Raw genomic sequence first — 288,358 nt, 5'->3', positions numbered from 1 at the left:
TTGGCTAAACCAATAAGTGTGGTTAATTTTTTATGTCAAAAGAATTGTAACTCTGAAAATACTTGTGATAATTAAGGAATCTCCAGAGTTCCACCCAAAGATTTCTTAGTGAAAGAATAAACCATGAGAAAGAGAAATCCAATTGCCCACAATCATAGTAACTGAATGAATATTTCCCAGTACTTTATGTTACAAAACGTATAAAGAAGTTTCTATCTGTTTTTATTGTTGCTGTTCCTAATTGGGATTATTAAGGTGCAATGTAATTATGGCCTGATGCTTTTTGCCCCTGGTGACGTAAGGCGCTTTGCTATGCATTCTCCTAGCTGCTGATTAAGAGGTCCTTGACTTGGATCCTGGTATGACAATTAGGATTGAGTAGTGTCATCTGTTTCATAATTAAATTCTATCTTTCATATCTTTTGAACGTTGTATTGGAGTTTACTTGGCTGATGCTATCTCTGCTGCCACTGTGGCTTGTCTCCACAACAAAGTCAAAATAATAATGATCCCATTCATTGCAGAATACCCTGGTTGAGATAATTTGCTTTCTCTTTCGCTCAGAAAGCCCTGAAGTCCCAATTTAGAAGCAGGAGTTAAGAAGCCTAGGGCCTGTGTATTCCCCCAAGTACTCTTTTGGGGTAATGTTTAGGGTCTGCAGTGCAAATTAAAAGATTGACTCAATATACATGGAGAGAAAGTCCTCTCTGTCCAGTTGATAACGTCTCCAAAAAGACATAGAGAATGCAGTAAGAGATAATGAATATTGTGTAAAGAGGCTGTGTGCAGGCTTGTCTGTGTAGCCATCACAGACAGAGACAATCTCAAAAAACCTGGCTCATTTCTACTCGCTTGCCAGAGAAACAGTTTCTGTGAGTATGTATTACACTCTTTATGTTAAACACCATAAAAATACTCTTCCAATTTATTTTTTAAGAGAGAATACAGAAGCATTAGGCTTCCTCAACAGGCATATCATCTTGTTTCATCATTATGAAAGCAACAGAAGGTGTTTAAGACCATGAGGTAATGTATTTACGAAAAACTAGAGAAGACACTTACAGGCAAAGCAAAAAGAAACAAATGATCCATGAAAAATGGAAATGATAAAAAAAAAAACACAAAAATGATTTTAAAACCATCTGCAAGATAATCCTGATTCTGTTCTCAAGTAGCGCGACAAATCTATTCAGTTTAGTCAAAATCAAGATAACAAGAAAGGAGAATTTGAGATGCATACAAAAGTAACTTAACAATATAGTATACCATCTAGGTAGAAATATTACATGTTAATTAATAAAGAAACAATTGTAGGAGATTTCGTGAACTGGGAATGAAAAGATTGACATGAATCTTTGCAAAAGTTTGTTAAGACAAACAAACTTTAAAATTGAGGATCTAAGCATACAAAGAATATGTTAGAAGCATGATATGCTCGTTTTAATTTACTTCTAATCACATGATCCTATTTTAATTATAGTTTTCATTTGTTGGAAGTATATTCTAATGCAATGCTCTCCTTTTCTTCTGGGCAGCAATCTCTATTGCCTTGTTTTCATCTTTAGATGACTCGGCCTGTAGTGATTTAGGGGCCAAAGGTTCACTCTTTTCGACTATTCACTCATGATGCAATTAAAATTAAAATAGGTGCATAAAATTGATGATTTAAGCAAATCATTGTGTTTCTATATAGTCGTTTAGAAAGAAGGAGAGGAGGGATGGCCTGCAGCCCCCAGGATGTGTCTTCATTAGGCTTTGCGAATTTCTTTCCTTTTTGATATCCTTAATGGATGGCTGTTGTTTTATGGCCAGAATTCCCATGAATCACATTTAAAGCTATCCCAGCTCATTTTGAATATTGTGTGTATGCTTCTTTTGTGTCTAAACCACTGACATAGAGAGACAAAGGGGTATTATCATGTCCAGTTTTAGAACTCTGCCCTAAGAGGAAAAATATTCATTTAGGAAGGAGTGGTAGTAAGCGTCTCATAATTATATCTCTTTTTAAATCACCCTGATTTGTTTCTCTTGTTCTACGGGGAGTCTTTTGTATCTTCCCATTCTTGACCTCTGTGTCAAATGACTTTTTCACACTTCACAACTTAGACATTACCATTTAGCTTCTACTTCTGGTCTCACACTACTTTGTTTCCAACTCTTTAATTAGAAATGGTTAATTTGACTTCTTGTCTTAAGGCAAGGAGAAAATGAGTCTTAAACAGTATTAAGCTCCCATAAATATTTCACTTTATGCTAATTCCTGTGCTTCCAGCTGAGCTGTTTGAAGTTCTCAAAAAAGTGTTTCTGTTCCCCTCAATTAAATACATAACTGGAAAACAGTAAAACAATTATCAGTTTTACTACCCGGCACTTTTTTTCCCAAACTTTAGCTCTGGACGTTTTACATTTTTCCTTCCACAATGCGTGTGCCCCAAGCCCAGCGTTGTGGGTGCCCTGTCCCAGGGCTGGAAAGGCTGAGGAGACCAGGACTTTGGAGAAATCTTGGAGCTCCCTCAAGTGGACACATGTTTAATGTACCCTGAACCTCTAGAAAACGTTTTTGGCTGCACCTTCTATCCAGGACAGAAACATTTAATTGTCCCAATTTAGAAGCAGAAGAGGTTTCCTCTTTAAGCTTGAAGTATTCCAAAAACAAATGCAAGTCTGAACTAGTTTGTCAAGTAAATGAATATGAGTGGCCAATGGAGAAATATCAAGTCAGGCTTCTTGACTATTGCTTTTGCCTGTGGGAGTGTAAATTGGAATTAATAATTACAATGTATTCTACTCATTTGGATTAAATGCTAGTTGTTGAGGAGATTATAAAAGGAGCACTTATATAGCATTTATACTATGTGCCAGGCACTGTTCTAAGAGCTTTACGTATAGTAATTCATTTAATCCTCACAGCATCCTTCCAAAGTAGGTACTTTAATAATTCCCATTGTACAGATGAGGAAAGTGAGGCACAAAGATGTTAAATAACCTTTCAAAGGTCGCAGAGCTGGAACATGGAAGAGCTATGATGCAAACCTAGGCAACCCAAAGTCCACTATGCCATGTTCTTAACATGCAATGAACAATTGAATATACACTTGCGTACACGAGCATACATAGACATATATATACATACACATGCACACACACATATACACACCTATATACACACCTATTACACATCCGTACACATGCACACACACATATATACACATGCATACACAGATACTCAGAGAATATATAAGAAGCACATTTTGTACCAAAAAAAAAAATCTTTTAAAGTATAAAAGCTAAGAGAGGACAAATACCTTATAAACATTTTAATTACCAAACTTCTCTTATCCTATTTCCTTATTATCATTTATTGTTACTCATTACAGTTTCTGGTCATCTCACCTCCAACTTTCCCTCCGTTACTCTGGCCTTGCTCTATTAAGACCACTGAAAGTTTGCTTCCTCCAGGGCCATGGCACATGCTGTTTCCTCTACTAGAAACTTCCACCAGTTTTTCCCATGAATGGCTCCTCAGGATTCGTTTCTTCACAGAGAGGTCCTCCTTGACCTTATATAACATAGCTGCTCCTCAGTCTCTGTAACTCGGTATCCCTTTACCCTATTCATTTTGTCTGCATAGGCCTTATCAATGATCCAAAATTATAAGACTTACCTATCCATGTGCATATTCATAATCTGTCTCCTCCACTAGAATGTAAACCCCACGAGGCAAAACTTTGTCTGGGGCATGTTAGGAACTCAGAAATAATTCTCAACAAATAATTGAATTATGAAATTTTCAATTCTGATGGTTTTTAATGAATGGAAAATTATGGTGAGAGTATCTCAAAATTTCTTTTTCATAATGCTATTCTGTTTAAAGTGTGTTCTTAATAAATATTTTGACAAAATATCATATTTTAAAGTCTGGAAATTTATAAACCTCTCACCTAATAATAGTTGTATTTAAGGGTATATTTTATTCTTTATGAATGTTACTCTTGTCTGATATTGTAACAAAAACTTATGACACACTAGATTTTTAAATACACACAAAGATTATGCTAAAATAATGCCAGAAAAGGAAATATATAAATTTGTACCTTTCTGTACACTGGGTTAAAATTCAAAAAGACCGTCTGTATTTTTTAATGGATTGTGTCATGACTTCAGAGTCTTATCACATATTTATTGAGTGTATGTGTGTCTGCTAATTAAGTTATATCTTTAAATTTAGCAAAACTATCACAGATTGATAATGGGAAAGTATTCACAGAGTAATGACACCAAAAGAAAATTACTAAGAGCTAAGATGCTATTTTCCCAATGTCTGCCATTCAGACCCCTATACATCTAGAAGGGAAGGGAAAGTCGATGGGGAATCACATTCCAGTTCACCACTGGGTTCTCTGTCAACTTGGGGGTCTCACTGTAGATCTCTGAACATTGGCATTCCTTCCTTTCCATTCTTTGCTTCACTTCTTCTCTGACAACCTGCTCCCCCACCCCGTCCATGTATTTAGTCAGAGTTTACAGAGATAAACATGTCTTCTTTTCTAGGCTGCAGGCTTTCTTTCTTAAGCCTCTGTTATTATAGTGAGGATTAACTCAAATTACATACACATGTATCTAAATATACGTCTGTATATACATACATATATACACGCACATATACATAATGTATATAGACACAGATATGCATATAAATCTGCACACACATATATACTCTTTATGTATATTTATAGATATATATATAGTTATAGTTATATATATATTCTTTGTGGTTTTGAAACCACATAAGAATTATTTTCTTCCTGTATTAGAAAGTTAGAAAAATTCCACTTTTTCAGCCGATACATTATATCAGAGCCAACAACAACAAAAGGAATAATTTTGTGATTTCAATGGCTTCTCTGTACCCATATACTTGTAAGGAAAAATTGTCCTGTGATTTCATTTCAAAGTCGACAGTTTTATTGCTGTCCGCCATCGTGGTACATTTAGAGTTTTCCTCTATTTGATTTCTACTATTCTCCCTTATCCTTCTGTCTCCAATTTGCTGTAATGACAGTGAAAACTAACTACTCATACAATTTCTCTGCAAGAAGCTAGTGGACTAAGTGGAGAAAAAAAAGTTTTATGCATGACAGATTGCATACACCCCTCATTTTAGAGAAACAAGGCTCAAATGAGTCATTTATTTATAGCAATAAAAGCCAAATAAATAATTTCCTGTTTTCAAGGAACAAATGAAAGACAATCTCATTTCCAAACATATATATTTTTTAATCCAAAAAGAAAGGCCAAGAACTGAATGCACTGTAACACATGCAAGAAGTTATTTACTTTAGTCACATTCTAGAATATTAATTGAGAAAATTACATAATTTAACTTTATTATAAAATACCTGTTTTAGTTTTTGTATTCCTTTGATCAGAAGAAGGGAATTGTGGACATTTTGGGACATTAGTTCACCTTATTTGTATTAATTTATGCCTATTGTTTGTACTAACAATTGATATTTGCAGTTTTATTTGCTTTTAATTGCTAAGAATTTATTCTTTCTTGCCATTCATGTTTTGAACTACAGAAACATTTGTCAGGTTTTCGAATAAGAAGATTTCTAAAAATATGTAACAATTTATTATGAAATATAAATTTTGTTAATGGTTTAAGTATAAATAGCAATTTTATACTTCGACGAACAATTTTTCTTTTCTATATTCAATTGGCTAAATCTAAGTAATTTCCTTTAATCACAGGAAAATTAATGGGAAAATTTGGAGACCGCTAAATAATGATAGTGTTCATGCCAATTATCCTCATTGTACTTTATAGTTTACTAATAACAACCTCAATCAAGGTGTCTTTCACTGAAACAAATCACTCAACTTTATTTCGGTTATAGTTTGTAATGACCAATTGAAGTGCCACTCCCCTCATTAATAAGTGTTGGGAACACAGTGTGATGAAGGTGACGTGAAGCAGGGAAAAAAGAGGTAAATTCCTATCTGATCTACTAGGTCTCAGGGGTATACTACCCTTCCCAGGCTCAGCCATGTTGTGAACTCTGGCAGAGTTCATTGCCACATGCCCTGTTCTACCACAAACGCTGTTAAATCTCCTCCTACTCTGTGGCTAGTCTTGCTGCTTTTAATCTACTGGGACACTTTGGGGGATGAAAAGGAAGGCTCTGCTTGGAAGGGATCCCCTCTTCTCTTTCCTCCCCTCCCCATCTCCTAGTGTCATTTTGTCCTCTATCCTGAACTTGAGTGTTGGCTGTGAACCCGTTTTGATCAGCAGAATTTGAAAATCTGGCCTTCATGCTGGGATTTCAAGGCAATATTTGTGCCCAATATCTGAATGGAGAAGATGGTCCCAATGCACCATTCTCTCCCCTACCCGTCTTTCATCACAGTTAGTGCCTTATTCAATGTGATTTCTGATGCTTGGGGATTGCTGTGGAGTCACGCTGATAAGACGGTAAAGAGGAAAATTTATCCCAGTTTGGAAGAAAATCCACCTTGAGTTGTACGTTTAAGATTACAGTGCCATTTAGCCATCTTATATTTTTAAACATGCGAGAAAATAGCTGTTTGGCAAGATAGTGTGTTTAAGAATGAATGAACTCAGTTTGTTTATTTAAATCTTGCCTTGTTCCGGAGAGGATTTAAGGCATCTGAACAATGTAGTTATGCGCAAGGACTAATATTATAAATGGTTAGCAATTGGAGACACGTCATTTGGAAAGCGATGAATCAGGCACAAAGTTTAGGGTCTATGTTATCTACAAGGCAAAAAGGAGCCCTCAGTAGGCTCCCAAGGATGTTATGTGACCTGAAATATCTGTGTCCCCAAAAGGATGGAGGTGACAGCAGATGGTGATAGCCACATGATTTCCCACACTCAATCAGCACCCCAGAATAGAGGGCATCAACTTCGGACCATGCTATCCACTAGCTATTCATTTCTTGTCCCGTGAGACCATACTTCACACTGTTTACCTCAGGGTCAAGGGCAGGCTGGAGGATGTTTATGCGTCACAAATAGCAATAAATTGAGCCTCTCTCCATATTTAATCTCCAACCTTGAACTCAGCATTTTTGATAGGTTGGCCTCTGCTCAACCTTACCCATATAATTAAAAATTGACTTTTCATTCCTGAGACAGAAGTAAAAGAATGGATCTGACCTTTTTTTCCCCGATATTTCCTTGCATGTGAACTATGTTTCACACTCACAATTCTTCTCTTCCCCACAATGTTCTTCCTCTCACATTTTCTCCGGAAGACAAAGTACGAGAAGCAGCAAGGTTGAATGGGTTTTTAAGTCACAAAATGCTGAATCCATTTCCGATTCTCGTATTGCTCACTGTGCCAACGTGAGCAGCTTACACAACTTCTCGGAAACTCCTGAGTCTCTCTTTCCCTCTGTTTTTACTGTTGTAGGTCAAAACGATTACTGTAATCGTGGCAATAAGTAAGAAGGTAGTGAAAGAATCACATATGTCTTAAAGGGAATGAAAACCATACGTTTTAAAGTGATAATAGACATAAAAGATTTAAATCTTTGAAAAACGTCCCAAAGTCCTCTGAAGGAGCCACATTAGAGGCTTCCAGCTCCTTCTGTTTCTCCTTTGGTTGAACAGAATTAACTCAAGTATAAATAAAACAAACAAAATAATTTTTTCTTTTATTTTGTTAAATTGGTATTGTTTTCTGATATTTTCATTGCTTATATGCAATATTTTAGTTGTATTAACGGTTAAATGAGCTTTAGAGCTGAGCTGGGAAACTAGTCTTTCACGATATTGTTTCCATGTAAAAAAAAATAATTCTAATTGAGAGAGATGTGACATAAAAATTTAGAACAGACCCTACTTAAAAGTTTGGAGCTACTTATTGATTAATCTTTCTATGGGGATAAAGTTGAAATCTAAAGCATCTTTACCTTTGTTAGTATGACTGAATCCCTTAGAACAGTACTGCCCACTAGAAATATAATAAGAGCCACATATGTAATTTTCTATTTTCTAATATCCATATTTTTAAAGGTGAAAAGAAACAGGTAAGATTAATTTTAATAGTATATTTTATTTACCCTGATATAACCAAAAATTATCATTACAACACATAATCAGTATTTTTAAATTGTAATCAATATTTTTTAAATTACTAATGATACATACCTTTTTTTATTGCACCAAGCCTCAAAAATCTGGTGTCTATTTTACCCGTATCTCAACTCAGACTAGCAAAATCTCAAGTGCTCAACAGATGCATGTAACTAGTAGCTACTGTATTGACAGCACAGCTCTAGAAATTTTGGCCTCATCTCTGTGCTGTGTATATAGCAGCTTTCTCCTAATCTTGTTCTTAATTGCATTGTAGGCTATTCACAAGTTAAAAGTTAGTCTCAATTTTGGGCATACATTTATTTCTCTATATACCTTTAGGGAAAAAATGATACACTTAAGTAGCCAAACGCCCAAACTTAATTTTGACCGATGGCTAGAAGAACGATGCCGGTTCATCCTTTATAAAATAATGGGGTATGATATTGCCAGTTAGGTCATCGATTTCAACATACCATGGATGTGTGGTTCACAATGACAGATACATATAGAAATCTGCAAATGTGGAAATTTGGAAAAAAAAGAATAGTATGAGAATCATACAATTTTATACCTTGAAAAGTCCCTAGAGGGTATCATCTCCAGCCCTCTTATTTTACAGTTGAAGAAACTGAGGCCTAGAGAAGTGAAGAAACTTGCCAACAGCCACAGAACTTATTAGAAACACAGAAGAAATAGAAACTAGATTTCTTGACTCTAAGTTCAAACACTTTATTTTATGAATAATGAGAATTGATTTAGTTATTGCTCACATACTTTAGATGATTACCAAATCCATATTTCAAATCCATACTATTTCAGTGGAAGATTATTTCTCCATTTATGTTAAGAAATTTTTTAAAATGAAATTTAGCACATTAGAAATCATCAGTATCAAGATGTGAAATGGTACAAAGGAGCATTCCAGGAAGCATATGGAAACAAATATTTATGAATGAATGGTTAATAAACCCAACTTTATAGGCAAGGTGAATGTAGGGTCGGCCCTGATTATAACAAAATGTGGGACTTGCAAGTGCTGCTTCTCTTATCCACATGGGCAATTTAAAGGTTGTGCATGTGATGAAAAGGGAAAAATCTGACAAGGCAAAAGGACAGTATTCATTTTAAAACTTATTTGCACAAAAGCCATGTATTAGAAGAGTTATGGAGGAATCCATAGCTCTTTGGCACTGGGATGAAACATGCATTCCTGTTTCACTAGCCTTCACTTTATCAAGGGATGGTCTGCCCTCTCCCTAGTCCAGGGGAAAAAAGCACATAATTCTAACACAGACGGTTCTTCAAATGGTCTTTTAGATAAATGAATAGGGTTTCACTATCTTTCCCTTTTTATTCACATCCATTACTTGTGAATTTTTCTGCAAAAGAGGAAATGAATTGGGCCAGCAGGTCTCAAAGTATGGGCTGATGAACACTCAGTCCTCCAAGAGAATCTGGGGTAAAAAGAGAGTCTGTGGACTTAGAAGTCTGTGAAATTCTGCTTTCTGTATCTGTCATGAGCTCCACCACACACTTTAGCATAATAAAGGCTGTGAGAAATTCTGTGGTAAAGAAAAAAAACTATTCCCCTTTGTTTAATCCAGATTTACCCAAGTTATTTGATTCCAGAGGGGTTTTTTCCCTCTATAGTATCTATGAACATGCCATAGAACTAGATTCGTGTGAAACACACCTTAGGAAATGCTAACTCTGTGTATTTCTTTCCTCAATTTGGGAAAAAGAGGTAGAAGCAACTGCAGTGTGCCAGACAAGAAGCTTTGGTTCATGGAGGCCAGCGAAGGAATATCTCCACCAACATCAGCACCTGTGGTATCTTGACCTTCACTTAGAGAAAAAGTGTGGTAGAACACAGCCGGATCATTTAGGTCATTCTCGGAGCAGAAAATATGATGCTGAATAAATAACACCATCGCCTTACATCCCAAGAGCAGCAGCTCCATTCAGAACTCCTCCCTCCCTTATGAAAACCTCGTTCTTCTTGGACAGTCCACCAACTGCCAAGAAGAAACTCAGCAATTTTTATTTATTAATATGAATTGGTTTCTCCCACAATTAGCAAACATAATGCGAGGATTCATTCCAATTATTCTCCATGCTCATCTGGCAACACAGAGTGAAAAGTAGAGAGTGTGTGACTATAGTGTCACTCTCAGTTGTGTTTAACAGAGTCGAACAGTATGAAATGTTTTCTTTTTCTTCAATTGCTGCATTACTTCATGCTCTCTTGAATCTCTCTTTCCCACTCTGTGTATCTTGGGAAAATTCTATAAGTTTCTGTTTGCCTTGTTATTTTTATAGTCCAGTCTAGTCCTGTCCAATTGGAAGTTCCTGTGTCAGATCTGACCTAAACCTCTCTCACTTCCTTGGCCCAGTCAGGCTGCAGTGCCAGGAAGTTGGACTGGAGACAGTCTATTTCCCTCTTTCTCCTTCTCACCAGTCTTCTAGTTCTACATCCTCATTGCTGGGTGCAGAGAAGAGAGAGATGGACAAAGCAACTGACTCTTGTCTTACTGGTCATGGTGTCCCTTGGCCATCAACACTGTCTATGTGGCAGGCCTTCAAAGAAAGGTCTCACATGAGAACCGAGTGTGATTTTTCAGGAATCCAACAAGGATTCCCAACTGTACAGTTTCCTAAGGTGAGAGATCCACTCCAACTCAACCCCTTCCACCCTTTGGGTTTGGTTCTCTTTGTGGTCTCTTGTTGTTTGGATTCCCTCATCCAGAAAGCATCGTTCTTGGATAGAGTGCAGGCATAAAGGCCTATGGCCATGTTCTCTTCTGATGTGTGCCATTGACTCATGGGAAAAGCATGCTTTTAAAGGATTGGTAATTAGTTAGGGTAATGCCAGCTGCTATAACAGATAAACCTGCAATTTTCAGTGGTTTAACCCAGTAGACATTTATTCTTAAGTAAAGCCCAAAGACGGTGTCCTTGGTCAGATGACGGTGGCCTTCTAACATCCTGGCTCCTTCTATCTTATGGCTCTGCCCTCCTCTATATCCCTGGAATTCTCAACATTCAGCCTCTGAGGAAACAGAGTGCAGAGGGTTACATGGGAGGTTTTTATAGGTTAGGCCTGCAAGCAGCATATAATGCTTCCTTCACAGTCCGTTCACAGACCTCAGTCACATGGTCACATCTCACTGAAAGGCAGTCTGGGAATTATAGTCTAGCCATGTGCCTAGGAGGAAAGAGGAAATGTGTTTTGGTGACTATATTACAGTCTCTGCCATAGAGGTGTTCCACTCTTCCATTAACTTTTACCACCTTACGTGGCAGTATTAGGTGTCATTCAAGAGGGCTCTGGGCTCCTCTTAGCCCCTATTATAAAGCACCAAGCTTATCTCCTCCTTGATAATCAGGATGAATCCCACAACACAGTGACATCTTTTTTCACCGGTGGCCCAGTGGCATGTGGAACCCAATAACCAGGTGGCAGTCTCAACATTCAATTAAATGGACCCTTTGTTATGCCCCCTAGTGGAGGCAGTTTTCCTCTGTGTCATGAACCAAAGCAAAGCTCAGATCTGTAGGGTTGAGAAATAAAATATTTATGAGTGAGATTTAGATGTAATAAAGAGAGCTTCCATTCTACCCCAGGAATTCTGTTTACGGAGAAACTGCACCATATGTTATTCACTATATCAGAGTATCTTATAGGACAGTAACCCAGTCTCACGATGTTTTCTCCCAACTGTGGCTGTAACTGAGTTTTCAATTGGCCAATCCACTCTTCATTAAGGCCAGTTGCTTCAGGGTAATGGGGTACATGGTAAAAATCAGAGATTCTCATGGGCAGTCACCCACTGCTTTGCTTTCTTTTTCCTGTAAAAAAAAAGTTTCTTGTTCAGAGCAACATTTGGTGGCACACTATGACAGTGAGTATAGCAATGTAAGTTCATGGATAGTAGTAGTGGCAGAATCATGGCATGTAGGGAAAGCAAGTCTATATCCAGGCTAAGTGTTTATCCAGAAGAAATCTGACAGAATTGACCTGCAACCAAGTTGCTGCCTGGGCCTCCCTACAGGATGGTAAGAATTTATTTGGATTTTGGAGACAATGCATACCATATTTGGACATGATGATCCAATTCACTCTCTGCTTAAGCTATAAGGCTTTGAAGAAGTCTCAGGCAAGCAAAGGATCCCTAATTCTAATCAGTTTGCAGGGCAACTCAATTTTACCACTCCCATTGAAAAAATAACCATAGTGTGTATCCCAGACCCATGGACCCATTGGGCCCACTGAGAGGTGGGCTTGATCCAAAATTCCATTTTCCTCTTGACTTCCAGAAACCCCCATTGTGACCAGTGTACCACAGTAGTGTCTGGGCTCCAGGATTATCCTCAGCTCAGAGCCAGTATCCATGTGCCCATCCCAACTCAGTTACCGAGGATAAAGCTGGAATAGATAAACCCAGAAACTAAATCTCTGCATTAGCTCCCTGATTCCTGAAATGCGAGCATTGTAATAGAAAGAGTCAAGTGGAAGTTAACAGAGATCCCTCTCTCTAACAAAGTAAACCAAAAGCAATACCGTACCAGTGGTGTTCAGAGATATGCCACCATCAAAAGTGTGAACAGTTTGGGGTCTCTCCCTTTCCTTGTACACAGTAACTCTGGTAAATGGCTACAAGTCCCTTGGGAAGGCTGGGGTCTATCAAGGGTCTGATCTCAAAGATTCCAAACCTCTTCTTCATTCACTAGGTTACTAGGAATTGCCTCAAGGCTTAGAATTTGGTTAGTGCTTTGTTCTCTATATGGGGTGATGTTGATTGCCAAATCTGGAGTTTTTCAGCTCTACAGATCAAGAAGGACCTTAATAAACTATCTATTTTAGTCCTAAGATCTCCAAGATCCCTTAGCCACCACCAAAGATTTCTTCAGGTCACCCCTCTTTGACCACCACTCTGGCCGAAGTGTCTGTTATGACACCATGCCCACCTTGCCTCTTGAGGTCACATGCTGCACGTTGCCTCTGCCATCCTGGCAGCATATAGTAACTACAGCAACCAAGAAGCCCATTTCAATGGTAGCATCACCATATTCATCCCCAGCTTAGAGAGAACTCTTTGGCACTTTGCAAGGGTACTGGTTTATTTTCGCAATATATTAATGAGGAGAGTGTTCTCTGGGGCACCTGGAGGTGGCCAGAGGGCTGTCTAGTTAGAGTGGATGAGCACTAACAAAAGATAAATCCACTTCAACTTCCTATCTCCTCAAGTCTTCGGATTCCTTCTAGTATGTTATACCAACGAGCCTCTGGCCTCTCAACTTCATTCAGCGTGGGCCATTGCTGAGGGCAGTTTTGAGTCAACCAACCAAGGACACAAAACCAAGAATATCTGGTAAGTGCACCCATGCCCAATCTAAAACTATATTCCTCCCTACCTGGTAGAACACACTTAGAATCCATTCCAACACATATTCCTCAACATCTTGCAGTTCTTTTCATGTGACAGCCTTCTTCTCCCGGGTCTGATTTGTAATTGGCCCCATGGAGCCAGAAGACTGATGCTGGATACAGGTCTAGAAGCAATGAAGGTTGGTAAGTTAGGGACGTGAGGAGAAATGACATCCCCTTGTAAGGTAACTGTCCCGATTTACGGCTACTAGGCCTTCTTCAAGCAAGACCGTATCAATCTCAACAGACAGAGGAGGAGCTGCTTTTTCCAGCCAAGAAGGCACAAGGAGCAATTAGGGTTTGGGGATATTCAGGTCATCTGAATCTTCAGTGTCTCAGAAGATTTCAGTGAAAATAGCTCTTTCGGTTTCTACTTGCAGCCCTCTCCTCCCTAGGACTCAGACCTGAGTCCCCAAGGGGACATATCCAAATGGCAGCATCATACTGTGCTCAGAATTGTCCTTCACATGTGATGGTTGAGGCCTCATTACAGGTTCAAGCTTGTCTGCTTGACACTTCCTCCCTGAGGACGATTTCTCTCCTAGGAGGCATCACGGTGTCTCATGCTCACAGACTCTGGGCAGGTTGGCCCCAAGAGTCTGCCAGGCACATCTAGACCAGTTGGAATCCCAGAGGTGAACACAGCTCATGCTCAAACCTGGAATCCTGCTACATATCTTTAAAACAAACCAGTACCCTATCCACTCTCTGTTCAACATAACCAAAGGCATTGCATGGAAAGTGCAAAAGAAATGTTTGCTTCAGATTTCACTTACAGGGTTGGCATCAAGCCTATAAATATCACTTTTAAAAGAAAAGTTCGTGATGTGAATTTGATACAGTTTTAAAGTTCATTTCTTTTTATGACGGTTTCAGACTGATTTTGTGCAGACTTGTTTTTATGGTCAAATCAAACTCTATGTGCTGGATTACCTGCCAGAGAAGTTAAACATTGCAGTGACTTAATTTTGGTAACACCTATATATTTTTTTTAATTTTAGTTATCACAGAGAGTTTGCTTATTTTTTCTAACTGAATTAAGCCAGATTTGTGTATAATAGATAAAGACTCTTCCTAACTTTGAGTTGAAACTGAGTTACCAAGATAATGTGGGCAACAAAGATGTGGATTCATCTCTCATCATGTGCAGAATTTATAAATGGCATGAAGGACAACCTCACCGGATGGAGAAGATGAAAGGGGTTCAGAGTGAGAATTCTGAGATGAGATTACTGAAGGGCTCAGTCATTGCCGAGTTCCCACCCTGCTTGGTAAGATGGGCTGCTACCTGCCAATTGTAAGCCTAATCAAGGGAAACATCAGTATTAAGGGGGACATCAATGGGACCCTCCAGAGAGCTGTGAGATGTCCCTGCAGTTGGGAAACACAGAGAGGGACTAGTTCCTGGCTCACACTGGAGGGAGGGAAAGCAGGCTGTTAACTCAGGTCTGGGAGAGGAGCTGGCTCATTATTTAAGCAACAGAGAGCCAGGGGCATTCTGCCTCACTGGGATGGGCCAGAGTTTGTCAGGATATGGATATGTGAGTGTTTCCTGGGGACACATGTGGGCCAAATGGGAAAGAACTGGCGGGGGTCGTCTTGGGCTCCATAGAATTTGGGTGCCTGGAGGAGCAAGGCGACCTCAGCAGAAAGAGTCTAAAAGTGTCCAGGTGCTATGGAAGGAGTCCTCTTAGGCCATCCTGGAAAGAACCAGATATGCCTGGTGCAAGGGATCTGTACAAAAGGGGCCAGAGGTAGGGAAGATTTGAGGAGCCCATCGAAGTGCCCCAAGAGAGGAAAGTCCATTTTAATCACATATCTGAGCCACCCAGAAACATCAGCTTGAACAGTTTGACAGGCCTAGAAAGTATAAAGAACTGTCCCATTACCTTGCCCTTCCTCCTTATTAACAACTTCGATGTTGACAGGAAGCAGAAGTTGAAGCCAATGAATTGGGGGCTAGGGGCTGGGAGAGAAGGAACAGAAGAATGGTATCCCTTTCTCCACTGCAGACTTTCAGCAGGAAGCACACCCGAGCTGAGGAAGGAAGATATACACTAAGTCGAATTTGAAGGTTTCATCATCGCACGTGTATGAGACAGTCTAATCACTGAATTGAGACGATAGCCCATTTATGAACCAAGGAAGGCCAAACATGCTATGGGCCCCAAGAACCAGTAAATATTACTTCCACTGAATGAAATGTAAACAGACAGCAGGAGATAAATTGACATTTCGCTTTTGATCCTTTCCCCAGTTATAATTATAAATCGGCCATCACAGAGTTTGTTCTTATTCTTCTTCTCCTTCCCTGTCTCTCTCTCTGTTTCCCTCCCTCTCTCCCATGCACCTTATTGGCCTTTGTCCAGGATGAAATGTTAACAGGCACCCTCCTACCCCCGTAATTTCCTCAACCTGTGTGTCCCAGCTCATGGGGCTAGCAAGGCTGATGGTGAGCAGGCGATGCAATGGGGTTTTATTTTTAAGTTGAATAGCTGTTTAACCTATCAGATTGACAAAAGATTCAGAACTGACATGAACAATGATTTTATTATTTACAGCATGGATTATTTATTTATTTATTAAACAATGATTTACTATCATCATGGATTTTTACTTACAAGAAGTGTCATTGAGCCTAAGCAAAGCCCTCAGTTGCCTACATAGCCAGCCACCCACAGCGTGTTTTTGTCTTCCTTCTCACTTAATCTGCAAAGTTACCCACAAGTTTCTCAAGAGTATGAGTTTTAACCTCTACTGAGCACACACCATAATTTCTAGAGCACTCCTGACTCTAAAGCTATCAATATTTTCTTAATGGACTCCAAAATAAGGATGTGTAGGTGCCAACAGAGAGTGGCATATGCTTTACCATTTAATATCTTTTACTTAATATTTTTCATGAAGAAATAGAAATTTGTTCTCTCCAGCCCCTTCCCCACCCGATTGCGCACCCCATTTCTCAGCCTAATCAGCTAAAAATTTAAATAAAAATGGCAAGGATAATCCATACGGGAGAACCTACCCTGCCTGTGTTTCATTTTGGAATGAGATGGGGTGGTCAGAGAGAGGGAGCTCCACCCACCACTCACCACTACAAAGGCACTAGAAAGCAGAGTTTACAGAAGTCTAAGTTGTCCAGTCTTTCTCCAGTGTGCCCCAGGTCGGCCCTTCTCATGCCTCGCATGATGTCAGAGGCCAGGCAGAGCCACAGTGTGAAGGTGACACCAGAGCATTAGGTTTACAAGAAGATATGAGGGGCAAAAGTGATTTTGGTAATAAAACATTTTAGATTTATTATTGAGTACAATGGAAAATATGCATAAATGTTTAAGATAAAATTGAAGACGCATAAATTTCACACCTTGGGTCCTGCCTTTGTAACTCCCAGGGATCTATACTCACGACATCTCTGCAGAAAAGTTTGAGGGTCAGCTAGCTACCATATCTGAAAAGCCATGATGGAGAAGAAAAGCATCTTAAAAGTTATCAATTCATCAGACCTTCACTGAAATATGACCTAATAACAGCTACTATGTATCTACTCCTTCTGTATACCCTGTCATTCGATCTGCACATTAATACCCTAGGACCTGAATATGATCATCCTCAATTTAAAGGTGAAAATCTAAAACTTTAAAAACTACACAATATGTCCAAAGTCACATAAGTAAGTAAAAATTTCAACCTATATCTGACTGATTCCAAAGCCCATTCTCTTACCTGGAATTCTCCAGCTACTTCTATCTGGTGACGTATTGGTTTGCTATTCCCACACCAACTGGAGAGGATTGCCTTGGACAAGGAAACAGCCAGGGATGCTGTGGCAGGTGGCTTGGTGTCTCATAGGGCAATTGCAGTAACAATCTCTCATCAACCAGATAAAGTGCCAAAGTCATTTCTCCTTAGTTATAAGCATTGGGAAATGTTGTGCTTGTAGACAGCAATCTGTTGAGCTATGAAAAGTGGCAATTCATTCTATTTTTTAGAAACTTTTCATGAAAACAAATATTTTTCAGTTGGTGGGAGCATTTCAAGATGTGGAAAATTTCAAAGGACTTGTCTTATAGAATTTATGATCAAAGTTTCATGATGCCTCCATCTTGTTTTTCAGATTTATAGTGTGTGGCTAATTTTATTAGCAAAATTAAGGATCCTGTAAAAATGACCAGCAGCCTAAGCAGATATAATCATAGAAGACAGATATAACCAAAGAAAGAGCTGTAAGAGGTTATTTATTTGCTAAAATCTTATTCTAGAGATTTTTCCATGTGGTTCAATGTAGTTTAGTTTTTTAAACCTAAGAGTCTACCTTATATAAACAAAGGTGCCTGGCCAACATAAGGAAATTGTTTTAAAAGTTCTAATTAAATATGTATGTTATATATTTCTTCTTTTAAGCAATTACACTATTCACTCTGGCCTGGGAGGCTTTCTTCCTAATGATATTAAAACAAGAAAAAATTCATTGGCATGAATACGATATTTAACTGTTCAAATTAAAAGCAGACCTCAAAGCAGTCTTTCAAAGCCAGTATTTGAAATAACTTTTCTGTGAACTAAAGCTGGTAATGACTTGGGGGAAAAAAAAAGACACCTCTCTTTCCTTTTTCCACTCATCTCCAACTACTCTGGGCCAAGGTATTCTCTGCTAATCATACATATTTTATTTTCATCCAACTTACTAGGTACCTTAATTTAAAAAAGAATCCCATAGTGAAGTACTTACTCAACACGGTGAAAGTTCCCTTGCTTGTGCAATTTCTATTTCATGACAGGCTTCTCTTTATATAGTTCTTTTCATCTCTTTACTTTAAGGACTTGTTTTAGACCATAATTATTCTTGAGACTTCGGGTTAACACAACCATTAAATCTTGTATAGGTGGATGATAAATTAGAGGCTAACAAGTTGTACTGATCTATTTCTCAGAATTCTTGTGTGAATTCAACCACCATAAAGCAACATGAAGAAATATCTACATTCTAGAAAGCAAAACATATACACACACATAAAATTAAACTGCCAAAAAATCTAAAAATTATGAAAGATTGTGAATTGTCTCTTAAAAATAATTTCTATTGGCCTCTTGGCAGGAGATTTTGGGGAAATTTCTAAATAAACTATGTCACAGTTTACAAATTTCACAGTTGGTGGCTTTACCCATTTCAAAAAATCTTAGTCTTCCCCTCCATCTCTCCAATGGGAAATAATTGAATTGTTGTTCCTTTAAAATAAAGATAACATGGAATGCAAAGGGTTTTTTTTTCCATAAATAAAAATCCTGAAGTAAGATTATTTTCATTTTCATTTTCAAAAATGACACTTCAGAACTTTATCAAAAATTCCAGAGCAAGCAAAATTGAGGGTACTCACTTCCCTCTCTTTTCCATATAGCTGAAGCTGCCTTTTATAGATATTTCAGTCCATAACCATCAAAAAAAAATTCTGGGACAAAAATTCTGTGTTTTGGGCCCTTGGTGCTGATCCTTTGCCTCTTAATTAATGGTTGCCCGCAACCTGGAGCACCAAGTATTGCACTTCTGGTGTTATTTGTAATTGGCTGAGATTCAATTAATTGAAATTTTTTGCTGTTGCTAAAGAAAATGTGAAATGGAGTGTTTATAACCATAGATACCTGATTTTTATTTACAGTCAACTGAAAGAAATTCTACATCAGTGACAGAGCAGCAATATCTCCTAAAGTCAGGATGTCAGAAGCGCTTGCCTCTTAAAGATGTTTTTAAGGTGTTCAAAAATATATATACATGTGTGTATGTACGTATATTTTTTTCTTCATAAGGAAAAAAATGCTCATTTTACAAGAACTTTCTATTGTGTTCTGGAAAAAAATAGACAGTTACATTAAAGTCCATTAATCAATTGCTAATCAAATAACAGTTCTTGATGCTCCAAATAGAACTATAGCTGAGTTTGACAGTAGTTTATAGGACTAAATTATATTTTGGCTTAGTTTTAATATTCAGGGAAACTCACTTCATAATTGGTAGGCGTGCAAATGTGCTGGCACTTCAGGTCCTTATTTTATTAGGAAAAATACATTAGGAAATTCTACTCCCCTGCCAGCTGAAATTAAACAGTAAGTCAGTGGCATGCATAAGTACCAAAAGTGCCTTTTTCTAGATATAAAATTTTCAAATGATATGCAAAAGGAAAAGTTTTTTTGTTTCATTTTTTAAGCAGGTTGTTTTTATGATATTTTATCTTCATTTTTTTTATTAATATTAACTGGCCCAAAGACTGCAAAGTGTAATATGTACTATTCTTGGAAAGCAAGGATATCAAAAGCAATACTGGCCAAGATTTATTGCCTGCTTACAAGGCAATGCAGTAAGGGTTTTACATTCTGTATCATATTTAATTTTTATAACAAACCAGTTGAGGCTTAACTCAACTGCCTCTACAGGTTTGGCCAGGCCCATCAGTGGAATTTCAAATAGGACACCCAAGGGAGGCCCACTCCTAAGTCAGCATCCTTTCCCAGACCTGCACAGACTGTGGCTTCTTAGGGGATTTGAGAAATTTGGTGATCAGTTTCAGCAATATGGAAACAAATTATAATGGGACTGATGTAGGTTATGCTGTTTAAGAGAATAATCTTTTTAATAATGGTAGCGATCATGAATGCGATATGTGCATTTTCTTTCTCCAAAAGATTTCAAAATTATTTTGGGTACTTTTTCTTCAGATTTTTCATAGAGCTACTGAGACAGGGCATATCCCAGAAAGATTGATTTCATTTTGTTTTTCTAGTAGATTATCAACTGCTTTCCAATATCAATCTTGACTAACACAGGCAATCATGGTTTACGTTAATAGATGGGGAAAATGGGGATTCTAAAAAGATAAATAAAGTCCAAAAGTAGGTGGCCTATTAAAATTAGAACTAAAAACTCAATGTCATCAAAATTTTTCTTTTTTGACACTTTATGCTCTTTCTATTAAAAAGTATTTTTCTGTAGCTTTAAATAGTTAAAAGGCCATATTACTGACCTATTAAAAATGTCCCATCAGAACATTCTGATCTTCTACCGTGGAATAAATGAATAGATGAATGAAATTGAAAAGTGCTTGATTTGATGACTGCAGAACATCAAGTAACAATGAGCAATTATTTTGAACAACAACTCCCAGTAGGAATTAGCTTTCCACTGGCCTTCGTTGTGTTCCGGTGCCCCATTGTTTATAATTACACATGTGTGCTGTAACACTATAGTTGTTAAATTAGAATTGAACTTCTTTGACAACTGCAGTAAAACTTGACGAAAGATGAATGTGATTTTTTTTTTGTTTCCTTCTTCTTCTTTCACTTATTTAAACATGTATTAATTAACTTGTTCTGGCAAGTGTTTAGTAAACATTGAACAAGGGCATTTCTTTAGTGGTATAATTAAAATTCCCTTTTAAAATGTTTTGCGTGATAGTTTATGTGCAATTTGACTCAAGTAAACAAAGGTTCTAATTAAAGTTTTTAAATGAAGGCAATCAAAATTGATAAAACATCCAGCAACCCATTCAAGCACATTGTCTTCCTGTCTGGTGGGAATTTAATTTGATGGTCAGTTAACATTAGCCTGAATCAGTTAAGATGTTCCCACCTCCACAGGCCCCCTTCTGCTTCAGTTAGTCTCACAGAATAAACCTTTAAATGTTGCTGTACCTCCTTTAAGTTGTTATACAATATTTATTCAATCAAATTTTTTCTAAGTTATTACACCAGGATATCATGAGAAGCATCTAATTTAGGTTATTAATCCTCTGCAAATAAAGTATAACATAAAATATATTGAATGAATGAAGCTATCCAAACACCAAATGGGGCTTTGATTATTTTTTCCCACTATAAATTGGTGTAAAGCGTTACACCTTTGTAAATAGTGCTATCCTTTTGGGTCAGAATAGACATGGTAGCTTTTCATTGCTAAGAGGGGAATGTCCAAAACATAAAAAAATCCGGATCATTATCCCTTTTTGCCACATTTCTGTGTGTGTGTGTGTGTGTGTGTGTGTGTGTGTATCTGTGTGTGTGTGTGTGTGTGTATGTGTGTGTAGTGGGAAAGGTGAAGAGAGACAGAAAAGAATTCATTTTGCCTGTAATGCACTGATTGACCTGAAGTGAAAGATATTTTAAGGGAAGCCTCATACTCCCCATCTTTAAATTATTCATATTTTTTTTCCTTTTAGTGATGCTGTAAACAACTCCAAAAAGCAACGTTTTAAATGTAAGAATTGTTGGTAATTAATAAGTGGTTTACTGGCTCCCAGGATCACTGATGTCTCTAATGATCTTTTTTCATTAGTGGGGATTAAAACAGATGCCTGCCGATCACTTTCTTCAGACCTCCAGGTTCTGCACCGGAGCTGGCTGGGGGCAGCAGCAGAAAGGCGTTCCCTCTGGCTCTCAACTGTAGAATTGGAGCCTTCTATCTGGAGGTAGCAACTACTTCTGCTTTGTAAAAGAAAAAGCAAAATATGATAGTCTCCCCTTATCCACGGGGGATTCGTTCCAAGACCCCCAGTGGATGCCTGAAACCGCAGATAGTACCAAACCTCATATTTACCATGTTTTTTCCTATACATACATACCTATGATAAAGTTTAAATTATAAATTAGGCACAGTAAGAGATTAACAACAATAACTAATAATAAAACAGAACAATTATAACAATATACTGTAATAAAAGTTATGTGAATGTGGTCTCTCTGAAACTACCTTATTGTACTGTACTCGCCCTTCTTCTTGTGATGATGTGAGATGATACAGTGCCACACGATGAGATGAAACGAGATGAATGCCGTGGGCATTGTGACATAGCGTTAGGCTACTCCTGACCTTCTGAGCATAAGTCAGAAGGAGGATCATCTGTTTCGGGCCGCAGCTGACTGCAGGTAACTGACACTGCAGAGAGCGAAACCATGGAGCACAGGGGACTTCTGTAAAATGTAACCCCAGCTCCAGGGGCAGTCTGCCTAATGCCGGGGTTACTTAGCAAGCCTGCGCGGCTCTCACACTAAGTTACCTTTCCAACCTGGCGTTTTTTAAAAGATGATATTTTGGTCTCCATCTAATACTCCTTTGTTTGATTTCTTAATTTCTTTGGAGTTTGGACAAGAAAGAAGAGTGCTATTTATCAGTTGCTTCCACTGAGACCCCAAAACTTTACTATTCCCAATTTGAAGATGAGAAAATTGAAGCACATTGTTATCAAGTCACTTGCCAACTTCTCAAGACTTAATAAGTATTGATGCTGGGATACAAAGAGGTCAACCGGCTCGAGCGTGCATCTAACGACAGTGCTGTTCCATCCCTGGGTATCAGCACACCAGCCCGAATTTCATACGTGAGAAACGAAAGCTCGGAGAGGTGGAGTAGCTTGCCGGAGATAAGATGGGGAGAGAGAGAGAGAGAGAAAGACAGTGAGACCTAAACCCCAGCTCTTCTAAATACCACTACAACAACTTTTGACAGTTAGGTTGCTCATATTTATTCTACCTGTCCATGCTTTCTCAAGGATTATTACACCAGGATACCAAACCAAACATTCAAGAAAACTTGGACATTTTTTTAATGGTTCAAGGTCATCATTATGAATATCCATTGCTAAATTTGTAACACGGTGATACCCTCAAGGGCTGTGAAGTATTCATGTGTTCATTCTTACAGGCCTGAGTCACGTCGTCATTAATTCACATGTTTGGTCATTCTTACATTCAGTCGCTCATGCGTTCGTCCATACGTTCACCGAGTTTACAAACGTTTATCTGGTGTCACTATGCGCAGGCACTGTTCTTGGCATAGGAACATAGACATCCCCAAGGGCCAGCCTCTGACTCAGTCTATCTGTCTTTAGTTCTTCTGCCTGCCTTTTTTAGCCACTCTCTCTTCACCTTTCAGCTGCCCCCGCCTACTAATATTGGTACTCCAGCCTCCAGCTCTCCTTACCTCATCCCTTTAATTTGCTGGGGATTTAGAAACTGGTGATAAATGTGTTCAAATTTTGTGTGAAATGAGAATAAATAAAACCTAGATAGTGTCTCCATGAGCAAAATACAAAGGAGATAGTGAATGTTATGGTTAAGAAGGAGCCTCTAGATTAGCTGGGTTTTATCCAAGTTCTGCCAACACTAGCTGTGCACTCTCAGGCAAAGTTTCCATTCCCTCTAAGCCTGTGTTTTTCATCTCTAAAGTGGAGGATAAGAATGATGGCTTCCATCTCAAAGGATTGTTGTTTAAGGCTCACATATTTGTAGAGCATTTATCGCATTACCTGGCATAGAGCAAATGTTCATTAGCTGTTCTTATTTAGTTTATAGGCTTTTTGACAATATTTTTATCTCTCAGAGACCTGTATTGTTGTTATATTTGTAGGGGAGTCATGAAGACTCAATTCTAAGGTCACAGCTTAAGCTTGAGTGCTTATCATGGGCAGTAGCCTGGCCAGTGGCTCTGTAGGGTGAATTTAGAGTGAGGACTCCCAAGTCTGATGCCAGGGCTAGGATCTAGCTTCATTACGTACTCATTGCATGACCTTGGACAAGTTACTCGACCTCTCTACACTTCAACTTCTCATCTGCATAAATTATAAGGATATTATCCACCCCACAGGATTGTCATGAGAATTAAATGAAAACATGTTTGTGATGTGCTTAGCACAGTGCTAGCACATAGTAAATTTAGGGATGGAACATAGCAAATTTAACTAGTATTATTATTTATGAGTTAGACTTCATGTAATTGATAAGAGGCTTAGACTTTATATTAGCAAAAATAAATACGTCTCCACTCCTCATAACAGTTTACTGGAGTATGAGCCTTAAGAAATCACCTGTGATGTACCAAGTTTCACAATGACTTAATGGAAAACCCAAACACGTGACTCCTTTTGCAATTTAATAAAGTTAAATCTGTTTTGAACTCCTCACACCCACTAAGGTAGCCTTGTTTCCTGCTGGCCCGTAGCTCCCAGCCAGTACTCTCAGGCTGCCCTTTCACTGAGCTATTGAAAGAACAGCAAACTCATTGAAATCATTCACACTAATGTGCAAGTGAGTTTTGACATCTTCCAGGCTTGTTCAAGCTTCATTGTGTTAAATGGCTATGTGTCCAAAAGAATTAACGCAGCTGCCGGAAAGCCTAATATACAAGCAGGGAGTAATATGAAACCAAGTCTTTCAGACATTTCTGCAACCTAAACATATAGTTTGCTACAGAAATGTTTAAAATTCATGCCATGAAAAGCTAATTAAAAGTATAAAGTGCTTTCTCTTCTCCTTTGTTCGCGTGAGTAAATCTTTTGGGAAAAGACAGCAGCATGTCCACAAAGCGAAAAGCCCTCAGGAGCCGGGCAGCGTGCATAAAAGAATGAAGCAAGAGGGTTTAAGAAAACCGCAGTGAAAGTGAGATGGCAAATGGCAACTGAACGGCAGTTGAACACAAGGGAGTGGAGGGAGATGGACATCAAGAAGGATCGGTGGGGAAGCACCTGCACTGCTTCAGGAGGCTGCTCCCTCCCTTCCAGAAGTAAAAATGTCACCAGAACTTCTGAGGTTTCAAGTTAATCCAGAAATGGGCATGTACTGATCTTCAAAGATTAGCAACTGATTTCAGGTTCTTAATTGTAAAAGGCAAAAGAAGAAATGCACGAGAGGCAAACTGGCCGTACGTTGGCCAATGTGTATCCTCTGCTAAGACATTCTTTGACAGTTTAGGTAGTTGTGGCCATCTTAATGTTAATAGCTAACATGAATTCACTCATTTTATCCTCTCAGCCACCCTATGAGGTAGGTCCTATTAATATCATCCCATTTTATAGATAGAGAAATTGAGACATGCGTTGGTCCCCTTCTCGCCCAGCCAATGTTGGGCGTGGCTGAGCTTCTAACCCAGACACGTGGCATGCCAGAGTCTGTTCTTAACCAAATGCTGACACTTCCTCTCACAATAAAATGGTTTGGACTTTTCCTTCCATGTGGAAAAAGAACTTGATCCTCTGATTCAAGTTTCTGGTTTTATTGTCCCAAGTGAGTATTTCAAATCAATAAATATTCCTTGAGCCCCAACTACATATAAAACACCATTTTATGTGCTGTAATACATTTGATTTTATCTTCATTAATGCAATGTGTGGAACATGACTTTAGAACGAGGATAATACTGTTGAAATAGCTTCATGTGGAAATACATCAGTTTGCAAACAGATTGGCATATTATCCACAAATATAAACATTTACAAAAAAAATTAGGCATCATTTGATGGCTGTTGCCATAATGATTCATTGGCACAAGAGAAGTGGTACGTGAGGAGAGATGCCAAAGCTGTTGACACATTTCAGTGGAGTTCATTACACACACAAAATGGAACCAATTTTACTCAACAGTGACTTTGACATTTACAGAAAAATGAAATTGAGGTTCAGAAATGAAGACTTTGTGTGAAATCTCTACCAAAAATTTTAAGTTGGTCTGTCCTTATGTCACCACTTCTAGAAGATGAGCCATGTTCTATAAATTTATTTTTATTCATAGCAGGTGGCAACCTATTCAAAACAAAGTTTCATGGGTGATCAGAAAATGGATCTTGAACAAACTTAATTGGCTGTAAAATGCTTCTTTCAGAAAAAATAACAAACTTTTAAAGATGTACTTGTAGGAAGACACGTGTCCCTTTGGTTTCATTCTGTTTAATTCATCCTAATATCACAGTTGTGTTTATTTAATTTGCTAGGTTTTAATGGAGAATATGCCATCCTTGCCCCATTGCACCCAAAGATGGTATGGGACTAGAGAGACCAGGCTCAGAGTTGGAACACGATAGGGCCAGGAGAGATGTTAAATAGTTGTAAATAACCAGATGTTTTCTACTTTATTAATGATATAATGTGAGAAAATGTACCAAGAGTTAATAAAGGATTTACAATGTATATGCTAAAAAGAGTGCATTGCGGATGGGTTATACGAGTGGGCCAGGAGGACTTAGCATAGACAATATTTTCAGAGTGTTTTCTGTGAGCAGCATCATGCAAAATACTATGCTACAGTATTTATATGCAAAACCATTTATTTGAAGAAACAATTTCATGATGGATTTTAAAACAGTCTCTTACAACGGTAAATGGTTAAAGTATATTAATAATGTCACTTTATTGAATGCTTACTGTACTTTCAATGCCAAAGTTAAGGCTCTGCATACTAAAGAATGAATGTGCTTGATTTAATTTGTAAGCCTAGATAGCATTATAATAATACTGCACTGATTAGAATTAATCAAGAACACCAGAACAAATGTACGCTCTCTGAATTTGAAAACATTAAAGTAATTATATTGCTTTTAAATCTATTTACTGACTTGTTTGTCTGTAAATAGTATAATAGAATCAGTATCTCAGAACCAGATAATACAGTTGAGTCATTCAGACTGTTATGAAACAGAAGTCACTGGAGAAGCAATTCAATCAATAGAGAAGTTTTCCAATTAGCATATTAATTATTTGCAAATAAAAGGTGATTCCAAAGTACTCTAGAGAACTCGAAGACATTGTAGTTTTTCTCATTCTATATATCCCCATGAAATATTTTTACATTATTAATTTCCAATAATCTAGGGAAAAAAGTTTTGCTAATCAAACGAAAACTTCAGCCCAGCTTCTGCATTAATTATCACATACTCTAAATTGGTAGAATCTGAATTAATGAGGCCCAGGCTCCTCTTAAATGGCATGCATTAAATAAAAGCTGGACTTGACTATGCATTCTTGTGAAGATTGAAGTATATATGCATATTGGCTGCCAGGCAAATAAATTTTCAAAGTATGCAATTACCAATGCTATGTGGGCCCTGCCCCACTATCCATAAACATCTTAATTACCTTCTAGACATCACTAAAAAAGGCTTCTGCAAAGATTCAAACTATGTTTTTGGATCAACCCCTTTTGCATATCAAATTTCATAGTATACAAATGACAGCCTATAAGAAACAGAAAGTTTCCCAAAAAAAATCCCAGATCCCAGCAAAAAGAAAATGAAAAGCAGAGATGTGGTCTATTAAGTAATCTTTTAAGCCCATTGCTAAACTGTCATTGAACTGTAATTAGGCAGTTAGTTCAAGTTTCAATTTTTTTTTTTTTTGGTGAGGAAGATCGGCCCTGAGCTGACATCTGCCAATCCTCCTCTTTTTGCTGAGGAAGACTGGCCCTGGGCTAACATCCATGCCCATCTTCCTCCATTTATATGGGACGCCGCCACAGCATGGCCTGACAAGCAGTGCGTCAGTGCGCGCCCGGGATCCAAACCTGCGAACCCTGGGCCACCGCAGCAGAGCGTGAACACTTAACCGCTGCACCACCGGGCCGGCCCCAAGTTTCATTTTTATAGAGTTTTTGATATTTCTAACCAATTTGTTCTTAATGCCATAAGGAGATGGGGGCAAAAAGATACCATATCTACTTTGTTTTGCATTCTTTCATTCCCACTGTTTAATCTTTGGGTTCTTTCCTGATTAAATAACCATGACTACTATTTTAAAATTCAGTTCTATGTATGCCCTTACTTCTTCATCCTTTTGGTTTACTTCCTGACATCTTCAAAATGAGCCAGCCCATCTGGTTACTATTTGCCACGTGGTTCTCCTGTATTTTGCCTGCTCAGAAGTCAGCAGCTTTCCACATTTCTCAAAGTTGTCTTCCTTTGCTTGAAGTTATGGCCATTCAGCACGTTAAATATCCTGTTTTTTTGCATCTAAGGCCATGCTTGGGGTATGATCATTTTGTTTTTTTTTCATTTCATGTTTTTAGATTAAAGTAAAATCTAAAATATGTATGACATTCGTTTTAACTGTATCATATTCTTATCCAACGTAACATTAGAATAATGTCAGCATGTTAATTACAAGATGTGTTTGTCCAGTACCATTTTTACAATGGCAAAATTACTAAGTTGAAGTGAGTTCTGTTTTTTTTTTTTGCCTGAATAAAGCAAAGATGATTTTTTAAAACCTTAACATAGCAAAATAGAAAGCAAAAAAAACACAGAGTCTATGAATGAGTCCATCCTCTAGTGAACTTCCCTTTTAGCACATATCCTTCTTCATTCAGGCAGTGAGCATAAAGCTTCTGCCTTCTCTGTTTTTACACTAGTACTGTGAAATCCTGAATTGAAGTCCACACAAAGGAAAACAATCAGCAAATGGACTAATTCTGATTTTTAAAGTGCTTCTATTCTTTAATTTGAAAAGAATTTGACTTGCTTGGAAATGCTTCTTGAAAAATAAAAAACTACTTAAGCCTATGCTACCTTTTGCAGACTTGTACAGTGTGCTATAGATGGATTCAATACATACAACGCAAAAAATAGTAACAATAACAATAGTAATATAATAATAATACCTAATATTTATTAATAACTTACTAAGTGCCAGGCACTAAATGTTTTGAATGTAATTATTTATTTAATCCTTATAATACCCTACGAGGTAGTTACTGTAATTATCCCCATTTACAGGGGAAAAAACCAAGGTACAGTGAGATTAAGCAATTTTCCCAAGTTCACAGTGACTAATGGGCAGAGCTTGGATTTAAACCCAAGCAGTCTGACTCCAGCATTGATAATCTTAACCACTATGCAATCCTGCCTATTAAGAAGCATTAAATGAGAATTGCTACGTTATATATTCAACAATTTAGAGTTTGTTGGGTTTAACTATAGAATCTCACAGAGAGATTCTAGCCCTCTAAAAAACAAACATCAAATATGAGTGGATCATATCAATTTTAGTAACTTTAGTAATTTTTCACATTGAGGTTTTTTGTTCGTTTTTTTGTGAGGAAGATCAGCCCTGAGCTAACATCCATGCCAATCCTCCTCTTTTTGCTGAGGAAGACCGGCCCTGAGCTAACATCCCTTGCCAATCCTCCTCCTCTTTTTTCCCTTTTTCTCCCCAAAGCCCCAGTAGATAGTTGTATGTCATAGTTGCACATCCCTCTAGTTGCTGTATGTGGGACGCGGCCTCAGCATGGCCAGACAAGCGGTGCCTCAGTGCGCACCCGGGATCCAAACCAGGGCCACCAGTAGAGGAGCTCGCGCACCTAACCGCTAAGCCACGGGGCCGACTCCCTCACATTGAGATTTTAACAAGGACACACCCTACCAATCTGATACAAAAATTGCTGGGTAATAGCAAAACTAGATGTGTAGCATACTTGGAAATACTGCTTAAATATGCGTCCCTTTAAAAGCTCATTACCAACTAAGCAAAAAAAATATGAAATACTTGACATTTTGGTATCTGTGATATTAAAAAGAACTAATATTTAATATTCAAGTGACAACAGCTTGTAGAGTTTGCACACAACACCCACAGGGATCGATTTTTCTTTAAAATGGCCTTTAGGAGCCTGCCTTTTAAACAGCTGACACCTCCATTCTCTGCATCCCTCTTTCCCACCAGCACCATGGGGCACACACTGAGTGCAGCGGCAGACGTGTAATTCTTCACTGCAGGATTTGTCTATGCAAATAATGGAGAACGTGGGAAATTAAGAAAAATGTAATTTCCACTGAATCAACTTCAGTGTAATCTCTACTACTAAAAACGAATAAATGTCTTTAGAGGGTTTTTCTCCATATGCTTTCTCAGTGCCGTTTATATACCATCCATGAGAAGAGAGAAGAATCGTTGTCACCTAATAAGCATCAGTCATTCTATATTTGTACTGAGGCCACGTAATGACAAGTATACTGTTACCTGGCATTTTTCCAGCATTAGTAATTGTCACAGTACTAATTTACTCACCTGTGGAATTTTCAACTTCCACAGCCTGCTGTCAAGAAGATGCATAATAATGGAATAAAGGTTTTTAAATGCTGAACACTGAAATATTTCACTTATATTCCCATAGAAAGCTTTCACTAAGCCACGTGTTAGGTGTCTATAATTACTCATTGTGAGGTTAAAAAAAACAACTGGTTGCATATACATTTACCTGATAGAATAATGGGAGACAAGTGAACAAATCTTTTCTAACAAAGAAATAAAAAATACTAATCAGATTACCTCAAATGTGTTTCTTTATCTGCATTTATTTAGAGTGAATGCACCAGTTTAATTACTATTATGTTCTACATTATAATGCAATTCACTTTTTTGTTAGTATTATTTAAGAAAATAATTTTCCGGGGGGCCAGTCCAGTGGCATAGCGGTTAAGTGTGCATGCACCGCTATGGCAGCCAAAGGTTCGCAGGTTCAGATCCCCGCAGGCACTGACACACCACTTGTCAAGCCATGCTGTGGCAGCATCCCCTATAAAGTAGAGGAACACGGGCACTGGTGCTGGCCCAAGGCCAGTCTTCCTCAGCAAAAAGAGGAGGATTGGCAAGGGATGTTAGCTCAGGGCTAATCTTCCTCACAAAAAAAAAAGAAAGAAAGAAAATATTTTTCCTCTATCAAATAGTAAGATGAAGAAGTAATTTATTGGATTTTTTTTTTCAAGAAATGTGGAAAAGTTTAAGATGGAGATATAGGCATGTATTACTTCAATGACATAAAATAGTAAATGAATATACAACATCTTTGCCAAGCAGTTTGACCCAAAGATTTTTTAAATGCTAGATAATGTTCTTGAAAAATAATATTTGTCATGGAAAATTATTACCCACAAGTATAATCGTTGACTTATCTGAAGATCCCGCAGTCAATTGCCCTCGCTGTGGTAGATATGTTTGAAACATCTGTGAAAATTACATAGAGACTGATTTTAATATATATGCTTGATTGCTGTGATACAAGTAAAATTTAGAGATAAAAGCCCAGGATTTCCTAAAGAAATTTGAAGAGAATTGCTCATTTAATTCTTATATTTTATTAAATATAAATTCCATGGTTGTTCATTAACCCATCCTATAGTGTTATTAGGTCATAGGAGGGAAAAAAGTTTCCTGGTCAAGTTTGGGAAATACTGGATTAAATGTAGGCTTATCGTCATTGTTACAAAATTTCACTTCAGAAACTTCAATATGCTAAGATGCATTCTGAAGAAAAGGCACAAGGTCTTTTCCAACCTTGTTTGACCCAGACTGTTCTATCTCAGCACATCTCTGAAGCCAAGAGTCTGCAGAACAGTCTCTGTCTTGATTTATACCTACACATCACAGGCACTCAATACACTCTCGAAATTTCACCATCATCCACTTTCTATTGAATTGAAATTGTCTGTGATATTCTTTGCCGCAGACTTGTTCATGAGGATAAATATGCAAATAGAATCAGAAACACAAACTTGTTTCTTCTAACCAGATCTCATCCCACGTACTCAGAGGTAAAAGAGTGGTGAGATAATCCACTCTGGCATGTTGACCTACAGCAATGCTATTACTTAAAATAGGATTCTTAAGTGATAGAAAAGGAGAAAGGAAAACAGCAGCTTCCTACGCTGCACATGCCATCTATTTAGCATATCTGAAAGACCGTTTTCCTCATTTCAAAATTGATAGCCAACTTATTTTTGTTGGTTTGCTATTCAAATTTCTGTCCTCTTTTTCCAGAGCTTATTTGCTCTAACACTGAATTTTAAGCATCTCTAAAAATGCTTGATATGTTATTATTCTTTCCAGATATCCTCTGAGAGCCAAGCAAAGAACATTAAGGAAGAGAAGAGGAATGAGGCTGGATACAGTGCAGTGAAAAGAGGCACTTCAAGGAGAGGGGTATCTGCTACCCAGCGACGGGACTGTGTCATCAGAATGAGAACTTATCGGTACTTCTTGCTGCTCTTTTGGGTTGGTCAGCCGTACCCAACTTTCTCAGCTCCATTATCTAAGAGGACTAGTGGTTTCCCAGCAAAGAAAAGGGCCGTGGAGCTCTCTGGAAACAGCAAAAATGAGCTGAACCGTTCGAAAAGGAGCTGGATGTGGAATCAGTTCTTTCTCTTGGAGGAATATACAGGATCGGATTATCAGTATGTGGGCAAGGTAGGATTCCATTGGGCGCTTTGACATTCTGGTCTTAAAGGCCTGAAGAAGTTACTTCTAATAAATAGACAGGGAGGATGTGAACTATTCCCCCAGTACAGTAAGAATTGTTGCTTATCTGGTAAGACTTGTTTTTTTTTCACTTGTGTAGTTTCGGGAAGAAGACTGTAGCAAGAAGCTGAGAAATGTTAACACTGCAACAAAGAGAAATGCTCCAGTTGAAAATGCAACGCCCACAACCATCCGCATAGGATTATCATAAATCCTTTAATTTCTACTTTAGCTTGAAAAATGTGGTCTAGCTACTCTATAAAGTAGGATGTATTAAAAATAGGAACAGAGCAATTAAGCTGTAAGGAAAGGAAGTTTCCTTTTTCTTGTTCTGAAAGCAAATATTCTGAGCTTTAGTCCTTTGGCCAGGTTCAGATTAACTATTTCTTAACTCTGCTGCCTACAGCCATCCATTCTCTGAACAAATGGAGCTCTTTGTCCTCAAAACCCATCGCTGCCTTAGATTTGGTTGTTACTGCTGCTGCTGTTTGGTCTTGTCTCAAATCATCGCCAGGGGTCAAACATTTCAAAAGTTTGTGATTTAATTGTGGCAAGGTTCACAAAAGAGAAAAATAGTTATGTAAAGGTTCTATTTCCAAATATCATCTAACCATTTTATTGACTCCGGAAGTAGAATGAGGAGGCATTGCTTATTATAGCCCTTGCAGATTCCTGGAGCTGAGTCAGGGAAATAGCTTGGTTATACTGTCTTGTGAGTTCCACTGAAATTTTATCATGGGCTACATTTTTGTTGCAGAATATCTGCATACTGCAAAGATGTAAAAAAACAGGGATACAAGTTTGTATTTTGTAGGTTCTGTGTTTTGCAATATGGTATTGATAAGAAAAATAATTGTCACACATCCTTTACACAAACTGGGAATGAATCTAAGAGAGATGATAAATTGTCTTCATTTATGATTACAGCTTTGATTTTAAACCATTTATATTAGGATATCATGCAAATAGCATACATTTTGCAGATTCCAAGAGCTGCATGTTCACACTTCAGTCTGTTATCAAATATCCTTGAATAATCATGTGCAAATATTCTCTTTAACTATTTACCACTATAAATGAAAGAAAGCCATCCATGGCTTGGGCTGAGGTCACCAGGCATTGTTCCAATGAAGTGAATTATTAATGTGGAATAAAGTAGGAGAGGAAGTATTCAGTGAAGGAGTGAACATCAACACAGATCCCCAAGGGTCTAGCCTTGTATTTGCTGTGAAATTCACATGCTGTGTGACTGCTGAAGACAGACAGTCCACTTACCTGTACTTCACTCCATTTCCTCTGTGAAATTTGAACAGCACTACATTAATAGGGTAATGGTTGTAAAAAAAAAAAAATAGTAATAATCTTATAATCTTTAAAGCACTTTCTACAATACAAATAACATTACCGTCATAGAAGATTAAGTTTTTTAAAGTGCTTTGCTAAATAACTGATTCCCCCCTTTTCCTCTTCTGCTTTTTCTTCTCAAATTTGTGATGCCATTTTACATCAAAAATACCATGTATTTTTAAAGAAAGGTGAGGCTATTTCAGGATACTAGAAGCAGCAATGGATATAACCACACAGGAATCAGTTTACGATTATAATTGTGAGAGGTAATATTGCCATGGGGAAAAGTTTCGAGCTGTGGACTCAAGCAGATCCGAGGCTGCCTCGCTGCCCTGCCAATTGCCAGTTGTGTGGCCCAGGGCAGATTATTAACCTTTCCAAGCTTTAGTTTCTTCGTCTAGAAAATGCATGCAGCAATGCCTGCCTCATGGAGTTGCAGTGTAGTTTAAGTGAGACAAGAAGTAGTGACTGGCGCATAGTAGGTTCATAAAGGAGTTATTATTATTGGTGAAAAAGCCATTGTATACACTCTATGAAATCTATCTTTAACGCACTGAAGTGGAATATTGATTTTTATATCATTGCAAAAGTAAAAGGAAGTAATTAACAGATCTTTGAGTAGGTGGAAAATGTAGATAGTGGCAAAATCCCTTCACAATCACAGCTTCAAGTCGATTAATTAGATTTGGATATTTTATCGGCAGCTAGATAAATTTCCCTCCCTCACCATCATCTGCCCTCCCCCACCTCCGTGAAGTTATACATGTAAGAGAATATTCGCTGGAAAAGAGTCAAGGGCAGTAATTGAAGCTGTCATAGTTGCCAGCATTGCTACTTCAGACACGTGTAAGAGGTGTTCTTCACTGTTGATAGGGTATTTTCCCAAATCCGCCTTTGGGGTTATGTTTTATCCACAGACAAAACGATGAGACTATAATGTGTTTTTTAACCACAATCAAAAATAGACAAAAAATAAATTTTTAAAAAGGGAAAAAAAAAGATTCGTTCCTCATGTGGGTGACAAGTTGGTCCACTTTTAATAGATATGGAGTAAAACAGATATCTGATGTGATTATCTGGATCCACAAGGTCAAGAAACTTTTGGAAAAAAAAAAAAGCTTAGACTATAGCAGAGGTTCCACAACTTTCTTGGTTCACAATGCCCTTAATGTCTCAATAACTCTTTTCACAGTGCCCTTAGGCCAAAAGAAATAGTTAGGTCCAAAAAACTTAATAAGTATTTATGTTTTAACAAATATGTAACTGTTTGAAAAAAATACCCATCAATTAACAGAAAAAAAATAATATTTTTATTTCATTCTTAACCACTGTTACAGTACTTCCTAATGGAATGTGGGCGCCTATTGGGCACTGCATAACTTCTCGGATTGGACACTGCCCCCTTGTTTCCTTTTCCACATTGATTTTTCACCATACTTGCTTTTTATCACAAGCGCTATAGGAAACCCAGCTTCAAGAACAGGATGTGACATCATCGAAAGGAATGTAGCACCACCTACTGTTGAAACTGTAAACTACCCTGAGCTAGTAATTTGCAAGGTATCTGATAAGAGCTCAAGTGTTGCTGTATTTCCCTTGAAATTTTAAAATATTTCCTGGTGCTGCAGTGAGTTCCCTGCTGCCCTAATGCCTCAGTGCACACTCCGGGAACCATAGGACTGTAGTTAAATTGGTATATACAGATGTACAAAGGCTAATAAAACCTTAAATCATGCTATTAGCCCTACTAAGTAATAGTTACTTAGAGCCTATCCTTGAGGCCTGAAACTGAAAAGATTGATTTGTACATATAATGGATAGAAGTGTTAACTGAGGAAAAGTAATGCAGTTGAACAAATAGCTCTTAAAATAGAGGAAAGAATTTTTTACATAATAAACATCTGTTTGTACTTGTGCTCGTTGGTTCCAATTATTTGGGGTAAGTCAATAGGGAGACAGTGACAATGGTGGAGTGAGGAAAACGTGAGAATGGGTGTGAGAGCAAAGGGCTATCAGGTGTTGAAGGAGAAAAAAGAGTCACGTGAGCATCCGAGAAGTAGCAGCAGATGGAGTCTGGAGGCTGGAGTGACAATTAAGTGAATAGACAAGATCATACTTTAAAACTGAAGCCAAGCAATGGCAGCAAGACCTTCCTCCTCTTCCTGTGTTAATGCTCTTCAGCATTTCACTGTGTCCCATAAGATTAATGCAGAAACCTGGACGTAGCAGGGTTAGGGAGGGAAGCACCTAATGCGAATAGAAGTGGGAAAGGCCAATTATAGCTGAAATATTGACAACCCAAATTCTGATTTCTGAGAAAGTCTCAACACCCCTACTCACCTAAAATGGTGGTGGCAGGCCAGAGTAACAGGAAGAAGTAGTCCTGTATTGGGTAAGATTTTGTGAGCTTAAGATATAGATATAGATACAGATAAGGATTATGATTTTTTTCTAAAAAAATCTGGGGACAACTTTTAGCTGCTTTAGCATAAGCAGCATCTGTGTCATCTGAGAGCTTGTTAGAAAGGCAGAATCCTGGGTTTCACCTGAGATCTATTGAATTAGAATCTGCATTTCAACAAGATCTCCAAGTGTTACACGTTAAAATTTGAGAAGTACTGCTTTTAAGAATACCTTGAGGGGCCAGCCCCATGGCATAGTGGTTAAGTTTGGCACACTCTGCTTCGCCAGCCTGGATTCATGGGTTCAGATCCTGGGCACAGACCTACACCACTCATCAGCCGTGCTGGGACAGCAACCCACATATAAAATAGAGGAAAATTGGCACAGATGTTAGCTCAGGGTGAATCTTCCTCAGCAAAAAAAAAAAAAAAAAAAAAAAAAAATACCTTGACCTGGGTCTCACCTCCCCAGAGATTCTGATTTAGTTGATTTTTAATATAGTATCTATGATTCTAATATGTAGTAAAATTTGAGAACCACTGCCCTAGGAGAATTTTATTGGCATTAATTATAACAAAATGTGGCAAGCTCAGTGATAAAGTGGGCATCCACAAAGAATTATGGAAATCTAAAGGAGAGGGGCCGGCTGGGCTCGGGGATGCAGCAGAGCTTCCTAAAGGAGGTGATGATGTTGGAAGCACGTCTTAGAGGAAGAGCAGTGTTAGCTCACACGGCAGAGGGAGAATTACCAGGGCTTCCCAATTAATTGGACACAGAAGCCAAAGGAGAGAAAGCAAAAGGTTCAAAGAGTCAGAGATTTCCAGACAGAACAATGAGCATAATGAAAGTGTCACTAATGCCGGTACAGAAAACAGAAAGAGGTGCATATTTTTTTATCAAGGGCTAAAGGGAAAAGTAATTGATTTTATACAAAATCCACTTAGCTTATCTTTGGCTTATATAAACTTAATAGAAAAATAAGAGCGAAGCCTTGTAATTCCACATTTTCAGAAAATCCCACACCCCTCCTGCCAGGTTTACATAGCACTTCCTTGACGATGATTGGTATATAGTCTAAGATTAATTTCAATAAGAAAAGAAGAACATAGGTAGATAGATATAGATTATAGATTTTGAAGATGTGGGCATTCACTAATACAAAAATGAATATATTTAAAATTTCAGAACTATGCACAATTTTAGGCAAAAGATTCACATATTACCATTAAATAGCCCACAGCAACACTTAATTTCCTTGTCTCTTCCATTTCATCCTTCACAATATTCTTTATCTCTCCTTCCACACAATGTATACGTAAGAATAATCTCCATTAGAAGCATTCGAGATGCTTCTATTTTTAGTAGAATACCAGGAGATCTGTTTTAATGGAATTTGATAAACTGCATATTTTTATAGATATTTTCTGATGTTAGCTTTTTGGAAGTTGGTGATGGTTTTCTTTTGAGGAGCTTTCCCAAAAATTGATATGCTGTGCTTTTTTAAATATCAGGAAAATTGGGGTTCTATTTGAAGCTCTAATGTACAGGTCTTCCTAATATGCTTTTCTCTTGAGTCTTTAAAATTAATGTCTACCCAATTCAACGAAGCCACTATTCTCAGGATAATTAGACAGTAATGTTTTAACAGCCCATAAAAATAAAAGTTGTCAGCCACATACACCTTTAAAATTAGGGATTTTTATTTGCTCCTATAATTACATAATCATCCAAATTCAGTAAACATGAAGCAATATTTTATTCATTCTGAAAGACCATTTAAAAAATGCTGTTACTATAATATTGCTTTCTTATATTCCTTTTTTTTTTTTTTTTTTTTTTAAAAGAGCATAAGCTTAAAAGTAGAAACCTCCCGGCACTAATTTGATGGGTGATTCAGAGACTTCATTTAACCACTATTGCTTCAAACAGCAGCATCAGATTAAAGCAACATCATAGCTAACATTTACTGAGCATTTCTTTGTTCCAGACACTCAAAGCACTTGGGTATATTACCTCACTGGATCCACACGGCAATCTTAATGCCCAGAGATGATTTATATCCCTGTTTTACAGATGAGTAAACTAAAGCTCAGAGTAGTGGAGTATTTTAGCCCAAGATCTCACACTGTTGGAACTTGGCAGTCGACCTCTGTCTGACCTCATAACTGCTCAGTTACATCCCCTCCTGTGTACGCCCACTACCTTGCAGAGCCATTGCGAGGCACAAATGAAAAAACAGTTGCAGAACATGCTTTGGCGTTCAGTGATTGCATTCAACTCCATATCACAAATACCTCCGGAGAACCTGCTGTGTGAAACCCGAGGATAGAGAGAAAAAGAATTTTTTTTTAAAAAAAAGACTACTTTTAGAGAGCTATACAAATATGTTCGCATCATTATTATTGTGCACATTCCTTTTACTTTTTCTTGATTTTAATTTCCAGGACACATCAGTAATATCAAAATAGTTACATGTGAGCATTTTAAAACTAGATATGCAATTAGTGGTCTTTTTGGTCCTGATGAAAACGTGTCTTTTCTTTTTACTTCCCTCGATAACCTTCTCTAAACTTCTGCTCCGGTTCAATGACCTGCAATAATCTTTTCTCCCTGAGTCAGGACAAGTGCCTTGGGCATGTCTTTCTTCTTCATCATTTAAATTTAATGCTCAGCTATTTAACATTTTTATATTTCAGCTGGTTAGTGTATTTAAGAGAACGTACATTCACTCGCTCGTTGAATGTACTTTTTAAAAATGTTTCAAGAAGTAACTTCCCAGCAGCCAATATTGGCAGTAATCCTCATTTTGTTTCCACTCTCAGCCAACTGATTTCACTTTCTTAATGACAAAAGCTTCAATTTGCTATCTGATGCTAAGAAAATGCCCTGTGTAACAGCAATTCTCTTTCTGAGTTTTACACTTCCCTCTATGCACAGTCGCTCATGTGGAGAGCAGAATACTCAGAATGTCTGACCTTGGCCATAAACCCAAAGGCAACATTCAACTGCCTGGGTCACACAAGCGGAGCAAAATATAGAAAGCCAAACAAGGACCCAAATCCCAAATCTTCCAACTTCCACGTCATTATGCCTGTGGAATCCTACACCCTCCTGCTCGTAATTCAATTTGTTGAACACAATAGAGGGATCAAGATGAATAAAAGAGAGTTTAGGGTTCAGATCCTTTTTTTTTTTTTTTGTGACGGGATCAGCCCTGTGCTAACATCTGCCAATCCTCCTCCCCTTTTGCTGAGGAAGACTGGCCCTGGGCTAACATCCGTGCCCATCTTCCTCCACTTTATATGGGACGCCGCCACAGCATGGCTTGCCAAGTGGTGCGTCGGTGCGCGCCCGGGATCCAAACCTGTGAACCCCGGGCCGCCGCAGCGGAGCCCGCACACTTAACCGCTTGTGCTGCCCAGCTGGCCCCACGGTTCAGATCCATTTTGTTCCCACTAACCTATTTTACCTCCATGCTCCACAAGTCAAACAGAGATGGAGGTTGGCAGAAGGTTATAAAGACTCTACATGTTCATTATAACAAATCCCCCAAATCTATCCTTTAGACATTAAGTATTTCTTTACTGATTACCTTAACTCGTTTGTACTATTATTAAACCACGTAAATACTTGATTTGCACCAAAGCTCTTCATTTTTTGTCACCTTATGGGTCCACCATAGCAGATGAGAATATAAATATGCAAAATGCCAGCATCCTAGTTTACATTTCTTTTCAAATCAAAATTCCTAATTATCATTTTGAATAAATTTTATTTCAAAAATCAGATAAATATCCCTGACATATTGGTAATCAACAGTCAAAAGATCCTTAAACCACTTATTTTTTTCATTTCCACTGATATAAATGACAGAGTTAATAAATTATTTTAAATATGAGAAGCCAAGAATATACTCCAACCAGAATTATATGTTTAACTTTTGGAGGGCCCTACATCTCTAGTCAGAAGTAAAAGATGTCTTCCTTATGCCCTACCCTCTTTTATTTTTGGTAAAAGGTCCTGCCTTTAATAACCATCACCAAATTTAGAGATTATATTTAGATGCTAATGTGTCATTGGAACCTCCAGGAGGCATCTCTTTTTGTGTAGATGTAGGCTGCTGGCAGCAAACTCCACCTTCCTATAAGCTCTGATCTTGTCAGTTATTAAGATGACAATGTAACATAATCCTCATGAGCATGCTAAATATATCAGTATTCTTTGCAAACCTATCTTTCCATCTGGAATTGAAGAGGTTGAAAGAAAGTACAGAATTCTCCATAAAAGAATAAAGAGATTTTTCCTTATAGCCGTTATTGATAATTAAGTAAAAATAACACCTACTCCCAAAGGTCAATGTGAGGAATCAAATTTGAAATTATGCAATCTGGAATAAAAAGAACAGCTTGCCAAAACATTTCACAGGGAAAATGTTGGTAGTTTCTTCCAGTTTTCCATTCACAGAGAACAGGTACGCACAAGAAAAGAGAGGCATTTTAAAAGATTAAAACGTATACATGTGTGAAATGTATGAATAAATATTTTAGGTGAATTGGTGTGTTTCAGAAGTGCTGAGGGCAGTAATGGAGAAATAACAAAAAGCTTGAAATATGACTCTGGATGTGGGATTTAATGCTGACTAGAGGGAATGGAGATTGGAGTTAAGAAGGCAATTGAAGAAGTTATCTGAGCTACGGCATTTTCGAATAGATTTGGGGAGAAAATGTTTTTTATTCATTCAACAGTTATTCACTAGAGAGGGTAAAGTTGACAGCACAGGCAGCCTGCCTATGTTTGAGCCCCTGCTGCACTGTGACTACCTGGGTACTATTGGGCATGATATTTATCCATCTCTGTCTCCCATTTCTTCAACTGTTAAAGGAAGGGAGTAATAAAGTTATCGAGGTGAGGATTAAATAAACTAATACACGGAAAGAGCTCAGAAGGAGGCCTGGTATATCACACTCACTAGTAAGGTACTGTCAGGGTGGGGAAAATCCCCTTTCTTCCCTTCTTGTGGTCTTACGGCTGGACTAATAGTAAAATTGACACGAGACCAGATTAACAGGAGAAAAACCCAGTTTAATACACATGTATTGGAGATCATAGAGAAATGATGCTCAGAGAGTGAACAAAGCAGGCAGTATATGTTATCTTTTACACAAAGAAATAATAAATTTTTGAAGAATTGACAGGACAAAGAAACTTAGGTTTGGGTTATGTAAATAGCGAGGAATTTAAGCAGGGGTTAGGCTGGAGGTAGTAAATTAGCAAGGTTGGTTTGTGCAGGCTTCTTGGTCCTGAATTCCTAGCTCTGGCTATAAGAATACAGGGAGAGCACTTTTCACCTGGGAGATTTATTTCCTGCTTTCAGGGGGAACAGAGATAGGAGGGTCAGAACGCCCTCTTTGCTTCTCGAGTAATTTAATTCAGAATAATCAATATGCTATTGTGGGATATTTTGGAGTGGCCTGCCTGGGCCCCAAAAGTACTAAGGGAAGACCAGTACAAGGCACCACTATCAAGGGTGCCTTCAAAGAGCAGGAAAGGTGAAGAGAAGGAAGGACCAGGGGATGATTCCGCTCATGTTCCGTCTCCTTCTGTGAAGTCACGTCTCATGGGCCAGAGACATGTCAAAGCAGCTAAGGCAGCTTCAAATACGACTCATCAGCACCAATTCAGAGGGCTAAGTATATATAAAAATAGGAAATTTTATCATCCCAACCAAACAAAAAATAAAATGCACACTACACTTCTCGTTATTTGCTGATCCGATGGCTTTTATGGATCCTCCTATTAAGGCTATTTATCATTGCACTTTAAAACATCATCACTTTACACCACAATTTGGAGTTTATATTACTTAAATTGTTGTGAAACGTTACAAGTCTGGTTAGGTCTTGTTATTTTTTCAATAAAAACTTGAACGCATCCAACAATTCAAACAATGACTGTTGCACTTAGGGTATACTAATATTTTTAGTTGGAATTATCGAAGCTAAGTTGGAATTAATATCATGATCTCCTTATATTATTGAACCAAAGTTTTATTGTGGGAAAATTACTCTTGATTTAATTGTCTAATTACCCTGAATGCTTCACCTTTTTAAGAGCAAAATAATTAATTCTTTGTTTAAGGCTGAAATTCGACCTTCAATATATTAAGTAGTGTTTTATATTGGATCCCAAGGCTGCTCCTTCAATTAGTACTTTAAATATTGAATTTAAATCTTCAAATACTTTTATCTTTGTAAACTCTGCAAGACCCTAAACTACTTGTTTTAATCATCTTTGTATCCTTAAAGCTGCCTAGCACAGATTTTGCACGTTGGAAACAGCCAAATATTGCTTGAATTAAGCTGCAGTGACCACAAAAGATAAAAACCTGCTGTTATCTAAAAATTGCCTCCCAATTTATTGAGGTGGATGGTATGATATGGTTATCATTGACAGTGTTTTGTGTCATTGGGTTGACAACTGAAAATGTAAAGTCTTTAAAGTTCAAGGATATGTTAGATAGTAAACATATAAACCAAATTTATTATGAAAGTCTTCCTATGGAACCTACCTCTGGAAATTTCACATCAAAATGACACAAGTATTTTATGATACAATGGGAGAAAATTCAAGCTTCCTTAGTGCAAACCAGGGAAACTAAAGACAACACAATTGTATGTGCATAAACTAACAAGAAAGATATAAAGAAAATATATAGCAAATAATATCATAACATAAAAGTTGGTTCTTTTAAAAGTCCTTTAAGACTTTTACAAATGAAAACCAAACATTATTTAGGGTCTCAGTAGAAGAAAGTTTGAAACAAAATGAGAAAAATCCAGAGTTGACCGATAGAAAGCAAATTTCTTTTTCTTAAAATTCTTAAGAAGCTACATTGTGCAGACAATTCAAGTGCTCAGTAGAAGAGAGATCATTTAAGACCTGAGAATGTTGATTGCAATGATTCACAAAAAAAAATCAACTATAGAGAAAAATGTGATAATACAGGGAGAGAAAAATTCTATATAATGACTAATTCCTTTTTTTACCAATTATATGTTCTCCTAATCAACATATTTTGAGTTCTTGCAAGAAAAATAATCATTTCTGGGGAAAAAACATCTCATCTTAACTCTTTCTACTATTTATGTTATGAGTACAATTCAGAATAGAAACATGAAAGAGGAGATGCAAAGAAATTCTGCTTTAAAATACGCAAAACTTTAGCATTCTTTATTGTTTGTTTCATAAATTGTGAAGCCTGGGAATCTGGCTCATTTACTTATTAATCTATAGCCTGGGGGTTCTTTTTTATTTTCCAATGAGGGTAAATACCCTCCAGGAAGCAAACTTCCCTTTAGAAATCAAGTAAAGCAGAACAGACTTTACAAAATTACTTTCTTATCCTATTTGCGTCTTGAGTATTTTGTCTATCCTCTCAACTTACGTGTATTTTTGTAAAAAGAATAAAAGGAAGAAGCTATTTACCTTGGGTTAAAGCTATGATCTTGGTGATTACCAATCCACCTGCCCCTTAATGGGAAATATGGTTTTAAAATCAAGTCAAAAAATTAAGTGACTTGGGCAAAACTGAGTGGTAGTACTTTATTCAGTTTTATCTGCTTTTCGACAGTCTACATATCACTCTCTTGAGTTTTAAAATGGTAATGTGACAGTCAGAATCTTTACTGCAATACAAACCATCAAGTAGCTTCTGAAGAAGGGGAGCGTGTGGGATGGGGAAAGACAGAAGAGAAAACACAACACAAGAGAAATCATCGCCTGGCAGGCAAAGACGCATTGCAGATTGGTTTTTAGCAGAGTCTCCTTGCAGAAAATTTGTAATGAGATAAGGAGCCATGATAATATTTTCTCACATTTTATCAGGCTTTACGGTCTATGAAATGCTGTCTCGTGTACAAGTGCTCTTTGAATGGTCCGCATAAGCGCTCTTCCAGTGGAGCAGGATTAAATCCTTTTGAGTGTGAGGAAACAGAGTCCCAGAGGGGTTAAGAGCCCGTAGTGCTATTGCCAGCAGAGTGCCGAAGCTGGAGCCGGAGTGGTTAAGTCTAATACTCTTCCTTTATACCACATTATTACGATACGAAAGTAGCAGAGAGTATTTCAGACATGATGGGCGAATGAAACAATAGCATAAATGCTTAGGAGTTGGAGCTCTGTAAGACGAGCGCTCATGTTCATGGCTCCAACATCACCATGAGGACACTTTCCCCAGGGTGGCCACTCAGCACACATTCCCGTTCATTGACTGTTTCACAATTAGTTCCTTTAATGCAAAAAAAGAAGAAGAGAAAGGAGCCGTTCAAATCATTTAAGAACTTAAGAATTTATAAGCTGGTTTCCAAGCACGAAAAACTAATACATGAGCTCATAATCTTCTCCTAGAATTGTTCACCTTGACTATATGAGTAGGTTACGGAATTCAATTTTATCATCATGTATTGAGCACATGCAGGTTGCTTGAGAGTTATGAATTTGAGCAAGAAGTAGTCCCTCCCTCAAGCAAACTGTCTTGTAAAGACATAGCTTTAACTTTTTAGATGCTAAGTAAGAGTCAACGTAAGAATATTATATCCAATACTATATTTTACCTTCAAAGAAAAACACATTTTGGGAAAAGTCCATTAGCTAGTGAGGAACAAAATTTTTTTAAATTTCTGCCGTTTGAGTCATCATGCCTTAAATGTCTGTATTCATCTATTAATATTTTCTTCCAAAGTGGATGTGTCAGAGAGAGGGAGAGAAAGAGAGAGGGGGCAGGGGGAGCATGTGTGTGTGTGTGTCTGTGTACGTCCTTAGATTTGGCAATTGCTGAAGAGATTCCACTGGAAAGCAAAAAGGTAGGATTGTAACGGGTGAGTTACAACGCCTTACTAAATCAATTTTTGACTGGATATCTGGCTTTCAGCTTGATTTACCACTGGCTTTTTGAAAATGAAAATGTTAGACTAAGCAGGAGCTGAGACTAATGTCGCAGCCTGCCAAAGACCTTGGGCTTCTAGAGCCAAGCAAAAGGCAGTAAACAATGCCTTTTCGGGGAAATAACTTCATGCAGTGAATAAACCAAAAGGCATTTGTTTAATTGATAAATCCCAAATGAACAATAACATCTATTACAGTTTGTATCATTTGTGCCAATAAAATTTACAAATAACTTAGCCTGGGGTCTAATATAATAAATACAATGAATCCAGAAACATTCATTATCATCGTGGGGAGTGTTGTTCGGCAGTATGTTCTGATGTGAACGAGCATAGACTTTGGAGTCAGGCAGATCTTAGTATCCTTCCTGGCTCTGCCCTTAACTTTAAGTAACTTACTTAACCACCCTGACCTCAGTTTCTCTGAAAAAAAATGGAGAAAATAAAGATTAGCTCCTGGAGTCATTATGAGAATTAATTGATGTAACACACAAAGCATTCTTGCAGTACCTTATACTTAGTAAGCGCTCACCAAGGGTTAGTTTTCTTCCCTCTTGCTGGGGTTCTTGAAGGACCACATGCAGTTTCAGTTCACCTTGAATTCCAAAGATAAGGAATTACTATCTTAGTTTCCTATTGCCACTGTGACAAATTACCACAAACACGGTGGCTTAAAATAGTACAAATTTATTATCTTACAGTTGTGGAGGGCAGAAGTCTGAAATGGGTTTCACTGGGCTAAAATCAAGGTGTCTGCAAGGGGTCCTTCTGGAGGCTGTAGGAGAGCTTCCATCTCCTTGCCTTTTTGAGCTTCTAGAGGCTGCCTGCATCCCTTGGTTCATGGTCTCTTCCTCCATCTTCAAAGTCAGCAGCATAACATCTTCAACTCTCTCTCTCTCTCTGTCTCTTTGTCTCTCTCGCTCTCTCTCTCTCTTTCACACACACACACACACACGCGCACACACACACACATACACATTCTCTCTCTCTGATCTATGCTCCATCTTCACATTTCCTTCTCTGATTCCAACTCGCCCCTACCTCTTTCTCTTATAAGCACTCTGGTGATTACATTGGGTTCACTTGGATAATCCAGGATGATCTCCCCAACTCAAAATCTTTCTATTAATCACATCCGTAAAGTCCTTTTTTTTCCAAGTAAGGTAACATAGGCACTGGTTCCTGGAATTAGGACATAGACATCTTTGGGAGAGCTTTTATTCTGCCTACCACAACAATTATAGCACTAAAGTTTTGTTCATTTAATAGCTACTCTGGTACTTTTGACATTAAATTCAAGGTATTGAGTGTAAGAAAGCAAATGACAAGGGAATTAATAAATTTCCCCTGAGTTTAGATTTAAAATTCTTTCACTTTTAGCACTTTGTCAAAAATTCTCCTCCACGTAACACAAGGTCTGTTTCAGTGGTTATTAAATCTAACAAAAGATAAAAGATTGAATTGAGTGGGGTCATGTGGAATCTCTGCAAATGCAGAACTCTTTATGGTATTATTTGAATGTATTTTAAAAGTTAAAAGGCACACAATGAGAAAAAAAATGTAAGGATAGATAGATAGATAGATAGATAGATAGATAGATAGATAGATAGATAGATAGATAGATAGATAATGCAATGTCTGGAGACATTTTTGGTTGTCACAACTTGAAAAGTGCTACAAGTATCTAGTGGGTAGGGGCCAGGGATGCTGCTAAACATCCTATAATGTACAGGATAGATCCCAATACGAAGAATTACCCAGCCAAAATGTCAATAGTGCAGAGGTCAAAAAATCCTCAATTAGATAGATCTTTGTAACTCAGAACTTAAAATATTGTTTGGTACAGAGTGAGCCTTTAATGAATGTTCATAGAACTGAATGTAAAAATCCAGAGAAAATATTTGTGTTGTGGTTAACAGAATAGAACGTGGTGTCGGATTGCCTGGACTCAAATCTGCTCCTGTTGGTTGTATGATGCTGAGAAGTTACTTAACTCTTACCTTGTCTCAGTTTCCTCATCAGTTAAGAGAGGAGAGGAAAACGGTCAGGATGGATAAGGAATTATGTAATTTATGTAATGAGTTCAGCACATTTCCTCATTTCCTGACCCATAGTATGGGCTTCATAAATGTCTGCTATTATTATTTTCCCAAATCCCAGCCTGACCAATTGCCAAATGATGAATCATATAGGAAAATGCTTTAAAGATAAAATATCTCCACTATTATAAAAATTAATCAAATTTTTTATATAGTATAGAATAATGTAATTTTTTAGGTCATTATAAGAGGCAACATGGTATGATAGAAAAATAACATGGTACATGGAGGCAGCCTGACCATAGGTTCTGTCAGAAAAAAAGAGATTTTCCAAGTTCCTTCAGAGCCCATTTAATGTATCAAGAGATGGGCCTGGCCAACTAAAATAAAACTTAAGAATCCAATTTATAAATGTAGTCATCGAAAATTATTGGTGCCAGACACTGGGCTGCAGGCCATGCTTCCACTCCAGTTATCTTCTCAGATTTTATAGTGGGAATTGGCTCTTCCTCCCACCAAAACTCATGTGGTGGGTTATTATTGAAACCAAGGGGAGGATTTCACATTCCTGGCTATTAAACACACAAATGCACAGCACTGTGTGTATCTGAAGTCATTTCTACTGCCCTGAGACAGTGTATCTGAAGTCCCAGGGGGGAACAGTGGCAAGTTAGTGGGTAAAGTTTGTGATAAAAGCAGAGTAGTTTTTGCCCATTTCCCTTTGGGGCAATCATGCGGTGAGGGAGAAGCCCTTTTAGCTCCCAGGAGCCTTCTCGGGCTTCTCCAGGGCAAGAAAGGGATGGACGATCCCATAGATGATACTTACAAAGAACAGAGCAAGTCTCACTAGGACCACACGTGCCAAGGGCAATAGAGGAGTCACAGCCAGACGTCAGGGGATATGTGATGGCAATGGGGGTGGCAGGATGGAGCTAGTCACCATGGACCTTGGAGAGCTGAGATCATGATTCTACCTGCCAAAACTACATCTGCCACTGAGGAAAGTAATGGATGAGAGATATTGTCTAGATACCAGTGGGCCAGAGGGCAATACAAGGACTGCCTTTGGCTCAAAAAGCCCCCGAATTTCCCTCTGATTCAGGCCATGTGGGTCTCTCTTCTTCGTACACCCAGATGTCATCTTGGACTGGATCAGGGGCAAGAGGAGAAAGCAGAAACCAGAAAGACTGGGATTTATTTGAAAGAGTTATCTAAAGAGACTCTATTATTGAATCAGGCACACTTTATTGGATTGCACTAAATTATTGACTCGATATTCAACCTAATATCGAGTTGCTAATACTCAATGAGATTAGAGCTTGAGTGATAAGCTATTAAAAAAAAAATTAAGGAAGCTGCCTCTTCCTTTGCACATCTGAGTGCAATGTGAGAAAATATGTGACCCTGCAACTTAAGGGAAGGAGTGTTTCTATTTTAGCTGACTCTTGCTTTTATTATCCCAGGTACATACTCAAGGCCTCCTCTGGTTTTCCCCCACACTGAGCCTTGAAACCATGCCATGGGCTCATACTGGCTGCTAAGTCATTTTTCTCACATCAGCAATCTAAACTTCTCCAAGAAGTCTTCGCAACCCACCAAAGAGCTAACACATTTCCTGACTCCACTCTGTCCAACTTGCAACTTCTTTCTATGCTCTTCTCCATTTTTTCACTTACCTTGTTATTCCTAATACTTAATAAGAGTACTCAAGGGTCTGATTTCTGCTTTTATTCTGTATCTTTTATATATGAGTCAATTTCCAAGGCTAAATTGCAAGTTCATAGAAGGCAAGTATTAGATGTTTTTTATTCATTGTGTTATGCAGCTTTTCAGGCCAATAAGTGTTTTAAAATGGTCTTGGTTGACAGTTAAATTATTTTTATTATGGAACAATGTTTCCGTGAAATGGAGCATTTTTCATTCATTATCCATTAGTTTCCACAACAGGATGATACTTGAAATATGGTTCGGTTACCTCTTGAAGCTTCTTCATCCTTAATAGGTGACTTCTGTCCCAGCACCCAGTACTTGTAATGGTCAATGTACTCAATGTACTTATAACTTGTCTGCTCTTTTTAACAAGTCCAATACAAGTTGGCTTTATTATTGTATTGAGGTTTAATTGGTTATTTAAAACGTTTTTTTTAGATCTGAGGTGATATCTTGAATTCCTCCTTCAGATTGCTCAGATTAGACTATGCACCTAGTGTTTGGTAGTAATTGCTAACTTATCTGGCAACTTCAGAGATGTATATTCTTTTTTTTGTGTATGTGAGAAAGATTGGGCCTAAGCTTACATCCGTTGCCAATCTTCCTCTTTCTGCTGAGGAAGACTAGCTCTGAGCTAACATCTGTACCCATCGTCCTCTATTTTGTATATGGGATGCCGCCACAGCATGGCTTAATGAGTGGTGCGTATGTCCACGCCTGGGATCCAAACCAGCAAACCCCAGGCAGCCACAGTAGAGTGTGCGAACTTAACCACTACGCCACAGGGCCGGCCCCGAGATGTATATTCTTGATACATAGAGTTATCCTAAAATCAAGCGAGAAAGGGGATGGAGGACACTAAGATTTATTGATTGCCTTCTATGCACCAGAAATCTTCATTGATTATTGATATTTTTATCCAATTTTATCTTTACAACATTCATTCATTCATTCTTTGAAATCATTAATTACTGAGGATCTCTGACATGCCAGTATGTTGGGTGCTGACAATACAGAAGTGAACCAGACAGGTTTGATGCCTTCCTTCATGAAACTTGCAATCTAGCTATTTGCTGTTGGAACATGAAAACAGCTGTAAGACAAGCCATCAAAAAATCAAAAATGCTGATAGATAAGTGGGGAAAAATTGAGGGTGTATATCAGGAATATAACTGATAATGGCAGCTTAGGGAAGGCTTCCCTGAGGAGATAAAGATTACAAAGACCTGATATGTGAATTGGATTAACCAGGTGGTGTTCAGAAAGACTTGATGCCAAGGAACCACATGTAGGAGACCTAGATATGAAAGAGACTAATGTATCTTCAAGAAACTGCAATAAGTAAAGTACACTAGAACAAAGAGAGAATGGCGGCTGATGGGGCTTAAGAGAGTGGCAGAAACTATGGGGGACTTTGGAGGCCATGCTAAGGAGCGAGGAGGGGGTATTTATCCCAAGAGTAAAGAGAAAACATTGAAGGATTTGATTAGAAGAGAGGTGGCATCTTCAGAGTTGTTGTTGGTGTTGTTGAAGTTGGTCTAGATACAGAAAGGAAAATATATTGAAGGAAGAAATCGTGAGTGTGTCTTAGGAGGGCCTCATCGCAATAGACCAATGAGAAATGGTGGTGGCTGCACCAAGGTGGCACGAGTGGAAATGGAGACAAGCAGGTGAGTCAAGACATAGGTAAGAGGTAGAATTGACAGAAGTTGGTGGCTTAATGAACGTAGGGATGGAGGCAGAGGGGAGGGTGTAGAATGACTCGGGTGACATTCATAGAGATAGCACATACAAGAGGAGGAACAGGTTTTGGAAAGAAAGTGATGAGGTCAATTGGGAAGTACCAAGTGTATGTTTTCTAAGAGACTTGCCTGAGAATCAATTGTATTCTTGATTTTCAATCTCAAGAAAATGGTCTATCCTGGGGTTATATTAACAGCACATAGATATTAGTTGAATCCATGAAAATAGATAATCTCATCTGGGGAGAGTATGTGAAATGAGCAAAGACAAGGACCTAAGACTTAGACCTAAGGGATACCAACATTGAAGGGACGAGGAAAGGAGGAGTACCTGGCAAAGTTAATTATTCTGAGTTCTATCTTATAGATGACAAACTGAAAGCTAAGAAAATGTAATTAATTTAATTGATTAGTAAGGAAGTCAGAATTCAGACCCAAATCTTTTCACCTTCAAAATCCACCTTCTGGGAGCCAGCCCCGTGGCTTAGCGGTTAAGTGCGCATGCTCTGCTACTGGCGGCCTGGGTTCGGATCCCAGGCGTGCACCGACTCACGGCTTGTCCAGCCATGCTGAGGTGGCGTCCCACGTACAGCAACTAGAAAGATGTGCAACTATGACATACAACTATCTACTGGGGCTTTGGGGAGAAACAAGGGGAAAGAAAAAAAGGGAGGAAGATTGGCAATAGATGTTAGCTCAGGGCTGGTCTTCCTCGGCAAAAAAAAAAAAAAAATCCACCTTCTGAATACTTCATGTTTATGATGCAAGAACAATTTATTGGAGCGTTATCTCTGAGCTAGGCCTTCTGTTAAGCATTTTACATACATTATTTTATTTTCAGAGAAACCTACCTGTAAACTAAGTATCATTATTATTCCTATCATGTAGATGAAGAAACTAAGACTTGGAGAAATTAACTAGTTCCCCAAGGTTACACAACTACTACAGAGCATGAATTTATACTCATTTCTTTCCCTGCCCAAGCCCATGCTTTTAACCATTATGATTGTACTAGTTAAGGCAGTGGTTCTCAAACTTGAACACTCATCAGAATTACCTGGAGGGCTTCTTCAAACACAGATTGCTGGGTGTCAGTCACCCCTTGAGTTTCTGATTCTGCAGGCAGATGGGGCCTGAGAATTTACATGTCTAATTAGTTCCAGCAAACTGCCACAAATAATATGCTGCCATCAGCGTTTTAATTTGTAAAATAATCATCAGATATAAATTAGTTGACTCATACTAAATGATTAATATTCAAATATATCATATTAAAATATGTAATATAAAATTTTATTAAAAGATATATATATTTTTTTTTAAGATTTTATTTATTTTTATTTTTCCCCCCAAAGCCCCAGTAGATAGTTGTATGTTATAGCTGCACATTCTTCTAGTTGCTGTATGTGGGACGCGGCCTCAGCATGGCCGGAGAAGCGGTGCGTTGGTGCACACCGGGGATCTGAACCCGGGCGGCCAGCAGCGGAGCGCACGCACTTAACCGCTAAGCCATGGGGCCGGCCGAAAATCATTACATTTCTTAAAGGGCCATATTATACTTGCACTACATTCTACAAGCATATTAGTCATAATCCAATACTTTATTTCAGAAAAAAAATCACATACTTCCTTCCTTAATCCCCTTCAGGCTATTGTAGGTACTTCCCCGTGTACCGTGGAGGTAAACTTTCGTTTAGATTCTGTTTTCTTTTTTTTTTTTTTTTTGGTGAGGAAGACTGGCCCTAAGCTAACATCCGCTGCCAATCTTCCCCTTTTTGCTGGAGGAAGAGTGGCCCTGAGCTAACATCTGTGTCAATCTTCCTCTATTTTTTTTGTATGTGGGTCGCTGCCACAACATGGTTTAACAAATGGTGTATGTCCACGCCTGGGATCTGAACACAGGCTGCCAAAGTGTGGCACACCAAACTTAACCACTATGCCACTGGGCTGGCCCCTAGATTCTGTTTTCTGTCTCAATGATGCATATGCTTAGAAGATTCAGTTTGGTTACTGACCCTGATAGTGACTCAGTGACACATACCTATGTGTATGTGTAATGGGAAGAATGGGGCAGCGTTAGCTAGCTTCATAAACCACTAAAAACCTGTACAATTAGTGTTATACCTTTGAATTGCAGTCAAAATCAAGTTGAGAGTCAGCACATGCAGCAGGTAAAAAGATGCTGGCCCTGCTTTGGTGACACCCTCCATGGGGCCATGTCTACAACCCCAAATCCCTGTGTGTATTTGTCAAGGGGCTGAACTTAAAAATAATAATCAATCAACAGAAAAACAGAAACCAAGAGCTCCTTCTGGAACACAATGCTACAGGTACAGTATTAAAAAGTCCTGCCAGCCCCAGATGAGATGTGACTTCCTGAAGGAAGTGGATAATTTTTACTTGATGGTGAATTGTTAAAAGTGAACCAGATGATTAAACTTAATGGAACAGCCACATTAAACTGAAATTAGTAAAAACATGCCTTGGGCAGCCTACAACCTTTTATTTGTTGTTGTTTAACTTCTGCCTTTTACAGTGGCCATGATGAATGACATCACAAAAGAAAAAATCCAATTAAAATCTAAGTGCTCAATAAACCCCTAATGTCTGGTTGTCACCACTGCTTTCCCCAGCACTAATGTCTTCTGTTTTCTCTTTTCCCCAAGAAGAGAGAAAAGAACTGGCCCCAGGGGAGTTCAATGGAAGGGGAAGAGAGTGGGGAAAGAATGTCACACAAAGGCTTCTGGAGCTTTCTGCTCTGTGCACTCCATCAGATGCAGAAACTGCATTTCCAGGGGGCCAAGGTTAAATTGTTTTATTATCATACAATGCCTGAGTGAAGAGATGCATTTTCCCACTAGTGTTCAAATATTGATAAATCAGAATTGGGATCTGCAGAGCAATCCCTGTTCACACTCTTAGCTGGCATCTGGGCTGCCCTTTTATATCGTCTCGGGTGTTTGTTCTATAAGTCATCAAAATGGTCTCTCCTGACAGCCAAAAATAAGTTTCTGATTACTTTTACCTGAATAAATCTTGTGGCCAGATGTGGTATTCACCTACTAAGTGTGCAACAATTACATATCAAAAGTGATGAAAGTACCAGCCAAGGGGAGTCTATAATCTAGTGGAATGCAAAATATAATAAATCACATGGAAAGACAGCAGTTGCCACCCGGCAGAAGAATACTGGCTTTTGATAACAGATTTTACCTTAGAGATGCTGTGTATTTGTAAAATTGGGTTTTCAAAGTCCTCAAAACAAAGTTCTCAAAGTCAAAATAAGAGCGAAAACACGCTTATAATGAACCAAGGGCTAATAATAGTAACAATATCTTAAATTTTGAAGATGCTTTATAATTTATAAAACACATATCGTGCTTTTATCACATTTAGGTAGCGATTAATGTAGTGTTTGTATATAGTCCCTAATTAGATCTTCATGACAGCCTTCTCCTGGAGCTCTATTATCCTCATTTTACTGATAAGGATCCTGGCACAGGGAGGTTAATTGACTCAGCTACAATCTTCTATTTGGTGAGTGAGACAGAACGAGCATAGCCCATTCTTGGGCGTCTGGGTGCGGTGCCCCCAGCATTGTGCCAGGCTGCTAACCATGGCTGCCCTGGAGCCGATCCGATGGGCAGTGACGTTGTTTCGTTACTCACGACTTAATGAAATAGCTTTTTTAAAGCACTCTTCAGTCATTAGAACTTGACGACGGAGAGTTAAACTTTCCCCAGTGTCTCTTTCTGTGTAATCACGGTTTCAATGTTTCCTTAGCATATCGCATTACACAAATCATGGAGCGCCCTTGTTTTACACTGCTTATTGCATTTGTCTCACTTCTAAGCAATTTCCTCTCCATTTTCATTTATCTTCCATAATTTCTGCCAAATTGCTTTCAAGGCTACTAATTGTATGAGTAATATTCTCTTCCTCAAGCTCTGCTACTAAGTGGCGTTAGCTGTGTGGCATCGGACACGGTTTCCCTATCTCTAAAAACGAGGAGGTTGCAGCAAATAATCTATATGGCCTCTTCTTGGGCTCAAGTTCTAATCTTCCAACTCCTTCACATGAGCTGTGTGATTTTGGGAACACTATATAAACTGGAGCCTCGGTTTTCTTGACTCCACAGTGATAGATTCAATTAACTCATATTTCCCTAAGTGGAAATGGAAAACTGTAATGGAGGGTATCATTATGGGTCACACCGAAAAAGGATTCTTTATACAAGAAAGTTCAGGAAAGCTAGATTAAATAAAGTCAAGTACAGTTTTGAACTGTAGGCACTCACAGCCTTTATTATGTTAATGGGCACCAGGCAAGTCCAAGAAAGAGGCAGAATAGGAAGTACTTCCCAAATGTATTGGGCCACAGAACCCTTTTTCCTCAGGAATGTCATTTTGTATAACTGATATTCAATGGGATACACTTTTAGAAAGGCTGGTTAGTTGATTTTAAAAGTCCCTTTTGCCCTGAGATTCTCTTTTCAAGTGTGTTTGTAGACACTACCCTGAGCATTTCGTGTAGTGTTAATGAAGAGGGCACAGAGTTGGTTTACCTGTCACTGTTTTTACTGTTACTGTTGTAACATGGCCCACGTTACTCCATTTAGATGGAGTTGAAATCGGGTAGGGATGAGCAGCCTTCCCAAGAAAACTAACTTGTCTGTATGTGGCTGATACTTATAATGGGGGGTTAAAAATAGTTCTCCTCTATAAAAAGCACTTTTTTGAAAAATTTGTAAATAGGGTTAGATGATCTGACGACCTATGAGATACCTTGCTAGGGTGGGAAAAAGGGATCAAAGGAAACAACAGCAAGTCCACACTGTGGAAATCAGCTTTGGGAAGGTAACATGGGCTACTTTCCCAAGTTAGGATCATCGTCTCCCACTTCAGTGGTATCTTTGTGTTCACTTAACTCAATCCTTTACCTGGAGCCACTTCATTGACAGTTAATCTTGTCAGAGCCTCTGCTTTGTTACCTTCAGGACCAGGGAATCCACTACTTCAGAAGGCAGGCTATTCCATTTTAGGCTGGTTCCACTTTTTTGGAAGGTCCTTGCCTATGTTAAACCAAAATCCGAGTGTTAAATGTTCTTGTTCCAGGTGACCTTGTAAATTATCTAGTCAAGGAATTCTCAAGGCATTGCTCATGGCAACACTTAAGATGTTTCTCAAATGGTTTGAGTTGAATTTCATAAAGAAGTAGACAAATGTCACATCTTCCCGGAAAAGCGATTATAAACTCCACCGTGTTAGATTCAAGGAGGTTGACTAGCTTCCCTAAATTCACCAAGACAGGAAAGTGTAGAGACAGAATATACCCAGTCTCTCTGACTCAAAAAAAACCAAAATCCTTTTCTCAATAGTATCTCCCCTCTATAGTATGTCCATGTATATAAAAGCAAGGAGGAGAGTGTATTAGTAGAACGTGAAAGTTGCAGTGAAAATAGTTGCATTCCAGCCAGGCTAATATGTCCTTGGGCATCTAGCTGTTGCTCTGGACTTTAGTTTTCTCTTTTTCAAAACAAGGATTCTAACCCCAGGTCATGGGTGAGAAAAAAAAATGTATTACCGAATTTTCTCCAAGCCCTATTCTACAAATTTCTATGATTATAAGGAAACATATTCATTAATGAATGGCATTTACTATAGACAATTTAAGTAAACAGAAAAGAAAAAAATTTGCACCTCCTAGAGAGGATTGAATGAAAGTTAACAGACCATGTATCGTAAAGACAAAAACGGTTTAGGATCACATGCGTGACTTTTACCTTCTTTAATTTTTTTTTCCTACACTAGTTACATTCAGACCAGGATAGAGGAGATGGATCACTTAAATATATCCTTTCAGGAGATGGAGCAGGAGATCTCTTCATTATCAATGAAAACACAGGGGACATACAGGCCACCAAGAGGCTAGACAGGGAAGAAAAACCCGTGTACATCCTTCGAGCTCAAGCTATAAACAGAAGGACAGGGAGACCTGTGGAGCCTGAGTCTGAATTCATCATCAAGATCCATGACATCAACGACAACGAGCCAATATTTACCAAGGAGGTTTACACGGCCACTGTTCCCGAAATGTCTGATGTCGGTGAGTGAGATGTGACTTCAGCCATCCACTGTTTCTCCTCTAGTCTATCAACTGAAAAAAGAATCCTATGAGTGAAATTTACTGAGCTGAATGAATTTGGATGCTAAATTCAAAAAGTATCCTATTTCAAACAGTCCATATATGTCCATTTTTTTATTGAGGTATAATTGACATACAACATTATATTAGTTGCAGGTGTACAACATAATGATTTTATATTTGTATATATTGCAAAATGATCACTACAATAAGTCTAGTTAACATCTGTCACCATACATAGTTACAGAATTTTTTTTCTTGTATTGAGAACTTTTAAGATTTACTCTCTTGGCAACTTTCAAATATGTAATACAGTATTGTTAACTATACTGGCCATGCTGTACATTATGTCCCCATGACTTATTTATTTTATAACTGGATGTTTGTACCTTTTGACTCCCTTCACCCATTTCACCCACCCTCTACTCACTGCCTCTGGCAATGACCAATCTCTTCTCTGTATTGATGAGCTTGGCTTTTTGTTTTTTGGGTTTTTTTAGATTCCACATATAAGTGAGATCATGTGGTATTTGTCTTTCCCTGTCTGACTTATTTCACTTAGCATAATGCCCTCAAGGTCCATCCATGTTGCGCCAACGGCAAGATTTCATTCTTTTTTTTTTTCATTTTGTGAGGAAGATTAGCCCTGAACTAACATCCGATGCCAATCCTCCTCCTTTTGCTGAGGAAGATTGGCCCTGGGGTAACATCTGTGCCCATCTTCCTTTACTTATGGGACGCCACCACAGCAAGGCTTGACAAGCGGTGTGTCAGTCTGTGCCCAGGATCTGAACCTGTGAACCCCAGGCCACGGAAGCTGAGCGCTTGAATTTAACCGCTACACCACTGGGCCGGCCCCAAGATTTCACTCTTTTTTATGGCTGAATAATGTTCCACTGTATACATATACCACATTTTCTTTATCCATTCATCCATTGATGGACGCTTAGGCTGTTTTCATATCTTGGCTACTGTAAATAATGTTGCAATGAACATAGGGGTGCATATATGTTTTCATTTTTTTGGATAAATACCCAGAAGTGGGATTGATGGATCATATGGTAGTTCTATTTTTAGTCTTTGAGGAAACTCCATACTGTTTACCATAGTGGCTGTACCAATTTTCATTCCCAGCAACAGTGCACAAGGGTTCCCTTTTCTCCACATCCTTGCCAACACTTGTTATTTCTTGTCTTCTTGATCATCATATATGTCTTTTTTGTAAGGGCACTTGTGTTTCTTAATATTACTCTAGTCTCATTTTATGATTATTTTTAAGAAAACAGCATTTCCTCTAATGATGAGGTATGAAAAGTAGCAAGGTGAGAATGGGAGGAAGAAAGGGAGACCATCTCATCTACTACCTCTCCCACTCCAAATTCCCACTCTGTTTCTTGGGCTGAAAGACAGCAGCCTTTTCTATTTCTCTTAGCCCCTGTTGGAATTAGGCTCCAGGTAAGGATCTCCCCATTGGAAAACAAAAGCCTGGATTTATAGTCCAGACTAAAGAGTAATGGGAGTTGCTTTAAGTAACTGTATATTTGGGAAAGAGACTCAAAGAAATAGATTTTTTTAATCCATAAACAATAGGCAGATGATGTCTAGGGGATATATCCTTTACTAATTGGTGAAAATTAAGAGACTTTCATGACATTAATAGGGTGAATTAATATTTTGTGCACAATTCTGCTACCAATTTTGAAGTTAATATGTATGCATTTAATTTGCTTAGATTGGGAGAAGGAAAACAGAATTTAAATTAAGAAAAAAATTCTGGTAACATCACTCTTAGCCACATTAAAAGACTTCATGGGAGACAGTGACAAATTTTAAACTACTTGTATAAAGGGTTATTTTTATTTTCACTCTGTCAAATTCAGAAGGGCTAAATTACATAATAAAAACTCTTCTACAATTTTGTGAGTCAGATATCAGAGCCTTTTTAGTTCACAGTTCCAACACTTGGAAAATACCTAATCCATGGAAATGACACTAAACCATCTAAATTTTTCTTGTGAAGAAATTGCTCATCTCATTACTTGAAGCCACTTCGTTTTGTTAGAAAAATCACAAACCATCAACAAAGAAAAGAGGGGGATTAGAATTCTTTTAAGAGGAAGATTTGTTAGGAAAAATATTTTTTCCTCTAGGTGGTGAAAGGCAGGAAGAATTAATGAAGGATAGTCTCATCATCAGCACCACCCAGGGCAACCATAACCAGATATGCAAATTGTCACGGCACAACTATAGGGGTGTCATTCCCTTTTGAAACCATTATAGAATTAAACATACATTACAAATATTTGGGGATAGCTGGCAGTAACATGTCTTGAGAAAGGGAAGGCTTTTTCTAATTTGCACATAGGCACGGTTATGTTCATATTCATCATTGTCATAAATTAACGTCATTATTCTGATATATAAAGGCATCTTAAGCAATTACATAAAGGTAGTGGGACAACAGCAGGGTGCAATAAATGGATTTTGGTGTCAAACAGACTGAGTTTGAAACTATCTCTACTACTAAGCAGCAATGTGGCCTTAGGTAAATGACTTGATTTCTCTGATCCTCCAGTTTCATATCTATAAAAAATAAATAACAAATGTCAACTCCTAATGGTAGTCATGAGGATGAAATGAGAAAACAAGTGCAGAGCCCCCAATACAATATCTGGCAACTAAGAGACACTCAAAACGTCCAGATAATCATATTCTAAAGGCAATCAAATTTTGTATTGATGTCAAATAAGAATGAGGGTGTTTGTTGACTTCTACTATTAGCTCTCACTCTAAAATCATATGGTTCTCTCTTTCTCCCCACCTCCCTTGCCAGATTACAAGGATGGGTGCTCTATCCCATGCATCAACATGCTACATCCAGAGCATCCAACCCTAACACAGTATGAGATATTTGTTCAATGAATGGAATTGGTTAGATATTACAAAAGCAATGGAAAAATTCTAATATTCCCTGTAACTTCCCTGCCCTTTTCATAGATGGGAGAACTCTAGCAGTATGTTTACCATTTATCTGATATGAATACCAAAAGTCAGCCATAAAATGATCTTCATCAGAGGGTCTTACCCTTTTCAGAAGTCACAGACCCCTTTAAGAATCAGATAAAAATCTATGGAACTGCTCTTCAATGAAATATACATGTAGGCATGCACATAAAAATTTGCATGCAATTTCATGGGGGTTAGAGATACTTTGAAGGTTATTAGGCAACTGTGGTTCCTAAAATGAGAATGCTGATCTAAAATATCATAGCCTTTTTTGTGCATTTAATTAAAATCATCTTTTAGAATTACAGATTCCAGATACATAGGCTTTGCTGATCCAGTTATTTATTTATTTATTTGTTTTATTTATTTATTTTTGCTGAGGAAGAATCACCCTGAGCTGATATCTGTTGCCAGTCTTCCTCTATTTTGTATGTGGGTAGCCGCCATTGCATGGCTGCCAAAGTGGAGCGTGCCAAACTTAACCACTAGGCCATGAGGCTGGCCCCAGTTAATTATTTATTTAATCCAAAACTACCCCTTTTAAAGGTTCAAAACCTTTCAATATCTTAGAATTATCAGGTAGATTTATCAGTTAGGATGCTTTCACTTACAAGTAACAGAAAACCCAACTCAAACTCATTTAAACAATAAAAGTATTTATGGGTCACATTACTTAAGTCCAGAAGTAAAATGTGCTTTGGACATGGTTTGATTTGGGTTCTAGCTATTTCTCTGTCATTTTCTGTCCTTTTCAGCTTTGTCCTCAGGCTGGCATCTCTAAGGTCACAAAATAGCTGTTGCATTGTCAGGCTCCACATCAGCACATTACAGTCCAAGAGAAAGAGCACCTATGCCATAGAATTTCCAGCAAGATCATGAGTGGCCTACTGATTGGACAACCCCTAAACTATTCCCTGTGGACAAACTAATGCAAGATGCCGATTGACTTAGGCCTGGATAACTTGAAAGAATCACCGTAGCAAGAATCAAATCAAATCTCACCCTTGGAGATGGGTTGGAATCAGTTCCACCCAAAGTCGTGGTCATTCTCATGCATCTCTTTAACCTAATCCTTACCATGTTTATAAATTGATCACATTCCTTCAGAGTGAGAAATCCAAGGCTTTATAACCTAGTATCCTAGTGAAGTCCTCCACTCCCTTGCTATGATAGTTTTGTACAAAAGTAAGATCGTGCTTTTTCTTTATGTGTACGTATCAAGGATCTGTAATGGACCCTTAATTTATTTTCAATTCATATTTCTGTCATTACAGGCACATTTGTTGTCCAAGTCACTGCAACTGATGCTGACGATCCAACGTATGGAAACAGTGCTAAAGTTGTCTATAGTATTCTACAGGGGCAGCCCTATTTTTCAGTTGAATCAGAGACAGGTTAGAATTCCTTTTTCATCTTCTATTTACAATCTGTAATTTTAATTGACATACTCAGCTGAGCTAGCACATCTTTTTGTGTGTGTGTGAGGAAGCTCACCCTTGTGCTAACATCTGCCAATCCTCCTCTTTTTTTGCTGAGGAAGACTGGCCCTGGGCTAACGTCTGTGCCCATCCTCCTGCACTTTATATGGGATGCCGCCATAGCATGGCTTGACAAGAGGTGCGTCAGTGCGCGCCTGGGATCCGAACCAGGGGAACCCTGGGCCGGCCCACTAGCACATTTTTTTAATGAAAACAATCAGCATGATTGAATTTGCTTAGATTTGTCTGCCAAACACCAGTGATACATTTGTGAACATGACATCCAGATCATTTTAATTAAGAAATCTGACAATAGATCTTATATAAACCCACCATGTTTATATAAGGTAGATTCAGAAAAATTATATATTGCTTTATTTTTTCTTCCAGTTTGGGATGAAGCTAAAAGATCAATTCCTTCTGATAGCCATTAGGGCTTTTTACAAATATGCCAATTCTCCTTTTTTTAGTTATTTGGTAAGATTGCATCTCTCTATCCTGCTCTGAAGCTAGATGTAGCCATATGGTTTATTTGGGCCAATAAAATGTGGCAGCAATGTGAGTCACTTCCAAGTGGAACTTTTAGACCTGGTGCACAAGCCACCATGTTCCCTTCCTCTTGCCACAGCAATCATGGATGGAAACCATTGTTGAGATGCATCTCCAGCCTGGAAATCTGTGTGTTATCATGAGCATAGCTTCCTGCTGGCCTGCTCCGAGCACGAGCGAAAAATAAACTTTAGTTGTATTTGTTTCCACTGCTTGTTACCACCTCATTGTCTAGCCTAGCTAACTGATACAGCCCAAATAAAGTGGATTGCCTTCATAGAATCCTTTCTCAATATCTCATTTTTCTGTACACTCTCCACAAAGTATCATACTATTTTACAAGGAATCATTTTTCAGTAAATATTGTTTGTACTGTCTAGTAAATTCTGCACATATTTTTGCTATCATAATAGGAGTCAAGTTCCTTTTATACATTTTTCAAGTATCCATTATTGTTAGTAGAAATCAAAACCATTCTAGGTTACTACATCCATTTAGAAATCGATGTATTAAGAGGTGCAATGAACTTAGAAAGAATCTCAAGGAGAAAGAAAATGTTGAGTTGAAAAACAATGAGGGTGGAAAATGAGAATTATTCAACTTAAGGGACACAAGGCTAAGGTGGTCTCCTGTGTTAAATAGAGAAGTACTATTATTTTAGCACAGAAAGCAGCTGCACGTTCACTGAAGCCAGAACTACAGGAATAAAAATAACCTGTTTTCTGAAGTATTCTCGTTAAAAATTAAAAAAGATATTATCGGCTTCATTAGTTGTTAAGCACTGACTGTGCTACCGGAGAAGGTTATAAGCTTTCTCCAATGATTTTTGAAAGAATGTTGTTAATTTAAGCATTAACCCTACATAGAGATTAGGCAAACTTTTAGAAGTTCTTTCAACTGATTATTTTATAACTACCTAACAAGAGAGAGAAATTTAACCTAAGAATGTTGGTCACTGCTGGGACCAGTTGAACTAATGTTCACATCAGCTCTAGGAAAACTTAAATTCTCTAGGATCATACACAATGATAATTATGAGAGAACTGATGCTGTATTTTCTTAAGACCATAGTTTTGTGGTTTGAAAATCCTCAGAACATTCATTATGATGGGCATATTTGACGAGTAATTAGCCAATTTAACAAAGTGAAACTCAAGAGTCAGGTCAATTATATGGCTTTCTTAACAATTTCCTCATAATACACCTAAATGTCTTTTATCAAGCAGCTAAAGTAGTACAGCATTGTACCACATGCCAAGTTGTATTTTGCTATATCATTTTAAAACACTTAATATTTATGCTACTTATAGTCTATACTGTTGCAGGATTTGACTTGTACTTATTCTCATTCTCCTCGTATTATGGTGTTCTTTTTAATGCATCTATCTCCCCTGTGTGGTTGTAATTTCCTTCAGTCTAAAGGCTGTATATAATCATCTTTATGACATTGCATATTGTGGGTGACAGTCTATGTTTGCATAAATAAATGATTCCATAAAGTATTTTTAATACATCCCTTTGCACTTCTGAATTTCATATCCATAGGTGTCATCAAGACAGCTTTGCTCAACATGGATCGAGAAAACAGGGAGCAGTACCAAGTGGTGATTCAAGCAAAGGATATGGGCGGCCAGATGGGGGGATTATCTGGGACCACCACAGTGAACATCACTCTGACTGACGTCAATGACAACCCTCCACGGTTTCCTCAGAGTAGGAACATTTGATTGAATGAATTTCTTCAGTGCACTTTTGTAAAACTCTAACTTTAAGAATGATATTTATTTTCCATTATTGTCAAAATTAGTGAACTTAGTAATAACCAGCACGTTATTAAAAATGAGTTGACAATGCTTATGCTCCATAGATGTGAACATTTATGTTCCTGTATTAGTAATTAGCTGAGCAATTTCTGATATGGCTGTTGTTGTAAAGGCAACATCATTGTTTTATTTTTCCTTATTAAAAAGACTACCACAGACATAAATTTGCTTGCGCAGATCATATCTATCAAGCATGCTGCTGATTGTTAGGAAAAATTTGACTTCGTGTTCTGTGAATTTAATCAGGCATGTAATCTCTGTTAAATCCTCACGAAGCTTTCTAAGGGGAGGATTTATCATTTTACTGTTTCTAAAAATACAACTGTGGAAATAACTATGTACTTAATCCATTTGTAATCATAAATAGTTTCCTACATTACAGTTAATTGAGATACCAAAAGTCATCTCTAAAATCATTAACTCTCATGATTGGATAGGAAGGAAAGGAAGGAAAAACAACATTCTTAAACACCCATTTTGTGTCAAGCAGTACACTAGATCATTGCCCATAGAGCACCTCAAGTGGCTACTGATTTTAATGTAATTTTTCTTCCAGGAACAAAATTCTTTTCTGACCATGATCCTAAGAAAATTACTCAATTCTATCTTCCAGGAGAGAATAGCTGCCCATCATTCAATAGAAAACCCACGTACTCAATCGTGGCACTTCGTTAGAGCTGGTCAGCTAATATGGGCTTCTTTTATAATGGAGATACACGTGGGTCAATCAGAAAGAGTTTTATTTACTTTTTTCAAATACTTGATCACAGTTAGCTAAATGCAAAAACAGAATAGCTAACTAATTTCTGACTGAAAAGGTAAAAGAAAGGTTTTATGAACCCTAAAATTTCCCCTCGCAGAGGCCTGAAATGAAAATAATCAGGATCACCACCAACACTTTACCCAAAAACCTCCTTTTCAATATGGAAATAACATGTTGAATTCACCCCCACCTTGATACCACAGGGATCATACCTCACTCTGCTCTCTCCTTGGATAGCCTGTGATCTTTACAGGATAATCTACCCAGGCAAGAGAGGGGAGAATACCTTTAGAGAAAAACTTGGCCTGTTTTATCATTTTACCAAGGATGAGCCCAATATTTAGTGGATTGATATTGAACAACTATATTTTAGTCGTGTCATAGTCTAAATTTTTTCCGAAATAATTTTCACAAATGGTTGGCAAAATGTAATGGATGAGAGAATAAGTTTGGTCCTAAGTACATGCTGGCCTGGCAGATCTAAATTGAAACTCACATGTAGTTTCCTTAAAGTAATTTTGCAACACAAGCACAAAAGACAAGTGTATATCTATGAAATATAGGTTTTTAATCAGTAATATAAATATAAGAATGAGAGAAATCTATACATAGAAAAAATACTGTAATAAAATTGAAAAAAATAGTCAAAAGAAAAAAATTAAGAGCTTTATCTCTCAATATATTTATCTATATTCCTAACTGCAACCAGACCAGCTCCATGTACCAGTGAAAGAACATCTACTTAGATACATTCTCCAAATTGCTGTAATTTATTTTCACCTTCAGTTATTATTAGCAATGACAGAAAGAACTCTTTTAAAGAATACCTAGCAATTGGCTTAAAGTCACAGTTCAGGTTAAATTCTTTTCTATTCTTTCTGCTAGATTATGTTAACAGGGGACTTTGAAATCTTCTGCACCACCACTCTCAGTCTCACAATCACACCATAAACTTGGAAGCCTATTTACAGGGCAAGAAAAGCATTCTCCATTTGCAAAGGGACAGGTCATGAAATAGAAGAAATATTCTTAACAATCAAGAAAGTAAAGATGTAAGGAGAATAGGGCACCATTAATTATTTTAAGGAAAGCACAAATATGCCTGCATTCATGGTAATATCTGAAAGAACTGTTAGAAAATGGGTTTTGTTTTTACTATGATGGAGTATACTTAGTCTGTGTTTGACTTATATGTGTCTGGTGATTAACAGGTACATACCAGTTTAAAACCCCTGAATCTTCTCCACCTGGTACACCAATCGGCAGGATCAAAGCCAGCGACGTCGACATAGGAGAAAATGCTGAAATTGAGTACAGCATTACAGAAGGAGAGGGACTGGACATATTTGATATCATCACTGACCAGGAAACCCAGGAAGGGATTATAACTGTCAAAAAGGTAATGCCATCTGTTAATATCATACAAATGGATGCATTAACTTTTCTCTGGTCCCCGAGTAACTGGAGGCAATTACATGTCACATGACATTCCTCTAGATTCTTGTTTTACTAATTATTTTTTAAAACGCCAAGTCTAATAACACTGAGATCTCTTTGGTTGGCTTTCCGGGGTCCTCAGTAATTTTATGCATTCACTAATTCACACTTTCAATAAACTTTTATTAAGAAACTCCTAAGTAAATAAATAACATGAACAATTGATATACACAAAAGTACATAAATTAATAATGTAAATGAATAATAAATTTAAAAACAGTGTTTTTACTGTTTTTACCAGACAGTGTTCTAGATACTGGAGGGGAAATAGTACATTCAACAGCATGGTCTCTGCTCTCATGGAACTTCCAACATAATGAGAAAAGAAACAAGGAAGTAAATAAACAAACATCTATGACTACAAATTCTGATATATGCTTTGAAGGAAAAGAGCAATACAAGTAGCGATAAAGATGACTGAATTAGAGAGAGAGGATATATAAAGACCACAAAAATAAACTAAGTAACACGAATTTGCTGCAAGCTCTTTAGCTACTTTTTAGAACACAATAAAAAACATTTTATAATCTGAATTCTGATTTTTTTCCCTAGGTACTTATTCATTATTTTGGAATACAATAATGAATCTTTTATATTCAGAATTCCTATTTTTCCCCTATGTACTTATTCACTATTTACCCCCCAAAATTGTCTAGCACCATAGAGCAGTATACAAAAGTGCGGCAAGAATTTAAAATCAATAAACCGTGTGCCTCAAAGCTAAAAGTTTCTATTAACTTTGGTCACTTTTTTAAATGATTTCACTTTTATCATGTATGGTGTAATATCTTCTCTCTCCTTTAACACACTCTTATATCTGCTGGTAAATATAAGCAGAGGTGGACGTAAATAGCAAGAAAATTTTTTCCTCTTAAGCTTTGGATTACATGTCTTAATATCTGGAAACACAATAAAACAAGTTTAAGTGACACTCAGACCAATGTTTTATACTATAATATAATTAGGAAGCCCATTAGTGTGCATTAACCTTTTTAATTTTCTTGGTGCCTTATCAGATTCAACCTGAAATTTTGCCTAGCCGACTAAATCACATTCACTAACATCTTGATTAATTATGTTTCTAGTGAGCCTTGTCATATTATCATCTAAAACTAAAAGTCAGCAATAAGCATTTGGGTTCACTCTGTCTCCAGAAACAGAGATACTTTTCCTAAAGACCTCTGACAACAACGATCGTGACTTTCTTTGGCAAATAATTAGCCCAATGCCCTTATCAGGCTATCACTTGGAATATTTTATCACTTTATACAAAAAAAAACATTTTTTAATCTATTTTATCTCAATGAGGAAGAGGGAATCATGAGGCAAACCCGTGGTTCTCAATTCTGGCTGCACATTAGAACCACGAGGGGAGGTGTTTAAAAGTCTAGATTCCCATCTTCATCCCAGATATTTTGGTTTAATGGTCCAGGCTAGGGCCCAGATATTGGCAAATTTTAAACACTCGTTAGGTGTTTAATTAAAGCCAAATGTGACAACATCTGACACAGAATAATCTACTACATATTTGCCAACTTGCCCCTGGCATGGCTCCCTGTAGTCAAACATAAGGATTTTTTTTTTTAAAAGAGAGTCTGGTCAAACAGCCTCCTGCTTCCTGGTTCCCTTTCCTGCCCATTATACCTTGCACCCACTTTCAAGGCAACGACAGGCACGGTTTCAGCCCACACTTTCAGTGGGATCGTGTGGCCTCTGAACTCCCATGTCTTTACCCAATATCACACTTTGTAGTGATGTCTCTACGCCATATACTCACATTCACGTATCAGTGATTTGCACTAAAAGTGGTTCGTGTCTTGGCTTTCTGTGTGTTGGCTGCTATAAATATGTCACTTCTCCCCACCCTCCCAAGCTCTTGGACTTTGAAAAGAAGAAAGTGTACACCCTCAAAGTGGAAGCCTCCAATCCTCACGTTGAACCCCGCTTTCTCTACCTGGGTCCGTTCAAAGATTCAGCCACGGTTAGAATTATGGTGGAAGATGTAGATGAGCCCCCCGTCTTCAGCAAACTGGCCTACATCCTACAAATAAGAGAAGATGCTCAGATAAACACGACAATAGGCTCGGTCTCAGCCCAAGATCCAGATGCTGCCAGGAATCCTGTCAAGTAAGCACACTTCTGTAACATGTCTCTTTCACAAGTGTCAGTCAATTTATATTCAAATATCTGCCTGCAAGTTGGAAAAAACAAATCCTTTTTTCCTAATTAGACAGTTGTATCTTCCTGAAAAACTACTCTAAATAGCACCTTCACTCTTCTTGCTCAACATAAATATTATTTTAGTGGGAGCATAAACCTAAAAAACACAAAATTGAAGGGGAAAAAACATAAAATGAGCTATAAGGAGTTTACTTCCTGCATAGAAGTCAGACAAGGTAACGCAGCTGAATGATCCGGGATTTTTTTTTTAAGGTCTTAAATTTGTCAAAGAGTGGCATGGAGAAAGCATTGTGATTTTTAACAAACAAGGCACTGGGCTTGAGAGTTTGTTTTTCAAACATGGAAGAACCTATCATGTAACACTTAGAGGCAGAATTATGCACCTTTTGGATGCATAATTGTTTTCTTTTGCAGATGTGGATAAAAACAAGAACTATTTCATGATATGTCCGTGAACTCCTGGGAAAATTAATAGAGCAGAATCCAAATTTATAGTATATAAGCAAACTCTATTTTCCCTGTACTTTCCTTCCACTATAATTGTAAATCATGTTGCAAGAAAGCCTCATTGCTCTTTGACACCACTGATGCTTCAGTTTTCTAGGATCTTCTCATGAAAGCGCTGGAGGAAACTAACCTCCAGCCTTTAGCCAGCAGCTTAGTTGACTAGATGAGAAAAGGGCTAAACCAGAATGTCACTGTGTAAATTACTCCCCATAAAGAAAGTAAACAGCCTGAGAAGCTAGAGGAACTCTTGCCAGTGAGCCCACAAAATATATTCTGATCAGGGCACTTGCCATGTGACAATCATGTTCTAGGCATTAGGGATACAACAGAGAACAATACCAAGTCCTGATCTCATGGAACTTACATTCTAATTGGGGCAGATAGAAATAAGCAAACAACAAATATGTAATATGTCAGGTGAAAATAAATTGTACACAGTAAAATAAGACAGAGTATGGAAACAAAGTGTCTCTGGGGCACTATTTTAGATAGTGTGGTCAGGCTCTGCCTTGGTAGGAAATCATTTGAGGAAAGATTTGAATGAAAGGAAGGGATGAACCATGCTGATACCTGGGGGAAGGACATTCCAAGAAGTGGGAAAAGCAAGGGTAAGGTCTGATACCAGTGCTTGTGTGGCATGTAGAAGGAGTTACAAGGAGGCCTATGCAGCTAGAAGGGAGTGAGCAAGGCAGAGAGGGGTAGGTATGAGGCAACAGGGAAGTTTGTTAGGTGGTGAGTATGGCAGGTCTTACTGGGGTTTGTAAGCCCTGGTAGAGACGGGATTTTATTCTGATTGAAATAAGAAGTCACTGGAGAGCTTTGAGTAGAAGCGTTACCTAATCCAAAACTACTTTTTAAAAGGATCACACTGGCTGCTGGATGAAGACTATTGCTTCAGATAAAAAGAGTTTGAGGCTCTAACTCAACTAACTTTAACTTTTTAGCCATTGAGCCCTTTGGTCAAATGAAACCTTATGGCAAGTCCCACATCTAAAACACAAAAATGCCTGGCTTACTTTCAGGGAATAATTTTAAATCATTGGGAAAATAGTTGATAACTACAATAACATAACTCTGTTGTGTTATCATTCCATCAGACCATCTATAGACACCTTAAATTGGACTATGGACAACCCAGAGTAGCCAGACATGAGTGAGCTCCATGGATCAAGTGCTCCTCCATACACATTTAATATTATTAGAAAGGAAAATGAATGACGGCCTTTGTTTGTATAACACAAAGAATGTTAAGTACTTTCACTATTCTCTCAAGAGTTTGTTCTAACTGCGTAAGGAAAATATCTTAGCAAGTCAATGTCAAGATCAATTTAAAAGTATTAACGTTGGAAGTTTACAAATATGAGCTCTGGTTACCTCTTTGATAAGTCAACATGTTTTTAGTTGAAAAAGATAATGTCTTCTGAGAATTTAGGCTGTATTTTTCTGTCTGTTTTTCTTTTTATACCGAATACATTTTTACCCTCTGCGTTATTATATGTTTTATGAAAGGAAGTAGTTAGTTTGTCAGACTGGGTTGGCTGTCAACTAATTTTGAAGTTTTTTCTGCCAGCCCTCCCTTGGTACATATGGATTTGATATGTAGATATAGATTTAAGGATAGAAATACACATAGATATATTGGTATAAAAATGCATATTCCAGTGATTCCTTTTATAAGATAAAATTGATTCTTATATTAAGAAAGTACATCCATACATAGTTTTTGGTTATTCTAGACATAAATATTGAAAAACTAGGTGCTAGACAATATGTTAGGTGCACAATTAGTACTAGAGAATTCTTCTCCCAAACATTGATATATCATTATGCAGGCACAAATCTTTAATTCTTTAATCACATAAAATGTTTTTCTTCCACTCTTTATCAGTTTATCACAAATGACCTTTGATTTCCATGAAAGAGTCTTATAAAATGTCACTATGAATACATATTATCAAAAATTTACATGCAAACACACTTTCTTTCCTAACAGACAAATCTTCCTGACTTGAGGATATATTAGAAGACAAATTGTTGAATCACAGAATACAATAAAGTTCCAGAAAAAAAACAAAAAAAAAAAGAGCTACCTAGCATAATAATTTGCTACAATCATGGTAGGATTGATTACATAACTGTTCCTTATCAGTTATGATTACAGTTAATGTGACTAGATAGTAAATATCCTGGATATAAATTGAAAATACTTTGGAAAGAAAAACCATAAATAAATAAGGCTTTGTGTGCAAGCATCTTTCCTAAACAATGTAGACATTCTAGGTTTTCTATTAATTTTTAAATCTCCCAATTAAAGGAAAAAATATATATACAATTTTGATATTTCCTAAGTAGTTATTTTCTCTTTAAAATTGAAAGCTGCCTTCAACTAAAAATTCCTCACCCCACACCCTTTATTTCAAGGCTTGATGGGAAAATATGATTACTTCTAAAACTTAAAACTATAGCAGGAAAAAAGGGACAAAGAACAAGAAAAGATTAATGCTGTATATAATTGTAACAGCTTATAAAGGCAAGGAGCAGCATGCCTTAAGCTTGACATTTTTCATGAGGGAAAAAATATATTTGTAGATAACTATTACATTTCTTACAAAGTCTATGAATATTGAGATTTCCTTTTTGGTAATTAATTATATGCCATAATTATTTACCATTCTCAAATTAAAAACAAAGAAAGGTAATCAAGTAGGTTCAATGCTGTTGCCTAAAATTCTTTTTTTTTTATAATTGACTTACAGTGCTGTATAAGTTTAAGGTGTACAGCATAATGACTTCACCTACATATACTGTGAAATGATTATCATAATAAGTTTATTTCACATCCATTATCTCATATAGACATTTAAAAAAAGGAAAGAAAAAAATGATTTTTCCTTATGATGAGAACTCTTAGGACTAAATTCTTAATAAATGTTGATTCAGAAATGGCAAAAACCATAGCTATTTCATCTGTTTCAACCATTTTGATAATAAAACATTAGGTTTATATAAATTGAAACTAAAATTCTAACCCAACCTGATAGAGAGATGGATAGATAGATATCCATTGTGAACTTCATTAATTCTCTTTAAAGGCAGGCATAAATAGCCTATAATAATGGAATATCTACTTTATTTAGATCTCCTGCTAGAGAAAAAAATAGATTTTATTAAGATAAAATGTATTGTTTATTATAATTCACTAGTTATATTTTAAAACAAAATTATTAATTGAAATAGAATCTTGGACATGGTACACTAACGCAAGTTAGTAACAGGGGTTTATTTTTCTTAGAGCGTTCATAATAATGCCACACGTGTATGACTAGTTAGGTCATTTACTTAAATTGTATTTCTACCAAGCTGACATTTTTAAATCTCCTACCACGATATAAATTTTGAGAATCCAGGTGAAATGGGCAATTTTTTGTTCCTAATGGGTTTAACATCAACTTTCTTCTGAGTTTTCTCTTTAATGTTCCCCCATAAAACAGAGTGTACACATATTTTTCCCCTTGCATAGCTATTCCAGAAACTAGTAATAAATGTATAAAGAAGATAACATTTCTCAAAATTGACTAGTCTTCCATCAATTTCAGTATTGATCTCCTATCCCCCTCTCCTGCCTCACTAACTCAACCACACTAGCCATCTTTTGCTTCTTTCAACCTAACAATTTTAAAAACAAAATGGATAATAGAAAAATATCCAACAATCCTACTTATGCACACACACACACACATTAAAGTTCTGAGGTTCTAAAAACTTGAGTTAAATTATAACAATTACTACACAAATTTGATCCAAATTACATATAAAAAAATAAACTTTAGTGATGATACTCAGAATTATGCCACTTATCTAGTGAATTTACTATTAAGATTTCAATTGTAAAGAACTAATTTCTCAGAATATTTTGCTTAATGTTAAGTTATAGATATTCAAATATGTGCTACAGGTAGGAAAAAAATCATGTAACAGATATTCTGGGAATGGCTTTAGGGTTTGAGAATAGCAAATACCAAGAAAACCTTTTTAAAGTCTACTCTGCATTTTCAGGTATTCTGTCGATCGACACACAGATATGGACAGAATATTCAACATTGATTCTGCAAATGGTTCAATTTTTACATCGAAACTTCTTGACCGTGAAACATTGCTGTGGCACAACATTACAGTGATAGCAACAGAGATCAGTAAGTCCCACCTCATATCACTGCCGTCCCTGATTGACAGAGGGAGAGTCCCAGCATGGGCTGATGAAGCACGGCTGAAACTTGTCACCATTATTGATGGTCCTGCTCGATACATATTGAGGGAAAGAGCCCTGTAATGATTTGCAGTAATGGTTCTTCTAGACGTGTGTTGGTTTATTCACAAATGCGGAGGCAACTGTGGAAGTGCTGCAGTTCGGAAACAACAAAATGGGAATGCATCTCTCAAATGAAATTAAATCGGTACATGTTGGATTCCAAAAAGCTTATAAATCAGAACATTACAGAAGCAGCTGAAAAAAATGGGCTCATGTTAGAATTGGGGGGAGGGAAATCAAGTATATTCAAAAATGAAGACATTATTTAGAAATATTTTGGATATTCATCCTCTCACTTTCTATAGAATTTCTATTTCAAAATCGTTACAGAATTAAGAGATATAAATTTCAACTCTTCCATGGTACACCAAAGTGAGAAATACAAACCACCAAGTAATCAATAAAATGTTTAAAATGAATTTTATGGCAGTTCCCATAAAAGTTTAGGCAAAGAAAAACAGTGCCAAAAGAATGCTTCAAATAACATGATTATACACAGTGAAAATTGTGTAATGTAAACACAATGTGTAGACCTAAGTATATAAAAGAAAAAAGATCTTTAAAATAACACTGAAATGTTTAAAAATAGGCTTCTAAATTATAGTTCATTTTTAGTTTTTGTTTTTGATTTTAAAAGTTCAAATATTTTTACTCAGTTGGGTATCTACTGTGAAATATTCCATACTGAATGGTATACTACAGTAGTGTTCTTTGTCAGCATACCTCATGAGATTTGAAGTGGCTGAAGGATATTGAGTAGAACAATAAATAACCAATGGGCACAAAATAAAGCATTGCTTTTTGACAGTGATAAGAACTCCTCATTATTAATTTGTTAAGTAGGAATTTGCTCTTCAGAATTTATGTGGAAGGACTAATGTGGATACCAACGACGGAGCATACGTAAAGCTTTAAAATTGCAGAATTATTTCCCCCTGAAAAGGATCATTTTTTATAACATCATGGAATTTTATTTTTTACTGAAGCAGTCATTTCATGTGTATTTTAAGCTTTTTGCCTAAAAATTTCTGTTTTTAAGATTTAATGTTTCTGTGATATATTTGAAAGTACTGGTGATAAAGACCTTTTAAAACTTCATCTTCAGCAGCTCTAACACTGGAAGAATAATGTGAGCAAAATTTTAGATGCAAAAGAGCTTAAGAATATTATTGTCCAAACTTCTCAACTACCTTTGATGTAACAAGAGCCAAGAGCTTGTATAAAACCAACTCACTCCCACCCCAGAGCCTTTGCACTTGCTGTTTCCTCTATCTGGAGGGCCAGAAATATTCACATGGCTTAATCCTCTCCCTATTCATGTCTCTGTACAAGTGGCATCTCATCAGAGAAACCATCCCTGGTCATCCCATTCAAAGTAGCACCTCCATCTCTCTCCAATCCCTTTTCCCTGTTTAATTTCTCCAACACATTTACTATCTCACGCATTATATATTTCTGTGTTTACTTTTTGTCTACCCCCATCAGAATAAAGCTCCAGGAAGCCAGACCTTTGTTGTTGTGTCCCCATGTGTCCCAGAACCCCAAATAGTGGCTGGCACATCTTAGGTATTAGATTCTCACTAAATATTTATGAAGTCAAGGAATGAACAGACATGTGAGTGAAGAGAACTGAGGTGAGAGATTCTAACTCCTGATTCCTGGGTCAGAAACCTGTCTTCCACACAAGCCAGGAGATTACCATAGAAGACAGCCAAAACACTTCAGTTACCTCAGGTCTTCAAACATTGACGCTGCTCCGTCATTATCCTAGATGAACAGCCTGGGCTTTGGAGTCAGACAGACTCAAGTTTGAAAATCAACTCTGCTTCTTATCTATGAACATGGGAAAATTACCCAACTTATCTGTGCCTCAGTTTCCTCATTATACAATGGGGCAATAACTATCTGCCTCAGAAGTTTGTAAGGATTAAATAAGATAATACAGCAAAGTGCTTAGCACAATGTCTTGCTCTTATTCAACAGTCAAACTAAAAAACTAAGACTAATAACAACAATTTGGTCTCCTTTATTTCCTCCCCTTTTTCCTTGTGTCCAAATTTTTCCCATCTGCCTGTTTCCTTGGCTTCCTTTAAAATCCACTTCTAAAATGCCTTCCCAGATAACTGTTCTTTATTTTGTGTTACTCTGGGGTTTATCACACAATTGCGCTGTATCAGTACAAGTATCTTTGTCTCCTAGGTATTTCCATCAGGTGTATCCAACTCCAGAAGTACCAAACGATCTAATTCTATTTTTTTTTGTGACTACTTTGGTACATAATGCCCTGTGCTACTCACAGCAGCCTTGGGGGATCTGTGTTTGAATGAGAAAGAAGGCGGGAGTGACTGTTATCTAAAGGGGATCAGCGATCAACATATAAATGCCTATTCCTTTCTTTTTGGCACGTTACAGATAATCCAAAGCAAAGCAGTCGCGTACCTCTATACATTAAAGTTCTAGACGTCAATGACAATGCCCCAGAATTTGCTGAATTCTATGAAACTTTTGTCTGTGAGAAAGCAAAAGCAGATCAGGTGAGTGTCATAAGAAAGCAAATTAATTTCGTCAGATTAATTTAGATCTTCTAATAATTCAGATGATACACAGAGCTGAGGGCTAGTTTTGAATTATCTATGAAGTGGATGCTAACAAAATTAATACTATAAATAAGAACCAGGATGAATGTTTAACTTGCATAAGAGAACAAACAGTTTTTAAGAACTGGAAGTTCATCAGCCTCAAAGACTGATGCTGATTCCAAATCAGTCTTAGGTTTTCACTAAAACATATTAGTCACAGCTTTATTGGAAAAATCTTTATTGGTGAGAAGATAGTTCAAATTACCATATATACTGGAAAGTAATAACTAGAACATATTTTACAATTGACTATAATTCATAGTTTCACTTATTTACATTGCCCAGCTGTACAAGTAATACAAGCTTGTGAATGTTTTACTGTTTTACACATTTGTCCCCACCTGAAACAGGCCTTTTCTGCCAGTGATATAAAAATTACGTTACAGTTTGTCAAAACAGAAGTGCACTGTTAAAATACACGTCAAGTGGGAAGCTGAAGTTATGTGTTTTACATACAAATTTTCTTTTTAGTTTTTTTGCAAGTTGATGGCTTATGTATATGCCAAGATTGCATTTCTGAACAGGCTGTCCAAAGAATGCCTCCAGTTTCTTAACTCGCAATGTTGTCACAGATCATTGTGATATTTGTATCACTCTATGGCAGTGTTTCTCAACTAGGGTGATTTTGCCCCCCAGGGGACATTTGGCAATATCTAGGGACATTATGTTTTTTTGGTGAGGAAGATTAGCCCTGAGCTAACATCTGCCAATCCTCCTCTTTTTGCTGAGGAAGACTGGCCCTGGGCTAACATCCATGCCCATCTTCCTCCACTTTATATGGGACGCCACCACAGCATGGCTTAATAAGCGGTGCTAGGTCCACGCCCAGGATCCCAACCTGGGAACCCCAGGCCAACGAATCAGAGCGCACAAACTTAACCACTACGCCACCCGCCAGCCCCTCGGGGGACACTTTTGATTGTGGGTGGGTGGGTGCTAGGAGGTAGCTAGTGGGAGGCGGGTGCTACTTGTATCTAGTGGGAGGAGACCAAGTTTGCTGCTAAACATCCTACAGTGCACAGGACAGCCCCACAACAGAGATTGTCCTTGCTCCATTTCCAACCCATCAGTTTTTTGCACAGTGTGGATTCATTGTAAATTTTCTAGAGGCTATAAATTTTTAATTAAAACTAGAAATCATTTAGTCAAGCAATTTACTGCAAAACTGTAAAAAACATTTTTGAGTTAGCAAAACTTTGTGACAGCTTTATGGTTTTGATTTTAGTTGATTCAGACCCTGCGAGCCATTGACAAGGACGACCCTTACAGCGGACACCAATTTTCATTCTCCTTGGCCCCTGAAGCAGCCAGTGGCTCAAACTTTACCATTCAAGACAACAAAGGTAAATGAGCCCTAGTTACCTTTTCCATCTATATATTTATATCTGTATCTCTATCTATCTATTCCCATCACAATTGATCCAGTACATGACGCGGTATCCACATACATTCACCACTTTGCTTTCCGGTTCCAGACAACACAGCGGGAATCCTAACTCGGAAAAACGGCTATAATAGACACGAGATGAGCACCTATCTCCTGCCTGTGGTCATTTCAGACAACGACTACCCAGTTCAAAGCAGCACTGGGACAGTGACTGTCCGGGTCTGTGCATGTGACCACCACGGGAACATGCAGTCCTGCCATGCGGAGGCCCTCGTCCACCCCACGGGACTGAGCACGGGGGCTCTGATTGCCATCCTACTGTGCATCGTGACCCTACTAGGTAAACTGCTTCTCCCTGCATCCTATCTCCCCATGCTGAGGGGCACACACTGTTACTGTGACTCTCTAGATTTATCTGCCTCCCCCATTAAGTCATACAGCCCAATCTAGGTGAGTAGAGTTAGATGCTGAGATTCTGTGTTGTTCAACCATGACCTAGTTTTTGCTTGAAAATTTGTGACAACATGGATGGACATTGAGGGTATTATGCAAAGTGAAATAAGTCAGAGGGAGAAGGTCAAATACTGTATGATTTCCTTCATTAAGTAGTAGATAATAACAACAATAAACAAACACATAGAGACAGAGATTGGATTGGTGGTTACCAGAGGGGAGGGAGGAGGGTGAAAGGGATAATTAAGCACATGTGTGTGGTGATGGGTTGTAATTAGTATTTGGGTGGTGAACATGATGTAATCTATGCAGAAATAGAAGTATAATGATGTACACCTGAAATTTATGCAATGTTATAAACCAATGTTACTGCAATAAACAAAAAATTAAAAAAAAAAAAAAGAAAAGAAAAGAAAATGGCTTTGGTAGAATGAACAGATGTGAAACTTGCCCATGTCTTTACCTACCCAGGGAATCATTCCACCAAAAGAATCTCTTGTCTGTCAGACTGGCAATGAATCTCAGGGGGATTTGAGGGCAATATAAATATGCCCTTTTCATCTCATTTGTTGTTTAATATTTAACCTGGCAAACATTGTTAAATTTTAAAGAGTGAAAGTTGGATGAAGGCCCTTCCTACGAAGGTAAAGTTTAAAATCAATGGGAAAGTGGGAAGAGGAATGTAATGACTTTTTCTCTCTCATAAAGGAAAATAAAAAGTGATGAAATTTTCTTTAATCCAGCACACTTATTTTGATCTACCATTTAAATAACTACTTTCCTAGCATTGCTTTCTGATTGCCACATACACAATGTCTATTATTTCTCAGCCTCTGTGACTAAGGAAATAAATCTAGGACCTAAAAGAAATGAATGTAATAAAAGCAAAAATCAAGGTCTAACAATGATTCAAATGAAATTTTTACCCCCAACTAACTAATTAAGCACACAAGTTGAGCTCAAAAGGCTCAACAGACCCTTGACTGTTGTGAACTAAGAAACCAAATATTAGCTAATGCAGTCCTTCTAAAAATAAAAGTAAGATTTTTAAAGCTTGCCTACACAAGGGGGAAAAAAAGTAAGAAGTTAGAGTTAACCTAGATTACACAGGGGGAAAAGAAACTTTAAAAAATGACAATATAGTGACTTTGAGAAAAGTAAAGACAGACCTCCATTTCTCCAGGAAGAGAATGCCAGGGATCCCTGCTCAGAAACTTCACATTCCAGATCAACTTTGCTAATTATAACAGAAGCCTTGAAATTCAACCATAGAACTGTGATTCTCTTTGTCAGCTAAGATTTGGGGAAAGTATTTTAAGATATGAGGATAAATAAAAACTGAAAGTATGCAAAGATAAATCAGTGTCTCTAATGGTGTGAATCTGTAAAAATTGTTTTGGAAGAGAAAGATCTGAATATTCTTTTTGATAAAAAAGGTTATTTTTAGAAGTGCTGGATTGGCTGGCTGAACTCAGGTAGAATACCCTGGACTCTTGTGGCCTGTGGAAGGAGAGCCGACTCTCATCTCACGCGGGTGATTCTTCCTTTCCCTCAACATCTACCTATTTTCTCCTCCCCCCTTTTTTATCTTCTAACCAGCTCCCTTTATCCTCCCTTTTCGTCTCCTTCCTCCAATGAATTTGCTGTCTCATTACTCCTAATTTGCCTCAGTGTGTCTCACATCTTGTCTAGTCTCTTCAGAATTCTGTACCTCATAAAAAAGAAGAAAAATTGGATTTAACCTTTACTAGGCTCACATCACGAGCTAGACACTGGGCAAGATGCTTTACAAATGTTTCTCTCATTTAATCCTCAGAACCATCTGGTATATATTTATCTGCATTTTAAATATGGTTCCAAGACATAGAGTCATGTAGCCAAGTCACACAGCTAACAGGTGGTGGAACTAAGTTCCAAGCCCAGGTCTTCTCCCCCCGAGCCTTGGTGCTTCCACATTGCACTGTACATTCTTTGTGAGCTGATAGAAAGCAGGGCAACTTCCAGGCTGAAAGAGAGCCTGAACTGAAAATAAGACAACCGAAGAAAGCGGAAGCAAACCAGAGTCAGTGAGAGCAGGGAAGCCACATTGATATAGGAGGAAATTGGCAGTCAAGAAAGTAGATTACGTGGCATTTTGCAAATAAAATAATAGTATAAACAACTACTACATCTCATGCCTCTGTGGTGCTTTAGATTTTACAAAACTTTTGCATTTATTAACTCATTCCTGACAACAACCCTGTGCACTGTTACTGCTTCTCTTTCACAGAGAAGGAAACAGACTTAGATCAGATCGTTTAAGTGAACCTAGGTCTGTTGACCTCAAATGCCTTTCTACCTTCTAGTTTTATGATGAAATTTGAGCACAGATTGGTCCAAGTGCCTCCCCTCCAAAAATCTCACTGCTGTCCTCTGGCCCCAAGGGAGTAGAGAAAAAGGAAAGGCTCACTTACTGGGAAGAAAGCGTATTACTTTCTCAGATTGTTTTTGTTCCATGTGCTTGGAACTCACATGTTCAGATTACAAAAGTTAGCTTTGAGAAAGATCTGTCTTCTAGACAGTTAAACACTCAAGAAATTCTGTTCAGATGTGCTTTGGGCTAACAAAAAAAAGATAAAAGCAGTTGTAGCTGTAGGAGAATTCGGCAGTGAATAAATGCCTTTGAATGACTGAAGATGCCCTCTGTCTTCCAGACAATTGCACCTTCAGGTGTGCATAGGACTAAAATAAAAGATACAGGTAACTTAAGCTGAGGAAGAGTTAGGAAGTGATAAATGCCTGCTATCTTGCCTTAAATGACAGAATGAACCTGTGGTACATCAGAGTTTAATTCTTTGAAAGACAGTTAGCTTGGTTCTATTCTCTAATCCCAAAGGCCATCCTGATTTACAACCCTTCTGTTTTGCAAATCCGTGTCATTGGTCAAGCTGGAAACCAACCGGGATAAAAGGTAGATTATGAGCATCCCTCTGCCCAAAGCCATGCAATTTCCTACCCACCCGGATCCTGGGTCAAGTGAAGGCCTACAAAAGCATCCATGGCCCCACATGACCTGGCCCAACCCTGCTGTTCTTCTCTCCCCGGCTCCCTCTGGTCCAGCCACAGGGTCTCCATGCTGTTTCTCAAGCACTCCAGGCACACGCCAGGCACACTCCCACTCCAGGGCCCTTCTTCTAGCTCTGTCCTCTTCACCACATAGCTCCTTGGATAACTCCTCATGTCTTTGATCAAATGTCACTTCCTCAATGATGCAATCTCCCCTCAAAAACCATATACAGCCCCTCAAACGTACACAGAAGCGCTCCCATCCTCCTTTCTCTGCTCTGGTTTTTCTTGTTTACATTGCACTTATCACCTTCTAATAATTTTCTTATTTATTATACACATTGTTTATTTTCTGTTTCCATCCACCACCACTCCCACCACTCCCACCCACCTTCTTAGGGCAGGACTCGCAATCAGTCGTATTGGTAGTGCCTAGAACTGTACCTGGCACAGAGTAGGCACTACATAGATATATTTACTGAATGAATAAGTGAATAATTACCCTGAATGAATGGGACCAATGAGGCATCAGGATATTCTCTGACAGCAAAAAACAATGTATGCAATCACACAACCACACACTTGAAAATGGCAAAATTGTATTTCCTTTAGAAACAGTCTATGACCCAAACATGCTTCAAAGCATGGTCATTAAGATTGCAGGCTTTCTAGTCTGGTTGACCTGGAATTCGATTGCTTGGACATGTGACATCTCTAAGCCTCAATTTCTTCTATGTAAAATGGGGTTACAATGATGGCACCTACTTTGTAGGGGTATTATGATAATTAGACAAGATTCAGTATGTAAAGCACTTAGCACAGTGCGTGGCCCACTGAACTCTCTCCATAGACAACCAATTTTTATTAATACTATTAACATCTGAAATTTTAATATATACACATATGGGTGTGCATATATCCATTATTATATAGGTATATATATGTCCACCAAAAGCCACTATTCTGTAATTTTTATTGCAATAATTCAATTTTCATGGCTCATGAAAATGGGATCATGTTATGGAAGGGAGAATAAAGAGACATTACTGGTACTTTCTGTAATAAACTCCCCTGGACAAACCCTGATTAACGGTGCATTTTCTGCCCTAGATAGCTGTTTTCTCTCTAAGCTGTCTCTATGTTTTTATTTTCCCACCCATATGTCCATTTGTAGATGTGTCTCCCTACATGTGGCCAGTTGTGTTCTCCCCAGCCAGCTGTCAAGAAACATCAGGAGCTATTTAAACACAATTCTTGCTTTGCATCTAATTTGAGTTAGGAGGAAAAACTAAAAGAATGAACATTTTGGGCAACAAACTTATAGAACATAAACTCATGAAAGATTTTTTTTTTTAAAGTCCCCACTTAAATGTGTTTATTTTGTTTAGCTCAAACAGAAATAACCTGGCATGTGTATTATTACCTGCCGCCTTCAAAAGGGCTGATCTTGAAGTCCAAAATGGCTTTCTGAATTGTATCTGGGTCTTTCCAGGTATTATCTGTAATAACGTGTCCTTATATGTGGGAAAGGTATGCAAATATTCACAGCTCGACTTTGAGTTTTAAACTAATTTTACACTTTTCTCTGGAAAAAAAAAAAAGAAGGCATAATGCAAAAGTTATTTTAGTTGTGGAGTTATGCAAACCCTTCAACACATCTAGAAGGTGCCAGCCTTGTGCTCATAAGCAGCTTCAGAGCATTTTAGGTGTTCAGCATAATTTGCACTCTTAATGCAGTACTCCCTCTGTGGTTGAGCTTTTTATTATTTTTTTTTTCCTTACCTTAAAACTAGTTTGTCATCTCAAAGCAAAAAGGAACTACTGACAAAATATGATGATGTTTTATCCTATACTTAAATTGTAACCCTCTTTCAAATAGTTACTCCATTTCTTCGGGTCCTGGTTTGATCAGGCACGGAGGCAAGTGCACGCTTCACGAAATAAAAGTTGAGTCTGCACTTTCCTAGAGAACTTTCAAAACTTGGCATTGGAGCACAGTGTTTCTTCCCGGCATTACCTGGACGGCAAATTAACTTTTCCTTCTCTTTCTGTTTTGTTCCTGCCTCCAGTGACAGTGGTGTTGTTTGCAGCTCTGAGGCGGCAGCGGAAAAAAGAACCTTTGATCATTTCCAAAGAGGACATCAGAGACAACATTGTCAGTTACAACGACGAAGGTGGTGGAGAGGAGGACACCCAGGCCTTTGATATCGGCACTCTGAGGAATCCCGAAGCCATAGAGGACAGCAAATTACGCAGGGACATTGTGCCCGAAGCCCTTTTTCTACCGCGACGGACTCCAGCCGCTCGTGATAACACCGACGTCCGAGATTTCATTAACCAAAGGTTAAAGGAGAATGACACGGACCCCACTGCTCCACCCTACGACTCCTTGGCCACCTATGCCTACGAGGGCACGGGCTCGGTGGCCGATTCCCTGAGCTCGCTGGAGTCGGTGACCACGGATGGAGACCAAGACTATGATTACCTTAGTGACTGGGGCCCTCGCTTCAAAAAGCTAGCAGATATGTACGGAGGGGTAGACAGTGACAAAGACTCCTAGTATGTTGCCTTTTTTCATTTTCCAATACGAAGCTGAAATACGTGAAGTGGCTATTTCTTTCTATTTATCCACTATTCCGTGAAGGGTTCTCTGTTCTACCCGTTCCAAAAGCCAATGGCTGCAGTCCGTGTGGATCCAATATTAGAGACTCTTTTCTAGTACACTTTTATGAGCTTCCAAGAGGCAAATGTTTATTTTTTAGTGCATCCACTTAACCATGTCAGTCAGCCCAACAGCCACTGTGCTGGAGGAGAGGACAGAGAGTAACCTTTTCCCTTGCTCTCTTAGGGCAAGTTTGGAACATGCTGATTCCACTGGCCTGGTCTTTTTGCTACACTCCATTGACTCAGGTCAGCTGACTGCTCTGACTGTACACTTCACATGCTAATGGGATGAGGGATTGTGCTTTAATGATAAAGATACAGTTTTAGTAAGAGAAATGAGGAACAACTTCACAGTTGTTCCTGGTATATCGGTTCACAAGGAGATAATGAACTATATATGGGTGTGTTTCTGTCACAAAGAATTTAAAATATCTGCCCATCTTGTTTGTTCTTCAAGAACTTTTTCTGACACCAACGACTATTCAAAACATCAGATCCACCAATGTTTTAAGATTCTCATTCCTCTTTAGAAATAGAAGCAAATTAAATGGTAACATTCCAAAACAACAACCAAAAAGAAAACTTAGTAAGACCTCATTCCTTGCCACTAACTTATAATTTGTTATATATTAGACATGCAGAAGTTTGCCCTTGCACCATATAAAGGAAAAGGGAAAACAGCTAATAAGGTTGACAAAGGAAATATTTAGCATACTTTAAAGTTTGGGCCACCAAATATACCACAGATTACTTGAAATTATTTCAACCATCAGTAGGCTAATTATAAATAAGTCTAATTGTTTCAAAGTTCTTGAAGGAACTTTTCTGAGACAAATTTTAACTCCTTGTCTGTAGTTGTCCTCAGTATTATACTAATATACTTGAAAGTAGCAGTGTGAAGTACAATAATTCATATTCTTCAGATACTTCTTACACAATTAAGTTGCATTAGTAAAGGTAGATTAAATAAAACTCAAATCCTGCTCTCAGAGTTTAATGGGGAGGTAAGAGCCAGCCACACTTGAACTTGATACCCTGTCCTTCACGTCTGGAAACATCTATCTATTTATATAATGTGATAGATATAGATGAACATTGAGATCATGGTGAAAATCTACATATTACATATTTGGAAGATGCTTACACAGGGAAAAACTTGAATTCCTTTCAACAAGAGTGTTTCAGGTTGTAATTAACATGATAGTTGACTTTCAAAAGTATTAATATTTTTTCATTGTTTTTAACTTGGTTTCCATGGCAACTCTGCCAGCCTTGTCTTTGAGCTAATGATAAAGTAATGGTCTCAAACTATGACAGAAAAGTAATGTACAATCCATCCAATCTATTATTTCTGTAATTATGCAATTAGCATCACAGTTATTATCCAGAGGACCCAACTGAACTGAACGAATCCTTTTGGCAGGTTCAAATCATTTATTTCATACGGCTGTTCTAATGACTTTTATCATTAGAATCTGACATTGTGCAGTCATCAGAAATTTCCCAAGTACTGTAATGAAAACATCCTTGTTTTGAAAAACTTTAAAAAAACAGGCTGTGTATATATATATAATATGTACTTAAGAATATGCTGACTTCAATTATTAGTCTTAGGGGTTTATTTTCAATTAATGTTAATTTTCTACAGATAATCTTAGTGTAATTTCCATTTGAGGATACTGTCATATCAGCACATATTTTCTACTTGGAAACACACTGTTGTTTAGTTCAGTTTTAAATAGGCATATTACCCAGGAAGTAAAGACGGCACCTTTGAAATAAGAGAAATATAGTATTTTGGGTTAGGCAAGTAGAGTAAAAAATTTTTACAATCTTATTATTCCTTGTGTTTCCTGAATGGTTTCCTATTTTGTAATAGACTTCCCTGTATACTAACAAGTATTTCATGCTTGGGCTATTTCTTGCTTTCAGGGTTTTCTTTTGCTAGTTCTTCATACACACACAGACATACACTCACACAGAGGAATGCAAACAAAATACTATAGGAGGGCTTCACTGTAATGAGTCAATATATATCACAGTCACAGGTAAGTGTTGAAAAAAGATAGCTTAGTAAAGTTAATTAATAAGAACTAGTTATTTATAGCAATAGAACAGCACCTTAATTATCTGACTTACTGTAAAATTAAAGAGCTCTCTATCCTTATGTTTCATGTCATGTAACAAATTGAATCAAGAAAGTAAGTCCTGTAAAAAGAAAGGTGTCATCAGAAGTCTTCCTTTTGAACTTTTGGCGTTACTTGGAATGTCTGAGGGTTGACACTAGCAATTTCCAATGTTTAAGGGTAAGGTTTACTCTTTCCTGAGAAGTGAAAGTAAGTATTTCTGTAGTGGAATATTTGAGATGTAATTGGCAGGGTATTTTATCCCACCCTGAAGATGATATAATATACCAAGAACAGGATAATATAACTAAATACTCAAATAACTGTCTAATCTCCTACCACAAAACCTGATGATGAAGTGAATCTCTAAGAAATTGGACAATTTGAGAGTGGAACTGAATTAGCGTGAGAGTCCTGTAAGTATCAAAGTGGAGCAATATTTTCCTATAATTAAGACTCTGATGTCATGGAAACAATAAGAGCCACAGTGTGGGTCTCACTTCTTTCCCACCAAGGTATCAGGTCAAGCACTCAGGTCAACATGAATGATTACTGAAGAAAAAAATGTTTTCAGCTCAGTTTTCACATTGTCTCTGTCCTGATATTAGATGTTAGTGATGAGAAAGATGGAAGGAAAGGGGGAAGAGATAAAATTTCAATATTTGCTGTAATCACTGAGAAATTAAAATTCATTAAATATAAGCAGATTGCTTTTGTAAGTTGCTTCAAGGACTTTGAGGCCTCTGTGACATTTTTTTTCCCCTCTATTCAAAGGGGAGAGTTTCTTCAAACTATTAAGATGTTCCCTAAAATAAGCTGAAATTTTAAAAACATTAAACCATTGAGCATAAGTTTAAAGCTCCTTCACTTCGTGGCCACTTTCTACTGAAAGACCTGGAAAACATTTGTCCCCATATAAAAAAATAAATCAAATGGGAGAGAAGCAAAGAGAGTTCCATAAAACCATAAGAGAGGGGATCTGGGCACAGTAAACACACGTATTTTACAGAACTTTCTTAGCTTTACGGTTTAGGTGCATAAAAGGAGGGTCGAATAGAAATTGACTCCATTTGCCAGGAACAAAACCTGGCAATTCAATTTTAACTCAGTATAAAAATTTTTGGTTTAGTGTTCATTTTCAGCTCCCAAAAAGTTGTAAAAAAAAGTTCTTAAAAGTTGAATCTCTATCTCAGAAGCATACAAATTTTGTGATCCAAATTAACTTTAGAATGTTTCCATTACTTTCATCTTTAAGTGCATAAATTTTAGATGTCCTGATTTGCTAAGCAACACCTTACATCAAATGCTTTGCCTTGAAATGTTTATTTCATTGGAGATAATAATGTATAAACTATGAATTGGGCATTCCTCAATTCTATATACTTGAGGACCATAAAAAGTATGCAGTTTAAAGGAAAGAATAGAGCTGACTCTTGTGCACAAACTAAATATTTAAATCAGGTACAGCTATATTCATTTTCCCCGGAACCGAATCACCAAAGAAATTATTTTATCCTAGTTATTAGGTTTGAAGTAGTGTAATTACTTTGAAAGAATGCTCTAAAAAGTCATGATCCCCACTATTTGGAAAGGTATCCTCTGAAAAGGATCATTTTAGTTTAAATTTATTTTTTACGTTCTTATCTAGATGAAATCTTTTTTGAATTGTGACCGAGGATTAAAAATCCAGTCTACTGTGTTTACATTAACCTTACAAGCCAGCCTTCTCTATCAGATCATAAGAGTGGAAAGATTAAGACTTAGTGTGTGGATCTTCAGGAAGATGAACTGTTTCCTAAGGTCTGACAAGCAGCTTTCTTTTCCAGAGAATACAGAATTTCAGTATGGTCTCCTTAAAAGTTCGGTGACTGTTACGGTTGCAGCATTTTTAATCTCTCTTTGGCATCTTTATGGAATAATTTTCTAAAGGGATAATTCTCTACTAAAAAATAGCAGACCCCGAGCATATTTAATGTTCAAAACAATACCCTCTTAGAAAGGAAATACAGTGACTCACACACTTGTTAAAAGTTAATAAAGAAATAGCTCATTTTTAAAGCCAGAAGTTTATGGTCTCTGCATCATCAATTTAATTTAAGCATTGCGGACACAATCTTTAATCTACTCCCCATTTTGTAATACCTTATTTATGATGCATTGTCATTTTTTAATTCAGGGAGAACATTAGCCCAGCAGAGCCAGCAGATGAAAGAGCCGAAAGGAGATCAGATGGAAACAAAGCTATTACCCACTGTATTTCAGACAGGACCGAGGCACTTAGCTGAAGAGCCACTGGGTTATTAGATTAATTTCAAAAGAGCTTTTACAAGTTACTTAATTCCATTTTTTTTAAGAACCCATGGACCACAAACTCAAATTTCTTCTCAAATGGGGTTAATTTGACAAATGAGGCATGGACCCAGCATTGTGGAAAAAGCATTCCACTCTAATGAGATCTTGGTCTTTCTTGCAAGACTCTGCTATGTATGTAAATATATCTAGAGGCACCTTCTATAAGCTTTTAGTTTTCTATGATCTATTAGTTAGTGTTTATTAAGGAATCAAATGTATAGAATAACTAGGCATTCAGGGGGAGTGTTGTGTAGCAAACGTAACACTGATCTGCTCAGAAGACACATAGGAACGCTTCGAAAGCCCTGTACTGTTTTGTTTGTGATTATTTTCATTGCTTTGAAAGTACACTGCATAAGAATAGGCCTTATGATAAATGCTACGTACGTCTTCAGTAGTACCACGCTAAGGCAATGTGGCGTTCTCCTACCGTGATTTGTGATTTTAAACCCAGAAAATAAAAGCTTTTTGGTGTTGATTGTTTTTAATTAAAAATACTTCCAAGTATAAATTTAAGCTGACGCCACTCTTGAAGATTTACTGGCTGGAGTACGCAGTTCATACAGTTTTTCTCAGCATCACTCGTGTCTTTGGCAACGAGAACCCCTGATGGAAACAGTCACCGCTCGGCTTTCATCCACATTTCTAGTTAGGGAGATTTTCATAACTTCACAGATTACATGAGAAAGTTTTCTGTATTAGAAGAATGGGGTTGAGACGATTACCTTTTAGCTCAGTGTGGCCGGGCCTTTTGTTGTAGTCAAATGGCAAATACACGCTCCTTGAAATGGCTTCTTTTATTTTCCTTTGTTTTCTTAGACGTATAAATTTGAAAAGAATGCAATTTAAAAAAGTGATTTCTCAAAGAGTAAATATGCCTTTTGCAAATCAATTTTTGTAACAAGTTATTTATATGATATTACTTAATAAACTGGTTTTTTTCTAACTTGTTTTTTTTCAATTCTCTCAAACTACTGTTTGTAATCAGACTTAAAAAAATGTACATGTTGATACACACTTTATCTTTCCAAATCTGCTATTTTAACCTCTCAGATAGCTAACAAAAGCCAACTTGTTATACAATAATTAGCTTGTAAACAATAGTTTCTCCCAGCCAACAATATATATCATGGCACTGCCCTGGAAACTTCTTACTGGATGTCAAGAATTCTGTTATTTATGGAATTGCTGTATTAAGAAGAGAGCCGTTTATCCTCATGGTAATTGCTTTAGATAAAACAGGACAGTTTTATATTTTTGCCTATCCCAAATCTCCATCCTTTATTTCACTCCCACAAAAACAATTGTCTATGGATCTCTGGTTTAAAAATTGAAAAGAAATAGCAAGATCCAGACCAGAGGGAAATAAGAATAAAATCTTTCCAGTATTCTGATACTATGAGTAAATAAAATGTTTTTAGCATATTCAGAGCTATAATATTTTACATGCTTGGTTTTTTTTTTAAGCTGCCTCCTATTTCTACAGAGGCTGTTTCATAATTTTTTATCTGAGAGAATTCATAGCTTTGCAAAGGAGATTTTCATTCATTCACTCATTTGTTTAATATACAATAGGCACTCCACTGTGCAATGGAATATTCACCAGTAAGCCACATAGATATGTTTTCCCTTCTCTTCAGAAGTTCATGGTCCAGGAGTAAGGTCTGCCATAACCTCATAACTACGGTAACCATCAGAAGGTGGCATGGATATGTCTTCAGAGAGGTACAGATGAAAGTGTTATAGGAAGGAGAAACTGTTTTTGGTCAGGTGGAGGGGTGTTTGGGAGGTTTAGGAATTAGTAGGATTGAGATACAGGGAGATAAGAAATCAAAAAGAATAGCAGGGGAAAGAGAGAAAAGAGAGAGAGATTTAAGCAATGCTATTGATCTCAGCTGAGGCTCCCTGAAGGGGTTTAGGCTGGGGAAAGTCACGTGGCACCAGAACACAGAGGATCACCAATGCAGGAGCAGCCAATTTTTGTTGTTTTGTTTTCAGTTTTGTTTTTTGCCATTTGGTTTAAAGATAACTGAGTCAGGAACAGAAACTCATGGAAAGGAATGATGCTATTAGAAATATACTTTTTCCAGGATATATACATTGTGCAGAAGTATGCATGGTACACTAGAGCCAAGCCCCACCCCACCCCTCCCATCCCACCCTCAGCTCTCCACCACCCCAGGGCGAGCAGAGTACAGAATCTAGAAAACTTCCCTGACCTAATGGTAACATAAGCAAGAAATGGAATGTGCTGTCTCAAGGACCCAGTTCAGCAAGCAGATTCCTGCAAACATTTAGATAGGCTAAGCCCTTTCCCATCACCATAACAAACCACTTCCTGTAATAATTATTAGCGTGTATTAGAGTAATTCACTCTAGCTGCTGGAGCAGACAAAATCTAAAATATCCATTAAGTTTATGTCTCACTCTTATGAAGTTCAGGGTGCTCGTGGACCTTTCTCCCTCTTGTAGCTATGTCATCTGGAGTACAGTGCCTCCAAGGATTAATGTGGCAGGGGAGGAGAATTTGCTAGATGATCGTTTTCGATGTTTCTAGGAGCAGGGCCTAGATGTGGCTTACACCACTTCTGCTCACATCTCATTGGCCAGAACTCAGTCAGATGGTCCCAAACCAACTGGACAGAGGCTGGGAGATGTAGACAGACAAGCATATGTGTATCTGGTGAGCACACATATCTATCTGCCACATATAGGTTCAGTCTCTGTCAATCTTGCAATATCTTTCCCAATTCCCTCCAATTTCAGTCACCATAATAAGCCATATCCCATAATAATCATGAGGGTGTTATCAGAAGAGAAAGTAGGAAGTCTTTTATAAATTCAACCTTCAAGTTGAAAACTCGTGTAAGAGGTGTTTCTCTACCATCCTTGACTCCAATGCCCATGGTAGATATTTCTAATTAATTGACTCATGGATCTTCTAGATGCAGCCTTAGAATCACTAACTGGAATGCCCCAGCAGCCATCAACAATAGAATAATGTTGACCTATTTGCCACCCCAAACCTAAGAGATTAAGTCCTCCATTGAAAGACTTATTTTCTTTCAATCAAAGTTTTGTTCACCACTCACCACTGACATTTGGGAAGAACATTCTGGTCCTGAGATTGTCAAAAAATTGGAATAATTAAGGAAGCTAAAAGGCTCGGCCTGCCATTATAATTAGCTCACATCTTTATTTCATAAATCTGGACCTACAAGCACGGATCTCTTTGTCTGAACAATTCAGATGTTAATTTCAGCTCAGTTGACACATGTCTCCTCAGTGGTACTCCTGAACCTTTAGATTCATTCTGCAAAACTCATTTGAGAACCTACGATGGGCCAGGCACGGATCAAGGTAATAGTGATCAAGGGGTAAAAAGACAGACAGCCTGCTCTGCACATACCATTCCCTCAAGGACTGGCATGATTTAATCTCCCATTATTAATCTTAGTTTTCCTGACTAAACATTTTGTACTGAATGACATCCTGATTCTTCAGATCACTTTTCTGGGTCCTGAATTCAATACTTTTCCAAATATGTCATGAATAGATACGGCTCTTATAAAGAAGTAGATTGTCTCCTACTTCTGTCTATAATAGACTTGTTCCTTTTTTAAAATGTCTCCCTTGACATATTAGATCATCTTTATTGCTTCCTGAGCCATTTAGTCTCAAAAATTTAACTTTTAACGGCAAATATGTCTTGTTTGCACATTGGTAAGAAAAAGTCTCCTTATAGTCAGTAAAGGGTAAGTTTTATTAAAGTTTTTAACTTTGCTTAGCTGCCTGATAATAATGTCTTACTTTTATGCAGCACTTTAGAAATAATTATGATATATATGACTTAACATCACTCTCACAGAAGCCCCGTACAATAGGCTGTATCGTTCCCAACACCAACAAAGTAGGGTCATTTGTCCTCAGGTCCCATCACAGGAAATAGAATTAAACTCACGTCTTTCAATTCAGGCTCTGCAATTCTGCCACTGAACCCCACATTTTCCCCTTTGTATGCATAGTCCAATCTCATCCATTTGAAACAAATATTTATTGGGAGAAAAAAAGGATTCTTTTTTCCTTTGCACAAATTCAGATGAGGTTGGATTCTGCTGAGGGCTGCAGCCCCAAAAACATTCCTTTCTATACCATCAGTTCAAATGCTCTATGAAGAAAAAAAGAGGCTGAAGGCAAAATCCTGCCTAGTAACCTCAATTACCCAGCTGATTCCGATTATAAAATTGGAACAGTGTTCCCAAAGAAAAATATTCCTAAGAAATAGAAAATTCTACCCAAGACTGCAAAAGCTCTAATTTTTTATATAATAATAATCTTGACAATATTGATATTTCAAACATCAAATTTGGTTAAGTGCTCTGTAGAGCAGCAATGCCCTACAAGAGGAGAGGGAGAAGGAAAGGAACGAGGGCTTCCTGTTGCTCCTCAGGGGATTCAGATTCCATGACTAAACGAGAAGTTGTGGAGGAAGAAGGCGACTTGCTCTAGCCATGAGCACCCATTGAATCCAGGTACCCACCCCAATAACATGGTGTCTGTGATATCCCAGAAAAAAACAACTGCCCGGTTAGGCGGGTGTCTGTGTGGCAGCGCAATAGGTACAGATCTTGGTTTACAAACTGAAAGTATTTTCTATATTTTTCTATAACTGAACTTAATTTCTGTTTTGAAACCTGATTCCTAAGAGCAACAGAAACTCAACTTTAGGGCCAGCCTTGGTGGCCTAGTGGTTAAGTTTGGTGTGCTCTGCTTCAGCAGCCCGGGTTCGGTTCCTGGGCACAGACCTACACCACTCCTCTGTCAGTGGCCATGCTGTGGTGGCGGCTCACATACAAAAAAAGAAGAAGAGGAAGATTGGCAATGGATGTTAGCTCAGGGCAAATTTTCCTCAGCAAAAAAAAAAGGAAACTCAACTTTAGTCATTTAGGGTCAACACTCTTTTGCTAATATTACAGCTAAGTTCTAAGGGGCTAAGGTAATGTGAAGAGTCTGCGTTAGGAGGAAGATGAGGCGTAGTCAAAGCTTAATGCTAACCTGCTAAGGGAGCTAGGAGGAGTAGATGGACTCCAGAAAATTTATGATAATTCTCTTAACCCTCCCTGTCTGTTCTTCCACCCATCGCAAAATAGGGAGGCTGAAGTTTATTGATCAGAAATGCTTTTTTATGTTATTGTCATTTCTCATCCTCAGAAGGTCAGGATCAAAAGCTTAAGAAAGACACCTGATTCTTTCCTGACTTACAGCTTTGGCTGAGATTCAGAAAGAGCTGAAAGTTACCTCAGAATGTCACTATTTCAAATTTAATACTCATTTATAACAGTTTTCTTATGCTTTACTATCTCAAGCATTATAAAAGTATTCATTTAGAGTATTAATGTATATTGAATAATATATTAAGATTGAGCAAGTCTTCAACAATTGCTGAACATCTCTTATGTAATGAGAACTTTACTACCTACTTTATGCATAAAATATGTTTTTTCTTTATCATAAATCAAGATCATGACAAAGTGTTTTCTGATTTGTGAATACTTTTACATGAAAAATCTTGCAAAGTTACAAAAATTAAATCACAACTGAATATATATTTAACAAATAATTCGTATTGAAAACAATAAACATGTTAAATCCAGATTGTTTGGTTCCCTTTGGATCCAAAAAAATATATCTACCTTAAAAGAATTTGGCAAAGTGACAACAAGATTCAAATGACAGCTCTCAAGTGAGAAAAGGCTGAGAGGCAGATTGATTGTGGCATTAAGACTTGAGCTGGGCCTCCAAAAGAGCACTGGAATCTACAGCAAAGTCATGGGCATGCTTCTCTAAAATGCAAATTCCCCAGTCCCACTCCAGAAATAATCAGGGCTATTTTATGTGCTCCACTGGCCATAGGCCTCCCAAACTTTCGAGGCTCCACCTTCGTTGTATTAAACATATTAAAATGTACCCATACTTTGCCTTAAAGACGTGAATCACGTTGCAGTTTGCTAGTTTACGTAACATTGCTATTTATGCCATTAGACTTTTATTGATTTTATTTTCGCAATTTCCCTTCTGTATTTCGAAGCCCCTTTTTTTTAATTTAGGCTTTTTTGGGCTATTGCTTATCTGAGAGTCAATAGGTACTGTATGTATTGTGTCTGATGTTTTAAAAGACATCACGGAGAAAATGAAGATGAGATTATGGAATCTGCATTTATAGCACATGCCCCAGTGATTTTTATGCACACCAGAGTTTGAGATAGAAGTGAAGCTGATGAGGTAACAAAGGCAAAGGTATGATCAGTTTGACCAGCAAAGAATGTTCTGGAAGGGATGAGGAGGGATGTAAGTTCTAATATTTTTGCACATGCCTTCCAACTTTCCTTTACCTATTGCATGCAAAGCATGTACTTGTTTAGCAAATGATAAAGGGATTAAAACAGGTGCCCTCCCTAGAAAGGGTTGCAAGTTTCCAATTAAAACACCAGGAGTAGTTTATACACATTTATTTAAAACCTCAGGTGAAGCTCTCCACTCTCCCACCTTTTCTTCAGAACTTTTCTGGCTACTTTCCATGCATGTGTCAGTCAATAAGTAAAGAACTGAAATCCCTCTAGAGTTGATTCACCAGTTTTCCTAAACATTTGCTTCTATTTTTCTCTTATTAAAGTCAGCTGTTGTTCTATGAGCCTCAGCTGGGGAACTCCTCCTCTCCCAGGGCCCAATCAGAGTTTCACTTCAATTAGCTTAATTGGAAGACGACTCAACCAAATTTCCAATTAAAGTTCTAAACGAGCTATTAGAACAGACTATTTTTGTCTTTTCAGAGAAAGCTTTCCTAATATTCATTTTTTAGAAGGTAAACTCCTTAAAGGAGAAAAGGTGAGCACAATCAGATCAATTACCATTGTTAATCATTCCTCATAGTAAAGAAGGGTCTTTTCACGTAGGTAATTTGGAGGTAAGCCATTTATTCATTCTTTTATTAATTTTAATTTTTATTAAATTAATACACGTATGTTGCCTAAAATGTCAAATAGATCTATAAAACTTATAGCAAAAACCTTCTGCTCCACTCCCATTCCCTTACCCAGAAGGTAATCCCCTTCAGCTCTTCCAAATAGTTCTTCTAGTATTCACTTCTACATTTTAAAATATGCTTATATTAGGTTGAGTCATAAGAAATTGCCATTTTGTAGGTGAAAAGTGGTTAATATCAACAATTTCAGGTGGTTCAACTTAATACTACTATTTCTTGGGTTTACAGTTTTGAACGTTGTCTATTGACTTCCCATTATGGAGAAGGATTTAGATTTACTACAACACCCCCAACACATACACACACACACACACACACACACACACACACACACTCAATATTTCCCCATCCTTCCAATATAGTCATAGCACAATTAAGAGTTTACATCATTACCCTATGCAAATATTTCTCACAGTTGAACCTTATACCATACTATGATTTCATTTATTTTCTTGTTCAACTTTGTTTTTTCCTGAAATTAGTAATTGCCTCATTTTTTTTTTTTTTAAGTTTGCTTAGTTTTCTATATATGTCTTAATTCAGCCACAAACTTCCTGGCATGACTCTTAAATTTCTCTCAACCATGGAAGGTAATCTATCAGTTTTCTTTTGCTTGCAGTATTACTCCAGAAACTCTCCATCTCTCTGATGTCATGAATAATTTTTTTAAACACTTTCTTCTGCTCCCTGCTGCTTATCTCTATTTTCTCTGAATATCTTTTCTCTGTTTGCTTTGGTCTTTGTCTTCCACATTAGAAGTCTTCCTCAAATGTCTGGCAATCCTTAGCTGTCTGTTCAGAGTAATAGCGAGATAGCGAAAAGCTAATTAGAATCACTAGGTGTCAGCTGGTGGGCCTTACCATAGGGTGATTGAAGGAAACTGAGGGTTTCACAGGAGCACCCAAATGTCATTCACAAATCTTGGGTCAATGAGCTTCCACTGAGAGGATTCCTTCAATCTCCTCCTGGGGGGGCCAATCCTGGCTGCCAATATTCAGAGAGTTTTACAGGGGGAAGAAACTAGGGGAATCTCAACGTTCAGAACACAGATTTTCATTTAATATACCTTTGGGGTACAGCTTTCCCTCTGACCTCTACTGTACCTGTTGTTCCTGAGTGCGGGATCTCTCTGATTCAGCTGTCTAGAAAGTAAACCTCCTGCCCTCTGCTGGGATGGGGAAAGAATAGTGCAAAAAGTCACCTGGATGTGCAGAACAGGGAAGAAGATCTGCGGTCTGACTGCTTCTGATACAGATTTACAGTCAATCTGTTTCCAGCCACACCCCACACCCTGGCAATCAGAGGTACCTGGCACCTCTAAGTCTTGACCTTGCCTGAGTTTTTCTTTATGAATCAGCTTGTTTCTTATTAGATTTCCACCCCATGCTAGACATTAGGCTTCAGTTTCTCCATTCTGCTGAGTTGCTAGTCATTTATCCTCCTTTCATCTTCTAAATTCATCAATCAGTGAATATGGATAAATATTTATTGTGATAGATATTTGAGACTACAACTTTGAACATTACAGACACTTGGGGTTTACAGTCTAGCAGAAAAAAAAAGCCAGATAATTAAATAAACAATTATAGTAACGTGCTATGATAGAAGTATGAAGGGGCTATGAATATCAATCATGGCTTCTGAGATGAATAAATGATTATGCTAAACAGTTAAAAAAAAAGAATCAGGCGTGAGATGAGAGAAAGAGCATCCAAACAGAATAAACAGCCTATGAGAAGACTCACAATTGACAGAGACCAGGGCACATTTAGATAACTTGAGGAGTTTGGTGTGAGTGGTGCATAGTGCACGGGAGAAGAGTGCTGAGGTATGAAAGGCGAGAAGAATGAAGACAAGGTCATGAAGACATTTTAAAGAGTTTGGACTTTATTCTAGAGTGGAAGCCATTGTAAGATTTGAAGAAGGGGAATGACACGATAAGATTTTCTTTTGAAATATAACTCTGGCTCTAGTGGGGAGAAAGGCTTAGAAAGGAGATGGAATTACTAGCAAAGAGACACCATGGGAGGCTAGTGTAGCATTCAGACAGGAGGTGAAAATAGCCAGGACCAGCACAGTGGTAACAGCAATTTTATTTTTATGTCCATGGATTCATGAGAGACTTAGAATGATTTTGCTGATTGACTGGATTGTGGACCATCCCCACATGTTTCTGGACTGAGCACATATGTGGCTTATGGTACCAAGAGGGTCCGGGAAAAGGAAAGTTTGTGAAAGAAAGACACTCTGTTCAATTTGACCATGCTAAGTTAGAGGTATTCATGTGACATTCAAGAGGAGAAGTCAAGCAGTAGTTTAATATATGGATCTGAAGTTTAGGATAAGCAGTTTAGGGTGTAGATGTAGCTTTGAGAGCCAGCAACATCTATAGATATCAATTTCATGCATAGGAATGGATGAGACTGTGCAGGGAGAGTCTGTAGAGTGTGACAGGAAGAGGGACAAGACAAACCTATCGGAACACCAGTATTTAAGGAATAAACAAAAACAAAAGAACCTGCTATGTAGACTGAGAAAGATCTTCTCAAGAACTAGGAGGAAAGCAGGGGAGTTGTTTCCAATTCAGGGAAAGAGTTATAATAAGGATGGAAAGGTCAACAGTAACAAATGTCACCCATGGGTCAACTAAGAGAGGTCTGAAAAGTTTCCAATGGACACAGAGAAAAGGAGGTGGGAGATGACCTTGGCTATAGCAATTTCAGTGGAGATGGGACATTAGCCAAGTTGTAATGGGCAAGAATGTGAAGTCAGCAAACTTTGCCAACTCTCTCCAGAAGTTAAGAAGTGGTGAGGGAATATGATGGCGAGGATGTGACGTACTGATAAGATGATAGATTTGGGGTCAGGAGGTTCTGGAGTTTCTGCAGAGAAGCAGGCATAGTTACCTCTATGGAGAATAGGAGACAAATGACTGAAAAGAGAAAGTTTTCCAGGTAGCAGTAAAGTCCAAGTTGGTGATCAAGACTATGAATTTGTAGTAGTTCCAATCTCTAGCCTGATGTGATTAAACTTTGAATTATCTCTTTTTTCCCAAAAGCCTGAAAGATGTAGTGTGATATAAAGCCATTCACCTTTCCATCAAACTTGTAAGCTACATAAAATTTAGAGAAATAGTAACACTGTATTTTATAGAACAATTCAGTGACATATTCAGCAGTGTTAAAATTTCAATTTTTTGGCAATCTAGTTCTCAGTTTGGAAGATCACGTTTCTTCATAGAAAAAGCCTTTAAATGATTCTCTTAAACAACTTATTTGATTATTCTTCCTCCCTTAGTTTCAAAAGCTATTCATTAGGTCCTTAGAGAATGAGAAGATTCCTATACATGCAAAATCCCCCCTTCTAATCATGGGATCCCAACGTTGCATTACACTGACACCTTTTGTTTTAAATCTGTATGATTATCTCAGAAAACACATGACTCTATCATCAAGTCAGGCTTATCTCGTTTCACTTGGAAATTTTTTAAAGCATTGGTACTCAGATTATCCTCAATCAAATTTAGTCTAGGTCTTCTTCTTCCATGGAAGAGTCTTTTTAAAATTCTCCATGGTTATTGGTGAGTAATATATAATGTATCTTTAGGGAGACAAGGTTGTTAAAGGTATGCCTGGTCGTGTTACTACTGTACATAAAGAATAACTTTCAATACCATTGACAATAATGAGTCCCCTTTGTTTCTGCTTTGTTGGTAAAGTCTTCTAGGAAATGGTACACACACGGTCAATATGATACGTTATACATCTTTGTTATCCATCAATGTACCTGCTGCGTTATGTACACAGTAGGCTCCCAATGAATATTTATTGAATACCTGAATGAGTGAATTTTATATCTTTGAAGAAGAGTTATTCTTTAATATATATTCTTGAGGAATGTCAAACTGTGTCTGAAAGTAATCAAGTGTGACAACTGTAATATTTTCCTAAGCTTTTGTACCTTAAATTTTATATGCTTTCACATTCACTTCCAGATAGCAAGTGCATAAAGCATTTTTTCATGTTTGCAATGATCCCACATAGTCAAGATTCTCAGTGTGGAGCTATCACACACACTGACCTTGAAATCCCCAAGTGCAATATTGGATGGTGACTCAGGAAAAGACATTAGATTTTTTTTTTTTTTTTTTTTTTTTTAGCGTTGAACATTGCAGCTGGGCTTCTTAATAAGGAGAATAAAGGTTGAATACCTGGGGGACAAGTGTTATACACACACTGAAAGACAATGCTCATCTCTTCTGAATACTTGATAATGGAGAGGAGATGGTGCTGAACAAGCAGAATGTTCAGGACATTAGTGTGGACCATGGAAAAACACTGCACAATCAAACTGATGGAGAAAAGTCTCACCCAGCAGCATTGAAAATATTTTTTTTTTAATTTCAAAAGTTAGGTAATTTGTTTTAAAGATTTGAGATTAAAATTTCTTTCTGAATTTTTGGCTCTTTGTAAAAAGAGAATGTTGTTTTTTGAGTTTGGCTAATTAATTCTATTGGTCTATTGTTGGGGTGAGGGTGTGACAAAGAAAGATAATCAAGGCACAGCACCAGAAAGTTTGAGCTTAGAAAAAACATTTTTTTAATCACTGCTTTAAAGAAAAATTGTGATTTTCCAAATGAGGGTTAATGAAATAGATAACTTTTTACGTTTAAAAACTATTTTATTCTAAGTTTACTCTCAATGTCCCAAACATCTAAGACATTTAATGTGGGTTTTGCTTTTAGGACACTCGCGTACTATCTTCTCTTTGTTTCTGCATCCATTTATTCAATTGCTTCTAAAAGCAATTTGTCGTGCACCTGCTCCATGCAAAGTTCTTTGCAAAGCCATGTCAGAGATAAAAAGAGAGTAGGATTCTTGTTTATCCTGGAAGAGTTGTTAAATATTTTTATGCTGGGAATGGCTCAGCATTGTTCATTAAAAATGGTTATATATACTCTCACCAGTTAGAAGAAAAAATTACTCTGTTCCTCCAGCTATTCTACCCATAATGGATGCTTTTCTAACTAGTCTGTTTTGTGGCTTGAGTTAATAGACTCCAGAGGAGAAATTAATATGCTACCTCTCCGTTTCCAGAATTGGATGCATTGAATCATGATTCTAAGTATTTCAAAGTCTTTTACTTTGCATTATTTTGCATAGAGTGAGGAAAGAAAAAAGGTTTACAAAAAGTATTTTTTTCCATTGGTAGTAAAATTTTAAAATTTGAATACTAGTCCAAATTACTGGTGTCCTTTCTTTATCATATGAATTACTAATTCCTTTCTTGAAATTAGAGGGAAAATTATTATAAAAATTAAATATTTAAGCATTTTTATTAGTGTAAAATAGTATTTGATATAGCTAAATAGATATCATCATTTGATATGCTTTTTTTATTATTAACTTCTTGTTTCTATATTTTCTATGGAAAGCTTTGTGTTTTCTTTGATAATTTTCAAATATGGAGGAAAACAGTACATCTTAATTGTGTTGATAAAGCAGTGTTTTTATTATAATTTTCATAGCATTCATTTGATTAGACAAAATTATGTTACCAACAAATCTGCATCAAATATTTTTCTCAAGTATCAAAATAACTCGTAATTAGGGAGCATGCTTAATTATCAGAGTTCGTCATCCTTTGAGAATGCATGTTATATCTGTAAAACCAAATGTGAGAATAAAACACAAGGACAAAACACAGGATATAAAACCCTGCATTTTTAAAGTTGATTTAACATTATTTGAATTGTCTATTGTGAGTGAGATATTCACTAGAAATAGAAAAAAATTAATGACTTTAAAGTGTTTATAAGCTGCTTAGAGAAACAAACAGGAAAACCAATGAATATAGTAGCATTCTTGTAGACGCCTGTTGAGGCATCTGCCCAGCCTTGATTCTCTGAGGACTGGCAATCCCACCCCAGCACAACTGGGGTCTCCTGGCCATAGCAGGTTAGACAAATGCTTTTGGTAGCTCAAGTCTTGTTTCTGTTACTTTATAGAGTTACTTATATAGTTTTGTTTCTATTACTCACCCACCAAAATGTTACTAAGAAAAACTATAAAAGTGGTAGTTTGGTGTGAAAACAATAGGCAATTGTCAGATCCAGAGCTCAAATGCCCGGGCTCTGACCCTGCTCAAACGCCAATACGCTGGTAGCAGAAAGAAGTCCATCCTATCATCCCACATCCAACATAGAGGAGATGCTCTGACTGAGGGGTAGCAGCTGGCTATTGCAGATCATGTCCAAAGCACCGAAGGTGGAACGAAGACCCTACGCTACAAGCTACCAAAGCAATAACAGCTCCATGAGGGGGCCTGCCCATTCCTCAATGTTACCTCAGCACAAATGAAACCAGCTGAGACCTTCACATCACATCACTTCCCATTCCCTCTCTCAGCCAGGTGTAAGGCTGCCACTGCAGGAGCGGATGGAACGAGTTCTGGTGTCTGTCACCTCACAGGCTATAGATGGTTGTTATGAGAGGTTCGGGGATTCGATCGGAGACGTAAAAGACACTTTCCACTCCAAACAAATGGACCGAAGGTATATTTTATTATATAGAGGATAGTAAAGGTGACAGTCTGCAAACAGATCTAAATAGGTCAAATATTAAGAGGGAAAAAACATCAGCCCGACTGGAAAGGGAAAACACCCACATCGGCTGAAGAGAAATGACACAAATCAACCAGAAAGAGAAACACCAGGTTGACCGAAAAGAGAACACATCAAATCAATTACTTCACATCAAATCAAAAACTCACAATATCCACGCCCCACTGCCGGGAGAGTCCTGTCAATCGACGCGGCTGGGCAAGGATCACACATCCTGGGCAAGGTGTCCCTTCCACAGGTGGAACTCTCACTGGGTCTCAGTTTCCAGCAGTTTTTATACCATCAGTAATTTTCAGAGTAAGCAATTACAGAGTTTGCAGAGCAAGCATTTAGTGTTCCCATGCACAAAATGGTTATCAGTGGCGTACGTGCACTGAGCCCCCTGGCTAACGTCCCAGCCCAGTAGTTGTGTACGTGCATTGTTCTCTTTGGTTATCGTCCCAGCCCGGCACAGATGGCCAGTCCATCCCGTGCTACGACGCTCCAAGAGCCTTGAAATGTTACAACTTGCAACTCTCTCCGTGGGAGAAAGGCCAGTTCCCGGGAAAAGGCCAGTTCCCACCACACAGAAAGCAGCTTTGTATTTCTTTTTGTGCTGGTGGCTGTAGGTCAATGGAGCGGCCAAACATGGCTGTACTCATGTCAAGACAATGGTAGACGTTTGGGCAGCTGTGAAAAATAATTGCTTCAGGCTAAATAATTGCTTCAGGCTAAAGAACCATTCCTGGCATAAAAATGCAAGGGATGGCTGCACAGCTGAATGTCTTGTCTTATGCTAAGTGCCCTGCTCCCTGGTGCTTGTGAGGACGTCCTTCAAGGGAAGGTGGCCCGTTCCACCCACCAAGGCGGGCCATGCCTTACTGGGCCTGATTTACTAGCGCTTTCCATTCCCATATAAGCACTTCCCAGGGCAAGAACAGGCCCCACATGAACCAGTTCAAGGCCATTTCAGTAGCACCTAATAGACCAAAACCACCATCTCTTCGCATTAGCCTTTCACATCTCTCTCTGGTCTCAAATCAGCGTTATGTGAAAAGACTTGTTGCCTTCCCTACCATTAGACATTCATCAGATCAAGCCTGTAAACCCCACGGTCTCCACAAACTCAAATTTCAGTGAGAAGAGATAGAGGAATGATTAGATCATCTTTCCCAGACAAATCTGAGTTTCCTGTGGACATTGCCCCATCTCTGCTCCGAAGCTGGTTATACCCTAAGACAACAACAAAGACTGAGCTGTACATTTGAACCTGGACTAGATCCTCTCTAATGCACATCTGCATGACCCTGATCTAAATCCAGGGTCTCTCTGCCCATTAGGGAAGTGGTTGGCAGGGTCTGTCAGTGATGAAGGGAAGAAAGCCCCTATTAAGGCATCCAACTATCTAAGAATGAAGAGGACCCTGTGAGAGAAGTGTCCATATCTAATTCATAAAACACTTTCTGGAAGGGAAGATGTGTGAATTGAGTTTTAAGGATGAATAGCAATTTTCCAGGCAGAATTGACAGTAGTCTTCCAAGCAGCGTGGTGAAAAAATATGCTTCATTGTAACAAAGGCAAGTAACTTAGTACAGCTAAAGCCAATGATAAGTGTAGGAAAACTTCAAGCTGGAAATACTATGCTAAGGAGTTTGAATTTTCTACTGAAGGCTGGAGGATGTCCTTGAAGCAGTTGAAATCGAAGAGTGACATAATCAAATTAGGGATTCAGAAACTTCAAAACACAAACAATGTAGAGAATTGAGTAAAGCCCTGAGTTAGGAGGCTATTATACTAACTTAACCAAGGAATAATGAAGGTTTCTAAATAAGACCACGTGATGAGAACAGAAAATAGGGGACATATTTTGGATGGCCTTTAGAAAGAACTTGTTGACTAACAGGGTGAGGAAGAGAGAGAAGTGGAGGCTAAGAGGACTACCAGCTCTTTCTGGTCTGGAGACTGTGAGGACAATGGACAAGTGTGGAGGAAGAGTTAACATATTTTCGTTTAGCCACTCTTTGCGAAAGCATTGCAATATTCCCTGACCTCTTCCCATTCAAAATTTATTATCAGATTTTTCTTTGGAACATATTGAGCTAGTGGGCAATGTTTATATATTAGTTTTCCATAACTGTGTAAAAATTACTACAGACTTAGTGACTTAAAACAACACCCACTTATTAGCTCAGAGTTCTGTAGGTCAGAAATCTGGCATGGCGTGCCTGTGTTCTCCGCTCAGGGTCTCACAAGGCTGAAATCAGGTGTCAGCTGGGCTGAATTCTTATCTGGAGGCTCTAGGGAAGAATCTTCTTCCAAGTTCATTCAGGTTGTTGGCAGAATCCAGTTCCTTGCAGCTGTAGGACTGAAGTCCCCAATTACTTACTGGCTGTCAGTCAGGGGCTACTATCAGCTTTTAAAGGCCACCTGCATTCCTTGGCATGTGGCACCTTCCATCTTCAAAGCTAGCAAAGGTGTGTTGAATCCTCATGCTTCAAGTCTGACTTCCTCTTCTGCCACCAGCCAGAGAAAACTCTGCTTTTAAAAAGCTCAAGTGATTAGGCACATTCAGATAATCTCCCTTTTGCCATACAACATAACACAACCATGGGAGTAATAAAAGGGGACAAAGGTCATGGGAGCCATCTTAAAATCCTGCCTAAACACCTTACAAGAATGAAAGTAAAAGAAGTAATTTTCCTCCAAGACCATGGTAATGTGAAGAGGGATATTAAGATCAGAATAGAGAGTTGAAAAAGCCAGAATGAGAGAGCCAAATGGAGAAGTCAACAGGTCTCCAAAGAGAACATCCAAAAGCAGAAACTAAAACAAGGATATGAACCCAGAAGAATAAAAGCCAGGAGTACAACAGTCCAATGAGTCAAGACAAAATTGAAAAAGAGAAACTTTAGGTAAAATGGTGGCTTGAGCAAAGTTGTCTAACCTTCCTCCCAGACCCTTGTTACGATGACACAATGATTTTGAAAATATTGAAAAAGTTATATCAACCCTTGGACTAGGGAGATTTCCTCCGCATGTCATAAGAGATACTGTATCTTCAGAGAGATACAGTAGAGATGGAACCAGATGAAGATAAGTAGAGGGGGTCTTGGGGAAGTCCCAACAACATCCTCCAAGTTTGAAGGCTGAATGTTGAAGAAAAGAATGGACCATGGAGCAAGCAGGAAGTGTGTCACAAGGGAACCACAGTCATTTGGAAGCAACTGTGCTGTGAGCCCAAGAGCATGGGTAAACCTACTCAACAGAGAGTTGGATAGTAGCTGGACTGGATGACAAGATGGATAGAAGAAACAAGAAGGACACAACTCCATGGCTTGAGCCTGGATTAGAGGTCAAACCACACCAAAAACTAGACATAGATATTTGGCCCCTGGAAGACAGCAGAGATATAGATAAATGAAATTTATAGAGATAAATGGAATTTCTGAAAGAGAGACTAGAACAAATGGAACAGAAGCAGGCTCAAATAAATACAGTCAGGCATTGCTTAACGACAGGGATAAATTTCTCACGTTCACAGAAATGTGTCATTAGGCAATTTCACCTTTGTGTGAACATCACAGAGTGTACTTACACAAACCTAGATGGTATAGCCTACTACACACCTAGGCTATATGGTACTAATCTTATGGGACCATCGTCCTATATGCAGTCCATCATGGACCAAAAAGTCATTAGGCGGCACATGGCTGTAATAGAATAGCTAGCATTTATTGAGAGCTTACTGTGTTCCAGGCACTATGCTAAGCACAGAACATATATCATCTCTACTGGCACTCCTTTCATTGTTCTTGGGGACAATCACAACCTTGTCGGTGACTCATCCAACATTCTGCCTTCTGAATTCATAACCAGTTCACTTCTCTGAGCTGTCGTTATTATTAATCTTGGGTGATATTAACATTGCAACTTCTGCTTCCTTCTTGTTTGCATTTGCCTTGGTTTGTTGTGGGTTTCTTTTAGGGTTCTTTTGGAGAGGGAAGGGGAGCGGAGGGTTTCATCCACCTTTAATTTTCAAACTTGCTGTGTTCCTTCGTTTGAGATGTGTCTCTTGTACATTTCATCTTGTGGAATTATGTTTTTAAACAATAGGAGGTAAAAGATTTCTCTTTCTTTCAACAGATTTACTCCATTTACATTCATTAATCTGATAATATCTTTAGCCTTAGTTCTATATTTTATGATTTTAATACATCCATTGTTTTCTCTATTTTCCTATGTGATCTGGGTTTCTCTATTTCGTTTTTGTGTGGTTTGTTTATAATAAATTTTTGGTTTTTAGATTTTACACTTTTGAATAATAAATTTAAACAAATTTTAAAATTTATTCATCAACTTTAAACAGTATCTACAAACTTCCTCTAAGGAAGATGAGGAAATTATCATACACACTTCTCCTCCCAAATTTACATACCCCTCCACATGCTGATTTGGTTGGTTATATTGCTATTTTAAATTGTTCTGGTGTTATCTTTATGCATTAAAATAATGCACTTAAAACCTTCATAATTTGAATTACCAGTGTTGTTAGAATTTCTTAAGCTCCATAATGAAATAAGAGGAAATGAGGAGATGAACACGTCCTCCCATGTCTACTTCTTTCTGACCTCCTGATTATTGTACTGAGGTCATTATTTCTACGTTGTTACAATTTATAAGCTTTACATCCTCTTCTAATGCCATAATTCCCAGGTGTTTAATCTAGGTGCTATATTTAAATAGTTTCAGTACTCATATCAGTATTCCCGTTTTTCTACTCCAGAACTCCTTATTTTTGTTTATCTCTTATCTCTTGGTTGGCTGTATTTCATAAGCAAGTAGATTTTTTTTTTTTGCCAAAAAAAGCTAATGAGTATCATATTTCCTGACTTCTTTTGTGTGTCAAAATATTCTATTTGTTTTGTATATATTTGAATGACATTTAACTGAGTATTAAAATCTCAGAGCACACTTTCTTTCCCTGAAGACTTTGTAGTAATTGCCTTACCATTTTCTAGTATTATTGCTATGAAATTTAATGCCAACTTGGTTTTCCTTTGATATAGGTGAATTACTTTATTTTCTGGTTTGGTTTTTATTTATTTATTTTTGTGGAGGGATAATTGACATATTACATTAGTTTCAGGTGTACAACATAATGATTCAATAATTGTATATATTTCAAAATGAACACCACAATACATCTAGTTAACATCTGTCACCATACATAGTTACAAATATTTTTCTTGTGATGAGAACTTTTAAGATCTACTCTCTTAGCAACTTCTGAATATTCAATACAGTATTATTAATTATAATACTGTACTATATAATGCTATACCTATATACCAGGCCAGCCCTGGTGGTCTAGTGGTTAAGATTCAGTGCTCTCACCACCATGGCCCAGGTTCCTTTTCCGGTCAGGGAAACACACCACCTGTCTGTCAGTTGTCATACTGTGGTGGTTGCATGTTGCTGTGATGCTGAAGCTATGCCACTAGTGTTTCAAATACCAGCAGGGTCACCCACGGTGGACAGGTTTCAGTGGAGCTTCCAGACTAAGACAGACTAGGGAGAAGGATCTAGCCATCCACTTCCAAAAAAATTGGCCAGTGAAAACCCTATGAATAGTGGCAGAGCATTGTCTGATATAATGCCAGAAGTTGAGAGGATGGTGCAAAAAGACCAGACAGGGTTCCATACACAGGGTCACTAGCAGTCAGAATCGACTTGACTGCACTAACAACAAATTATTAACTATAGTCACCATGCTGTACATTACATCCCCTCTGGTTTGGTTTTATTCATTAATTCAACAAGTATTAGTTGGATATCTACTACGTAATAGGAACTATTCTAACTGCTAGGTCTATATCAGGTTTTTTACTCTTTATAACCAGCAACTTGACCATTATTCGTTGTCCCAGGACATAAGGACACGACGTGACCCTTCAATGCACAGAATCGTCGTCTTTTTTTTTTTTGCTGAGGAAGATTCACCCTGAGCTAATATCTGTTGCCTATCTCCCTCTATTTTGTATGTGAACCACTGTCACAGCATGGCCACTGACAGACGAGTGGTGTAGGTCCTCGCCTGGGAAACAAAACCAGGCTGCCAGAGTAGAGTGTGCCAAACTTAACTACTAGGCCACTGGGGCTGGCCCGGAATAATCTTTTTTATGGCAGTGAGTGTTTTCTTTTTAACCTTTAAAATATAACTGGGGCCCCATGAATTCTGTTCTTTTTTTTATGGAAAAGTATTTGAAATTTTATTCACTTCATGATTTAATTCATCTTCTGATGTGTGTGATCCACTTGTCTTTTTTAATGTTTCTTTCCTCCACTCACTCCACCTGCATTTTTCTTTTTGTTTTTCTTTTCTTCTTCTTCTCTCTCTTTTTCAAATATCTATACGTCTATGCTAGTTTCTTTCTAATTATGACTCATTTTTAAATGAGGGCAGCTCTATCTTGTTCAGCTTTTTGCTCAAGAAGGAAAGAGGGAGAGAGCCAGGGTCCCAGGACCCTCATTTCAGCAGTGCTGTCTCAGATGACGTTCTCATCAGCTCTGCTGTGACTTTCCTTCAAGCACATGTCTCCTGCCAATGACCCGCACTCCTTCTGAGAGGGAGCAGGAGGTTTTGTGGCTCCTGGTGAAGCCACATAAGGCTCAAGTTCTCTGTGTGGTGACTTGACATTTACTTTCCTTCTCCTTAACTGATGTTGAGCCACTGATGGAAGCTGAATCCATGCCCAGCAAGAAATGCAGCAGGGCACGGAAGGGAAGAGTACCGGCTCTATAACTGACGAGTGAAACTGGGATAACACTAGTACCCTCATCATAGGTTTGCTGTGAGGATGACCTGAGTCGGCACATGTAAACCATTCAAAGCAGTGCCTAGCACATAGTAAGCACTCAATATTGGCCATCGTTATTGTCAATATTGTTACTAGTGGAGTTACTATTCCCATTATACGCCTCCAGGAGGTTTCCTGAAAAGTTAATGGATTTTTCTCCTTCCCATCCCATCTGGTCTGCAGTTCCTCAGTGTGGGATGTGGAATTAATGGTTTCCAGTAAGGGATAACTGGTGTAGCCCTTCCAAGCTGCACCACCCACTATTGGAAAACTCTGCAGTATGTATGTAGACTGTCCAATGTGAATCTACTTTTATCATCCTCCTGGAATTGGGGTCACATGTCCCTATATTTAGAAGCAATTCTTCATAGTTTGGGGTTGTGTCTTTCTCCCGGTTTCGTTAAAGATGGACTTTTTTGTTAGAATTTGTGTTGCTTTCAGTTGATATTAGAGAGTGGAGCTTAATACAATTATCTTGGTGCTGCAATCTTCAAGCAGAAGCTCTTAATATTTTTAAATCCAGGAATATTTTTAAATAAGTAAGAGAATGGATGAGCTCCTCTTTTTCTCCACTGAAGTTTAAATATGAAGACATTATAAGAAGGATTTAAGAGTTAATGCAATGTTCCTAAAAGGGCTGTTTAAACCTTAAAATCAGTCCCTAGGGGAAATTATTAAATCTTTTCCAATTTTGTACTTGTGACTAAATATTTTTTTATTTAGAAAATGGTTTTGCATTAGAAATGGAAATAGTTATAAAATCTTGGTAAATACATTTCAAGTTGTTATTTAAAACTTCTGTGAAATTTCAACTGAATATAAATAGATACTTTTTTTATATTTATGCATGTAAATATATATACATATCTATATAGTATATAGTACTATAGTATGTATATTTATACATATAAGTATATATATGTATACATAACTATATATAGTACATAGATTCTATGTATCTCTGTATGTGTCTGTGTATATAATGTGCATATGTATATGTATACATGAATATAGATATTCAAAAGATATATTCCAAATTATATGAATCTGGTTTCAATCCATTTTGCCCAAGACAGAGTTTGAATTTTATGGATTTTACTTTCCCTTTTAGTCTGTGTCTTACTTAGTATATTAAGAGAAGTAAAATAATTAAACCAGTTAATGGTTGTTATTTTTCTGATGATGCTGATGCTGATGGTGTTGATTTCACATTTATAGTATGCTAGGCACTATGTTTGTAAATTATTTCATTTCCTTTTCAAACCAACCACATGAGGGAGGAGCAATTATTATGCCTACTTCACAGATAAGAAAACTGAGGCTTAGAGGGTTAAGTCACATGCCCAGCACCATCCAACCAGCAAATAACAGATTTACCAAGCCACGCTGGCTCAAAACCTATGCTCCTAAATAAATAATGTGCTAAATTCCCTCCCCTCTTCCTCCAATACTGCCTACTTAATAACATGAACATCACAGTACCCATTTTACAAGGGGAAAAAAGTAAATTTCAATTCAATAATCTGCTCAAGGTCACCCAATTCAAAAGAGAGAGGAAAAAAAGATGCTCTTTTCACTGCAGCTCCTAAAAATTAGAAAATTGAGGCTATGTGTCCGTGAATACAGAGCAAATGAGAAAATTTTAATCAATATTTTTTAAATTATTTATAATTTTTTTAAGACCTATTTTCCCTGTACTGAGGCAGTGGGGGGAAAAAACACAAGAATGTTCTTTTCCATCGGTTGCCAAATCTTCCAAAGGATGAATGCATCTCCAAAACAAATGACCGCTTGGCTATTAAACATAGGGAAAAAGAAATTGCCCTGAACAATGGTGCATATAAACTGAAATTTTGAGGCACAATAAATATGATTCTCCTTGAAGGTGATTTTTTAAAAATTCAGGTTGCTGAAGTAAGTCAAAAGAGACGAATATAGCTCTTTGCTTCTATATGCTGAGGTTAATCATAAAATGCATCTTTGTTTTAAAATCCCATGAATGTCAGAAGAGGAAAACATCCAGTGTCAGTTCATAAATGGACCATTCTATTGAAACTTTGACAAATGACTCCATGGCTTTGCTTCTCTTTGCTGAGGAGGGAAGCAGTGGCCTTCTGGGGAAGCTCCTTAAAGATATTTCTATGAGATTTATGCGGCACAAAGTGCTCTCAAAGACAAATCAATATATCCAAGTTGAGCATTCTAATATAATCACACTGATCAAGAAAAGTGCTTCATCACCACAGATCTGTCATTTCTTCCTTTTCTTGCGTAGACATACCCAGAGGTATATGTCCCTGAAACAAAGCTCTGAACGACTGTCTTCAGTTGTGTGCGATATTAACAGAATTCCATAAAATCAGCCATCACTCCGGAGGTATAATTTCCCTTAAGAAAACCATTCAAGCTCAATCTTGGTGGGAGAAATATCGGAGAACAAAACTAATGAAGAAACATAGGCCTGGATTATGGCCTTATAATTAGTTGTGAACCTAAATATACATACGATGTTGACCTCGTACATTTTGGCAAATCACAAATTCCATAATGTTGTAGAAATGATGATCTCATTGCTCCACACTGTTTCTGAGGGAAGACTTACAGATGTCTTAATTATCAGGGGGTCAGGCTCTCACCAAGCCCTGTTGTGAAAATTCTCTGGTGCCGGGTAATGCAGAGCCTAGCAACACTCCCCCCACTGGGATCCAGCCTTTGAGCATCACTGGCCTGCTTTTTCTTTAATGAAACTAAACAATGCCTTGATCAAAATTTTCTTAGTTCTTGGCATTGAAATAAATAGTGTGAGGGAAAAAAATATCTGTCTCAAAACCGTGTGTGAGAATGTAGCATTTAAGAAGGAAGATAGGATAGGGGCTGTTTGTGGAGTTTTAGAGGATCAATGAATACCATTCTCTCTCTGTTGTGGGTTGAATTGTGACCCCTCCCCCAAATTCATATATTGAAGCCATAACCTCCAGTACCTCAGAATGTGGCTGCATTTGGAGATAGGGCCTTTAAAGAGGTGATTAAGTTAAAATTATGTCCATTAAAGTGGGCCCTAATCTAGTATGACTGGTATCATTATAGGAAGAGGAAATCTGGACACAGGCAGCTACGGAGAGAAGATCATATGAAGACAAAGGGAGAAAACAGCCATCTACAAGCCAAGGAGAGAGGCCTCAGAAGAAACCAACCCTGCTGACACTGATCTTGGATTTCTAGCCTCCAGAACTGTGAGAAAATAAATTTCTATTGTTTAAGCCACCCAGTCTGTGAGATTTTGTTATAGCCACCCTAGCAAACTAATACACTCTCCTCCAGAGTTCTGAACCAGCTGGTGATAAGAAACGGGAAACAGAGAGATGGGAGCAAAGTGCCAACCATATTATTGATAACACTGATTTGAGATTGTGGCTTTGGACCAGCAGTCAATAGGGCTTGCATGAAACCAAAGCAGCAGGTCTTCCCTGGACACTTATCAGATAGAGGAGCTGAGGGAGCACTCTCTGGATAGGCAGACAGATCTGAAAGAAAGAGAACCGAGAATCAGTTAGGAAGAAAGAGGATTCCCTGTGAAGGAGTAAGTGGGAGGGTGGAGAGAGTGTGGGGGTGTTCCCGCTGTCCTTTTTCCTCTGGGTGGGGCAGTGTAATTCCCTCCCCTCTATGCAAATGTGAGGAGACAGGTGAGGTCATCTCTGTTCATTTTCACTTGGAAGCACCATATGCAACTAAAATGCTACAAAATGAAATCTCACTTTGCTTCCTTCAACATCTCATCTTTCTATAGTTCTTTTCTTGAGGAATGAAATCATTGTACAACCATGGGCCCAAGGCAGGCACCTGGGGTTATCTAGTTTTCTTTTTCTTTCTTTCCACCTGTAGTCTTATGGATTCTTCCTCAAATGGCTCATAAATCTGTCTGCCCCACTCTAGCCCCATTGTCAATGCTTTAGTCAATCTCCTCACCACCTTCTCCCTGGATTCCAGCCCAATCTTCCTAACTGGCCTCTTCGCCACATGCCATTTTCCACATTGTCACCAGAGGGAACCTTCTAAAAACCCCAATCTCACCACAACACGTTGTAAATTAAAATCCTTCAATCTTCTTCTAAAATCCTTCTTAGCGCTAGGAAATTTGCCTGATCTGGCTTCCTCTACTGCTCTGTCCACCAGATCCAGGGGGGCCCAGTGTCCAGAAGCCATCACAAAGCAGGGACACGAGGCTTTGACAATGAAGAAAGGGAAGACAAGTTTTGCACGAGGTCATGGTAGAGTCCCCACTGTCAGTGAGGAACAAAACCCAGGCCTCCCTCTGCCCCTCTCACCCATTCCTCCCTGGGGGAAGAGGAAAACCTATTGGTAGATGAAAGAAATAGGCCAATACATCCCTCTCTCCTCTCTGGGACCTGCCTGCCCATGGAGAAAGGGCCATTCTCTTAGGACACAATCTAAGTTTTCATTTAAAGGCCCTGTCCCTGCAGGAGAAAAACTGTATCCCAAGCACTGACTGTAAATCAGTGAGTCATTTTAATTCCCAGAGGCAATCCAAGGAAATCCTCAAAGTAAGCCTCATTCTCCTATGGTCTTATCAAAATATTAAAGATAATATTTTGATCTCCATCTACCTGACTCCAGAGTTTCAATTCCGAACCTGCTTAGGGGAAAATGGATGTCATTCTAACCCACTCAAACCTCAATACTTTTGAAGGCTCATGATTCTGCCCCTGGGTTATGGCTCTGCAGTGAAAATAGCTAATGAATTGACACAGTAAAAAAGGTCATAGCTAACTATACTTTTGCTCATAAAAGAGGTGAATTATAGCAGAGGGGCCCTTTTGCTTTTCAAGCAATTAAGGATCAGCTGCTGTGGAGGTAGGCAGTCTTTACTGCTCTCTACTTATGGAGCTTGTGGCCCTGCAAAACACCTCGTGCTTTTGAGTTCTCCATTTTCATGAATGATACCACTTTCTTGCTAATCACGGTAACATCAGAGCTCTATGTCACTACTGAGCTCTCTCCTTTAACCCTTTACAACTAATTTATTAGCAAGCCATGAAGATTCTACCATCTCAAGTCTCTCATGCCCATCATCTCCTTCCACTTCTTAGCTGCCACCCTACTTCATTGCTTTTCATCAGAATATTACAGTAGCTTCCTAACTGGTCTCCCTGAATTGTGTCTCTCTCTGCTGCATTTCATCCAATTCATTGCTGGCAGATTAATATTTCCAACAGGCTTTTTGGTTATACCTTTCCCCTGTTGAAGACCCGTCAATAGCTCTCCACTAGTTTCTAAACTAAATATGACTCCTCCTGCTGGAATTCAAGGAAAGCCCTTGACAATAAGGCTCCAATTTCTCTTTTCAGCTCTGTCTTCCAACACTTTGTATGATAAACATGCTACATTAATTAGTGTCACCATAATACAACCCTACAGTTTTCTGCCTCCCTGCTTTTGCCATTATGTTCCTACTTCTAAGGATGTTTTGTTTTCCCTCTCTGAGATGGACATATTTAAGAATAAGTTGAGATTAATAGGCAAACCACAAGTATTTAATGATATCTTTTCTTATCTCCCCAACCCTGACAAAAATTTGAGCTTTTCTCTCTTTGACACCAGAGCATCATAGTGCTTTGTGTTTATCTTACTGTGTTTATTTTACTCTACTATGGTAGACATATATTGATTCACTTCTTCCCTCAAACAGCACCCAAATTTTTCTTTGGACAGTTGCTCCTTGTCTATTATCAGCCATGTGATTTGGGTGGAATTTACTCCTGCTTCGTTTCCAAGTGGAACATAAACCAATCCACTAGTCCCACCTCTTTCCTCTCCCCATCTCTGAGTCTTGGTATTTTGTTTAGGGAAGAAGATATGATCCAATTAAGGCCCATGATGCAAAAGAGATATTTGCTGGGCCTTTGAGAATAGAAGACTTCTTTATCCTCCAAAGGAACTCCAAGAAGACATATGCCCTCCTTCTCAGATGGTGTGGTGAGCGTGTGAGGTCTAGAATTGCAGAAGTCATTTTGCCAACATGAGGGGAGCCAGCCTGAAGATAAATCTGGCACAAAGAGGAGGGAACAACTAAAAGAATCGTGAAGAAAATGTGATATTCTGAAACTCTGGGTAAGACAGTACTTGGAGCCAGGCCTAATTTTATACTTTTCAGTTAAGTCAATAAATTCCTAAAATTTTTTAAGCCAATCTGAGTTTGGTTTTCTGACTTCAGCAACAAATTTTTCTCCTTCATACTGGACATACGATATCTTCTCTTTGGGCCAGATTTAAAGTTACCGTAGTGGATCTCATATTACCTTACATAGCAGCCTTTTAACAGACGTCTTTTAATGAGATCAATTTGTGCAATGGGAAAAAATATTTCTGTGAATTTACTGAGACAAAATTTTAAAAGAGAAAACAGAATAAATATTCACTAAAGGTTTGCTGAATTGAATTGGATACACTGATACTTACTCAAGGCACATTTTATCAAGCAGATTGATTACGGAAAATAGCTTTCAAAGCAATTTTTTAAATTTCTGGTTGTTTAGGAAAGTAATCAGCAGGCTCTCTTTGTTAAACTAGAAATTTTTTAAGTGAAAGATAATTCTCAGACCTAGTGTACAATGGTAATCAATTCTTAAAATACGACTATCTATAGCTGAAAGTTCGTACCCTTTTACCAGCCTCTCCCTATTTCCCCCATACTCCAGCTCCTGGCAACCACTTTTCTACTCTCTATTTCTATGAGTTTGACTTTATTTTTTTAGATTCCACATGTAAGTGATACCATGCAGTATTTGTCTTTCTTTGGCTTATTTCACTCAACATAATGCCCTCAAGGTCCATCCATGCTGTCACAAACGCAAGATTTCCTTCTTTCTGGATAATAAGAATAACGGCTGAATAATATCCCACTGTGTATACATATATACCACATCTTCTTTATCCATTCATCTGTTGATGGACACTTAGGTTGTTTATTATCTTCAATTTTTGAGGTAAGAAGTCTAAAATGGAATAGCAGGACTGTGTTCCTTCTGGAAGATCTGGGGGAGAATCCATTTCCTTGCCTTTTCTAGCTTCTAGAGGCTGTCTGTCCGCATCCTTGTCTAGTGGTCCCTTCCTTGCATCACTCTGACCTCTGTTTCCATCATCACATTGCTTTCTCTGACCCTCCCGCCTCCCTCCTATAAGGACCCTTGTGATTACATTGGGCCCAATCAGAAAATCCAGAATAATCCTCACATCTCAAGATCCTTAACTTAATCACACCTACAAAGTCTCTTTTGCAATGTAAAGTAACATATTCACAGGTTTTGGGGATTGGGAGATGGATATCTTTGGGGGCCATTATTCTGCTGACCACACTCTTTTTTTTTTCAGTATAATGACTTTTGTACCCCAAAACATACTAAAGAAATGAGCTATAAGAAGTGATATTCTGAAATTATACTCTAAGGCAAAGACACACCAATCTTCAGGCCGACAGCTTCTAGTTAAAGAGTATCACTTGGAGCAAATATGAATTGTGCACGTTTGGATGTTTTGCTTTGTGCACCTGCACCAAGGAAGAGAAATGAAAGGTAGTATCTTCTAATAGTCTTTGGTCTGTTGTACCATGCGCTATTTCCATGTCTTTCAAAGTGCTCTCATGTTTACCCTTTATTTTTCCCTAAAGATATTTGGACTTAAATTCATTTTTTTTTTTTTTTTGAGGAAGATTAGCGCTGAGCTAACATCTGAGGCCAATCCTCCTCTTCCTTGCTGAGGCAGATTGGCCCTGGGCTAACATCTGTGCCCATCTTCCTCTACTTTATATGAGATGCCACCACAGCTTGGCTTTGATAAGCAGTGCGTAGGTCCGTGCCCAGGATCCGAACCGGCAGACTCCGGCCACCAAAGCTGAGCGCCTGAACTCAACCGCTACAGCACGGGGCCGGCCCCTCAAATTCATTTTGTGTGTGTGTGTGTGTGTGAGGAAGATTAGCCGTGAGCTAACATCCGTTGCCAACCCTCCTCTTTTTGTTGAGGAAGATTGGCCCTGGGCTAACATTCGTGCCCATCTTCCTCTACGTTATACGGGATGCCACCACAGCATGGCCTGACAAGCGGTGCATAGGTCTGCACCAGGGATCCGAACCTGCGAACCCCGGGCCCCGAAAGTGGAGCACCCAAACTTAACCACTACGCCACCAGGCCGGCCCCTTAAATTCATTTTTTAGGTTCAGTTTGAGTGCAAGATAACCATGAGCCTTAAAATAGTTAAAGAACTGGTGCAGAAAATGGTGCAGGGAAAAAAAGTGTCATCAACCTCCATTACATTACTATTGTGCAAATGCTACCTATATATTTTACAATTGTTGTTTAGTAAGTATTTAATCTTGTTTTCATTATCCGTTGGATATACTTCTCTCTCTGAGAAAATTGTTTGAGAATCTCGGGTGAAAAGAGAACTCATTACAACTAATCTTTAATAAATATTTTTAAATTTAAATTTAAAATTTAAATATTATTCATGTAACAGCTTTTCACTTAATGGCAGAAGTTTCAGGAAAGAATTCAAATTGATAGAAGAAAGTTAGGTGCATTTGTGTTTAGTCAATGGAGCAGCCCATTCAGGTGGTTCATCCAGAACAAAAGAACCATCTTGTTCAGAAAGAACTTCTGACACCTCCATTGAACTAGACAATCGCTGGCAGTTTTTAAATGACAGATTTTCCATCTCCTACATATCAAGACGTCAAAAATCCTAGGGTTGAACTTAAACCAAAGCACCCTGTTGTAGGTATAAAATATGTGTATGGAGCTTGATTTTGATTAAACCTCTTTCTGTATTGTTGCCTGTGAATAAGCCCTCTGCGAGGTGGTCAGATGAATGGCCAGAAAGTGAAGGCCAGGTTTCAGGATTTCATCCTAATGAAAGCAATCTGCCCCAGTGCTTCCAGGATGCTGGTACTGGGAAAGCAAAACTGCACTGTTAGAGTTCACCTCTCTGTGACCACATGAATAGAATTTTTCTTTGGTGGGACCATAATATAGTTGTGGAACAGCATGATTATACAGTTGGTGTCATGGGTTGAAATCAATTTTAAAAAACAAATCTCAGTTCATTCTCTGATTTTCAAGAGTTTTGCCAATACTTTCAGGGAATTTGTCCGGCTGAAAATTTTAACCAATCCCATATTTGTTGTTACCAGCCACAAACCAACTTGAACTGATTTGGGATCCAGACTATATATAACCCTTATTTGCCTCTTCAGATTCTATGAGAATGAACTTGGTAGAGTGTTGTAAATGCTACTTTGCATGTATTGCCTGAAGAACTAATTAGGCGATGTCATCCGTATCACTGATTCACCTGTCCCAGAATGTAAGTATCTCTACTCTTACAGCGCAATCAGCCCAAGAAGATAATGAAGGCTGTTGGCCAGAGTTGTTGGTCCAAAAGTTATCCATACTAAAAAAAAAGGTAGTCTCACTGTAATTGCACAGGGGTCATATGTTTGACAACACTACAAGGATTTGCTGGGCTGTTTCCTAGACCCTTATGAAGTCATAGTCCTTTGTTCCAGGAACCATATGTTTTGGCATGGGTCAAATGACCACTGATTTCAGTCATAATCCCCTACCCTCTCTCTGCCAACCCTCTGCCTATGAGGGGACATGGGTGAGGCAGGGAGATCAGACAGTGTCACAGACTGTTACGTCTGAGACCACTAATTGGGTCCCCAAAACCTGAGAGCTAAGTGAGGAACAGATGATGATAAGTGGGCTAGAGGCAAGCTTAACCCAACATGTGTGAGTGTCTATTTATGCCTTAGAAACCACTCCCAGTACATTTCACAAAAGGCAATCCAAATTCCACATTTATCATCCCACAGCTTCCACTGCCATGACACAACCTTGGATACAATCTCTCTCATAATAACTGTTTTGAAAAGTCTCCCCATCTAAGCTTTGCATATTATTTGCCCTTCTCATCTGTCTCTTGCCCCATAATATCTGTTTCCTGTTGGTCTGGTGGCTGCCATATTTGCTTGTAGAGTCTAGGAATTCTTGCAGAGCTCTGCAAAACCACTTTCTAGTGCACGGTATTCCCATTGCCAGAACACTTAGGTGTAATTTTATCTTCACTATGCATATTCTATTAGCATATACCACTGCAGCATATAACACAAACACACACAGGCTCGTGATTATTTTCTTTCTAGTTTAATTTATATCAAAGTAACACCAGTATGTTGTAAGAAAAAAAAAAATCAAATAGTAAAGAACAATTTATGATGAAAAGAAACAGTCTCCTACCTACCTCCAGTCCCTCTCCTAAGAAACAACCTCTTAACTGTTTTTTAATTCTTATAGTTGTTACCTTCAAAATACTAAATAACATGGATATGAGATTCCCGAATGTATCAAATTTTTATTTAGCCTATTGTCTTTCAGAAATGAAAGATGAGGATTTAATTAACTTTTACAACCATCCTCTCCTCTCCCACCTCTTCCTCCTTATAATATTTGCTGTATTATCATTTTTATTTCTTTGCTTGTTTATCTTTAATTACTTTAAATAATATACTTATGCCTCAATTTCTTATGTAGCAGGTTCAATTTTTTCAAGCTGTATACTTGGGTGTAAAAAGGATTAACTTTCTTTCTTTTCTGTAACTAAAAGACCCCATTGTACCAGCTGGCAGAAACCTTAATCATTGTCAATTCCAAGCAAATTTGGTAATTTTACATTTAAACTTTATAAAGTCAGATTTAATCCCTCCTTTCCCATCCACTGTTCATGGGAGGGCACCTCATTTCTGGGGGACTTACGTCATGCCGAAGCATTGGGGGTAGGCAGGCTTCTATCCATGGTTAACGTTTGTCCTCTTTGGCATCTCTTGATCTTTGCTCATTGACATCTCTGTTAACATCCAACAAGCTACTCAAGGCACAAGCATGATCTCTGGTTCTCAGTTCACATGGTTTGCATCATCCAGGTTCTGATAAGAAACTTCTTCAGGTCCACTAGCCGTCTTAACCCTTCTTTGACCCTTTCTAGGGGCACGGACAGTTTTCCGAGTCTCTTCTATGACTGTGGGGACACAGGAAACTCAGCAGGGCTGTCTCGGGCCCTCTTTGCCTTGGCTTGCTGCACTACAAGTCCTATTTAATAGCTAAGGCACCATTCCGTTAGGCGTGAGGGGACCTCTGTGAAGCTTGCTGCCTCCCAGAAGTTGAATGCAGAGGAGAGTGCACTGCTCCTTTCTACTCTTACATTTCAAACCTGTCCCCTCCCACCCCAGGACTGGGGGTGGAGGGTGGTAGGCAGAGCACAGACAACTTTCCAAGTGCTTGCTTTCCCTCTAACTCTCTAAACCTCTAATCTTTTCCCTCACTTCAGGCAAACCTATCTTTATGCCCTGATTCCGTCAGAGATTTTTCTTTGGATCCTCAAAAACAAGCCTCTGGAATTCAATGACATATTCTTTCTTACAAAGCCTGGCTCTTGCAAGTCAAAAGTCTTTGGTTTTCAAGACAATGAATTTCAAAAGCATACTTAGAATCTCAGAAGCAAAGAACTAGATTGATGCATGTGGCTATGTCCACCTTCCTCTGGGTAATAAGCCCAGAATGCCTCAGCCTAACATGCTATACTTAATAAGGAGATCTTGAGATTAAAAACCAAAAAATGGTGAGAGTAGGTGGGTAATTACCAAATATTACTACAGACTAGGTTCCAAAGATAAAAGTCAGTATCTCAATTCCACTGTATGTAAGGTGAGGCTATTAGCATCCCTCTCCTTCATTCCACACTTTCTCCACTCTACCTTCTTTTATGTTATTAATCAGTTGCTGTTCAGTTTCAAATGACAGAATGCCTGACTTATAATAACTCAAATATTTGACTTATAGTCTACTGAAATATCAATAAGTCCAGAGACATGCAATCCAGAATTAATACCATGGATAATGAGGTTACGGAAGACCTAGACTCCATCTTCCCACTATGCTATCCTTAGCATGTTGGCTTGTTGTCCCATGGTTGCAAGATGACTATAGTTCCAGGAATCACATCTGTGACCCTGGCAGGAGGACGTGGAAAAGGGAAGAAAGGCTGGGGCCAGCTGCGTCTGTTTCCTTTATCAATAAAGCAAAGGATTTCCTAGAGCAGTCCTCTCCATAAACTTCTGTTTATGTTTTACTGGCCAGAACTGAGTCATGCGGCTACCGCTCGCTGTGTGGGTGACTGGGTAAGTATGTACATTTACAACCTCAATAGTAAAGACAGGGAACAGTGAAGGAGCTTGGAAATAGATGTTGAGTAATCCAATTTATAGTGTCTGCTTAAGTCCCCCCTTTGGCTCCTCAATATCCATATATACACTAGCAGAATACACTCACCCTTCACCGAGGGAGATGCCCACAGAGTCTCATTCCGTTGCTGCATCAAGCTTGAAGTCCACAGTCTCCAAGTGATTATCCTCTGCCAGATATAGATGGTTCTCCTTACGGTCAGATTATCTATGCTAAGACATAATACATATGATATACAATGGAAGAGAAGAAACAGAATAACCGAAAAACAAAAAATCAAACAAGCAAACAAGCAAACAAAAAAATAAAACAAAATAGGGCAAATACCACCCCTTTGGGAAATGGCAGAATGGGACGTATACAGAGGTCACTGTTCCACTGCATATATCAAATCCCACTATAGCAAAGTCGACCTTTGGCTCTGCTCTCTGCATGCAGCTCCATGCTCCTTCTCCTGCCCCTGGTTCTGCTCTCTAGGAGACTCATTGTTAACCATTGTCTTGCATGGCTTCCTTGAGACTGATCGAGAGGACGCTCCTCCAGAAAGATGTATGAGTTTACAGTCCATTTCCTATTAGTGCAAAATCAGGGGCTGGGAGTTACCACAGGGTGGTGATTCTCAAATGGGAGTGATTCTGCCCCCCAGTGGACATTTGGCAATGTCTGGAGACATTTTTGGTTGTCAAAACAGGGTAGGGAATCTGGCAGGTAGAGGCCAGGGATGCTGCCAAACGTTCTACGACACACAGGAAAACCCCCCACAGCAAAGAATTATCTAGCCCAAAATGTCAATCGTACCAAGGTTGAGAAACCCTTGTCTAGGCCATTCACAATAGTCTCATTCCCACTTCTAGTGATTTTACAGGCATAGGCATGAGACCCAATTCAAGAGATCCAATGTAACCCTAGGGAAAATCTCCTGGGACATTTATGGGAAGGGTACTCTCACCAATAATAAGTGACACATGGTAAAAAAATAAAATTAAAATTTTAAAGCAATTTTATTCATATAATACCTGCTGCCATCTGTAATCATGAGGAAAGAAATCAGTAACACGCTCAGGGTAGTGGAACAGAAAGATGAAAGCCCTAAGTCCTTGATGACGTGGCTGAGCTACTCCTTTGAAGAACCCTCCCATCCTCAGACTTTTCTTTATATGAGAAAATAAATGTCCTCCTTGCTCAAGTCCATTTTAGTTGGATTTTCTGTTATTTGCTATTGAATGCCTCTCAGCTGACACAGGTTATCTTGGTCTTTCTTTTCCATGTGGCTGATTTTTGGTCTATGACTGATGATTCTTCCTATTTTGTCCTATAACTGACGAAGTTCATTCATATTTAAGAGCAGAAACACCCCCCACAGAGTGGCTGGTGTGACTTTCCTCTGATGTTGTGTAAGTAGATCTATATCCCAAAAGGCCCTCTCCTTTTTCGAGAGAATTTTGGTTAGGAAGTCTGCTCACATGGATGAGGCATGTCAGCTGACAGGTGTGCTTTAGAATGAGTGAAAGGTCAGCCTCTGTTAGGCTGCAGGTCTACCACATGCAGAATGAGGAGGGGTCTACTCTAGGCACCAACACGCGGCTGGGACTTGACTTTTTCTCAGAGTTCGTATTTGTTTTAGAAAACAGAGTTCATGTTTGTTTTAGAAACAAATTTGCTGATGGTTGGTTGGTGGGTTGACGGATTTCATGGTTGGTTGGTTGGTTGGCTTGGCTTACAGATAAGTCCAAGGCTTCTTGCTGTTCTGCATACAGAGCTGTGGGATCTACCCGTGCAGTTGTTCCACAAGATTATCTTTGATTAGTGCTCTTTATTCCCGTTTTATCCCATGGTTGATGCAGAACCTGGAGTCACTTCAAGGTTCTCGGCTCCCACTTACTCTGCTACCTCCCATAGCATATTCTGGGCTTCCTTCCTTCAACACACTTCCATTTTCCTTGTGTCTCTCAGAAATTCATTGAACTTTCTTATGCACTGGTAACCCCCCTCTCCTTGCCCTTATCGTGGTCTCACTATGAGTTAACTACTTCTATCCTTTTTTTTTCCCAATGGCTTTTGGGAAATGTCAAAAGGCAAATGTGTGCTCAATCTGCCATCTTAAAACTAAAACATGCACTTTGCACAGTGCATCCTGTTACACTCCTGCAAACCAATTCTGAAAGAATGCATCACACACTAACTAATAACATCAAACTGAGTACAGGATCATAGTCAAATTCTGACATTGAGATTCAATTTATCAAAGCTCCAGAAGCTTGAATATATCTTTTTTTTTTCTACGTTGGGAGGAGTCTGATGGCATCTATGTTTATATCATGGCTATGGGCAGGATTTGGAAAAAGTTTTGCCCTAAGCTTATATGAACTCAAGAAAAAAAACACTGGCTACAATGGTGACCATGATCTTTTTAACTTGTCTCAAATAGCTAGCGTATCAGTCACAGTATTTCATTAATTTTTAATCCAGCTGCATAGTTTGATGCCTGCCCATAAAATAATACATGAATCCACAGAGGAGGAGTAGAGTTGAAGCAGTCTTTGGAGCTTGTGATTGCAACAGAGTTTGATAAACGGGTCTCAGGGAAACTCTCTCTTTCATTAGCAACGTTACTATGGCAACACGAACAATGGGCCTGGTTTTAGGAGAAACTAATCTCTAAATTTGAATTCCCATGATAATCAGATGGATAAAGGAGATGAAAGAGATTTTCTAAATAATTATTTTTAAGTCTCCAGAACTGTAATCTGTCTCTTGTTCCAGCTTCCAACCTCCATTTCACAAATTTGACAGGAAGAAGTCTGAGGATTGGACACTGACCATGGGGCATAGAGGTCAGAGAATTCCACAGACTGTATAGCAAAACTCCACAGGGCACTTAAGCAGAGAAACAAAGGGTGGTGTCTGGAATTGTGGGCGAATCACTTCACCTCCTGCTCTAATGAAGTACCTCACAACAACATAGGACGTGGAAGGCCCAGCTGGCAGCCTGCCTCATTCCTTATATTAAACACTGCACGGTGAGCCACAGAGTCATTGCTCCTCCCTAGAGGGCCAGGTGCCTGGTGAGAACTTACAGTTCCTCCTTTCTGCAATGAAAGGCCAGGCAGTGACTGTTGCCCCTGGTGGCAGAACTAGCCAGCTGTTCTAGTCATAGAACCTCTTCAAGCACTGTTCCCCCCAAGGCTCTGAGCCCAGTGGCTGCCTTCCCCTGCAGAAATCTAGCATTTCTGGTCACTTCTGTGCTTCATACCCTGCATGAAACACGCCCAGTGGGAAAACAACTCCATGTTCACTTTCTTGCTTCTCTAAACAACCACGTGTATTCACGGCAAGTAGAGTTTTAACCAAACTCCTACGAAAACTGTTTAGATGCAATACTAAGTAAAAAATTTTTTTAACCAGCCCTTTAAAACATTTCCAGTGTGGACATATTTTAAAGCTTTCCAGGCGAGAGAGCAACTACTTATTTGCAAGGTTGTGCTGGGCACTTATTCCCTGATAGTCACTTGATGGCATCTATTTATCTCATTACTCTTTAATGGATAATAAGACGTATCTAAAAGAGAAAAGGCCACATCGGAGGAAATTCTGCATGAGATTGTCACAAAGCAGCCTAGATGGAAAATAACAGACTATTAGTGATGTGCTAAGCTGGAAAATAAGTACCTGAACGCCACGTTTGCAATGTAACATAGACAGAAAACAACACAGAACTGTTTAAGCTCTAATCAATCTAAAAAGAACACCATAAATATCCAAAACAAGGCTGGAGACCCATTAGTGTTTAAAAAGTGTTTGCGGGGCTGGCCCGGTGGTGTAGTGGTTAAGTTCGCATGCTCCGCTTTGGCGGCCCAGGGTTCACAGGTTCGGATCCTGGGTGTGGACCTACACATCACTCATCAAGCCATGCTGTGGCAGTGTCTCACATACAAAATGGAGGAACATGGGCACAGCTGTTAGGTCAGGGCCAATCTTCCTCAGCAAAAAGATGATGTTTGGCAATGGATATTAGCTCAGGGGCCAGTCTTCCTCACTAAATAAATAAATAAATAAAAAGTGTTTGCTTTCAGTTAGTTGGAGTATTTTCCACTCAGGCTTAGATTTCTGTTTTTTTGCAGATTCTCATTTTAAGTCAGTTTTTACAGCGACCAATAATTATTCTTAAACAAATTGTGTGTGTGTGTGTGTGCGTGTGTGTGTATTTTCTGCAAAGGGAAGAGCTTGTTGTAGTTCATGACCCTGCTTGCACATGGTCAGGATGGCAAGAGCACATTCCTGGAAGATCTCTGCTAACTATTACTTCAGGTGCCTTTTCACACCTGTGATTCAAACTGTTCAGTCAGCTAAAATGGATAACAAGTGACCTGGTGCAAATTACAGGAATTTGCAGGACAAACTCCAGAAAGCACTCTGCCAAATGCCTGTGCAGTTCTATTAGACAACCCACAAATTCTTCTGGGAACAGTCCAGAGGCGCCTTTGACAAGGAGCATCTCTGATTCAGGGCATCTTTAAGCCCATCTTGAAGTGAAGGGAGAGCATTGCTTGAGAAGTGAGTCATTTGCAGGGCTGAAGAGTGGCTGTGTTTTTAATTTATCTATTGAGCTTCAGTCATGATGAGTAATAATCCTATAGAAAATATCAATTCTTCACAAGAATGTCAATACCCAAAGCAGAGTGAAAGGTTTGTGGGCTTGCTCGTAAGACTCAGGAACACCAGATTTAAACAGCAAACGAAAAATGCCCACAGACCTTCTACAGTCAGGATAATACAAGAGAACAGTGGGGTTTGGTACCTGGCTTTTGTGTTTGTTGTTTTCATTTTCTCCAATAAGCACACTAAAATATAACTCATAAATATGTTCTTGATTTATAAAAGCAAGGAAAAATGAGTGTTCCTTGATTGCCTCTCTTCTCCCATAATTGAATTTCTGTTTGAGATGATGCTCACAGGAAAGGGAGGGCGGATCTGAAGTCCCCTGAACACTTAAGTATGTCTGATCATATGTCCTGGGCTTCACATATTTTATCTCATTTAACTCATATGCCATCCTAGGAGATATATGGCATTATTGCTTCAATTTTACAGACAAAGAAACTGAGATTCAGAGAAGCTTTTTAGCTTTCCAAAGTCACGACATTAGTAAGTTTTGTATAATCTGTTAGATTTCAAAGACCATGCTCCTCCCATGACCTTATTTCCTCAAATCAACTCAAAGTATTAACTTTGAGTTATTAAGTATTAAGTATTAAGTATTAAGTATTAAGTATTAAGTAAAGTGTTAAGAAAAATGGTGATTTTTCTTCTTGACCTGCCTTACAGATGAAACCAACACTGGCTGTGCTCTTGTAGATTACATTATTACATTAAGCCATGAAAATATCAAAGAAAACTCATTGTCTTATTCTGTTATTTTATTTATTTACAGGTGCAGTTTGCTTCTTTGTTTTAGATTGAATTCAAGATTAATTCTCAGCCTACTTCTGTGATAACCTGACATAATTTATAAGCTGAAGCACAATGTAAAATATGACATTTACATCAGAAATAGAACTGAGTTGGTCAAAAGGAACCAATCCATTAATTCTGTCATTCAGCAAGTACATATTAACCAGGCACTTCTCTAAAAGCCTTTTTACCAGAACCAAGATTAACCCGTTATTACAATTAAGTATTGAGTAATGCTCTGGTAATAAGGGGAAAGGGACATATGTTGTATTACAAAGTTTTCATTTTCTAATAAGTTAAAACTATAAATTTTACACTAGAAATAAAATACTCCCAGAACAAAATCAAGTAGATGAGTCATATGGATCTTTATAGGAAGGGCACCAAGGAACCTAGTGGAGGAAATCAAAACTACCATTCTGCAAAGAACAAGACACACTGTTCAAATGGACCACTCTTGAATCAATCCTCCATAACACTTACATTTTTATAGGAATTAAAGTCTTAGTCATCAAACAACACGGATCAATAACTAGCACCAAAAAGCATTTCTGAACTATCAGATAATAGTACAAATTTCCAGTTCCCACATTGCACAGGGAAAAATATCTTCACCCTAGAACACTCATTTTTCAAAAGTGAATTCAATAAAAGAATAATACCAATCACCTATTTTTTAAAAATGCTATGGTAAGCTTTCAAAAACAAATATGCATTAAGTCTAAAATATTTAGCATAAAGCACATGTATTAGATACTGTTTAGTTTTTGTGTTGTGGGGTTTGGGTGACAACTTCTCAAGATACAGAAGGATAAAAAATGCCTCAGACATTTATGAAGAGCACCCTTCATTTCTCTGTGATAGATTGTGATTTTTCTAACCTCTTTCCTGACCCCACCCACTTTTTCCTGATTTGGAGTTGAAAAGAAATTCAACACAGTGAACAAGTAAGTCATCACAAACATGTAGGGAGATACCAAACATAGAGACAATATTGTGATAAGATGAGGTCTATTTCATGATTCTTTTCTTCTTAAAATCTGGCTATCTTTCTTGGACCTCTCCCCACTTGATATTCTGCAAGCATTTGGCATTTCTGACAACCTCACTATTTTTTAGACCCTGTCCTCATTGCTTTTAGGACACAAGTGCTTTAGTGATTACCTCCTTCCCTTTGGGCCACTCCTTCTCACTCTTACCCTGGCTTCTCTCAACAATATACCTGGACTAATATGCCTCATCTAAAACAAAGACATTTGACCCTCTCTTCTGCTCAATCTACACTCTTCCTGAGGGCAACTTACTCACTTATATTGTCACCTCAATTTCTCTAGAACACTCTCTTTCATAGAGTCACAGCTCAGGGCTGTGCCACCCGGGCTTTCGGCTTGCTTATTCAATGGGCTCCCTCGTCAGCATCTCAAACACAACGTGGAGATGGGCTAGATATTCAATGGGCTCCCTCATCAGCATCTCAAACACAACATGGCAGAAACGAAGCACATGTTCTTGCACTGTGCCTCATCCAGTACTCCATGCATCAGGCATTGGCACCACCATTCTCCTAGATATGCAGATTGTTTGCATATGTTGTTAATTTTACCTCAAAATTTTCTAGAAAGGTGATGTTTTAACCCCATCTTGGTCATGAACCTCTTTGGGAATCTAATAAAGGCCATGTGCCCTTGTGATGGTCATGAGAAGGAGCCTCTCAGATCTCCAACTGCAGGGAGCGCCACTGACCAAGGGTCCTGGCTGCTGTGCTCAAACATAGAGCTGCTGTTTTTGTGTCTTGGCTGTGCTTCCAACATGCCGTTCCCAGACAATTACTAAACACAGCAGGAATACTAAGGCACAGCTATTTCCGGGAGTCTAGGGACTCCTTTGATGAGTAATTTTGCTGGAGGAGTCCCCTATGGCTTTGCTGAACCTTCCTTAGATGGCACGGCATTCTAAGAGACTTCCACCCAATCTTCCTTCCTTCCGTCCTTCCCTCTCTGAGGGCTCTCCCAGCCTCTCCCAGCTCCCTCCCACAGGCATTTCCCCTAAGAAAGTTCTTAAATGTTTAATATCATCTTGGCAGCTGCTTGTTGGGAGACACGGGCTAACAGAATCCTCTCCCCAGTTAAATGCACACATGCACTTCCACAAAATTTGACACACAACTTTTGAGGTTTGTGCATCTCCTTAGTTCACCCAGGGGCCTTGTAGGAGCCCCTCGGCCACCATGTTAAGAACTCTGCCCTGGAACCTGCCCTTTTCTTTCCAGCCCCTCCACCTTTCCTTTACGCCTCTAGTTCAGCCTTTTCCTCATTTTTCACCTAATACGTAACACATTCTTATAACTTATATTTCTCCTCCCAAATATCTTTTTTCAATCCATTCTTCACGATCCTGTAATTTTTTTCTAAAGAGAAAAGAAATCTATTTGAATTAGATTTGCCTGTTCACAAACCACCATTACTTATAGGATAGCCTATTGATAGAGGTTGTCTCTGCTCTACCCAACCTTTCTGCTTTCCATGCTCATCACCCCTCTTCAGTAACAAGGGGTCTTTTGTCATCCCTTATGTTGCTCCCATATCCTAAAATAACCTTTCCCCTAGTTGTGCCAGTTAAAAATTATCCTCCTTCTTTTAGGCCCAGTTTGAACGCCACTTCCTCCCTGAAGTCTATTTTCTACCGTTATCTCAATGTCATCATAAATGTTTTGTAAGGAGCTGCCTTCCCCACTACATTGTAGTTCCACAGAGACTGTTTATTAATAGTTTCCTCCCCCATGGAGCAATGCCTTTCCCATGGCAAGTGCTCAATAAGTATTCGTCGACCTGAAACACCCAAATTCCTACAGAATAAACTCAATACTCATCACACTGGCATTCAAGACCCTCCATAATCATGCTCCACACAGCACTTTCTCAACACACAGCAAGATTGTTCTCAAGAAACCTCACACAATGATGATTTTTGTGCCAGCAAATTGACCACCATCTAGAGTCTGGTAGTCAGCCTCAGAAACTAAAAGCAGATGTTTCCCATTAGCCAAACTCATAAGTATAATGTAGAAAAACAGAATGTCGGTTTATTATTTTACAATAGGAAATTCTTGCTATAGAGACTAGAATATTTGAAATGTCTATGTTCAGTAATTGTCTCTCTGCAGGCAAATCTAAGAGGCATGCTAAGTTATAATCAAAAGAATGCTGGGTGAGTATAGAAAGAGAAGAAGAATCAGATTAATTGAATATTTAGTAAGAGCACTTATTCATTTATTTATTCATTTAATTGAATATCTACTTAAGCTTTCTGATTCTGGCATCTCCCCAGGTTGTGCTCTTACCGATGAGACCAGAAAACTAGAAATCATTTGGATAAATCTCCCTACTTGACAGAGTTTGATGGGGATGGCCAAATTTCATTTGCTAGGCTTTTAAGACTGACTAACCCTACTTTTCTGGATTGTTTTCATTATATATGTTAATTTTATATATTCTATCTTGTTACAGTGCAATCCCCATAGGCCAGGAATACAGCTTGGTGTTTAAGGTGACCTGGCATATCTGAGCTCTGGCCCATTATGTATTGATAGCCTTCTTTCCTCCATCTTCTTGGGAGAGTACATCACCGTGGCCTCTTTGCTATCCTCCAAGCATCTTCCACTTGTCACCCTTCATAGAGTTTCCACACTGGCCAGCCTGCTGTATTTTTCCTGATAACATGCCTCACTCGACTCTGCCATAGTGCATTCTTCCTACCTGAAACACTTGTCCCCCCACCTCTACATCTCAAAGGCTGTCCCATATTTCAAGATTCAGATCAGATTCCAGTTTCTCCATGTTGCCCCCTCCAGTCACTCCATCTCATTTGCGATCTCTCCCTTATCAGAACGCCCATTCATTCTGAATACCATCTATTGGTCTCTTTACCCTGTGCTCCTGGGTTTGTATTTAATCCTCTATTGAGTGAATATGATGTATCACCAGCTAAATTGTAAACTCTTTGTAAACAAGGATTTTGCCTTTTAAAGTAACAATTGAGATAGCCATCATGCACTTACAGAGAGAGGGAAGGCTTTACCAAATAGCCCCTCCCAGGGGCCCTCTGCCATCCTGATATTGCCCCCTTTAGAATACTCCTCCTGGCCAAGTCCCCCCTCTGGCCCTGATATTCATCCTACTCATTATGGGCCTTTCTGCCATAGTTCAGGCTTAAACCTGCTGGCCCCATTCCCTGCCTCCTATACCCCACCTCTAGCCTCTCTTGCTGACTTGGCAGTCCCTATGGTCCTTCCCAACCATCTTTTTCCTGTCCCCAACTAGCCTAGCCTCCAACCTAGGAACCTTGACCCCAAGCTCCTCATCCTCCACTCCATCTGTGCCTCTACCCAAAATAAAACTCCATGCTTTTGCTGAATGTGTTGCCCTTGAGCACCTATCCTCCACTTTCCCTCCCCAACCCCAGATGAGGAGGGGATCACCACTGGAGACCCGAGAAGCATAGTGATAATTGCCCCTCCAAGTAGCAGGAGGTTACTGGGTCATCCAATCAGGACAAGGTGTCCATCTCCATTCTCTTGCAGGGGTTGCATTTGCGGAAAGACTTTTGGGCTCTGGCACCCACATGATCAGCACCTCGGCTAGCACCAAAGGAGCCAGTGACTAAGTACTGGGACAGAACGAATTTTCCAAGACCAAGGCCATGAGGTTCAGACCAGGGATGAGCAGGTCATCAGATGTGGGTTCCAGGACAATCATGGTGAACCACCAGATACTCTCCAGGAACAGGTGTTCTACCATGCAGGCAAGGAGAGGCTCTGGACATCCCCAATTCTCACCTGTCCATCCACTGGTAGGAGCTCAAGACTTTGCACAACTAGATCTGAAAGCTCCAGTTGTCTCCTGCTTCTGTTGACTCTGACAGCAGCATTCAAGATTATGATCAAGCAGAGGACAGATGAACTCACAGAAGATGGGGCAGAAGGGAAAGTGGAGGCTCTCGAAACCCCATCATGGAGGAAGAGAAACAAAGTATGAGGTTGTCCACTTCAGCCTTACTTACCCCAAGAAACAAGTGTACTCTCCAAACAGCTCTACTCTGAGAACACAGATGTAGCTGAATCAATAGGAAATCAATAGGAAATGGCCCTTATTTTTCATGCAGCCATGGGCCAGGCCTCTGAGTGCAATTGTTCTGTTTCCTGGCCTTTTTCTTAGGGAAACTGAGACTCAGAGAGGGTGAGACTTCTGAGACAACAGCCAGCAAAGAGGCTAATTGCTTTTTGAAGGAGTTCTCCTCCCATAGGAGAAGAGCTGCCTTGGCAGCCTCTATAAATTCCAGCTGGCCAGGTGGGGCCCCTGCGGTGATGTACACTGGGGACTTATCCTCTACCCCCTTCCCCTCACAAGTCCAGTAAGCACTGGGGAGGACCTGACACCCATCAACACGAGACTTCAGAATTAGGGATGTTGGTAGTTGATGGAGTTCCCACTGATGCCCCTCAGATGGGACACCTGTGCCAGTGTGTTGACCACACCTCTGCTGATGGTATTCATGGTTTTAAAATGGTCTGTCCATTTTTTTGTTTAAAAAAAAAAAGATGAAGTATTACAAACTTGCCTGAAGTCACACAGCTAGAAAGAGGCTAAGCCAGGACTTGAACTTGTTTTGTCAGACACATAACCCTTGTTATTATACAGTACTACCTTGGTAAGGTCAAAGATATTTTTTCTTTTTATTATTTTAAATATATTTTAATAAAAATCTTTCAGAAATGAGCATACATTTTCACTGATTCAAAAACAGAGAAAACTAAACATGATCGACACCCCCTTGTTTCTACTCCCTGGTCACTGAACAAAAAGAGTGGCTGTCACAGCATGATCCCAATTTAACTTACACATCTTCAAAAATGAACTCCCCTAGGCCTTGCCAATGGGTGAACATGAGGAAAAGACAGAGGAGCCTTAGTCTGCCTGCACTGCTTTCTTTACACTGACTTGGTCCCCCCAAAATGTTCACAAATGCACGTACTTGGGTTTGTATATTTACACAACTGGTTTCCACCCACCTGTACCATCCCCCCAGGTAGTCCTAAGGTGCTGCCAGCTTCTGTGCCCAAGTTTCGCTTGTGCAGGCACCTCCCTTCATGAAACATCTTTCCAAGAGTGGTATCTGTCCTGAGCTTCCTGGTCTGTTGCCTGGCAGTTCCTCCTTGATGAAAGTCCTGATGAAAACCAAGGCCAATGGATTCTTCTTAGTCATCTGTGAAATCACATTGAGCTTCTGTGATCCAGATTTTGTGAGAAGCCAGACGTTTACTTTCTCGTATAGCCTATGGAAAGTGGTTGCTATTAAACCCCCCAATTTTTTTTCATTATCCTCTTATTTTTGGTCTGTCTTTGGCACAAACCTGTTTTTCTTCATATGGCAAAAACTACTTCCCACTAAAATATTATTTGATTTTGAATTTACAAATATATTTTATGGTCAACTTTAACATTTATTTATTTTATGCCTTGGAAAACAGCATTTTAGCCAGTTCTTGATTCAGAATTGTCACCAGGAATATACAATATTTGATTCTTATATAAAATACAGTCCCAAGGCTAGAATTGGTTTTTTTATTGTTATGACTCTGGACTTAACGTTTCACTGGCTCTGACCATGTCTCTAGCTATTATTGAGACAATCTTTTTCTCTGCCTGTCTTAGGATACTTTTTCTCATCTGAAGAGCGGGAGAGACCAGATTCACGGAATTGTGAAGAAGCCTGGTCCAGGAGAGCCAATAAATCTGAGAGAAGAACTAAGGGAGTAAATACATGGCTTTATTTGGGGCAGTTTCTTAAGTAGGGGCCTTTTAATACTAACTTCTGAGTCAGGGCTATATTTTGGAGAGCTGAAGATGTAAGGCAGATGGGCGGGATATAACATTCCTTCAGTAACCCCACAGCATCCCAAAGGACCAAGATAACCTTTTGTTTATTGACAGCAGACTGGGATTCTGGAAGGCCATCATCTACCTGAGGCCTCTCCTTGAAAAGACTCTCCCATTTCTAGTTATGCTACTGGTATCTTGGCTGAGTGAAAATGTGTGAACAAAAAGGACAGAAATATAACAGGTAGCCATTACAACTTTACTCCCCATACTAGATTCCAGTCAGCAGAGTGGTACATGACTGATATGTGAAGCCCAGATGTTTCTGGACTTACTAGCATGGCATTCCAATTCATTTGGGTAATGCTGGACCTAGGAAATGCTCCCTCGTATTTCTTGTTGTCTTGATCACCTCTTACATCTTGTCTTGCTTCACTTGTCCTGACCACAAATGCTTATCCTGCAAACTAGAGGCAAGGAGTCCACACAGGACCCTCTCCTAAACACTGAGGTTCCCACTCTAAAATACCACAACTAAAGTTGAATAATCCACACAGCCGGAGATTTATGGCCCAAATTCCTCCAAATTACATTTGCTAACAAGTAAACCCTTCTGATTCAGAAGACACAGTTAATTAATTATAGTATCCAACTAAAATAATTTTTGGCAGATGTCATCCAAAATGTAATTGGTTCATATCCAATTATCTCATAAAACAGGTACATTTATTTAGAAACTAAAACAAACGCATATTTCAATTAATGCATCCTGGAGGTTGCATCAGAACACTGTTTTGATCTAAACTGTGGTATCTGTGGGCACATTATCCAGGTTTTACATGGTCATTGAGGGGAACTAGTAACAACTGCTCTCACAGTTTACAGGCCCACAGCTTCTGCTCATGCTCTACAGTGTAAAATTTTCAGGACTTAATTAATCATTTTTTCAAGTATCAGAAAAGCCCCAGAACTATTTCCCAAGAACAATTCTAGTTTTCTGCATCTGGCCTCTGTGCAATGGTCGCATAGCTATCGATCCGAGTCAACAGCATATTTTACCTACTCACATTTCATAAAATAGTATCCAATTGCCATCTGTTTATTCTTTATTTCCAAAGGACATAGTTCCAACCTCAACTGACAACTGTCTCTCTGTAATATAAGACAGCGTCCAAAAACGTTAACGCCAAACTGTCAACTGTCCAATTCTTAGCAAAACCTCAGGTTTAGAAAAGTGACGTCAATGGACAGTTATTTAAAATATACGAATATATATGACCTAGTGCCACATGGTCTATCCTTTGATCAAACTTGACATCAGAAGGCACAGAACTGAACCAAGTGGTCTCGGCCTCTGCAGAATTGCCTTCCCTGAGCTGTACTATAGGTGCCAAGCCCTTGGCTTTGATCAAAAGACACTAGAGGAAAAGCCTTATGAAACTAGATGCCACATTTGCTATAGGAATATCACTTGAAGACATTCCCCTTTGGTCACTCAGTGCCCCTTTTATGAAGCTACTGCGAAATGCATTTTGGAATCCATGTTAAAATAATCTATAGCCACCCGAAGAGACATAAACCTTGTTAAAATCACGGGTGTCATCTACTCTGAGCTGTAATAATGGGTAGTTTCCTCCAGTCCAGATATCAATAATATGGTGCCTGGAGGAGCTCCTTAACTCAGGACTTTATGGATCTATTAAAAAAGACCAGTGGGAACTATATACTTTATACGATACAGTAAACTTGAACCTCACTTAGTTACAATGACTGGGAATTCTGGACAATGGCGTTGTGGCATCAGTTCCCAGACTCGAAGAAAAGGCTTGGCTGGTTGGGACTTGCAGAATCATTTTGTTTTCTTCCTTCCTCTTGCCTTGTTCCATTCTTGCTGACAAATGTGGTCTACACCATTCTTGCTCCAGCCAGGGCTTAGTTGGAATTTTCTTTCTTGTTTCAGAGCATTTTCTGTGAGATACTGTTGTGCCCTTGCTCATGTTTATGTCACACAAGCCTTCAGCAATTGTTGGCTGAGGAGGGCTCCTCTGCCAAGTTCATTTATGAGCCTAAGGACCGCAAACTGCCTCTTTCTTTCCTCGGTGTCCCCAGTCCATGCCCCCCAGGAAGGCTGGTTCTGCCCAGCACTGAGGCAATGAGAGGGTTTACTTCTGCTTCTTTTGCCTTGAAAAGTAATTTTCTGCTGAATCACATATTGGGAAGAAAGTTGGGGCACCAAGGCAGTCTCTGGCTAACTCTCTAGGAAACAGCCTCCCTGGCTGCCGCAGCTCAGGAAGGCTCCTGCTGAACAATTTCACTCATAATGTGGTCGAAGGAGCAAGGGCTTTGGTGCCTTTGGGCTTGAATTTGAATCCTGGCCTTGCCTCCTACTAGCTGTGCGATCTTAGGCAACCTAGGTAACCTCTCCGAGCCTTGGTTTCTGCATTTATAAATAGTACTTACCTTGGAAAGGTTGTAGTAAGGGCTGCAAACTACTGCTTCTCTTAAAGAATTGAGGGGGGAGGAGAGAGGGAAGGAGGAGAGGAGAGAGGGAGGGGAGGAGAGGAGGGGAGAGGAGAGAAGAGGGCAAGATAGAGATGTATGTATTCTTTTCAATAAGAACGAAAAACCACCTCTTTGTTTTCCTTTGACTCTCAGAAAACTTGAGACAAATTGGATATTCAATTTGAACAGTAAAGTAGACAAAATCTTCTGACCCACAATTTTCAATGTTTACTTCTCCTGCATCTTTTGTTCCTACTTTTACCTATTCCTCGCTCCTCTTTTTTAAATCATATTTATGGTTCATTATTTTGCATGGATTCTTTTTATTTTTGTGGGTTTTGAGCTTTGCTTGAGGTTTGAAGAATGTCTCAAATCTTTTATGGACTGAGATGTGGTGTACATATAAATATGTATATATTGCTGTGTTTAGAGACGCTGTGAACATTTTTGCAGCACTCTATAATAATATAATATATAAAGCAATCTCGCACCCTGTCGTATTTAATCCTCCCAATGACTTTGTGAAATAGATGTTATTAACTCCATTGCTGAGATGAGGCAACACAGGCTCTGTGAGTGGCTTTTCTCAGATTACTCAACCTCTCCCAAGGGTCAGAATTTGACGTGTAACCCAAGTCTTTCAAATCCCAGCCCCACGCTTTTTCTTTTGCCACTGAGCTGCCTCTGTAGAGAGTCATTAGCTATTTCAGGTTTGCTATGGGGCCTAATAAATAACACTCATAACAATAGCACACATTTATCGTGCACCTGCTACGTGCCAGGCATTTTACATGCATTATCTCATTTAGTGCTCCCCACAAGCAGATGATGTAGCTACTACACTTTCCTCCCTTAGAAACCATGAACTACTTCAAGTAGGTGAGCTCCCCAAAGTCAAGGCTGGCAAGGGCAGGACTTGGGATTTGAACCCAGGTTAGTGAGACTCCAGATCTCTTACTCTTAACCACAACACTCTAAGTTCATCAGTTCTGTCACCGAGTGACGCTTCCTGGGGGCAGTGTTCAAAGGACTGTGGGCTCGTGTGATGTCACTGTGTGGCGGTGATAGAAACAGACAGCAGCAGCGGGCTGTCCCTGCTTCACTGACCCTTCCCCAGAAGGAAGCCGGCTCTATGGGGGCAGCGCGATGACCTCTGCCACTAACCTGCGGCGGCTCATTAAAGTCTTGGGTCTCTGTGATCTCCTCGGGATCTGTGAGAAGGGGTCACAGTCTCCTCCTTTGTGTCCCAATTCATGCTTTCCTTTAGAGTCAACCTAAGCTCTGTGATCTCCTTAATATTCTCTCTGCTGCCTGCTCTAAGACCTTAACATATATGGTAATAACAAAACACACATTCTAGGGACTGGTCCTTGGAAGCATCCTGGGGCTGTCTTTGGAAGTATAATTATTACCTTGAAGCCTATTCTTTTTATCTTTTGGATTTATTCAGCTCTTAGAGCCTTTTACTTTAAGATATGCTTTTAGGTTACAATAAACAAGGCTAAATATTTCTGGAAATATTCAAAGAGGGAGTGTTTTTTCATCTTGATATGTGTACCAATTCTTTTAATGTTAGTAGGCTTATTTTATTTTCTCTGTTGGCTGCTGCCCCTCTTGACTGAAGCTCCAGGTCTGTCCTTGTTGCCCCATCCCCAGCTCCTGGCAACACCCGAGATCACCTCCATCCACCACCGAACGCCGGATCTTAGGCAGCTCCACAACGCCTTGAAGCCTTGGTTTTGTTCAGGTTCTTTTCAATCATAAAATGAGGACAATAATTACCCTTTCTAAGAGCAAAGGTGTTAAGATCTAGCAAGAGATCACTTGTTAAGGTGCTCTGAAAACCATATGTTGCCATAAAAATGTAAGATTGCCACCACGGTCCCAGGTGCAGACTTCTGATAAAGGGCACGTGCTGAAGGGATATGCCAGCATTAATTACAAAGGCATTTGGGCCTGCAGCCTAATTATCTAGAAGAAGAGTAGAAAATTCTATAACTCTGTCATTTTGTCTACCTGTCATGAATCACAGGCATTGATTTTGGAACTGAGGTTTTGACAACCAGCATTTTTATCCAGATCATCATGATCAAGTCTGCAGAGATATGGGAACAAAGGGGTGTTTTGAGCACAGCTTCCTTTATAGCAACATTTTTCATTCTTAAAACGAGTTGGCAAACTACAGCCAGCAGTTCAGGTCGGCCAAATCCAGGCCACCACCTGTTATTATCCATCCCACAAGCTAAGAATGGTTTTTACAATTTTATTTTACTTATTTTTTTGCTGAGGAAAATTAGCCCTGAGCTAACATCTGTGCCAATCTTCCTCTACTTTATATGTGGGTCACCACCACAGCATGGCTGACAAGTGGTGTAGGTCTGCGCCAGGGATCTGAACCCCTGAACCCGGGCCACTGACGTGAAGCATGCCAACCTTAACCACTATGCCACCGGGCCTGCCCCTACAATTTTAAATAATTGAAAAAAGATCAAAAGAAGAAGAATATTTTGTGCCATGTGAAAATTATATGGCATTCAAATTTCAGTGTCTATAAAGCTTTGAATTTTACCAATAAAAAATTTGTGACAATTTGTTTTCTCTCCTGTTCTATGAGAACCTACATAACGTTCTCGATTTTGCTTGTTGGCCAGTAAAGCCTAAAGCACATAATGTGTGGCCCTTTACACAAAAAGTTTGCTGACCTCTGTCTTTTTTTTTTTTTTTATAATTTTATTTATTTACTCCCCCAAAGCCCCACTAGATAGTTGTATGTCATTGCTGCACATCCTCCTAGCTGCTGTACGTGGGACGCGGCCTCAGTGTGGCTGGAGAAGCGGTGCGATGGTGCGCGCCCGGGATCCGAACCCGAGCCGCCAGCAGCAGAGCACACGCGCCCAACCGCCAAGCCACGGGGCCGGCCCTGACCTCTGTCTTAAAGCATTCATTCTGCACTTGAATCCAAGGTCCTCAGAGGTCCTCATCAACTCGAATGCAGCCAGGCCACTCGAGGTTTTAATCTGTGTTGACGCTAAGGAAAAGACGGTTCTACATACAGAGAAGGCTGAGGCTTGGGAACTGAAAGGGCAGAGAGGTCCATTTAGGACTCAATCAAGATGAGAATGGCCAAACAAAGGACACGTGACAGAGAGGAGAGAGAGATGTAAAAAGCTAGCAGGGGGAGAAACCAGTTCCCCCGTCCCCTTGGCAATGTGACCCAGATTTGATGAGGCCCTGTGTGTAGTCTCCGCTCTCTCCCCATGGGCAGTCTGGGCATCGGACTCAACACCGTTTATTCTATCGCTCTCTTCCATTACTGAGCTATAACTGTTTAACTGATGCTCTCTCGAGGGAGACAGAAGAAGGGAGCTTGCAATGCTGAATATGAAGCACTTTGTGCCCCCTAACCCCCACTGGACTTTTCTCTGACCCCATCCCCAACCCCTCCCTGTCCCTCTGCTGCTCAGCTGCGCATCTTCCTCTCTCAGGGTCCTGTTGCTCCCACCTCTGAGAACCAGCAGGCCCCGTCAGTCTCGCCTTCCCTCCAGGCCTTTGGTTTCTCTCCCTTCCTGTGCAATTTAGCTTTGTCCAGACAAATCTAGCATCCCCACACCCACCGCTTAACTTTGCTTTGAGGTTACCAGCAAGCCCCCTCCTTGGGGGAGGGTTATAAATGATCTCTGAGCTTTCCCGGCCCACAGAACATTGGGGAGTGTGCTGGTGCAGTGAGCGCCTGCGTTGGCAATTAGGAAGTATTGGCAAGTGCTGCTGTCTCTTTATGGATTTCTTACACATGGGAAGGCAGAGACACAGCTGAGGAAAGTGGAGCCAGGCCCATGCCAGAGGAGATGAGAGATCAAAGCAAGAGGAATACTTTTCCTGGCACCTGCCAAGACCCAGTGCATGGAGCTGAGTTCTGGAAAAACTGGAAAAGTGACCACAGAAGTAACTGAGACTGTGCCAGGCTGGACAAAAACAAAATTGCTTTGGTTCCAAGAGGTGTTTGCACGCCGAGGTTGTCCAGTCATTTTCAAGGCTTTAGCTAGTCTGCAGTTTACTTTTGCTAGGTACGTTATGCAACGTGGCAACGTCAATTAAGCTACTTAATGTAGCTTTGCTAAGAGTGACGGACCCAGGAGAACTGAGGAAGTGCTGGGCGGTGTACAAATCGCCAAAGCACCATGCAGTTAATGACCTGGTTAAATCCATCGAACAATCCTTTGATTAAGGAGGAACGTATTCCTGGGGGACCTGGGAGGACAATTGGGCCACCTGTAGAACCAAGGACAGAATGTCACTGAAGACTTTCCGACAAGTGCCCTTTCCCGGGGAATACTCTATTGTAGGAAAATGAAAGCTTCTTTTGCCACCAACTCCTTTAAGCAGAAATGAAGTCTTAGGGAGTAAAATAGCCCTGATTAGCACAGCACTGCCGAGAAGCCTCGAGGGTTTGATTTCACAGCCCCTCTGGACTTGCTCTTCAGGCAGTTAAGCGTTCACAAGAAAATCCTTTCTCTTTATGTGGCTTCTTCAGCTGCATCATTTCGTGAAACGGTTTTTAAGAGACAAAACACAATAAACTCCTACTCTTGTATTTCTCTTATCTGTGATGCCTCTTGAAATTTCCAACTACTCTTTAATATGGTTAATTTCTCTCCACCCCCTAGCCTCAACCATTAAATTTTTTTAAAAAAGAGGGAAGTGGGGAAAACAGACGTCCCTTGTGTTACTCAGCAAGTGTGTGTGATTTGTAAGTTACTAAAAATCCTTCCAGCCCTGCTTATTTTGACAAAACTACTTAACACTTGAAGCAATGAACTACAGGGCATAAAAGTATAATCTGCAGAGAAAACCTTAATCCTCTATAGTTACCTATTTGAATCTCCTCAAATGCATTTCAGTGCGTAGGCCTGGAGAATTAAGTCAATTGTTTGATCTGAGAAGAAAGGCAATTAGGGCTCACTCTTGATCTTGCTGGTTGAATTCTAGTCAGGGGCAGCCACAGTTCTAAATAGGTCCGTTTGAGACCCCCGTTATTATCATAAAAGGAGTGAGCGTTAGAATCGCCAGAGTTAAGGGTCTTGCTGCGTTTTCATTATGAGTCGTTTTATCTGGGAGTTTCCAATCATGATGGGCTAATATTCAGCATACAAACGATTAGCTAGCTGTGTTTTTTGTTTTTTTCTTAAACTTCATTTAAAATTTCTTCCTTAAACTGATAAATATTTCAGCAGAGATGAAAGAAAACTTTCGGAAGTGCTCTTTGGGTGATGGGACAACTGCGTTCATTCCCTGCCGGATTACTGGCAGAGATCTAATAGGGGTCTCTTCAAAGGGATGTCTCTGGGGCCACTGACAGCACAAGACGGAGATGGAGAACATAGTTGGGGTGGTCTTGAGGGAAAACTGGGAGTTCTGCGCTTATTTGCTTACAGCAGCTCCCGAATTTCTAAATAGGAGCAGCAGTCTAGATGGAGGTGCCAACTGGAACTGTGTTTACATAGTATAATTATAAGAGATTGAATAAAGATTGTTTGACTATAGCAAGGAATATTGGACAGGCAGTTGCTACTGGAGACTATGGGGTTGGGTGACTAAAGCCTGTCCCAAGCCACCCGTTGGTGGCATCACTGATGACCAAGCCTTTCCTCGGGCTTATATACTCTATCTCATCTTCCAGGACAAAACTCCCGGAGCTATTCTTTGTCCTCTTGTCCATTTATGTGAGCTCTCTGCCTCAGAGAGGTGTGAGCACAACAGCTTCGGAGAAGACAAGAGAGGACGAGCTCTTCTGCTTCCTGCAGGATCCCACTGGGCTCGTGCTGTCCTGTTCTAGCATCTAGTTCCTGACCAAGTCCCAGTGCAGGAGATCCAGAGAGGGTGCCAATACTCCAGTCTCCAGTGGGTCATTCTTTTCTCCTTAGCCTCAGAGTTCCTGCAGGAGGGTTGCTTGGACCAAGTTGGAGTTCTGCTTTGGGGTAGTTGAGGCTTGCGGAAAAATGGCAAGGAGGAACCTGTTATTGTTATTCAGCAAACCATGATGGAGTGCCCACAAGGAGCCCAGGGTTCAACAGTAGATTTAGTGATGGTCCTGCCCACCAGGAGCTTGTGGCCTAGCAGGGGAAGATGGATGAGTCAAGAGATAGTAACAAGGCAGTGCGACAAATGTGATTCAGGAAAGAGCCCAAGGATGTACACTTAACCTAAAATTTAAGGTCCAAGGAAAGGCTTGCAGGAGACGGTTCCTGAGCCGAGGATGGGTAAAAGATAATTTAGCAAGGAGGTGGCCTATTTCAGGCAGTGCAAAGTCCTGGAGGAAGGGAAAGTACAATGTGTTTACATATCTGCACCTTGTTCTGTAAGGCTGGAGTGTAGCGTGCAGGGGTGGGGCCCAGCAGAAGAGGCTGATATCTGGTTGTGAGGGAATTTAATGCCGTGATAAGAAATTTGGGCTTTATCCTACAGGCAATGGGGAACCCATTAAGTATTTTTAAAAGGATAGTAACATGAAGAGATTGTATAGAAAGAGAATGGGAATGTACTTGTTTTCTATTGCTGCGTAACAAATGACCACAAACTTAGCTGCTTAAAACAATATCCCTCACCTGGCCAAGGTGACACAGGGAGGACCCTGAAATACACATTTGCCACAAATTTTGAACCTAAACCTAAAATCAAGCCTTTAGATCTAACACCAAGGATGAAGGAAAAAAGTAAACACCACCATGAGAAGGCAATGCATCACATCCGGAATGCGGGAAATTCTAGGGAACAACTGACCAGGTTTCTTCAACTGGTCTTAAAAAAAGGGGAGTGGAGGAATGTTCTAGATTAAAAGTGACTTAAGACATAAAAACCAAAGGCAATGTATGGATCTTGTTTGAATCATTATTTGGACAAACCAGCTGTACATGTGAATATAGACTGGTTATTAGAAGTTAATAAGGAGATTTTGATAATTTCATTAGGTGTCATAACGGTTTGTGGTTAAAAAACTAAAATGTTTGACCAGAAAAAAGGCCTTTTGTCGTGGGGAGTAGATTCAACAGCTGGGTGGACTGATGTCACCTCACAAGATCAAACTGAGATTCAACCTCCTCTGACCCCCACCCCTCCTTTGGAAGGAATGAGTCCCTCCCTCTCTCTCATCCTCTATATGGCACCTAATGTACAGGGGTGTGTTTCCTTTTCTAAACAGCGAGCTCCTTGAGGATAAGGACTCTGCTTTTAATCTTCCATGCCCAGGATATAGTAGATGCTACAAACACGAATAAATCTGAGAATGAATGGTCTTCAAATCCCTAATTCAAAGTAAGAATTTATTTCATGGTTGTTATACTTTAACATTTCTTTTAATATAAGAGTAGGGACATATCTGAACCATATATATAAATAAGTCAAAATTAAAGAAGGAACATGTCAGCATTGGTTCAGTACGGCATTCAGTAAAGGGTGGGTGAACACATTCTTTTTTGGTTTTTGGTGTTTTTTTTGTGAGGAAGATCAGCCCTGAGCTAACATCCATGCCAAGCCTCCTCTTTTTGCTGAGGAAGACCGGCCTTGAGCTAACATCTATTGCCAATCCTCCTCCTTTACTTCCCTTTCTCTCCCCAAAGCCACAGTAGATAGTTGTATGTCATAGTTGCACATCCTTCTAGTTGCTGTATGTGGGATGCGGCCTCAGCATGGCCGGACAAGCGGTGCATCGGTGCGCGCCCGGGATCCGAACCCGGGCCGCCAGTAGCGGAGCGCGCACACTTAACCACTAAGCCACGGGGCCAGCCCCTGAACATATTCTTTTTTATGAGGTTGGACTGGCAAATATTTAATTAGGGTTGTTCAGTGCCTGCCTCAGGAAGAGTTGTATGAATTAAGGTAATTCTAGCTGCTATAACAGGTAAATCCCCAAATCTCAGTGGCTTAACACATAGATATTTGTTTTTCACTTACATAAAGTTCAAGCAGAATTCCCCTATCAATGGAGGCGGGAGGTGGGTGAGGCTGGAGGCTCTGCCCCATGAAGCCATTCATGTTCTCACTGATGGTGACTTTCAAGGTCACCTTCCCTGGATATCGACATCTGGCCAGCAATTTGGAGTAAGGGGATGGAGAAATGGCAAACATACTCCTAATACCACAGCCTTGAAGCTCTTTACATTCAGTGGGTGGGACGTAGCCACTCAGCCTCATTTCAATGCAAAGAGGCCGGAATGTGGTCCCCCATTGGGCAGGCACTTCCTGACAATAACTCTACAAGAACAAAAATCCTTTGCGGCCAGTTAAGTACCTCTTCCACAGGTTGTTCTCTTAAATGTTCTGATACTTATACAAAAGAAATATTATAACGCCTAATTATGCTTATTTCACCCTTCATAAAATAGAACAATAAGGGTCTAACGAAGATTTGGGGGATACTAGCTGTAGGGAACCTGTCTGCAAGGCTTTAGTACATATGTGGTTACTCCCAGTCCAGAACAATCCCATGAAACCCACATAATTCACAAAGGGTCTTCTTCACTTTGTGGAAAGTAATCATCGGGAAATGTCACAAAAATTTCACAAACTTAAGGAATATGATAGAAATAATTCTTAAATAGCAATTGCTTTAAGAAAATCTCATCTAAAGATGACATAGTTCAGATGAGAGTTGAGTTCCTTCTCTGGTGTAAATTTATCTAATGCACAAAGCCTACAGTTTCAAAGCAATACATCACTGGAATGGTTTCCTATCTCCAACCTGGGAAAAACAATGTTCTCCTTTGTAGACGTACAAATGCCACAGAGGTCTTTGAGTCTGTTTCTAATCTATACTTCAGCTCAAATGTTTTTGTTGGGCTACAAAAACATGTATCCAACTGCTTATTCAACATCTCCACAGAGACATCCCACAGGCCCCTCAAGTTCAACACCGCCAACTAAACTCAACACCTTGCTTTCTAACTCTGCTTTTCTATAAATAGCTTGTATCTTGATTGTATAAAAATTATCCCGGTGTTCTTCTAATTCCTTTCTCCCACCTGCTAGACATCTGGCAATGTCTGGAGACATTTTCAGTTGTCACAACTGGGGGAAGGGACGCTACTGGCTTCTAGTGGGTAGAGGCTAGGAATGTGGCTAAACATCCTACAATGCATAGGACAGTCCCTCCTGCCCCCCAATAAAGAATTACCTGGCCCAAAATGTCAATAGTACCAAGGCTGAGATACCTAGCCCCACTCCACGTCCTGTAGGTTCTACCTCCCACGTATCTTTCAAATCTGTCCTGTCCCAGCACCCCCACTCCCAATGTCTTGTTTCAGGTCTTCAACATCTCCCATGGAGTACCGCAATAGACGCTCCTAACCTATTTTCTTGCCACCCTATCCTGTTGCTCCCTTGGAAAGAAATGTCCTCCCCTATCTTGCAAGCTCTCTCTCATCTTCAAAGTTCAGTTAACTCGTTAACTGAAGCCTTCCCTGTCTGGCCTACTCTCCCTCCTTCCCCTCCCAGTCTCAGTTAGAGGCCCTTTGTCTGTGACTTGTGAGAAGGAACCTTCATACTCAGCCTCCATGCATAACAGCCTGTAACACAGTTGAATTAATGTATGAATGTACACTCTCGCTGGCACTTCTCGCGATCAGAACTGGAAGGTGAGAGGACTGGGTTGGGTTGGGTAGGAGGCAGGGTGGAAACTGGTCACAGTGGCCTGCTGAGTTCGTCTATGTGGCTAGTTACAGAATTTGGCTGCTGGCCTCATTATTGCTCTACAGATCCCACAGAGCTAACCTGCCCTGATGGTGTGTGACGTGTTTTACTGCAAGAGGTACTCCAGTGTCTCATGGACTTAACTTCTTCAGGTTGCAAGAGCCATTAATATGGAGAGAGAGCCTGAAAAAGGCCAGAATACCACAGAGAGGGAAAGTCAAGGTCCAATAAAATGTCCCAAACAGCATGTTGGCTTTAGCATTATTTTGATGCACATGCAAGACTAGCGAAAGTGCTTGTTTAAAAACAGTTCAAATATTTTCCCTTGCTTTTTTGCTTTTGCTCATAACATTTTCAAGGTCACTGATGAATCCAGCATTCTCTCCCTTCCAGTCTATCTGTGGGGAGGCGGCGCACCAGGACAACTCTTTCTTACAGGCACCATCTTACAGTTCTATGATTAACAAAGAAACCCTAGGGAGGCCTTCTCTCTCACTCCTCTCTCTCTCTAATGTGTGTGTGCGCGCACACGTGCAAACACACAGAACTTCAAGGATGTGACAGCATTGTTTATGACAGCAACAAATTGCTTTCAACCTACACATCTTTCATTACATTAGTCAATAAATTATAGTATATAAATAATTGGCATATATGATATGCATTATTACGCAGCCATCAATGTAAATGTAAATGTAAATGTGGATTAAACACTGAGAGATATGCATGATATATTAGTTAACAAAAAAGAAAGGTTACGGAAACCATATGTATGATAGCCTAGTGTTAAGGCACACTTCAGGGCATGTGTGTACATGTGTATATACGTAGGTCTGACAATATAAAAAAACTCTGGGTGATGGAATCATACGTGATTTATTTTTTGCTTATACTTTCTACTTTCTCCACAATATTTCCAAAGTAACATTTGTTTCTTTCTCCTGCTAATAAAATTAATACATTCTCCAAATTTTCAACGAGTGTGTAGCATTTAATAGTTATACAAATAAGAAATCCTCCAGATACCTGAATGGTTCAATCCCTCTCCTTCTTCCCATCTTGACTCAAATGATACCCCTGTAGGGAGATCTCCACAACCAGCTGGTTGAAAACTGCACCCATCCCAGCTCCCTGCTTTATTTTTGGCCATCATCTACGTCACCATGTGACTTATGTTTTACCTCCTTGTCTATTGTGCGTATTCCTGCACCAGCACCAGCTCCTCAAGGCCAGGAGTTTTATTTTGCTCACTGCTGTCATCCCAGAGCCTAGAACAGTGCCTGATATAAAGTATGCACTCACTGTATATTTGCTAAAATAATGAAGGGAAACACATTCTTTTAATAAAGAAGTTTTGCTTTATTAATAAGAAACCAGTGATGTTCAGTTTAAAGTAACATTTTTTTTAAACGTCATGTCTTTTAATGTAACGTTAGCCCTTTATTGCAGGGATCACTTTGAGCTGATGAAAGCTATGAACCCTCCTCTTCCTGCTCCTCCCCCCTCCCGAAACCCAACACACACAGAAAACTGGATACAATCTCAGGAGGTTCTGAGACTTCCCTGAAGTCCCTCTGTGAGCTTCATAAAGGCTCCACTGACCCCAGGGTGAAAGCACCTGATTTAAAGTGTTGTCTGGTTTAGAATCACGATTTCTTGGGGCCAGTCCCATGGCCTAGTGGTTAAGTCCAGTGCACTCCACCTTGGTGGCCCAGGTTCGTGGGTTCAGATCCTGGGTGTGGACCTATACCACTCATCAGCCATGCTGTGGCAGCAACCCACATACAAAAATAGAGGAAGATTGGCACAGATGTTAGCTCAGGGCTAATCTTCCTCAAGCAAAAAAAAAAAATCATGATTTCTCCCCTATCCTGACGATTCCAAGAATATACGCAACTCAAATGTCAGTCTTTCCCACTCCCATTAGCCAGTTAAATGTTAAAGGGATTCCTTCTACAAAGGATTCACTCCTTAGTGAAGGGTAAATTCAATATTTGCAGCTCAGAACATGATAAACATCCAGATGAAAGCTGAAAAATCTAGTTAATAATCCAAAGATTTCAAAAAATATAGATATTAATAGAACATAGCCCGAATATCTGGTAAAGTGAATTTTTCACTTGTCAGCTGAAAGTCTGGAGTCACAATCTCAGACAGAGATAGAAAAACAGGATCTATTCCACATAGAATATGCTTTTTGAATTTTATTGTTTAAAGAACAAAATAAAAGGGAATAGCACATCCACCAAAGTGAAGTTTTCCATTAAATAGAAGAGAAATCACATATTTTGTAATAAAGACCATCCAGCTAAAAACAGAATATTAGATCAGTAAAACAACAACAATTTGACTTCATGTTTTATTTCAATGGGCACACTTCATTCCTTGTCTAGAGGAAAACTGGGCTAGGTCTCAATGGGCAACAGTCACAGTTATTAAGCAAGTAAACACACCACCACTTCCGTGCCCTCCTTTATTTCTTTATGTCTTCAGTCTCGTCTGGCTCTTTCTCTTGATGCTCTCTTTCCCACCTCATTTCTTTTAACTCTTGTCTGTATTTCCGTTCAATGAACCGCTTCTGATGGGCCATCTGGGGAAAGTTATCTGACACAAGGAGATATATTTCATACTTAATAAAGGATAGCCACTAGTGCAAAGAATGATGCAAACAACATATACACATACAAACATATATTCATACAAAATACAAAGAGTTGTATTTTGTAAGGCAAGAGAAAAAAAAAATTGTTCATTTTCTATTTATTTATTTATTTATTTATTTGGTGAGGAGGATCAGCCCTGAGCTAATATCCGTGCTAATCCTCCTCTTTTTGCTGAGGAAGACCGGCTCTGAGCTAACATCTATTGCCAATCCTCCTCCTTTTTTTGCCCCAAAGCCCCAGTAGATAGTTGTATGTCATAGCTGCACATCCTTCTAGTTGCTGTATGTGGGATGCGGCCTCAGCACGGCCAAAGAAGCAGTGCGTTGGTGCGCGCCCGGGATCTGAACCCGGGCCGCCAGTAGCGGAGTGTGCGCACTTAACCGCTAAGCCACGGGGCCAGCCCTCGTTTTCTTCCTTTATTCTTTTATCATTCAGAAATGCAATGGAAGTCTGGATCAGTACCCCTGATTCCAGATTTCAATATCTGATGTGAACTTCAGCATAAAAGGCACCAAAACATACAGAAATGTTAAAACATAGACATGTGGTTTCAGAATGTTTCCAACTAGGTGCTTTAACATGGTTCTCCTAGGAACGAGTGATTTTCAGGGAGAGATTAAAGGATAGAATAAAATGGAGTTGTATATGCTTGCAAAGTTCAAACTTAAAACTTCAAACAAATAATGATATTATCACACCATTATTTACCAAGAATTAAAGTATCTGAAAAGAGCAAAAAAAGATCAGATGGACAAAAGGAGGCCACATTCTAAGTCATTATTTCTGATAATTCTATTTTTGAAATTTACCATTGGAAGCCCAAAGCTATATCAGCAACAGCAACTCAAGGAGAGCACTTTTATTTGGTTAAAGGAAACACGTCACTCGATAGCACAGTTTAAGCTATATTTAGTTTGGTATTTGACCCCGTGCAAGAGTGTTGACACAGTGGAAATCTTAATTAAGATTTAAAAATTTTACATTGTCACTTGTGGTATGTAACAAGTGTAGCCATGGAGTAAGGAATCAAGTATGGAGCGAGAAAAAACGTCATTTTACACACTTAGTTAACAAACACATATTTCAATAACAAACATCACGAAGGGATGCATGCACGAATGAGAGCGACACAAGTTACCTGGTAACACAGAGGAAAAATGACACTGTTCTGCCTAACCAGGTAAGGGACTGTTTCATACAAGAGGTAGACTTCATATTTAAAAACATGAGGATTCAGAGATGTGGGAGAGCATGGCATGTTTAGGGAAAAGCAAGTTCCATTTTGTCAAGGCTGAAGCGTAATAAAAGTGGATATAAATACATAGCACATTCCTAAATTCTTTTTCCTCCCTTTTTACATAGTGTCCCATCCTCAGGCCAGCTGGGAGAAGGGACAGGGACGGGGTGGTAGGAAAAGCATCTGAAAGGCAGGCGGTGAATCGGCAAAGACCTTGTATATCTGAGAGTCAGTGACGGATTTTAAACAAAGAGGAACAGGACATCTGGATTTTAGAAACAAAACAGTAATAAAATCCTATTCTCTAAATGATATTGAATCGATGCCTTACGTATTGTGTAAAACAAAGGTTTCAAGTAATATAAGTACTTTAAAAAAAATAAATCAAACAAATCCAAAAGAGAGAGCTGTAAAGCAAGTTTCTGCCAAATGAACCTACTTCCTCAATAAGTTCCACTGCGAAATTAAATTTGTGTTAAAAAACAAAATCCCACCACTCAGATCTAACCATTGGTAAACTTTTACATGTTCTTATAGGCCTTTTCCTATGAAGTAAAGTTATCCCCCACACATACATACACGATGTAAATGTGTGTAAATACTACATAGACACATAAACACTTAAAATCATTCCCCCACCCACCCTTATATTGGGAGAATACACTACAGGTACGTTTTTATGGGTACACTTTTTTTCACTTATTCTAGTATAAGCATTTTCCCATATCATTAGTCTTCAAAAATATTATTTTAATGGCTGCAAAATATTACAACATTGACTAAAGCTAGGGTTGGTAAACTACTGTCCACAGGCCAAAGACAGCCCTCCACCTGTTTGGTAAATAAGGTTTATTGGAACCCAGACACCCATTCGTTTGCATACTATCCATGCCTGGAGGCTACAACGGCAGTGTTGAGTAATTGTGACAGAGACTGTATGGCCTGCAAACTCTAAAATATTTACTATCTGGTCCTTTACAGAAAATGTTTGCCAACCTCTAGGTTATACTATAATTTACTTAAACCTTTCCCTACTGTTAAACATGCAGTTTGATTATTGATTGATTGGCTATTATAAATCAAGTTATCATGATTATCACGGTACATGAACTTTAGTTCATAACTCCAATTATTTCCTTAGGTTTGACTCCTAGAAATGAAATCTCTGGATCAAAGCGTATGAACTTCTTTGAGGACCTGATACATCCTACCAAATTGCTTTCCAGCAATTTAAATAATTCACCACTACTAATATGTATGTGGAGGACAGTCAGAACAGGCCATTTCTCTAGCACTATTTTATGGCTGAAAGCAAACAAAGAAACTCCAAAGATAAGCTTTAATAATTTTATAGATGGAAAAGGAATCTCACTTTTATTTCAATATGTGATTGGGCATTTATACATAAGGGATGAAAAAATTCCCTAACAGTCAACTTAAAACTCTCAGTGAAGATTCCATGGACACCGGACCCTGGTAACACGAGCTTCTGCCCCTACTAACTCCTCCCACCCCCAGGAAGCTCCTATCTGTTGATTTCCACTTGGCTCTCGGCCTTCTTGCCTTTCCTGGAATCTCTCCCACAGCTGAGAATCCTGGGCGTCTTCACTTAGCTTCCCGCACTTTGCTCTCGCCCACATTCAGCTGGTACTTGAAGCATAATAGAACTGCATTATCATGTTTTACCCACAGGTTCTGCTGTGCAGCACAATATACCACTGAAGAAAAATTTCTTGCACTTAAGCCTTCAATTTACAAAAGACTATGCAGTTCCCTACACAGTCAATTATGTAATTGAAGTTTCTTCAACGCAGCGATCCCACTCTTGGGAAGCTACCCCACAGAACTAAAAGCACCGATATATAGACATTGACTGTCAATAGTGATAAAAAACCAGAAATAGTGTCCACCAAAAATTTAAAAAGCTGAACAAAATACAGCACATCCACAGCCTGAAATATTATGCAGCCATTAAGACAGAATGAATTGGAGCCACTACGACCTGCAGGGCTGCCCATGACGTATTATTGAGCAAGAAAAGAAGGATGCAGAGAAATATGTAAATATATCCATTCTAATAAAACAATGGCCAAAAACCAAAGAGAAAAAACCTTCACATGTATAAGACTTTAGAAATATGGAGAAATATATAGAAAGAAATACACTGAGTTGTTCACATGGGTTAGCTGGGTTGAGAACGGGACTCTAGGCAAAAACGGAAAATGAAAATCAAAAAGAATTTGGGAATACGTTTTTTTTAAATTATAAGCCAACTTTATACACATCTTACATTCTACTACGCTCTGTGTGGAGAATAATTACAAAGAAAAGAAGATCACCTTTTATCAGTACTTAGGATTTTTTTATCTCCCCATTTTCTTTCCATAAAACACTCATTCCGTTACGAACATATAATTATAGAAAAAGAGATAGGCTTACATTTTTCAAGTGCATCCATTGCTGCTCCCATTTCTGCTTGCTGAATACTATTAAATAAAACAAAGGTAAAGTACACTTTAACTTAAAGATTTTTTTCAAAAACACAGGTATGGCTACAAATTATTCAGGCTGATTTTCACGTTTGGTGCATAAAATTTTATCTGATCACCTCTACCAGCATATACTGAATTGCACAGACAGGAATACATACAAGGGCATGAAGAAACGTCATTTCTTTGCACGAAGCCTGTTTAAGTTATTTGTTCCACACTTTTAATACTGCAATAAAATGCCTTCCATTTATATGAGGTCTGAAGTATTTCTTAAAATTTGAATGTCCTCAGTGTAAAGCTTAAGAGGCAAAGAGTAAAAAAATATATGTATAGACAGATTTCAAATCACCTCTCAGTTTAAGATATAGATGGGACGGTTCAAAGAAAGGTGATGACACACACAATTCTTTTTACCTGAAGATGTGAGCATTTCCACAAAGCTCAAGTGAGTAGCAATAAGAGATTAAATGTCTAATGGTTGTGTCATGCATGACGTGTCTCAAAATGGTTGTAGCAATGTTGGCTACTCTGTCAGGTAACTAAAGCTGGACAGACCTTACCTGTGCACCAGGTAATGTGGTTTTCTCAAGGGAGCCAAAGCCCTTAAGGCAATGGCACACCAGCTCTCCAAGGCCGATTCTCAAGTCTGGGGTGGGGCTTGGTGGGGACATTAACCCTTGGGATTCACTTTGCTATTACTCGTGAACATGCTATACTCTAAGTCAAAAAAGACAGACTGCAGAGTTGGGAAATACCAAGTAGGGACTTCTCAGACACTCAGGATGTTCATTCAAAGAAACTGAAAGTATTTTCTTCTCCTACCTTGGTCCTTTCCCACAGCCGATTCTTTCTCCCTTGAAGTAAACCGCCACAGTGTAGGTTCTGGCATGCGATGGCCCCACCGTCTGCAGAGTCCTGGAAGGGAAAAGAAAGGACAGTAATTATGGTAGCGTTATTTAATTGGTATTGCAACTATGTATCTCAAAAAAACCCAATGTACTTATTGCCTAGACAGAGGAAGGTAAAAATAACAAGAAAATTAAAGGGGCAAGTTTTGGATTTGTTAACCTGACAAATATAGAGAGCTTTTGAAGTAGGACATTTTTAAAATTCTACATTGGATTTTTATATATTTTTTCCCAAAGCATTTATAAATAGTATCTGAAGGATAACAGTAAAGTGTAAAATATTTTTAAACAATTTCAAAGTGTGTATATTCCAAGTGTCATAAAATTAACAAACTTTTATCAGAGAAAAGTTAACCATTTCAGTGTGGTCATCGTTTTTGTGCTAATCACAGCTAAAAGTAATAAATATTTGGGTAATACACCTCAAGCCACATCTGAATGGCTTCACATCCTTTAAGGATTCTTTCTAATGTCTGATATCATATCTAAAAGATCATAAAACGTATTTAATTTCTGAAACATCTGAGATCATTTCAAAGGTATTCTATAACGCTGAGTACACAACACAACTGCCAAAAAACAAAACTCCAGGTACTCTGGATTTTAATGACATGGTGCAGATTTCAAACGTGGTAAAACTGATAACTTCATGGAAAAGGGAAATTAAAATTTGCCAACAAAGATAACGGAATAAACACAGTAATCTTGAAAAAGCTATGTAAAACATCCCCATCATCTTGATAAAAAAGAACAAACTCAACGTGTGCTTTCATTTGGGAGATTTATGAGAAGGGAGCAGAGTGATTTCCTTTGTGTTTATAAACTCCACGGGATGCAAGTACACGGATGGCTTCTTCAAGGTAACACTTATAATAATCATGCCTGCACTATGAGAAGTTTATCCTCCTTGCTTTATTTATTGAACCTTAATTATCACTTTGATGAGGAAATACTTTGAGCCTTTCATGTAATCCAGTTTGGATATTCATTATGCTTATTAGGCACATATTAAAGTGCTATTTCTGAACATTTGGAGTTTTTTAACGAATAAAGGAAACATTGTTTAGCAAGTGACAGCTTCTTGGGACAATTTATAGTGGCTTGCTGTGGGGTGACTCAACCTTCTCTTGGCCTCGGTTTTTCTTTTAGCGAAAAAGCCCATAACGTGTTGTGACTATTAAATAAAAACAAATAAAAACATTAAAAAGGATTTAAAATTCCTGGCTGCCACTCGGGTGTTTTTCCTTAAGGATTTTGAAGTTTGAGAAAGTCCACAGGAGGAGGCTTTTATTGCACATGGACACTCACACAAATGTGTGTGCTGGCAACCATGTGTGCACACAGACAAGAGGTAAAGCAGTATTGAAACTAGATTTTTAAACATCCTTAAAAACACATATCCAGACAATACCTTGAGAGGCAACCCACCTATTTTGATAATCTTCCCTTTGTAATTCTTCTTTGAAACCACCTTCTGAATCAACACATGACTGTCTCAAGATAATTACTCTACTTCAGAGTCAAACCTCCTGTTTTCATCAAAACTGGTGTTATGTGTGTAATGACCTGTGTTCCTTTTAAATGACTTTTGGCTACCACTCAAAGGATAAAGATTTGTCACTAAAGACATTCAAAAGTACAGGGCAGCTTCTGATACACATTCTGGGAAGAAAAGCTCCAAATATCTGAATAACAGAGCAGCAGTGAAGAACCAACCGCCCCACTTCTTACAGTGACCGCCTGACAGCGAGCGAGCTTATCTGTCAGGCAATAGGGACAGAGGCCAACAGGGCTTCAAAGTGGGAGAAACTCCCAAACACTGTCACAAATAAGCATACACAGTCTTCTGATCTAGATGCACAGCACAGCAGAGGTGACAAGAAATAAGACGACAAATAAAAAACGGATATAAACTATTTAATTCGAATTTCTTATCTTGATCTCCTAATATTAGTACGTCTTCCTAGTAGTTTACAGAGCATTTTAGAGATGGGAAGAAGCCTAGATAATTGAGTGTGACTCACTTACTTAGAGCTAAAAGACTTCAAAGCCCAAAGAGTTTCAATGTTGGGCCCAGAGGAGAGTCAAGATGTCTCAATCCAGGGCCCTTGTCACGATCACCCCACGGGTATTAGTTTTTCCTCCAGGCACATGGAGCATCAGCTGTAAGCTCACTGGATCCGATGCCCTGTGGGCAGCGAGTACTTACTTGTACAGAGGAATGTCTGGCTCTTTTCCTTCTGTCCTAAGTGTCAAGCAACACTGCTGAAGTTGGGACTTGGGGTCATTCCAATCCTGATTCAAAATGAACTCCTGTAGCAAGTCCCCAAAAAGTATTTAGTAATGTGTTCTGGAGTCACCAAGCATAAAGCATACAACCAATTTAAATTTCATATAAGCTTACTTTTAATCGTGGAAAGAAACAAACATTCATGAAAGTATGAACATATTCCAAATCCTTATCAATGTATAGCGCTGCTATAAATGCTGAAAAAGAGAACATTTAAAAATAAATCACAATGCATTGCCATTTATCAGAAAAAGTAACAGACCTGGACTTTTAAGAAACATTTTAATAAGGTTTTCAACTTCCAGGCCCTCTTTATTTTTTAGCATTACCATTTCATTTTTCTTCCAACAAGACCTACTCTTTATCACTTACATTAGAAGTGGCAACTTAGATGTGTGATTAAGATGTAAAATCATAGAGTACAAAGACCAAATTATGGTTAGCTAAGGACTAAGTGAACAGTTAGTTAAAACGATAGACAAAATACTGCTGTATAGCAGGGAAAAAATGATATCCAGGTACACAACCATGTTAACATCAAATAAATCAAAATATAGCTTCAAGATCAGATATGACATCAGAATGAGCACATCCTTGGGACCTGCCATTCTCAATACCAATCTTGAGGAGATCACCCATTTAACAAGGGTCTGTGTTACATTTCATAAACAGAAATGGGACAATTTATAGATTCAATCTGCCCAAATAGAGGAAAAACTTAACACCGGGCTTCACGACAATATAACAATATATCCAACTTTGCATTAATAAATGGTGACCCCAAAGGCGACTTCATTAAAAAGTATCTTAACCGAGTAAATAAATGGTGAGTTTAAAGGAGGAATAAAAATAGCTTTCATGGAGCTAAAAAAAAAATGCCAGTGAGACTGATCACTCAACTTAATTTTTTTGTAATTTTAATCTCTAAATTTATTTTCTTTAATTGAAAAAGAAGTTTCTTTATGTTCCTTAGTCAGATTGCCCTTGCATTTGTAAATGAGCTGGTTTTACATGGTGGACTTTAACATTTGTATATAATTCCAATGCTCAAAAATACCATAACATTAAAAAAACGTTCCCAGGCCCAATCAATGGCCCACTTATTTTGAAGTAGTATCAGAAACAATAAGATTGTGTGTGTAATCCTTTAGTTAGCTATAATAGGATTATTTATAACGCTACAAGACCATATCAGAAGCTGTAGAAGATGACAACAACATTTGTCCATTGAGCTTTGAGCCCATTCAAAATAATGGATAACAGTTTTAGTCTTTAGTGAATAAATTACCCTTCTTTCTTCTATGCCCCTATATAAAGGCTGCTGGACGGCAAAAAAAGCTACGATTCACTATTACCAATACTCATGTTTTGTTGCTGTTTCACACAAAGGGACATGACGGCTGAGCGTTAGGATGGAGTGGTATCAAGGCACGGTGGGAGGGGGTGTGACACCACTGAACACAGTCTGAACATAAAATTCATTATTCACACATCTTAATTCCACATTATTCTCCTTCAAACAATCTTTGGAGGAAAGCATACATAAAAATTAAAATAGAAAAGAGATTTCTTTAGTCAGAACATAAGAAGAAGAAGAGGAAGGATGAATTTTGGTCCATTTGATTTAAACTTTGAATCCACAGGTTAAGAGAAAAGCTATACTTCATAGGACTCACATTCCAAAAGGTCTGCCAAGGTCTTGGTCCTAAGGGCCACAGGCCTCTTGGTCTTGTCATTGGTGATGGCGTATTCCTGCATGCCCAGCTCCTCCGCTACCTTGGCTTGAGTTCTGTTATTCACCAAAGAGCTTCGCAACAACTGGCCAAAATGAATTGAGGTACGTTTAGAAACCATTTCACTTTTGATGTCTCTCACTCCTGTGTTGGGCCTAACCAGCCTGAGACCATCTCATTGACAGGAGACCAAGGTAAGTGATGGCTTAAGTCCTCAACCACTACCCCCGGGCAGCAGGGACAAACTCCAAACTCCACACGCTTCTGGCTTCTCCTTAGTAACTTACTCTGCTCCCAGATTTTACCTGACATTTAAAAAGTTCATTTAGCTGTTTAGTAGCAGTGAGCAGTGTTGGGAGGATGCTGTACCATGATTAAAGGTCATAGCTTCCATTAAGTTTAATGATACTAAATGAAGGAGCATTAAAATTTTTAAAAACCAACTTTATTGAAGTATAATTTACATATAATAAAATGCACCCATTTTAAGTATAGTTAGATGAGTTTTGACAACCTTCTACATTTCCATCACCCCAAAAAAGTTCCCTGAGCCCCTTTGCAATCAATCAGATCCACCTCCCACCAGGCAAACTCAAGCTGCTTTCTGTCACTGTACAGTAGTTTTTAAAGGAGCATTTTTTAAAAGTCTAAAATAAGCTTCAAGTTTCATGGCATTGATGCTAATTATCATACTATAGGATTTGGGAAAGTAACGTTTTGGTATTATATAAAATATTTAAATTATTTATTTACATTTTTACTTTTATTGTTATTTTAAAAATTTATACCATATATCCTGAGTTACAGTTTTTCAAACTGTGACCCCTTATCTTTAATCAAATTAAAATATAATTTTTCATGTTTCAACTTCAAAAATTCAAAACAAAAATTTCTACTAGGAATTTCAGTCAGCTAAGAGTTCTCCAAGGACTATCCAAGTTGTAATATTAAACAATGCTTGAAAATTACACAACCAATCCATCATAGAGGTGCCCATCAAACAAGCATGGTTTAGGAATTTAACACTCGCTAATCCCTCACTAGGGGAAAGGTGGGGAGGGAGGCTGAGAGTAGATACAAAGAAGGGAACTCACCGAACAAAAACTGAAAGTAATTATCCCCAGTCTCTAAGATTTGGGGGAAAAACGCACCTAAAACTAGAGTTTCTTATAGCAGATACAATAGTCTCCCCTTATCCGCGGCTTTGCTTTCCATGGTTTCAGTTAGCCCTGGTCAACTATGGTCAGAAAATATTAAATGGAAAATTCCAGAAATAAACAATTTATAAGTTTTAAATTGTGCATTGTTCTGAGTAGCGTGATGAAATCTTGAGCTGCCCCGCTCCATCCCACCCCAGGGATAATTCATCCCTTTGTCCAGCATATCCACGCTGTATATGCTACCTGCCTGTTTATCACTTGGTACCATCTCAGTTATTAGATCAACTGTCCTGGTATCGCAGTGCCTATGTTCAAGTAACCCTTAGTTTACTTAATAATGTCCCTAAAGTGCAAGAGGACTGAAGCTGGCAATTCGGATATGCCAAAGAGAAGCCGTGAAGTGCTTCCCTTCTGTGAAAAGGTGAAAGATCTCAACTTAAAAAGGAAAGAAAAAGAATCAGATATTGAGGTTGCTAAGATCTATGGTAACTTTTATTACAGTATATTTTATAATTGTTTTATTTTATTATTAGTTATGGTTGTCAATCTCTTACTGGGCCTAATTTATAAATTAAATTTTATCATAGGTATGTATGTTAGGAAGAAACATATAGATTTTGGTATAGGGTTTGGTACTGCCCACGGTTTCAGGCATCCATTGGGAATCTTGGAACATATCTCCTGTGGCTAAGCAGACACTACTGTATACCAAATTCTTGGTCTATTACAATTCCTTCCTGCTGAGGAATATCTCTGACATCAGGGCCAAGAAGCAGGAAGCAGCTGTAAGTTGTGTTGGTATTACACCCCATGCTGTTCCACATCGCACTTTGTTTATTAGATGCAAGTTTTATGCTCTCTGGCTCCATAGTGTCAACTGAGCTTATGAAAATCAAGATTTATTCTCAATGCCTGAGATTGCATCCTTGACAACAGATAAATAAGAAACAATATGTTCTTAATTTGTCTGACAATGATTCATGAAGCAGAAATACAACTTGATCTTCATAAGCCATGCTTGTTGTTGAGTTACAGACTATTATTCTTTGCTTGTCTCTGTCTGCTCCCTTCCTCCTATTTCTCCCTCTTTTCTTCAATAGAGTGTTTCAGTGAAATTAATACCCACAGAGAAGCTCAAAATTTTTTAAAAAGGCCTATAATATTAATAGAAGATCCAACCAATAGGGAGCCCACTAGCCTAGTATCTTGTAATTACAGAGTAATTGAGCCGGAAGGGAGTTTGTCTTTTTGGTTTGGATTTCTAATGAGGGGGTGGTTCTTAAAGTAGAGGCCATGGGGAAATAGGAGGGCTATTTTGGGAATATGGCTATGCTGAGAAAGTTTGGTTCTCTCTCAATAAATGCTTTTGGTGAGAGGAAGAAACTCTAATTTAGGCTGCATAAATGGAGTTTTCATGCCTCAGAACCAACAAGCGTGAGGTACACGTGAGCACACACAAACCATGACACATCACTGGTTCCCGGGCCCCAGCTTCTGTCCTCCAGTCCGGGCTCCTCATTCAGTGTTGTGCAGTAACACTGCCTGACAGGGAAGGAGGAGAGCAGGGAGGAGGGAAGCAGAAACGCTTCCGGTTTTAGTTAAGATATGACCTGACAGGTCTTAAAGCAGCAGGGTGGCCAGCAGAAAATAAGATCTTTAAAGATGTTCTTGCCAAAAACTTAGAGCCAGTGGGGGGGCAGAAGGAAGCTATAAATCACCCATATTTTTAGAGTCAGTTTAAATTTAGAAGATGAGTTGAAAAGAGTCAAGACCTTGCTCTTTACCTCAATAAGAAAGTCCAAATGGCAGTTCTTTAAATGCCAGCTTCCATCCATGGCCTTTGCTTGAGTGAATCGTGCTGTTTGCCAATGAGTGGGATCAACGGGATCACAAGGCATAAAACCCCCTGAAATTGTGTCAGTTCAGTGTAATAGGGGCAGAGGCCGATTCTATGCCAGGCCCTGTGCTGGTAGCTAAAGACCCCGAGCAACAGATCAAAATCCTGTTGCTGCCCTCTGTAAGGTGCTAATCTTCAAAGGAAGCCACACACACACTGGCCACCGCCATGCACTGTGGTAGCTGCAGTGACAGCACAGCGGCCCCAGTGCAAGTAGGTGCTCCTCTCCATCCCAGTCTTCCAAAAGGCCTCCTGGAGGAGCTGACCCCTGAGTAAAGACATTTCAGATGCTCGGTGACCAGGTTGGAACATCAGAATCACAAGGTGCTTCTGAGATACTGGTGTCTAGGCCTCTTCCAAGAACCAAGGATTACAACTTCTGGGGATGTAACGCATACATGTGCATTAAAAAAAAATCTACGTAGGTGGATTCTGATGAACATAGAGTCAGAACTGCAAAATGAGTCAGCCAGCAGGAGAAAGGTGGGTGCTATGGTCTGAATGTTTGTGTCCCCCCAAGTTCATGTGTTGAAATGCTAACCCCTAATGATGATGGTACTAGGAGGTAGGGCCTTCGGGAGGTGATTAGGTCATGAGGGTGGAGCCCTCACAAATGAGATTAGTGGCCTTACAAAAGAGGCTCCAGAGAGAGCCCTTGGCCCTTTCACCACGTGAAGGTACAACGAGAAGCCTGTGACTTGGAAGAGGGCCCTCACCTGACCATGCTGGCACCCTGATCTCAGACTATCCTCCAGAACAGTGAGCAATAAATTTCTGCTGTTTATAAGCTACCCAGGCTGTCGCATTTTGTTATAGCAGCCTGAATGGACTGCTATAGACAGTGGGGAAGGGTTTTCCAGGAAGATGGAACAGTTCTGGCAAAAGTGAGGGGCCATGACACTGCAAGGTGACTACCAGGTGAAACTGGAGGAGACATCAGAGCCGAGTGGGGGCGGCCAACGCAGGGGAGGCTGGCCAGCCTCTGGGCAGAGAGTCTTGCATCAGGTGATGTAAAGAAGTCTGTACCCTACTGTAGAGCAGGAGGAATACCAAAAGATGTCAAGCGGGAGCAGCGGCGAGGTAATTTTTGATTTTAGCAATAGCATTTTGGCAGATGGATTTCAACGGGGCAAGGTACGAGTTTAGAAAGCCTGCAGATGGGATGCTATAACTTACTATTTTACAATGAGGAAATACTTGCTTTTAATTTTTTAGTAGAAATTTGGAAAACGAACATTAAACACCCAGTTGAGCAAGAGACAGTTATCAGACAGTTTTGCAAACAACACCTTATGTTAGATGCAGTAGTAAAAAGCAAAAGATGTGGCACCAAGCTGCCCGGGGTTCAAATTGGGGCCCTTCCACTTTCTGGCGAAGTGACCTTGTGTAAGTTACTAGATCTCTCAGATGCTCAACTTCCTTTTCTATAAAACGGAGAAAGTAATACTCACCTCGCAGGGTTGTAATGACAATGAGTGGATGAATATACAATCTTTAAGTACAATGACTGGCACAGAATAAACACACCAGAAATATGAGCTGCTGCTATTATCCACAACAGCATCATCCCTAATAGGGAAGATATGTTTGCTCCTCAGTTACAGGGAAAGCGTTATAGAAAGTTCTAGGAATTCCTCTCGAATTGTTTTCAATGCAAAATGTTCTGGATACCTGTTCACTCGTTGTCTTCAAAGCTCTTCATTTTACCAAGTGCTAAGCTATCCTTAACAACTTTTTTTAACTCCCTCCAAAAGGCAAAATTTAATTTGAAATCACCAGAAAAAGTGAAGAAAGCCATTGTCAGGGCTCTCTGTTAAGCTGACAATGGGATTGCTGAGTTCCGGATGCAATGGCAGGGACCAACATAAATATCACAAACCTCAAATTCTGATTGTGAGAATCCAGGATGTTTTCTATTATCTCAGCACAGCAGTCTTTCATAATTAATTTAAACTTAAAATTTAATAAGAAACAGGTTTATTAGTTTAAAACAAACAAAGAAACGTATTGTCATTCCTCCAACGCCTCTATTCACTCTTAATTCTAAAGAGGAAACCACAGCTGTGGGGCACGAGCTACCAAAGAGGGCCACCTAGTGTAAACTAAGTAGACTGTGATTTAGTATTTTGAGGACTTTAATATAAGAGCATGCAGTGAAAGCAGAATATATTATTAAAAGTGACAGTGATGCGCCACACAGGTCTATTGTACCCAGAGTGGCAGCCAGATGGTCTCCATTCCCCAGGATAACTAAGGAAAAGGTACCTGAACGCTAGCAGGCAGAACACAGGTCAGATAGAAAGAGCCAAATTATGTCAGTGACAGAGAAACTCTCAACCAGCAGGCTGTGGAATCTATCCTCTCCAAGAGATCTTTTAGATAAGACACCTGTTTGTCTGAATGATTCGTGCTTAGTGCTGTTTGGAGGCAGTAAAAAGGGATAAGATCACTGGTTCTCAAATTTTTTATTTGTAATCCTTGCTGTCTTTCTCACTATCCCTAATCATTCCTCTAAAAACAAACAAAAAATGTCTGCAAGTTCATCCTGCTGGTACACGCACAGTGCCTTGCATATAGAGGCACGGGGATTAGCAATTATTTTGAGCTCAATAGCACATAATAAAGGCTAAGAGAGTATAATATAGAGGAGAAAACTCATATGCAAGTGTTAAAACTTGCAAGTGTGACAAGACAGGCACTCTGGGTAGGTTCTACCCTAAAAAACAAAAACTTGAGGGGCTGCCCGGTGGCCTAGTGGTTAAGTTCAGCACGCTCCAATTCAGCAGCCCAGGTTCATAGGTTCAGATCCCGGGCACAGACCTACACTACTCATCAGCCATGCTGTGGCAGCGACCCACATACAAAATAGAGGAAGACTGGCACAGATGTCAGCTCAGGGCGAATCTTCCTCAACAACACCACCACAACAAAAAAAAGAAAACTTCAGTCTATGAAATAGAACCTCTTCCCTCTACAGCCCAATTCAAACTCAGTCATCCTAGAACAATTCGTAAGCCTGAGCCTCCTAAGTAGGCCTTTTTGAATACCCAACATAGAGAACATTGTTTTTCCCCATCACCATTCAAAACTGGAAAACCACGATTTCATTTGCTCAACTGTCCTTGTTCTCTGTAAAACAAGTGTGCAAGAGAATGGCTCAAAGCTAACTAATGACTCCCAGTGTGAATTACTATAGCTGTGTGTTTTTTAATCACAATAATGAGCAATTGTCATCCCTCCCAATGCAACTGCACTAACCAATCCTCCAAAAATTTTAAATTAATTTTAATCTTTGGACATTCATAAATAAATTTGCAGCTTCTTTCCTTATACATAAAACAATGTGCCACTTCCCTCCAGTGCCACTTCCTCTTCTCTCTATATGACTTAGCCACCTGCAAAACTCTCATTCTTTTATTTAGTTATCAGATATGTATTGAGAGCCTATCATATGCCAGGCACTGCCGGGCATACAGTGATAAATAAAAACATGCTCTCACACAACTTCGAGGCTAGTGGATAGGCAAACTGAAATAAGTGCCAGGAAGGAAAAGAACACAGAATTTCGACTGGGGGGTTCACCAGGGAAAGTCTCCCCTGTGACCAGAAGTCACACCAAAATTGACATCTAATGCAAGAGTAGGAGATAGCAAGCAGATGAGAGTAAGGCAGGAAGCAGACAGTCTCCAGGTAGAACAGAACAGCATGTACAAAGCCGGATGGCAGGAGGGGCCTTGGAGGAATACAAAGCAGGACAGTGGAGAGGTGCAGAGAGAAAAAAATATGACACGAGGCCAGGCAGGTGGGCAGGCCAGAGCACCTAGGACCTTGCTTGTTCTTTAGTCACTATCCAAAGACAACTGAAGAGCATTAGACTGGCATGTGACCATCATTCATTCAAAGCATATTTGCTAAGCACTGATATGCCAGGAACTCTCCAAGCACCCAGGGAATCAGGAAGGAAGAAAACAGACAAAAACTCTTGCCTCATGGAGTTTACACTCTGATGAGAACAGACTGACATTAAGTAAGTAAAATATATGGTATGTGCTAAGGAGAAAATGGAGATGAGGTTCCAGGCTGGGGGAGGAGGGCTGGGAACAAAGGGAAGAGGCCGCTATTTAAGCAGGGTGGATTAAAGAAGGCATCATTGATAAGATGCCATTTGAACAGAGACCTGAAGGAGGTGAGGGATTTGGCCACAGCACATGCAAAGGCCCTGAGGTAAAGGCTTGCTTAGTGTCCTGCAGGAATCACACAGAGGCCAATGTGAATGAAGAGTCTAGGAGATAAAGTCAGAGACAGCAGCAGGGAGGCAGGTCATACAGGGTTTTGTAGGTAACAAGAGTGTCTTTTACCCTTAAGATGGGAAATCTTTTGGAAGGTTTTGCAAATGAGAGGGCTATAATCTGACTTCCTTTTAAAAACGATCCTTCTAGAAGTTATGAACATAGACTGAAGGGTGCGGAGATGGACCAGTTGGGAGGCTATGGCTGTAATTTAGGGGAAAGATAATAGTGGCCAGGACCAGGGTGATAACAGTGGAGTTGGTGAAAAGTAGTCACATTCCACACAAACTTTTAAGGTAAAATCAACAGGATGTGCTAATGGCTAGGAAGTATACTATGAGAGAAGAAGAGTTAAGGATGACTCCAAGGTTTTCAGCCTGAGCAACTAGAAGAATGGAATGATCCTCACTGATATGGAGAACACCTAGAGAAAAGCAGGTTTCGCGGTGAAAATCAGTTTTGTTTTGGACATCTTAGGTTTGAGATGCCTAACAGAAATCCAACTAGGGATTCTAGTATATCTGTAGATCTAGATATTCAAGTATATCTATAGATATATAGATATATGAGTCTATATATCTATATATAGGTCTATAGATAGACCTATATATAGATATATATAGGGGGAGAAGCAAAGGCTGAGAATATAAATTAGGAAGTACTGTACAGACGTATTCAAATCCATGAGATCACTCATGGAGAGGAAGCCAAAAGAGAAGAGAAGACATCTGAGAACTGAGGCACTCTAATTTTTAAGAGGTTGGGGAGACGAAGAGGAACAACCAAAGTGGACTGAAGATAAATGGCTAGTGTGATCACAGGAGATGTGTTATGAAAAAACTCCACTGGCTGCAGCATGTAAAATGGATTGGATGGGAGCAAGAGTTGTTACAGGAAGACCAGGGTAGGAAACTGTGACACTGTCAAACAGGCCTGAAACCTGGGCCTACTGAAGGACTTCTGCCTGAGACCACGTCCAGCATGGGAGAGTACAAGAATGTCCACAAAAATGGCAAAGGCCAGCTTTTCAAATAGTAGCATACACCTTAGGGGGAAATATGGGCATACTGCATTGCCTAGTGCTTTATATAAACGTAATCTTAAGAGTCCCATCCTTTGCAACTTAATAAATGCCACCTCTCCAAACTGGGTCTCTTTGTCAATCATATCCCTGTAACATTTTGACAGCTATGCAGAAACTACTGCAGTGGTCCAGGTGACAGAGGTCAGTAGAGAGGATCTGGGTGATGAAGACAAGGTGGTTACTCAAGAAATAACATTGTCAGGACTTGTGAATGGTCTGGAATATAGGGTAAGGCAGTAGACGGAGGAATCAAAGATGTCTCCTAGGTTTCTGACTTGCAACACTGGCTGGGTGATGTCGCCAGTGAATTACTCAGGGAATACTGGAAGGAGATCCAGGTGGGAGAAGACAGGAAGTTCAGTCTTGGACACGTGGAGATGCTGAGAAGGCAGCTGCAATTAGAACGCAGAAAAAAAATGGGACTAAAGAGATCCATTTGGAAGTCATCTACCTATAGAGTGAAACGGATGATACATATGGAAAAGACTGCCTCGGAGAGACTCTAGTAAGAAGAGAAAACGGCCTAGAAGTGAGCCTTTTAGATACTGGAATATTCATCAGGTGAAAGAGTACCTAGAGGGGCGAGAGGAAAACCAGAAAAGTGCAGGGTGATAGAAGCCAACGGAACACAGTGTTTCAAGGAGGAGGGAGGGAGCAATCATGTCAGTGTTGATGAGAGTGAATATCTTTTAAAATATGTATTTAACTGATGACTGATAATCTTTATTTTGCCAGTAGATCTGTGGTTCTATTGATTTCTACCAAAGCTTTCGATGAATATAGTTAATAAAACCATCATATTATAATTTTGTCATTTGTTAACATCTTTCTAATAAGCTATTCAAAAATTATCTAATTTTAAGGCAGCAAGGCTGATAAACATTTTGGATAAAACTACAGTTAATGAATGGCACTGAAACGATTTGGGAAAGAACATAAAACTGGAGTCTCTAGCATAGTCCTGGTTTTACCTTCATCTAGACCTTGGGCAAGACTCTTGCCTTTCTGAGCTCTGGTTTCATTATCTGTTCAATGCTGGGGGTGGGGTGGGCATGTACGCAGTGACCAAGACAGGAAACAGTAAACTTGTTGATCTACATCATCCCACCTCCACAAAATCCGAGAATTCACAATTAATTTTGTGAGAATACAAGGGTAAATGTGTGTATTTAAGTCACACATTTTCAACACACTCTATATGGCCAAAAAATGAACTTCTGGGGCCGGCCCCGTGGCGTAGCAGTCAAGTGCGCACTCCACTGCTGGCGGCCCGGGGTTCAGATCCCGGGCGTGCACCAATGCACAGCTGTCAGGCCATGCTGTGGCGGCGTCCCATATAAAGTGGAGGAAGATGGGTACAGATGTTAGCCCAGGGCCAGTCTTCTCAGCAAAAAGAGGAGGACTGGCATGTATGTTAGCTCAGGGCTGATCTTCCTCACAAAAAAAAAAAAAAAATGAACTTCTATTTCAAGCCATTTGGCTATCAGAGTACCTAGCTGGTCTGAGACATGGCAATTTGACAGCTACGGAGTCTATTCCCGAATGGAAGATACCGCACAAGCGTTTATTGTTTCTCTAACGTAGAACAAGATTCTAAGCACTAGTTTATTTCTGGTAAATGCTCATATGTTCTTAAGAATTTAACATTAATTCAAGAAGAAAAAATTTTCTAGGCCATCCAAAAGCAGTCAACTTCAAATGGTAATCAAACTGTTAATTTAAAACTAAATTTAAAATAAGAGTACTGCTGATTTCTCAGCACTTAATAATGGTACATGGGACATATAGTAGGAGCACAATCAATATTCACTGAGTGAGTGAATGGAAGGACCATATTTTGTTGGGCTTAGAAATTCCGCTGAAAAATTACATCTAAACATAGCCAAATCACCAAATTCTCCCTAATTCCAATATTTATGTCTCACATAATCCATTTCCAGGGTTCACAGTTGCAGAGATAAGAGCCAATTCTATTCAAAGCAAAACACGCATAAAAACTGTAGAGATGCAAAGCATGAAAGACTAATTTGCTTTAATAATAATAAAGAAAAAAGTCTATACTAACAAAATATCTTATAGTGTACTACCACTTTTCTTTGCCCAATAAAACATTTGCTTTCTCAATGCCCGGTTCTAGAGGGACTTCTCAAAGGTCATTCCTTGTGCCTTGAGAGATCATGACTGGCTTCCAGATATGCTTTCTTCACCATTCTGGTTATATTATTGATCAATTTCACAAACAACAGTACACAGCAAATAAAAAAGCTCAATAAACTTTTATAAAATGAAACAAAAGTGAGAGGAATGGGGACCATTTCACTTTGTTCATAAAGCAAACCTGGTCTCTATAAGCGTCTTTCAGCTCCACCGTGGTCTGGCCAAACTGAGCCCCTATTGCCTCTCTAGCTTCTGACTTTTCATGCTGTCACCTTGTTTTGAGTCCCAATGTGTGGAATGTCTTTGCATAGAAACTTCTTTCTACTAACTCCCAATGGCCAATCCTACCCATCTTTAAGGGCTCAACAAGCATCATATCCACAAAGCCTTTTTGGAACTCCAGGACTAAAAGAAATCTCACCTTTTCCTAAAAAGCACAACTGCGCAGTTTACCCACACCTCCTTATAATATTTAACACGGTTCTCCCTGTATTTAGTTATAATTACTGACTTATACTTTTTATAACGTACATGTACGTGTATACACATACCCATACACCATATATACATATATGGAGAGAGAGAGAGAGAGAGAATTTGTAGTTATTTACTTACATTTTTAATCTTTTCTAATAGTTTCTAAACTCCTTATGGATAGCCTAGGTGTCAACAAATATTTCCTCCCCCCGTGAAGCCTAGCTCAATGTCTTGCACAGAGTAGGTAATCATTAAATGAAGAAGTATAAAATGAGTTCTTATCACATATTGCTTTGTACACAACTTGCATAATGAAATGAATACATCCCTGTGATATGCTAAAGTGACCAAGAACTATGTCATCAATTACATAAATATATATTTGGCTCTTCTAATCTTCACTCTCTATTATACAGCAATCTTATTGGAGGGAATGATTTAACACAAACTCACAGTTAAGTGTCCTTCATGATGATCTGGGAAATGAATGAATAAGTACTCTGTGGCTACCAGTTGCATTATGGAATCACCTAGGAATTCCATCCTCTGATTGTGGCCTCTGAAAAAAGAAACAGCAATGTAAAAAGATCAATAAGCATTTGTAGATTTTTTTAAAAAACCAGAATTTTTAGAAAGGCACCATTTAAAAGAGAAATGTGTTCATTTTGCTTTAAAGCAGAAAACCAAATACAATTCCCTAAGGCCCCTCAATTGAGAAGAGATCTGAGTCAATACAGGTTGAGCTTCAAAGAAGGGTAAAGTGGGTACTATCTAGGGATTAAACAACTGCTAAAATAAAGACTAGTAAATAGTGCCTGGTAGAAACTGAGAAGCATCAATAGAAAAACAAAGTATAGTACAGACAACAATCTGGCACAGACAGTCTCCACATAGACCAAACAAAGCAAAGAGGCCCAAGAATTTTCTTTGCTAAATTGTTACCTCTTCATAAGAAATATACACTCCATTATTCGAATCTGGAATCCAGTTTAAGGAAACTAAAAAAATCTATGACAAGAATCTTTACTCTTGACAGTTTAAAGACAGTTGTGAATATTTGATATGGGGGAGAGAAGCCAAAAACGGAACTAAAAACAACCTACAAAGAAATAACATTTTGGTTATTTTCTTATTTATTTCACAAACTCATCTTTAAATCACTCATCCAGAGCAGGGGTTGGAGGGCCAAATTCTGCCCACGGCCTGTTTTTGTAAATAAAGTTTAAGTGGACACAGCCATGTTCATTCATTTACCTTTTTCTATGGCTGCTTTTACGCTACTATGGCAGAGTCAAATCATTGCAAGAGAGACCAGATGGTCTATAAAGCCCAAAATATTTAATATCTGTCCCTTTCCAGAAAAAGTTTTACTTCCTTCACACTCTCTTATACTTTAGGAAGAAATAAAATGCCTGACAATGCGACCAAAAACCCTGGATTGGAGCATATCTCCTGTCCACACCAGTGTCTGGTTGCTCATCTATCTCACGATGTGACTTTCTTGGAAGTTTATTTGAAATCCCAATTCCTTTGAAGGGCACACAGCAAGGTGTGGGGCTACCTGTCTAAATGGTCACATTGGAACTACACGAGTACTTCTAACTCACAGGGTCAGGTGGTTAAATCCCACCGTTCTCAGCGTGAATGCTCTTGCCAGAAGTCGAACATGAGTAAAAATTACTCCAATTGCTTCTTCAAACTCAGTAAGTTTCTGTAGAACTGGAGAAGTTTCAATAAGTTGTCGATCAGTATTCGGCTCTTGTAGCTACAAGAAAAGAGAAATAAATAAAAATCATGTGCAGTTTTTGGTTATAAGAGCAATTATCAATTCTAGGATAGTGTTTTGTAGAATTCCTTCTCCCATGGGCAGACATTTCTGAAATGCCAATAAAACACGGAAGCTTCTTTCTCATCTCTTAGAATGGCAAACAAACCTAATATTTAAAGAAGGCTCAAATAATATTTTCCAATCTTCTATCAAATTTCAAGGCCAAGTTCTATACACAGATAGTTCAAAATCCCAAGTATTATACTAACTCTCCAAGGAAGAGGCAAGCTGAAGAATTGCTGGTAGAGAATATATATATCCGGTAACGCAGTGGTTCTCAAACTTCAGCATACATCAGAACCCTTGCAGGGCTTGTTAAATGCAGATGGCCAGGTTCTACCCCCAGAGTTTCTGATTCAGTATGTCTGGAGTAAGGACAGAGAATTTGCCTTTCTAATGAGTTCTCAGGTGACACAGGTGCTGCTGGTCTGGGGACAACCCTCTGAAAACCGCTGCATTAGAGTAACTCGACCACTGTGTGTCTTCTAGGGACCAACCTATTTTGGCAAATAAGCATCATTAAAACTGGATTCAGCTTCCACTGGAAATTATTATACCACTAGGGAGGCGCTCCACATAACAATGAGTTTTTAACAACTGGAGGAAAGCAAATACGAAAAGTGTAATTAAAATGTACATTTTCAACAACTTTGGGCAATTTCATATTAAGAAAATATTTCTAAAGTACTCTGAATTAATGCCATTTATTACTGCAAAGCCTCTCATGAGAGAGTTCAGCCACTAGTGATTAGTCTTACTATATATATAATATACATACATGCATATATAAAAATATGTATATATGAATATACATGTATACACATATGTATATCTCCAAAGTAAAAGAGAAATGAAAGCAAAGAACAGTAAGAATTTTTAAACCAACCGGGGAAAAGGGTGTCAACACGTGTAGATCTTTTAAATTCCAAAATCTTGAGTAGAAAGCCATCGCAACAGTTACTATAATTTTAATTTACAATGTTTTATGCAATCTGAGTCAAAAGCTTCAATTTCTAAGATCCAAATCAGGTTACAACTTAGCAATGCTAATTTAGTATTTGTTCTACTTTCAGCTCAGGCTTGGTTCAATAATATTTTCTCTATAATAGCAGCCATGTAGATATACTGGAGTCAACATATTATGCTTTGAATATCACTTTTTTGGGGGAGAGAGGGGACCAAACCACAACCACACAAATAGTCCTTCCTGCCTCGTGAGGGAAGACGACTCCCGTGCTTCCCCCACCCCATGCCAGACCACATAAATGCAATGCATGGGTTCATTTTACTATTTGTTCCCAAGTTTTCCAGTTCTGACACCCCAGCTTCAAGTCATAATGCCATTGAAGAGAATCAAAGGAAAAAAGCAGGAGAGAAAAAGAGGCAAACTAAAGTACCATGAATACGCAGAGTTATAAAGCTCACTGCAGACAGGAAGGTCACACTTACTTGAAGCGGGTGGAGAGGATAATTGAGCCAGACTTCGCGCAGGTCCTGGAAAATGGAGTGATGCCTTTAATGCTCGAGGGAGCCATTTAACACACTCTAGAGTACTAAATAAAATGCCATTATGTGAAATACTGAACTATTTCAGATGCTGACTCCACTTATTGCAAATTCAATAGTGCTAGCAAACTAATTTTTTTAAAGTGTATTCGCCACTCAAACTGCCTGTAGTGACTCTAATTAGCCTATTAAGCTGAGGAGGAAAAGAGCCATCTTGCCCCCAGAAGTCAAAGACACCTTTCAAAACTTAGTTACACATTTGCTTAACCTAATACACCGGATTAAGCTGCTGTTTTAATTATATTGTTTAGTTTACCATTCCCCAGAAATGTGCATCAGCTGTGCCTTTTATAATTAAAACTCATCTCAAATGTCCTTTATTTTAGGGACTAATTCATTATAAGGGAGCCATTTTAAGATGGATTGGAAAACATCCCATATCTAGTTCCTGAACTCTTAGATTTATAAGACCATATTTTCACTGTGGGTCATTGCAAATGTTTACTTGAAATAAGGGAATAAATGAATTTTATGGAAAATTGTACTACATTATTTTATCCACTTAGTTAAATCGAGAGGCAGTTATAATTACAACTTCCTCAGGATTAAAGTGTTTTTCCTTCACTTTTAGACTCTAGGGAGCCTCTGACTGAATCTACTTTCTGGCCTTGATGTTAGGTTTTTGGAATAAATAACCAAAAAATTTTTTAAAGAGAGAAAAACTATTTTTCAAAAATTTTGGGGGGAGGAAGTATAGGAAAACTTATCACTTGTGACATATATGATGACAAAGTGAAATGAAATACCTGACATTTTTGTACAACTTGCATCTTAATAAAACACATTTAGGGTTTGTTGTTTTTTTTTTGCCAATATCAAAAAAAAAGTGCTTAAATATCGAAGTGTTCTTTTAAGGCACTTTAAAGGACTTCTCTTAACCAATTCAATACCCTTTCCCTTGAATTCTCTGTAGCATGAATTACACGGAATGTCACTCCCTTCTTGGAACTTTCTCATGTTCTCTCAGTGCTTTTTTTCCTCCTCCTACACCCAAAATGGACATTTACCACACTTCACCCCCGTGCCTGACCCTTTCATTACCTGCTCCTCTGGAGAGCTCCACCATTCCCTCCGCTTTAGCCACGACCTCAGTCTGGATTACTTGTTCGTCTCTGCTGCAGTTTTGACCTCTCATCTAAGCTACAAGTCCATAACTCTAAGTGCCTTAATGGGCATCTTTTACCTCATACCCACATGACCAAATAATAACTTTCCACCTTTCACCTTAAACTAGGGAGTATGATGCTAGGGAAGACCGCAGGCTCAGGAGTCAGGCTGCCCGGGTTTACTCCTGATTCCGTTATTGGCAAGTTGCTTAACCTCTCTGAGCCTCCCTTTCCTCCAGTATAAGACAAAGATAATTACGGTATCTACTTCAAAGTGGTGTCTGATGCCTCGATGAGCAATGCACTCAAAACTTTAAACCCAGTGCTGGTGCACAGAAAATGCTACTATTAATAGTGATGATATCAACAGTAACCATAAACAGATCTCTCTCCCGACCAACTCCAATTTCCAAACTCACAATTCTCAGGGACTTCTTGATTCACCTTTCTCCTTTCTCCTATGTGTTTTTCACTCAAAAATACTGTGATTTCTCCTCTGATGTTTGCTACCACCCAACTTGGTGTAACCGCTTAACACCTCACGACAATTTCAACCGTGTTCATTTCCTTTAAGATCTACCCTGCATACTGAGATAAGGCTCTACTGCACCTTGGTGTCAGAGAAAATATCCTGGAGAAGATCTAGATTGGAACCCAGTTCTACCATTGATTAGCTCAAGGACCTTAGGCAAAGCCTCTATCTTCAGCTTGTTCTTCTGGAAAGTGTTCACTGACTGTTGGGACATTTCTTTATGCACCATATTTTTATTGAATACCTATTATGTATTAGCTTACTAAGATGAATAAGACATTATCCCTGTCCTCAAAGGAGCCTAGTGGGGAAGAAGGAAGGTAAATAAGCAGAATTTAATAAACTGCGATAAATTCTATAATAGCAATATATACTAAGTGCTGGAAAACTCTGCCTGGGGGTATCAGATAAAGCTTCAAACAAGAGGTGACTCTTCAGATGTATCCTTAAGAACACGAGGAATTTGGCAAATCAGCAGAGGGAGGGAATCAAAAGCAGGGCACCATAAATGACATATAATATGCCTCAAAGTACACAAGCACAAAAAGGTACCTCCTACTATGCAGAGCACAGAGGATTTTAGGGCAGGCAAAATACTCTGTGTGATACCAAAACAATGGATACATGTCATTATACATTTGTCCAAACTCACAGAATGTACAACACCAAGAGTGAACTGTAATGTAAACTATGGACTTTGGGTGATTATGATGTGTCAATATAGGTTCATTAGTTGTAACAAACGTACCACTCTGGTGGGGGATGTTGATAATTGGGGAAGCTATGGGCAGTTGGTATATGGGAAATTTTGGTACCTTCCTCTCAATTTTGCTGTAAACCTAAAACTTCCCTAAAAAAATAAAGTTAAAAATTTTTTGTTGTTTTTGTTGAGGAAGATTCGCCCTGAGCTAACATCCACAGCCAGTCTTCCTCTTTTTTTCTTTTTACGTGGGCCACGGCTACACCATGGCCGCTAACAGACGAGTGGTGTAGGTCCACACCAGGGAACCGAACCCAGGCCGCTGAAGTGGAACACACCGAACTTAACCATTAGGCCACTGGGGCTGGTCCTAAACAAAGCTTTTAATTAAAAAAAGTAATTCCTAGAATAGCACAATGGGGGAGTGAAAAGAAAGGAAACTGAAAAAATAGGTGGGACTCAGGTTATGAAAACCACTAAATGCTATGTTGTATAGTACAAACTTTGGCAGGCAATAAATAAATCAAAGATTTTAAGCCAGAAAAACCATAATCAAATCTGTGCATTAAAAAGAAGACACTAAATGTAGCATGAATGATGGACTGGAGCGGTGGGGAATGACACCCAGTTAAATAGTTCAAGTGAGCGACAAGGAGCACAAAAATTAAAGCAGTAGGATGGCCAAGAGTGAACCAATTCAAGAGATGTTAGGGACAGAAAGGATAGAATTTTGCAACTGAATGGATACGTGGAGAAAAAGGCTTAAGGGCAAAAGAAGATGCTAAGGCCTCCGGCTTAGACAAAAATAAAGGAAAGAGAAATATGTTTTTGACCTAAGGTGATGAGTTCAAATACTAAACCTGTCGAAATGAGGTGTCCATGGAACACCCACATGAGGCTGCCCAGAGTCCCTTTGAAAGACACTTTTTCCAATTTCTGGAGCTCCTGAGAAAGGCCTGGATCGGAGACACCAGGATGGATGTGTCAAGGACAAAAAGGAAGTAGGAGGGAGTGGGAGAACAGGAAAGATTACATAGCAATCGCTCCTTATCTTTCTAAGAGGGCCACTGGGACGACCAAATTCAAACAACAGCTCTGAATGTACTGGGTAAACCGGGAAGGGTTACACAAAGAGGAACACACAGAACCGGCAAAAGCTGTCTGGGGCTGAAAGAGTAAACATCAGTTCAGGCTGAGATGGAAAAAACAGCCCTGCTCTTAACAGGCCCGGGCAGACGACACACATAAAACCAGCTGCAAAGTTAACGGGAAACAGTGTTTTGCTCAAGGTCTCGCAGAAGCTGTAAAATGCCAGGATGACCCCCTCTTTGAGAGACAACTGCTTTCCTGCCAATGTTGCCCTCTGACCTGCTTTGCTACGTCTTACCCCTGAGCAATGATGGCTGGGGATACTCAAGTGCTAAACTGTCCTTAGCTCCTGACAGCATCCAATCCCAAATTAATTCCTTGCCGCTTCCAACCCAGCCTCAGACGTGGCAACCAACCAGGAACTGATCCCTGCATCCCTGGCCCTCCTAAGAATTGGTCAGCACCAGCTCAGGCCTCAGCAAGGCCGCCCGCCTCCCTCGAAACATGGAGTCAATAAATCTGACTGGGTCGGCCTACAGGTTTGTCCCCCACTGTCTTTTGTGGATTAGACTTTCACAGTACCAATACTCAAAAAAAAGTACAATGGTTCACCAACATCTCTCACATACTATAACTAACAGATGTAAACCAGCATGGAGATGTCAAACAAGGCAGAATGTCCAAGTGCGTGCACTTGAAAATGCTCAAGTGGAAAGACCGTATATTACTAAGCCCTGTTCAGTTTCATAAAAGACACACTAAAATGAATTCTGAATCTCAGCCATCTCATTTGTAAAAGAATGTTCAGATTCTGCTTTTCCATTTAGGCATTTATTCACTTCATTCCTTTAACAAATATTTATTAAACACCACACATGCCAGCATTGCACCCGGTACTGGAAATAAAAGATAAGCCTGCTAAGTAGACGAGTGGGAGAGAAGCAGCCTAAAGAGAGAAAAGAATCTAAACGAAAACCGATGCAATTAAGGACAAGGTGTAAAACTGCATATAATTCAGGAAAACAGGAACATAGAGTGGATGGGGGATGCAGGTAAAAAGGGAGACAGAGGCAGGGAGTAGGTGGGGGTGGGTGGACAAGTTTAAGGAGTGAGGGGACACGCAGAGGCAAGACCGGAGGGAGAGAGTAAAGAGGTCGCTGAAATTGCCAACAAAAGATAAATGCCAGAACAAAGATATTTTAAGATTTGAGAAAAGGTCTTAAAATACATGCCATCTGCTACAGATATAAATCAAGACGCACACTTGTTTCTATGTGTAGGGCAAAAGAGGGGACACGAAACATCTGTAGATAATTTTCCTATCAGGAGGAAATTCACACATATAAAATCATCACATATCTCTATAAAAACAGACAAAAAAAATCAAATCCTCAGATATGAACATCGTCCAGGTCACATTTTTCAAGACTATTGATTGTTTTTTTTAAACTATCCTAAGTAATACAGTAATAACATCTGACAGCCACTTAAGCTGAGGTTTCACAAGGGCTTAAAACACTGGCTTCCTATGTTCTTCATTGCTCCATGAGGGCTATTTCGTTCAATTATAATGACATTTCAATTTGGAATACAGAGTTGCCTTTCCCTTTAAATGTTAAATTGACTTGTTTTGGTACAAAAAGCATCCAGTATGCTCAATTACATGCAGGATTAAAAAGGTAGCTCTAACAATATTAATAGCTTAATACTTTAGTAGCAACAGAAACTATTTTAGAATCTATCATTTTTTTTAAACTATAATTTGCCTTAAAAAAAAAAGTACTTCCACAACTCTTTATTCACAGCCCTATCAGAAACTCCCTATGAACTGACTTTCTAAAATAGATGTACATTTATCTAGTCTACATAATTTACATAAAAAAAACATAAACAGAAAAGCCAAAAGGCTATAGCTTCCACTAAGCCTGCATGGCGTAAGTACCCAACGATTATAAAATAGAAGATCATAATTAACTTCAAGATACTTCAAAAGAAAGCAAAGTCCTACTATATTTGTATTTACGTTTAATTTACAAGTGACCATGAGGACACACGGAGTTTCAGGGAGAAGACAAACTTCCTAGTGTAAATGTCCATAGAACTTTCCATCTGCAACAAGTGAATAAGCTATTTTTGATGTACCTGAAATCTCCCACCCATGGTGGATTTGAGATTTTGTTTCTCTTACACTTTCTTTAAAATACAAAGACTAACTGATATAAAATCTTCTGTAATGATATATAAGCGAGAAAAACCAAATGATTCGAGATAAATACCGGATCATTAAAGAGTAGGCGCCCAAATAACTGTTTGGCTTCCTCCAGGCTTCCCTCCAAGTAAACAGCTCCTAGACAAAAGGAAGAGAATGTCAAAAGGAAGGCTGCGTTAATATTCAGAGAAAATTACATATCTCTATAAAAAGCAAAAAGGCAAGCCAAAACCCACTCACAGAAAAAATCGACAAGATCAGAAGCAGTTGTTTTAAAGGTAGCATTTTCTCTCATTTTAGCTCTGCTTTGTATTAGAAATTAGACTGAAATACAAAATTCACTTTATTAAATCTAAATCTAATATCGTAAGTAAAAGAGGTTAAATATGAACAATCATGAAGGGTATGGATATGAACTTACAAGGGAACTAGGCACAAATACTTGACTTCACGAAAATGTTAATGTCTTTTTTTCTACATTTACAGCTTATGTTTCAGACCAAAAAATCTGATAGACCAAATTTGAGTTCAGAAAAACAAAGGCTTCTACAAATAAAAATCAGGACAACCTTTACCTTTAATTTGAAATAATTAAGCACTGTACACGCATTTGCCATTAATCACCAGCAAGTACTGTAGTAACATTTTAATTGGGTATCAAATACTCTGGGGTAGCGTAGTCATATATTCTTGAAATCATATTTTTACATCTGTCTTCAGAAAGGTTACTTTCCGTGTAAAATATTAAGATACTTAGTCACCAGGGCTTTTGATAACTAAATACATTTATTATTTATCAATAGTTGTAGTAATAACAATAATAATAATAATGATAGTAATAGTAGTAGCAGTGGTTTGGGGGCCACTTACCCCCTAGGCACCATGTAAAGCATTTTCATATTCTTATCTTCACTTTCGTGGGTGCCTCAGTAAGAGGGTGTTACATTTATAGGATTTAGGTCATAGCAGGTGATCTGAGGGAGGGTTTAAGGAAATGGAACTTTGCCCTGGATTGGATGCTGCCATGACTGGATATTAAGACCCTTACATCTATCTCCATGTCATAGATGTGGAAACTGAGGCTCAAAGAGATTCAATAACTTGGCAAAGACACAGAGCTGATAAATGATGCCAAAGGGAATTGAATCATGTCTGCCTGCCTCTGGAGCCAACTGTAACACTAACTGTCAAAAATATTATGTGTACAGAGCACAGTAATTCCATGTGACAAACTCTCTGAAAATAGACATATTCGTGGAAAAGAGACATAGCTGTTAAAAGACTGTGGATAATTATTAAACATTCTCTTGCTACCATCATCAGCATAGAACTATAATGGGAAGCTTTTATATTCATTTTCAAAGGAAGAGGGCAAAATTGATAAGGAAGTACAAAGGCCTTTGAAAAATAAAATGTACTCAATCATTTACCTAAAAAAATTAAGGGCTTGTCAATCTACTCTCACATGTCATTGTAAAGCATACGTGCAGTCACCAGCTAATTAACTCTTCATAACTTTCCTGTACCAACAGCTAACTATGTTTTGGTTACAATAAAAAAGAAACTGAGGAAGTAACGTGCTTGAATGAGGAAGTAAGGTGTCTGCATCAGTCTTGCTTCAAGTGAATAAATAATAGTTATACAGACTCAAGCCTTGGGATTTTAAAAATGCAGTGTTCTCAAGATGTTTAAATCAGAAAATCTTGTGAACAGTTTAAAATGTGATCAAAAACAATATTAGTGCCTCACCAGCAACCTCGTCACTGTTTACTTATGTATGTGATCCTGAGTCAAATCTGGAAAGTAACCCATCTCCATATTAATTCATTTCAATTCAGTTCAGTATATACGAAGTAAGCATGGACATCAGACACCATTTCAGGCACCAGGAATGCAAGAAAAGGAAGTATGACTGGTGCTCTGGAGGGACCACAATATCTACAATCAAAGGGGGTGGGTACTAGACTAAGGACCTCATATACTTTGGGAACAAGTAATTTTGTCCCAAGTCTCCACAGTGAATTTTCTGTGCTCTCCAGACATTTTAGACACACAAGAAACTAGATTATAAAAAGAGAAATTACCTATTAATGCTTCAAAACAATTAGCCATTGCATGTCGGAGGTCTGATTCTCTACAAAGGTCAGGTCCATGAGCATAAAGCATAAATCGATCCAGTTCAAGTTTCTTCAAAATTCAAAATGACAAAAAGAAAGAATTTGGCAATATCATAACTGTAATAACTCAACATCTCCTAGGGGTAAAGAGTTATGGTTACAAGTTAATTGGCCTGATGTCAGTATATTAAGAAAGTTTAGTCTACCATTCATTAGGAGTCCTTACATTGGCTCAGTTCTGACAAACCTTGACTTTTCTCCAAGCAGGCTTCTCCGAACTCTCATGGTTCAAGTAGGTTCAGGATTGATCAGATCTGAGCTGTCCAATTCCAAGGTTCAGACCAAGCACCAGCCCAACCTGGAATAAGACTGCTACAAGACCATGGGCCCTTGGGTTCACTCCACATGTCTAGGGAGACACAAACCCAACCCAAAGTTAACCTCTTTGATTCCAGAGTTATGGGGTACTGCCGATGTTTGCACCATACAGAACAGATTTTCATGTGGTAGAGTAAATGAGGACCCTCAGAAGACTTCAAAATGCCTTCTATCTCTAAATCTTTTTTTTAATTTGGTAAGGATTTTGGGGGCCCCATATCTTCATACTTGTGTTCCCTTTATGAGGCCTCCACACTCATCTTCCTGCAGGATCAGTGAGATCTTCTGAGTAAGACTAGATTTATCCAGTTATTGGGTTGGATTTATCTTAAGGGCTCTGGGAATATCATTTGTGATGAACTTTGTTTCCTTCTTTTATTCGGCCTCAGAAAAGTTTAGAGTCAAATTTGTGTCTCAGTTCTAGAAATTGTATAGGACTTACAAGTACATCTGTGCACACTAACTTTACCTCTGGCTTCATCTTCCCGTCTCACTCATATTTTCTCTTTACTTTGAGTTTAGTATCTCCTGGTTTTTTATCTTATTGTATTTATTAGAATATACAAATCAATTCTTTTAGAACTAGACACATATGAATGAATTTTTTTTTATAAAACTCCTGAGATTGAATAAATGGAAATCATAATTCTTTCCATAAGAGGAGAAAGATACAACATTGCATAAGCATACAATAAATCTATTTCCATTACCATGTAATTCAATTCCATAAATACTTACTAAGCAATAACATGCCATGTAATATGGAACAAGTAACAAGTCAATGAACAACCTAGGACAGTATGAGTCTCATCAGTCCTTTCGATTGCTAGGAATTCATGAGTATAAAATATACCCAAATGAGATTTTTGACTACCACAAATGCAACAGCAGAAAACACCTCTATTAAAAAATTGATCCCCAAATGCAAGAATTTATACTAGAATATGTAAATTTCATCTGTTTCACACCTTCAATGGGAAAATACAATTGTTTGCTTATCTCTGGAGCCCTGCTTGAGAGTAGACTGCAAGCCATAGTTTATATTATAAACAACTATTCTGGAATACTATGTATTTTCTAACTTCTCATAGTCCCTACTCTATATCCTTCTTTTTCCATGCAGGCATTAGCGGAACTTTTAAAAAGAAGAGTAGTGCTCTACTGTGTATGTGTTAAAATCTTCATTTGTCTGGAATCAATTCATTAGAGTCTCAAAGGGGTCTCTAATCCTCCATCAAGTTCCCCCTCCCAAGTGGTTAAGAACCACTAGTTTAGACAGAAGAAGGGCAAGACCACCATTGCCTTCTGCTAGAGCAGATGGGTGTTGAGTGCTATGGGAATGTCGGAGCTTGAAGTGAAGGAAGATCATATAGAAATCCCTTTGTACAGCAGCCAGTGTATTATGTAACAGCTTCTATTTTCATGCTATGGCAATTTCACACACTTTGTAAATATCTTCCCTATGAATGTCTGAAAAATAATTATGCAATTCCCTATCTTAAATTGAAAAGAAAACAATGCAAGGAGGGGAGTGACAATCTACTTATTAACATGTATTTCCAATGGACATTTATGTGAACTATCAGGAAGCATTTTGACAATTAAATCAACTAAACACTGAAGCAGTGTTACATACAGCTGTGGAATTTCACTGATTGTGAGGCTGCTAAAACTAACTTAGCATAACTGCTGCCTACAGTTTTTCATTAATGCCTATTTACGTTCTCAAATGCCACCGAAACTAGTTCAAAGCCTACCACCATCAAAGTAACTATGATGGTGATGATGTTACATAAAACAATGCAGTCCTGCTAATGCAAAAACCATGGGCTAAAATTAACTACATTTTGAATTTAACTAATGCCTTGGCAAGATCAAATTAAGAAGCCAGTCATAAATCTAGAATGGGTTTTATCTAGTCTTTTCTATCAAATTCCAACATTTATATCAAAATTAAGAAAAAAATAGAAATTACTTAAGGCAAAAATCAAGGAAAACTCACAAAAGCTTTTCCAGTGGATCATTGGTGTTTGGGAATTAAGAGTTACAATTCCCCCCACTATTGAATAAATCCACAGGTCTATAAAATGTAACGATTTATAATTAGAACAGTGGTAGCAGCAATAAAAACAATTAACTGCTACTAATTTATTTACATGTTTTTGTGATTACTATGAACAGGCATTGTGCCAAGCCCTCTATAAAGTGAATCATTAAAACTCAAATGATAATCTCATTTAATTCTCACAACCACCCTTTGTGGCAGGTGCTAATGCCTGGGGAAGAGAACATCAACTTGTCCATGGCTCCCTGTTTGTAAGAGGAGGGGTGTGGACTGGAATCCACGGGCCAATGCAGGTGCCCGTGCTCTATGTGTTGTGATTTACTATAATAAGACACCACACAGAGATAGGAACATCAAGTGAGATAATGTAAGTAAAATGCCTACCATGAATCTTAAGTCGAGAAAAGGTTCTGTTAGTCACTCAGCTAAGGCAATATGGCTAGCTGGACAGCCTAAATCTTAAATCTTAATTAATGGGATTTGTGATTTGGGAGGATTCTCAAAGATCTGTAAAGTATCCCTTGTGGATATAAATGGCCTGGAGGATTCTACTCAAAGCTTTAATTCTGCTTGTTAAAGTAAATTGAAAACAAATGTAATACAGAACTATCACACAAAGGGAAAATACAAAATACTTCATTTCCTTTGCTCTGTTCTTATGTTCCTTTCCCCCAAATGTTTAACTCTGTTCATGCACATCTGTCAAATTTTTCCTCTTCTGTTATCAAGTTACCTCACCACGGAGTTCATTAGCTGCTGGTGAAACTCACAAAGGTAACAGAACTAATAAGGCTGAATCCTTAAAACTCAAACAAACAAAAAAAAATCCTTCCTGGTCTATAAAATATTAAACCCTCAATATACCCTGAAGAGTTACTTATTCAAATGCAAAACTATGCATGGACTGAAGAAGAGAACACCAGACTTCACTACAAATGCTTCTGATGTTTGACGTACCTTGGCTAGCATGGCGAGGTGTTGATTCTGAACAATGGCGGTCCGATAGGTTGCTAATCCTCCTTCCTCCAGACTAGGAAACAAATAGTACAAATGGACACTGCAAAAAAAAAAAAAAAAAAACAAACATATAAATAAATATGCATCACAACATTCTGTCTGTGGCTCTGAGTCACAAAAAGAGGCCTTGCACACAGTATCTGTACAATGGATACCAGCTGAACTGAACTAAACCAAAGGGTCTGATTAAAAGTCTTTGAGGGCCGGCCCAGTGGCGCAAGTGGTTAAGTGCACATGCTCCACTGCCGCGGCCAGGGGTTCGCCAGTTCGGATCCCGGGCGCACACCAACGCACCACTTGTCAAGCCATGCTATGGCGGTGTCCCATATAAAGTGGAGGAGGATGGGCATGGATGTTAGCCCAGGGCCAGTCTTCGTCAGCAAAAAAGAGGAGGATTGGTAGATGTTAGCTCAGGGCCCATCTTCCTCACAAAAAAAAAAAAAACTCTTTCAAAGTTCAATAGTGAGCACAGTATATCTCAACGTGCTAAAGCCCAAACAGCACCATTCACTCATATTTTCACATTTATTTCTATTAAAAGATTTCTCTGAAATCTGACAACAACAGATACCTGAATAACTGGTCACATACTGCTAAGAGCAAACCCATGTGACACTCAGAAACTAGGCCTGACTGGAAACAAACGCTTTTGCTTGGCTTATGAGTGGCCCCTGAAGAGAAACGTGGGAAGCCCCAAGCAGGGCAGCAGTGGTAGTTTATTCTTCACAAGTACAGACAGAGACAGGAACGGAACTGAGAGTGGCACATGTGCCTGGTTGTGCCGTAAGGACAAGCCTAAAAGGGATGAGCAGGAACGTGCAGGAATTGGGAAGAAGGCCACATGGAACACTAGTTTGGACCACAACAGCAACTGATCTGTCCTAAGTCTCACACTGGTTTTTAAGATCCACTAAGCTTGTTTAGTCCTCTTGTGTCCAAGGAGAGCAGGCTTAGAGAAGCCCCTTTGCTCATTATGTCCTTCTTGGGGAAGAAATAACCTAAAGAGAAAAAAATAGCTCAAGATACTTTCAAAAGAAGCATGTGTTGCCTCCCTTAAAAGCGAAATTATGTGAGCATGGAGAAACAAAACATACTTTCCTACCCCTACCTCCAAATTAAAGACCCTAAAACACTTCTGGGGAGAAAACACATACAAATACACATACAGACACACAGACACACACACAGGCACACACACCAAAATCTCATCATTAAAATTCCTTGTAAGCTTTACTTCCCTTGAGATCAGAAAGAGTGAGAAAGGGATCAAAGACAAATCCTAGAAAATGAAATGACATTTTAAAATATCATCCCTTTCTCTACAAATTGAATATAAGCTCTGAAGCATCTGGACCAAGACAAGCTGATCTCTTGTGGCTGTAGCAACTTGAACATAAACTTGACAGGACAGAGACACGAGCCTTTCATCTTGTAATCTTGCTCATTACAGCATCAATGAGTGCAAGTTATCAGGCCAAAAGCCACAGACGTGGCTTTTAAGCTCTACAAACGAGACAAAATACATGGTGTTTCAAAGCCTTATTTGGCTAATTAGAAAGAAGGTAATGTATTAAGTATGTTACCTTAAAATGCAATTATTGGGGAACAGTAGAAAAGTCTCCTTACCTGGTCAAAAATTCAACAACAGCATCACCCAGGAATTCCAACCGTTCGTTGTGATTAATCCTATGGGAAAATTAAAAAGATCACTTAAAAGAGCACACATTTACATTCCCTCCCTCTCTTCTCAAAGAACAGACACATGAGGGTATGAGGGTTAGCTCCTTCAATAATCAAAACACCCTACCTTATTCCTCATAATCAAGAGCTCTGACTACCATCTTAGCCCAGGGTGTGGGGGCCACCTAATAAGAAAGGGAAGGGGCATTCCATCATACTATGTGGTTCAGGCTTTCCAACCTGCGGGCGTCCTTCCTCTGGGAATCAGATTTAAAGCAAGGAGTTATCACCCTAACAATTGTAAATCTTTCCACACTGCTATCAGGTGGACAAGAGAAAGGAGAGTGCATTCTAGTGGAGTAAGAACTCAACACTGAAAAATCAGTTTGGGTACAATGTTCTAAGGACAGCTTCCCATTGCCCAAACTCTAAACGTAACCTAGCATTTAATGGGCCTAAGCTATTTTTCAGTCTCATTATCCACTGCTGTCCTCACCCACCTCTAAGCCAGGCTCCTGCTCCAAAACTGCCTGGTACTCTCTGAAACGGGTGCATCCTCTAAAGCACTCGGTGCCTCTGTTCAGACCAAGGTCTCTGCCGCCCTAGAACTTTCCGCTGTCTCCCCTGTGCACTGAGCCACATTGAAAACCTACTCATCCCTCAAGGTCCAGCAAAATGTTAGATTCTCTATGAATCTTCTCATCAAAATTAATACTTCCCCCCTCAGTGCATATCACACTTATAATCTTCATTATATGATGAAGGCACATCTCACAGGCTCAGTTTCTCACGTCTGCGTACAAGGCTGAAACGACCAGGAAGGCAGCCCGTGGAAAATCTCCTTCTGCTTCTCAGAAAGTCCAGTGTAGCCACCTTCTCTCAGTGCCAAAGTAGATCACTATCTCTTTGGTTGAGTAGAGATGTGACATGATGTGATTTAGGTTTTTAAAAGGCCGCTCTGGCTGCTGTGCAGAGAATGAGCACAGGAAAGAAAAGCGCTAAAGAGGCTACTGCATCATGAGACGTGATGGAGGCTGAGGCTGGGGAGTAGGTGATGGCGGAGGAGGGAGAAGCAGTCAGATTTGGGATACGTTTTGGAGACACAGCAGAAAAGTGCTGTTGATAGTTGGAATTCGGAAGCTATGAGACAGAAAAGAACGAAGGTTGACGCCTAGACTTTTGCTTCTGTAGCTGGGTGAAAAGTGGTGCCATCTGCTGCAAGGGGAACACCAAAAGGGAGCAGGTTTGGGGAGAAGCAGGCATTGCATTTTAGACATGTTAACTTTGAAATGTTCATAAAACAGCCAAATGGAGAGATCCAACAAAGCACTGGCTATATTAACCTATTGTTCACGGACGAGGACAAAGTCGGTAATAAATCTTCAGGAGTGGTCAATGTTGAGACAGGATTTCAGGCAATGGAACTGGATGGCTCTACTTAGGGAGAGAATGCAGCTACAGAACAGTGGTCCCAGGCCTGAGTCCAGGGCAGGGTCACAGTTGGGGTCAAGCAGAAGGGAAGCCAGCGAAGGAGAAGGACTGGCCAGGGAGGTGGGAGGAAAAGGGGGCCAGTGTTTATCCTCCAGACAAAGAGAAGAGCATGTTTCAAGAAAGAAACAGATCCAAGTATGATGAGAAGACAGCACTGATTCATCACGAGGAGATCACTGAGGCCACTGATGGGCAATCTCTGTGAAGCAGTGGAGACAAACATGATTCTGATTTGAGTAGGCTGGGAACTAATGCTTTGTCTGAGGGCGAGCTGCAGAAAGAGAGACTATGGGAGTGGGGGATGTATAACAGGAGGAAACCAGAAAGGATGGTGACAACAGTGAAGAGGAAAGGAGGGCACGCAGAGTCCCTGGGATCTGAGCAAAGAAGGCAAGGAACAGGAGATCGCCTCCCTGACTGCAGGGGCTTCCTTAGATATCTGTGACACCGACTCTCATCATCTCAAAAAATTCAGTAGCTGACGATCAAGTCTAAACCTGTCCGGCTTTGAGGGCCATTCTTGATCTAGTCCCACCATGCCCACTCCTTTCAACTGCCTTCAACAGCAATTTAGAACTCTAGGCTGACCAACCTCTGCACTGTCCCAGACACACCTTCCTTCTCCCTTTCATGTTACCTCTCTCAAATCCTGCTCATTCTCAAGGTCAGCTGGGAAGCCTGCCCTAACCGCTGGAGCTCTCGGGGATGCTGGCCAGCCACCCCCACCCCCCTTTCCACAGGACTTAAACGTTCATCACTCAATTTATGACAAAATTATATACTATCTTTTATTGTTCTCCATTTCATGTGTGCCAGTTTAGTTTCCATATTTAAAGTCTCCCTATAGTTTCATTCTATGTAGAAAACAAACAGTATTTGTAAATTAAATAACTCTTCGCTACCAAATCATCTGCTTGGTAGTTTGAGTTCAATTTTACATTATTTCACATATCCCATAAGTAAGTTTATTCTTCTATGCTACCATTCCTCCACATTTTAGAATTTTAAAAGAAAAATAAATGTAATAGGAGAAAACTGGACTTATTTGAGCAATAAAGAAGTGATTCTGAACCCTCATTTCAATTTATGGCCTTTATTTATGTGAAAAAGGCATTCTGGCAAGCAGTTAATAGCCAATAATGGGAATTAAAAAAAAAAAGCATGAGAAAATAATTTATGGCTATGCTGAAGAAGCCATAACCTAAGAGTTCACTAAAAAAAAAAAAAAAAAAGAAAACAAGCATTAGACTTTAAAACATATTTTTCTTATTCTTACCAAATATATACCAGATTTTAAAAGCCAGTTTTTTTTTTTTTGTTGCTACTCCACAAGCCAAGAGGGACTAAAAAGCTCCATGGTGGAATATAAAACATTATATTAAAAAAAAAAATCTTTTTTTTTTTTTAACTGCAATTTTGCTTTCTGTCAAATACACCAGAACTCCAAAAGTGTCATCATTCTCAGAGAAAGCATCAAGGAATAGAGGCACTATTTAGAGTAAGATGCCGTTAACCCCTAAGTCCTCTTGCTAATTAAATTTCATGAACCCTGGTAAGCTACTGTCCTGAGAGACGATGAGAACTAAGAAAGAAATGGTCAGGTTTTCAGAAGAAAGAAATTAATATCACCCTATTCTTTTCCACAAGCCAGTAAAATAAAAATGCATTTTCTATGGTAGAGACTTTATTTTCTTCCCAACAGTTCAAAATACTATACTGGAAAATCTACTTACCATGGAAAGCAAGAAACCTGGCAGGGGTCTGGGGTGGGGACAAACCATATTTGGATGGTCTTATGCTCCATTAAAGAAGAATAAGACATCTAGTCAAAGAATAATAGCTGCTTTGAGTCATATACTATTTTGAATGAAGTCATATTGGCATAAATTTTACTTTAATTTCTTTTATAAACTTGCGGGAGACGAGAACTATGTCTAGGATTTTAATAACCACAAAGTTAGACTATTATTCAGTGTTTTAAAATACAAGGTCACAGTTCTAAAGAGGTTTACTCAACAGTGAGTGTGCCATCCATTAAATAATTTGCCCATAACCAGCATATGTTTTTCTATATCTACATTGTAACTAAACTCTGGCAATAAGCCACAAACAAAAATGGGGATTAAATACCACTTTAGTTTATTATTATACCAGACAATTCCTAACCCAATGGTTTATCTGGGAAAATGGACAGAGGGAGCTGCTAGCCCTTGTTGACTGCAGTAGCAAATCTTTTGTTCCTTCTTCCACTGTTCATACTTTCTTTAATCACTCCCTTTATAAATACTAGCAAGCTCCAAGATGAGATGTTTACTGAGCAGTAAACACTCCATTTGTTTTTGAGAACTGAATCAACAGAGGCATTATGAAATCTAGATTAACTGTAACATTTATACAGCACATTTGGTCTGAGGAATTCAAAGAGCTTTATAAAACACAACAGTCTCCCTGAAACAGTAATTACCGTAAGGTGTCATTTACTCCATGGAAAACCACCTTGAAATGGGCCAAGTCCAAGAGTAACTGCTAGAGTGAAGGTGCAGACAGCATTTTCTCACCTCTGCATTCCAAGCCTCAAGCAGTGCCTGGGAGAGTAGAGCCAAAAGGGGCCTGGGAGGTCAGTGGAACCTTCCACCCAGTTCAGGAATGCCTTCTATTCATTACATCTGCCTGGACACTTAGGGGGAGGAGAGGTCACAGAGCAACTAGATCTCAGTCCCACTGCACCCATGGATCCCAGTTAAGCGTCTCTGGGATTTAACTTGAAGCATTTAAGTCAGGAAATCCACTCCGCAAAATTCACATGTATTCAGTGCACATTGTTACTGTGTTTTTAATGCTAAATACTCAGGTAAAACTGATTGAAAATATACTTTGCAGCTACCATTTCCTTAAACACACAGTCACTAATAAATAGTCCATATGTATCTCTCTGTTGATCCAATGCATTCTTATCCATTATGTCTAGCAATGGTTCTACTGCTAAAAACAAAACAATGTTGCTTGATTCTCTAACTTTTCCATCACCAGTCTTCTGGTCTCTCTTTCCCAAAGGTCTTACTGATAATACCTGGATGCTTTGAATGCCAGCTAGTACCTAATCCTTCAGAGACCCTTTCTGTGATAACATCTCATTGCCATTTGCATGAGTTAAATATAACTATACAACTTTTGCATGATATAAATATAACTCTACAACTGAGATTTATGTGGTTAAACAGGGACGCTTTTTAACATTATGGGTGGCATAATCACTTGAGATGATGCCATCATAAAAGATAATTATTTTGTAGTTTTGATAGGCAGACAGGTTTTTATTTATTAATTTCAAGTCTTCTCTTCATGCCTCTTTGTAAATCCTAGCTGATCCCAAATCAGATTAAGTAAGATATTAACCAGCCATGTAAACCTCTGCTGATGGCTCTGACCATGACTCTTCTTAACGCCCCAGTTTCCCAATTTTTAGGCAACAAGTAAATAACCTAGGACAGAAGTAGTAGCATGGATGGCATTCTTTCCTTTAATACTTGTTTACTGAGCCCCAGCTCTGTGAAAGGCACTAGGTGCAAAAGGAAAGGAAATTTAAAAAAAGAGAGAGAGTAGGACCATAGACCTTCAAAATGCTTACAGTAAAAAAAAAATCAGCCCATAACACAATTACAATACACGGGAGAACTAGAATAAGCACCATGAAACAAACGCCAGCAGGATGTCACAGGGTTACGGGGCGTTCCACAGCTACGACGACTGCCGGCACCCGAGGAGGGGGGAGGGCACACGGGATAACACCGTGAGGACCTCAGTCTTGTTGGTGTGTAGAGAGCCACTGGGAAAAGCAAGATGTGCCTGGAAAAGTGGCCTGGGGCCAGGTCATATGTGCTGGATTGCCAGGTGGGGAGGTTCAGACTTATGCAGTAGGTGAAGAGAAGTCACAAATAAGCTTTCAAGCAAGCTACAACTCAGAACTAGAATCGAGGCTCCAGACATAGCACGATGACTGACTGTAGAGGCAGTCCGAAGGCAACTGGCAGAATGTGGTCACTAATTGTACTTCAGGATGGGCCGGGGAAGGAGGAATGGTTTTCAGGAGCACTAGAAGAATAATTCAATCAAGAGCCCCTCCTCTCAGCCCACTCCCCTACCTGCCTTGATCCCCCACCTTCCCACTTCCATCAGTACCAGAAACCTACTAAAAAGCTTACTAGCTCACTCATTCTCTTTCCTTTCTCAAGTCTAAAATTCTGAGCGAGCTTGCTTGGGAGGAGATATAACCACTGACACTTGTAATTTGATAGTGTTTGCTTCAAAGATATACAAACACTTCCAAGGAGCACGGACTACTGTATCCCATTTTATAACAGCAAACGAAGAAAGAAACAGGGGAGAGGGCAAATCGTTTCAAGTGAACTCCATTATTCAAGTGCACGGTATAAAACTGACCTATAATTCCTAAACAACCACCAGAGCTATCCTTAGCCCCATGGCAGTCTTGTGTGCATGTTTTGTTTTTGACCTTCACTGAAGCACTTAGCAGAGTCTCCCTTATATTAAGTTACTTATGTTTATGGCACTCTTACCCCACCCCAGGTAGTCACACCTCCTGGTGAGCAGGGACTTTGTCTTACTTGCCTTTGGATCCCCTAAAATACCTACAAATTGCCTCAAACTCAAAAGGCACTGGATAAATGTCTGTTGAATTAAATTTGTATGAAGCGTCTCAATTACAGCGCCCCGGGCTGTGCACAGCTGGGCATTGCTAGGTGTCAAGCAGTTAAGCAGCAGCAGACCCAGCTGCCGAGGCCAGGAGGCTCCTCCTAAACAGAAACTTGGGGTCAACTGTGCATCAGCAAAAAGGTCAGATACATGGCAAGAGGCTCTCAACACAAGCAGCAAAGGCCAGAAGTCAAAGGACAACAGAGATTATCTGTTTATTCTCTGTCAGTGGTATCATTTTCAAAACGGTAAATTCAGAAAGAACACAGTTTCTCAGATATCATTCCTTTTGCCATGGCAGGAAAGCCATCTCTTTGTAATAGAGCAAAAGAAAACATAAACCATGAGTCTTGAACAATGCTATCAAAAGACATAATTTACATACCAACAACTGCAGGTGAGGTGGAGAAGACGAAGATAATTTAAACCCATGCTTTCATCATTGAAAAGTAAGTGTTTAGGTATATGTAGCCTTGCTAAAGGCGCTGCGGGGACTCGGGGTTCCACTGATTAAAATACAGACTGGTCATCTAGAGACTCTCAATACAGCAGGGTCACGGCCACACTATCCCTGAGGGTGTGATTAAGGGCTCTTTTAATTAGACAGTTTTTTTCTGATCTTAGACTCTCACAGAATACCACAGAGAGGCGTATGATCATCTTCAAACTGGAATTTTAAAGTTTCGTCCTGCCTTTCTTTTTACCTTTCAATTGAAGAGAAAAGACAGTTTGGTTTATGATAATCTCAAAAGAGAGCGACTCAAGGCAAGCCAATTTAAAAAGAAAAGTGATATAAGAAGAAAAAGGTAGAAAAGGAAGCTGTGCCAGCTATGGCTGGGTACTCTTGACTGTGGAGGCCAGTTATCAGCTGCAGCAATTGTCTTAACTCTGTCACTTTCTAACCCTGCTCTATCCACTTTAGTCCATCTATGCTGGATCCCAGGAGGGACAAGGCTGGTTACTCAACTTTTCAACTACCCATTTTAAAAAGAAAGCTGCCCTCAAGCAACCTCCTCTACTGACTTTCAAAATATAACCCACTGTACTTCACATACAAAAACAATCCTCCTGAGAGCAACATCAGAGCCTCATCAGCCGTTAGGCATTTACTTCCATTCAATTTTCCAAGATGTTAATGAGTTTATATAGACCTGGACCACTTCCTTCCCAGAATCTTCAGGGGCTCAAAGCCACACAAAAGGGAGAATATTAATATATGAAGGAATCTTTTCAAATAAACGAAATAAAACAAGGAAAGCTAACGTATAAAACTTTTTAACCCATTCATAAGGCCAGTATTGTCCTAATACCAGACAAAAGCATCACAGAAAAGAAAAACTACAGAACAATAGCTCTTATGAATGTAGACACAAAAATCTTCAAGACTAGCAAACTGAATTCACAGCATATAAAAAGGACTATACACCATGATCAAGTTGGATGTATCCCAGGAAAGCAAGGTCGGTCTAACACCCAAAAATCAGTTAATGTAACACACCATGTAATGTGAATGGAATAAATGAAAAACATACATGATCATCTCAATAGATGCAGAAAAAGTGTTTGACAAAATTCAACACATTTTCATGATTAAAACATTCAGCATACTAGGAACAGAAGGGAACTTCCTCAACCTGATAAAAGGCATCTAAGAAAAACCCACAGCTAACATCACATTCAATGGTAAAAGACTGAAGGCTTACCCCCGAAAATTAGGAAAATACAAGAATCCACTCTCACCACTTCTATTCCATATTGTACTGGAGGCTCTAGCCGGGGCAACTAGGTTAAGAAAATGAAACAAAAGATACCCAGACTGGAAAGGAAAAAGTAAAACTATCTTTATTTGAAGGTGACATGATCATATATATAGAAAATCCTAAGGAAACCATTAAAAAACTATTAGACCTAACAAATGAGGTCATCAAGGCTGCAGGATACAAGATCAATATACAAAAATCAATTGTATTTCTATACGCTTGCAATGAACATTCTAAAAATGAACTTACAAAAATAATTCCATTTATAATAGCATCAAAAAGAATAAAATACTTAGGAATAAATTTAGCAAAAGACATACAAAATGTATACTCTGAAAACTATAAAACATTTTGAAAGAAATTAAGGAAGACAAATAAATGTAAAGCTACTCAACGTTCAAGGATCAGAAGACTTAATATTAAGATGGTAATCGTTCATTCACAAATTGATCTACAGATTCAACACAATCCCTATCAAAATCTCAGCTGGCTTCTTTGCAAAAAATGATAAACTAATCCAAAAATTCATGTGGAAATATAATGGATGCAGAACACCAAAACAATCTTGAAAAAGAAGAAGAAAGTTGGAGATCTTACATTTCTGGATTTCAGAACTTACTACAAAGCTACAGTAATCAAGACAGTGTGGTACTGGCCTAAAGACAGACATATAGATCAATGGAACACAACTGAGAGTCCAAAAATAAACCCTCACAAATACTGTCAATTGATTTTCAACAAGGGAACCCAAGATGATTTAGTGCAGAAAGATTAGCCTTTTCAACAAATGGTGCTAGGATAACTAGATATCCACAAGCAAAGAATGCAGTTGGACCCCTACGTCACATCATGTACAAAAATTAACCCAAAACAGAGCAAATATCAAAATATAAAAGGAAAAACTATAAAGCTCTTAGAAGAAACATAGATGTAAATATTTGTGACTTTACATTTCGCAATGGTTTCTTAGACACGACACCAAAAGCACAAGCAACAAAAGAAATAATAGATAAACTGGACTTCATCAAAACTTTTTTGCTTTCAGGGACATCATTAAGAGAGTGAAAAAATGATCCATAGAATAAGAAAAAATTTTTTTCCAATCACACATCTGATAAGGGACTTCTACCTGGAATATATAAAAAATGATTATAACTCAATAATAAAAAATAACCCAATTCAAGATGGAAAAAGGATCTGAATTTCCCCAGAGAAGACATACAAATGGCCAATCCACACATGAAAAGATGCTCAACATCACTAGCCATCAGGGAAATTCACACAAAACCACAATGAGATAAAAGTTCATACCCACTAGGATGGCTAGACTCAAAAGACAGGTAATAAGTGTTAGGAAAGATAAGAAGAAATCAGAACCATGATATACTGCTGTTGGAAATATAAAATGGTGCAACCACTTTGGAAAACAGTCTAGCAGTTCCTTAAAAGGTTAAACAAGAGTTCCCATATGACCCAACAATTTCACCCCTAGTTACATAACCAAGAAAAACCAAAACACATGTCCAAAAACCTGTACACAAATATTCATAGCAATATCATTCATAATAGCCAAAAAGTGGAAACAACCCAAGTGCCCATCAATTGATGAATGGATAAATAAAATGTGGTATACTCACACCACAGAATACTATTTGGCAATAAAAAGAAATGAAGTTCTGATACATACTATAACATGGATAAATCTTGAAAACGTTATGCTAAGTAAAAGAAGCCAGTCACCAAGGATCACATATTGTATAATACCATTTATACGAAATGTTCTAAACAGGCAAATCCATAAAGACTGAAAGTAGACTGGTGGTTGCCTAGGGCTGAGCAGGCTCAGGGAAATGGGGAGTAACTATTAACAGGTACACTGTTTCTTTTTGGGGTGATGAAAATATTCCAAAATTAGATAGTCATCATGGTTGCACAGTACTGTGAACATACTAAAAACCACTGAATTGTATACTTTAAATAGGTGAATTGTATGGTATGTGAATTATATCTCAATAAAGCTATTATTTAAAAAATCTACTTTACCTTGAGGGAGTTGGGTCATCTTGGCCAAGGCGTGACATAATATTTATTAAGGTATTAATTCCTATTAAAAAAACACACACAAGTAAATACTGTTAGAAGCATTCTAGGACCATGATATGACATAAGGAAACAAAATTATCTATCTCATCGCAATTTGACTTTAAAAGGTTTAATATCTGCATATTTACAAGTGTGATCAACTTACTTACTTAAAACACTGGATAGGAGAAAGAAATTTTTCTAAAAATTTCATCCATCCTTATTATAATGCTCTGCTCAAAGTAAATGTTACTACCTACGGGTCAGGAAGCACTAAAGAATGAGAGGATAAGACAGTCACCAGGGAGCCATTCCAGATAGCTATTTAATTTACAATAGGGAACACAGGCCAAAACATAACAGTAGAACCCAAACATACCTTTTTTCCGCATGTGCATGTGATGAACTTTTCTATCTCCATATTTGGGCTGCCGAATTCCACAGTTAGACAAAGAATTCCTGGCATGATCAGGATTCATTCCAAAATTTAAGTGATGACTTGGGTGAGTCATGGCCAACTAAAATTTCAATGAAATAAGTTCAGTCTTAAAAACAGCAAAAAAGTGCCATCTTTACATCATCTCAAATGAAACAGGAAAGAGATCTGTCTATCCAGTGGAATTTTAAGCCCTAATCTTTCCATCTTATCTCCTCCAGTGTCAAATTTCCAGAGCTCTGGTGCAAGCCCTCTGCTGAAAACAAACCTAAAAATTCACACCTTTCAAAGGAGAATTAGAATACTCAGCACCTGGAAAGAAGAGCCATAAAGAAGGAAAAGCTCAAAGAAGGGGCTCAGGTTTGACAGGCAAATTTTAGCTTTAGTCTATTTCTTTAGGGACAGCCTCAAACAAAAAGGTGAGAAACAGGGTTTGAAAGTGGCAACCAAAGTAGAGTACTGGAGAGAGCTATGTTTCTAACCATCCTCATCATCTCCCAGAATAGAGAACTCAATGTTCCATTTGTACCCTGCAAGATGAATTACTCCTATCTTGTTATTATGTGAGTGTACAGGAGAGTAACTCTTACCTGTAACAGACAACGATCTTGGAAAGTATACCCTATCAACTTGTCCAGATGCATTAGGCATTGGTGGTAGCGGATATGATGGGTCAAAACAGGCAGCATCATTGCATGCTAGGAAAAAAAGTATTTCAATATGTTTAACTCCATAAAAACTTATAAAGACACTTCATTTATGAACCATTTTCACATCCCAATTTCCATCTCACAAACTCTTGAAATAGCTAACTGGCTGCCTGGCATCCTGGCAAATCCTCTACAAGAGGTGGTGGTCTATAGTTGTTAAGGGTATAGTCTCTGGAACTGGAATGCCTGGGTCCAAATCCTGCTCTGTCACTCATTCATTGGGGTGAGTTATTTAACCTCTCTGTCTCAGTTTCCCCACCTGTAAAATAGGGATAATCAGTGTAGCTACTTTCAAGGACAGTTAAAAGGATTAAATGAGCAAACAGATCAAGGTCTATTACCTCTCATTCAAGTAGGAACAGCCCTGGTTTATCAGTACTCAGCAGAGTAATCTCAAGGAAATCATAAGAATTTTGGTGCCTCCTTGTCTATCTTTAATTCTACGGAAATGGATTAGGACTCATAAATTCTGAAACTTTGTCAGTCAAGCCACTTTTGAGAATCTATGGAAAATTACTCTTTTCCCAGAAAAATGCATAAGTGCACAAACATGCAAAAATTGTATGCAATAGGTTCACCAACCCCTAAAGCCCATCACTACCCTCCAGATAAGAACTTCTCCGCCAGATGATCTCGAAATGCCATTCTAAGTTTACCACTTAATGATCTAACATTCTGAGGACAACTTTTACAAAACCACCAATATAGTTAAGTCACCTGAGGACATGGAACTTTTATTTTTTTTTTTTCAACCACTTTCCATTTGGCTATAGCTTCCTTATTGGGGGATGATTTCATGAATAGCTTTTTCTTTTTTTTAACAATGTTTCCCTAGAACTCAAGAGAATGAAGGAGTCATTCTTATTCATCAGAACACGGAGGATGGGTACAGCCCACAGAATGACTGACATATGCTTTATATCATTTTAGTCTTTGAAGTATTTTAAGCTAGCATTGTTTAATACAGGAAAATGGATTTGCTTGAAACTATAGAAATCAGTTTCCTGTATTAACTTATAAAGAAAGATTAGTTCTCCCAAATAGGCTCCCTAATCAACAGCAAGTCTTTCCAGTTCAATTCAGTAAATACATATTGAGCACCTCCATGTGCAAGGCTTACAATAGTTGTGGAAGAGAAAAAAGACGAAGACACTCTTTTTGCTTTCAAGGGCTTCCAAGAGATATGCCACTATGATTTGAATTATTGGCATTTTGTCCACTTTGTTTTTATAAGTGTTGTATTAAAAAACACAATAATATGGAAACAAAGTGTGTGGCCAAAGTATAATATAGTTTTCCAGACATTTAAATTGCAGGGAGCTCAAAGGAGTTGATGCTAAAAACTCAAGGTGCATGGGTCACGAAGACTATGTATTGCAACTATCTTTCTTAAGTATGAACTCAAACTGGTGGAATGTTTATTTTTTAATACCTCCAGTGAAAGATGAATCATTCATTACCTGTCAAGAAAATAACACCCTCTTTAGAGTACTCTGATTATCAGAAAATTATTATTAACATTAAGCTCAAATCTGTCTCGTTGGAGGTTTACCCCTTTGAACCTAGTTCTATCCCTGGAGACAAAATATATTTAATGGCCAAGGCCCCGCATCTTTTCTCAGCTAACCTAAGTCTTATTTCCTCATAACCTTGACTCACGTGAAACAGCTTTGAGTCCCTTCACCACTTCCTCTAAACTTGCTCCAAATAGAGCCAGTTTCTCTTTCCAAATAAGTTTGTTTCTTATGAACACCACAGAAAGGCACATATGACCCACGTCCATCTTGTATCCCAGACAACCAAGTCTCAGTGTTATCTACAAGACTATTATAATCTCTAGCTCGGTTTTTAAAATTATCAATCACCGCAATGTTGAAATACACACAATCACTAAGCATCATTTTCCCCCTAATTCATGCCTGGCAACTGCTTTCATTAAAAAAACACAAGCTCCTTTGGAAGACTGTGAGGAAATGGAAATGTGTTTTTAAATCTATTCAAATTCTCCCATAAATATAGAGTAACTAGAATAGCAAAATAGACCTATGAATAATATATACATAAAAACTAGACGACACAGTACCCCCATGAACAGCTAAATAAGAGTGGGTGAGGACAAAGACCTATGTGGTCTCAGCATCTGTGAGAGAGAAACAACAGGGAGAATAGGAGGGCTTCTTGTGGCCCTGAGAATGAAGAACCCCAAAATTAACATGTATTCACTGGGAATGTGACCAAAACCGGAGACGGCTCTACAGAATCCAATCCAATTACAGTCCAACAGTGCTGGAGAAGCCGGGACTCTCTAAATGCTCAAAATTAAAAACTGAAGCTCCCTTCCAGGGTAAAGCCCCATGCTGTGAAGAAAGTACTGGGAGTAAAAGCCACATCTAGCAAGAAAGGAACAATAACGGACAAAAGAAAGAGAAAGTCCAGATAAAAACAGAGGAATGAAGCACAGCAGGCAGGTCTCAGATAGCATGAGACCATGTTTTTTTATCACTTTGCAAAAAACAAGAGAAGGAAGGGCTCTAGACCTGTGAAAAGCTATTCTGGCTTACACCTCCTTCTGAAAAGTACAACAAAATATTTCACTTATTTAACTTAATTTATTTAACATTATTTAACTTAAAGAGCAACAGAAAAGAATCATGATCAAATCTCACCCAAGGATTTTATAAGAAAATAGAGAAAAGGAAGAGAATAAAATCCCTCTGATAATAAAAAAATGCCAGAAAAATATGCCAACAAAACAGATGAAAGCTGTAACCTAATATTTCAAAACAAGCTAAACAAAATTAAGAAAACAACAGAAGCTACAAAAGAAAACTATAAATAAATACTGCATTAATTAAGAAATGAGATGACTGGAGGAAAGGAAGATTTGAAAAGAAGTGGCAAAACTCAGGAAAATGACATTAAAGGAAATAATCATTTCAAGAATACAGACTAAACAGAAGGAATGCAACAGCAAATTAACTAATGAATAGTGCCTTTGAGAAATAAAAGATGGTAAAGAGAAAAACTTTTAGGAAAATAAAAAATCAAAAAGAAATGAAGGATTCAAGGGAAAATGATAGATACAGAAGATAAGCAGAGAAGATACAAGATGCATATAATAGGAGGCCTTAAAGAAGAAAATCAAAACAATAGAACAGAATAATGAGATGTGTAATTCAAGAAAACTATCCTGAGATAAAAGACAACTTGACAGTACATTGAAAGAGTACACAGCATATCTGAAAAAATTAACAAAAAAGAGCTGCGACAGGTTCTAGTAAAACTATTCTTAGTTTTTAAAGAAAAAAAATCCTTTAGGCACAGAAACAAAAGGACCAAGTCATTTACAAAACTCATATTGTCATCACATTTTTTTGACAGCAATGCTTTATGCCAGAAAACAATGAGAACACACTAAGATACTAAAGAAAGAAGAATATGTGACCCGCAGATTTTATATCCAGCTTAGGCGGACTTTATATTTAAAGACAAACTGTTAGGAATATGTAGAAACTCAAGGACCATTGTATCAATAAGCCATTCTTGAGGAATCTGCTAGAAAATGAGCTTCAGGCAACTCCCCCAAAAAATGGATAAATATGGACAGATGGACTAGTGATTACCTTCAAATATATTTTTACCTGTAGATAATTCTAAGTGAGTCAATATTATAGGAAACAGCTAAATACTCCAACAGGTAGTACAGCCATCAGAAAATGAGAGGAGACAGTATGAGGAGTAGACTAATTATTTTCAATAAAAGACAATGAGATACACAGAGAGACACACACACACACAGAGAATGAGAGGAGGGGAGGGAAAAGCTTCATTATACTATAAAGGTGTTAACATAAAGGTAACCATTAGAACAAAAATACAAACCTTCCTAAATAAAAAAGAGATGTAGAAAAAAGAAAAAGGCAAATAAAATGGACCTCATAGGGACCACATAAAATAAAACAGTTTGACAGAGGGAAGGCCAAACGTACCAGAGTGTGTGTGTATATCTGCTTATATTAAAATGGAAAAATTAAATCATTTCTAAAAGATGGCTACCTTTGGGGGAGGAGTGGATGGCAAGAACAGGGTAGAAGGAACAGAGACAGAAATTAGATTTTTTTAAATATACTTGTCTTTGAAAATCTGAGTTTAGAATCGTGGTAAATATTTTACATAATCATAAAACAATATTTAATTTTTAAAAGGAATCTTAAAATCACACGTCAAATGAAATAAATGAATCTGTGTATCCAGTTTGTGGTTTAAGCACAAGTGACCTTGAAACACAGTAATCTGAGTGTGTATGCCTGGTGGGATATATCTGTAGGTAAACACAGGCAAAAAGGAATACCCCCAAACAAACAAACTACTTTCCATAATCATATTGTTGGTGGTGCCATTAATATTGTTTTTCTGGGACTACTGTTTGTGTATTATAGAATAAATCAAATGAGTAATTTTTTTTGGTTTTGTCCTATATAGGGTCCACACCTCAGAGTAATCAAATAGTTGATGAGGGGAAGATTCTTTTTAGAAGTATTCTAATAATAAATATAGAAGGAAAGATAGAATCAGAATATCACTTTGGCAGCTCCTAATGAATTACTGGACCTAGGTCACGATCCATCAATGACTAATAAACCACACACCAAAAAGAGAGACCACACCACCACCTACAAAAAAGTTGTGCCAAAAAAAAAAATGAACTTAGGGGCCGGCCTGGTGGCATAGTGGTTAAGGTCACACTTTCTGCTTCAGTGGCCCAGGGTTTGCAGATTCCAATCCCGGGCGCAGACCGATGCACTGCTCATCAAACCATGCTGTGGCAGCATGCCACATACAAAACAGAGGAAGATGGGCACGGATGTTAGCTCAGAGCCAATCTTCCTCAGCAAAAGGAGGAGGATGGGCAACAGATGTTAGCTCAGGGCCAATCTTCCTCACCCAAAAAAAAAAAAATTATGAACTTAAATCTGATCACTGCTGTCCAATAGAACTTTCTATGATGATGGAAATTGTCTACATCTGTGCTGTTACAATAGGCACTAGCCAGATGTGTCTATTTGCACTTGAAATGTGGCTAGGATAACCAAGAACTGAATTTTTAGTTTCCTTGAATTTTAATTAATTTCAATTTAAATAGCCACATGTGGCCAGTGGTACTGTACTGGACAGCACAGTTTTAGATCTAACTACCAACTTATAGGAAATACAAGAGACAGAAGCACACATTAAATGACACCATAAAGTTGCAATCAGCAAAACCTAGACTAGACCTTAGGAACGCTACAGAACACATGATCCAGTTTCTTCAACAACAAAAATTTTCAAGGAAAAAATGGAATGTGAACCTATAGATCAAAGAGACTTAAAAAACATCAACTACTCACAATGTATGGATCTTGTTTGGACCCCAATTCAAACAGACTGAAATAAATTTAACAGACAATCAGGAAAATGTGAACATTGGCTAGTATTTGATGTTAGAGAAATGCTATTGATAACTGGTAAAGCTATGTGATAAATACATCGAGTTCATCATACTTTTCTCTCTAATCTTGTATATTTCTGAAATTTTTCATAATAAAAATATAATACTAATAGTTCTCTAACAGGCCAGTTAGCCTTTAAGCAAATCTTCCTTTCCAAGAAGCCCTACATCTCCAGGAAAAAAGTTAAAAAAGAAAATCAAGTATCTCACATGGTCTAAAAATTTGTTAACAATAACTGTGAAGCCATTAGTAGCACAGCTACTAATTAGTCCAAACACAGCTCTCTGTCTACTCAACAGAAATACCAACCACCACAACGCAGCTCTTCTCAACGTCACAGTAGTTCTTCAGGCACCAGGCTTCCTTATTTTCCTCGAGTTCCAGTGTCCCCAGTGTGGCATGGCCTCATATTGGTTATATGACCATAATGGTGCAGATTCTTTGTCCCCTTTTCAATGTCTCTGTGTGTCACATTTATCCATTCTCCAATTTTGTGATTCAGTTTATTGATTTCCATAGACTACTTCTTTAGTATAGCATAAAGTACAGGCACCTACTTCTATAAGATACCAATTCAACTTCAGTGTGCAAAACCCCATTCTTAAAGTACAGATCCTGTAGCACCATGTTGCCTTTATTCCTCTTCTGAGTCATAATGCTGAATTTTTTTAGGCTCAATTTCAGGTTTTGATTCCCGCTTTCTCTTCCAAACTACCCAGAATTCACTCTTATGAACAGCAACACAGCAAGTCTTTCAATGGTTTCTCTCTAAACACAGTTTCAAGCCTGCATTCAGTTCACACATAATTATAGGTCACAGGACCACCCTTAGGTTTCTATTCCTCCTACCATTGGTTGGCACATCAGGCAGAATTTTCTAACCTCATAACAACCCTTGGTAACTTGTCTGGTTGGGAAATCACAATTCTAGAGTGAGATACTGGTATGTAGGTTACTTCACTTTAGATTCATCACAACAGTTTTGTCTCTGGCAGTGGCCGGATAGCATCACAAGGCTTTTGCCAGCAACCTACTACAAATTATTACTAATAAACAGCAAGTTCTATATCAGAGAACTACCAAATAAAGAGGAAAACCTCCAAGGATTTTAGAGACGTGCATAGCCTTTTTTCCCTTAAAATTAAGTATGAGTCTATCTGTTCATAGGCTTCAGCATTATTCAAAGTATTCGGTGTATAATTCATTTAACTGTTATTTCTCAGTCAATCAGATTCTTATTCTTCATGACCAAAAATACTAAATGCATTTATTTTGAATGTTTTAAACTGCATTATTACATGCCACCTGCCGTCTTATTTGAGGAACACACACAAAAAGAAAACATTTATTCTAGCATCAGAAATTAAATATACAGGCCGGCCCCGTGGCTTAGCGGTTAAGTGCACGCGCTCCGCTACTGGCGGCCCGGGGTTCGGATCCCAGGCGCACACCGACGCACCACTTGCCCGGCCATGCTGAGGCCGCGTCCCACATACAGCAACTAGAAGGATGTGCAACTACGACATACAACTATCTACTGGGGCTTTGGAGGAAAAAAAAAGGAGGATTGGCAATAGATGTTAGCTCAGAGCCGGTCTTCCTCAGCAAAAAGAGGAGGATTAGCATGGATGTTAGCTCAGGGCTGATCTTCCTCACAAAAAAAAAAAATAAAAAAAGAAAGTAAATATAGTTGCAAGCCAACATTACTTCTAAAAAATAAACAAAAAACCACTGTACCTCTCTGAAAAACCTATAAATTTTATTAAACACCATTAAAATCTTTGCAACCAAAATCATCAAGGACAGAGAAAAGGCCAAGCAAACAACAGAAAAATTTAACATGCATGACCTGTGAGTAGTCATCTCTGCACTAGATTATACATTTCCTAAGTCTTTACAAAAAGACTATCCTATCCTAGAGATAAGACGAAAAATAGCCTCCAAAATTTATTCACAGAAGTACAGCAATTAACACTACATGATAGGAAAATTTTATCTGATTTCTTTATTAAAAAAACTAGAGGGGGGCCGGCCTGGTGGCACAGTGGTTAAATGCACGCGCTCCACTTCGGTGGCCCGGGGTTCCCAGGTTCAGATCCCAGGTGCGCACCAACACACCACTTGGCAAGCCATGCTGCAGCAGCGTCCCATATAAAGTAGAGGAGGATGGGCACGGATGTTAGCCCAGGGCCAGTCTTCCTCGGCAAAAAGAGGAGGATTGGCATTGGATGTTAGCTCAGGGCTGATCTTCTTCACAAAGAAAAAAAAAAAAACTAGAGGGTACAGCTTTATTGTTCCCTACTGTTTACCTAAGGAACTTCAAGGTAAAAAATTCAATCAAAATGTATGGCTACCCTCAGTTATTTAAGGGCAACTGCTGTTCAGGACCTTTGTTGGATGCGTGCAAAATATCTGAGAATTTTAAAACATCGAAATTCCAGGAAGACGTATACCTTTAAACTTACATAATGTTAAAAAATAAATAAATGAAGGTCAGTTGGTTAACAACTTTAATTCCAAAAAAAAAGTAAATAATAACAGGAGATATTGTCTATTTTATATCTAATTAGATATATCTCTACGTTATATATATAATTAGATATAATGTCATTAATTAGATATAAATTATATATAATGTGAAAAAAATTCTAGGAAGGGACAAAATATCACCTGTGTGTAATTCTTAGCCAAAATGCACCTAGAAGTTATACATCTATCAGAGGTCTTCTGTTAAGATGTATCAGTAGAAAGGAAGACTTTCTGACCTTTGAGATGTAATAAGATAGCCCAAGAGAAAGCTGAGTGAGAAGAAGCATCAGCGGTAAGTAACTAGCACCTACAGAGGTAGTGGATTTAAAAATTTTCACCATGGAGCCTATGGCTTGCATAGTCATGTTCTTTAATTACTCCTATATTTATAAAAAGAATTATCATCTTCAAATCATTCTGGAACAAAGAAGAGTACTAATAAATCTAATAATATTCATTGCAAAAATACTCACTTTGAGCCAAAAGTTAATTAAGTTTATTTTCCCTTGTCACTTTCCCCTAAGTCATTGTTAGGTTTTTGCATTTAAAATTAGAACTAGGTTGCTCCTGTGTAATGAATGAGTTGATGAGTAACAGCTCCAAATTCTCTCAAGGTGGCATTTCTGTATGTTGACCTTTTAATCTCAGTGCAGGAAATAATATACTTTCACAACTCCAAGACTATTCATTGACGGCAAAGTAATATTTAATCTGTCAAGATAAACAAACAGATACTTCATCTATTCACCTAAGGTTGAAAGCTACAGAATGTCTCCAGGATGATTTGATTTTGGCATGGAAAGAACTATTATTTCACCAAAGCACATGGGCTTTATTATGGTTTTGTTTTTGTTTTTAATAGTCCACCTCCTGCCCTCCCATTGCCATTGTGCTCAGAATTCTTTCTCCTTCCACTTCTATCGACTTCTCACGTAGCTAGCTGGCTCACATCTTCTTTCCTTTATATGCTGACATTTTTTGAAAAAACCATACAGCAATTCCCGTATTCAGTATATGAACGCAGAGGCAGCAATTTACATTCTTTATCAAGTCATTTACACGTGAGGGTAATTTTACTGAAATCTTAAAAAGCCTTCCATTGGGAAGACTGGAGAAGGGAAGCACGGCTTCTAAACAGACTGCAGCTGTCTTTGGAGGACTGGGAGTCCTACAGAGGGAGCAACTATCATCGGATACTCACCTTTGCAGGAGTGTTAGTCAGGATCCATTTCCTCTGACCACTTAGTCAAAGGAACTAAGTGCTCTTGCCTACCAACCTCAAAACAGAATGTAAAATATAATATATACAGAGAGAAGATAATCTGGTCCTCAAGCTGCTTCTAATCTAGCCAAGGAGCCAGAGTAAGACATTTGTGACACAGATGAAGAACACAAAAGTGCAGTGGAACAGGTCACTGTTCTGCACCACTATTTGTTTTACCAAAAGAAAGAGAAAAAAAGGCTCAATGCTTTAAAAGAAATTGTGCTCAGTGCAATAAAACTGCTACATGGGGTAGAAATCAAGCACAATGGGATACTCCCTCCACACCCACCACCTACCCATCATCAGTTACGTTTTACAAACTAGGGCTCCACAGGGTTTTGTTTGAAAAAGAAACTGCAGGGGCTGGCCCAGTGGCATAGCAGTTAAGTCCGTGCGCTCTGCTTCGGTGGCCTGGGGTTCACAGGTTTGGATTCCAGGCGCGTACCTACACACCACTCATCACCATGCTGTGGAGGCATCCCACGTGCAAAATAGAGCAAAATAGAGGAAGACTGGCACAGATGTTAGCTCAGAGCCAATCTTCCTCAAGCGAAAAAAAAAAAAAAAAAAACCTTCAAAGTTAACCAAAAACACAACCACTGAACTAGAAGATCTCTAAGGTCCCTTTCAGTTTTAATGCTCCACAATTTTATGATCTCTTAAATAATCAACTCTGACTTATCCCTGATATCACCAGATTTTGAGCCAACTGTTGAATATTCTGCTCATTGTTCTTATGATATCTACCTTAGGATGACATTATGCTGGTTTTGGAGAAACACCAGCAAACAGAAAAACTGGGGGATATGGCTTTAAGTGGCCCTAAGAAAGAATCAATGGAAGTAAGATATTCAGTTCTGAAAGTACTTACAGTAAAAAAAAAAAAAAAAATGGTCAATTGGCAAAATAACTAAGGACTTGGTGGACATAGCTGGCTACCCCTGTAGATGATTATCTCAAACTATTTAGCAATACTGCACCAATAGCAATTTGTCTTAACACAAAAATATTTAGTGTTGAACATGACATGGTAAGTGAATTACACAGCAATACTTGTAATGATAGGATTAAATCCCACTGTTCAATATAATAATTAAATGCCAACACTGATTTAAAAAAAAAAACTCACTATGATGAAATGAATATCTGAGAGTGCCTGAACTTATTAGAATACATGCTACCATCAAAACAGATAAGTGGAAGCCTGTAAGTATTCTTCCAAAAGGCTGAACACAGCACATTGCATTACCTGCTCCCAGCCTGCATACTCATTCCTTTTACTGTAACTCCCATGGAGCATGACCAACACCAATTGTAACAAAAGAATTAGTGAAGAGTCCAAGAATATGCTGGGTTTTTGGGATCTCTAATCTGGTATAAATTCCATCCACAGTGAAAACAAAAATACTCATTGGTGAGCCACTTATATATAACTGAAATGTTCCTCTGTTAAGTTCACCCAAGGAACTTAATCATCATTTGGCTCAAACGTGAAATTTACAATGATTCTGTTCATTAAGTTGCCTTCAGTTCTCTGCCATATAAGTCTGAGTCACCGGTCTGGAAAGTTGGTGGACACCACCTTCAGGAGCCTGCCTGCAGAGGTGCTGGAGCAGCTCTTCACAGGCACCTACACACGTGCTGCGAACAGGCAGGCGCATCTGAAGAACAGACTCGCCTTCACTCCAAGTGCAGAGATAGGGTTGAGCATTACCAAGTGAGCGCCCCCCATCCCCACCACCAAGCACATGCACGCACGCACACACACACAAAACTAAACAAGACTACACGAAAACTGACACACACAAAAAACCCAAATGATAAAAAACAACTTATGGTTGGTGTTCTATTTAGCTATAAAGTAATATGTTCTGTAGAAACTTCTTAGAATTAGAAAAACCCCAGTGCCAGAGGCCTTTTAAAGAAAGAGATATATGGGTAGACTTGTGTTCTCAGAAGCATCATCACCTGACAGACATCAGAACGGATGCCAGTTTTCCAGAATCCTTGGCTACTTAGCTCCACTGTTACTTCTCGCCTCATTGTATTCTTCTGTCGTATTTTCTGGAGTGCTTCCTAGAAAAGAACTCACTATGATGAGTAACCTGACAGTTGTAAAGCAATAGTAAGCCAAACATCAAGCATTAGAAGATAAGCTAGATTCATTCAATATCACCCTTACATTCAGGTATTCAAACCTCTTCATTCCAAATTACAATATTTTATATGAAATGAAGGCCAGGATGCTCAAAGCCTTGGGGTACAAGCCAGCCTTTCCTGGTAACTAGACAAGAAAACATCTAAACTATATCTACCATTCTGGCAAGTTCAAACAAAAAAATGCCCTGTCACTCAAAAGAAACAAAATGTGCTGTTTGGGATTTGAAATCAGCATGTAAAAATTATATTTATGTCAAGCCTTATGTTAAGCATTTACTCTAAGAAAGACAATCAGTAAATTAACCTGCAACCCACGTAATTCTAGAAGTTGCCCTCCAATTTGCAAACTCCTTACAAAAACTCTTCCTGCAAGGGTACATTTTATTAAAAAAAGATAATGATCCAAAACTTCAGCAAGACATAACCAGGAACTGAGTCTTCCCATTTATTGCCCTTTAAATAATTAATTATAAAAAATAATTTTACATTTGTATGCTTATTCAATAAAAATCTCATAGGAATTCATAATAACAACAGGAACCACCACCCTCACCACCTCCATCATTGATTAAGTTCCTATTAGAGGCCAAAGACCACAGGAGGAAAGTTAAATTGAGTATTTCAGAAGTCCACACAACCACCTTTTTCCCTGTGTGCACCAACAGAGGGACATTTCAGTCAGCCTCTCCCAGCCTCGGTTCCCTCCTTTATCATCAAGCTGAGGGGCTCAAGTCCAGTAAGTGACAAAGCCAAAATTCAAACACTTTGCCCAGCTTCAAAGCCTTGCTCTTACTACCGCAGCAGAATAAAACCTCACTGAGACAAAATCTATGTTGATACCAAATCTACTTATTCTTAAAATTAAAACTAAAACATAAAAGATCCTGGAAAACAGAGATAATACTACCCATTCGTAAAGAAATATGGAATTTGGGATATAAAACCTTACAAAATAAGTTCATCCTACTAAACTGACAGACATAATGAAGATAATCTTTTACAACCTTAAGACCAAGAAATTTGAGTAAGACCCAAAGTTGTATTATATGCAGTCTAATTATTGATAAAAGGCTGATCCAGCAAGTTTTAAACTTTCTTTAATTTCCATAAAAGACATATTTATTCCCAGTGGTAGCAATCTAATAAGAAACTGGCCATTTTAGGGGGAAAAATGGTCCCTTAGATACTAAAAGACAAAAAAAAATCAATTAGCATACTAATGTGAAAAGGGGAGTAAAGTATGATTTTTTAAAAAGTATTATGGAAAGATACTTTTTAAGAAATCATACTTTCTTTCCATCTTACTCTACAAGTGTAGTGTAATGCTACAATCTCGAAATAAACCTGAAGCACGCCATCATTAATCACAGAGGAGCAGGGTTTAGCACTGACCTCCCTCTGTGCCAGCTTCTGTTTGTCAGTTTGTTTGACTTTGGGACTATTTGCTAAGAGGTGGCGAAGCTTCACATAACTCTTCCACAGTTTCTGGTACCTAAAAAAAAGGACAAACAGACATCTTAGTCAAACAGAAGGCAAATCCAAAGTGCAATAAAGCCAGTTGTTTTAACAGACCTGCTCAATCATAAACTGCATTCTTTTGAATATCCTAAAGGGCAGCAAACCTTCACTCTAAGGAAGGATATGATTTTTGGGGTTGAGGGGCATGATGACCAAAAGTCATCTGGCACCTAGCTATTAAGTTGCTTATTGCTTATTTGTGTTGAAAATGAGGTGTCACTGTACAGATGAATCTCCCTGGAAAGAATTCCAAAGGAGACACACAAAAAACAATAGAAATATGTACCATTTCTCATTGTTACCTCTTTGAAAGTAACACATTTTATTTAAATATGTACTTTCTGATGCTTGTTGAAAGAAAGACCCCTTACTTAACAAGGATACTATCAGTCTCTGAACTGCCTAGACTGAAAGTAAAGTTGGAGAGTATTAGAAGAGAGAACTCATTGTGCCAATACCCAAGCAAGATAGTTGTACCCATTTTTCCACTGGGGAGGGAAAAAGACAAATGGTTACACCAACTTATATATGCCATGACAAAAATAAGCACATTTGTAGCCAAATATTTGATAACCTGGATCAGTCTAAAGGAGACTTTTAAAGCGTCCTGGGAATAAGAGAATATGCAGTCCTTTAGCAATTCACAGACCTGCCACCTCAGAGTCCACGGGAGCCTATCACATTCTACTAACATTCTTCTGACAAGAAGGGACTTTCAAAGGATTTTCTGTCATATTGAAACTGCTCCTTTCTTGGCCTTAGCTGGGTCTCTCCTTTTTGATAACAGTGGTTTAGAGAATGGAGGAAAGAAAGAAGTACTTACACAGTGCCTGGTTCACTGCTTCATACTTTTATCCAAAGGGGGAAAAAAAAGAACAAAACCCTTTAGCCTCTTCTAATATATCAGCCAGAATTGTATTTATGAATTGAAAATCTCCCACGCCCTTTTCTCCCATTATGAATCCTTAAAAAAAAAAATTAAGTCAGGAAACTTTGTTTAATGAGGTAGGAAATCCAAATGCTCCTGAAGAATATAATGGTACTATTTCTATTCCCCATCTTCTCCCAGAAAAACACTAACATGCCAGTTGGAAAAACTCAAATGTGGAAAGCAACATCAATTCTAAGAGTCAGAAGTCATGCTTTCTCCTTCCAACACAACCCTTGACTTTACATGGGATCTTCAGCTCTTATTAAGATGCCCCAAAAATAGAACTCTGCATAAATTCAGCAGTGCTAGGAACCAACATGGTGCTACTCCCTCTACAGGGCACTGAAAAAATTAAAAATAATAGTATTATTATGATGGATAAAGGAAAAGTTCCTTAAAGGTTGAAAACACACAGGACCCACGTTGACCAAGATTGCCAAGGATAATCTATTGAATAATAATTTCCTACAGTCAAATAAATAGAGAATATCATTCTTTCAGAGCTACCAAAACTTGTTTCATTTGGTAACCTAAATTTGGAAATATGGCTCATTTCAGGTCATAATTTTTAAAAAGGAAAACATCCACTAAAGGGTATTCCTCTGCTAATTCAGCTGTTAGTAGAAGGTGAAATTGGCTTAGACAAACACCGAGAAATATCTTACTGTGGGTCTCCTGCATAACTCAACTGTGCAGGGCGTATCCCAAAGTGGACAATAATCGGAAAAGTAATCACATCGGGGTTGAACTGTTCACGATCCAGTTGATCGATGCGGACAGAGCTTGGTTTCTAGAGAGGAAAATAAAAGCCATTTATTCCCACAAGAAGTCTTTAAGTATTGACTTTAACCAAAGTAGGGAAGAAATTAATGGGATTTTTTTCTAGGAAAGCCTCATCCCCAAAGGGAAAATGTCACTTAAAACCCTTTAATCATAGCAGCTATACTATATAAAAACTATAATGTCATCGCTATGAGTCTGTGCCATTTGGCATAATGAACAATGCTTTTGTCCTTTTTTACAGTCCACATAGAAACCTTTAAAAATTAAACTTTTAAAAGGACACCTAGTCAGATATAACTTTTCCTTAACCTCTCCAAAGGCACAGGGGAAGTATTCCACATCACAGGGAAGAGAAGTGATGGCTTATTCTGCTTTAATTCCACATTTCAGATGAATAGCTTACTTCTACTCAGGATGCACAGACAGATGACTCTATATAACTTTTTTCCATTAATTCTAAGTGTACCTTGTGTATTCCTTTAATTCTACCCTTTAAATTAGAATGCATGGTGGTACAAAGGCCAAATGGCCAAGCTTCTCTCATTATGTCCATATAGGCCATTTTTTAATTTTAAGAGAGAGCCTCATGTTTTTTCTTCAAGTCTAATAAAGGAAGAAGTGAACAGCTGGTTTCTTTTTTTTTTTTTTTTTATAATTTTTATTTATTTATTTTTCCCCCAAAGTCCCAGTAGATAGTTGTACGTCATAGCTGCACATCCTTCTAGTTGCTGTATGTGGGACGCGGCCTCAGCATGGCCGGAGAAGCGGTGCGTCGGTGCACACCCGGGATCCGAACCCTGGCCGACAGCATCGGTGCGCGTGCACTTAACCACCAAGCCACAGGGCCGGCCCTTGTGCTCATCTTCCTCCATTTTTTTTTTTTTTTATATGGGACGCCGCCACAGCACGGCCTGACAAGCAGGCATTGGTGTGAGCCCGGGATCCGAACCCGGGTCGCCAGCAGCAGAGCACATGCACTTAACTGCTGCGCCATGGGGCCAGCCCTTGGTTTCTTCTTAAGTTACTAAAATATGAGGAATTCTTTGTAAAATATCTTTCATCCTGAAAGCTTAAGTTCATCAAAAGACGGTAAAATCAGGGAGAGTAAGTTTTAGCAACCTCCATGCTTATACTCAATTCTTACCGCAGTCCCTAATTAGAAACTAAATTCTTACTAGGAGATTGTGGGGTCTTTGGCTCAACTGCTTTAGAGCCAACGGCTACAGAACTGATCCACACAGAAGCCAGTAAGTGTCATCTCTCCCACAGCAATGCCCAACAACTAGAGTCTTGTTGGTTTGTCCAGGACAGAGGGGTTTCAATGCTAAAACCAGGAAAGCCCCTAGCAAATAGGACAAGCTGGTTACCTCACACACAACTATAGCTCCAGTCAGGCATCTGACAGATCCAAGAAGGCCACAAAGTGAACAGATTTGTGTAAATTCATCCACATTATAAAACAACTTACACTTAAGTTTTTACAAAATATTTAAATGTCATTTAACAACCAAAATTTCACTAGTATCTTGAAAAGTTGACCTCTGCTCTCAAAATTAATAACTGGAGAAGATTTTGGTCACAGGTAACCTACTATAAAATTATTTAAATACCCATCAACAGCAGCAACATATTATTTAGGTCTAAGCATCGCTTCCAATATTTGGTGCATCTAAGCAGCAGGATACGTTTTTATAAGAGGAATCGCATAATCGAAGCATGCGAGTGATTTATTCATGTTTCCATGATTTTAAACACCATGCTATGGTATCAAGAGAGGAAATAGTGATTTAAAATATCTATAGTATCTCTAAATTTATGAGGCAGGGGTGGGGAATGAAATAAGTTCTAGACTTTGGCCATACCCTACAACATCTACCACACCATCTTTGTGGAAGAATAAAAAACATTCTTGGGGCCGGCCCCATGGCTGAGTGGTTCAAGTTCCACATGTTCCGCTTCAGCAGCCTGGGTTAGTGGGTTCAGATCCTGGGCACAGACCTACACCACACGTCAAGCCATTATGTGGTGGCAACTCACGTATAAAATAGAGGAACTTGGGCACAGTTGTTAGCTCAGGGCTAATCTTCCTCAAGCAAAAAAAGAGGAAGATTGGCAACAGATGTTAGCTCAGGGCAATTCTTCCTCAGCAAGAAAAAAAAAAAATTCTCACTAATGACCAAAGTATTCCCCGGCAGAGGCAAACTACCTAGGGAGATAGATTAATTCTTCTAAGTTCTGCAGCAATAAAGCACATAATATGACCATAATGGCTTGAAAAATTTAATAAATTCCCCAATATCCTCCCCATTGGGCAAGCTTTAAAATCAAGTACTGCAGAGGATGAAATGTTGTGCCATGCCTACTCTGCCCTATTCTCAAAAGGATATAATGAAAGGATGTTTTTATGATACTCAGTTTTCAAGACTTTTTCCTCCTTTAAACATATTTTTAGATAAATACTAAAAAAGAATTAACTTCAACTTGTTCCTAAGCCTGGCACCCAAACTTAGCATTCTTAATTTATTTCTGATTACTTTCCAACATAAACCTTTCATCCTGACTAATATGGTTTCCTCATTATCTTCAAAACTGGCCATATAACATCCCAAGTATGTACATTTAATAATGCCAATAATCTATGCAATTTCTCCATTCCTTAAGACCTCACTGTAGTGTTTATGAAGCATCCCTGACAGCCTAGCCTAGTGATCTTGCCTAAAACTACAGGCTTTCCTGACTGGCTTTTATTACTGACTGGTCCACTGATTCAACAATTCATCAGACTCCTTCCATATGGATATGCAATGAGTTTGCAACTGGACAAGCATCATATATAATCTGCATACTTCACCAGCAGCTGGTTCACATAGCAGTCCCTCAACAAATGAGTTGAATGATGATCATGGTAATGGAGTAAATGTCCTCTATGCCACTGGCTCAAAAACAAGCAATGGGTGAATCAGAAGCACATGGGAAATTTTTTTTTAACCTACAGATCCTTGGGCCCCAGTATCTGGAGTATATGGGGTAGTAGGGTTGATCAGGGCATTCTTATATTTTCAAAAGTTCTCCAACTGATTCTAACATTTTAGAGAATTTTAACACTGCCATGGAAGGAAGCCCCAGGTGAAAGTATTCCCAAAGTGTCCACTGTAGATCATGGGATTCTTCCAGGGGACCCAGCAAAATGAAAAGGTATGTCTCCCACCACCATCACCCCCAGCCATCTTCTGATCCAGCTATAACACCAACAGAAGAAATATAAATTTATGCAACTGTTTAACGAAGAAAAATTAAATTCACAATCATACTCTAATAACGTACGACTTGCATATTTCTTTGAAAGTTACTTTAACAATTATTTCTGTGGATTAACAATTTAACAGTAAAAACTCTAAGATTTTTTAGTTTTAAACAAATTTTACGTTTACACACATTTTTATTGAACACTTTCACTTTATACATTTGTTTAAAATAATCAGTACTAGCTGGAATGTTTGATTTGCAAATGGCAACATTTTGTTTGTGCAGATGTTACCGTCATGCTACAAAAAGTTGATCCAGAGTTTTTATTTTTATGAATCAAGGCTATTAAACAATTTGGCAGCTTTTAAAACAACAGCTTTGTTTAAATAGATTATGCTGTTTTTTCACATGGAAATATTTTAATTCTCATTTCTGGAAAACTTTATCCTGATAAGATGCCAATATATAACTATTTTATGAAACAATAACATATTTTAGAGAAAAAAATAATTTTTTTAATTTTTTGTTTATTGCAGTAACATTGGTTTATAACATTGTAAAAATTTCAGGTGTACATCATTGTACTTCTATTTCTGCATAGATTACATCATGTTCACCACCAAAATACTAATTACAACCCATCACCACACACATGTACCGAATTATCCCTTTCACCCTCCTCCCTCCCCCCTTCCCCTCTGGTAACCACCAATCCAATCTCCGTCCCTATGTGTTTGTTTATTGTTGTTATTATCTACTACTTAATGAAGGAAATCATGCGGTATTTGACCTTCTCCCTCTGACTTACTTCACTTTGCATTATACCCTCAATGTCCATCCATGATGTCACAAATGGCTGGATTTCATCATTTCTTATGGCTGAGTAGTATTCCATTGTGTATATATACCACAGCTTCTTTATCCATTCGTCCCTTGATGGGCACTTAGGTTGCTTCCAAGTCTTGCCTATTGTGAATAACGCTGCAATGAACACATGGGTGCATGTATCTTTACAAATTGGTGTTTTCAAGTTCTTTGGATAAATACCCAGCAGTGGGATGGCTGGATCATATGGTAGTTCTATCCTTGATTTTTTGAGGAATCTCCATACTGTTTTCCATAGTGGCTGCACCAGTTTGCACTCCCACCAGCAGTGTATGAGAGTTCCCTTCTCTCCACATCCTCTCCAACACATGTTGTTTCCTGTCTTGTTAATTATAGCCATTCTGACAGGTGTCAGGTGATATCTCATTGTAGTTTTGATTTGCATTTCCCTGATAGTTAATGATTTTGAACATCTTTTCATGTGTCTGTTGGCCATCTGTATATCTTCTTTGGAGAAATGTCTGTTCAGGTCCTTTGCCCATTTTTTAATTGGGTTGGTAGTTTTTTTGTTGGTAAGATGCATGAGTTCTTTATATATTTTCGAGATTAAGCCCTTATCAGAAGTATGGTTTGCAAATATCTTCTCCCAATTGTTAGGTTGTCTTTTTGTTTTGTTGATGGTTTCCTTTGCTGTGCAGAAGCTTTTTAGTTTGATGTAGTCCCATTTGTTTATTTTTTCTATTGTTTCTCTTGCCCGGTCAGACATGGTGTTTGAGAAGATGTTGCTAAGACTGATGTCGAAGAGCATACTGCCTATGTTTTCTTCTAGAAGTTTCATAGTTTCAGGTCTTACATTCAAGTCTTTAATCCATTTGGAGTTAATTTTTGTGTATGGTGTAAGATAAGGGTCTACTTTCATTTTTTTGCATATGGCTATCCAGTTTTCCCAACACCATTTGTTGAAGAGACTTTCTTTTCCCCATTGTATGTTCTTGGCTCCTTTGTCAAAGATTAGCTGTCCATAGATGTGTGGGTTTATTTCTGGGCTTTCGATTCTATTCCATTGATCTGTGTGTCTGTTTTTGTGCCAGTACCATGCTGTTTTGGTTACTACAGCTTTGTAGTATATTTTGAAATCAGGGAGTGTGATACCTCCAGCTTTGTTCTTTTTTCTCAGGATTCCTTTAGCTATTCGGGGTCTTTTGTTGTTCCATATAAATTTTAGGATTCTTTGTTCTATTTCTGTGAAAAATGTTGTTGGAACTTTGATAGGGATTGCATTGAATCTATAGATGGCTTTAGGAAGTATGGACATCTTAACTATGTTAATTCTTCCAATCCAAGAGCACGGAATATCTTTCCATTTCTTTGTGTCTTCTTTATATTTTAATTAATATATAAAACAGCATTTTCTTTATAAGAGAACTAGTTATCTTTTAATTCTATGCTTTTAATTTTCATATTTTTACTTCAAAAATTAACATTAGAAGCTAACTTGTAATAATTATGGCAAAGAGTCAATAAAAAAGGACAAATACCACAAAAGAAAATTAGAAAAAAGGATATTAATAAGACATTATCAAAAAAAACCATGAAAGGTCAATACACATCTAAAATATCAAGTTTTTCTAGAAACCAAAATAAATACAAAACTGAACTAAATAATTTTTTGTTCCTTTCAAATTGACAAAGTTATTTTGTTAAACTAGTACAACCAATATGAAGAAATGGGCACTCTCATATACTCCTAGTCAGAGTGCAAATTTTACAACCCTTCTGGAAGGTAATTTGCAACATATATCAAAAGCCTTAAAAATGTGCATACCTTCAGCCTACTAATTTCACTACAGGACTTCTTCCCAAGGAATTAAATGGACACATATTCAAAGACACATGCATGTATATACATATATATGTGTATGTGTGTTTATACACACATACACAAATTCAATACAGCATTATTTGTTATATCAAAAACCTAAAAGCAATCTAGGTGCCCAATAATAGGAGGTTAATTAAATAACTTAGGGGCTTTTTATTTATTACATTCCTAAAGAAATTTAAGACCACGAAAAATTATAATTTTGTGGTTTTTATTTCTGGAGGAAGATGAGAAGGAAAAGGTCTAAATATTAATATTTAATAGTATGATGCCAACTTTGTTGCAAAACAATATGAAATATATCTACTCTAAAGAGTCTAGAAATGTGAGTAGTATCATCTCTGGAGAATGGAATTATGGATAATTTTAATTGTCTTCTTTGGGCCATTTTTCTATTTTCCTAATTTTCTATATGAAGGTATATTATTTTTAGACTCAGAAAAAAGTCAGTCCTGAACATATCTAAAAACTTCAACATGCTCCATAATGGGCAGAATAAATTTACCAATCAGAAGAACTTACTACTAAATATGCCTGCATTGTAATATTTTTCTTATTTACTTAATCTTTAAAGGAAAAAATGATTCAAAGGACAAGAAGCAGTGAGTACTGAAAGCTTTTCAAATGTACTGTTATTGTTTTTGTGAAACATTCATACCTGGACAAGAAGGTGATTCACTCTCTGAACGTGGAAACACCAAAACATACCGTGCCAGGGTTGGTGACGATCATGCCTTTGCATTCTTCTGCGTATTTCTGCCACTCGAGTTCTTCCCACTGAAGCATATTGGCAATCTCCTCTTCGGGAACCAGGGCTTTGCTACACCGTAACAAGTAAAGGAGAATCTGGTGCATGGACAGCACTTCCTTCCCTCCATCTTGGGTGGGAGTGGAGAGAAAGGGGAAAAAATAAGGCCACTCAATTAACAGCCGATCATCCGCCAAATAAGGAAAAATGACAATGGGGGGGAAGAGCATTTATAAAAAGGTAATTTAGAATTTACATTGTTTAACCAGGTGCCAAATGATATGAAAGCCATTCGTTTCATTGATGAACAGTGCTCATAAACCATCTCATTTACTAAAATGGCAACAACAACATTATAAATGATAAAAGGCTCCATTTCTGAGGTATGAATATAAAAAAAGGTGCCTACCTAAATAAATTTAAAACCATCTAGCATAAAGAACCAGCTTATAATATACGAATCATGTTATGTCTTAAATATTTTAGTCTTTCTAGGATAACAGATGAAAGCTCTTTAGAAGTGATGTTACCATCTTAAGGAAATTCTAGGCTTTTATGAGATATTTACGGCTGTTTTCAATAAGCTATTGTTGCGTTATGGTCTCATTTTTTGGTGCTAATGTGCTGCACCTGCCATGATGAATAGAGCTAAAGAGCCTGTACTAATATCATGAAGATCATTATGAAGTTGGTACATGGAGAAAATACCAAGTATTCTGAGGCTTACAGAAGCATATATCACCAAGTACAGAGAAGAAAAGAAAGACATAATTAAAGTACCTTGGAAACAGCCAGTTACTCTGGCACTTGAAGAACCATTCATTTAACGTGGGCATTAATTTGGGGCTCACAGGCTTCTGTCTTCTCTCTGGGCTTAGCTTCTTGATCAACATGTGCAAGCATCCTGTACCCCTTTTCTTTGCCTGGTCCCACTCCAAGAAAGGACAAAAGCCCTGAAGGTTTAGAGGACAATGACTACCCTCCCCAGGTCATGAGACATGCTAAGAACAGTAGTACAGAGCCAAACACTTCACGGAGAAATGAGGAGACAAGATGGTGGGGATGGGTGGGCACAAATGAGTGTTCTATTTGCGCTAGAGGAGTTAACGGCGCCCAAGGAATTTGCTGTACCAGAACGCAGAAGAGGATAAAAGATTTTAATACGAGTTGCTGTGGGATAAGAACTTGGACAGGCTTACATATCTGCGAGAGAAGAGAGTAAAGATAAAATTTCTTTTTGATCTGTGTTTTTTAATCTCAGATAGTGTTCTGGAACTAGATGGTATTGGTGCTATAGAGCCACTATATATGTAGGCATTAATTCATTAATCCAAATACTTGCTCATTCATTCAACAAATATTTACTGAGCACCTATCATGTAGCACCTGGAAACACAGCGGTGATCTGAACAGCCGAAGTCCCTTATATTCCAGTGGAGAGAAAAAGACAATTAAAAAAACAACTATATAATAGATGAGGTCGAGATGAGTGTCATGAAGAAGAATCAAACTGGGCAAGGGCCTGCAGCTGTATTTAAAAGGGTGGTCAGGAAAGGCATCTTTGAAGGGGTGCCATGTGAGCAAAGACCTGAAAGAAGCAGAGGAGCCCACCATGCAGCTATCCGGGAGAAGACTGTCTCGGGTAGAAGATACAGCAAAAGCTCTAAGGCGGAGTGGGATTGATGTGTCCCAGGAGCTGCAAAGAAGCCAGTGTGGATGGAGTGAAGTGACGAGATAGTGCGAGGGAGGCATCAGGGAAGTCAGATCTTGCAAAGCTTTACGGAGCACAGTAAGAGCTCCGGATTTTATTCTCAGATGGGAGCATGTTTTCACCATGACATGCCAGGCACTATGAATGGCCCCATGTCACAATCATGGAAAAAAAATAAAACAAAAACACAAGCTCTAGGCCCTCAAGAAGCACATAGGCTAATGATTAATCACAACAGTTCCTAGAGGAATCTTTGTGGATAACATTCTGAAAACAGCACTCTATTAAATCAAAGACTCTGAGCCTCTAAAAATAATAATTGTCCAAAAAGCGACTAAACTACAAAATACAATCAACCCACGCGAGGACATGCTCTACTTACCAACTTAGGTAACTGTTCATAGCAGTGAAACTTTTTTATGCCTTATTACAAAACATCTGCCTTAAACCCAAGAGTCACCTTTGATCAACAAACTTCCATGGTGAGGGGCGTATTTCTCAGAGTCTGTCTCAAAAGACACTTCAATCCGCCTGCATGTGACATGTGTTCCTCAATCAATGACATTCCCCTCTCCGCTAAGGAGCCAGCAAACTCATAACGCCTATCCGTCAGTCTGAGCCCACTGTAATCTCTGCTTCTAGGGGGCCTGAGGCACGCAGGTGGACAAGAAAACTCCAAAGCCAGAATATGTTGCCTTACACTGCATGTGCGTACACACAGAACAGAAGGGACGATGGAAACCCAGAGCGCCTTGAGAAGAACCGCCGCACTGACAGATTCACTAGGAACCACGGAAGGTGTAAACCAGTATTCGGCTCATGATCTTTATATTTGGTAAGATTACTGGAGAGTACTGTGCGCCTATAAGGATACATGAGGAGTCTAAAATATGGTAAGAAGGAGTAGAGTGTTGTTTTGCTAACAAGATTAGAAAAAAGATTCAGATTTTACAGGGGGAGCTTGGTGCGTGGTGGAGGGAGCAAATATACGCAACTCCAGGTATACAAATAGCCTAGAATCTCCCCACAAGCAGTTACAGCTGGCTGACTGCATGGCGCTTCAAATGCAAGTGAAATGGACTAGGGGCATTGACTTTGAAGTGAAAAGACCGAAAAACTAAAAGAAATACTGGGAGAACGGAACACCTAACCCTGCCAACCAAGGGCATTGCCCAATTTATGAGAAGAATGCCTCAAGATAAGAAAGAAGGCCACCAACTGCTCATAAGAACGCTTCTACCTAGTTCGGGGGCAAAGCTGCCGAAGAGGGAGGAGTGAGTTTTATAGCAGCACAGAAAACAGAAATAACTTTCTGAAAACATACACACGTCAGGTGCAAAGGTGGTAATGCTGAAGGAGAAACTGTAAATCCACGTTGAAATCTGCTAAATATTTTAAATGGCAACTAACACTTAAAAAGATAAATATTTATCTCCGTGAAAAAGTAGAAACTCAGGACAAATAACACCTCAGGCACAACACTGGGGTGCAATCATTATGGAAATATACAAAAAGGCAGGCAAGACCAGAGACTCCTGTCAGAGCTCATGGGGCAAGGGCTGTATCCCTCACACCCTGCCCAACAAAAAAGATACTCCATAAATATTTGTGGAATGACTTTCTTAAGCAGATAAATAACATGGCCACTTGCTTGCAGACTGCCATGTATTTACTAATGTTAATGAATTGGCTCTTTTGGTTTGTCTGCTTTGCTACATGTTTATGTTGGGGATTTATGGAACTATGTCACTGAGGGCTAGGAAGTAATTTTTATCTCGTTGGCTGAGATAAATAGGACACGATACAAATGAGAAATTAGAGTGAGTAAGCTAAGGTTAGCAGGAACTCTGCCAGCACTAGGACTGGAACGGTGACAATGGCCCGTTATTCGGGAAGAACTGGAGTTTGTGTTTCAGGGAATGAATCTGGACAGTCATTAATGAACTGACAGACTTTATAAACTGTTTCTTAGAGACCCAATTCTCTCAGTTTATATTGCTTGATTATTTATATGGTTATCAGGGAGGGGGAGCAATTTGTTAGGGAATTTGTGTTAAGTATATGGCTGGTTAAACAACTATTTCTCAACAGCGTGACAAGAAAATGTAAAAATACCTTCCTTTTTCCCTACACTGAGAATAACTGTATAACTGCATTACTGTGTCTCCTGTGTATTCCTACTAAGATGCCTTTATATAATCTTATTTTTGAAAATTTGTTTAACGGATATTTTCTAGACTTTCCAAACATAAAGTTATATTAAGATGCTATATCAATTGATCTTTTTTCAAACTACACTTTGCCTCCCTGGGAATTTTGAAATACTCTCCCACCCTCTGGCCCTCTGTCAGCCATACCTGAGAAGTACTTCTCCAGGATGGAGCAATTTCCAAAAGTCAATCTGCTAGATAATCAATTTGCAAAATTGATTCAAGATTTTCAAAGCTTTATCACAGCGATGCTATAAGCAATGAACAGGCTTTCCCCTAAATGCGGCCTTCCTATCTTGAATTATGCCCTGCCCTAGCCCCAGCCCCAGCTTCAGTCAGAATAAAACCTTAAACTGGCCCTAGGAGAATTCATATCAACTGTTTGGCTACCAGAGGTAGAGACAGGGATAGGAAATAAACAAAAATTTGAGAAAATTCTTAAAATCTCAAAAAACTGGCTGTTCTGCAATTTGACTTCTGGTAAACTGACTGCACTGAATAATCCTTAGTTTAAACTATACACTTAATTTTGGATAAATTTGTATAAAGCACCTGAGACAGTTGTCTTCAAAACAGGCAAACTGGAAAAATGGAAAAAAATTATGACTGATAAACTTTCAATTAGATCTTATAACAAACTGATATAAATGAAAAGCAAATGAGAATGAGAGGACCAGGAAATACCTGAAATATATGAAAGCTGCTCATTCTCATAGGAGTTCAAGTAAGATGCAAATACTAACAATGAGACGACTTTTTACCTATCAGATGGACAAAACCATAGCAGACTAGTAATATCCAGTGTTGCCAAGTGTACAGAAAAAGGGTACCATCAAAAACTGTTGGTCAGAACTATAAATTATGTCCTACTTTCTAGAGAGAATTTGGCCAATATCTTTCTAAATTTAAAATGTGCATACTGTCTTAACAAATAGTATCACTTCTAGAATTCTACCTTACAGAAACACTCTTACAAATGCAAAAGGATAGATGCCCAGGACTATCTCTGAAGTATTTATATGTCATAAGGAAAAAATAGAGACCTACAAAATATTCACCCTAGAAGAACTGTCAAAAAAATTCATGTCCATTCATACTATGGAATGCTACATAAGTGTTAAAGAATGAAGCAATGCATTTATATAGAGGATGTCTGAAAGAGTTGAGTAAAAAGAGCAATCTGTGTAACATATTTAGTGTTATCCCACTTAAAGAAAAAAAGCACAATTCTCCCTATAAGGTTACAACAAATACAAATCAAACCATTTATAGCACCTACTCATTCTCACATATCTAGAAGGGGGTGTTCACTTTTTTACTTCATACACTTTTGCATTGTTTGTGTATACACACACGCACGCACGCACGCAACCTCACGCGCACACACAGTCAACCCAATTAAGGGCAAAGGTAACATTTCAATTCTGCGAAGAAAGAATGGTCTTTTCAGTAAATTGTGCTGGGTCAATTGGATATCCATATTGAAAATAATGAATCAACACATATCTCATACCAATTGTAAAAACAAATTCAAAACAGATTAAAATTAAGAAGTCCTGTTCATCAAAAATCACCATTAAGATGGTGAAAAAGCAATCCACAGAGAAGGTATTGGCAATATATTTATCTGACAAAAGATATAATATATAATATATATAAAAAATACCTATAAATAAATGAGAAAAAGGCAGACAGAACCCAATAGAAACGTGGGCTAAAGACTTGAGCAGGCACTTCAAAAAACAATATCCAAATAGCCAATTAATAGACGAAATGGAGCTCCATTTCATTAGTCACGAGGGAAGAGAAAATTAAAACCCTAATGTGATACCTCTGAACACTCATCAGAATGGCTAACTTGAAAAAGAAAGGAAAATGCCTAGCGCTAGTGAGAATGTGGAATAACTTGAACTCTCATACATAACTGCTGGTGGGAAGGTAAAATGGTACAATCACTTTGGAAACTGTTTGAAAGTATCTACAAAGCTCAATATAAACACATCCAGAATTTCCACTCCTAGGTACCTAACCGCAATAGAAAAGCATAAATATGTGCTCACCAAAAGGCACGTGCAAGTGTTTGGTGAACACATGTATGTTAGTGAAAGAGCCAAAAACTGAAAATACCCAAATGTCCATTAACCACAGATAGGTTAAATATGTCTTAATTTAGTCATACCATATAATACTACATAGAAATGAGAACACGCCAACTACAGTTAACTAACAACAGATGTCTCAAAAACACATAATACAAAAGAACAACAAAAAAATCTAAATAATTCTAATTTTTATAATTTAAAAACAGGTAAAACTAATACATGGTGTTTTCAAGTCAGAATACCCTTGAGGGGCTGCTCTTGGGTACTAGTGATCTTGACCTGGGTGCTGAGTACATGGTCATATTCACTTCATGAAAATTCACTGAGTCTTATATTTATGATATGTGCACTTTTCAGTATTTATGTTATACTTCAATCAAATGTTTACTATTGAAAAATGAGAGCCAATACCAAAGAATGTTTGAAAAGCACATTCCATATCGTTAGAAATAAAATACATGAATATTTAACTAAGGCACTACTATGACTGATTAAATAAAGTCAGTAAATAAGCATTTATTGAGTCCCTGCTATGTGCCAAGTAGTATGTTAGCATTGATATAACAAGACAGATACTGTTTACTCCTTAGCCTCACTGAGCTACAGATAAAAATTTCAAAAAGGAAGAAGAAAGGAGTGAGGAAAAGAAGGAAGGAGAGTCCAAAATGTGAAGACTAATGATGCATTTTTCATGATAACATAAACTGATGTGATTCTTTCGACAAGAAATTTGGCACTACGTATCATGATCTTTAAAAATATCCATTTGCCTAATGATCTATTAAAAATCAGGATGCAAATCATATATTAGGATGATGATAACTATGTAAAAAAAGCCTATGCACATAAAAAAATGAAAATATATATCAAAATGTTTTTCTTTTTAATTCACCATTTTCTAAAAGATCTTTAATGAAGTCATATTGTGAAAAAACAAATCAACCACAACTTGCCACCCAATACCAAAATGCATTCTATATGTTAGCTATTTTTCTGTATCCTTCAGGGTTTTTTTAATACATATATTTTCAAAAGAAAGTCTAATGACAATGTAAATCCTGTTTAAAAATAAATCAATAGACCTTTTTTCTTTATGACAACCTAAATGTTATCCCCACATATGAGAAACATTTTGTGAGGGTTGAAATCCCACCTGACCTAAGATTCTTCTTTAAGGTGATTTTTTAAACTGTCTACTTTCTCTTAGATACTTGTTTGGTCATAAAATGCCCAGAGGCAGATAGACAAGGAAAGGAAAGGCTTTCCAACAAACTCACTCTAACACCATTTTCTAGTAAGTTTACTGCTAAAGCTCCATTATAAAATCAAAGATGCATTCACTTGAAAAGAAAAAAAGGACTTCTCAGTAAAATAAAACCAGATGTACAAAGGAGAAAAGCTTTTGAACGCATTTTCCACACAAAATAAACATTAACAAGAATACTAAAAACAGGAGTAACACTATCCTAAAATAAAAATAAGCCATCGTCACGAGTGTCTGGACTGAGGAAAGCATATCAAGCACAAAATCTTGAGGAAAATCTAAACTAGAATGAGTAGATAAGAAACAAAAGCCACAGGGGCTGGCCTCGTGGCTTAGCGGTTAAGTGCTCGCGCTCCGCTGCTGCCGGCCTGGGTTCAGATCCCAGGCGCGCACCGACGCGTCGCTTCTCCAGCCATGCTGAGGCCGCGTCCCACATACAGCAACTAGAAGGATGTGCAGCTGTGACATACAACTATCTACTGGGGCTTTGGGGGAAAAAAAATAAATGAAATATAAAAAAAAAAAAAAAAGAAACAAAAGCCACAAAGGACCAATCAGAGAGCTAGGATAATGCGAGTTCAGCAGACAGACAAGGTGAAGAGCCCACGTACCACACTAGGGAGGAGACCAAAACTGAAGCATGTCCCCTGCATTTGGCCTTTCAGAGGCTGGCTTGGGCATCAGCAGCTAGACAGGACGGGGACAGGGATAGAGGAGGTAGGGTGCCAAAGCAGAGCCGGGCTGTCAACAGAGCAGAGTCTGACAGGCTCAAAGGAGAGTTCTGAGGCATGCGGGAGAAAAGTAGGACAAGAGGAATGAACAGGAGAGCATGCACATAGGGCTGAATTTCTGCAGATGTGGCCAGAAAGCTTATACACTGAAAAACTCCCCAGCTGAAACTGGAGACCACAGATCTATCGCAGCAGCCAAATTCTTTTCTCCAGTATCACTGAGTGGCCCACATATAGAAGAAGAAAAGGCAAGTGGTTGAACTGACATTTCCATCGAAGGTGGTGGTTAGTACAAGGGGCTGAGGCTACTAGAGCTGAGAGATACAAGTCAGCGTGGGACTTAAGCGAGAAAGCAAAGAAAGGCAGCTGTATACGGGGAGAAAAGGGAAGATTCAAGCGGAAGCAAAGGGAATAAGGGCATGAGAGGCTGGAAGTATGGAAAGATGTCACTGGAAAGTGAGATAATGGAATGAGGTTGTAGGGTTGATTTCACTTACGGTGGTGAAGATTTTGCAAACAAAAAGGCATCCAAAGATTTCACTAAAAACCCAACCATTTTTTTTTTTTTGTGAGGAAGATCAGCCCTGAGCTAACATCCATGCTAATCCTCCTCTTTTTGCTGAGGAAGACCGGCTCTGAGCTAACATCTATTGCCAATCCTCCTCCTTTTTTGTTTTTTTCCCTTTTTCTCCCCAAAGCCCCAGTAGATAGTTGTACATCATAGTTGCACATCCTTCTAGTTGCTGTATGTGGGACGCGGCCTCAGCATGGCCGGAGAAGCAGTGAGTCGGTTCGCGCCCAGGATCCAAACCTGGGCCGCCAGTAGCGGAGCACGCGCACTTAACCACTAAGCCACGGGGCCGGCCCAAAACCCAACCATTTTTAAAAACACTAAATACAATACCAAATCTCACGGCTAGACTCTTGAAAAAAATTTAAAGACAGTTAAAATAGTACTTAAAAAAACATAAAAGTTACATATTTACTTACAAATTTTAATTTAGTGAGAATAAATTGTTTTTTCCACTGTAAAATGAATTAAATGTATCAAAAAAATAGAAAAAAAACCTATAAATACCACTATGTTAATACAACTATTACTGCAGTAATTTTTTAGCATAGTTATAATCACATTGTATATAAAATTTTATACTGATTGTTTTTCAATTCACTGTACGCATTTTTTAAGCCTCACGTATTTTTCCATATTAATTTTAAAACTTGCACGATATTTTATCAAGTAAGTTTTCAAAATTTATAAATCAATTCTCCTACTGCTCATCTGATTTGTGGCTACCATAAATTATGCAGGAGTATAAATCAGCGTGTATAATTTTACATTTTCATGCCTGACCTGAGAAGTAGATAGTTAACAGTGTCTGAGATGGGGAAGCTGTCCCCCAAGACTCAAAGGAGAATGGCAGGCTTATTCTCAGACACACTCTCTCACTAGGTCACGGACAAGCCAAAAGATTTACCTGGAAGAAATCTTACAAAACGTGGCATGAAGTGAAATCTTGGGCAGCAGGGAGGACTATCTTCAAATAAAGGACCTAAAGCAAACAAGTGAAAGGAAAGGAAAAATAAATAAAACAGCTTTAGGAAACAAACACTGCAACTTAATTCCTAAGATTTATGATACTTACAAAAAAAACCACCAAAAGTCGGGACATAAAAAACACCGCCCCGCCCCTTCTCCTCAACAGCTAAATCAATCATATGGTAACTGCCACAAACATGCCACAAACTGCCATCGCAAACATGCGATGAAGACTGCAGTGAGGAGACTCCCCAAGTCAAGAGGAGAAGGAAAGCCCCAAGGATGTACATGATATACGGTATATATGGTAAAACTAGTTTTAGAAATTCAAAAATATAAAGATTTTTGTTATAACTGAACTGTTGCATGATATAACACGCTTGTGTTTTAATTCCTTTCCATTTTAATCAATACAACTGGGAAAAAAAGAGCAAAATACTATTAAAAACTTGGTTTGAGAAGCCACTCATCAATATACTGTTATAAAAATAAATAAGTAAATGTCTGCTGGAATATAGACACTTCCAATAAAGCAAACAATTATCCAAGAACCAAGTGTCCAGTTTTGAATCGATGTGGCTCACAGTGTATGTGTGTGTTTTAAAGGCTAACTGCAATTCTGTTTTAATAAACTGTCATCTTGGAAGAAGTTTATTACAGTCAAGTTCAAAAGATTTAAAACATTAACTAATGAGTTTTTTCCCTAATGCACATAAATCAAGGTAGTTACTCATAATAACTAATACCATCTTCTTAGGTATCAGTTAGGTAATGGATAATGGTAATCTGTAGTAATGGACACTGTCAAATTGTACTAAAATGAGCCCCATAAGAACTTAGTTGTGTCAAATGAGAGCAAGCATTCCTATGAATAACACATGCTTTCCTGGGTATTTCAAAAATAAAAGGAATTTCAACTATGTTCCCCTACTTTTATAAGAGTTTTCACATATACCACAACATTCTTCTACAAGCATTACATTTTCTTTAAATCTTATTATTTACCTTTAAGATTCCAGTCATACAACTCCAAAATATCTCTGAATAGGAATAATGAAAAGAGTTCAAGTCCTTTTACACAAAAATTCTGAAAAATAAACCAAAATCAAATTACTGTAGTACTGAAAATATATATTAACTGCAGGATCAACTTGTTCTAGTCAAGTGTCTTAAAAAGTGTCCACTGAAACTATACTAAAACCACGTAGTTTCCTAAAAAGCTTGGCCACAGTCCTACAATAGCTCATGGGTTTGAGACATAAATGAAGTAGGCAATAATGCCATTAGAATTCCTAAGAAAATGTGAACTCAGCCCTTCCCAATGTACAAATAAAATCATGTGAAATTTAAAAATTAAAGTCTCCTTTATGTCCTATTATTCTAGCCCAATTGTAAAACATATCAGAATCTCCTGGGGGCTTTTTGTTAATTTAAATTACAAACACACGCCAGCAGGTTCTGATAGGTATGTCCCCCTCACTTCACCCCGGCTCACCCCCACTTCCCAAAAACACTGAGAATCACTATTACAGAATTACCATTAAAGAGGTCTTTTGTACCAAAAAAGTTCAAATTCTTAATAAAGGCAAATAAACGGCTAAGAAAAACTACAAAACTGTGTACCAAAATTTCTCCTGTAAATAAGCTTAACGGGTGATATATTTGCAAGTGAGACTTGTCTCATAATTCTTCCTCCTACTGGTATGGCTTGGGGTTCATAAATCACCCTGCGTGAGATACGGCAGAAGTCATAAACTTTTACAATAGCAAACGAAGGCTTATGACCTTAAAAATCAAAAGGAAGCAAAAAAGCCCTAAGCTGGAGAATGAAGGGGCGGCCCTTTCTCTTTAATTCTTTTGGAAAGACAGGTAGAATTAACAGGACTTGCTCAGAATGAAATAGGTGCAGACTAAGCATGTGTGTCATGCTCATCAATTCCCCCTCGGTGCTCCACTGCCCATGACAGAGCTGCACTGTTAAACAAGGTTTGCAAGAAAAGCCAGGGGCTCAGGAAATCGACCCCGACTCCAACACAATGTTCAGTGCACAAGCGTCTTTGCTGTCTAGTTGTTATTTCTGAGTGTGATTTGTTGACACCACTAAATTCAAGATCAAGCAATGAATCATTTTGAGATTCACATTAATCTTGCTTTGGAATTTTAAACCACTTGCATATATTTAGACAAATCTGCTGCAGAGCATCCGCAATGAAAAACAATTAGGAAAAATATGTAAATATATGGGAAGAAAAATGAACCAAGCATTGATCTTGTCATTGGAGATAATGAATAAGATTACCCCAATAGCTATCAGATTCAGTTTCACGATTCTAATTTCCTCTCTGATAACGACCAGTAACCAAAATCTGTCCCCTATCCAACTAGAAACAGATGTAAGTTACGATCAGCAGATAGAACACGAGGAGAAATGGGTTCAAAAATAGGTCAACAAGTTGAAAGATGACCCAAATTTTAACCTTGTTCCTAGAGCTACATGTCACCAACCCTCCCAACAGTGAACACAATACTTTAGGGGTATTCCCACGGCAAAGAGCCAGAGCTGGCCAAGTTCAATGCTTTAAAGATGTAAGTGAGGAATAAACAAAAGAGCAAACTACATCAAGCTGTTAAATAATCTTTTCCCTTACCTCAGGCATCATCTCTTCAATGAAATGAATCGTGTAGTCTATGTTGAATCTAATTACTTTACACAGTGGAATCTGCAATAATAAGAATGAGAGGTTCAGTTCCATATACCTTCCTGCAGGCTCACATTGCACACTTGCTTGCTACCTGACCCAGAAGGCCATGAACCAAATGAGAAAGTTGCACCTTAGTCTAAGCTGCTAACAATACTGCACACGACGCTGGACCACAAGTGCTGGACTGTAACAGCAGGAACCCAGCTGGCTCGGCCTCTATAGGAAACCTGCACAACGTTGGTGCTTAATTAACTGTGTTAGCAGCAGCAACACAAACATGACAAGAATCCATTAAAACCAAACACATCACCTCTAAAGAATTAATAAAACCACCATTAAATACTTTTTCTCAGGTTTTTAAAATCCTTCAGAATCTTCGGCTCTTCACACAGATCAGAGATAGCAGACTGACACCTCATCAGTTATAGATTCACAAGTCACTGAAATACACACAACTCATGCTGCCTACCTGACTCTGGAGCAAAAGCAAACATGGTAATAAAAATAATAATACTTAACACTTAATGATCCAGGCACTGTTCCACTGCTTCACATATTGTCACGCATGTCACCATCCCTATGAGATAGGTACAACTACCATCCCCATCGTATAGTAGAGGAAGCTACGGTAGAGTCATCAGATAGCTTGCCTAAGGTAACAGGTGGTTGGTGAATTAGAAAATCTTGCTCTAGGGCCAGCCCTCATGGCCTACTGGTTAAGTTCGGTGCACTCCACTTTGGCAGCCCGGGTTCAGTTCCAGGGTGCGGACCTATGCCACTCATCGGTGAGCGGCCACACCGTGGTGGCAGCTCACATACAAAAAAGAGGAAGACTGGCAGCGGATGTCAGCTCAGGGCAAACCTTCCTCAGCAAAGGAAAAAAAAAAATGAAAATCTTGCTCTAGACCCCAGCTCTAAGCCACTAGAGTAAACACCTCTCATTACCTGTACTAATACTCAGGGTATGTGTGAAAATGAAGGAAGGCTCAGATGAAATAAATCCACATCTGTCTTGTTCTACCAGTGTATCATCAGACACTAGCCTAATGCCTAGACATAATAGGTTTTCCGTAAGTATATTTTTGAATGAAGGAAGCAACGAGAAAGGGAGGGTGTGAAGTTACTGCAGTGGCTTGGCTGACTAGCTGGGAAAATAGACTCAGAAGCCCTATAGATGTGTTAGGTAGGCTTTTCTGGCCGCTCAATCTGTCCATGAGATGATTTCATACAGATGAAATCGTTTTTACAAACCACAGCAATCAGAAAGAAACAAATTTTAATGCTACCAGCACAAGGAATGGTAAGAGAAACAAAAATAGTCTTATAATGCCATCTACTGGAAATCTTTTTCTCGGAAATGAAGTTGAGATCTTCAGAGCTTTTCTTTCTTTTATTTTTTAAAGGATACCGGCTAATTTGAGTGAAAGTCATAATTAACTTTAAAGAGATCCATTTTCAACCTTTTCATGATAATGAGTTCTAAACCAACTGAAGCAACATGCTAAGGCCACTATCATTTTTAAGTTCTTCTTTATTCCTACAATCATTTAAAAATATTTGAGAGTTACAAATTTGTGCATTACTCATGTTTTTTAAATACCTATTCTTTGCTAACAACTATGTTAGGTTCATAGTTACTCTAAAATAAGCCACAGCCCCTACCTTTTTTAAAAGGTAAGAATCTAAAAGAGAAGGAAAGGCACGTAAACAAGCATAAATAGACTATGATATAATGTAACTTACAAGTGCAAGTAAAAAATAAATAGGCAAACAAAAAAGTGTAAAGTGCAAAAGAACCAAAAAGGAGGTTAACATCTGAGTTGAGTCTTCAAAGATGGGGAGGGATTTTCCAGGTCATCCAGAAGAACTAAGCTGGGGAAGAGCAGGTGTTCAGTTTCCAGCAAGGCAGACAACAGGGAGCCGGGGGAAGAACAAGCCACTCAGCTGTTCAGGAGTGAAGTGCATGGAGAGAGAAGCAAGGTGATTCTAGACAGCAAAGTATGAACTATGTTATGCAGACATCATACACCATGCTAAGGATTCAGGGCTTATCCTTACAGCAACAACGAGTCAATCGTACTTTCAGTAAGAGACTATCATAGTCTACATTTTGGATGGGTTGCTATGTAAATGGTGTGGGAACGGTTTATAGGGGAGCAAGGCAGGAGACCAGAAGACCAGACTGGAGTCTAATGAAATAGTCCAGGAGCCAAATGAAGGGAAGATTGGAAAAGAGGGGAAAAATTTAAACATAGATGTTACTGAAATACACAGTGACTGTCCTCACGTAGAAGTGAGAGAGAAGACAGAATAGAGGATAATTTCTAGGTTTCTGGCCTAAGTGACCAGATAGATCACAATGGCATTAATAAAAAGAAATTCATAGGCTGTCCCCTGAGTATCTCAAACTCAATATGCAGGGAAGATGACGAGTTCAGTTTCACACAGGTTGAGGGTGAGGTATCTGAGGGGACATCAAGGTGGGTATGTCTAATAGGCAATCAGAAATTTGAGTGTGGAGCACCGAGCCACATGTCACAGCCATAAATATCAATTTGGTGGGGATCAGAGTATATACAAGGAAGGAAAAACCACGAGTGAGATTGCATTACTCAGGGAGAGAGTATCCAGGAGAGAAAAGGACCAGAGCTCTTGGGAGTAGTCAAGAGGTGGGCAGAGAAAGAGCAAAAGTGTAAACTTGACTCCTTTTACCACATGCAAACACAACTCTGCTGGATGATTTATGCAAGTACAGTCCTTTCCCCATATCATTTCAACTAAAATCACTTTTTGGAATTCCTTTTTTGACCTCTTCTCTTATGCACACTTTATTTTCTTTTGGGCTCTCATCCATGCCACTAGAGTCCTTCTCAGACACAAATTTGGGAAGGCAGGATCTCCTTTTCTATTCAAATTTTCATCTCTCTCTAAGACTCAAAGAGAACTTGTCATTTTCCTACCTAGTGAAAGCTCAATTGACTGGGAGCTCAACTGGCCTATCAAATAATATAAATGCCTACCATCATTTTTTAAAACATGTTTCAATACTGACTGACACTAACTCCCACCTCATCCTACCAAAAACAAACAAAAAAACCCTCCCTAAACTTCTATATTCTAACTCTACTACTTCCAGGCACAGAATGACTAAATCGAGGGTGGTGGGGCCACTGGAAATGGAAAAGGAAATGATCATGTGGCTTTCGGGTGCTTTTGAGGACGAGATAAGATATTATGCATCTAATACATATATCTTTATAACTTTAGTTACGTTGTCAAAGTCCTTAATAACATCAGGTATTGTAAGTAACGGCAAATGTACTACATAAAAAGATAAAATTCTCCCGGAATGCTATACTTAGTCAACAGCCTTTCAATCCACTTCAATTCAAGAAGACCTTAAGAGAACTTGTGGGAACGAGACTTGGTTGAGATTTTAACATTACCATCATTTGCATGCCCTTCTTGCTGATGTGCTCTCTCTAGCAAGAAAATGAATCAAATCAGTAAGCGATTTAATAACTCTTTTTCTTGGGAGGCTATTTCAAATTCAAGAGGCCTTTGATGGATCTAATTCCTATGAACTGTACAACACAGCTTAAAACTCGATTTATTTTATCAACATTTCTAACAAATGATGGGGCTTATCTTCTCATTACAGAGTTAAGTTCTCAAATTTTGAGAACTTGAATATTTATATGAAATATATGCTGAAGCCAGGAATTTTTCAGTCCTGTCCTTTATTTTATAACAATAACAACTGCAATTAATTTAGCATTAGCAGCCTCTCAGTGCCAACCCTTGTACTGAGGGGCTTTGATAAAGCTCAAAGAATCACTCATCCAAGGTCACATAAATATTAAGAATTAGTTACAAAAAAAAAAAAGAATTAGAAGAAAGACTCAAACCCAGGTCTGTCTGACATCTTATCCAAAATAAGAAGTGCTGATATGTTATTATATGCCAAACACCATGATAGATACTTTTCACGTGGCATCTCATTTATTTTTTACAAAAGCTGGTAAGATTGCTACACTAATATCTCTATCTCACAGATGAGAAAAATCAAGGCTTATAAAGATTGAAATGTCAAATCACACAGCTAGTAAGTGGAATTCACTCATGTTTAAACCCTGGTCTCTTGAAACCACACTGCTTTCCTTCTTGATTAAGGCGATTCTAAAAGTTAAAATGAGCTCTATATTACCTCTAGGGAATTAAGAGATAACACAGATAATTTTAAATATTTTCATAGTAACTAAACTATTTGTATTTGCAAGCCCTCTGAGAAAAAAAAAGAGAGAAATTCATTCTGTATGGGGGAGTTGGACTAGATGACTTCTAAAGGTCTTTCCAACTCTAAGACTGTAAGATTTGGTGTAACAAAGGGTTTGAATGCCTCGTTGAGACATTAAGAAAAAAAAAGCAAAGAAACTCAAAATTCAAAAACCTCCCAGTGCCTTTTCATAAAGATTGTTTAAGAATGGTCCAATATAAAATTCTGTAACTATGTATGGATGTTAACTAGACTTATTGTGGTGATCATTTCACAATATATACAAATATTGAATCATTATATTGTACATCTGAAACTAATGTTATATGTCAATAATACCGCAATTAAAAGAAAAATAATGGTTCCATATTACACCCTTTTCTACATTATGGTCCACCCTGAAGACTAATGTAATATGTATTATCAAAAGATTTCATTTTTACATTTACAACGTAATCATCTTCACCAAGAAAATTCTCTAGGATAAAATACACTGTGGAATAAAGAAAATCGCATTAAAAAAACAATTTGTTTCAAATTAGTATCACTACTATAGAATCATGTCTACTTATAAAGAAAAAAAGAATGATAGGAACAAAGTTAGGTAAAGATTTTATTCTTTACTCTCCAACAGAACAGTTTCACGTTTTAAGTAAACAGTACTAAAATAACTTTTCAAACTGAAGATGTAATTTCTTATAACCAAACCAGAAAGGATTAAAGAGCATTCTATTTTGATGTAGATATACCACAGCTATAATTCAGTAAGTTCTCTAACAGCGTCTAGACTGGGTAAAGTACACTGCTACACTCCCTTCCTGAGCCGCCAGTGAATTCTACTCTACGTCCAACTGAAATATGGAATAAGTAAGACAATTCCCAAGACTGCCAGCTTTGAGACAGAAAGATTTTGACTCATAGATAACAGAACTTCCATTTGAACTGATTATCAACAAAGCAGACTTAATACCTTTATAAAAATATCACAGATCTGTATGTCAAAGATTCTTAAAGAAGACATATTCCTGGGATTCAAAAGCAGAAAACGGTATGAAATTAATTCAGGGTCCAGATGTCTTGAACAAGCTCTATTTCTTTTTCTATTGCTCAGAGAGTACATAATAGCTTCTCCTTAAAACTTTCCAACTTTCTTTTGAAGGACACCCAACCCAAAATAGCTTTGACACATTACTCCACAGTTTATCCTTCTTTTTCAATCTTTCACACTCTCAAAATGTTATTCTGACACATGTTTACTTACACCATTTAATGTGGACCAAACCTGTGACTCATTAGCTCAGATATCACACTCCCCCCGACACACTGCTTCAGACTTCCTGCAGCTCATGCAGAGAGACGCAAAGTAAATGTTACTTAGAAGTCAGATGAAAAGAAATTTATTTTGGCTTTTAGAAAGAAAGAATGAAGGGAGGGAAGGCAGTACAGGGAAAGAGAAAGCCAGCCAATTAGCACATACTTACATTGGTCAGGGGGGCGTGTGCAAACATAGAAAATCCTTCAAAAATATACTCATGATCATCATATTCTATAACGGTTGGCCTGTCAGTCTAAAAGCAAACAGAAACACAAAGCACGCATTAAATAAACGACATGATTTGCATCTGCAGAAATCCATCAGGATATGAATTATATCTCAATAAAGTTGTTGAAATATGTAATAATAATCTAATCTTGAACTTAAAATCTCTTGATGATGCAAGTAACCAGAAATAATAAATTTTGTACTGTGAAAGGCAATATAGCATAGTGGAATAGCATATAGCCATGCACACTGGAGTCACACTACCCAGGTTCAAATCCCCACTCTGCCACTGACGACCTGAATAATCTTGAGCAAGTTACTTAACCTCATCTGTAAAATATGGACTACTGCCCCATCTGTATAATGGGGATAATAATACCTGCTTCATCGGTTTGTCCTGAGAACTAAGTTTATACATGTCAAACACTTAGAATGGTGCCCCATACCATAGTTAACAAATATTAGGTATTATTATTACTGTCATAAATACAACAGATTTTCTTGTTTGGATCACTAGATAATATATAAGCTATTAGCTGACTCTTTTCCCTTTTTTTTTTTTTTTTTTTGCTGAGGAAGATTTGCCCTGAGCTAACATCTGTTACCAACCTTCCACTATTTTGTAAGTGGGCCACTGCCACAGGATGGCCACCGACAAGTGGTGCAGGTCCACACTAGGGAACCGAACCTGGGCCGCCAAAGCAGAGTGCGCCAAACTTAACCACTAGGTCACCAGGGCTGGTCCTATTACCTGATCTTTAAGAGATGTAAAGGTGTTGTACACATTTTTCCAACTCCATAGCTCCAATGAATAGCTCTATAATTCAATGGTTATTATGAATTTGGCTATTATGTGGTACCAACAATATAAATGAAAAAAGGTACAGGAAAGTAGTATAGTGACAGGAAGCCAAAATAAAAGTCATTATGATAAACGCCAATTTTATCAACATGATATTTTTAAAAAGAAAGAACATTTAAGAACTGAATCAGTTTTTAGCCTATTCACATTTTAACTTATTTATACACATTCAATCTATTTATATTTTAAAATAAACAAAATCTGATTTTATTAGGAACTTACTAAAAAGTTTGTAGGAGGGGAGACTGTAATCCGATAGTGGAAAAGTCTACCAGCATTGTTGGTCATTGGACGACAGGGCTTGATGGCCTGAGGGGAAAAAACAAAAGTGAGTTTAAAAGTAAAGTAGTAAAACATTTTTATTTAAAAATAGACTGTATTTTTTAGATTCACATCTGACAAAAGAGGTTTTATATGTGCTTCTTCACAGACTGGTAGGAAAGAAGAGTATTCACTTTACCATTAACTAGATGAATTAAAAAAGGCTAGATGGTCACCAGTATTCAACCCATTTCCTCACGCGCAACACAAGTGATTCAGACAACATAAAGATCTTTCTAGATCTAAATTTCTATGACCATCTTCCTTTTATTTATAAAATCACACAATAATTGACCTGTGGCTACACTTCCAACAAACTGAAAAAAAAAAAAAAAGTGAGAAGAATAATCTCAGAAGTAAGAGCAGTAGGTTTCAATAGGGGGAAAAAAACAGTGAAAGGCTTAAATATGCTCAGTAAAAATAGAAGGGACCAGAAACAAAGGAAGCACAGAGGTGGCAGAACAGAATATGCACGGAGCTTAAGACGGGAAAAGGAAAACAGCGAGCGAAAGAAGCATCAGTGGAATCACTGGGTACGTTGTGATAGACATAAACGTGTGACCCAGAACACCTTTCAAGGAAGGACTTGCCACCCACTGTGCAGATCGTGGACAGAAGAGAGTCTCCATCTGTCTGCTCCTTCAGGATCTGTCTCAGCTGCAGAGCTCCCTCATCTGATGTCAGGCGTGGCCCATATCAGGTACTGAGCAAGGCAGAGGTATAAAGGCCCAACCACTGCAGCCCAACTCACATGGGCAATGCTCACTCCATAGATCACAACCAGGTTGATGGGGCTGACTCATAGTTCCACTAATCCCTCTGTCCAATCCTGCTTATACCCTCTCCCTTTCACAGGCAAAGATCCCTAAGAAATCTCATGCACCCCAAACTCCATCTTAGCATCTGCTTCTGGAGATGCATCTGGAGAATCCAATGTGTGACAATTGGTACTAGAAGTGATCCAAGAAAACAGGAGAGAAGATGGGGTTTTGGAGCTGAATCACTTACCACCCAGCTGGTGATGAGGACCCCATCATGGTAGTAGGTGGAGCACACAAACCCTGGCACCAGATGGCATGGCAATTGAAACTTTCAAAGATGGTGAATTAGGAGGTTGTACCAGCGGAGGCAAGTGCAGTGTACCAGGTGTTTAAGACTATGAGAGAATGGTAGCTATAAGGATAATGGGATGGATGGCTACTGCTAAGCACCACTGATGCTCTACAGTGTTCTTCAGTGCCCCTTGAAATCACCTGGAAAGCTTGCTAAATCTCGGATTGCGTGCTCCCCACCTCCAGACTTGCTGATTCAGCAGCTCAGGCAGGCTGAGCATCTGCATTTCTAACAAGTTCCCAGGTGATGCTGATACTAATCAGAAGACGTCACTTGAAGGCCAGCCCGGTGGCACAGGCGGTTAAGTGCGCGCGCTCCGCCGCAGCGGCCCAGGGTTCGCCGGTTTGGATCCCGGGCACGCACGGACGCACTGCTTGGCAAGCCATGCTGTGGTGGCGTCCCATATAAAGTGGAGGAAGATGGGCACGGATGTTAGCCCAGCACAAGTCTTCCTCAGCAAAAAAAGAGGAGGATTGGCTGATGTTAGCTCAGGGCTGATCGCCTCACAAAAAAAAAAAAAAAAAGAAGACGTCACTTGGAGAACCACTGCTTTACAGAAATGTAGCAGCCGAGGAGGAAGAAAGGCAACTAAAAGCCAGATGTGAAAGCCAGAGAGGCTGTGGGAGGGACACAAAGAAGCTCTCATCTGCAGTGAAAGGTCAGAGAGCCACGACCAAGCCCAGGGCTTACCAGTCAGAGTGGGAGGAACTTAAAACAATTAACAGCCAACCAAGGTAGGTCTGTTACCAATGTCAGGGACCTGGAAACCTGGGATGAAGACACATAAGTTCTGACTCCCCAGACTCCTCTAAACCTTCTGCCTCTTCAGAGGTGGCCCATCCCTATCTATTAAGAGCAAGCACTTACCTGTGTCTGAAGACAATGGAAGACCCTGTAAGGCATGATTGCTGCCCAACCACCCAGTGCCCAATCAGTCTCTCCTCCTGGCCAACAGACCTATAATTAGGGTCATTTCACAGCATAACCCAGCTGGGGAGGTGCTGGGAGGAGAAATTATATCCCCAAAAAGCTGCAAGAACTAGCCAGCACGTGCCAGCAGCAGAAGACTACGCAGGACCAGATGCTGAGAGTCCTTAATCAAAAGGGCCGGAACATAAAACCGGTTGGGGAAGTTTATTGACATAGGAGCATTCAGGATTCAAGGACGCCTGGAGATAGTGGGAACTCCCTAATAGAATGTCTCCTAAAAGCATGAAAGAGTGATGGCCCACACTGAGTGAAGTTAAAATACCAAAATTCCCAGGCCAGATAGAGAAGGAAGGAATTCAAAGACTCAAGAAAGTGGCCACATTGGAAAGGATATAAGATCTATGACTGAAAAATATACCAGCTAATCATATTCCATGGGAAGGCCCAGAGGACATGCCATTTACCAAGGCCAAAAGGAATGTGCTGGTAAACGGGTACCAGCATCGCTAGGAAGATCAGTGGTGGCCTCTTCTGCAGGCCAGGGCTGACCGTAAGAGAAATGGTCACAGAGCAGAGCTTGCTGATAGCAATGGGGATGACAGGACTCTGAAACAAGAGAAGCCAGATGGTGGGGCTAATTGTTAGAAGCCAGGTTGCATAATTATCATTATGACCAGCAAGACTGAAGAGGCAGCCAAGGGGGTCTGACTCACAAAGACTCATGGAAGTAGTTAACAGAACATGGAGTCCTTAGGTATAAAATAAATGGGTAGCTGACAAGAGTACTACTTAATCTGTACCAACAGAAGAAATCACAAAAGGATAACCAAGAGGCTGTAGGTTACTCCAATAACCAGTCATGATCCCTTGACCAGCTCCAGACCTGACCGAATTTTTGGACTGAAATCCATTGACTGAAGAGGTGACTGGTTCCCAGGAGGAAGGGTCCTGCAACACCATTACAAGCAAAAATGGTCATGATAACCCCGTCCTTCCCCGAAGGAGCCTAAGGCCATATACCTGGGTAACTGTATACTGGTGAAAGGGGAAGCCAGAAAGTTCAAGGAGTGTTGGACACAGCATCTGAATCAACACTGATACTCAGACACTGTATGCATCCCCTGTTAGAGTTGGGGATATGAGGCCAAGGTAGTAAACAGAATCTTGGCCAAGGTCTGGCTTACAGTACTGGTCCACTGAGTCCACATATTCACCCAGTGGTCATTTCCCCGGTCCTTGAATGTATCATTGGAATTGAGAAAATTGGCAAATAGTGCCGCCCCACGCTAGGTCTTTGATGTGTGGAGTAGGAGCCATCATAATGTGAAAGGTCAAGCAGAAGCCACTAAAATTACCACCACCCCCAACCTGGGCCCCCTGTCAGTATCGGGGGCCAGGCCGGTGGCATAGTGGTTAAGTTCAGGTGCTCCACTTTGGCAGCCCAGAGTTCGCGGGTTCGGATCCTGGGTGCAGACCTACACACCGCTCATCAAGCCATGCTGTGGCAGGCGTCCCACATATAAAGTAGAGGAAGATAGGCACGGATGTTAGCCTAGGACCAATCTTCATCAGCAAAAAGAGGAGGACTGGCAATAGATGTTAGCTCAGGGCTAATCTTCCTGACCCCCCCAAAAAAAAAACCAATATCGTTCTGGGGGGACGGTGGAGATTAGTGCCATCTTTAAGGATCCAAATGACACAGGGGTGATGATCCCTATTACATCTCTGTTTAATTTACCAATCTTGCCCCTGAAGAAACCAAATAGACCCTGAGGGATGACTACAGACTACCACAAACTCTACCAAGTAATCCTGATGGCACCTGCTGTGCCAGGTGTTGTAGCTTAGCTGGAGCAAATTAATACAACCTCGGGTACAAGGTATGCAGCAACTGATTTGCTGAACACATTCTCTTCTATCCCAATCAGAATGAGGATCAGAAATGGTTCACATTCACATGGAACAGACAACATTTACAGTTTTGCCACCAGGCTGTGTTAACTCTCCCAGTCACTGTCATAATACAGTCCTTCTAGACACACTGCAGAACATTATATCGCTCCATTGCATCTGTGACATTATTATGTGGATCAAGCTAAAAGCCTTGGTAAAACACACATACTCCAGAGGGTGAGAGAGAAACCCTACCAAGCTTCAGGGGCCTACCACGGCCACACCATTTTAGGAGTCAGCAGTCTGGGGAGTGCCAAGACATCCATCCAAAGTAAAAGACAAATTATTGCACCTTCCACCTCCTACAATGAAGAAGGAAACACAACACCAGGTGGGCCTGTTCAGGTTCAGGAGGCAGCATAATCCCCACCTAGGAATGTTGCTCCAGTCCACTTACAGAGTGGCACAAAAGGCTGCCAGCTGTGAGTGCAGCTCAGGTGAGAAAAACCTCAGCGGTTCCAAGCTGCGGTACAAGCAGCCTTGCTGCAGGGGCCATACAATTCAGCAAATCCTACATTCTTGGTGGGAAAAGATGCTGAGAGGAGTTCGTGGCCACATTGAGAGAATCACAATGCTGGTCTCTGAGACTCTGGAGTAAAGCCATGCCATCTATAGTGAGGAATTACATGCCTTTGAAAAACAACTCCTGTTGTGCTACTGGGCCCTGTAGATATGGAAGGCACGGCCAAGGGACAGCACATAGACACGTGCTGGAACTGCCTGTCATAAGCTGGGTTCTGCCAGACCCACACAGGCATAAGTTTGGGCAGGACCAGCAACAATCCATCATAAGATGGAGATGGAACATCCAGAATCAAGCACATATAAGAGCAATGGGCACAAACAAGCTGCACGAGCAGGTGGCCCACCATTGTTGCACCAGCACCCCGCCCCCAGCTGACGACTAAGGATGGAAGGACGAAAGCAGAGGGAAAAGCCCAAGCTTGGTTTGCAAATGGGTCAAGTAGTAAGGGGGTGCAAGCTGGAAACAGACTGTGCTGCAGCCTCATTCAGGGATGGCTTTGAAAGACAGCGATGAGGGAAAATCTTCCCACTGGGCAGAGTTTCAGGCGGTGTACCTGGTCATCCACTTTGTGTGGAAAGAGAAGGAGCCTGAGGTTAGAATATAGATGGACTCATGGCAGAAGCAAGTGGCCATGCCAGCTGGTCAGAGGCCTAGAAGGAAAAAGATCGGAAGATCAGGGATAAGAAGGTCTTGGGGTAGAGACTTGCGTGTGGACAAATGAGAGTGAGCACGACGATCTCTATATCACATGTGGATGTCCCTCGGAGAGCACCCACCATGGAAGAGGCACTAAACCACCTAGCTGACAAAATGACTCGGCCAGAGGGTGTCAGCCAGCCTCGGTCATTAGCTACCCAGAGTTGACAGGATGGGCACATGAATGAAGTAGCCACAGCAGCACAGATGGAGGCTTCACATGAGCCCAACAGCATGGACCCCACCTACCAAGGCTAAGCTAGCTAGGCTAACTGCCACTGCCAAACGTCCAATCAGCCATCTACAATGACCAATGCTGGGCCCCCCAAATGGCCATTCCTTGAGGAGACCAACCTGCCACTTGGTAGGAAGTTGACTACATAGGCCTCATCCATCTTAAAAAGGCCAGAAGTTTGCTTTCACAGTAATAAACATGTACTCTAAGTTTTCCTGTCTGCAGGTCCTCAGCCAGCACCACCGTCCACCCAGATCTCCTTTTAAGGAAGGGCGTGCTGCCCAACTGTGGGGAGAGCAGTCAGCAGACAGCCTGCAGCCGTCGCTTCCTCCAGCCTCTGCTGCAGGGCCCCTTCCCCCAAGGTCATGCCCTTCCTGGGGCAGCCTGCTCTGGGGACAGAGGGAGACAGGGGTATGAAGGCCATTCCAGCCTGATTCAAGACAATTCCAACAAGCCAGGCTTTATCAGGCCCATCACAGTGGACTTCTCCCTCTGCTCAATCCTGCCTCCAGTCTCTCCTCGCCTAATTCCTGATAAACATCTCGCACCCCAAACTCCACTGCAGCACCTGCTTTCAGAGATCCCAACCGGAGGCACATGCATGGACACTCCCAAAGGGCAGATCTTGTCCCACAGTTCCTTGCTACACTTGCCAACTTTCAAAGACCAATGCGGTAAAAGCAAGGCAAATAGTTCAAAATATCCATCACTATCTCATAGTCTTTATTCCAGTTATTGTTATGGCCTCAAACAAGTTTTAAATAGAAATTAAGGATTTACATATGCTATGTTTAAACATAATGTGTTGAATCATAAAGTGACAATCCTGGGATTAATAAAAATAACTTAAATATAAAAGATAATGGGGAAAATGAAGGAAAATAATTGAAAGGGAGTAGTTATATATAACTCTGTGAAAGTTATTCAACTCATTCAGTCAAACATATTTGGAGAGTTCCTGACAAACCAGGGGCTGGGGTACACAGATCAAACAGTCCATGTGCTACTCACAGTTTAGTGGGCATGACAGACTAACAAAGACAACAGCATACCCTTATATACCCCAAAGGAAAAAGAACGTGGGTCTTACAGTGCCTTAGTAAGATCATTTCTCCAGAGTAATTCATAACCACTTATAATAAAAACATGAAAAAAATATGTACAGTTTTAGGATAATTAAAATAATAAAAAACAACTCAAATACACCATGCCTATTTTAAATAATGAACCTTCTCAAACTCTTTAAAGTTTCCTTGATAACACTCCCCACTCCACCCCCAAAACGCACCCCCAAAACTTTTCTTCTCCAATTATCAGTAATAGAGACTATAAGGGAATATGAAAAGACTATTTCGATGGTATTATTTCATTTATGGGGAAAAGAACAGCAACAACATCTGTCTACTTCTGGCTTCTCAGCACTTACAAATATAATAACCCAAAACCGTTACCTCTTCTCCGGGATAAATGCTGTGCCTAATTCCTGTGCGTCTCGCTTTTGCGCTGCATTTGCAGAGTGGTCCATCATTCATCTGTCAGAAACAGAATATAATTCGTTTTTATTGGGGGGAAAATCCACACCATGCACGATGATGCCTCGGAAACTGTGTGGCTTTTAATGTCGTAAGTACTGAAGCTATGAAGAGGCTGTCACGGTTAGAAGATTAAACGGATGTTCCAAAACCAATAAAGCTGCAAACTGTCTATATTGTCTGATAAAGGGAAACTGTATGACAATGCTGGATTCCTGGGTTATTTGTGCAGCCAAGCAGAAAATATCAATGTCAGCACACTGTGTGCCCCCATCATCTCCTACCACTTTCCAGTATGTGTGTCCTATTTCTTATTGCAGGAAAAATGACTCTTTCACAAAAGAAAAGCATATTTTATATCCTGAAGGAACACATAGAATGCTTTGAAGGTGACCTGCAGATTAAATGTTTTCAAAAGAGAAACCTAAAGGTATCTGAAGCAAAGAGAAGAAAATGCCTACTAGAACCAGAAAAACTTTCAACACTAATTAGGTGAGCCTATGTCTGTTTTTTTCACCTGAATTCATTTTACTGTCATAAACTCCACCCACACGATTCAATAAGTGAATAATTCCTGCATGCTTCTTGGATAGAAAGATGACTGCTAAGCATTATGGGGGAGTGAGGGTGATAAATAGCTCAGCATCCATGTCCTCGAGGAATATAAGAATACATATGATATACTTAGCAATTTTAAAGAAAAAGGAAAAAAAACAGCCCAGATGGAGATACCACCAGCTTCAAAGAGATGAAATGTGAAGGGCTGAAGACGACAGAAAAAGAAGATGGCTATTCTACACGAGACACCAGCATAAGAAAGAGAGAAGGAAGAAAGCTTTTTATGCTCCAGGGCCATGAGACCCAGCTAAATGGAATGGATCATTTATGTGAGCGAGAAGACCAAAGAAGCAGAACTGAGGTCAAAATCTTAAATGGCCTTAAAAGCCAGTTTCATGAGTTTATTTAATATAAATGGTAATCGTGAATCAAAAAGAAGACCACAGCATGGAGAATGGGAAAGTGGAGCTCCATGTCTCACTCTCTTTGTATTAATTAAAAAATATATATTTATATAACACATATTACAACACATATATAATTTATATATATACACACACATACTTCTTTAAAGTTCTAGGGATTTCTAACTCATCGTGTCCAATGAAAATATCTCAATAAAACTTTGAAAAGAAATATTAAAGTGAAAAACCATAACTAACTTTATCCTTTTGGGAAATCTAAAGCTCCAGGTGGTGCAGCAGAGGAAAAAACATTGCTACCTAAAAATCTACCTTGTTAAGATATTATCCAAAGGAACAGCTGGCAAACAGAGATGTGATGGCATTGCCTCAAAAGTCACAACACACTCCTAATGCTGGTCACAACTTGTTGTGATGGAAAAAAAGGGGAAAATCACTTAGCGCTCACTGATTTCCAGGGAAGCAGACGGACATCTTACATTCCCACTTGCCCCGATGCAGCTCTGCCCTTTATAAGGCTCAACTGTACAGAGGACACAAAACCAAATGGTGAAACTAGACAGAAGGCCCTGGTAAAACTCCGATAGGAATAAGAAACCTCAGAAACCAAGGGATAGGCTTCTTGCTAGAACAACAACAGTCCCTTAGAAAGACCACATACAGGGAAAGGGAGTTACTACTGATGGACACAGGATTTCTTTTGGGGGAGATGAAAACGCTCTAAAATTAGATAGTCATGATGGTTGTACAATCCTGTGAATATACTAAAAAATATCGAATTATACATTTTAAGTGTGTAAATTGTATGGTACATGAATATAACTCACTAAAGCTGTTTAAAGAGGTCATATACATGATTAATATATCAAAGTAAGTTTCAAAATGCACTGACAATTTGCAAACATTTCTACTCAATTCCAAGAAAGCAAAGTGCACTTCGGTCAGGCATTCTAACTATATTAATTTTATCAAGAAAAAAAAATTTAGATAGCTGTCATCTAACAAGAACCAGGAGAAAAGAATTCAAATTAATATAGAATGGTATCAATTTATTTACAAAATATAAATTTTAAATCATCTTTTTACAGGTATATATTTTATTATGCTTAATAACTTCAAATGCATTAAAGATACTATTTTTGTATGTACTGTATATTTGGAAAATCCAGATCTTTTACAAAGATACTATTTTGTATTATGTATTACTTCATAATAAAACAGTAAGTAAAAATAAAAATGACTGTCTAGCTTTGACATCAATAGCTCAAACATGCTTGACAAGAAAGATAAGTTACAAAGAATCGTGACTATTACCAACTAAGAAATATGAAGTCTTATAGGACTGAAGACATTGTTTACTATATGGCTGCAAGATATCTTCCAGATGAACTGCTTTTAAAAAGACCTACAGGGGCCGGCCCAGTGGCATGGTGATGAAGTTCACGTGCTCCGCTTCAGCAGCCTAGGGTTCACAGGGTCGGATCCCGGGCGCAGACCTAGGCACCGCTAATCAAGCCATGTTGAGGCAGGTGTCCCAAATATAAAGTAGAGGAAGATGGGCATAGATGTTAGCCCAGGGCCAATCTTCCTAAGCAAAAAGAGGAGGATTGGCAACAGATGTTATCTCAGGGCTAATCTTCCTCACCAAAAAAAAAAGACCTACAAGTGCTCTCTCCCTCGTCTTACTGTTTGTCTCCTTCCTTATCTACAAGCTCAATGAGGCAACGCCATTATCCTGCTCCCTAACACAGAATTTACAAGCATCCTCAAATATGATTCAAGGAACAGTTGCTCTGGTGCTTATGCTTTGGAGCTGAACTTGGAAGCTGAAAAGAAATAAGCTCTGAAGAATGACACACAACCTGAGAGTAAAAATCAGTTTCAATACCAACCAACATGCACCTTCCGAGCCTGGAGTCATAAATGTGATGTGTGGGTTTGCAGGCTTCATAGCGAGAACATAAACACGTGCTCACCTGGCCTGGGTCATTGTACCACAGTTCATCGTGAAGCCGGTCAGGATGGGCCTTTTTGCGTTTGATTTCTGCAATGACGTCAAAAACTTCAGAGTCTGAGCTGCTAGAACAGGTGCTGTCCTCGTCGGACTCACACTCAGATTCACTGGAACTCTCTAACAGCGGTTAGGAGAAAAACAGGGAGAGAAGTTGAACAAATGCACCAGGTGGTTATACACAGAGACTTCCAAACGACTGAAAACCTAAATGTAAGCACAGGTGTTTATTCTTTCAGCAAATCTCTGAGTACTTACTCCCCACCAAGGACACTGCTAATATGCAGGACCATGACAAGTAACACAGCCCGTAATGCTAAGTCACAATCCAGTTGGGGAAGCAAAGAAAACAAAGATTTTTACAGAGAAAGGCTTAATGAACAAGACCAGAGAATGCAAACCACAGTAGTAGTATGGGGTTTCACATTTAAAAAGAGGCAGCAAGGGGCTGGCCCTGTGGCCTAGTGGTTAAGTTCGGCACACTCCACTTTGGCAGCCCGGGTTCAGTTCCTGGGTGCCGACCTACACCACTCATCAGCAGCCATGCTGTGGCAGCAACCCACATATAAAGTAGAGGAAGATTGGCACAGATGTTAGCTCAGGGCGAATCTTCCTCAAGCAAAAAGAAGGTTGGTGACAGGCATTAGCTCAGAGCGAATCTTCCTCAGCAAAAAAGTAAATAAATAAAATAAAATAGAAAAGGGGCACCAATTCAGAAAAGGACATGTCCACCCTGATCCAGAAAGGTCACTGCCAATTTCCTGGAAGGGGTGCGTGTGACCCAGAACGGAGGTGGGCTGGGGGTAGGCTCATGAGGAGGAGGCAGGAGAAAGGGATGCAGAGGGAGCAGCGCAGGCAAAAGCATGGAGGCAAGAGCGTGGGTGGACTCTGGCTGGAGCAAAGGCCCCACAGAAAAACACGGGGAGGTGACAGCTTGAAGTGTTATAAATGCCAGACTGAAGGCTTTGAATGCCGGACTGAGGATTTTAGATTTTTTCCTCTCAATAGTAACAATAGAGGATTTTAGTCCTTGGAGGTGACTGGATAAAAACAGACCAAGAATTATGCTAAGTGAAATAAGCCAGTCAAAAAGACAAATACTGAGTGATTCTATTTATATGAAGTACCCAGAGCAGCCAAATTCCTAGAGACAGAAAGTAGAATGGTGGCTGCCAAGGGCTGGGAGAAGGGTATTGGGGAGTTGTTGTTTAATGGGTACAGTTTCAGTTTAGCAAGATGAAAAGAGTTCTGGAGATTGCACAACAACGTGAATGCACTTAACACTACTGAACTGTACACCTACAAGAGGTTCAACTTTTTTTGTGTGTTACGTGTATTTTATCACAATTAAAAAAACAAACCTAGAACTTAGATTAATCCAAGAGATTAATGTAGTACAGCACAGTGATAAAACCCAGCCCTTACACAGTCGTATTTTCCATATACTACACGAGACAGATGCTCCTGTCATCCCCATCTTTTACAGATGAGAAAAGTGAGGCATGGAAAGACTAAATCACCTATCTAGTGGTGGAGCAGGGATTCAAACCCATGCTGGCTGGTGCAGTCAGTGCTTTTACCCACCATGGATACTGCCTCTCAGCATGGGAGACATAATGAGGGTGGGCCGATGAGAGCCAGAGAACACGCTGGAAAAGGCATACTGACTGTCTCATCTGTGCATGGCATTCTGTTAGGCGCTAAGGACACAAAGTGGTAAAAAGCAGTTTTTATCCTCAAAGATCTCAGCATCTACTTGGAACCTCAGAATACACATGTGAAAAAACAGACTACCATATGAGAAAGTTATGGAAACTATCTAAGTGAGTAGAGAGCCATCTCCAAACAGAGCTGGGCTATAGCTGACTTTTCCTCATGAAACCAGGAACACCCTGGCAGCGGAGAGGGCCACAGAGGGATGCCTGCCCGTCAGAGCCACAAGGCACAAGGAACGGCTCCTGCTATTGGCGGGAGGCTGGACTATGGTCCCTTCTAATTCTAAGACTGGACAATTCTACAAGGGACACAATTGTTAGCATGCCTGGCAAACGAGATCTCTTATGTATTCTGCTGAATGTAACCAAGGAAAAATGAGATCAAAAAGAACGTTCATTGCTATGTATTTTGCTGACTGTAATTAAGGAAAATAAAATGAAAAAGAGGAAATTCCAATTTGGGACTCTCAAGCACACGTCCCAAAAGTCCAGGATTAAGTAATGATAAAAGACCACAGGGTCTGGGTCTAGTAACTTCTGACTCACCTAAATCTTCATCTAGCTTCGTCTTGGGAGGCTCCCATGGAGGTCTAGCAGCTTTGGCTTTTTCTTGCCTGCTCCCCAACTCTTCCTCAAATTTGTCATATAAGTCACGGAGCCTACTTGTTCCAACTACAGTAGAATCTCCCTTTGAAAAATAAAGGATCAATATTAGGAACTATATTAATAATAGTCATACCAAACAGACATAAGACCTCACAAGTAATCAAAGATTTATAACAGCAAGATGCCATTTTTCAACCCTCAATTTAACAAACATTTAAAAACAAAATACCCAACACTAGCAATGATGCTCTGAATCACACATACATTTATGCCAGACACAGTCCTCAGGAAAATGCACTTTGCCAACATTCAGAAACATTAGCACTGTTCATCTATGCCCTTTTGATATGACCAAAAAAAAAAAAAATCATGACCCCCTGAGAATTCATGATACCTGACACCCCCCTAGGGAGCATACATTCCCCTACTGAAAATCACTGATAGTCTATCTTCCATATCAACCCAATAATCAAAAAGAAATATCCTATACATCCCCCCCCACATATACACCCCACTAACACAGGGATACACACACACACACACACACACACACACACACACAAACATGGGGTTCTGCGATGCATTCCTAGTTCTCCACTTTTCCATACTCTCTTCCTAGGTTGGAAATTGCTTTAAATGTCCACACTCTTTGACTTAGTAATTTTCAAAATGTAAGGATCAGACCTTTCAGATATAAAAAGAAAATTAAAACAAATCATAAAATCTGCAGTTATCCCAAAAGAGGGTAACTGCTTCTCCTCAGCCTCACCTCATTACTGACACTGGTGAGGCCGGGGTAACTCGGACATTCTTACCACGTCTCTGCACCAGATGACAAAACGCAAAGGCAAATGTTGGGCTTCCGGTGTACCAGCCTTCCTTCTACACTGGAGTTTTAATACACCCATAAAAATGTAAGAGGGAAGAAAAAACCTCTGCCTGTTTAAACTCTCTGAACCTCAAAGTCTTCAACTTTGTTGTTTTAAGAATAACAATATCTATAGCAGTCATCCTCTCCTTCTTCCTTGCTAACAGAACCATGATTCCCGTCAGATCTGGGGCAGAGAACTCCTGATCTCAGGGAAGGTAGGCTGAGCCACAGTCCCTCGCACCCCCAAAGATGTTCCTGTCCTAATCCCCGGAAACTAAATATGTTACCTTACATGGCAGAAAGGAGTTTGCAGATGGGATTAAGATTACATAATTTGAGATGAGGAGATCCTGGATTATCTGGGTGGGCCCAATCTAACATTAGCCCTTAAAAGCAAAGAATCTTTCTCAATGGGAGTCAGAAGTGTAACAGAAGAAGCAGCAGATGTTCAAAGCAGAAGAGGGATTCGACCTGCGCTGCCGGTTTTGAAGACGAACGAAGGGGTCCATAAGCCAAGGAATGCACATGGCCTCTATAAACTGGAAACAGCCGATACCTGCCAGCCAGCAAAGAAGCAAGGACCTCCATCCTATAGCCACAAGGAAGTGAACTCTGCCATCAACCTGAAGGAGCAAGAAAACAGATTCTCTCCAGAAAGAAACGCAGCCCTGCTGACATCTTGACCTGGCCAGTGAGACCCAAGTTTGACTTCTGACCGACAGAACTGTGAGATGATAAATGTGTGTTGTTTTAAGCCATGAAGTTTGTGGAAATTTGTTATGGCAGCGATAGAAAATGAATCCCTGGGGAAGACATATGATGAAGTTCTGGTGCAAGTATGGAAGAAAAGACCCATTGGAGCTCTGGGGTGGTGTCTGGACAGAGGAGTATAAGGGCGCGATGTCTGGAGCTGCTGTGGTCATCCTGCAATCGTGGTGGAGGCTCTAGAAGACAGCAGACGCCAACCTAGAGCCCTGCCATCACTGAGCCTCTAAACGAACACCAGCCGCCACCTCTCTCCAGACGTCTGGTTGAGAAAAATAAACCTGGCTCGTTTAAGTCACCACTAGTCAGGTATTACTACTTACAGCAGCATTCCTAACTGACAGATAGCTTCTTTCCAGGGATGTTTTGAGGAGTAAATAAGATAATATGAGAAGCATGGAGTAAAGCTCCGGCACCATAAAAGTGTTTTGTATGTGAGCTTTCCTTTCCCCGTATCAAATGAACTATGACTTAAAACCCGACTCTAATTTATCAAGCAAGACCCTTTTTTCCAAAGACAAATCTCCTTTCAAGTTCCCCATAGGTAAGGGTCCAGTCCCAGTAGAAGCTATTTTCACAAAATTCCAAACAACAGAACGCTCTCTTATCTAACTCCATGCACTAAATCTAACATCTCCAACCTCTTATGTCCTCAATCTGTAGATATTCATTCCTTCACTCATTCATTTAATCAATGAACATTACTGTGTATCTACCTTGTGGCAAATATCCCTAAATTAACAGGATGGAGGCACAACACCTATTGGGAGAAAGAGAGTGAAAAGTGAGAGTGACCAAAAAAAAAAATGGAGATAGAAGAAAGGAAAGGAAAAGAGAAGCGGGCATATAAAGGAGGTCGTGGAGTCTACCACCACGGCAACGAGAGTGCAGGCTGCCGCGCCCCAGGAGCCCCATTTGGAGCAGCACGTACGCTGAATCTCTCAAGAGCCCATTAAAGGTGACGATACCTGCCATTCCACAAAACCAGCCAATTCGCATGGGACACTTCCTATGGTTATCTTTGGTCAAGGTTAGACTTCTAAGAGACAAACTCAAATTCTTCTTTATTTCCCATTTTGGGGGAAACACACACACATACATACGTACGTACATATGTACATACGTACGTACATACATACATACCACAAAGTGCATAAAGTAGTTATGAGTGAGAGCTTACAAAATCACCAGTATCAAGACTAGCAGTATCATAAAAAATGCAGAATGAACAGATGCTTCAATTAATCTACCTCGCCTTTGGCTTTGTAAAACAGCTTTTGTCTATAGCAGTAGTTCTCAACGGGGCGGGGTCTCCAGGGGACATTTGGCAATGTCTGAAGACAGCTTTGGTTATCACAACTGGGGAGGGGTTCTACTGGCATCCAGTGCATAGAGCCCAGAGATGCTGCACAACATTCTGCGACGCACAGGGCAGGCCCCACCACAAAGAATTATCTGGCCCAAAATGCCAACAGTGCCAAGGTCGAGAAACCCTGGTCTCTAGCTCCTCTCCTACTTCAGACCTACCACCTGATCCATGGGGTCACTGGAGTAGTAGTTTTCTGAGTGGGTACATCGAATCCACACAGGCTTAAGAAGTTCTTCTTCCTCCTCCTCATTTTTGTCAGGCGGCATCTCCTCTGGTTCTTTTTCCTTGATTGAGGTATAATTCTTCTCTTTGCCAGAGCTCTGGGTGTCACTCCATCTGTCTTTTTCTTCCTCCCAACGAGCTCTCTTCTTCTCCCTACTTGGGGAGCGACTTCAAAAGGGGGTGAAGGAGGCTAATTATTAAAACGTTCTTCCGTTGCAAAACTATTCTATTTCACCTGTTTAGTTCATTTTTCACCTAAAATTAAAATGCCATGCCAAACCACCATATTTACTTTTGTTAACCCAGTCACTCCCAAACACCAGTCTGGTGGCATCAGAATCACCTGAAGTTACTTGTTTAAAAATACAAATTCCCAGGCCCTACCCCAGATCTACTTACTGATTCACAGTCTCCAGGGGTGGGGCCCAAGAATCTGTATTTTTAATAATCTCCCCAGGTAATTCTGGTGTGCATCCAGGAGGTTCAGGAACAATCGGTAAACCATAACTCCTAGAAAAGAAAGATACTTGGGAAATATTTGGAAATCTCCACATATATACAATTTCAGCCATGAAAATGCTAGCTTTGAATCTTCCACATCTTGCTTTGCCAAGAAAAAAAAGGCTTCACAAAACATGGTCTCAACTTGTCCATAAATTTAGCCTGAGGACCATAATGCAAGAGTGAACCATTTACATCTTCCCTAACCATATCTCTGGAAGCCCACACTTGGGTATTACTACTTAGTGAACAGCCACTTTGCTTAATTATGATCCCCACAAATACTAATATTAACTCAATTAAAAAGGATAAAAACTCTATCTCCCTGAATTTCTGGGGCTCAAAATATGCAAAGGCACATCTTATGGATGTGCTTGGAGGGAAAAACCTATAGGACAGATTTTAATTTAAGCCCAAGAAATTTAGATGGAGCCCTACAGACCTTGAGAATCCAGCCAAGGAGAGTAACTGCTTTATTAGTGTTATGCTGGCAGCCTCTGCAGCTCCACTAACAAGGTTACTACTATCCAAGAAAGTTTACATCCAGATCAAAGTCACAAATTAACTCTTCCCATCAACTCTACCACTAACTTCTGATTTTACGAAAATCAAAGTGTGAGTGTCTACATTGTATATACTGGAGGGAAGGGGGGAGTGATTAGAAAGATTATATATATTGATTACTTATTGATTAACTTCTAAATATTACAACGTACATCATTAGTTTTGTTACGAGAAAAAAAGTTACTATAAAGTCAAATGTATATACATTCACTGTAAAAAAATAATAAAGCATTAACAAAAATAAAACAAAAATCACCCATAACACCAGAGAGAACCACTGCATGTCACAAATATGTTAAAACATATAGATATACAAATATATATAAAACTATACACCTTTTAACAAAAAAGGAACTCTACAGCCTGCCCTTGTCACTCAATAGTAAATCAGAAACATCTTTTTATTTCAATACTATATCTGAACTCTATATCTGAACCCATTTTTAATAAGTGCATATTATTCTTTTATATGTATATACCATAATTTAACAAATCTAATCACACTTAGGTCGTTACCATTTTTTTTGCCATCATAAACAATGTTACCATGAACATATTTTTGTTCTTTGCACACTTATCAGATTATTTCACACAAAGAATGTGTACTTTTTGTAAGGCTTCTCTATAGATAGGCAGTACCAGTTTAGACCAATCAAAACCATCTACAAGTTTCCATTTCCACATATCCTGTCAACATGATTGTTTTTAATCTTTGCCATTCTGATGGAAAAAGTATCTCATTTATTTTAACTTGCAATTTTTTATCACTACTGAAATGACACATCTCATGTTCACTTCTTTCATGAACATCCAGTCACATGCTATGTCAATATTTTTAAATTAGGATTGTAGTCTTTACTTACTGAAAGAGTTTTTTATTAAGATAATCGCCCTTCTTCTGTCAAATGTAATGTAACCTTTTTCATTTTTTTGTTTTCCTTTTAATTCTGTGTCTACATACAACTTTTATATGGCCCAATCTAGAGGGTTTTTTTTATGCTTCCTGCCTTAATGTTATGCTTGGAATCCCACCCCAAGGTTAAATAAATATTTTATATTTTCTGAAGTTACTTTTAATATTAAAATTTTTTACTCTATCTCTTCAAGATATAAGGCAGATCTAATTCCAGTTTTTTCTTCCATATGGCTCACCAACTGTCCCCACACCAGTTTTTCCTCTGATTTGAAAAAACAAATTTATGATAGGTGTAAATTTTTACATATACTTGAATATTGCTCAATATTTGTTTCACTGATCTATTTATACCCATATCAAAGTGTTTTAACTATGTGTTTATACAATATTTTAATACTACTAGAGCAAGTATCTCTCCATTATTATTTTCCTTCATTGTTCTCACTTCTACTCCAAAGAAGAATTTGAATCATTATGAAGTTCTAAAACCAGTACTTCAACTGAAGTTACATTAAAATTGTAGATTATTTTGAAGAAAAATGGTATTTTTACACTATCTTCCACTTCCACTATAGGAATAGAGCATTCACTGACATCACTTTCTTTGTCACCAGCCACATTTATAGTTTTCTTCCCACTAATCTATATATTTTTTAAATTTATTAAGATATTTAATTTTAATTAATTTACATTTTCTATAGTGAATCTACATTTTGTTTGCCCCTTACATTATCCAAGTAGGTATTCCTGGTATTTAGGAAGGCTATTAATTTGGGTATGTTTATTTTATAACTCCCAACTTCATGAGTTAATTCTCATTGTTTCTTAGCTGATCCTCTTGAATTTTCCTGATAATACCATTAGCTAATACTGGCAACTCTCAGCTCCCAGTGGTGTGGTTTTGTTTGTTTGTTTTTGGTGCTTACTGAGAGCCTGACACTCTGCTAGGCACTTTGCTGACACTCATATTTAATCCTTACAAGAATCCTATGAGGCAGACATGAACATCTCCTACAGAGGAAGGAGAGAAATACCAGAATTAGAAATTGCATCACTTGCCCAATATCACAAAGCTAGTAAGTGGTAGTCAAATGCCAATATGGTTGTTGGACACAGACAGTTTGACATGTACTAAAAATCCCACCAAATGTTTACTACTATTATCAAGAAACATGGGCAAAAGACATCCTCACCCCAGCCCCTTTAGGCAGGTGTCTTGAATGATGGATGGCCAGGGTTGTCTGTTGTGAACATCAAGTAGTATTCTTTTTTTACTTTTTTTTAACACTTTGAGAAGGGGCATTTCAAAACAGGAGCTAAACATCTTTTTTGGGTAAGTGTCTCAGGCATTCCAAATTTCAAAATCCAAACTCAAAACTGTTTAACAATATGCTATATCACACTATGATGACTTTTCCTCCTTTATAGTATTTACATCACTAATTTTTATTTTCTCATCTACTGCATTAGTTAGAACTCACAGAATCCAAGTCTTGGCCTTCTCCACAAGCAACTTGGCACTGGAAAAGAAACTAGACCAAAGAGATTTCCAGCACTCTACATTAAAAATCATCAACCTCAAATGGGTCTTCAATGATGTCCACCAACACCGTATCTTGGCTTTTTTCTTATCCTTATCTCCTCTTTCTTCTCCTCCTCCTCAGGCCCCTTCTCACTGAACAAACTCTTCCTAGTTAATCTCATCTACTTCATGGCATTTAGTATTTCCAGCTGGGAGCTCTTTTCTGAACTTTACACCTCTATATCCAGTTAACTACCACACAATTCCATTTGGTTGTCTCACAGATTCTCAACTCCACATGCCCAAAATTGAACTCCTCCTCTTGCCTCCTTCTTAGTGCCCCTCACTCACCCTCAATGGGGAACCAGATCTCAGGGGATGACTGCTGACTCTTCTTCCCTCACGATCAGTTATCAAGTCCTGCAGACTCTATCTCATAAATATCTCTCAGTTACCTCTACCTTTCCCCACTACACTGTCATTGCCCTGGTGTAGGCACAATTCTTTCTTTCATGGACTACTACAAAAGCCTTCTAAACTCACTTCCCAACCTCTAGGCTTGACCCTCTCGGAGCATTTCTCCACCCTGCAACCTTCACACATGCTCTTCTCTCTTTCTCTACCACTCCCTTCCCTAATGCATTCCTACACATGCTTCAGGTATCAGTAAAATGTCAATTTCTCTATGACTACCCTAGACTGAGTTTCTCATTGCTGTGTTCCCAGAACAAGATGTAATTGTTCCATCAAAAGCACTTCTCACAGCACTTAACTGGTTTATTTCTGTAAAATGGGTACTCTTGTTAACAACTATATCACTTGCACCAGGACAATACCTGGGACACACAAGAAAACAATGTTTTTCATTTGCTTGCTGATTAAGTTACACAATGTCGGAGAAGAGCGATAGGCAAAGAGGCCTACTTGTCTTTTTTCTGACTTGTATGCGAAGGCCTGTAAGGTTTCCACGTTAAATTTGATTCTTCCGAGACAGCCTCATCATGTTCATCATGAGATAATGTTCTGCATCTTACTTAAAAAGTCTGCTTATGTTCTTTGTTCACTGACGTTTTTACTCCTAAATGGACGCCGGTTTTATTTTAAATACTGAATAGGCAGGTAGATAACTCTATAGATTCTGATGCAAAGAATTAGTTAGAGATTTCCTAATAGTAACCTATCTACCCATGCAATCTTGGAATAAACTCTGTTATTTTAACACACTGCTGAAAACAACTTGCTAATATGCTAACGAGTATTTTTATATCCATACTCATAAGCGAGACTGCTTGTAGTTGTCTTTTCATTGATTAGGTTTCACCATCTGGGTTCTCCTGGTATCACAGCATGAGCTGAGCTTTCCTTCTGTCTTCTTCAGTGTTCTAGAACAGTTTAAATCTTTTTTGAAGACGGTACAAATTAAACTTTTTTCATTTTTTCCCACGGTTACTGGCCTACTAAAATTTTCTGTTTCTTGTGTAAAGTTTGTAATTTTTGCTTTCCTAGAAACCAACCCACCACATCTAAGTTTTCTAATTTCTTAATATCTGTACTTATAAGCAACGTATTGTCATTTTTAAATTTCATTCATTCCTATAATAATACACTCTTTCTTATACCTAATGAAATGCATGTTTTTCTTTTCTTGATTTGCCACTTTCTAACCTGTATGACCTTTCAAAGAAGTCTTGCATCTATTTACAAATATTGTTATATTGCTATAGTTCTGTTTTCCATTTCATTAATTTCTTTTATCTTTAAATTCTTTTTTCTGCTTTTCTTATACTCTACCAATCTCTACAGCCAAGTGATCAGATAATTATACATACAGTTACCATTTATCTGACACTAACTTTGGGCCCAGTTCTGAGTGTTTTACACGTATTATCTTAATGACCCCTCACCACTCAATAAGGCAAGTATAACTGTCCTTACTTTAGACAAAGACATTGAGGCTTAAAAAGGTTAGGCAACTGTGCTCAAGAAAAAAGTTGGGAGAACTAATAAATGATTCCAAATCTGCCACATTCCAGAGTGCTGTTCTTAATTACCATTATATAATAACATGAATTTTACTCCTTGATATAGAACTGGTTACATCCTGTAAGTTTTGGTTCATTGCAATCTCAATGTCACTTTTCTAAATAAAATGTGACTGCAGTTTTGCTCTTTTTTTCTGAAACAAGTAAATTTAAGAGCATAAATGAATTTCCAAGTTTTTTTTTTAAAAAACTTGAATAATTTACACATAGTTTTATAACAATTGAGGTCAGAAAAAGTGGCCCATATAATTTCTAATTTTTGGAAATTTACCAAGATTTTTCTTTGTGCATAATCAATACATCTTGAAAGTAAAGATTTTTAATTTCCTGGCTGCATTAGCTTTTCACAGGGCATTTTGGACAGACTCAGACTATTTTGAAGACTTGGCTGATACTTCGCACAAGCACAAAATCTGAATTCAAGGAGATAATCCTATGACTTCTTTCAGTGTCAACTCCTTGCTTACCTTCCAGATCTCTTATACTCTTTTTTGTAGGACCTTTCCAGAGATGGTGATCTTCGGCTGTCCCGGTGCCTGTGTCTCTCTCGTTCCCGCTCTCTTAAAGGAATTAATACACAGAGCTGTTTTCAACAGAAAGACTTAAAAACACCATCTCTTTTCACTGAATTCATCTTCTAAACAAATGGACTTCACCTAAGAATTTTTCAGGCACTATTCTCTATGGGACATTTTTATTCATCCTTCATTTATTAGAGGATAAAGGAGCTTTTCACTTTACAGAAGTTAACTAACTTGGATATCTTTTGCTGTTTTCTTTAAAGAAAGAAGTCATAACTTGATGCTAAGCAACAAAGGGAATTTTATCATAATCTTCTCTCAAGACCTTCCAATCAGCCAATCCTTGGTTATTTAACTTACAGGGAAAACTTTAAAGGATTCTACTGCCTATTGATTTCTAGAAAACTCTCAACTTCATTCATAAAATAAATGCAAATTAAAGCTTTTATAGCAAAGATTAGGACAAGGTTCTATCACGAAAGAGCTCTAAACTCTTATAGATTACAGGCCTGGGCTGCAGTTCTAGCTACCACTAGCTGCCATAAGACTGTAAGTCACTTTACCTTTAAATTCTATTTTCATCTGAAAAAAACTCTAACAGGGATGCTGAGTTTACCCAATGTAAAAACAGAACGAGGGATTTTAAAACACTCCCATGTAAAACTAGCATTTAATAATAATAATAAAAAACTTCTGAGTCTAATAAGTACAATGAAGATCTGGAACAAAAATCGGAACTTTAGTGTGTTTAAATCAGAACTAAATCTAAGGGAAATAACCACCCAATCTTAGAACAGAAAAAAAAACGCTATATTTAGCCTGAGTCCAGCAAGAAGACTACAAAAATTTCTGAATTCAAAAATATCCCCCAACCTATAGCCAAATAGAAGAAATGTCAATACATCAAAATCAAAACTTATGAAGCTGATAGAGATTAGTAACTGCTTAGATACTAAAACAAAAATTGTTTTTTCACTTAAAGCTCACCCCCCTCCACAAAAAAGACTCTTTGAATAATATTCTCTGACACACACACAATCCTCAGGTATACCCCAGTTGTCCAAAATAAAGCAGCCAGAGTTTGGGATTCTACATCCTTCATGTGATACACTTCTAAACTTACAGTTTACTTTTAGGAAGTAAATCCCAATTACAGAAACTAGTGAGCAATACCACATGTCGAAGATACAACGTAATGTGTAATGAATGGCATGGCTGCTCAAAAGAATAACTGCCCAAACTTCCAAATAAAAATTCTATTTAGAGAATATTTCTAATCTTTGTTTGTTTTTAACATCTAGGCACTAGAATTCTGCATTCAAGAACAGCACTTCTGAGTGGGTCTGAACTGAAAAGACCAATTTGGATATAAATCACATTAATAACACTCTATGATGAACCCATGTAAAGAAAGAAAAACAATGCATGAGTTACTTTTCCAAAAACTCTTCCTTGTTTGCGAGCATTAAGGTATTCCTTAGGTACATAATACTGGCTCTCCAATGGCTACACATGGTCCTGTCAACAGGACAGCTATGGGGACTATTGTGCTGTGGCACGACTCACGCAAAGCCACTGCACTGTTCTCACCGCGCTGCAAACAGTGTGCTCCGTGCACTGCATCTGCGGCTGTTTCTTTTCCTATTTCGCACGGTAACCTTGAGCTTTTATGATGACAAATACACATATCCACTTCTTCATAAACCTTTTCTAGAAATAGTTTGCCCTAAAACAGTCCTGTAGTTATTGTTATTGAACCACATTTTGGAGGAGGAGAAAAAGAAGGAAGATAGAATTTGAAAAAGGATAAACAGACTTACCCCCAGAAGCAAGGGGAGAAGCAGTCAGAGCACAGACTACAGAATCCACATAAACTTAACACAACCTAAGGCACAAATCTGTGAAGTTTTTGTTTTCCCCAATACACCTCTAGAAGTTATACTAGGACTTCGCGTGCCCTATGTTTATTTCACAGAAGTATTCCACATAAGATAGATAACTGATCTTCCACCTAAGACCTCCAAGGGAGCCGATTATAATGTGGCTGTGCCACTAAGGCAGCTCCAGGACAAACGTCCCAAGTATAACATTATAAAACAACTTCAATATAAATAAAGGCTATTTAGAAAGACGAGCCAACTGCCTAAGTAGGTCCTTCATAGTAAGGAGTTGTGCTTCAGGATAATGGAGATTAATGTAACTCTTTTGGCACTTGTTTCACTCACTGATAGAGATCCTCACTTTACAGGATATCTGAGTTTCTTCAAACATATAACTCCAAGTTTACGCCAAGATGGAAGAATTTAGGATTCTACAGCAGAGCCCTAAAAACTCCTCTAACTACAGTACTCCAAAACAGATTTTTTAACATGCTATATAGAATTTTAAAGTTTGCAGCAAAATGTTTCCCCAGAGACAGGATTATTAACACTCACTTTAAAGTCTGAAGAAAACTATTAACAAACTCTCCCCAGTTTGGATTTTCACCATAAAATTGTAAAACAAACTATCCTAGCCCTCTGCCAACTAGTCCATCACAGAATAATTAAGAAAAAAATTGACTAGAAGCAGTAATTCATGCTGAAAAGATCTTTGAAAGTCCCCCGACTGTCAGTCAGCTTTGGCCCACCAGAAACCAGCCGTCTCTGCAGGAGACACGCTCCCTTCTACCTTCCACTGAGCATCAGGGAGAGACAACAACGGATCTTCCTTCCAAACCTTCTGAGGGCCAGTCACGCTCCTCAGGTGAGAATGACCACTACCATTTACTGGCAAAATGTTCAGAATCACACCAACAGTCATGAGAAAAACATGGAAACCAGGAAGTGAACTTATCACACAGAAGCCAAGACCAGCTCTCTACAACCCACGTGATGAAGTGGTCTGGTTTGGGGAGCTCAAACGTTTTAGAAGTCCCACAAGACAATGAAGGTAAACAACCACAGCAGACAGAATGAGAAGCACCGTTCCTAGCCTGGCAACCAGGAAATCTCAAATCTTCATCAATATAAAGAGTTCCCTGAAGGTACAAATAAACATTAGTACAATCATTATCTGTGTATTTGTATTTTTCCACCTAAACCAATGGTTCTTAGACTTTTGGGGTAAGAGACACACCACCTTTTGAGAATCTGCTGTGAGCTACCAATTTACTTATAGAAAAACATACATACACATAAAATTTTGCATATAACTTCAGAGCATTTCTAGAAGGCCATCTATGAATCCCAGTTTAAGAACGCCTGCTGGAAACCTTACTCTCTTGTTATATATAGTTATCTGGTCTTTTGAAAGAAAGAAATGTAATCTGCAATGGAATAGTATTTTTTAAATATAACTTTCTTGGGCCGGCCCCGTGGCTTAGCAGTTAAGTGCGCGTGCTCTGCTGCTGGCGGCCCGGGTTCAGATCCCGGGCGCGCACCGACGCACCGCTTCTCCGGCCATGCTGAGGCCACACCCCACATACAGCAACTAGAAGGATGTGCAGCTATGACATACAACTATCTACTGGGGCTTTGGGGGAAAAAATAAATAAATAAAATCTTTAAAAATAAATAAATAAATAAATAAATATAACTTTCTTCAGTAGGAATACGTTTCAATATAACAAAATCAGGTTAAAAGCTATTTTGAAAACTATAAGATAATGTGTAACTAATATTATTTCATTTTACAAGGAAACAGAGCAAGAAGGCAACAATGTACAATAAACTTCCACTTATTCTAAAAATCAGAAAGCAGGCTCTGCTTGTTAACTAGGTTGATTCCTAGCTGAGAACATACACAGGTCACCAGTTCCAAAAGAAGGCAAGTGTTGTAACCTGATACGATGATCACACTGAACCTAATTAAATATGATAACACACAAAAATACAAGATCTTTCATTGGGTCATCATTAAAATGTCAACTGTATTATGCAGAGTAATCAGCTTACACTCATTGAAATGAATCTACTACATTGATAATTTTGGAATGCTTCTCAAAAGTGGCTTTTTCTGACATCAACTTCTTTACTTGTCAGTTGTCTCTTCCTCTTGAAAACAGCCCCAAACATGCTTTCTTTCCCTTTATAAATCGAAATGCACTGCTGGACCTCTTTGGTTTGGTTTGGTTTGCTGATACAAAGAAACGGCCTGTGTCTGCGCCTCTGCAGTTCATTAAGAAACACACATGTGCTTTACCTGCTCCGCTCGTAGCTCCGGTGGCGGGACGGCGTTCTCCCTCGCTCGTAATCTGACCTGTAGCGGCTGTCTTGCCTTCTCCGGTCAGGACTTCGGCCTCGCTCCCGCCGATCCAGGGACCGATGCCTCTCTCCTCGCCCGTGACTGTGATCCCGGTGTCTGTGATCATCGTAGTGCTTGAGCCTTTCAGGGGACCTTCTCTCACTGGGAGCCTTTGGGAGTGGGTATGGAGGGAGATGCCTAAAATGAGGACTGCTGCTGTTACTAGCACTGGGTGGGAAAGAACTGGGATTGTTCTGGAAACTATTAAAATTGGGAGGTGGGAAATTGTGGTGTGAGTACCCTGGAGGGTACTGATAATTGACCTGTTGTGGCATGACCGGAGGGGGTGGAGGGTGGGGCATGGAAGGAGGGGGCAGCATGAAGGGGAAAGTGCCCTGTCCAGGAGGTGCTCCAGGGACTGGAGGGTTATTAGGACAGGGCATCGGAGGTGGCATGGGAGGAAAACAAGGAGGCACGGGGAATGGGGGCCTCATCTGGTGGTTGGGGAAGGGGGGCCGGATTGGGCAGGGGGGAAGAGGGCCTTGTGCTGATGGAGGCATGGGTGGAGGGAAGGGTACAAAGTCTGGTCGTGGAGGCAGAAAATTGGGGGCTGGAGAGTTCGAGAACGTGGTGGAAGGGGCACTTGGAGGTTCATATTGATATTGCACAGGAGGCTGCTGAGGGTGAAGCAGTCTCAGATTTTGGGGCCTGAAGGCTGGTGCTGAAGGTCTGGCTCCATGCCCTCCTCGCCCTCGGGGACACCCTCGTCCTGGGTGGAACGACATTCTATGACTTTGTTGGAGGAAAGAAAAAAACAAGGGAAAAAAAAACTCACTACGTAAATAGGATTTCACAAATGCCTGACCATCTTCAAGAGCAACTAATAGACCCCTTAGACCACTGGAATATTCTACCCATCTGAGTTCTCTGTAATATCTGAAACTCTTCAGGGCCAATAAATTCCTCTTCCCCGTCTCACCACCCAACCCACTGCCATGGTCAGTCCCTGGACCTTGTCCCTCCCGACAGCTGCTCCACCTCCAGAAGGAGGAATTCAACAATCCATTGTTCAACCATTTGCTATCACATCCTTGCTCAAGTTGCCCCCAAATCTTGACCTCACCATGTCAGCCCGTTTTGTACAGGTGCACCAGCATCTTCCTGTCTTCACCTCCTCCCCACTCCACAGACTCCAGAAATTCAACATAACATGTCCTAAAAGGAATTAATGATCTTCCCCTGCAAGATTTCCCACCCGCTCCTTTTTTAGTGTTTCCTATCTCAATAGATGATACCATTTATTGGCCCTCAAGTCATACACCAGGGAATTATCTGACAACTCTTCCCCCTCGTGATGAGAAAAACAACTTTTGTTTTTCTGAGTTACTGCCTAGGCATTTTACAGTATGACAACGCTGCTCACACCCAGAGTCTGGACATGTAGATAAGAATCTGAGTTGAGGATTCCCGCCATTAAGTTCCTGCTTTGCTTTTCCCGGTGCACCTTTTAAAATAACCACTTAGAGTTAAGCCTGGAAAAACTTAGCGACCTCCATCACGACCACCTTATAAGTACAGTCAAGTATCACTTAACAACAGGATAGTTCTGAGAAATGCATCATTAGGTGATTTTGTCACTGTGCGAACATCATAGAGTGCACTTACACAAAGCTAGATGGCATAGCCTACTACACACCTAGGCTATATGGTACTCGTCTCATGGGATCACCATCATGGACCGAAATGTCATTATGTGGCAAATGACCGTAATGGGTGCTTGCTACCCTGCTCTCTATCTCCTGCTCACCCGTGACCTGGGACAGAGAACTGCTCTTCCCCCGGCTCACTGCGCCCCCTCGCTTCTGGATCTCTGTAAGTAATAAATCTTGTGGCTCTGCTTCCTTTGTGTGGGTATACTGAAACTGCACCTTCAATCAAAATGACCCTGTAGGTTTCACTTCCCCAAAGTGGGATCTCGGATGCTGAGGGTGCGTCCAGTAGTTTTGCTGTAAACATTTTCACAGTAAACATCTTTGCGACAAACATTTTCGCTGCATAACTAATTGGTGAACAGCAAAAATGCTTTTGCAGCAAAGATATCTATGGCAAAGATGCTTATAACGAAGCGTTAAGGGAGCTACCTGCCGATCCCGCGTGGGTGGCTTTCCCCCCTCATTCAGCAGGTCACAATCTGCATATTCTTAATTCAATACACCAGCTCTGGCTTCTCATACACTCCCTTATCCCCTTTAGCTAAAAATTTACTTTAAAATTCCTATCACTTCAGCTTCATAAATACTTCTTGAGTTCATCCACTTCACACCATCGTCTCTTGCCTGGCTACTATAATAACACTCTTGCTGGCCTTTCTACAACCATTATCACCACCCTCCAGGCCTTTGTTAGGTTCTCTGCTCTCACACACTCTGCGCTTCTTCTTGGTAGGTCCTACAATACAGGCATGCCTCGGAGATATTGCAGGCTCAGCTTCAGCCTACCGCAATAAAGCAAATACCGAGTCTCATGAATTTTTCGGTTTCCTAGTGCGTATACAAGTTATGTTGCACTTTTCTGGGACTTTGAGAAGTGCAGGTGACAGAATGCATTTTATGAACATTTTCCGCTTGAGGGAATGTTGTGACTGGTTTGTTCTTCTCTCCAGACCACTAAAACTTTCTCCACATCAGCAATAAGGCTGTTTCACTTTCTTATCATTCATGTGTTCACTGGAGTAGAACTTTCAATTTCCTTCAAGAACTTTTCCTTTGCATTCACAACTTGGCTAACTGTTTGGTACAAGAGGCCTAGCTTTCATTCTATCTCAGCTTTCGACATGCCTTTCTCACTAAGCTTAATCATTTCTTGCTTTTGATCTAAAGTGAGATGTGCAACTCTTCCTTTCACTTGAACACTTAGAGGCCATTGTAGGGTTATTAATTGGTCTAATTTCAATATTGTTGTGTCTTAGGGAATAGGGAAGCCCAAGGAGAGGGCGAGAGATGGGGAACGGCCAGCCAGTGGAGCAGCCAGAACACACACATTTATTGATTAAGTTTGCCGTCTTATATGGGTGTGGTTCATGGCACCCCAAAATAATTACAATAGTAACATCAAAGATCATATGATTCCAGATCACCATAACAAATATAACAATAATGAAGTAGTTTGAAATATCACAAGATGTGACACAGAGACACAAAGTGAGCCTGTCGGAAAAACGGCGCCAATAGACTTGCTCAATGGAGGGTTGCCACAAACCTTTAATTTGTCAAAAATGCAATATCTGCGAAGCGCAATAAAGCGAAGTGCAGTAAAAACAAGGTATGCCTGTAATTATAATTCACCAACTAATTACCTAATTCCATCTTTAATGTCGGCCTGCACCTCAGAACTGCATGCTCCATCCGGGCAGGACTCCGGGATGTCTCACTAACTGCTCTGGTCTGGGTTCCTGGCCACACACATGGCCCACATGAAAACATTCCCCCCTCTCCTCACATATCTAAATCCTTCCCACCCTTTATGGCCCAGCGCCTGTGTTTGCTCCTCTCTCTGTTCTCCCAAAACTACTGCCATCATCATTACACCACTCACCATGTACTGCCTTGCATCATGACGTACTGTCTGGGTATGTCACATCTTCCACAGAGAATATAAGCTCTAGAGGACAGAAAGAGTAAAACAGACATAAAATGTTTCCCAAGTGTTTTTGTTTTTTGGTTTTTTTTAATTTATTTTTTCCCCCAAAGCCCCAGTAGATAGTTGTATGTCATAGCTGCACATCCTTCTAGTTGCTGTATGTGGGACGCGGCCTCAGCATGGCCGGAGAAGTGGTGCGGCGGTGCGCGCCCGGGACCCCAACCCAGGCCGCCAGCAGCGGAGCGCGCGCACTTAACCGCTAAGCCACGGGGCCGGCCCCCAAGTGTTTTTAATGATAGAAAATATTTCCGCAATTATCTTAACACTGATTTTGCATTCTCCAATGCATTTAGCATACTAACAAAATTAAGAGTATGGTGAACTGAATTAAAGCTTACAACTAACTTTTAAGATGTTCTTGTGTGTGTGGGGTGGGGGGAGATCAGCCCTGAGCTAACATCCATGCCAATCCTCCTCTTTTTGCTGAGGAAGACCGGCCCTGAGCTAACATCTATTGCCAATCCTCCTCCTCCTTTTTTTCCCTTTTTCTCCCCAAAGCCCCAGTAGATAGTTGTATGTCATAGTTGCACATCCTTCTAGTTGCGGTATGTGGGACGCGGCCTCAGCATTGCCGGACAAGCGGTGCATCAGTGCACGCCTGGGATCCGAACCCGGGCCGCCAGTAGTGGAGCGCGCACACCCAACTGTCACACCATGGGGCCCGGCCCCTTAAGATGATGTTCTTAACACTTGTCTTGCTGACTCAAAACAATCAGTAGCTAAAAAGACGGAAAACTTAGGCATAGTCCATCTCTAATTTGCTAAAAGATTGACGGAAAAATCATTTCTCCTCTCCCTCTCCATACTCTAGTTTCCTTCACAGTGAGACCAGAATTCACATTCAAACATAACTCTAATCTTGTAAACACAATAGTAACCCTTGATTTTCATTCTCAGCAATCCCCATAGAAGAATGTTGTGAACATAAATGACATTCCAAATACTTAAACTTTAGCAAAATGTTTAAAAAATTCAAATAAATATTAAGCGCAAAAAGCTTTAATGTAAAGCATCTTCCTAAAGTCTAACGAAAAGTTTTACCAATAGGCTTAAGGTAGATTTTCAATTGGCTCATGAAAATAATTTGAGATTATTTAGCTGTATCACTTGCATAACAAATAGTAGGCACTAGGGCCAGCCCCGGTGGCCTAGTGGTTAAGTTCAGCTCACTCCACTTCGGCGGCCCAGATTCAGTTCTCAGGCACGGACTTACACCACTTGTCTGTCAGTGGCCATGCTGCAGCAGTGGCTCACATACCAAAAAAAAAAAAGAGGAAGATTTGCAACAGATGTTAGCTCAGGGTGAATCTTCCTCAGCAAAAAAAAAAAATACTAGGCACCAAATAGTATCTGATTAACAATTATTATTCAGTCCAAGGCCCTCATGATAAACCTAGGGCCTAGACAGCTAATCTTGCCACCACAGGCTACTCACTGCCAACAGAATCAAACTCAAAATCCATGCTTGGCATTTAAGGCCCTCTACAATCTGAACCCAACTTCTTCCAGGCTTATTTTCCATTACCTTCCCCATGAAGCACGTACCACCCCAGATTTTCCCAGGTGCCTAACATACCAACTACTACCACTCAGCTTATTCTTTGCTCCCACTCTTAAAATCCGCTATGAATTCGCCCACCAAATTTCTCCCCATCTACCTATGGCAAATGCCACCTCTTCTGTGAAGCCTTTCCTGGTTCCCTTTAGGAAGTAATCCCATTCCCTCTACTTCCATTTGCTCTTAGTCTGTACTTACTTCTTTTACAACACTTACCAGAGACCGCCTCATATTATAGCCATGTGTGCACAGGTCTAACTCCTCCACTAGATTATTAGCTCCTTGATGACATGGGTAGACTCACAGTCATTTCTGTATCCTTCACAGCCCCTGGTAGAGCATCCTGCACACAGTAGGTGGTCAATAAATATTTACTGTCTCATCAATGGTATATGTTTCTATGTTGCTACTGTACATTTCCCTCCTACATATATCCACAACAGATTTGCACTTTTAAAACCAGACAAAAAACAGGCCTTTTCACTGATTCATGCAAGTTTAATGAGCCTCTACATGTGGAGCTCTGTTGCAGGCCCTGTGGACTCAAAGATGAGTAAGACACACAGCCTGCAGGACTCAAGGAACTCAGAATCCACATAGAAATACATTTTTTTAAAAATCATATAATGCAATAAACACAAGAGATATGCACAGAGTCTAGGGGAACAGAAAGGAGTGTGCTGTACCTAGAGGTGGGCAACCGTCAGGTTCACTAACACTCTCGTACCATGTCTAACAGTTGAACATTCACTACTAGATCCTCGTGGATCTTTCTAGAGACAAAATATCTGAAAACACTGATTATGAAACTGACCTATTAAAGGCATAGTCAGGCTGTGTTGTGGATGCAAACTTTAATTCAGAAGTCAAGGAATTCACTGCAACTGGAAAAGTAATTACTTTCTGCATCTGCCTACTCCTAGGTTGCTGTTTGGAAGAAGGGAAACCGAGGGAGCTGTTTTGAATAGTTTACACGTCCAGGAACATGAGTCTATGTAGCAAGAGGTTGCAAAGTGTGACTACATGTTTATTAAGAACACCCTCCTTCCCCCAGTTGACTCTGCAGGCCGCTCACCTTCGTCCCGCAACTGACCCACAATTGCGTGTTTCCCTGTTTGCATCTCCCGCCAGACTGCGAGCCCCACGCGGCAAGCTGTCCTCGGAGACCCGCTGGGCCTCAGGCCTGGACCATCGCATGCGCTCCACAAATGAATGAAAGGCCTCATTTTTCACTTTTATTTATTTGCGGGATCTGGGCCTAGGGTCGCTTTTTGGCCCTTAGCTGCCGATCTGAAGAGGGGCTCCCCAATGCTAACTCCTAGGCGCCTGTCGCCCCAGCCCCGGACTCCAGCCCCGTTTAAATCCAGACGCTCGGAAACACTCCCTCTTCCAACACCCCCAAGGTGCCCTTTTTACCTACAAAAGGCTCTCGGGCCGTGAAGTCGCCGTCAGAGTAAAACCAGACTTATACTGCAGCCGCCAAGAGCGTAGGACCGCCCGCGCCTCCGGAACAGGAAACCGAGGCCATTAAAAAGCAAACCTGAGAAAGCTGGACTACGGGAGAGAAAGCTCCGGGGCTTGCAGCAGCGCCTTGTGCGCGGTGATTGGCGAGTCAATAAGAGTGATTGGGCGTCTAAGCCAATAGCCCTCCTCAGACCCTCCGGCGCCACGCCCCCTGCCCTCTACCTCCTCCAATCCGGAACCGCAACCGGGTGAGCGCGCGTTTACCCCCGGGAAGGACGGTGGGGCTGGAGCTCTGGCGGTTCGGTGTCCTCCCCTAGCGCGAAGACATGAGCGACTCTGCGGGAGAGCCCACTCGGCTCCGGCGCTACCCCGAGCTCCCGGTGTGGGTGGTGGAGGATCATCAGGAGGTGAGCGGGCGGCTGCCGGGCGCGGGGCCTGAATCGCGCGAGAGCCAAGGAGGCGGCGGAGCCTCGGCTCCCGGGCCGGAGAGAGAGAGCCAGAATTTGTTATCCCCGCGATTTCCATTGCTGAGGGGAAAGCACCCGAACGGCTAACTTGGAATAATAGACGCTGACTCTGCGTGGGGCAACTCATTGAACCCTCACGGTTTGCCCCAAATTCCAGCCAACAACTGATGGCGTTGGGATTCGAACCCGGGCAGTCTGACTGCTCCTTAGCGCTGGCTTCCAACTGTCTCCATCACAGTCCTGCTGTGCAGCTGGGAGGCTTTGGTTAAGAATGTGAGCTGTCGTCTGTGAAATGGGAAGAATCGTGGTAGCACTCTTAGGGCCGTTAGGAGTATTATTGTGTGCATAGTGTGTGCATAAATCGTTTTAACACGGTGCCCTGCATTTATAAACACTGAAGATATTTTTTATATTTATGGCAGTGCTACTTTAGAGTGGCTAAAATGGTACCGTAATCTAGACTTGTGGAAACCTACCAGGGAGGCCCATGGATCTAAGACTTTTTCTTTTAGGTAGCATTAATAGGCCTTGGGAGTTTTCTGGATATGAAAGAGGAAGAGAGTGATTCCAGATTTGTGGATGCAGAAAGTTAGGAGGAGAGGAAGAAAGTTGGGTTTCTCAGGATCTCGAGATAGTGTGTATGGGCCTGAGGGAAAGAGCAAGCGTGGGTTAGGCGGTGCTTTCAAATTCTGTTTTAAACCTAGAACTATAGAGACTGTACAGGACGAAGAGCCTTACAGACTGCCTAGCCCAGCCCCACCATCCTAAGATATGGAAAAGGCCCCAAGACCCAGGGTAGCTTGAACACATAGTTAATGCCAGAACACGTGTTAACTAACAGTTGTTTCCTGAGCGCCAGCCCCTGTCTGTTTCCTCACGTTATTTGTTGAGTTTGTGGTGGGGGCAAGATGGCAGCAAGAGATGCCCATTCAAGTCTTTGGAGGTGCAAGCTGGAAGTTCTGAGGAAGCTTGAGATGATTATCTAAGCCACCTATGATGAACAGATTTTATATTTTCCTAATTTTTAACAACTTGGTGTGCTTCAAATTATGTGGGGTTATGTTTAGCGTTGTTTTCCAGTCTGCAGTTGAGTGTATGCTCATGATTTCAGTGCCATTTCTGAATGTGTGCATGTCTCTTACAGGTTCTGCCTTTTATATATCGGGCCATCGGCTCAAAGCATCTTCCTGCCAGTAATATAAGTTTTGTGCATTTTGATTCGCATCCAGACCTCCTTATTCCTGTGAATATGCCAGCAGACACTGTGTTTGATAAGGAAACACTTTTCAGGTAATATGTGATTTTGTTAATGATCTTTTATGTGCTTGAAATACAGTTTGCAGTAGATGATAAGCAATTAAGGGAAATAGACTTTGCTGAACTCATGAGTTTTGTTTTTGTTTTGTTTTCCTTTTTTATTTTATTTAGAGCAAGTGTTGACAAACTTTTCCTTAAAGAGCCAGGTAGTAAATATTTTAGGCTTTCTGGCCATGTAGTCTCTGTTGCAACTACTTATCTCTGCCCTTGTAGTGTGAAAGCAACCATAGACACTATGTAAACAAATGATTGTGGCTGTGTTCCAGTAAAACTCTATTTACAAAAACAGGCGGCCCAACCAATGTTTGCCAACCTCTGCTGTAGAATATAGAATTTTAGAAGTAAGAGAGGCTTTAGAAGTTATCTAAACCAGTTCTCCCTTCCTTTCCCCTTTAAAAGTCTGGATACTGAGGCACAAGAAAATCTGTCTTAAACACATAGTTCAATAATTATATAGGCAACACAACTTTAATTTGTATATCCTTCCTTCCAGTATTGAGTCCTTCGAACCTCCCAATTTGTTTATTTTCAGGTCACAAATCCTACTGATTTTCAGTTATATAGAATCTTAGAGATGGAAGTGAAATTGGTAATTTGTACACCATTCTTCAGAAAGGATCATACCTAACGTATCTCTAAAAAATTACTTACTAGCCTCTCTTCTGTAATAAAGTTCCCTGAAGTTCTGTCACTGTCTCTTTATGTACGTATTTGTTAGAATGTAGCCTACTCGTACAATATAAAAAGTTACACAGCAGTAATTTTCCTGTTATAATATAAAGTTAAAAGATAGATGCTAGTGTGAATTAATTTTAGCCTACTTTTCTTTTAATTGACTTTTTCCAAAACCCAAATTGAGAGCACTAATTTCTAAAGAAATGTGGCAGCTCTACCATTGTCCTTACTCTCTTTTATATTTAGAGGTTTTATATTTTAGAAATTGAAAAGAATTATGAAGCAGGTATGCACACTGTACAGTTAGTCATAGAATAATAGTTCTTAAACTTTTTTTGTCTCCGGATTCCTGTACTCCCTTAAAAATTATTGAGCTTTTTTTTTAATGTGGTTTATGTCTATTGGTATTTACCATATTTGAAATTAAACTGAGAAATGTTTAGAGTATTAATTCATTTCAAAATAATAATAGACCTTTATATTTGTTAGCATAAAAAAGATATTTTTGTGAAAAACAAAGATATTTTCTAAAGCAAAAAAAAATTGTGAGAAGAGTTAACAATGTTTAAATTTTTACAGATCTCTTTAATATTTGCTTTTATAGAAGACAGCTGGATTCTCAGATGTGCTTCTGCCTTCAGTTTGTTGCCATATGTTGTTTTGGTAGAAGTATATGAAGAAAATTCAGGAAGAGTATTTTTGTAGCTTTTTCAGATAATTGTGAATATTCTTTAATACTGTACCAAAACTTGATAAGTGGTAGTTTCTTAAAGCTTAGTTGGAATGTAGAATCAAACAATTCAAATTCAAATTGAAATAACCATGGTTTGTTAATCTGTCTTTCTTTCAAGGAAAATGGTGTTCGGCTTGCAATTTAATCATAAGTGCTTTTCCTTGAGACAACCATTATACTTCCAAGTATGTAGCAGAAGTGCTTTCTGTGCACTTCTGATTTTGCCACACAGGATATTTAAAAACGTGTACTCAAGATCAAGGTTTAATAAAATCATAAAGGACATTCTTATGTGAAACTGTTTTGGGGGGGGAGGTGGCACTAGTGCTTGTTACTGCCGGTAGAGTTTGGTGCCGTTGCTTTGATTAATCGTGGGACAACAACCCACCATTGCTTTGCACCATCACACCAAATGTGAACGCAATAAAAAAGGGAAATAATGCCTTAGTGTTATTAGGAAAATTGTTTTGAACTAGTGGTCACTCTGAAGAGGTCTCAGGAAACCCCGAAGGGTCCTTGGACTACACTTTGAGACCTGCCATCTTAAAATATTGTTGTGGATAAAATTACATTTGGAAAAAAACACTCACTAATAGTTTTCATGCTTTCTCTCTATTTCTTTTCCAGAGAATTAAGTATTGAGAATTGGATTATGCCTGCAGTTTATGCTGGCCATTTTTCTCATGTAATATGGCTTCATCCCATATGGGCTCAGCAAATCAGAGAGGGCAAACATCACTTTTTAGTAGGCAAAGACACTTCCACCACAACAATCAGGTAATTTCCTCACATTTATGACTATGAAAGGGGTTGAATGCTTCTGTCTTGTTTTGGATTCCTGTAATAACATAAGTTTCTCTACACCCAAATGGTGTCAGAGTAAGCCTCAGCTCTTCAAAAAAGACTTCTCAGAAGACTAGGAACAAGTTTTCGTGTCTCTTGACCCTCTTCACAGACCATTTATATTTTGTTGCTAGTCAAATTGGTTTTTGAATAACATGATCTTCACCCTTTGGAATTCTGGCTCTATTGATGACTAAATCCATTAATTCATTGAAGCACCTTATAGATTTGTATATTTAATAATATATTTTATTATTTCCTGTCAATGTAACTATTGTCTGCTGAATTTAACAATTAGCAGTGAAAAAGCAAATTTATCTCACTTCGGTTTTTTAATAAATCCAATGGCTGAAAAATAGATTTGGGGTTTTAATTTTATTAATATGATTAGCTTTAGATAATTACTTAAATTACAGCATCCTCTGACTTGTTACATGTGCAACTATTTTTGTTATATAAGCTATTTAACCAATGTTTTGTGTAACTTGTGATTCTGTAATATCTTTAGATATATCAGAATGTTCTTATTTTTCTAAATTCTCTTGTGATGGGATGAATGTTTTAAGCAGTGGAACCATAACTTTCTAGAACCTGAAAGACAGTGGGATGAAATGGTAATAGATTGAAAATGAAATACAGTCTTTCTCATTCAAAATGATACTTTTTATTTCTGATTTGTCCTTAATGATTCAATTAACTTTTGCTGCATGTTCTTATCGATTGCACAAATATCTTTGTCGTATATACATGAAGATTGTCTTTATTGAGGACATAGTACAAAATAAATAATAGGGCTCTAATATAATAAATATTAATAAATATTTTCCATAATACTGGTATATGTGAGAGTGTCAGAGTTTTTATTGAGTACTTCAGTGAGTAGGCTTAATTTAACCTGTAATAGGTTTCTGAAAAATCAAATAATTTTGAGCAATCTGAAACAGACTTTGAAACTCAATGTGTAATAACAAGAAGATTTTGGGCTGGCCCCGTGGCTTAGCAGTTAAGTACGCGTGCTCCGCTGCTGGCAGCCCAGGTTTGGGTCCCGGGCGCGCACCGATGCACCGCTTCTCCAGCCATGCTGAGGCCACGTCCCACAACAGCAACTAGAAGGATGTGCAGCTATGACATACAACTATCTACTGGGGCTTTGGGGGGGAAATAAATAAATAAATAAAATCTTTAAGAAGATTTTGATTATCTCATGATTTTAGTTAATCCTGCAAGTAAAAATTTATGGAAGAGACACATACCTGTAGTTTTGCAGTCTGAGATGTATGTGTGTCTTTGTACAGATATGAACAAAGTAAAACATCCCATATTAAAGAAGATACAAATTTAGGTTGGGGATACAGCCTTTGTCTTTCTTGGGATGGTACAGTTTTTAATAAGCCTGTACATTAGTTTTATTGTGTTGTTAATCTTTTTTGGAAAATTTTATCTTTTTAAATTTAAGGCTGTATATGCTGGAGGAGGGTGGGTGGGAAATAAATATTAACGTTATTTTAGTTGGAAAGAGCCTGCCTCTGGAAGAAGCATTTGGTTTTGCTATTCAAAGTACTTAACAAGGCCTAATATGGTTAAAAAGCTAAGAACATACTGATAAGTCAAAAATCAGAAATCTGAAACTTGTGAAATGCATTCTGCACATGTACAAGATTTTTTTTGTTACTTTTCATATTAAAATATTATGGTTATATAAAGTTTAACAAAGTTTGAAATATGTCAGAGGGAGCTTCTATTAGGAGAAATTATTTCCAGAAATAATTTTTCTAAGTGATTTTTTCGATAAAGTTTCAGCTGGTAGGAGAGAGATCCAAAGCACCAGCTTAGACAGGATCGTTTATTACTTTCTCATATTAGAGTTTACTTTACCACAACCAGTCCAGGGCCTGTGTGGCAGCTCTGCAGTTTGGGAAACCCCAGTTCCTTCTATCTTTTTGCTCCACCATCTCTAAAGAGTATTGCATTTGTCCTCATGGTCCAAGGTGGGCTTGACACTTCCATGTTCCTATGCCAGTCAGTGGGGAGGGGAGAGCAAGGCTCTGTACACTTCTCTTCCATTCACAGCCTTTGGCCAGAACTTAGTCACATGGCCACACCTAGCTGCTAGGTAGACTATGCAATATAGTCTTTACTTTGGGCAGTTGTGTGCCCAGCTAAAAATTTGGGAAACACTATTTCTACAGAAGAACAGGAAGTACAAATATCAGAAACGGCTCTCAGTTTCTATCAAATATGTCCTTTCTTATATTTATGCAATGCTATGGAAATGCTATATGAACTGTCAGCTGATTTATCCTTTCATCTTTAAAAGAATTTTTTCCTCTGATCCAGGGTTACAAGTACAGATCATTACTTCCTAAGTGACGGTCTTTATGTAACTGAAGACCAGCTAGAGAACCAAAAACCTTTACAATTGGATGTAATTATGGTAAAACCTTATAAGCTCGGTAACAATCAAGAAGAAAATAATGCAGTGTCTTCTGCTAAGAAGCCAAAGCTAGCAGTGGAAGACACGGAAAGCACTGCCTCTACTAACTGTGACTCTTATTCGGAAGGACTGGAAAAGGACACAGTAACACAGAGAAGGAGCCAGACTTGCCTAGAACCATCATGTTCATGTTCTTCTGAAAGCCAGGAATGCCAGACTACAGTCAGCACTGGGGAAATTCTGGAAATTTTGAAGAAAGGGGATGCATTTGTTTTAGATATTGACTTAGATTTTTTTTCAGTCAAGAATCCCTTCAAAGAAATGTTCACTCAGGTAAATGTAGTATTTTTAAAATGTAGATCTTGAGAGTTATATGACATTTCTCTAGATCAGGGATCAGCAAACTTCCTGCAAACAGCCAGATAGTAGTTACTTTATTGGAGGGGCCCCGTGTGGTCTCTGTCACGTCTTCTTTGTTGTTGGGTTTTTTTTAAACCCTTTAAAGTTGTAACACCGTTCTTAACTTGAGGGCCATACAGAAACAGGTTGTAGGCCGTGAGTTGCTGATCCCTGCTCTAGATAATATTCATTATTTTGTATTTATTAATTGGGGTAATGTGTACAGGGATTATTGAAAAAAATAAAATCGTATAGTACAAGGAAGTGTATACATTAAAGAATATCGCTCTCTTCTCATATCCCCAGTCCCTAGTTTCTTACCTCAGAAACAACTTCATGGCCAGTTGCTTGGTGTATCTTTCCAGAGATAGTCTGTGTATATAAAACCTTATGTGACAAATTTTTCACTGAACTATGAAATGAGGTACCTGATTACACATGTATTATTTGTAGCTAATGATTCAGGCCTGTGATCCTTAAGGTAATTCATCAGCTCTTAAATGCAAATCACCAGACAATATTAGTATGCACAGATCTGAGATAGAACTATGCATTTAAGAAACTGATAAACTTAACGATCCAAGTGAGCATTCCTAGGTGCATTTTATGGGCACATGTAACTACTTACTTTAACATTCCTGGTCTACTCTTTTAGGGATTCAAATTAACTGTCTTCTAAGTTCAGTATTTGCTTTATAATGGTGATGTTGCACTTTACAATCCTTCTTCTGTATATTGTGATTTATCTAAATTATCAAAGACCTCTAGTAGGTACTGATTAAAAATAGTGAGATTTGAGATTTAGTGTAATCCGGAACAAGAATGAGGACCTACGGTGCTCTCCCAACTTGCAAATAAGAGAGAAAAATTGCTCTCTATTTCTTTCCTGCCCTTGTACATAAAACTAGTGACTATAACCACCAACTCTCAGAATTATGAAATGACCTGAGAAATTTTTAGAAAACTTGAAGAATGGGTGTACCTGGAAACTGAAGAGCCTGACTTTAGGAATTTATCCTACAAATATACTCACCAAATATTTGTAATGAAAAATTTCTGAAAGGTTCCATGAGAAAGTTAAAGGCAGTTTCTCCTTTTCCAGTGCTATCAGGAAACTGGGGAAATGGAGGTTTTTGTATCCTTTATACCCTTTGGTACTATGGAACTTTTGAAAAGAGCATGTATTATACTGTATAATTTAATAGCTATTTTTTTTAATATAGTAAAGAAAGTCAGTTGTTTACCTTTTTTAAGAGCATGTTCAGATGTCAGAGAGAGTTAGGTTCTATTTGTTACTTCTGCTTGTTAGTCGTGTGATCTGGGAAAGTTACTTAACCTTTCTGATCCGTAGTTTCTTCCAGTATAAAATTGAAATAATCATACAGCTCACAGGATTGTTGTGATGAGGGTAGTGCCACAACATTGAATTGGAGTTCTTGCATATAACCTCTTCATGACAAATCTCCTAAATAGGATTATTGGTACCAGATGTACCTACCTATAATGGGGCAGTCTGGCTGTGCTCAATCCTGCAAAGTCCTTGTGTAGCAGGATTCCTTCTTCCGTTGCATCTGCCTCCACTATTCCTTTGTACTCCAGAGTTCTCTGCTGTGGCAGGGAAAGGGCTACATAGAGTGAACATGGAGAGTTTTGTTGTTGTTGTTATTAAAGATACATATATTTCTTATAAATACCTGAAGTCTGTTTAGATCCTAGGATGTGTTCATTTGTAGAGTGGAATATTATTAGAAATATTTTCATCTCATTACCCATTAGCCATCAAGTCTTCGAAAGCAATTTTTATACGTTCTTGTCATGTCCAGATGAATGGGGTTGCCCTGAAGAAATAATATTTACAATGAATTCTGGATTATACATTTTGCAAGATTTTCCTAGACTAACCTTTAAATGATTATCTAAGATATTCTCCTTGTATCACAGCCATTTTTCACTTAAACCATATCATTGAAAGAATTTAATTTTTTTCTAGTATATGGATTTTTTATTTTGTTTTCCAGGAGGAGTACAAAATCTTACAAGAGCTGTACCGGTTTATAAAGCCCGGAACCAACCTGACAGAGGTATTCTCCATTTGTTTCTTTTGGGTTTTATCTATTTATCAGATATCTAATAATATCTTACAGCTTATTAGAATGCTGTCAAACAACTGTCCAAAATCTTTGTGTGTGTGTGTTTATTGGGGAAGCCCATAGTTAGTACTTGAAAATAATGTTTTAACTAATTGAACTGAGATTTTTATTGTAATGGGATTTTACTTGTTTTTTGAAAGAATAACTGTATGTTCTCGGCTTTCCAATGTGTTTAAAGGAAGATTTGGTAGATTGTGTTGATGCTCGAATTCATCAATTAGAAGATTTAGAAGCTGCTTTTGCTGACTTTTGTGATCGTGATGATGAAGAAACTGTACAGAAATGGGCTTCAAACCCTGGGTAAGACCCTCAAACATTTTTCCCCCAACTCTGCTACATTTCAATCCTAGATATATTGCTAAATTTGCTAGATAAATTGCTTTTTAAAAATTAGTGTTAAATTTCAACACAAATTTACTAACAATACTTAGTATTTATTGAGTGTTTTCTATGTGCCCAATATAATTCTAAGTTTTTCCTTGCATTTTCTCACTATTCCTTACCACCATCTTATGGCTTCATTGTTATTACGTCTGTTTTATAGATGAGGAAACTAAGGCACAGAGGTTAAGTTGCCCAAAATCACATAATGAGTGGGTATGCTTTTAGTCATTGTGTTATAGCTGCCCCTCCTATATATAAGATGTTATGCTAGGTCTTATAGAAGATTAAAGATGAGTAAGACAGTCCCTATTCTAAGTAGATGAGGAAAAAAAGAACTGTCAATAGAAAAGTGAATTACTAGACAGAGAAATTATAATGTGAAAACTTAACTCCTTTTAAAGATAGCCCAACTACAAGTAGCAGAGTTTATTTTCAATCTGTCCATGGCATAGGAGAGCAAGATTTGAAAGCTGGATTCTTCATCAGGTCATTTATTCAGCCAGTTCTCTCAGCCTTAACATTAGCTTGAAAACACGGAGAGAAAACTTCTTTTGGAGTGATCATCTGTTGATTTAGGAGGTAGGGTGAAGAATGCCTTTAGTATTAAAGCTAGTTTGAAAGAATATTGACATAAATAGTATAGTTACTTTTCTCTGAAATAATTCTTTAAATCATGTAAACTCAAAAGGGCAGAAAACTAAAATAAAACCACCAAATACAAACTTTTTGTCCCCCGAGAATAGGAAGACCAGAACTAACTTATTTTCAAATAGATCTCCCACAAATAGATTATTCTCCACAGTGTAAGTATAAGAAATAAGTCATAAGATAGCAGCGTAAAATGGAGAGTTAGAATCATAGTACTTTGAGCCACTAAGATTTGTCATAAAATAATTCATCAGATCTCCAGAATACAGAAGAAACTGGAATAGCAGTTGCCTCAGGAGAGAGGAATTGTATGGCTAAAAGATGAAGTATATGAGGGAGAAATATCTTCTTTTGCTATCTGTATGTATTACCTATTCAAAATATTCAGTGTAATTTTAACTTAAAATATTCAGAAACATCCCTGAAATATAAATATCTTAAAACTTCATCACTAAGGAAAGCCGTGGTGGGGAAGAATAAACCATAATAGTGTTAATCGCATCGATAAATATTGACCAGGCACTTCAACATCAGTTAATGCTTTTTCTCTTCAGTGTAGGGAGCTAGTTCTAAAAATGATGCCCTCCTTTTTTTTTTTTTTCTTTGTGAGGAGATCAGCCCTGTGCTAACATCCGCCAATCCTCCTCTTTTTTTGCTGAGGAAGACGGCCCTGGGCTAACATCTGTGCCCATCTTCCTCCACTTTATATGGGACGCCGCCACAGCATGGCTTGCCAAGCAGTGCGTGGGTGCGCGCCCGGGATCCGAACCAGCGAACCCCGGGCCGCCGCAGCGGAGCGCGCGCACTTAACCGCTTGCGCCACCGGGCCGGCCCCATGATGCCCTCCTTTTTGAAATTATGATGGAAGAGGGAGATGTAGAAATAAGTCACAGAACATGATTCTTCATAGAAATGTTGAAGAGTACCTACTGTTGTGTGATTTTTGTGAAGTCTGAAGCCAAGTTTAACACTTAAAACAAAACCAAAAAAATAGCCTGAAAATCTTAGAATCCTGAATCTATCCCTAGATGGGGCCACCTTCCGCTGAAGCCAACCATGCCTGCTGAGCACGCCCAGTCAGCTCTTCATCACCTGCAGGGAGTTCTGTCACAGACTTGAAGAAACAACGAGACTGCAACAGTGATGGGTTTAGACTGTGGTGGGAATTGGGAGAAAAAAATAAAACAAAGGAAAAGTGGGTGAGATAGCAAGAAGTCTCCCGAAACTTCCCGTGCCCCTAAAGGGCCAGACCCTCAGCATGAAGGAGTCGTCACTATTCCTAGAAGTAGAGGAAGTGGGTGATTAGTGTCTAGAAACGCAGAAAGGGTCATTAATAAGAAGGGAGAAGTAGCAGGATGAGTGGATAGACAGGCCTCCATGCCTCCCTTTTCCTTTCTTTTTTCTCTCCCAGCAGATGAGTGGACATTGGTGGAGCAGGCATTAAAATACTAGAAACATTAATTAGTCAGGGCTTCCAAAGAGTTCCACCTAAATTAGATAACTTAAAAGCACCATTGTTATTATATCAAATGGTATAGAACTTTTCTGGTTTTGTATATTTCAGTAAATATGTCTTAATTTTTTTTTTTAACTTTCGGGAAACCACTTTTTTTCATCACAGTGTGCTAAAGGCATTCAGTTTTCCTGCTGATCAAAATAATTTTTAAAGTCACAGTAGAACTTCCATTTTTAAAGAAGAGGAAAATCTCAGTTTCTTGAGTGCTAATTTTCAACCTTTAACACAATGTGTAATCTTTTAGGTAAGAAAACAGCAGGGAACATTTATTTCTTGATATTTAAAATGATATTTGAATTTATCTTTCATTTCCTAAGCATCATATGAAATATAGTGTTAATGGTAAATTTTAAGTGTAATGTATCATTTGCTACTGTAATTTTAGTTGAGGTGGGATGATGTTTAATTGAGACGTGGCTTTTTTCCAGAATGGAATCACTAGTTCCACTTGTACAGAGTTTGAAAAAACGGATGGAAGTACCAGACTATGAAATGGTAAATATTTTATATTGAAATACAAAATTGACCTTTAGAAAGGCATTTTTCTGAGTAGAAAAAATGTGCTTTTTGTTAAAGTGACTCCCTTTCATCTGTGTTCCTGAGAAGTGTAAATGAATTATTTTAAAAAGAAGAAGATTCAAAAAATACTTACTTTTTAGAAGCCAGAGCACTGGAAAAATTTTCCAGAAAAAACATGCTTTTCCCAATTTTATGTATGAAGCAAAAGTGCTGTGTATTTTTTTTTACTGTGGTCGGATCTCTTCTTGCCAGAGAAAAGAAAGTGTACAATTTCTAAAGTTGTCCGTTCTTTATTGATTCTATTTTATACTCCCTTCCTCCCCTCTTTCCTCTCTTTCTGAAAACTTTTCTGGAAAACCAAACAGAAAGACTAAAGAAGGCGCTGTGGCAAGTGCATCTTAACTGTGTTAGCCATATAACGGGCTTTGTTTGCCAACAGTGACCTGAATGCTGTGGCAAAGGAGGATACCTTTAATGATCATTTCTTTTACTTTTATGTCATTTTACAGTCTTTGAAGCATAAATTTTCCCATTTGAAGTTCAAGTGCCTTTTCTCAGATTTTGTGCCAGAGCTGAGACCTCCCAGTCTTCTGCTCCTTTCACTTCTGGTGCTCCTTTTACTTCAATAAATTCTGTTTTTGCTTTAATGTTTTATTTAGTCATGGGATACAATCAAACCAACTTACCTGAACTGAAGTTTACATGTTGATTTAATGCTAACTTTATAAGAATAAAAAATACCAGTAAAAGAATATTTTGGTTAAACCGGAGCTAATCTAAGACCCACCCTGTTTTTTAATGGCAATTATTAAGAATGATAGAAGATACTTAGATTTTAAAACGCTTTGAGGGCCGGCTCTGTGGCTTAGCGGTTGGGTGAACGTGCTCCGCTGCTGGCGGCCCTGGTTCGGATCCCGGGCGCGAACCAACGCACCGGCTTCTCCGGCCATGCTGGGGCCGTGTCCCACATACAGCAACTAGAAGGATGTTCAGCTATGACATACAACTATCTACTGGACCTTTGGGGGAAATAAATAAATAAACAAACAAACAAACGCTTTGAGCTCATGGGACATCATCAATTGTGTCTTCACGCAGGTCTACTTTAATCGTTACACTGCATCTGGATTTTCTGGTGGTTCAGGGAGTTGCACATTGTCGAGAGGAGGGATGGCATGGGCTCGGTCACAGGATATGCAATGAAATACGATGTGCCTATAGCTGCAGGGTTAGAACACTAAGTGTTTTGATCATTTTAATAGAAAAGAACATGCAGAATCTGTCATTTTACTACATTGATTGATCGTTGCCAGTTAAATATTTGATGTGTATCCAGAGCCCCCAATAAAATAGGTTAGTGTTTTTTCCTATGTTTTGCTCTCATGTACACTAGGCAAACTATGACATATTTGAGTTCCAGTTTTCAAAACTTTAAAGCAGCGGCTGCAGAATGTCAGCCTGTGAGCCACTTCTACCTTTCAGGCATATTTAGTTAAGTGCTAAGACTGCAACACCGGTCAATCTTATTTAAAACACATATATAGATATCAGTAATATGTGGTTACACAAGGGATACACAAGACACACTGGTAATAGTAGGTTAAATAAGGTAGGAGGAAGACTCCCTTGTATCCTCCTGAAGCTTTGAATGTCATACTAGGTGCATGTATTTAAAAAGTAAATAATGTGTTGAAAGAAAAGGTAAGAATATTATGTACAGTTTTAGATCAGCTTTTAGAATCTGGGTGAAATAGGTAATTTGCTAGAAAATGTGAATTATCAAAATACGCTCTAGTAAAGACAGAAACTGAATGAATCCAAAATCACGTAATAAATTAAAGAAATAGTTAAAGAATTATTCCTAAAAAAGGCATTAGGCCCAAACAGGTGTACAGGTCAGTTCTTCTAAAACTTCAGAGAATAGATAACTTCTGTGGCATGGAAACTATTAAGGAAAAAACAATCCCAATCCACAAAAATATTAAAAGATTTGTCAGCAGGCATTAATGGTTAAAGAATCTTCTAAAAACAGTAAAGCCTTACAGTGTAATTGTTAATTGTCTTGCTTTCAGGTTCACCAGGCTGGTCTAACCTGTGATTATTCAGAACTTCCTCACCATATCAGCACAGCACAGGAAATTGAGTATCTTATTCAGTCTGTATATTACTTACTGAAAAATTTACCAAAACCTACTCTTGTGACGATTGCAAGGTAAGTGTGGTAGCCTAAAAAATGGCCCACCAAAGATGTCCCTGTCTTAATCTCCAGAACCTATGAGTATGTTACCTTGTATGGCCAGTGGGACTTTGTAGACCTGAGTAACTCAAGGATCTTGAAATGAGATTATCCTGGATTATCCAGGTGGACCCACTGTAATCACAAGGGTCCTCGTAAGAAGAAGGCAGGAGGGTCAGAATCAGAGAGACTGGGAGATGCTAGGCTGCTAGCTTGGAAGATGGAGGTTGGGGCTGCAAACTAAGGAATGCAGGCAGCCTCTAGAAGCTGGAAAAGCAAAGAAACACTCTTCCCTAAAGCCTAGAGCAGAAGTGCAGCCCTGGCAGCACCTTTATTTGAGGACTTCTGACCTCCAACAAAACTGTAAGATAATAAATTTTTGTTTCTTTAAGCCACTAAGTTTGTGGTAATGTGTTACAGCAGCAGTAGGAAATGAATACAATCTCCACGGATGAATCTAATGATTACTAATACAGTAATTCTTAGCACTTTTTTACGTACTTACTCAAAATTCAGATGTATTTTCTTTTTGCTATTCGTGATAATCAGCAAACAACATACAGTGCTTGTTATCTTGTCTTTGAACTTGGTGATATTATTCAGGTGAACACAAGAATTCCCATTTCTGTGTCCTACAAATAAATATTTAGCTGCTGCCATGTTTTAAATTTGAACATACTAATATGCTTGAATAGTTACAATAATTTAATAAAACTTTCTTGTCTGTGTCAGTCTGTGGGCTCGTTTTGTATGGAACTGTGAGCTTCTAAAATAAGTACTTTAAATACTCAGGCAAATAATATTTATATATTTTATGACAAATATTTTGTAACATCCTTTTACCATCCTGAAACGAAATTCATAGTTAATCTAACCTACATACACACATAATTTAAATATATATAGATATTATACATAATATAGATATTATACATAATATATAGATAATATAATTGTCTTAGTCCATTTAGGCTGCAGTAACAAAAATACCAGACCAGGTAGCTTATAAACAACAACAATTTATTTCTCACAGTCCTGGAAGCTGGGAAGTCCAAGGTAAAGGTGCCAGCAGATTCAGTGTCTGGTAAGGACCTGCTTCCTGGTTCATAAACAGCTGTCTTCTCCCTGTAACCTCACATGGTAGAAGGGATGAAGGGGTGATTTAGGGGCCTCTTTTATAAAGGCACTAATCTCATTCATGAGGAGTCCACCCTGGTGACCTAGTCACCTCCCAAAGGCCCCATCTTCAAATATGATCACATTGGGGATTAGGTTTCAGTGTATGAATTTTGAGGGACACAAACATTTAGTCTACAGTAATAACCCTCCTATACACATAATTTAAATATGCATTTATATATGTATACACACACAAAAAGTCATTGTAACATAAAGAAGTGAAAGTAATTGATAATAAAGTACAGTCATGTGTGCCGCATTACAGTGTTTCAGTCAACAATGGACCCCATGTGTGATGGTGGTCCCATAAGATTTAGTACCATGTAGTATATGGTAATCTTTATACTATACCATACTTTGTACCATATAGTAATCTTTAGTACCATAAGATTTAATACCATATAGCCTAGGTGTGTAGTAGTCTATACCATCTGGGTTTGTGTAAGTACACTCTGATGTTTGCACAACAACAAAATCGCCTACCACCGCATTTCTCAGAACATATTCTCATCGTTAAGTGATGCGTGATGGTATTGATATATTAAAATGCCACAGTAGACTTGCATCTTTACAAAAAGTCACTAAATGTAACAGTTACAAATGCAGACAGATACTTATGTGTTGTATTGGCTGAATACCATGAGCAGCACTGCCATAGGGACATGGTTTTTCTGGTCATAAAACCTCATGATAAAGTTCTGAATTTAAAGTCCAGTCTTCCCTCAATTCACAGACTATTGCATTCCTAGAATAGTTAACTCATTTTTAGTCCATTAATTCACATTTAATCCATTTTCAAAAATACTTTGTTCATATGTAGAAGATTATTAAATTCTAGGCTCAAAAGATTAAAAACAGCCGGCCTGGTGGTGTAGCAGTTAAGTTCGCACATTCTGCCTTGGCGGCCCAGGGTTCACAGATTTGGATCCCGGGCACGGACTGACGGAGCAATTGTCAAGCCATGCTATGGCAGAGTCCCATATAAAGTGGAGGAAGATGGGCACGGATGTTAGCCCAGGGCCAGTCTTCCTCAGCAAAAAGAGGAGGATTGGCAGCAGATGTCAGCTCAGGGGTAATCTTCCTCACAAAAAAAAGATTAAAAACAGGTTTTTTTATTTATGTGAGTGCCCCGTGGACTTTGTAAAGTGTGCGGGACACAGGACAGTTTTTCATATGCACACTGCAGGACTAGCCTGCATATTGCAAGCATTCTAGCAGCCCTACCCTCTTGCCCCCAGCCTCTTAATTGTCATGATGACAATCAAAAATGTATCTACAGATTTCCAAAACTCCCCTTTTGGGGGTATTTCCCATCAAGAACCACTCTAATAGTATTTTAAAGAAGCCATAAATCTTTTTGAAAGCATTGAAGTGCCCCTCGTTTGTTAAGGCTTATAAATTAAGCTTTTACATATGATTGTTTCTTAAAGTGGGTCTTTATCCATATGTATATGTTAGACAGTATTTAATAATTTAAAATAGCTCTATACCAGTTATTGTGTGTTAAATGTTTACATCAAGCCTCAGAAATAACATGATCACCAGAGAATGGAATGAGTTTGTCAGAAGTCTTACAGATTATTTCTTTAGGTCTAAAATCCTTGTTGTGATAAGGAGTAGACTACATAACTAATTCTGTTTCCTTCTATAAAGATTTCTGTGCCGCTCTTCCTGACCCATCCTGCAAATGGCTTTCCTCCCCCTGGTCCAGAACCAGGAAACACTGATCAAATCATTTCAGATCTTAATCCAGCTGTTAGTTGTCGATGACATTGTAACTGCCTGGTGCCACTCAAGTTGTAGTTGGTGATTCTAGAAGGACTCCAAGCGTACAGATTCCTCCTCCATCCCGCTGTACTCTTTTCTCCTTAATGCTACCTAGGAAAGTAATCCCAACACCAGCACATTCCCACATTTCATTTTGGATGATTCTGTACACTTGTGTAGTTAACAAATTGGTTTTAGAAGCAGAACCCTTTTATTCGTTGGAAAGCCTCTATCCTTGTAATTTCTAGCCCTACTGTACACATGATAAGAATGAGAAAGATGCCTGGTCACTCAGATAATAAGCCCCGTATTCCTAAGCAGTTGCTCCATTTCAGGGACTCAGCTGTCTACTGATTAAGCACTGAAGCTTTGAAGACATGCCATGTGGTTTCGAATCCTGTCACCAGCACTTACCCTACTAGCTCTGTGACCTGTGCAGATTAGTCTTTCTCTGTTTCAGATTCCTCTGAAGGGATGGTAAACGTACCTATTTCCTAGGAACATAATTCATGTAATGCGCCTGACAGAGTAAACATTTAGTAGCTTTCAACTCTTACTATTCCAGAATTCAACACACCTTCGTTTCTATTTTGTACTGAAATCAACACATGCAAGCTTTGCCTCACTGCACAGTATGGTCTCATCCTATTGGTGTGTATTTTTCTTTTTCTTTCTCTTTTTCTTCTTGGTTCCAGGTCAAGTCTGGATGATTACTGTCCTTCTGAGCAAGTTGACACCATTCAAGAAAAAGTCCTGGATGTGCTACGCTCTCTCTACGGGACTCTAGACCTTCACCTGGTGTATTCCGCAGAGTCTTCTCCATCTTAGAATAACGAAACACTGGGCTCCTGTTACATCTCGATGCAGTAACAGGGTTTCTGTTAACTTATTTGTAAATGAGTCTTCCAGAGAACACTTTGTATATTAGTTTTCAGTTAAAATCTTTCAGAAATTTTGAATCTCCAAACAGATAGCGTCAGTTGTTGAATGATGGCAGTTTTTTTGGCATCAAGTCTGCCCCCAGTTGATGGAACTGTTACATATCTACCTTTCCATTATTGTTTTCTTCACTTTCATGAGGGTTTTTTTTTTTTTCCCCTCTTTTTCTCTTTTCCCCCTACGTCAGTTGGACTGTATGGGATTCATTCACTTCATTCACTCATTCACTCAACCAGCTGACATTTATTGAGCACTTACATGTGCCAGATATAATTACGTTCTGGTTGTGTGGTGATGAACAGAATAGATGAGGCCCCTGCCCTCTTGGGGGACAGCTGCGAAATAAATTGTGGGTTGTGAGAAGTGTTATGAAGGAAAAGGACAACCACAAACGTGTCTTCGGCATGCTCTTAGTACTCGGCACCTTGGCCTCTCAGGAAAGTAACATTCTCAAAAGCTGCTACCAAAAAAAATAAGCAAACTTGCCAGTCCATGAAATGTTGCAGGAAGTCCGTCTTTCCAGGACTGTTGGGATGGTGGCCCAGCTCTGGCCGAATGCTCTCAGCATGGCTGGTATTGAGGAGGTCTATTTGAGCAAACTCAACCAGACAAAAGTTAACTTTTCTTTGCTAATCAGAAAAGCCCTTCAGGGTTTTTTGTGCCTCCAGATGGTAAGTGTGGGCATCAATTATTGTTATAGCTCCTAAGTGCCACTTTATTGGCAGTCTGGGTTGATAATTTTTTTCAAATAAACCAGCTTTTTATGTAAATAGTAGGGAAAAAAGTTAAATCCTTAATTCTGAGCTACCATAAATACACAAGGACCTAACTGCCTTCCACCAGCCTCCCCGTGAGTAAGAGACCTTAATCCTGGGACTCTTGATCATGGAACTTTTCATTTACTTAATTTGCCAAAGTCTTCCTCTCTTCAGTATCCCTCCTGTTCAATAATCATTTTTAACAACCTACTTGATTTCTTTTTCTTTAAAAGGTAGGATGACGTGAAGAAAAAAAAACCCATCATTCCTCAGTCCTAACACGGCATTCATTTTTATTTTTGCATGTACCTTTCAGGCCTTGACCCCATGTGTACCTGTTGAGTTGCATGTAGCTAAAATTATAGTGTGTTACCTAACTGATAGCTAATACCCCAGGTAACATTACCATTACCACTTAGTAGATGGCACTAGATCCCGTGTTTCCAGTGATTGTATTTTCCAGCAAATTTTTCTTGTCACTAGATTGATTTCCCAAGGCTCATAGTGTGAATGCTTATTTCTTTTGTGAAAAGCAAAGCAAACTGATTCAGCTTTCCATTTTGATAGAACGTTATGTGCCAAAAAGCTTTATTTCTCTGTAAAATAAGAATTGCCAAAATGGCGCTATTATTTTTAAATATTTTTATTAGAGTTCTGTAATTGGATGTTACTTTTATGAGTAAATTATTTTGTGTGCTAAAAGAAATAAAAAGGTGTGTTTTAAAGATCTAAAACCAAACTGTAGCACTAATTAATTGTATATGATCTTGTGTTCATAGCATTGATCTCGAGTCTGTTTAGTGGTCATTTATTACGAGTCCCATGAACTCGGATGTGATTCATCATTGTTATAACTCAAGTAGAATAAAAGAGCATCAGTTTCTTTTTTTAGGAATACTCAAATTAGTTCTCATGCTCTGTAATTCTCTTTGAAGAATAAAATTCAGTCCCTACTTGTTGACTAGAACCAACTTAGTAAATTATGTCTCTGTGTATATCAAATAGGAAGATATTTAGTTTATCAAGAAATCCTACATTTGTGTTCTAAGTAGCAATGAGGAATACCACGGTGCAGTGTCTCAGGTGACGTACAAACATCACTGAAGCATGGGATTTTGAGCAGCTTTTTGAAAAATGTGACTTAAATGTAAGCTTAGGCCATAGCTTTGATAATTAACAAGTATATATTTCACAGTATCTAGGGGGAAAATTTTTTTACCTCTTTAGAAATATTTTCTGTAGACATCTGTCTTTAAGTGTTCTAGGTTCTCAAGGAGCTCTTAGTCAAAGTCCTTCACTCTAGATGATATTCTTTCCAAATCTTCCTCTTGTTTTAGCAGTGGTGGCCCTGGATTGCTG

At 38.9% G+C, this 288,358-nt stretch overlaps 3 protein-coding genes across 11 annotated transcripts in view; 2 read left to right on the top strand and 1 right to left on the bottom strand.

The window, feature by feature from the left end:
• The window catches only part of CDH6 (cadherin 6), a 126,097-nt gene extending 37,478 nt beyond the window's left edge, over positions 1-88,619 (top strand). For all 3 annotated transcript variants that reach the window (XM_058564299.1, XM_058564298.1, XM_058564300.1), the window contains 11 exons: positions 32,163-32,519; positions 56,561-56,855; positions 61,175-61,294; positions 63,473-63,640; positions 65,725-65,912; positions 67,884-68,137; positions 72,755-72,891; positions 75,420-75,541; positions 76,872-76,989; positions 77,122-77,373; positions 82,601-88,619. In XM_058564299.1, the coding sequence (XP_058420282.1) occupies positions 32,292-32,519; positions 56,561-56,855; positions 61,175-61,294; positions 63,473-63,640; positions 65,725-65,912; positions 67,884-68,137; positions 72,755-72,891; positions 75,420-75,541; positions 76,872-76,989; positions 77,122-77,373; positions 82,601-83,091 (2,373 nt within the window). In that variant the 5' untranslated portion in view covers positions 32,163-32,291 and the 3' untranslated portion in view covers positions 83,092-88,619. The remainder of the gene's footprint in view (positions 1-32,162; positions 32,520-56,560; positions 56,856-61,174; positions 61,295-63,472; positions 63,641-65,724; positions 65,913-67,883; positions 68,138-72,754; positions 72,892-75,419; positions 75,542-76,871; positions 76,990-77,121; positions 77,374-82,600) is intronic.
• Positions 88,620-147,183: 58,564 nt separating this feature from the next.
• Positions 147,184-268,103, bottom strand: DROSHA (drosha ribonuclease III). 6 transcript variants are annotated; one of them, XM_058564291.1, is made up of 35 exons: positions 267,988-268,103; positions 266,788-266,914; positions 264,909-264,974; positions 261,273-262,106; positions 257,037-257,129; positions 251,424-251,534; positions 250,961-251,192; positions 247,738-247,879; positions 245,442-245,596; positions 242,405-242,485; positions 235,402-235,488; positions 234,256-234,342; positions 228,445-228,516; positions 226,802-226,883; positions 225,735-225,809; positions 216,199-216,368; positions 209,420-209,544; positions 207,698-207,797; positions 206,114-206,221; positions 194,741-194,848; positions 194,094-194,232; positions 193,676-193,736; positions 183,615-183,674; positions 181,929-182,028; positions 178,496-178,598; positions 176,479-176,549; positions 170,659-170,703; positions 168,989-169,146; positions 167,835-167,940; positions 156,261-156,402; positions 154,699-154,781; positions 154,504-154,607; positions 152,209-152,301; positions 151,334-151,380; positions 147,184-147,598 (listed from the first exon to the last, which is right to left on the bottom strand). In XM_058564291.1, exons 3-35 carry the CDS (start codon positions 264,926-264,928, stop codon positions 147,468-147,470), a joined length of 4,125 nt encoding a protein of 1,374 aa, XP_058420274.1. In that variant the 5' UTR covers positions 264,929-264,974; positions 266,788-266,914; positions 267,988-268,103; the 3' UTR covers positions 147,184-147,467. The 6 variants fall into 6 exon arrangements, with proteins under 6 accessions (XP_058420274.1, XP_058420276.1, XP_058420275.1 ...); XM_058564293.1 differs by having other exon boundaries at positions 209,444-209,544; XM_058564292.1 differs by lacking the exon at positions 267,988-268,103 and adding an exon at positions 267,647-267,854.
• Positions 268,104-268,353: 250 nt separating this feature from the next.
• C20H5orf22 (chromosome 20 C5orf22 homolog) lies at positions 268,354-287,869 on the top strand. 2 transcript variants are annotated; one of them, XM_058564287.1, is made up of 9 exons: positions 268,354-268,442; positions 269,647-269,792; positions 271,855-272,004; positions 274,408-274,837; positions 276,922-276,984; positions 277,232-277,353; positions 280,030-280,096; positions 282,193-282,332; positions 285,998-287,869. In XM_058564287.1, the coding sequence occupies exons 1-9, from the start codon at positions 268,362-268,364 to the stop codon at positions 286,128-286,130; spliced, it is 1,332 nt and encodes a 443-aa protein (XP_058420270.1). In that variant the 5' UTR covers positions 268,354-268,361; the 3' UTR covers positions 286,131-287,869. The 2 variants fall into 2 exon arrangements, with proteins under 2 accessions (XP_058420270.1, XP_058420271.1); XM_058564288.1 differs by lacking the exons at positions 282,193-282,332; positions 285,998-287,869 and adding an exon at positions 279,114-279,232 and having other exon boundaries at positions 280,030-280,079.
• The last annotated feature ends 489 nt before the right edge of the window (positions 287,870-288,358 follow it).

The sequence above is a fragment of the Diceros bicornis genome, chromosome 20, assembly GCF_020826845.1.
Source record: "Diceros bicornis minor isolate mBicDic1 chromosome 20, mDicBic1.mat.cur, whole genome shotgun sequence".
Lineage (NCBI taxonomy): Eukaryota > Metazoa > Chordata > Mammalia > Perissodactyla > Rhinocerotidae > Diceros > Diceros bicornis.
This window is presented reverse-complemented; position numbering and strand designations above follow the sequence as displayed.

Coding starts and splice junctions, on each gene's coding strand:
- DROSHA (XM_058564291.1), bottom strand. CDS start 264,928: ATGATGCAAGGCAGTACATG. Junction 251,193..251,423: donor CCCCTGGAGACTGTGAATCA/GTAAGTAGATCT, acceptor CCCCTTTTGAAG/TCGCTCCCCAAGTAGGGAGA. Junction 206,222..207,697: donor AGAAGCTGGCACAGAGGGAG/GTCAGTGCTAAA, acceptor GTTCTTTTCTAG/GAAGCACTCCAGAAAATACG.
- C20H5orf22 (XM_058564287.1), top strand. CDS start 268,362: ATGAGCGACTCTGCGGGAGAGCCCACTCGGCTCCGGCGCTACCCCGAG. Junction 269,793..271,854: donor GATAAGGAAACACTTTTCAG/GTAATATGTGAT, acceptor TTTCTTTTCCAG/AGAATTAAGTATTGAGAATT. Junction 276,985..277,231: donor CCGGAACCAACCTGACAGAG/GTATTCTCCATT, acceptor ATGTGTTTAAAG/GAAGATTTGGTAGATTGTGT.